Source organism: Brienomyrus brachyistius, chromosome 18 (assembly GCF_023856365.1).
Source record: "Brienomyrus brachyistius isolate T26 chromosome 18, BBRACH_0.4, whole genome shotgun sequence".
Classification (NCBI taxonomy): domain Eukaryota; kingdom Metazoa; phylum Chordata; class Actinopteri; order Osteoglossiformes; family Mormyridae; genus Brienomyrus; species Brienomyrus brachyistius.
The window spans coordinates 4,541,908-4,830,265 of NC_064550.1; the positions used below are offsets into that span (position 1 = coordinate 4,541,908).

The 288,358-nt window shown below is 42.1% G+C and overlaps 11 protein-coding genes and 3 long non-coding RNA genes across 33 annotated transcripts; 9 read left to right on the top strand and 5 right to left on the bottom strand.

Annotated features, from left to right (window-relative positions):
- Nucleotides 1-6,689: 6,689 nt before the first annotated feature.
- On the top strand, nucleotides 6,690-30,002 carry LOC125712894 (ephrin type-A receptor 2-like). 2 transcript variants are annotated; one of them, XM_048983450.1, is made up of 17 exons: nucleotides 6,690-6,885; nucleotides 8,190-8,257; nucleotides 9,752-10,400; nucleotides 18,899-19,054; nucleotides 19,632-19,958; nucleotides 20,062-20,183; nucleotides 20,270-20,447; nucleotides 20,568-20,670; nucleotides 21,333-21,388; nucleotides 21,483-21,608; nucleotides 22,466-22,651; nucleotides 22,958-23,019; nucleotides 23,742-23,951; nucleotides 24,064-24,213; nucleotides 24,695-24,888; nucleotides 25,512-25,667; nucleotides 28,395-30,002. In XM_048983450.1, exons 1-17 carry the CDS (start codon nucleotides 6,804-6,806, stop codon nucleotides 28,501-28,503), a joined length of 2,934 nt encoding a protein of 977 aa, XP_048839407.1. In that variant the 5' UTR covers nucleotides 6,690-6,803; the 3' UTR covers nucleotides 28,504-30,002. The 2 variants fall into 2 exon arrangements, with proteins under 2 accessions (XP_048839407.1, XP_048839406.1); XM_048983449.1 differs by having other exon boundaries at nucleotides 6,691-6,885; nucleotides 21,480-21,608.
- Nucleotides 10,414-16,903, top strand: LOC125712899 (uncharacterized). 3 transcript variants are annotated; one of them, XR_007383416.1, is made up of 5 exons: nucleotides 10,414-13,007; nucleotides 13,320-13,354; nucleotides 13,425-13,459; nucleotides 13,530-13,564; nucleotides 13,668-16,903. It is a non-coding gene; the product is annotated as an uncharacterized LOC125712899 (long non-coding RNA). The 3 variants fall into 3 exon arrangements; XR_007383417.1 differs by lacking the exons at nucleotides 13,530-13,564; nucleotides 13,668-16,903 and adding an exon at nucleotides 13,565-13,660; XR_007383418.1 differs by lacking the exons at nucleotides 13,425-13,459; nucleotides 13,530-13,564; nucleotides 13,668-16,903 and adding an exon at nucleotides 13,565-13,660.
- Nucleotides 30,003-51,121: 21,119 nt separating the features above from the next.
- Nucleotides 51,122-58,301, top strand: fam131c (family with sequence similarity 131 member C). 4 transcript variants are annotated; one of them, XM_048983452.1, is made up of 8 exons: nucleotides 51,122-51,440; nucleotides 53,893-53,920; nucleotides 54,071-54,120; nucleotides 54,738-54,805; nucleotides 55,386-55,479; nucleotides 56,256-56,486; nucleotides 56,591-56,689; nucleotides 57,818-58,301. In XM_048983452.1, the coding sequence occupies exons 1-8, from the start codon at nucleotides 51,410-51,412 to the stop codon at nucleotides 58,045-58,047; spliced, it is 831 nt and encodes a 276-aa protein (XP_048839409.1). In that variant the 5' UTR covers nucleotides 51,122-51,409; the 3' UTR covers nucleotides 58,048-58,301. The 4 variants fall into 4 exon arrangements, with proteins under 4 accessions (XP_048839409.1, XP_048839410.1, XP_048839412.1 ...); XM_048983453.1 differs by having other exon boundaries at nucleotides 54,088-54,120; XM_048983455.1 differs by lacking the exon at nucleotides 54,071-54,120.
- Nucleotides 58,302-59,970: 1,669 nt separating this feature from the next.
- clcnk (chloride channel K) lies at nucleotides 59,971-70,642 on the bottom strand. The gene is made up of 20 exons (XM_048983451.1): nucleotides 70,516-70,642; nucleotides 69,833-69,986; nucleotides 69,434-69,565; nucleotides 69,133-69,261; nucleotides 68,554-68,693; nucleotides 68,137-68,214; nucleotides 67,827-67,902; nucleotides 67,625-67,750; nucleotides 67,308-67,392; nucleotides 66,780-66,881; nucleotides 66,614-66,698; nucleotides 65,612-65,782; nucleotides 65,207-65,276; nucleotides 64,803-64,913; nucleotides 63,931-64,147; nucleotides 63,633-63,799; nucleotides 62,566-62,648; nucleotides 62,389-62,478; nucleotides 62,221-62,307; nucleotides 59,971-61,123 (listed from the first exon to the last, which is right to left on the bottom strand). The coding sequence occupies exons 2-20, from the start codon at nucleotides 69,984-69,986 to the stop codon at nucleotides 61,067-61,069; spliced, it is 2,160 nt and encodes a 719-aa protein (XP_048839408.1). The 5' UTR covers nucleotides 70,516-70,642; the 3' UTR covers nucleotides 59,971-61,066.
- Nucleotides 70,643-75,506: 4,864 nt separating this feature from the next.
- Nucleotides 75,507-78,820, top strand: hspb7 (heat shock protein family, member 7 (cardiovascular)). Its single transcript, XM_048983842.1, has 3 exons — nucleotides 75,507-76,198; nucleotides 77,226-77,359; nucleotides 78,036-78,820. The coding sequence occupies exons 1-3, from the start codon at nucleotides 76,126-76,128 to the stop codon at nucleotides 78,204-78,206; spliced, it is 378 nt and encodes a 125-aa protein (XP_048839799.1). The 5' UTR covers nucleotides 75,507-76,125; the 3' UTR covers nucleotides 78,207-78,820.
- A 142-nt stretch (nucleotides 78,821-78,962) lies between these two features.
- Nucleotides 78,963-93,624, top strand: zbtb17 (zinc finger and BTB domain containing 17). Of its 3 annotated transcripts, none has more exons than XM_048983841.1 (15): nucleotides 78,963-80,475; nucleotides 81,679-81,949; nucleotides 82,024-82,188; nucleotides 83,202-83,570; nucleotides 83,658-83,747; nucleotides 84,744-84,967; nucleotides 85,280-85,422; nucleotides 85,534-85,834; nucleotides 87,043-87,130; nucleotides 87,199-87,315; nucleotides 88,030-88,150; nucleotides 88,232-88,362; nucleotides 89,907-90,191; nucleotides 90,721-90,810; nucleotides 91,099-93,624. In XM_048983841.1, the coding sequence occupies exons 2-15, from the start codon at nucleotides 81,745-81,747 to the stop codon at nucleotides 91,458-91,460; spliced, it is 2,691 nt and encodes an 896-aa protein (XP_048839798.1). In that variant the 5' UTR covers nucleotides 78,963-80,475; nucleotides 81,679-81,744; the 3' UTR covers nucleotides 91,461-93,624. The 3 variants fall into 3 exon arrangements, with proteins under 3 accessions (XP_048839798.1, XP_048839795.1, XP_048839797.1); XM_048983838.1 differs by having other exon boundaries at nucleotides 83,199-83,570; nucleotides 91,099-93,623; XM_048983840.1 differs by having other exon boundaries at nucleotides 81,707-81,949; nucleotides 83,199-83,570; nucleotides 91,099-93,623.
- A 168-nt stretch (nucleotides 93,625-93,792) lies between these two features.
- On the top strand, nucleotides 93,793-114,312 carry LOC125712826 (pleckstrin homology domain-containing family M member 2-like). 3 transcript variants are annotated; one of them, XM_048983313.1, is made up of 20 exons: nucleotides 93,793-95,015; nucleotides 95,930-96,036; nucleotides 96,186-96,295; nucleotides 96,883-96,982; nucleotides 98,727-98,814; nucleotides 99,169-99,343; nucleotides 99,720-99,779; nucleotides 101,322-101,583; nucleotides 101,675-102,394; nucleotides 102,715-102,784; nucleotides 102,889-102,979; nucleotides 104,804-104,868; nucleotides 105,020-105,108; nucleotides 105,193-105,325; nucleotides 109,699-109,880; nucleotides 110,607-110,672; nucleotides 110,936-111,095; nucleotides 111,910-112,113; nucleotides 112,465-112,581; nucleotides 112,676-114,312. In XM_048983313.1, the coding sequence occupies exons 1-20, from the start codon at nucleotides 94,956-94,958 to the stop codon at nucleotides 112,811-112,813; spliced, it is 2,997 nt and encodes a 998-aa protein (XP_048839270.1). In that variant the 5' UTR covers nucleotides 93,793-94,955; the 3' UTR covers nucleotides 112,814-114,312. The 3 variants fall into 3 exon arrangements, with proteins under 3 accessions (XP_048839270.1, XP_048839271.1, XP_048839272.1); XM_048983314.1 differs by having other exon boundaries at nucleotides 111,934-112,113; XM_048983315.1 differs by lacking the exon at nucleotides 99,720-99,779.
- Nucleotides 114,313-114,542: 230 nt separating this feature from the next.
- On the bottom strand, nucleotides 114,543-118,823 carry LOC125712827 (stonustoxin subunit beta-like). 3 transcript variants are annotated; one of them, XM_048983316.1, is made up of 4 exons: nucleotides 118,693-118,823; nucleotides 118,064-118,120; nucleotides 116,174-116,232; nucleotides 114,543-115,655 (listed from the first exon to the last, which is right to left on the bottom strand). In XM_048983316.1, the coding sequence occupies exons 2-4, from the start codon at nucleotides 118,081-118,083 to the stop codon at nucleotides 115,123-115,125; spliced, it is 612 nt and encodes a 203-aa protein (XP_048839273.1). In that variant the 5' UTR covers nucleotides 118,084-118,120; nucleotides 118,693-118,823; the 3' UTR covers nucleotides 114,543-115,122. The 3 variants fall into 3 exon arrangements, with proteins under 3 accessions (XP_048839273.1, XP_048839275.1, XP_048839274.1); XM_048983318.1 differs by having other exon boundaries at nucleotides 118,705-118,762; XM_048983317.1 differs by lacking the exon at nucleotides 118,693-118,823 and adding an exon at nucleotides 118,450-118,677.
- Nucleotides 118,824-123,486: 4,663 nt separating this feature from the next.
- Nucleotides 123,487-148,025, top strand: ano11 (anoctamin 11). The gene is made up of 24 exons (XM_048984665.1): nucleotides 123,487-123,614; nucleotides 123,793-123,924; nucleotides 124,452-124,569; nucleotides 124,704-124,897; nucleotides 127,227-127,334; nucleotides 127,416-127,552; nucleotides 127,640-127,697; nucleotides 127,825-127,935; nucleotides 128,038-128,203; nucleotides 131,566-131,656; nucleotides 132,970-133,066; nucleotides 133,193-133,336; nucleotides 133,431-133,568; nucleotides 135,286-135,384; nucleotides 135,581-135,683; nucleotides 135,909-136,020; nucleotides 138,220-138,274; nucleotides 141,088-141,185; nucleotides 142,165-142,301; nucleotides 143,215-143,420; nucleotides 143,986-144,155; nucleotides 144,333-144,423; nucleotides 144,562-144,693; nucleotides 145,154-148,025. Exons 2-24 carry the CDS (start codon nucleotides 123,820-123,822, stop codon nucleotides 145,178-145,180), a joined length of 2,697 nt encoding a protein of 898 aa, XP_048840622.1. The 5' UTR covers nucleotides 123,487-123,614; nucleotides 123,793-123,819; the 3' UTR covers nucleotides 145,181-148,025.
- Nucleotides 148,026-151,497: 3,472 nt separating this feature from the next.
- Nucleotides 151,498-166,533, bottom strand: LOC125712645 (uncharacterized). Of its 2 annotated transcripts, XM_048982924.1 has the most exons (13): nucleotides 166,124-166,533; nucleotides 165,733-165,892; nucleotides 163,305-163,362; nucleotides 161,453-161,503; nucleotides 161,060-161,203; nucleotides 160,734-160,820; nucleotides 160,028-160,106; nucleotides 158,866-159,002; nucleotides 157,309-157,455; nucleotides 156,745-156,831; nucleotides 155,283-155,358; nucleotides 154,747-154,823; nucleotides 151,498-152,070 (listed from the first exon to the last, which is right to left on the bottom strand). In XM_048982924.1, the coding sequence occupies exons 2-13, from the start codon at nucleotides 165,819-165,821 to the stop codon at nucleotides 152,005-152,007; spliced, it is 1,098 nt and encodes a 365-aa protein (XP_048838881.1). In that variant the 5' UTR covers nucleotides 165,822-165,892; nucleotides 166,124-166,533; the 3' UTR covers nucleotides 151,498-152,004. The 2 variants fall into 2 exon arrangements, with proteins under 2 accessions (XP_048838881.1, XP_048838883.1); XM_048982926.1 differs by lacking the exon at nucleotides 166,124-166,533 and having other exon boundaries at nucleotides 165,733-166,117.
- Nucleotides 166,534-167,210: 677 nt separating this feature from the next.
- On the bottom strand, nucleotides 167,211-183,591 carry ttll10 (tubulin tyrosine ligase-like family, member 10). 7 transcript variants are annotated; one of them, XM_048982910.1, is made up of 12 exons: nucleotides 183,521-183,591; nucleotides 182,703-182,840; nucleotides 181,183-181,342; nucleotides 180,358-180,476; nucleotides 179,031-179,151; nucleotides 175,691-175,776; nucleotides 175,131-175,314; nucleotides 174,339-174,510; nucleotides 173,160-173,300; nucleotides 172,307-172,423; nucleotides 170,832-170,925; nucleotides 167,211-168,510 (listed from the first exon to the last, which is right to left on the bottom strand). In XM_048982910.1, the coding sequence occupies exons 2-12, from the start codon at nucleotides 182,821-182,823 to the stop codon at nucleotides 168,098-168,100; spliced, it is 1,728 nt and encodes a 575-aa protein (XP_048838867.1). In that variant the 5' UTR covers nucleotides 182,824-182,840; nucleotides 183,521-183,591; the 3' UTR covers nucleotides 167,211-168,097. The 7 variants fall into 7 exon arrangements, with proteins under 7 accessions (XP_048838867.1, XP_048838866.1, XP_048838865.1 ...); XM_048982909.1 differs by having other exon boundaries at nucleotides 182,703-182,836; nucleotides 183,521-183,567; XM_048982908.1 differs by lacking the exons at nucleotides 179,031-179,151; nucleotides 180,358-180,476 and adding exons at nucleotides 176,155-176,275; nucleotides 177,483-177,601 and having other exon boundaries at nucleotides 182,703-182,886; nucleotides 183,521-183,547.
- A 4,864-nt stretch (nucleotides 183,592-188,455) lies between these two features.
- Nucleotides 188,456-190,230, top strand: LOC125712658 (uncharacterized). Its single transcript, XR_007383364.1, has 2 exons — nucleotides 188,456-188,812; nucleotides 189,897-190,230. It is a non-coding gene; the product is annotated as an uncharacterized LOC125712658 (long non-coding RNA).
- Nucleotides 190,231-191,003: 773 nt separating this feature from the next.
- On the bottom strand, nucleotides 191,004-199,167 carry LOC125712655 (uncharacterized). Its single transcript, XR_007383361.1, has 2 exons — nucleotides 198,926-199,167; nucleotides 191,004-192,788 (listed from the first exon to the last, which is right to left on the bottom strand). It is a non-coding gene; the product is annotated as an uncharacterized LOC125712655 (long non-coding RNA).
- Nucleotides 199,168-239,774: 40,607 nt separating this feature from the next.
- On the top strand, nucleotides 239,775-244,248 carry LOC125712653 (RING finger protein 223-like). Its single transcript, XM_048982936.1, has 2 exons — nucleotides 239,775-240,093; nucleotides 241,982-244,248. The coding sequence occupies exon 2, from the start codon at nucleotides 241,989-241,991 to the stop codon at nucleotides 242,667-242,669; it is 681 nt and encodes a 226-aa protein (XP_048838893.1). The 5' UTR covers nucleotides 239,775-240,093; nucleotides 241,982-241,988; the 3' UTR covers nucleotides 242,670-244,248.
- The last annotated feature ends 44,110 nt before the right edge of the window (nucleotides 244,249-288,358 follow it).

The window sequence follows — 288,358 nt, forward strand, 5'->3', positions numbered from 1 at the left end:
AAACAAAATACAAGAATTTTGTCATATTCTTGATGCAGTTACAGATTTTTATAAACTTCAGTTTCCCTGAAAAAAAAGGTCCCCACAATATCAAAATAACAGGTTTTTCTCACACTGTGGGGACATTTAGTCCCCACAATGTAATGTATACATAACCCCCACAGACGTACAGGCACAGACAGGCACAGGCTTAAACAAAGAAAAATACAAATATAAGGTGTATGCACAGAAAAGCCAGTATTTTAGCTGCTGTGTGTCTATCTGTGCATGCTCACGTCTGCATGTGTGTGTGTATCTGTGCATGCGTACGTCTGCATGTGTGTGTGTATCTGTGCATGCTCACATCTGCATCTGTGTGTGTATCTGTGCATGCGTACGTCTGCATGTGTGTATATCTGTGCATGCTCACATGTCTGCATGTGTGTGTGTATCTGGGCATACGCACGTCTGCATCTGTGTATGTATCTGTGCATGCTCACATGTCTGCATCTGTGTGTGTATCTGTGCATGCTCACGTCTGCATGTGTGTGTTTATCTGTGCATGCTCACGCGTCTGCATGTGTGTGTGTATCTGTGCATACGCACGTCTGCATCTGTGTGTGTATCTGTGCATGCGTACGTCTGCATCTGTGTGTATCTGTGCATGCGTACGTCTGCATGTGTGTGTGTGTATCTGTGCATGCGTACGTCTGCATGTGTGTGTGTATCTGTGCATGCGTACGTCTGCATCTGTGTGTATCTGTGCATGCGTACATCCGCATGTGTGTGTGTGTATCTGTGCATGCTCACATGTCTGCATGTGTGTGTGTATCTGTGCATGCTCACACGTCTGCATGTGTGTATATCTGTGCATGCTCACGTCTGTGTGTGTGTGTGTATCTGTGCATGCGTACGTCTGTGTGTGTGTGTATATCTGTGCATGCTCACGTCTGTGTGTGTGTGTGTATCTGTGCATGCGTACGTCTGCATGTGTGCGTGTATCTGTGCATGCTCACATGTCTGCACGTGTGTGTGTGTATCAGTGCATGCTCGCATGTCTGCATGTGTGTGTGGGCACCTATTTGCGTTTGCCTGTGTGTGCACATGCATGTATGAATTGTCTTTATTACTCTAATTGTTTCCAGTCCTTTGAAACCCTTTTCATGGCCCATCCAGCTAACAACAGAAGGAACAGAGTAAGCCTGGATCTGAAAAAGAGGGGAAGAGGAGGTGGAGCGGCGGAAGCTGCAGGGGAAGCCTGGGGTCAGCTTCAGGAAGCCTGCTGCTCTGCTGTCTGACAGGAACAACAAGAGCACAGCAATGAGCTGCTGTCTCCTGTAAGGTATGAGACTCACTGCGGGGCTTTTTCTGAGGGAACACCTCACACTGCCATTTTCCTGACCTCACTCTGATTACTTTCCTTTGCTGTCAGTCGTCCTGAAAAATGTCTTTATTACCTCCGCAATAACGAATTTCGGTCACAAATAGTGAAGCCTAACAAAAAAAAAAAAAAAAATAGCCGTAAAGGATAACAAAAAATAGCTGAGTGAGCATTAGAATGTTCGCATCTCCATTCATTCATCGAAATCGGACTTATTGGTCAATATTTGGAAGCGAATGCATTACGTAGACAAGCCAACCCCACAAACAAATACCCAAGTGTGACACATTTTTCTGCATTGCCACTTTCTATATATGAGCAGCTACAAATACAGTTGTATTGTACCCACCACAGATATAAAGGGCTGAGGCTGAGGACAGGGCAGCACGCGGCCATTTCAGCATGCTGAGGTCCTGCTCCTGAGGACACCTACCCAGATGTGGGGGCGGCTGCCATAGAGTAACAATGGGCCTGCTGTTCTCTGGCCAGAGGCCGTATTGACTCACACTTCTGTCTGCCGCTTCTGGAGTTTTTCTGACCATGACTCCCACATCCAAGGCCGTTTTTACATTTTCTTGCCAAAAGCCCAAAGTCGAAATACCAGTGAATGTAGCATTATGTTGCCTGCATAGTCTTTCATTTCCTTTTCGTGATTCGTCGAACCCCTCCCTCCTTCACCCATACGTACTCCATCCCCAGTTGTTAGCCCCGCCCCAGCTATTATGAAGCTCTGTCCCTCATTGCAACAGAACTCACTGATACCTTTTCTCAATTAAAAAAAAATAATAATAAAAATTTCAGAATTTTTCAAAATTTATCAGACAACATATAATCTTTTAAGATTTGGTATGTCTGATAAAATATGCCCTCTTATTTAAAAAATGTAAAGTTCGTCAGCTGTCATGCAATGAATACAAATTTTAAGGTTTCGAAAAAAGCAGTATTTATAGTTTATGGTTGAGCTAAACCGTAAATGTAAGGGCTGAGGTGTCACAGATGAAATGATAAATAATGAAGGATGGATGTTACTTATATTTTTTTTTTATTTATTTTATTTTGTAGGTTTATGTCCAGCTGGCATCCCATCTGCTACACTTTGTATTGCTTTGGCCTTGTTCAAAGTTTTTAGTCAAGATGGAACTGTTTAGGTCAGGCTTCTGGTTCCAGTTTTGTGCTGGAGATTCAATAGTTTGCTGAGTTTCTTCTCCTGCTATTTCCTGATTCCTGTTTCCTATTTCCTGGATGCCATTTACTTGCAAGATTCCAAGTTTCAGTCTCTCAGCTGATCGTCGCCTGCTCCTGCCTCATGCATTCACCAATCCACCACATTTCATTCCAAAGCCACCCAACTCATCAATTTTGAAAAATGGATGGATGGATGGATGGATGATTTTACCAACTGGCTTCAGTCTCCCACAAAGTGATTTGCAGACATTTTCCAAAGTTATCGGTGAAAAAGCTACATACTGTACAAAGTACTTTTTTCCTATTCTCTTTTCCTTCTCTGGTCTGAATATTACATTTTTATTAAGGATTGAATGGTGGTTCATCCTTTGAGTCCTGCCTCTGTTCTGTGAGTGTGAGATTCCATGTTCTCCTCATTTCCATCTTCTCCTAGTCACTGACAGCCTTCCTTGGTTATAATAATTCATTATAATAATATTCATATTTATTGTGATCACCCGCCAGGGCCTTTTCTGCTTCAGGTCTTTGAAGAAGATCTAAATAGCACCAGAAATGCTAAACACAATTTTCAGATGCATACCATTGGAGTCCGGCAGCTGCTTGACACCAGACTGCAAAGCACTGCAGAGAGTGGTGGCACAAGGTGTGGAGCAGACTTTGACTCGGCAGGTTGGGAGGCTACAGGGCTAAAATGAGAATCAGAGAGGAGCCGGAGCCCAGAATACATTAAGTGAAACAAGTTAAAATGCAAAGACAGGTGACAGAAATCAAGGCGTCATGTAAAAATACGTCATCCACTTGAGAAATCAGTGCAACTAATGAAAATGAACATTAAAGCTGATGAAAAACCATGATTTTTTTGCACAAAAACTGACCTTTTGTTAAACTGTTCTCTTTGAAACTTTGGAGCATTTAGAAAATGTGTGATTTGGACAAAAGGAGGCGGAGCTGCACTCTGGCAAGGAGTGATATATATATATATATATATACTCTAACCCTGCGATCCTATACTAGATAAGCATTTGAAAGTAGGATGGAACACATCACCTATATATTATGTTAAGCGATAACTGGCAATAGATTATAATATATATTTTATGAATAAGAAAAATGCTAAACAAGTAAACTTCAGAGCATTTGCCCCTAATGGCTCCTACTATGAAGAACTTTCTATAAACGGGGCTGTGGGGATCCCAAAGGCCCCTGGTGTGAGGTACTATTTGTCACCAGGGCTGCGGGGATCCTGAAGGCTCCTGGTTTTAGGTACTGTCTGTCAACAGGGCTGTGGGGATCCCAAAGGCCCCTGGTTTGAGGTACTGTCTGTCAACAGGGCTGTTGGGATCCTGAAGTCTCCTAGTTTGAGGTATTATCTGTCACCAGGGCTGTGGGGATCCCAAAGGCTCCCGGTTTGAGGTATTTTCTGTCAACAGGGCTGTTGGGATCCTGAAGTCTCCTGGTTTGAGGTACTTTCTGTCAACAGGGCTGTGGGGATCCCAAAGGCTCCCGGTTTGAGGTATTATCTGTCACCAGGGCTGTGAGGATCCCGAAGGCTCCTGGTTTGAGGTACTTTCTGTCAACAGGGCTGTGAGGATCCCGAAGGCTCCTGGTTTGAGGTACTATCTGTCACCAGGGCTGTGAGGATCCCGAAGGCTCCTGGTTTGAGGTACTTTCTGTCACCAGGGCTGTGAGGATCCCGAAGGCTCCTGGTTTGAGGTACTTTCTGTCAACAGGGCTGTGAGGATCCCGAAGGCTCCTGGTTTGAGGTACTTTCTGTCAACAGGGCTGTGAGGATCCTGAAGTCTCCTGGTTTGAGGTATTATCTGTCACCAGGGCTGTGAGGATCCCGAAGGCTCCTGGTTTGAGGTACTTTCTGTCACCAGGGCTGTGAGGATCCCGAAGGCTCCTGGTTTGAGGTACTATCTGTGAACAGGGCTGCTGTCAGGGTAAGTTCCCGTCTGATCCTGCCCTTCATGTCTTTTCCCTCATTGGCTAAGAGGTGTTGCTAACACTCCTGAACCCTCCTTTATTTTCATGCTACCCTTGTGTGTTATCCTTGCTCCTTGGACTGCTGTATGACTCTATGAGTAGAGTGTGTGGGACAGAAGCTGTAATCTTCCTGTCATGGGTTTGAGGCTGGTTGCAAACCAACCTCATCTGTTTAATTCCTTATTTGATTTTCTGTCTCCTAGTGTTTTGTTAAATTTTCTGTCTTACTTTTTCTGTACAAGATTTGCCCTGTACATGATATTGGTTTTGCTTATGTATCTCCCTAGTCTTCCATAGTGTTGTTAGCCTTAGCGTTTGTTAGGTTCCCTGGTGAATCGTCCACCTTTTTTCTGCCTGCATCAGCTCCCGCATCCGTAACAGGCATGACGTACTTTCTGTAAACAGGGCTGCGGGGATCTTGAAGGCTCCTGGCATTCCTTTAGTTGCAAGTATTGGGAAGGATGGCAATAAACCTCAAAGAATTCTTCATTTTTTTTGCTTGCAAGGCCTGCTGATCAGGGGTATGAGGACAACTTCTGATTTTAGGCAACAAATAAAACAAGACTACTGCAGTGGTGAAACAGGTAGCCGAAGGAAGTTGGGTACAATATCTTTGCTAAAGCTCCAGCGATTACAGCATGCTTTAAGAAATAGCTGTCCCTGACATCACTGGAGAGCACACTGCAGGAACAGTTCAGCAAAAGGACCAGGGGCCACTGATGGGAGGCTCCAGGATGAGGGTGTCAGGAAGCCGACTTAAGTGCAGAGCACCGGGAAAAAGACCAGCAACACAGGAACCAGGAAATGGAACTGAAATACAAAAACAAGACAACTATGAGCCTAAAGCAAGTGAACAGAAAACAAAACTGCGCAGCACCCTAAACCTTTTCATTTCAACCTTTTTTTAACCATAGAAATACCCAAAAAACAAACTTTTTCCATTTACACTATAACAGAGTAGAAACACAGGGATCACAAAAAGACTAGAAGTAAATAAACCAGTTATTTGTGTGTTTGGTTTTTTTTGTTTGTAGTTGGAATCAGGATATTTGTTCATATTGTGTATGTTATTTGTTTGTTATGGTAAATATGCAATACAAATCACTTGCATACTCACATTCATGCAATATCAATATATGCCCAATATATGCCTGTTTTTTTTTCATTTTTAATTCAGCCAGTCATACTTAATCTCATTGCTCGGCACTAGTACCAGAGAAACACGCCCCTTTTCATCCTCTTTTTTTGTGTCTGTGTGTTAGCTTTGCAGTGATGACTTGATGTATTTGGTCCCCGGCTTAGCAAGTGAAGTGAAAGGAAAAGTCTAGAATTCTTTGCAATAGCAGTTGCTAGGGGCTTCTTTTGTCTGCTTTTTCCTCCGTATATTTATACTGCAGCCTTGGAGACACTTGCTGAGCCCCCTCATTAACAATCATACATTCATACCGCCAGACCCTCCTACTTGACCTCAGCAGCCTTTGTTTGAAAACGTGGCAGCTGGGTCACAGCCTGCTCTCGGCCGATATCTCAAATGACTGGGGACAAATAATCTAGCCAATATACAAATATAGTGGAGTGTATACATCTATATGATACATATACATAAATATCCATCCATCCATCTTCCAAACCGCTTATCCTACTGGGTCGTGGGGGGTCCGGAGCCTATCCCGGAAGCAATGGGCACGAGGCAGGGAACAACCCAGGATGGGGGGGCCAGCCCATCGCAGGGCACACTCACACACCATTCACTCACACATGCACACCTACAGGCAATTTAGCAAGTCCAGTTAGCCTCAGCATGTTTTTGGACTGTGGGGGGAAATCGGAGTACCCGGAGGAAACCCCACAACGACATGGGGAGAACATGCAAACTCCACACACATGTGACCCAGGCAGAGACTTGATACTCAGCCACATATGAACGTTTAAATACAAAACCGGTATTTACGTTTGGCCCCAAAGACGTACTCGCTCAGCAGATATTCATATATAGGCTCTTCAATTGAGAAATATTATCAGCACACGGATTTCATATCAGATACTTAATTGTAAGCAGTCACTGCTAGCGTTACAGTGACGTTTAGGAGTGCTTCCCGATGGGAATCACCCCCCTCACTCCCCCCTCCAGTGTGGAATCTGGTCACTTCCCAGCGGGCGGGGCTCATGACGCCGCTTAGTCCTGAATGGGACTGAGGAGAGCCAGCTCTCGCTGACTGCAGTCAGAGCTCCTGTGCATGGAACTAAAGTTATAAATATTAACTTGATTGAAATGGATTATTTTGGGACTAAGCAATGCTTGTTTTTATTTGTATTTATTAACAATGTTTTGCTTACTCTGCAGACAAAAGAAGGTAAGTGCTTAAAAGTGTTTTACGAGCTGAACTTTACCGCATGGGGTGGAAGCAATATCACGAATATCCGTATATATAGGTTTCACTTTGCATAAAAAAACACATTTTAATAATCAGCAATTATTAGATGTATGTGATAACTTAAGTGTTATATTTTAAAGTTTCATTTCATTACTCTGTATTTCTATGCACTTTCAGAAAACTTCTGCACTTATTTGTTGTATATTGTTTATGAACTGGACTTCTCAATTATTCTTTCTCAAGATAATATGTGAAAAAGATATGTCGATCCCGAACTGTAATTATACAATATACGCTGCGAGTTAGGCAAGTGTATTACTTTTTTTATCCCAGCTAATGCATTTGCCGTAACACATTTTCACTCCAGGATAGGGGAAAATGGAAATAGTTATTATCTAATGCTAAAGAGTACATTAAATAGCCTGGCCCTGCCTTCTGTCACCGTATGCTAAGTATTTCAGAAAGCAGACTGCTGACGGCTGAAAAACTCCTGTTTTTACTGCTGAAATGTCACATACTTTAGTAAGCTCTGGTTTCCGACCTCTGTTAACGCGCATATCGGGAGTTGACGCCAGTAGGCGTTAGAGCGCACTCAAGTGCGTGTCCGTGTTATATGCACATGTCTGTTATTATGCTTTAATATTCCTAACATATTTGCTATATATATATCTACGATTTGTCCGCAATGATATGCTTATCAGTTTGCTCACTTTGGATTTAACATTTTCACTTTCTTAATGGGGCTACATGGCTAGATTTTGAAGATGTAATATTGCTGTGAATATGTGAATAATTACAATGCGATTGCTGGTTTTTAACAACAATAGCATTACGAAATAAATATAATAAAAATGAAAATAATGTTCCTTAATAGCGTATATTTGTATCTTTAAAACAGCCACATTTTGCTTTGAACGTAACTATTGACTTAAACTGAAATAAGTTAAAACACTCCACACTTTACTTAAATATGTGTAGGATAGTCTGATTTGTAAACCACTGGCTCACATAATTGTCAAAAGGTCATCTTGGTATCTTTAACTATATTATAACTCTGACTAATTATTTTAATAGACACTTTTTGACAGGACTCTGCATTCACTGTAAACAGTTTAAGATATAGAGCAGCCCATTTTGACAGCAGCCTTGTTTATAACATTGTTTGTCAGATCAGCAGAGCATGCATGCTATCTTAAACATTTTGCTTGTCGCTAAAACTCTCCAGCTATAAAGTTTCAGGTATTCACGATCAGCATTAACAAATGCTTTCCCTCCCCTAACAGAGGTACTGCTAGACATGAGGTCGGCTGGCGGAGAGCTGGGATGGCTGCAGTGGCCCAGTGGACAGGGGGTGAGTACTGCTGCCATTCATCTGCATACTTTGATTGGACAGATGTATCTGACTTGGTCTGTAAGTTGTCACATGTCAGAACAGCATCTTGATTAATGTTGTTGTATCACCCAGCTCTTTTGTTTTCTGAACATTTTATAATCGTTGCATGTGGTCCTTCTACATGTTTAGAAAACCTGCTGTCTTACAGCAAATTCCACTCCAGGGAGCTTTTCCTTCGGTTCCTTTCAATACTGCTCAACTGAACTCATTATCTGGATAGAAGCTAAGTTCACGTAGCATTACAGGTGCAAATAAGTCGTGTGTCTAAAAAAGCGATCGCCTAGAGAGAGTGTGTATAGCTTTGTGTCTTAGAGTTCTGTGATCTTGTCAGGGTGGTTGTAGTTTCACATTCTGTGCTGACTAATTTTATCAACATTGGTCAAGGTCCATACAATCTGTCGGATGCTGACTAACACTGTGCCCTTAACACTGAGACTAGCTTTCAACTACCTATATGTGTATTACTCTGTACACAGACAGTGAGATGGAATATGGAAAAACCACCCAGTTTTGCCATGGGCTTTCAGAAGGAATCGCTGTTCCATTCCAAATGCTGCAGTTGGGATGTGGACTTTTGCAATTTTACTTATAACTACTTTTCTGCATGATTTGCCTGTCGCAGGCTCAAAATCTTGACTCACAACTGAGCCAGCAGCTTTTTCATAGACTAATCCCCTTAAGAGTAAAATCTTTGGATCACATGACCAAAATAGAATGGAATAAAGGGTTTTGTAAGTGTCATCCTATCGGCTGTGCTTTGGAGGGGAACATTGTGTGCAGTTTAAACACCATGCTTATGTAAACCGAAACGTGATAAGCATTATCCTTATGCTGTCTTCTTCACTATGTACAAGAACAAAGGAGGGTGCAGCTATTTATTTATTTTTATTTATTTATTTTTTTGCTTTTTGCAGCCATTTCAATTCATAGGACAGGCACTGTCAAAACTTCTGAAGATCAGTGTTAAGTTAGTGTTCAGTTCGGCGGAACAAAAGGATCTGTCTGTGTTTGTATTGGCAAACGGATGCTTTGTCGTACAGTTTTATTAATCTTTCGAATATCATTGTATCGTTCTTATGATGCTTCAGCAGGGACTCTCCACTCCTTATTTGTGGCAAAACGATCGTCTATGATTTACTTACAATAACACTTTGGTTACTAATAGATTTAAATAGAAAAAAAACCCTATCAAATAACTCTCTTTTGATTTTTTAAAACTAGAAAGATTTTTGTGTCAACAGTTCCCTCTGCCTAATTGCATATAGCCCTGATTTTACCTTTAATACATTTTTAATAACCTTATAAAACATGCAGAAATGCAGGATGTGGAATGATTGTAAAGTCTTTCCTGTTTTAGATGAGTAATTTATTTTCCTCTTGTCATGTGATACTTTGGTCCCGGGTAGAAAACTAGTTCTGTTACTGAAGTAACTGTATCTGTTCTATTGACAGTGGGAGGTCCTACAGACTGTGGTAAATGGTACCTTGTTCTACACATATTCCGTGTGCAATGTGGTGGCGGGTGAGCAGGACAACTGGCTGAGAACGACCTTCATCCAGCGCCGGCCGGCTGCCACGCGGGTCTTTGTGGAGCTGCGCTTTGTGGTGCGTGACTGTAACTCCTTCGACGGAGCTTCTCTCACCTGCAAGGAGACGTTCAATATGTATGCGGCCGAGGCAGATGCTGATGTGGGGACGAGCTTCCGCAAGGGCCAGTTCAGGAAGGTGGCCACTGTGGCACCTGATGAGATCTCCACCCGCGGGGAGCTCAAAGTCAACACTGAGACAAAGGTGGTGGAGTCACTGTCACGCAAGGGCTTCTACCTGGCTTTCCAGGACCTCGGCAGCTGTGTGGCACTCCTCTCTGTTCGAATCTACTACAAGATCTGCCCTGCCAGCGTGTTGGGTCTGGCCTCCTTCCCGGACACTGTGGCGGGGGCTGAAGGAGGGGCCCTGAGGGAAGTGACAGGAACCTGCGTAGCCAATGCCATCAGCCAGGAGCCCCCCCGCATTTACTGCACTCTGAATGGAGAGTGGGTGGTCCAGGTGGGCCAGTGTCGATGCAAGCCTGGCTACGAGGCGGTCAATGGCTCCTGCCAAGGTAAGACCTGGATGCTGTCTCCTGTCAGCCCTTCCATGCTCTCCATTTGTCTTCTTTCCTCATATAGGCACTAATTATATATAGGAAGTGGAAAACAGAGTAATTTCCAAGCACTGTTTGTTTTTCTTGAAACTTATCAAACCCTGCTTTTGTGGGCTCATTCTTCACTCCACAGTCCAAATCTCCCAGGGATTATTTTCATCTAATTTCCTGTTTTATTCTCCTTTGCCTGATGCTGGAGGTTATATTAATAGTAAATGGATGCGGCTGGTTGAAAGTGCTGACAGACATTAGTGATGCGGGTAACACACTGTTTCAGGTATACTCTCACACGTTGCAAGAAGATGAAGGGGTTTTCCCATAGAGATGTGCATATACGTACATCTTCAGAGCATACATGCACGCACACACACACATGTTAATCTGTGCACACATTAACATGTATATTGAAATGCATACAAATGTATGAATTGTGTGTACATATTAATCCACGCTCCGAGACATGAGGTCTCTTTAATGAGCAGTCTCTTCAGTATGTCTTTCTGCAAACCACCTTCCTCTCCATACATTTTCTAACTGAGGAAGTGAAAGAGCAGAGGCGTGGAGAAAATAAATGATTAGGACCTGCGAGTGAGATCAGAGTGGAAGGTAGAGCAGCAGACAGAGGTCTGTACAGTAACCCAGTGCATTCAAAACGGATTCGTTCAGGAACCTTTCTCATTACTGCAAGGTGGAAGAATTTGCTGTCAGGGTGTGGCTTGGCCAAATGGGAGGACCATTCCACAAACCCATGGGGGGAGACAGGAATGATACAGTTAAATAAACACTCCGAAGGAAATATTCTGCGGGTGACTCAATGTTGATTCAGTTTCCATATTACACCCTTCCTATCAGTCAAATAACACCTGACAGTTTGGCAGACACATTAGTCCTGCATTGCACTCAAAGAGGCACTGGATGGCATACAGTGCCAAGAAACACACCCTAATTCCAAGATAAAGGCCGTTCGCTTTGAACTGTATTTTGACTCCCACAGACTATGATTTAAGTGTGCATGTCAGGTGGGGTGATATTCAAAAATCACTGTAGGCCTTTTTAAAATCCTGCTAGCGATGATATTATTCTCATTTAGAAATGTGCTCATTTAGCTGAAATCCCATATTCCAAAAATAATTAAAAAAAGATGTTGACAGCTTCCCCAATATGATTATTTAAAAAATGTAATGAAGTGATGAAATGGCCAAGTGTAGACTTGAAACATATATTTGAAGTACATCTCAACTCCAACCTGGCTCTTCCCTGCTTCTCATTAATGAAGGGCTTCTTCCTTGGTTTGTGGGACTTCAGTCCTGCTTCTAGAACGCTGATACAAACTGTCCCAGAAGTGAACTTCACACCTACACTTAATGTTTCCCATTCTTTTTGAAGGTCACTTTATTTTGTCCTTCGATTCCAGGGGCAGTGTCAGATAAGATGCATTAGAATGTCGCTTCCGCCTTTTACCTGGCTGGTTTCTGGTCTTTCCCAGTGTCTCCTGCTTCACCTCGTTCTTGTTGCTGTAGTCTTACTGTATAAATTTTGAGCCTGAAAGCAACTTAACGTTCACTGTAGCCTTCTGCCAGCAGAACCAGGATTAAACCAGGATTTAACAACGCAGATTCTTAAAAAGTATGGAGTGGTCACTTAATGTTTTATAATGAGTAGGCATGTGCCAACAGTTATAGGTATCGTAACTCCCAAGCCCATGTATAAGAGATGTGGGATACTTTGAGCGTTAACTGGTATGACGCTTTAATCCAGCCCAGTGGTCATGGTCTTAGGTCTCTTTGATCTTCTTCTGTAAATAAAGGAACCAGAAACAATAAACAGAGCAATGGCCATTTGCTTATTTTGGTGTACGACTGTAAGGCAGCTCTCTTGATTCACAGTTTGACTCACAATCTGTTATGTGTGCTCTGAATCTGTCGTTTTTGGGTTCCTCGAAAATGACAAACTAGGCTGTGATTCCTGTATCTGAAGCCAATTATTGCATATTAAAATTTTAGTTCTGTCTGGTTCGCCATATAGTTTCAGATGTGAAAAGGTGTTATGGTTGGAATCTTTACTAGTGCACATCTTGAATATCCTGAGCTTGAACATCCAAAAAATTATTTTTGCTCTGAACGAGTGGCACTGAACTGTGTCGATGAATAAACGTTTCCTTAATGAATAGCCGCTTTTGAAAATAAATAATAATTATGACCCATGCGGAAGAGCAAATCAAATGGAGCTGACAACTCAGTGAGACAGAAGACATAACTCCTGACAGTCCAGTCCGTGTTTCTGAAGTGGTGCTGATGAGAGTCAGCTCCGTGTGTCTGAGGTGGTGCTGATGGGACTCGGCTCCATGTCTCTGAGGTGGTGCTGATGGGATTGGGCTCCGTGTGTCTGAGGTGGTGCTGATGGGAGTCGGGTCCGTGTGTCTGAGGTGGTGCTGATGAGAGTCGAGTCCGTGTGTCTGAGGTGGTGTTGATGGGAGTCGGGTCCGTGTTTCTGAGGTGGTGCTGATGGGAGTCGGGTCCGTGTGTCTGAGGTGGTGCTGATGGGAGTCGGCTCCGTGTTTCTGAGGTGGTGCTGATGGGACTCGGCTCCGTGTTTCTGAGGTGGTGCTGATGGGAGTCGGCTCTGTGTGTCTGAGGTGGTGCTGATGGGACTCGGCTCCGTGTTTCTGAGGTGGTGCTGATGGGAGTCGGCTCTGTGTGTCTGAGGTGGTGCTGATGGGACTCGGCTCCGTGTTTCTGAGGTGGTGCTGATGGGAGTCGGCTCCGTGTTTGTGAGGTGGTGCTGATGGGAGTCGGTCCGTGTTTCTGAGGTGGTGCTGATGGGAGTCGGTCCGTGTTTCTGAGGTGGTGCTGATGGGAGTCGGTCCGTGTTTCTGAGGTGGTGCTGATGGGAGTCGGGTCCGTGTGTCTGAGGTGGTGCTGATGGGAGTCAGCTCTGTGTGTCTGAGGTGGTGCTGATGGGAGTCCGGTCCTTGTGTCTGAGGTGGTGCTGATGGGACTCGGCTCCGTGTGTCTGAGGTGGTGCTGATGGCAGTCGGGTCCGTGTGTCTGAGGTGGTGCTGATGGCAGTCGGGTCCGTGTGTCTGAGGTGGTGCTGATAGCAGTCGGGTCCGTGTGTCTGAGGTGGTGCTGATGGGAGTCGGGTCCGTGTGTCTGAGGTGGTGCTGATGGCAGTCGGCTCCATGTTTCTGAGGTGGTGCTGATGGGAGTCGGCTCTGTGTCTGAGGTGGTGCTTAGGGGTGTGTATGGGTGCAGTATCATGTTGGAATATGGGAACATCGTGGTTGCACCATACGCTGCAGTTGGTCCTGTGAAATAACCCCATAGTCCTTGATTGTCATAAAACTATACATTGCATTTACTTGACCTAATGAGTCCCACCAATTAGCTGAGTATACCCACTGACACTGTGCATGGCAGTCATCCTTTTTCAGTAACTGTTTTGCTCAGGTTTCTTCCATCTCCAACTTTCAGCCAATGTTGCATTTTGATGCAGTTTGTTTGGCAGGCACCATTATGATTTCAAAGGCATTATTTTTCAATTTTTGTAACCAATGCACCTGTAATGCTGGCACCGACCCTATGACTTTGTGAAACTGTTAATCACTTCATTTTTCTCTGAAAGCTCACATATCAAAGTGTCGGATCTCTTCTGTAGTTCACACATACTGCTAATTGGCCTTCTGCCCACAGTGACTCACTTTTTCAGGCCTGGCTGTTTTTCTAATTGCCGTGTACTTACTTCAAAGTTAATGCTCTTTCTCATGTGGTGTCCCCATTACTTTCTTTCCACCCCCAGTATACTCTATGTATAGATGTATAAGGAACTATCAGATTTCCTATGCCTGAGGAAATCTACGATGGCTATGTCTAGAGTGAGAGCTAAGCGATAGTATTCTTGTACATGCTGTGTACCACCTGTTCCTTGTTCCCTGTGAGTGTTATAGATATGTTCTCTCTAATTTTTGCATAAAAAATTGGGTCAGAGAGCTGTGAGCTTATAGCCTCAGTGAATGTTCTTGAACTTACCTGCATAACAATATTCATATTTCTGTTGCAACACTATTGCCAACTGTCTTGGTATTTTATTTGTTTGTTCATATATCAGATATGTTGAGTGACGATTATTCCTGGATTTTGTTTGCAATACCTGAAGCAAAAAATTATAGTATGATGATGTAATTATAGCACTATTGGTTAATCAAAAGTGCAAATCTATGCACCTACACTGAATAGTTCCTTTTAATTTTGCACTTCCCATAAGCTTTGATAACTAATTTAATCATGATTTCCCTTTTTCCCCACTGAAAGAGTTCCGTATTTCTGTTCTCTGCTGTGTAATTTTGTATATGCTGCTGTTGCAGTTAGCCTCTATGTAATGCTGTCTCCTTCAGTTTGGCTCAGTGTTCCTCCTCCCAGAAGGAGCCTCAGGGCTCACTAGACAGAGACGTGCCTTCCATCCATTCATCATTCAACATTTCCGTTGTTGATGTCACTCCATTTGTGTACTTATTAAGCTATCTCTACTTACTCATGCGCCCATAAAAGTTTCTGACATGCTATTGGCCTGCTTGTTGACATACATTCATTATCACTTAAACCTGTCGGTATACTTGAGGTATGCAAAAGTGACAATCAGAAATTCAAGTTAATGCCCTAAATCTACTGGGCGGGTTATGACAGTAGATGAACGTGTTATCTGCTGTCGTATCAGGCTGCTAGTGTGGTCTGACGTTGGGAGTCAAACAAGCAAGGGCTTGAGCTGAGAATTTTTATATAAAAAGATAAGGTGGGAATGAATCATTTTGATTTACGTTCTTTGAGGGGAGTGACAGCATTCTTCTGCTTGTTTCCTGATTCACCTCAAAGGAAAATCACACAGAGTGCAGGGTGTGCTGACTCACACTAACAGCAGGTTGGAGGTCAGATTCCTAATCATTATGATCCTGCATTGGGAAAGAGATTCCACTCAGTTTGAAACTAGTCCGGGCGAAGCCAGATCTCAGTCTCTGGCCTGGTGGGGATTACAGGGATTTTTGTGCATGTTAACGACCAGCTGTAGAACGGAAGTCCAAAGTGAAGGTGTGCTTCTCTAACAGCTGTTTTTTTGCTCTGATAATCCTCTTGACTAAGGTTCTCCACACAGCCACGTACCAACCCCCTCAAACAGCAATTTCCTTTCCTGTCGCAGTTGTGGTCTTTATTTCCCCTCGGCCAAAAAAATGTGACTTTTCATTGTTTCCCTAGACTGGCGCTAGACCAATAAACAGGACACTTACACTCAAGCATTAAGTGGTAGCATTGTGCTTAGAAAACCAGACTCAGGACTTCAGATTCAAAGATTCAGATCTGAAGAGGCATTCTGTTGTTGAGTACCCTTGAGTTAGGTATCCGTACCAGTTAAAGAGCTGCTGATGTTGATATCCATCTGTCCTTCTGAGTATTTGCATAATAATCTGTTAAGATTCACTTCCTCCACCCATAAAGCAGACCATCGGGGTCTGCAATCCCCCCACCCCTCCGATCTCTGCTTCTCTGTCTTGCTCCAGTGTTCTGTTTATTTTACTTGGCCATCAGCACTCTTCTCCCTGTGGACGGGGGACAGCTCAGTCCTGTGCCGTCCAAGTGGGGAAGCCCTTAAGTAAATAATTCGCTTTTTCTGGCCTTTTGTTACACTGAACACCCTTCTTCAGCCACAAAAACTTGGTGTGGATTCCTCTGTCCCTTTATTTAGCTCTCATCTATTCATCTTTTCAATCATCTATTCATTCATTCATTCATTCATTTGTCTGCCCTATTCTCTTCCCAACAACAAGCAACTCTTCTTTTGCAAGGATAGCCGCACCGGAGCCCCTCCCCTCTCTGCCCCCGCAGTTTTACTTGCATGGTAAACAAACAAATTTTGGTCTTTCCTCTTCCCAGCCAACTGCTCGGTGCTAAATTAGAAGGCATTTGGACAGCAAGTGGCCCGTGGGAGGGAAAGACAAAGGACATGTAAAAGCAGTCAGCCTAATGCATTTTCACATACATTTCTTATCTCTATAATTATTGTTATTTCTTTTTTATCTTTTTCAGCCTTTATTCTGAGTTCTTCCTCACTTTTTCTTTGACGTGGCTTGTGGATGCTAAATGCAGTCACAGTTACTCCTGTGATTTGTCCATTCGCAGTTTTTGTAACCTTAATAATGGTATTGTTTTGCGTATGCCATCCGACTAATGAAATGTCACTAGTACTGCAGTGTTATTTGTATTTTTTTATTTTAAAATGGCACAGTGTTGGCTGGCTTTGCCGCTTGTGATGTATATGTAGACAGATGAGATTTATGGCTTGTATCAGGTTGAGTTTGTGTGGCCTGTATGTCATTAGGTGTGTAATTGTGTGGGGGCAGCTACTTGATGTCAGGGTTCAAATGAAAACTATTCCAAATTGTGTAGATTGAATTTGTCAAGAAATCCATAATAGTAATGACAAAAAAAATAAAAAATCAAGATCCATGCAACTTCCAAGCATGCTAATTGCTTGCGAAACCATGCGTCAGACTGCAGGGTCAGCATGTCCCGGCTGCACATGCGGCATTATACATGTAAACAATGCACATTTTCTGCATGCTGAACATGTTTGGTGGTTTGACATGAGAGTGTCTTGATTGGTGGCTTTTGCAGAGCGATCGCCATATGATGGCATGGCTGGGCCGCAGCTGTGCTGGTCTGACTGTGCTACGTGCCCTGAGGTTAGGTGTATCGGGAACTGCGACTTCTGCCCAAGCCCATGAGTATAGCTGGGTATGCCTGCGGCCAGCTGACGTATGCATGCGACGTGCCTCAGCTTCACTATGTGCGACAAAAATGCTGCTGCCTGGACTGAATGAGGCAGCGCTGTCCTGCCTGCTGTTCCCTGAGAATGCTGGTGGCAGGGAGGGGGCAGGCAAGTGGAGACTTACCCGGGGGGGTGATGGAGAGCCTGAATCGGGCTACCAGTAGGCAGCTGTTCACTTTCCCAGTGAATGGGGGAATTATTTTTCTCACCCCACTTTTTCCTCTCTGTGGATACTTTCTCCTCGTCCCATTCCTTCCTTGCCTGCCTAATCAGACTTAATGAGCTGGACCAGCGGGTGGGAGAAGAGGGACTGCTCTAGGATGCCAGAGCGAGGAGAGGTTAGTGTCCAGGGAAAATGAGGAATGGTGTTAAAATAAAGCAGGACAGGGAGTTAAGCTCAAAACTGAATATTTCAGACAGAATTCCTCCTGTGCCATTCAGACAGGCATCTTACTCCATGCTGCCGACCGGAGACTCACTTTTACAGTTTGACTTTCACTTCGCATCAAGCTTGATTCATAGAGTAACTTTGAAGGTATTTGGTACATGGCGATTGCGCCCTAGCACCTCTTTTCAGCAGTGTCCTTTGTGATTTCATTACCGTTGATGGAAATTATTTAAAGGGATCAGGTAAAAGTTAGAAGATAATAGCAGATTAAAGCGTTATTATAAAGCAGGTCAGACTTTTCCTTTAAGATGTGTGAGGACATTGGCACGCATTGCCTTTTTTTTTTCGCTGCATACTAGGATGATAGAGAACTTGGACTATTATTGGCTAGAAGTTTTGATTATAAGGGAGGCTGATGAAGGGAATCAGCAAGGCAAAGTGGACGGCTGTTTAGAAGGTGAGTGGTAGGTTACCAGTTATGCAGAAGAAGGGAACAACAGATGACAAGGAGACTGGGAAGATGAGAACCAGCGAGAGGGAGCCCTTCGGGGGGGGGGGGGGGGGCGGCTTATGCTTCTCTTTTATTTGCTTCACCTGCCAAGTATCGTCACTTGCCAGCATTGTGATAGTCTTCTTTTCATGTGGGCTTGTATATGTCTCGCCTCCTCATGCTCCTGCTCGATTTACCGCGGTGCCCATCTCGCGCCAGCAATTTGCTGAGAGCTATTTGGGTAGCTGATCGTATCATTGTCAGGGCTGGTTTTGAACACGGGACATGGGAAAATAGCCTGCAGTATGCAGATAAAACAGACGGAGCTAAAGAAAAACGTGTCGCTGACGTTTGTAACGCCCATATAGTGTTTCTCATTCACGTGACCCGTTTTCTGTCCACTCTTTGTTCTATCCCTGTGATTTATTTCTGGCGGCCCTCCTCCTCAGGAATGCTGGGTAACTGGTCTGCTTTGCAGAAAACGGCAGGATTGTTCTGCAGCACATTTTGCTTGTGTGTGGTTTTCGGAGTTCTGAAACCATAGATAATACCATAATAACCCTTTGCATACAGTCTATGGTCAAAAGAAATGGCCACAACCACAACTGAGTGTGTACATGTGTCCTGTTTACAGGAATAGGATGGTTAATGTGTAATTTATTTGAAGGCAGGGCATATACATGTAGACGTGTAGAGGAGTACGAACCCGTGACTTCTCTTTGAGGTTCCTCACAAGTTGCATCATTGTGTTTTCCACTGTAGCCTGCCAGGCTGGCTACTTCAGGGCCTCTCTGTCCATGGAGAAGTGTGATCCCTGTCCAGAGAACACCCAGCGCTCCTCGGCAGGCTCGCAGGCCTGCCCCTGCCGTGAGGGCTTCTACCGGGCCCCCGAGGACCCCACCTCTGATGGCTGCTCCGGTAAACACCACACACTTCACATGTCACGTCATCTTGATGATTTTGCATTCATGATGATAGTTTCGCTGCCCATTGCCTACATTGTGTTGGAGTAAAGCACTAGAAAAAGTTTGGTGGTAACTGATGGTGTACAGCAATGTTTCTCAGACAGGTCTTCCGGGGGGACCCTCAACTGTCCATGTTTTTGCTCCCTCATGACTCCGTACTGTTTGCACACCAGTACACCTGGTACACCAGGGTCTGTCAAACTGGTCTTTAGGGACCCCCAGACAGTTCATGTTTTTGCTCCCTCCCAGTTCCCGGTTGGGTGCAAAAATGTGGGATGTCTGGGGGTCCCTGAGGACCAGTTTGAGAAACCCTGCTGTAAAGGAAAGACAGACAGAGTAGAAGGTCCTTCTTTCAATACTGCTTAGACTAATAGTGCGATAATGAGACAGGGGAAGTCAAGATGAGAGCAAAATGTGGGGAGGCTGGGGGAGGAAGCATGTGGCTCCTGAGGAGAGAGGAGCTCGGCCAGCTGGATCCGTTTCACTCTTCTCCTTTTCACTCTCGTCCCTGTCACTCTCCTCCTTTGCAGGCCTGCCATCTGGCCCTCGAAAGCTGCTTGCCACAGTGAGGGCGGGAAAGCTGAGGCTCTCCTGGCTAGCTCCGGCAGACACGGGCGGCCGCGACGACGTGGAGTACGGTGTGACGTGTGAGCAGTGCGAGGCTGCTGCCTGCCAGCCCTGTGGGGAGGAGCTTCACTTTGAGCCCCGCCCAGCCGCCCTGCGGGAACCCCATGTGACAGTGAGCGGCCTCGAAGCCCAGCTTAACTACACCTTCACGGTGGAGGCGCGCACCGGCGTGTCCCAGTATAGCAGCCAGCGAGCCACCAGCTCAGTCACCACAGCTCTGCACCTCACAGGTTAGAGTCACTCGTCTTAACCATTTCTTTTAGCGGACGTATTGCAGCAAAATCCACATTCGGCCGTGTACCCATAATGCATTAATGAGCTTCTGATCCGCAGAGGTACCAGCAGTCACCCTTATCCGCCTGGAGAAGCGGAGCAGCAGTAGCCTCAGTCTGTCCTGGGCTCTCTCTCAGAGGTCAAGAAGAGCCCCTCGCTATGAGCTGATGTATCGCAAAAAGGTGAGCACGCTCACAGGAAGGTGAATCTAAACTGCGAGCGCAGGTGGATTGATTAGATTCCGATTACGTTGTTCATCTTTCCGCAGGATGACGGCACCGCAACTGATATCACCACCTACACAGTACTGGTTCTGGAAAAGAACTTGGTTCAGATCAGCGACCTGGCACCTGGAACTGTCTATGTGTTCCGAGTTACGGTTCTGAATCCAGATGGTACTCCCAGTGGTAATAGTGTGGAACACGAATTTGAAACGACGTCTCTAGGTCAGTGTATGAGGCTGTGCTTACTAATGTGACGTTTTGTGTGACATTGTGCAGCATTATCGCTTATCGCTGTGACCTTGTGATTGGGTGCTGTCTGACCTTCCTGTTGCTGTATCATAGCGGAAGCTCGGGTCTCCAGTAACACGCCAGTGGTCCTGGGAGCCATTCTTGGGGTGGGGGCCATGCTCCTTGTGGTCGGGGGTGTCCTCCTACTGCACAAACGGTGAGTAAAGCCCCACTGCCACCCTCTTCACATGCCTGCTTTCTTTCATGCTTTCAGTTTTTCATATTCCCATGTCGAAATCCTTATGAAATCAGCAGTATCTCCTCTCCCCCGTTCTGGATTTCTCTTCACCCCCACAGTCCTCTCTTTTGTCTGTTTTATAGGACTTTAGGGAAGGAATGAGAGCTAAATTCCTGTTTATCGGTCTCCTTCATCTCTTGGTGTAACTGAGGGAAAAATTAAAGTGACACAGATTATTCCAGGTGTAAAGTGCCCAGCCCTTTAAGTCCCGCCCAGCAGCCAGCTGATTCCTGCCTTTAGTCAAAGAGCGATATCTCTGTCCCTGTTTCTATCACCGTTTGACAAATTCAAACTCCTTTTCGTCAAAAAAATTGCACAGTCCAGCAAAACAGCTGTCTTACGTATTCTAACTTATAAAAACAATGTAGAGATGTCAGTTATGGCAGTCTGTATTATTCTGTTGTTTACACTGTGCATGTAAAAGTACTAGTTTTAATATGTGTCTTATGGATGTCAGTATATAGGTATGGATTATGGAGTTCAGATAAGCTTGTAATGAACTGTGTGAGGGTAACAGCTTGTTACAACAGCGAAATACAGCCGTGTGAGTAACAGTATATAAGTAATGCGATTTCTTGCAGGAGACGGAACTCACGTGCCAGGGAAGGACCAGAGGATGCCTACTTTTCTGACTCAGGTTGGGTGATTCTGGAAGCCCATCTCTTGTTGCTGCTCCTTTCTGCACTACTTAACTCTTTCTGAACCCATGAAAACAAATCTCACCCCAGCAGACCAAATGAAACCCCTGAAGACCTATGTAGATCCACACACGTATGAAGACCCTAATATGGCCGTGCACAAGTTTGCCACCGAGATCCATCCTAGCCACATTTCCAAGCAGAAGGTCATTGGAGCAGGTGGGTGAAGTTACAGGGAATCGGGTAGGTTACCACCGATCAGAAGGAACCTTCCTGCAATGCCTAGGAGTTTGCTGAAGATACTTTTAGTCTCACTAACGTTTTAAACCCTGGCATACCACATGTTCAGGATATCTGACTGTTGAAAAATCCCATTAAAAGTTGATTAGAAAGGTTATAATGGAAGAAGAATGTTAGAGAGATATGAAGATAACGTGTTATGGAGCAATAAGCAACGTGAGAAAGCAAGGCTTCCTGCTGGCTCCTTACAGGGAAGATGCACTAAGCGGAGTCACCTTTGCCCCTCCCATGGTGTTTCCCATGACCCCACGGGGTCTGCCGCTCTGTGACAGCTGATTCCCAGGCCCGCACCCCAAAGGGGGCGTTGAGTGGTGTTGGGTTTCAGGGCCCCCCTCCTCTGTCACACACTGAAGAACCACAGCGCTTTCTTCTCTGGCCGCTTTTACTGCTCTTTAATCCCACAATTCTATAAAACCATATGCTGCACCTAAACCCCGTCTAGCTGCACCACTTCAAAAGACAATAGCATTTTACCAGATTACAGGCAGCTAAATCGCTCGACTGCACATTTACCAGAAAACCATTAGTGTGTACTAGTTTGTCTTAAATATTTACGGTTATAGTATATACTTTTTAAACATTTGAATCAGTTTCAGACTTATCCGTAATTCAGGTCCGTAAGTCATTTCTGTTATACCACATGATCTAATTCAGGGCATCTGATTCGCAGTTTGATGGGCCATTTGTAATCAATCTCTGCTCAACTGAAAGCATGATTCCTCATGTCAGGGCTGATTAACCGTAATGCCTGTAATGTTTGTGCCTCTGGAATGTAGGTGAGTTCGGGGAGGTGTACCATGGCGTGCTGAAGGTGCCTGGGCGCAAGGAGACAGCAGTGGCGATCAAGACCTTGAAGCCGGGCTACACGGAGAAACAGAGGCGGGACTTCCTTAGCGAGGCCAGCATCATGGGCCAGTTTTCACACCAGAATATCATCCGTTTGGAGGGTGTGGTCACTAAGTGTAAGCATCCCTGTGCTCCTCTCCTTGCTCAGATACCATCTTTGTTTGGTGTTCTTGCTACTCAAATGGTGCCAATATGCTGTCCATGCAAAGTCCATCTCTGGTTTTCCTATAACTGTCTTCATGCATTTTGTAGTTAAAATTGTTATGATCTGATTAGTCCACTCCTGTCCTGCAACTCTTTATGAGCCTCCTTCCTGTTAGGGTAGAACCAACATGCCACCAAGTCTCTGATGTCCCAATGCTTGTGTTTGTGACTGAGGTCAAACATACTAAGTAACTTGTTTTTGTTTTTCATTCCTTCAGTCAAGCATGCCATGATTGTGACAGAGTACATGGAAAATGGAGCTCTGGACAAGTACCTCAGGGTGAGTTGGTAGCATGTCTCCATACGCGCTCTCTGCCGCAAGTCGCTAAAGAGAACCAGGCTGGGTTAATTGTTCGGAAAAGCTTTAATTGCGCTTTTCCATTGCCATACAAGAACTTCAATTCTCTACTGCAAAAGGGTCGGCTCCTTATAGATATGGCCGGAACCAAAGAGATGCTTATTTATTGTCCACATGGTGTACATCATAATTTATTATGCGTTAATTTCCACTAGAAAGTCACCATGTTGTGTTAGCATCAAAACAGTAGCAGAATTAGCATTCTCTTGCACTACAAATCCATTCCATTCAGCTTTTCTATAGTACTTTTTTTAAGTAGAAGGTTAGAAATTCACAAGCTGCGAGTTATCAGGAAAGCATAAATACATCACGATGTGCAATATTACTAATAATGAACGATATATATAATATACCCCTTTTTCCTTTGCGTAATCCATGCATATCGATGCAGATCATCAGTTCATACTTGGCCCCGTGTATTTTGACCAATCAGATGGTTGTATCGTAGCCAGCTCAGTTTAGTCACGCTTTCAGCCATGCTAGTAAGCAGGGCCATACCAGCATGGGTACCGGGTATGTACGGATCGGTTCCTGGTGGCAGTGGAAAAGTGTCATAAGTGACCTCGAGTACTATACAATAGTTTAGGGTACTATGGTGAACAAAGAATCACTTTTCCTCTGACTTACCACCTCTGGCCCTGCAGGACCATGACGGGGAGCTGTCCGCCTACCAGCTGGTAGGCATGCTCCGGGGTATTGCGGCTGGCATGAAGTACCTGTCTGACATGAACTATGTCCACCGTGACCTGGCAGCACGCAACATCCTGGTCAACAGTAGCTTGGAGTGCAAAGTATCTGACTTTGGCCTGTCACGTATATTGGAGGATGATGCTGAGGGCACCTACACCACAAGTGTAAGTTTGTGGATGGGCTAGGGGGGCATTTCCTTCATGTTAAATAAGTTTGGATTTCTTAGTTAACATTAGCAATACAGTAATATCTATGCGTCTATCCTTTGTTCACCAGGGAGGCAAGATCCCGATTCGCTGGACAGCTCCTGAGGCCATAGCTTATCGGAAGTTTACGTCAGCCAGTGATGTGTGGAGTTTTGGTATCGTCATGTGGGAGGTCATGGCCTATGGGGAGCGGCCATACTGGGATATGAGCAACCATGAGGTACAGCATTTTAGGTTGCAGGTTTTGGGGAGGGAAGCTTCATCAGTTCCCTTCTCCCTCATAATAGGCCTTCTGAACTGGTTAATGGTTTAGTGGTCGTGGGTGAGGCTTATGGAGAAAGTTCTTTACCTTCTCTATGATACATCTCATTCTTGCTCAGTAAAAGCTGGACACTGGGAGGAGGCTCTTTGTGGTTGGGTTAAGCTCCAGGTATATTAGGGAGTTATGGATGGGAAATAAAACTTTCTGGATTGAGCTGTGGGAATAGAACTTTAGAATAGATCATTAGAATAGAACTTTAGGTTCTAGATTTATCTTTGGGAGTTTTGTCTTTAGGATCAGCTTTTTCAGAAGAGGTAACGGTGGTGAGCATTTTTCTGTGGAATTCAGAACTTTGGTCATCGATGATTAATGCTGAGTAGCAGGGTTGTAGTAAAATCGCAGGAGAGAAGGTCAGACATATTGTCGTGTTCTTTTCCAGGTGATGAAGGCCATCAATGAGGCCTTCCGCCTGCCGGCACCCATGGACTGCCCGTCGGCCGTGTATCAGCTGATGCTGCAGTGCTGGATGCAGGAGCGTTCGAGGCGGCCACGCTTTGCTGACATCGTGAGCCTCTTGGACAAGCTGCTGAAGAGTCCCGAGTCCCTCAAAACTATTGCTGACTTTGATCCTCGGTAAGGGAAGGCAGTAGGGTAGGGGCTGTGCATAAAGGACACAGGTCACCTTGGCCTGAAGCTGAAATGAGACTAAATGACATTTTGGTTTACTATTGAATGGTAACTACTGTATTGAACGGTTAAATGCCATATGGTTTGTCTGTATAATATGCATAATTTTCAGCTTTTGTTACTGGACTGACACATGTTTCCTGCTGTCAGTAATCATAGTGCACAAAATGAAACCTATGCTGAGAGACTTGGATCTAGTTTCTTCCCTCCAGCTGTCCACATGCTAGACGTGGACCCTTAATGGCTTATTATCCGCTTTACACACTACTTTTTAAATTCATTTTCATTTTATTTACCCTTATATTTTTTACTATATTTTAGTATTAGGCCTTTACCTTTGCACACAGTCCAAGACGTAGGTGGAAAAAGCATTTCACTACACGTGTGTACAGTATATGTTTCTGTATGCAATAATTAAACTTTAAAATTGTTAGAATTATGAATGGAACATTTATAAACCAGTGTTCACGATAAGCCACACAATTTCTGTCTTCCTCTGCATATACGTATACATGTGCACGAATGATGGTGCTGTCATTGTCACAATGTAATTTGTTCTATTCCTGCAGTGTGTCCATCCGCCTTCCCAGCACCAGTGGGTCCGATGGCTCCCCTTTCAGGTCTGTGGTGGAATGGCTAGAGTCCATCAAAATGAGCCAGTACACCGAGAACTTCACCCGTGCGGGTGTTACCACAATGGAACAGGTGCTGCTGATGAAAATAGAGTGAGTAAAGAGTCACGTCTTTGTGTGTCTTTTCTATGAAATAACCAGATAATTGGTTTTGTGTGGTTTGAACAGCAAAAACGAAGGGCAAGCTTAAAAGCCCGGCCCCTATGAGTGAGTGAGGTGGGAGGAGTAGAAGGGAGGAAATGTCTCTTTGTGGCGGCCTGAGGCTGCTGTATCTCCTTCTGCTCTCCCTCTCTCTGTCATTTCACCCTCCCTCTCTCTGTGGCGGCCTGAGGCTGCTGTATCTCCTTCTGCTCTTCCTCTCTCTGTCATTTCACCCTCCCTCTCTCTGTGGCGGCCTGAGGCTGCTGTATCTCCTTCTGCTCTCCCTCTCTCTGTCATTTCACCCTCCCTCTCTCTGTGGCGGCCTGAGGCTGCTGTATCTCCTTCTGCTCTCCCTCTCTCTGTCATTTCACCCTCCCTCTCTCTGTGGCGGCCTGAGGCTGCTGTATCTCCTTCTGCTCTCCCTCTCTCTGTCATTTCACCCTCCCTCTCTCTGTGGCGGCCTGAGGCTGCTGTATCTCCTTCTGCTCTCCCTCTCTCTGTCATTTCACCCTCCCTCTCTCTGTGGCGGCCTGAGGCTGCTGTATCTCCTTCTGCTCTCCCTCTCTCTGTCATTTCACCCTCCCTCTCTCTGTGGCGGCCTGAGGCTGCTGTATCTCCTTCTGCTCTCCCTCTCTCTGTCATTTCACCCTCCCTCTCTCTGTGGCGGCCTGAGGCTGCTGTATCTCCTTCTGCTCTCCCTCTCTCTGTCATTTCACCCTCCCTCTCTCTGTGGCGGCCTGAGGCTGCTGTATCTCCTTCTGCTCTCCCTCTCTCTGTCATTTCACCCTCCCTCTCTCTGTGGCGGCCTGAGGCTGCTGTATCTCCTTCTGCTCTCCCTCTCTCTGTCATTTCACCCTCCCTCTCTCTGTGGCGGCCTGAGGCTGCTGTATCTCCTTCTGCTCTCCCTCTCTCTGTCATTTCACCCTCCCTCTCTCTGTGGCGGCCTGAGGCTGCTGTATCTCCTTCTGCTCTCCCTCTCTCTGTCATTTCACCCTCCCTCTCTCTGTGGCGGCCTGAGGCTGCTGTATCTCCTTCTGCTCTCCCTCTCTCTGTCATTTCACCCTCCCTCTCTCTGTGGCGGCCTGAGGCTGCTGTATCTCCTTCTGCTCTCCCTCTCTCTGTCATTTCACCCTCCCTCTCTCTGTGGCGGCCTGAGGCTGCTGTATCTCCTTCTGCTCTCCCTCTCTCTGTCATTTCACCCTCCCTCTCTCTGTGGCGGCCTGAGGCTGCTGTATCTCCTTCTGCTCTCCCTCTCTCTGTCATTTCACCCTCCCTCTCTCTGTGGCGGCCTGAGGCTGCTGTATCTCCTTCTGCTCTCCCTCTCTCTGTCATTTCACCCTCCCTCTCTCTGTGGCGGCCTGAGGCTGCTGTATCTCCTTCTGCTCTCCCTCTCTCTGTCATTTCACCCTCCCTCTCTCTGTGGCGGCCTGAGGCTGCTGTATCTCCTTCTGCTCTCCCTCTCTCTGTCATTTCACCCTCCCTCTCTCTGTGGCGGCCTGAGGCTGCTGTATCTCCTTCTGCTCTCCCTCTCTCTGTCATTTCACCCTCCCTCTCTCTGTGGCGGCCTGAGGCTGCTGTATCTCCTTCTGCTCTCCCTCTCTCTGTCATTTCACCCTCCCTCTCTCTGTTCCGGCACTGGCCTGCAGAACCTGCCCAATATGGAGGGGGTTACAAGCCACCGGGGTTACAAGTTAAGCCTGGGGTTGCCTGGAAGGGATGTACAGAAATAGATCGAAATGTAAGACAAAAGAAGGGCTGTGGTGTGTTTGGCAGGGAGAGCTGCTTGGTCCTGGGGAGCCCTGGTGAGTTCGGCAGGCCCTTGGTGGCCACTGGCCTTCATTGTGCCGCACCCTGAAATCGAACCGGTCACATGACCAAAGAAAAACAGCCAAAGAACCCAGAAATGTCTTTGATGTGTTTGACATATTTTTCATTGCTTTGTACATCGCATTCTTTTTCTGCTGCCTTCATATAACATTCTGTACCATACCAAAGAGTTCTGTACAAGCTTAACGTCTGCTCTGCCTGTGAGACGGTAGAATTATGCTGCAATGGGTTTTTGTTAAGTAATTAAGAGCCTGAATGGTGAACAGCAGCGACCCCCTGCATGATAGCGCGCGCTGACTTTGGCGGGAAGCTCATCAGAGATTGCTGTGTTAGCCTGATCGCCTTATTAGCTTTTATACCACGGCACTGTCAAATTCTCCAATCTGAAGGGTGTTGGTTAGTTGTCTATAACTGCACATGTAGTGCCGGCCAAGTGATCCACAGCAGTAAATCAATGCACGGTTAGGCTAAAGTCTAGGACCTGTGGTCAGTGATTAAATACCTAAATGAATTGCTGATGCTATGCACTTGCAGTCCTGTCATACTTTACAGTCCTGTTTCACCTGCCTAAATGAGTTAATATGCAATTCTGTTTTAATAATCTGTAAACGCTACATAAGATGGGTTTTTACCCACAATGCAGTTGAACACCAGGTGGTATATAAAGCTAATACAACAATGGCTGAATATGCACGTTTACTTTTCTTTGCCTCCACCGCATTGTTTTTAAAAATACATAACACACACCTTGTCGCGGTTTAACACTGACATAATTTGCTGTTTGAGGTCTGAATTAGTGAAGGGTTTGTGTGAATTCCTCTCCTGACTTTCATCTCCCACTCCATCTGTCAGGGACATCCGGAACATCGGGGTGCGATTGCCGGGCCACCTGAAGAGGATTGCTTACAGCATCCTAGGCCTGAAGGACCAGACAAGCACCCTCAGTGTGTTTGCTGTGTGATCTGGGAGCCACCAGCTTGCTAGCAGATATGTGGACCTCCAAGCCTGGTTTAGCTGCTGCAGCATTTGTTTTGTGCTAAACAGAAGTAGGCTGTGCCAGACTGAAGACGATTCATCACTCAGCTTCAGTAGAATTTATTTTCAACTTAAAAGAAATGTACTTTACCCAAAGCAGGGTGAAGAGCCGTGAAGATTTCAACTAAAGAATGGACTATTTATAAATAACTATATACATATCAGACTTTGTATAGAAATATATTTTGTTACTTATATGTTTCATAAACATAATTGTTGTTTTTATACCTTTTTACTATGACCTAAATTTTGAAGATTTTAAAATTCAGTTTTTTTTTCTATTTTCAAACATCACCCGGAAAGGTGAGACACTGAGGTAACCCCACAGCAAAATTTGAGGATTTCTTGTTAACTTTTTCAGTAGTTACTATACAGACATCTAGCTTTACTTAAAAGGGTGAAGGTAGTCAGTGCGTCTCATAACAGACCCAACAGAAGAATTTCTGCTAGTCGTGTATCCAAGCAGAGCTGGTCAGTTGGAGACAAAGCTATTTGCAGGCAGTGCGCACCCAGCTGTGGCTGCGAGATATTTATAATTCTCTATATTCTTGCTTTCAGAAGATAGAGGGAACAGGAATGCGGTCAGGGTTATTCCAGAAGCACTTACTATTAAATTAAACTTCTGAAAAGGGATGTTGTTCATAGTTCAGCTGTTGTGCAGAGATTTCAACAAGTGATGTGATGGTTTGTAATACTGTGATGCAAGTATGGACAAATACAAAATGATATAAAATTGAACAAAAGTCTGAACAAAATTTACATGACTGTATGACCACAGTGTAAGCTGTGTGAGTCTGGTAGACCTAGAGCAAAATATGAGTCTAGTGCTTCCAGATGTGTTTTATATTCAATACAGAAATTGCAAGGTATGAAAGCACCGGGTTTCAGCTCTCTGCATTTGATAGGAATGCTATTAAACAAAGAATGACCATTTGTTTCAAGTCTGGGTATTTTCGTATGACAGTGAATTCTGTAACATGCCATTTTGTGTCTATATTTTTGGTACCACTTTACACTAAGGCTCCCTCTTGCAACTTATAAATGATAGTAACTCTGCAATTGCGAAAAATGTTAACTTGTCTATAATTCTCTATTGATAATTTTCTAAGTATTTCAACCTAATTAACAACCCGATTATAAACCATTCATAACGCATTATAAGGGTAATCTTATTGTAAAGTGGTACTATGTTTTTAATTGATCATTAATGACCTGACTCTGAAATAGATCAAATGCTGTGGAGTTTTATTTCCATTTCATAACAATTGGCAACTCTAACTTAGAAAGAGTGTGACCCATTTTATTGTTTTATACTTCATAATTTAAAACCCTATTTATTTTGTTTATTTATTGTGACAAAGAAACACTGAATTGGGACATTCTTTGTAAATCCCTTTCTTTTCCAATTAAAGTATTTGTACCATTTCTCATTTGAGTCATTGATTCTTACTAAGTTGTGCATTTAGCTTCTCAAATATCACATGTAACTTTTAATCTTTGTAGTCACAGGCTTCTTAGAAGGATGGAAGGAGTATCCTTTTAAAATTGGTATTTGGTGATATTTCATTCATCCATCCATTTTCCAAACCGCTTATCCTACTGGGTCGTGGGGGGACCGGAGTCTATCCTGGAAGCAATGGGCACGAGGCAGGGAACAACCCAGGATGGGGGGCCAGCCCATCACCGGGCACACTCACACACCATTCACTCACACACACCCCTACAGGCAATTTAGCAACTCCAATTAGCCTCAGCATGTTTTTCGACCGTGGGGGGAAACTGGAGCACCCAGAGGAAACCCCACGATGACATGGGGAGAACATGCAAACTCCACACACATGTGACCTAGGTGGAAACTCGAACCCGGATCCCAGAGGTGTGAGGCAACAGTGCTAACCACAGCACCACCATGCCGCCCCCGTGATATTTCTTTATGGTATTTTATATTTCCTGTTTCATTATTGTGGGCAGCAGTTCCTATTTCTTATGTAAACATGCACGTCTTTGTGTGCTCTATGTAATCCATTATATACACCCATCTATTGTCCAAAGATTAATCCAGTACAGAGTTACAGAACAGTCATTCATGCATGTTGGACAATAGTATTAGCGCATGATCCAATCATTATTTATCACTCATAATTGTAGTGTCAGAAAGACAGCAAAATACCAACACGATATACTATGTTTATAGTGTATTATAAAATTATGGTCACACAATAGCAATATTACTATATATATTATGGCTGTCAGTTTAACCAGTTAGCACTATTACACATTATTATTTCTTTGAGTCATTGCTTAAACTACATACCCCAAGGGGAGAATAGTATGAGGGAAGATTTTTAATAGGGACATATAATATTCCTGGTTGTAAACAACACTCTTCGGTCGTGATGTTGCATTCACTAAGAATTCGCAGCTAAAATCGAGCATCCAGTTAGCGTCCTGCAGTGAAGCTGGAGGGGAAAGCTAAGTTCTGATTTGTTACAGCTTGAGGAAAAGTGTGACCGTAGCAGTGACCTGTTACAGTTTTCGACAGTTGTTTGAAAATTATCGACTGTTTTATTATAGTCCAACAAGAGTCTTTGTTAAGTAATTAAATTTTATTATTAATTCAAGTTTTATTTAAATTGTAAAACTTTTATTTTATTGGAGGCTAATGCCTTAAAATGTCAGGCTTCTGTTTTTAGAGCCATTTGCTAAATAGGTTTTAGATTTAGATGTTTTTTGTTCATAAACATTCATTTTCTGTTTTGAGATCAATGTCATAAACTGAGGAAAAAAAGTCTGCTGTGGATATAGTGGAATGAAACACTTTCATGCTGTAGCTGCTCTATTTGACCCATGCAACACCAATATATAGATCATTTTCAACTAAATTGTGAGACTTCTGTTTGGAATAAATACATTTACTCAGAGATTATAATTGTTTTGGGTCGTATTACAACATGTTTATTTCTTTCCTTCAAACACAAGTTGAAATGGAGTTGCTTAGTTCTGTGGCATTTGCGCATTAGGATGCCCAATGTTATACCTGTACAGAAAAAAGGATCATGTTGGCTAATATTATTATGTAGAGGTTTCTAAGTGGAAGAACATTGCTGATTGAGGGTAAGTTTATCACCCTGGCACATGGTAGTGGTGGCTTAATGGTCAGGGAAGTTTTTATAATAGAAAGATTGCTGGTTTGAATCCGTGACAATGGATTCTGTAAGAAATAAAAATGACTTTTTCAGAGATGGACATTACAGCATACACAAAGGCAAATAACCACCTCGTTGACGGGGAAAGATTCAGTGAATTGTCATATAATTGTAATTTGCGATAAATGAATAAGCATTCCTTCAGACCCGGAATAAGTATACTTTCAGAGAGTTCAGGTAAAAACACATTTATTAACTTTCACATTTCCAGTTGATCCATCTAGTTATTCGAGAAATTGTACAGGTTGGTGAGTGTGCATGTAGTATGGATTAGATGGGCAGCGCCAGTGAGTGTGCATGTAGTACGGATTAGATGGGCAGAGCAGTGAGTGTGCATGTAGTATGGATTAGATGGGCAGAGCAGTGAGTGTGCATGTAGTACGGATTAGATGGGCATCGCCAGTGAGTGTGCATGTAGTACGGATTAGATGGGCAGAGCAGTGAGTGTGCATGTAGTACGGATTAGATGGGCAGCGCCAGTGAGTGTGCATGTAGTACGGATTAGATGGGCAGAGCAGTGAGTGTGCATGTAGTACGGATTAGATGGGCAGAGCAGTGAGTGTGCATGTAGTACGGATTAGATGGGCAGATCAGTGAGTGTGCATGTAGTACGGATTAGATGGGCAGAGCAGTGAGTGTGCATGTAGTACGGATTAGATAGGCAGAGCAGTGAGTGTGCATGTAGTACGGATTAGATGGGCAGAGCAGTGAGTGTGCATGTAGTACGGATTAGATGGGCAGAGCAGTGAGTGTGCATGTAGTACGGATTAGATGGGCAGAGCAGTGAGTGTGCATGTAGTACGGATTAGATGGGCAGAGCCAGTGACGGGGCTGTCTGGGGAACTCAACGCTGTCACCCCGACAGCACCGACTCCAGTATGTTATGTACATTCACACTTACAAGGAATTTGTCACGTTATGGTGGATCCAGTGACATGAAGCAACCATAGAACAGAGTATAGAGAAGAGAAGAAAGATAAAACATATCAGAATCAACATTTAAGTTATGTTGTAGACATTTTTAGTTGCAGACCTGGTTCGTATATTAAGTGAGTATTTTATTTTCTTATTGGAATAACAAAACTAAAGAAATCTAGTATTGCATACAAATTCTATAATTGTTCAAACAGGACACATACACATCAACCAGTGTTGAGGTAGTGAGCACAAATTACTCGAGGCAATTTTAGGGCCTTCAGGAGGAGCCAGAATACTGCATACTTCAGTGATGCTATTGTGTAAAACACTGCAAAACATTCTATCTAGAGTCGTGACACTAGAAGCTAATCGGTGCTCCTTATCTTATGTTCAAGGCTGAGAAGGAATAGCAGCACAAAGGTGTGTTTCATCTAAGTGAACAAATTGGGTTACATATCGTAAGCAGCATATCTTGAGCACATCTTGGTACAAATGCAAACAGAAACTCTTCTAATGAAAGCAAGCAAACAGGAACTACTCTAATGAGAGCAATTTGTGGCTCAGATACCCCTAGCTTACAGAGCTGGAATTACATCAAACAGAGTCTCTGCACTTCAGCTGTGTTAATAAACATTCCTCAGTGTCTGTTTTCTTCCACACTTATAAACAACATGAAATAGTAAGCTAGTATACATTAATGTGCAGTTCTGGACCAACAGTAGTAATTATGTGTATTTATATTAGTAGATGTGTTAGTTGTTCAGGAGATGTGTCAGTTGTTCAATGATGTGGAAGATAGGATGGAAGGGGTTGGCAATGATCCTGCTTGTCCCAGAGCTGTGAAGATCCTGATGGAAGGGCATGATCTTATGAGCATACCTGATTATGCTCTGAGTCTAGTCCTGCCACATCTTGTGCTGGACTCTAACCATATGATAATGTAAAGATGGACTCAGTGTTGGCTGTGTAGAACTGTGCCATCATGGTCTGAGGTTAAAATACATTCTCTCTCCAGCTTTTTGATGATGTAGTCAGTGTAGTTCTCTCATTTAAGATCTTGAGAGATTATTGTTGCCAGCAATTTGATGGACTTGACTGCAATAACCGCTGACCTAGAGATTGTTCGGCGGTGAACTTCTGTGGAGGAAACCTGAAGGCTGAGGAATGTTAATTAAGACTGCTAGAATGCAATAACTCTGTGTGCTGAAGTCCCACTGCTGTAAATCATGGGTCAGAAGTGCAGTGCCTTTCATAGTCGTGCCTTTTTCTTAATGCTCCCTAGCTTTTGCTGCTATGACCGTCATTATAACTTCTTCCTTGCTTTGACTAGTTTTCCTCCCTCTTCTCCCTAGCCTTGGTTGGCGGGTCCATCCGAGGGGCGATGCAGTGTTAACAAGCCATCGTGCATGACTGCGGCACCACCATTCAGGGACACGAGGCTAACCCTAGATTGTGGGGGTACTGAACTTTTTTCCATTAATTCAGGTACTGATGGAGTTGTAAAATCCTACTATGTATATGTGAGCGTAAAGGATGTGAGAGTAAAGATGGAGGTTGACACGGGTGCAGCTGTCTCTGCATCTTCTGAAAGCCTGTCAGTGAAACTTAGTCCAGCAAATTGGGTGCTAAGCACACAAATGCTGATGCTTTATATAGGGTGCCTATGAAGTTGACTGAGAATGTGGTGTCATAGCCAGTGTTTCATACCTTGATGACATGCCTCTGTAGTAACTGATAATGGTCCTCAGTTTGTGTCGCATGAATTAGGATCCTTCTTCTCTAAAAATGGAGTAAAACACATTAAGGCCACCTGCATACCGCCCTGCCAGTAATGGTCTAGCTGAAAAGTTAACACAAAATCTCAAGAAATCGTTAGCAAGAACCCGAGCCATTGGTGGTATGATGCTGGGACGTTGTATGTCCAGTTTTTTACTTGGGTACAGAAACACACCTCATTCTACAACAGGGAAGTCCCCAGCTGAGCTATTTTTGAAAAGACAAGTAAGAACCATTCTGTCACTGATCAAACCTTGGTTTCTCGGAGAATGCAAGATGAAACAGCAAGCTACACTCCCAATGTAAGGTCCTTCAATTTAGGTAAATCGGTGTTAGAAATTACAGGAGAGGAGAGAAATGGTTAAATGGTGCAATAAGTGAAGTACTGGGACCAGTTATGTACATGGTTGAAGTGAATGGGAAGGTTGCAAAAAGGTGTGAATTAGATGTTAAGTGTGAAAGGAAAGAACACACTGTTGACACAAGGAGAAGATTCTTTGGGTGTGGGTTCATTTCTGGATTTTGATGATCTGAACATAGCCGTTGATGTGGATTGACCTGATTTGGAATCACATCCTGGACCACAGAGAGCAGAACAACCAAGAGCACTGTCACCAATAGTTGTTGAACAGAACAGTCGGCCAGTGAGAAATGGACGGCCCCCTCAAAGACTGAACTTGTGACATGTAAAAAAAAAAAAAGGGTGCTGCAAGGCCCTGCAAAAGTAATGGAGGAGAAATATGGGAAAAACGCCATGTCAGAATTGCCCGAGTGGGAGGAATTTGGTTTCCCGAGAAACAGCAGCTTCAGTTCGAATCAGATAAGCCAGCTGCATCAGAAATTAGAAGAAAGGGATCAGGCTGGTTGCTCAGGGACAAAGCATGGTGGTGGTAAAAACAAACCAAATTGGACGGCGTCCCTATTGTGGCAAAATGAGGCAAATCGTAGAGATGAAGCGTTTAGAAGGTATGAGAAAGAAGCAGGAGGCAGAGAATGTAGAGGAATGTGAGATTCCTGTGAAGATAGTAAACAGAAAGTATGGGCTACAGTATTGTCATCCTTTCTGTCAGGATATGTGGAAATACACTGAGGGTCAGTGGCCTAAAGCAGGAAGTTTTTATTCCTGTAAAATTCAGCTGATTCAGGCTGTGTTGGATGGTGGGGGCTGTACTCTCCTGGTTGGAATATTGATTACATTTGGGTCGGTGTGTGAGTATGGGCTCAGGCTGAAGGGGTGCTTTTAGGCTGCCCCCAGCCTACTGTGCTAATGATGGTGTGCACTAATAAGATAAACCTGGAAATAGAGTTTGTAGCCTCTCCCCAAGCAGCTCTGCCTTAACAGCAGTCTCCTCCCTGCACTGCTGAGGGGGGAACAGCAGGAGGTGCCCCTGCCCCCTTCCCTCCTACCACTGTAGGTGAAGGTTGTGACCCCTCAGCACCTGACTCCACCTCCTCTTTGACGACATGAAGCCGCCAAAGATCAAGGCCACAGGAGGAACCCACAGACCTTCTGCTGGAATGTCCTAATCCACAAGAGGGAGACAACGTTCTGGCTCTCTGATCTTGGAAGATACATGAGCTGAATGCGTTGCAAGTGACTTGCCAGATCCTGGGCAGAACAGGCCTCGTCATGTGTCAGCCCTTCAAAGGCTGCTCCTTCAGTGCAGACCCACTGCAGCAGAACTGATGCAGCTGAGTTATTTAGATGCAAAGGGGGACTTCGATGCAACAGGCCCCTACTCGGCTGTTGCAATCAGTCGATATGAAACACACCTGCAAATTATCTTTAAACTGGAGCCTGATGAATCCTGTGAGCACTATGGTGAGCGACTGATAACAGCATACTCCAGCTGCAGTGGGATGGAACCCCCAGTGGACCGAGAGAAGGATCCCCCTGGAAACGAATGCTTATGTGGCTTTATGTTGACTTTAGGAATAATGATGAATCTCTCCCTTGTCTAGTAGATACTGGAGCTGCTCATTCCCTAATCCTTGCAGACCCCAAGAAATACCCCATGTCAGATAAAATTCTCAACTCCCACATCACAATCAATTACCATACTGCATCAAATAATTCGTAAGGAATGAGAGATTGGAGTATTTAATCATTGATTTGCAGTGTGCACCTCCTGTCTGGTAAACTTGTGTAAACTGGGCCTGACTCTCAGGTGTACCACTGCAGCAGTAAAGGTAGAAATGAGTGGAGAGTCATGTTGGTGGTCTAAGTAGATCCAGACTCACCCGATTATTATTATTGATAGATTTTATTGCAGGACTGTACTGGTCTTCCTCAGCACATTATGGAGATGGCTTTGGAGTGGTGGAAGGGGACTGGGGATGTGCGTTTTCCGAGTGAACTGCACTGCGCAGCCCATCTTATCTGGGGAGGTGCTCACTATTTTGACACCTGTTGATATGTGTGTGTGTGCACTGCTTGAGCAATAAATGGAAATTGCCAGCAGTGCTGATTTTCTGTACTTTGTTAATCTGGGTAATAATAAAATCTCTTTACATACGAGCCAAGTCTCCAGTGGAAATTTCTATGACACGCATTTAGCTCCAGATTGTTATGTTTGCATTAGGACACCAGTCGATATATTTATGCATGCAGATTCATCACCATTGTGTACATCTGATTAACACTGAGTCATCTGCCAGTTTCAGGAGCTTTATAGTTAGGTCATCATTTGTATAGATAGAACATAGCAAAGTGAAGAGCACAGAGCTCTGCGGGACTTAAGCTTTGAGGGGCAGAGAATGTTTTTTCCCAACCTCTCATTCTGTTTCCTGCCTGTCATGGATTGCAGTGATCCCCTGACAGACGGAGACAGGTGCAGTAATTCGGAAAAGCTTTGTTTGAAGGTGCTGTATTGACCGAAATGGAGGAAGCAGAAGGAAACAAGACTCAAAACAAAAGGGGTTAGTTCAAACAAAAGGAACAAAAACAGGAAATAAACAGGACCACAACAGAGGAAAGCGGGGAAACAGAGGAAAGCGGAGAAACAACATCAATGACAGACCTGGAGAAGACTGGACTGGGAGGCACTTAAATACATGAGTAAACAGGAGGCAGCTGGGAGTGATTAACATGAGGGCAGCAATGAGAACTAAGACTTGATGAGCATCGGGCATAGTTTGTTAAAGCCATGCTAGGAACGAAATAAGAGGGTTAGGCAGACAGGGTGGACATGACATGACAGAAGGAGGCATGGAAATTTTCTGTTGAATTCAGAGCTAAAGTCTACAAACTAGGTGCTGTGTATATAGTGAAGGCCTATACTGATCTGCAGACCACATGCAAACTCCAGGGGATCTGTGGTTGTTTTGAAGTAGGTGAGTTGTTCTGTACTCATTTAGGTATCTGATTCTTGGATTTTTGCATACTGGGACAAACGGCGAGGCGGGGGGAACAGAAAAGTTTGAGAGATTGATTAATGGTAAATGGACTGCATTTATATAGCGCTTTTCTACTCCTACGAGTACTCAAAGCGCTTTACATTTTATGCCTCACATTCACCCATTCATACACACATTCATACACTGGTAGCGGAGGCTGCCATGCAAGGTGCCGACCTGCTCACCGGGAGCAATTTGGGGTTCAGCATCTTGCTCAAGGACACTTTGATGGGGTCAGGAGGAGCCAGGGCTCGAACCTGCAACCCTCCAGTTGCCGAACGATAGCGCTACCTCCTGCACCACCATCTTCCCCTAAATGTGCCTGAGAACAAGGGTGGAAAGTTCAGAGACAAAATCTGGAGCTGGGAATTTCTTGGGTTTTGTCTTTTTTTTGTCTCTTATCTCCTGCTGGTGGCTGAGAGGGTGAAATACGAATAATAGGCTGATAGGTGATTCTGGGTTAGCTTACCAAATCTACAGTAAAATCTGTTAAGGTAATTAGCCAAAAGTGCATGGAATAGATGGTCATCTTCTTTTTGTAGTTTGAGTCCCTATATGCCTTTCTACACTGATCATGGGTCCCTGACTGTGAAATGGCTTTTTAGCTTTGCAGAGTAGCTTTGCTTGGCTGCTCTGAATCCTTTCCCCAGTTTGTACTTGACAGTCTTGAAGAGGTTACTCTCCCCACTCCTATAAGCTTCCAATAAAGTGCCTAACTCCTGCTGTAATGTTGCTTTTGTATATAATCCAGAACTTTGATGCAGCTGCTTTCACAAGCATTTCTATGACTTTACTGCTCCATATTTTCACCTTGGGTACATGTTTATTTTTTTGCTCGTGTTGTGGGATGAGGTGGATCATGGTGGAGTCTGAATGTCCCAGAGCTGCATGGAGGTTTGAATGATAAACATTTCTGATTGTGACGCAGCAATAGTCATGACTTCTCCCTTTTCCATACAATTTGCTGTCTACATCTAGGGAGTTGATATGTGCTCTGTTAAAGAATCCTATGACAATGTGTAGGGAATCCGTATTGTTATATTCTATATCTACTCCGAAAGTTTGCCGTTGTTCTTTGTACACAGGAAACTGTGATAAAATGTATATTATGATCATAATAGATGCAAATTTTCATGGAGACTTTCCAGGTTGGACTGTGAAATTATTTATCTATCTTTGTTAATATCTAATTCCTCCTCATCTACATTCACAGAAGGGAACAGTTCATGGTGTCCTGAGTATAGCTGAAAGCTGGACAGCTGTAGGCTGTTGCCCAGAATTGACACTTATACTCATGTTTTCATGAAGCAGAGGGCAGATGCCGGAAAATCCATCATATCTCCTGACCAGACAGTCCACAGTCAGGCACCATGTATATATAATGAAGCAACCCCTTGTTTTGCACTTGGGTTTCTGCACTTTTTAAAACTGTTGTGAATCTCTCATGCTGCTACAAACTTGTATATGAATGGTATGAAAATTAATCTTGATTTCACAACTGATTGATTGTGCTGAATCGTGCTGAAGAATTCATTACAAGAACCATATCCTTGTATGCAAATGAATTTATTTAAGCTTAAAGCATTATGGTTTTTGAGGTAGATATTCTACTCAAAATTCAACCGAGAATGAATATAGTGGCAGAAAATGGAAGGTATACTGAACTCCTCATTACATTGATATGGGGAGACTAACCTGTGTTTATGTCTGTTGGAAGGGAGATGCAAGTCAGGGCTCCTTGGCCTTCCGTGTTCATGCTCATGCTAGTGTGGTGGACCCGGTCGCTTCTGCTTTCTTCTAATTCATGATTGCGTTATGACAAGGTGATACTCTGTAATTGAGGACAACAATTTAGTAAGCGTAAGTGAATTCTATGATAATTTTTAATTCTAGGTACATTTTCCAAACTTTGTGTTTAAGGTATGTGTCCAGTTTTCTTGATGTTCCCAGAATATTATTCCACTACTGCAACTACTATTACAACAACTGAGATTAATAATATAAAGGCAAAGAAAGGGCATGGTAGATCAGTGGGTAACACTGTTGTTTTGCACCACAAAGGGCATGGGTTCTAGGCTGCATAGTGTTTTTGGGGTATATGCATATAACGCTATATTAAAAATAACCTTCAGCATTGTGTTAAAAGGATGTAGAGGTATGTGTCCTGTAATGGGTTGGCGCCCTGTTCTGGGTTGTTTCCTGTCTTGCACCCGTAGCCTCCAGAATAGGCTCCGGGCCTGGCGTGACTCTGTGTAGGACAAGTGGTTATAGAAAATGGATTGATGGATGTTCAGGTAATAATGTTATTAGGCTGAGACTGACAGATTAATTAAACATGGAAATAATGTTCCATTAATGCTGCATTATGAATGTTCTCGCCAACTTTAAAAGGACCTTCACGTAATGCTGGCTAAAGTTCTGGGAATGTTCTCTCTTACTGGGTTGTACGCATTTGTTCCTGTTTGCCTAGCTACATGTCTTGTATGCCATGTATAGAAGAGACAGTGAGGTGCTGTTTTTGTGCTGCATGGGACTTCCCTGGGGATTCTGCTCTGTGAGACCTGTGCTCAGAGTTTCAGATGATATCCTGTGGGCTTGCAAACATTTTCTTACAAATGATCCATTTTACTGCTGTACTTTGCATTCCCCGTTCTCTGTATTGGATGGTTTGATTTCCATTTGGTAACTGAAATCTTGCAACCATTTGGAACTTAGAACCACAGTAGTTTTTTATACTTTGGGTTTCTTGCTAAAAGTGCATCACCCAGTTTGTCTCTCTTCCGTCAGTGTTTATTTGTGCTCCTGTGTCCATTTGTTGAATTATCATTTTCCAGCCTGGTTGCTCAAATTTAGATTTTAAAATGCACGTTGTTGAACTAGTATGTAGCAGTATTATAAAGTAGTTTATAGTAGTATTACACAAAGGCAAGAAGGCTATTCTGAGGGAAAGCGAGGAACGCGCAAACGGTCTCTGTCAAAAAGAAGTCGTATGTCATAGTTAGAATTAAGATGGAATGATATCCTTGCAGGTAATGGAATCTGAAGGTGCCTTTGTATAATGTCTTTTGAACTCTCCTTCCTGTTTCTAATCTTTAATTAGCCTCTGTGTGGAGGTGATGTGTGAAGCCTCTGCCTCTGTAATTGGTTCGCCAGTTCAAGCCTGGCCTTGACAGAACAGTCGCATGTCTATCAGCCCTTGAGCAAGGCCCTTAACTCCCAGCTCCAGAGGTGCCGCACACAGGTGGCTGCCCTTTCACTGTGATCCTCACCTGTATGGAGAGCAAGATGGAGCAAAACAATGCAAGAATTAATGAGAACTCAGTTTTCTATTCCACACTGAATTTCTATGCTCTTTTAGTAAGCATTTATTATTTCCAAAAAGCGAATGCAGTGACACCCTTTGGAGAGAGAAGCACAATTTTGTGAGTATATCAAATGCGTTTTTAATATACTGTAGATTAATATGAAAATATATGAATATAATTTAACAACTGTGTTATTTTGTTATAAGCACAGATTGTTTTCAGGCTACGGCTAACAGCAATAAAGCCCTCAGTATATACCTGACCTCTTAGCAGGCATTCCACCATCAAGCATCTGCTGAACACGCCTGAAGATGCTAAACCAGGCACACATGCATTTCAGCTGCCAACACTGCGCACTCAAGGGAAGCTGTAGAAAGTGTGTAGCAAACTCGGTTGCTTTCTGAGTTGGTGAACTGATTAAAAGTTCCATTTATTGTTTAAAAACACTGACAACATAACAGAACCAATAGCAATAGGCCTAACAGTTATGCTAAACTGCAAAATTATTGAAGAAAAAAAATGCACCTTCTTGAAACACATATTAGCTTATGTAATAATTAAAATATAAAAATATTTAAAATTTATAGTGTAAATACTTGTGCCCCCGAGTATGGCGTGTACCCATGTCTGTGTTGTATGTGTAGTCCTGATGTTCTCTATACCTGTTGTGTATGAGACTTCCTGTCTACTGTGTAACATCCCCATGTTTGGCGGTTCTGTTTCTCGCTGTGTTATTGTTCATTGTGTGGTCATTTTGAGGACTAACATAAAGAGAAACAAAACCACCTTCTCTGGTCTCTTGTTGCTGCCATGATTGCTTAGTCTGGTAAGCGTTGCAATATTGTTAACAGGCCTGAATGGAACGTAATCATTTAATGATGTTCCGATGTTATACCAACATCCCGGTGATGTATGTGTGCATTGATAACAGAATTGGAGTAACACAACTATTTTGATATGCAGTAATTGAGTTACTTTTGAATGAAGTAACTAGCAACTAACTAATTACCCATTTTTATGTAACTTGCATGACACTGCATAACTAACTTTTTGTACATGTGACAAAGAAGAAACTTTATGCTTTTTTGGTTTATTCCAACACAAATGTTTACTTTCACAGACAGGATGACTGAGGTCTGTTAAACAGCCTTTGGTTTTCCATACCCTTTCTGCAGGTTTCCCTTTGCATATCTGGTTATTATCGGTAATTTATCCACATTCTGTGACTTCTACCTGGATCTGGTGATTCCGGTTAATCCATCTGGCTTGCTTGTCTCCATTTTAACAGAAAAGCACCCATGACCTTTCCCCTGAAAATTAGATTTTGTCTTTCATTCTCTTAATTTCTTCCTGTCCATGAATGTTTTCAGTGTCATTAATCATCTAGCCACACAGTGATCTGGTCTCAGTGGATAATGACGGTGATTAGGGTGGTTGTGGAGCAGTTGGGTAATGTCCTTCCAGGTCTGCAGCGGGTGACATCTGCTTCACATCAGCTTGTAAGCTGCATCAGTTGGCTATATTGCTGTTGTTGCTATGTGAAGCACTGCCACAGTGCCAGTCCAAATAAATGTAATTTCCTCTCAGCCTGGCCTTCAATAACATTGCCTTGCACACTGTGCTCATTAAGTTCTTTATTTGGCTTCCCTGATATTGTCTGCTGTGAATTTTGTAATTGTGCTATGCTGGATTTGATTTAATTGGATTTATCGCAGAAACCTTTTAGTAGATGGTGGTTATGAATAAAATGTCTGGATGACAAAATTGGAAATCACAGCTCAATTTCAGCACACACAGGCTTTAAGCTGCCCTTATTCTTCAGAAGAAACCGACAGACTCGGTCGCTTTGGCCATACGACGTTGTATTACACGTAATCACCTCAGTGACTCTTTTGCTGCACCCTCTGCACAAGGTCCTCAAGGTGAACTTCTTTGTTTGTTCTGATCCCACCTACTTTCCACCATTGGCTGACATTTTGACATCGTGGGTTTGGTCAGTAGGATTAATTTTGCATTTACCAGCATGTCTTGCGCCGCACCACCTATATTTGGATATAGTGTAAATTAATGTGCATTGTGCATTTATTTTGAAAATCAGTTTAGTTACATTTATGTTTGGCCATGGACTGCCAGTTTCTTTAGTGTGTCACTGTGAGTGTTGTCTAAATAGTTTAAATCTGTGCCACTGCTAATATTAGACCAATACCGGTTGTTAATAAACAGAGCAACTTCCATTTTAAAAGAGCTGCCATTTCCTTCAAGTCACTCGCCACAATGCGTTTGTTTGCGCTCTGTGTGTAGGTCTGCTGCATCGAAAACATTCTGTGCCCATTAGGGTTGTGGCGTGACACCGAACGAACAAGGTGGCAGCATCGTTGTAAGGATGCAGGTGATTTGGTTTTACTGATGAGTTCAATTTCGTTTTGTCTAGTATACAGCCAGCCTCTCACTACATTTTCAAAATGTTTCATCAAAAAAAAAAATTCATGTCAAACAAATTCTGTTTACATACTGATTACATAAATGTAAGCTGGAAACGCAAGAACCTGACAAACTTGTCAACCAAACATACTTGTGAAAAATATCCGACGTAATTACATTTTGTTAGACTGGAAATGTTTTAAACAATGTCCATCTTTTACATGTATATTATCCATCAAGAATCAGAATAAGGTTTATCGTCCATGTAGGGTGACTTTTATAAGGATCTGGGCTTGGCTCCGTCCCTCAGGAACTTGGGGGTTCTGGAGCTTACAGACTTACAGACTACTAATTCTATTATTTTTATTAAATAAAACTCAAATATGACATATACTATATTTAGACCTGTGTTGTGACACTTAACATCGACTTCGGGTGCATACCATTGACATTGGTCAAGCTGCAGATGATTTGACAGCTTGATTAAAGTTCACCCGTAGTGAATTCAATTGATTGGACTTGATTAGGAAAGGCATGTTTCTGCCTATATAAGGGTCCGGCTCTAACAGAGCTTGTCAGAGGAAAAACCAAAAATAGGCCTCAGAGACAGGATTGTGTCAAGCAATGGGGAATGTGGGGAAGGGCACTAATATTTTCTGCAAGTTTAAAGGTTGTAAAAAAACACAGGCTTTCAGCATTCTTAAGCTGAAGAAGATTGGAATGACCAAGATTCTTCGTTGAGTTGGCCTCCAAACCAAACCGAGGAAAAGAGAGAGGTAACCAAAAACCTGATACTTACTCTGACAGAACTCCAGAGGTTCCTGCTGGCTCACCTGGAGGTGCCTAACTGACTCTAATTCTATGGTTTGATGAAACCAAGATTTACTTCATTGACGTTGATGGCAAGCCTGACATCTGGAGGAAATTGGCCATGTTATGTGCTGTGCCTAACACCATTTCTAAGGGTGACTATGGCAATTCATTGCAGTGGGACTGTTTTTCAGCAACAGGAATTGGGAGGTTTGTCAGGACCAAGGGAAATATGAATGGGCATAGGGGGAACAGATAAATCCTTGTAGAAAACTTCCTCAAGAACGAACCTCAAGTTGAGGCAAAGGTTTACCTTCCAACATGACAATAGACTGAAGCACACAGCATAGAAAAAGCAGGAATGGCTTCAGAATAAGTGTGAGCGCCATTGAGTGACGCAGTCAAAGTCCAGACTTAAACCTTCTTGAGCATCTCTGAAGACCTGAAAGTAATGGTACATTGACACTTCCAACTGAATGCGACATATCTTGGTAGGTTCTTCAGGAAAGAATGAGAAGATCCCCCAAATCCTGGTGTTCCAAGCTTGTAACATCACATGCATGATAACTTGTAATTGCAGCCAAGGGTACTTCAACAAAATATTGAGTAAAAGATCTGAGCAATTATGTGTAGAACGATTAGTCGATGTAGTCAAAGACATCAATGCCAAAAAATTGTCAACATCAATGTTTTAAATCAATGTGTCATTTATTTTTAAAAATTAACTTGTTTCAATTTCTCAGAATGCACCAACTGTTTTCCAGGCTCCAACAGCTTGGCTCCGTCCAACTTGAGTGTTGCCAGATTTTGCAGTTTTGGATTTTATATTTGGGGAGTGCGAGTACTGTGGATAATATTTATCTAGGAAGCTATTTCTTATTTACGGATGCTACAGTAAGTAGCCACAACAGTTTAATGCTTTGATTAGCTCTTATATTTGGATAATTCAGACCGTAACAATTACGGATCTGGCAACCCTACCATCAGTTCCTGATGCAGTACACAAACTGATGTGGTGCTTTTATGCATTTTAAACTTACAAACGGGTCGGTGCCGACCCCAACATCATAGGAAGGTTAACACCCCTATACATCTATTATTATTGCAATTTTCAAATTTCTCTTTCTGTCTATTTTCCTTATTAAGTCGAGAGTGCCACAAAGGGCCAGTGTGCATGCAGGTTTTTGGGATAACCTTCAGGTCAACTGTTCAAACCCATCCAATCAGTACTCAAAATACTAATCTAGTCTGGGAGGTATAGCACAAACCCGCAGACACAGCAGCCCTTTCTGGGTGAGATTGCCTGCCCCTTTATTAAGCAGTACAAATATTAACTTGCCAATACCAATGATATTGCAGTTATATGCATAAAGTAATAAGATTTTTACCGATCTTGAATTCTATTCTGTGTATTTCAGCTTCCATTTATATAAATACTGTCATAGCAGTCAGAGAATATTTTTAAAATGATGAGCTGACTGCAGGTGTGAGAATGCAGGGCATCGGCTAACCCACCATTTACATGCATGGGATAGGAATGGTGATCTGGTCCCATTAAGAAAATTAAAGTTATTGCTGTAGAAATATAATAAAGTTTATCTATCTATCTATCTATCTATCTATCTATCTATCTATCTATCTATCTATCTATCTATCTATCTATCTATCTATCTATCTATCTATCTATCTATCTATCTATCTATCTATCTATCTATCTATCTATCTGTCTATCTGTCTATCTGTCTATCTATCTGTCTGTCTGTCTGTCGAGATGATGTGTGTGTGTCTGTCTGTCGAGATGATGTGTGTGTGTGTGTGTGTCTGTCTGTCGAGATGATGTGTGTGTGTGTGTGTCTGTCTGTCGAGATGATGTGTGTGTGTGTGCCTATGAAGGTTTTGGCTGGGAAAAATGGGGACATTTCAGTATAGCAGGAAAAGTAAAAATATAAAAGCACTGAAAATGGACGTGTGCCAAAATGTTTTACGTGTTGTCAGTTTAACCTGTTTTTACGTGTTGCAGGGTTATGTTAGCAATCATGAATTTAATTAAAAATGGAGACCATGTGAAGGTCCCCAGAGGATAAGAATATATGGTGGTTTTAAGAACGGTATCTGTGAAGCCAGCAGCCTTAGCGAAACACTGCTCCAGCACGTACCTTCCAGCCTGTTTATGTCAGCGTAATTAGCCTGTAAGCTACGGTAATGGGAACATAAATCTATAAAATGTGAACATCACTGATGTTTTTCTTTTCTTTTCAGTCACATTTCAGGGCTTGTTTTTCAGGTTTGTTCAGTCTAGGGCTCCTTGCTGCTTATTTTCAGGACAAGTGTCATTATATTTAGTATGAGAATAGTTCAAGATTTTCTTGGAGATCAGGTATATAAGGCATTGTTTGTCTTTGTTTAAGCTTCAGATACAAATGAGGTGTTTTCACAGGTCAATTAAAGTTATAGTACTGTGCAAAAGTCTCAGGCAGGTAAAAGCTATATATCTGGGCAATAAGTCTATATTGCAATATAAAAAAAACAGGAATTTCTTTTGTTCTCCAAAAAGTTACTGATACCTAGTTGGATGGCTGGATGAACAGCGCTTCTGTTCCCAAACCTCTCCTCAGGGGCACCTCAGCTATTCCATGTATTTGCTAAATTTTCACCACCAGCGCTCTTAGCTAATATTAATTAGTTATTGATTAGCCAAACATGGAAGAATTGGATGAATTGACAAATTCATGGGTGTATCAGATGGTTACTGTAAATACTGGGGTAACTTTAGGAGCAGATTTAAAATGGCGAAACTAACACTCTGGCATAAAATTACAGTTTTACACCAAAATAAGCATAACTCATGCCTAAGACTTTTTCACAATACAGTCAAACCTCCCTTATCCGCACCTCCAATATACGGGCACCTCCCTCTACCGGATAGCTCGAGGTGCGCGCATGCGCAAATTAATAGTACACAACCAGTGGCTATTGTTATGATCTCCAGTCTAGGGTCGTGGCGTAACAAAGTGAAAAGGGAAGGGGATGTGGAGTAAAGGAAGGACAGGGTGCGATGGACAAGGGATCAAGTGGACAAAAGGGGTATTTTAAAAAATATTTTTTCTGTTTTTATTGACACTCTACAGACACAGAACAAATTAACGACTCAACTGCAGAAGATGATAAAGCCAGAGAGCCAGTTCTGTTCCAGAATTATGCTCCAGTAAAATGTGTAATGGCTATTATCGGGTTCTAAAGCAACGCACAACAGAGGTTAAATAGCAAAGATTTAGAGGCTTTTATTAATTCAATTCTGGAAGCATCTTTTGGAGAGATTATGGTTATTCTTATGTGTTTCCTTGCGGTACTCCAGTCTCCACCCATGGTCACAATGATCATCACAACCCATGATACCCAAGATAGCCACCTACTATAAGGTTCTAGATGTATTGTTCCAGAATAAGACTGCAAGGCGGAAGTCTTGTTGTGGGAGGTTCTACAGCTTCCCGTACTGCTGTGCATAGTCAGATGTTCTACACATTAGAAGCCCCAATATGGATGGGGTCCCTTTAGAGTTATGCTTCCTGCTGTACCTTGTGCAAGTAGAATGTCAGTATTTTGCATAGGCTGGTTTGAGCACCGGGAACATTTCAGTGGTATATTATGATTTTTTGAATTTATTTTGTCGTCATACAACAATATATTAGTACGTATTTGTTTTTGTGCAGTATACTGTAACAAGTAATACATTAAAGTGATAATAGAAAAATCATAAAATGTCTTTTTTTCATTACAGGGTTGGAGTGAATTTTGTAGTTAATGAAATCATGGATGGATGGATGCATGCATGCAGTATTACCTATCTAGCAGTAGGTGTCATACTTTTCCAATATAAATTCTCTTAAATAAATTCTGTTCTCTGTCAGAATAATAATATAACATATAATAGCTGGGGAATAATCAGTAGCATGCCTAGGAACAGCATTATATTTAAAGTCACGTATTAGTAACCATGACTGATATCCTTGGCAACAGGTCCCACTATCCATTTAACATATGCATATCCATCCATCCATCCATCCATCCATCCATCCATCCCTGAACTTATCCGAGGCAGCATGGAGCAGATGGCTGTGACCAGTCCATCACCAGGCACACTCACATGTTTACACATACTCATACACTATGGGAAACTGAGTGAAGCCAGTTCACATAACTGCACGTCTTTTGACTGTGGGAGGAATCCGGAGCGCCCTGAGGAGCCGGGAACTGCACAGGGAGAACAAGCAAACGCATCAGGAAGGGGAACCACGGAGATGTGAGGAAAGTCAACTTCTGACTGAGCGCCACACCATCCCAAATGGATGCAAATATCTTAATCAATCTTGATATGTTCAATGAAGCCAGGTGAGGTACCGATGTACATAGAGCTTCGTTGAAGGGGATCTAATTAGAATCGGCTAAAATTAGAAAAAATACAGATTCTATAGCATCCCATTCTCCATCGACTTTTCTGAAAAACTTGTCATCCGAAATTTATTTTCATCTTTTTCCGAAAAGGACTAGAGAAGAAAATCACGAAGTCACAGGGCACTGGGTTGCCATGGGAACAGGATTCCCACTGACGAACGTTCTTTTGTTGTGAAATATGGTGTCAAAGGAGGACGCTGTTCTTCTCCTTCTTAAGTTTTCCTTCTTTGATTCTGAGCCTTGTGATCTTATTTCCAGAATGTATGACTTCCTGCTCTCATTCCAGTCAAGGAGTCATGCACACATGCTTCTGAGAGAGGGGCACATGCTAAAGTACTCTTTTGAGCTGCATTATATAATTACATATTAGAATAGATGTAAAACACTAAACAGTTATCACAATTAGCTCATTTGTATTGTATATACAGCGATGAATTCAAAGTAAACTCGTAATTGTACATGTAATAAAAGTTTAATAGCAAGTAATTTAACTGCTCACTTGCTAAAGGCAAATTGAGATAGTACAGAAATTGTCATTCATATTTGTTTAAGTCACACATGAGAGTTTTTTTGTATCTTAAGATAAGAAAGTAGTATATGTAAAACTCGATACAGAAATATATTTAAATAGGGAAATTAAATAATACAGGTAATGAGTTTAATTATCTTATTGCCATTAATGTGTTATATATGAAGTCCTTTGCTCAGCTGTGGACACAATAAATTTCCATCCATTTTCTGTAACCACTTATCCTATTCCAGGTCATGGGGAGTCTTATCCTGAAGGCTATGGAGACACGAGGCAGGGAACAGCCCAGGATGGAATGCCAACCCATCGCAGGACACAATCACACACCATTAGAACCCATAGGAAACCTGGTGGAAACTGGGAGAGCATCCAAACTCCGCACACACAGAGCCTTAGCAGAAACTCGAGCCCAGGTCACAGAGGTGTGAGGCGACAGCGATAACCACTGCCCCACCACCACAATAAAACCACCACTGATAAAATGTACTAATAATGTATCGGTGAATATAATTTTAGATGATTCTGAAAACTCCAGCTGAGACACACTGAGGACACCAGTGATTCCAGTTTGAAGTTTCCCCCTGGACACTGCATTAGCAAATCAGTGTAAGCAAAGCTGTCAGAGCCCTCGCAGTGTTCATCCAGGGAGACATTAAATAAATGAAGACCAATTTCTCTTGCTGAACATCATTTCCCACTCAGGGATTAATGTACAGGCCATCTTTATAATAGCAGTGTCTGTAGTGGTTCCTGACATGTCAAGAATAATAGATGCGGCAGGCAGAGGGAATGGATACATGAGTTAAGTTATTACAGTGTCGAACAGCATCTCCTTAGGCCGTTTTATAAATCACCTGCAGTTCCGTATCAAGCCAACAGAGGGGAGTGTTGGGCTACTTCTGAAGGTGGGCGTGTCTGTGTGTGTGTGATAATTCCTTAATGTGCTTCCCTTCACAAGGGTGAACTCCTGATGATGGATGAAACCAAATGAATGTGAGCGAACGCTATCAATTTAACATCTTTTTTTTTTTTTTTTTTTTTACCTCTTATTCCACTTACTGCTACCTAAAAAGTACTTATTGTTGTGGTTATATGATAAAGCTATATTAATAGATCAATTGACAATATCACACACTCTTTGTAATGCATTTTGTAATGATGCCAAAGACTGTGATCCATCCATCCATCCATCCATCCATCCATCCATCATTTTACTGCTTTGGTCAGGGTTGCAGGGTCTGTAATACTGCTGATAAATATGACAATTTCATCCAATGCATTTCTTTGTCAGACATAAATGGAGCCTTGTTCCTGTCTCAAGAAACTGTGTATCCTGTTAAGCGTCATTTAAACAGCCAGTAGACAAGGGTGCCACACTACCAAAAGGAAACATCCTACGGTCATACATTATGACACAATAAGTAACTCACTATGACAACCTGTCCCTTTAGCCAATTAGGAATCTCCCCTCCCCCTCAGCTGCTGAGGTGAGTAGGGCTGTGAAATGGGGCTGTGTTGTTCTGGGTAGGGGGATTCCCAGTCACATGGCATGCAAAGGGTGTGTAGCTAAAGAGACTGATAATGCAGCAGGCGGGACTAGGGGGAGGAGTCAGTAGACATCAGCAAATATGTTTCCATTATTTTCCTTTTTTCATGCTCCACACTCGTTTTCTCTCTCTCTCTCTCTCTCTCTCTCTCTCTCTCTCTCTCTCTCTCCCTCCCTCCCCCTCTGACACACAGATACACGTAAACCGCACTTGTCAGTCTCACAAGCGGCAGGAGTCGCCGTAGCTCAGCCTCTCCTCTTTCTTTCTCTATCAGTCTTTGATTTCTCTGTGATGAGTCTTGATCTTCTTGTGTCCTTCACCCCTCCCGATCCCCTTTAATTTACCCCTTTATCCCCCCATCGTGTTTGGCTCTTGTCTCTCTCTCTCTCGCTCTCTCGCTCAGCCCCTGTCAGCCCATTTCGAGACAGCATGGTGAACAGATAACCAACTCTGAACCCCTTGACTGGTCAGCATGGGTGCCTGCCTCTGCAAAGGTCACAAAGGTCAGTGTTCTGTCTGTTCAGTCTATTTGTGTGTCTGTCCGTTCATCTGTTTGTCTATCCATTCGAGGCTTCCAGTCCGCTACTTCGGGCTAAGAGCTATAGCGCTGACAGCAAAGAGAAGTTTAGTACAGTGTTATGACGGGGGTCACCTGCTCTGGCATGTGAAAGAACAAAGCAAACACCGGAACATCAGCGTTCATCTTCTGACAAGATCTCTTGCATAGAACCTAACAGCTAATCTGCCTGTAAATGACAAAACTGACCCAAGGTTCAAGTTGAGTGTTGTGCTCAAGTTTAATGTGATAATGTTCCTTTAAGTCCATATGGACTAGCAGTAGACCTGACTAATGATGCACAGAAGAAATTGACTTTTTTGTGAATTCATCTTGACGTTGAATTTGCAGTAATCTATTTAGATGCTAACAGGAGCTTGACTTCTTCTCACCCCTTCCTGCTTTAAGAGAGCAGTCTCCAACCACATGGATTATCTCACCTTAGATTACCTCATAAACGTATCAAGCAATGGAGCGAGTCATCATTGCTACTAATACGTGACTGTAAATATAATCCTGTTCCTAGGAATGCTACTGATTATTCATCAGCTATTACATGTTATATTATTATAGCATTGGTGCTTCCATATTTTTGCACACAGGACCAAAGTCATTCAATTTCTAAATTACATGCAATCATGGAAACTGATTTTACCAACATTCCACGGCTGGCTCCTGAGTACTTAATGAAGAAAAAAAACACATTTGTGTTACATAGATGTATCAAGATTATTTATTTATGTTTGATGACATACATACAAATCCAATTATATATGGTTATATTTTCCATTTCCATAATAATTTCAGAAAAAAAATTAAAATACAAAGATAAAAACATCATTGCTTCTGTTTTTATATCCATTTGAGTAACACCAAGCATGCTGTCGTTATACCTAAATATAAATAGCCAGTTTATAAATACATTGAGTATTTCAACTCCAAAGCAAAGATTTCTATCAATATAATGCATAAAATCATCTGTAATTAATATCTGTTTTTGTGCATGCACTGGAAACTATAAACTTTTTCAGTTTTTAGAGTAGGATTTTTGAGAATCTTAATATCATTTCAAAATGATTGTTAATAATTATTATTATTCATTTTGAGAGACATACAAGCATAAGAAGAGAGGAAACGTACACTGAGGGATCACTTAGGTACTGCTAGTTGATGCTGCATAGAACTGCTTTCGTCTCCAGATCAGCTTCCAGGCTAGAGGAGCTGTGCACTCAGAGATGCCACTCTGTACATCACTGTTGTAGCTGCTATTCTGCACTTGTAGGCTTCCTGTTAGCCTTAACGAGTCTGACCAACCCACTCAGACATCTCTCATTAACAAGTTGCCAGGAACTGTCTGTTTTTTATTCATCACCCTTCTGTGTAAACTATACACGCTGTACGATGCTATAATAATCCCGGGAGGGAGCTTCTCTGATGCTGGAGTCACCATCCACGGTGCCAACAATCACACCACGTTCAGAATCTCCTAGGTCAGACTTCTGCTGTTCTAATGCTTAGCCGCACATTAACTGAGCCTCCTGACCCTGTCTAGATGCTGTATGTATCCAGTTTCAGACACATGATTCTCTCTTTGGCAGAGCAGACTGCTTGCATTAGCAAACGGACGTACCTAATAAACTGGCCACACCGTGTATGTTTAATGCCATTGATAATCAGACACATTCTTTCATTTTTATCAATTAATGTCACCGGGAAGAAAAAAACAGGAAGTAGGAAGCCCCTTTGGATAATATTTGCTGTATGGGGAAATGTTTTCTTGATGAAGGAGGACCACAGTCAGCCGACTTTCATCCGTATCTTACTATTGTGGTCTTCATTTATTGTAGTCCACATTTATTATATTGTACATTTATTGTGGTCTACATTTTCAACTTTGTATTTTCCAAGAAAGAGAATAATATTCAGTTGTTCACATATTACAGCTTTCTGTGTTTGATTGCCTTTGGAAATTCAACTATATATGCATTTCATAAATTGTAAATAAAGTTTGAATTTAAGCCAAATCATAAACATGAAAGGACAAAAAGACTAAAAGAATGTTGCTGCTACTGCACATGGGTGAGTGGATGTGACGTCTTCGCCTATTTCTTTAGCTGTCCCTTTACCATTCCCGTTGTATAGTAAATTCTGGTGTTTACCTGTTTGCTTACCTGTTTTTGAGCTCACACTTTTCTCTGGATGTCCGTAGTGTCCTTGTTTCTATAACTGTCTCTGTACCCGCCTGTCTCTGGCATTCTGTAAATAAACACCTGCTTCTCCACCTTCCAGTAAGTCCCTGTTTTTTCCGGCTTGTGCATGTGTCCACCCCTTCATGGGAATTTGCATGCGTTACTAACGGCCTGTGTTTTCTGATAGTGTCTCTTTCATTTCTGTTACAGTTTATGTCTGGTGTCCACCTTCATTTTGGTTAGTATCACGCTATGAGCCTCTCTTTTTCGACCTAGCTGCGTGTGCCTTGACATTTATTTATGTAGCTGTGTCCATTTGCAAAAAATTCATCTTGCATCAGTCTTACTGCTATCTTGGACTCTTTATCTATCTCTGTTTCCCTGTGAGCATGCAACTGTCTACAGTCTGTGACCTTGGACCTGCCTTCCTATATGACTGTGAGTTTATACTTGTGTCTTTTGCTTGTCTGCGAGTATGAAACTATCTGTCTCTCTGTCTGGGAATCAATGCGATCCTTCTCTTTGCCTGCCTCAGAGATTGCAAGTTTGTACCTGTCTCTCAATCTGAAAGTGTTCACATGAAGTGCCAGTTGTCTATGAGTGCTAGCTTTCTCTCCATCCCTCTGGGGACAGCACAGTCTCTCCAACTCTCCACGTGTCTACCTGTGGAGGACATTACGTAAGGGAACATTGTAGTTTTGGATGCGCTGAAATACCACCAACACTTGTCTAGTAGTGTGTTCTGCTTTTGCTAAATGAATAATTCAGCTCGTTGGGTAATAATTGTAATTGGGATAGAGAGAGTAGCCTTTGTGTAGCTGAGGGTGGCTGGAAGCCTAGCAGCGGAATTTAATAGAAAGGGGAGGATGACACCTCACAACATGTATCACATGGAAATGAGATGTGATGCAGTTTGAAAGTGAGCCAGGCAGACACTGCCTTCTCCTCTGGAAAGCCTGCTCACATCTGTCGGGGTTTTGATCGCCATGGAAGCATAGATTCCTGTCCCCGTCACATGCAAAATCACATGGATCGGCCTGTTTCCCCCCGTGCAGGGCTCCAGAGTGCCACCGAGCCGCATGTGACAGACCCACAGTGTGCTGACGGGAAGCCTGTGCTCAAGGTTTGTTTAGTGGAAGGCTGTGAGGGGAATGTTGTAAGGAGTCGAGCAAATCACAGACAAGTACCTCTCACTGAACAGCATTATATATTTGACAGAACATGAACTGTAAGCCCCAGATGACAGCTGTGAATGTACCTTTCTTTGGCTACACAGCCTGCAATTTGAGATTCTAGTCTGCTTTAATCTCTCAAGTACTCCTTCAGCTATAAATGTGTCTTTTCACATTCGTAACTAATGAATTATGAGACTGCTTGATTCGTAGCATATGAATTGATTCGCTGCCTCGCTCCAATAAAAGGTTATTATTCTGCTGCAAACTATTTTATGTCATCTCTTTTTTTCAGTTTATTTCGATTAGATATTCATCAGTTTCACTTTTTTTCAATTGTCAATAATTAGTTTATTTAGCATTTTTTTTATTAATATAGCTTGACATCAATTCTGTACTGTTTCTTACACTTATAGGTTCTGAGTATGTGTGAATTGAATTGAACATTTAGGTTAAGAGCAATAATTTCAATGTAGAATAACCTGTGTCTCAAAGCCCCCCCCGTGTGTCTATCTGTACCCACGTATCTAGGGAGCTCAGGAGCCGGCCAACGGGATTCTGTCAGAGGAGAAGAGCCGGGGGAGCAACTACAACATCGGGGAGCTGGCCACCTCCTCCCTGCTGGGTATGAGGGAGATGCTGAGATGTTTGCTGAGCTCTTCAAATTGTTTTTCTTCACTATCTATCGATGGCACCATGAGACTTGGGGCACCGACATTATCTTGGCTGTGCTTGATGCTCATTTCACACTTTCCCTCCTGCTGCTTGGGTCCATGTCTTCATATCTGGTCCTCCTTGCAGCATCTTGGTCATAACCCCCCCCCCCCCCCCCCCCACTATCATTTTGTCAGCATTCCTTTCCACTTCCCACAATCCCGTGCTCTTGTGTTATTCCTCTGTCACCTTGCCTTACATGAGTTAAACCGAATAACTGTTATGACTTTGTGAATCTGTTCCACCATAATGCTCAGTTTAATTATAAAGCTGAGTCTTATGAGAAGTCTTAATGGAAAAATGCATTACAGAGTAATTTATTGGCAGACATCGGCACTGTCTGTTTGTAAAATACAGAATTGAATATTGCCATACGGTTATATAGCCCACAAACATAAAGATGCGTTCGACTGATGATTTAATAAACAAGCAAATAAAAAAATAGACTTACCCATTCGTACATCAAAGTAGCCGTTGTTGCAGAAGTTGACAGAAAAACTAATAGTGACCATGAAAAGTAATTCAATATGCTGAATGATTTGTGTTGCTTGTCTGTTGTATGGTTCTTGCTAGAATCACAGGAGCTGAAGCAGACATTTAATGCGCTTGCTGGCTCGGTGCGGCCTGCATGCTCTCCCTCTGCCCCTCACACACCCAGCCTTTCTGTCTCGGTTATTCACTCCTCAGGTTTGGTGGCCACCATAAAGGAGCATATTACCAAGCCCACTGCTATGGCTCAGGGCCGTGTCGCCCACCTCATCGAGTGGAAGGCTTTGGGTGGGGGTGGGAGTGCCCAGCGGGGGGCAGGTTGGGACAGGGCCAGGGGTGGCTGGGGAGGGTCTCTGGCAGGACTGCAAGAGGACGAGCAGTTCTACTCTGACTTATCCGACGAGGTCAAGGAGGCACGCTTCGCTGCAGGTCAGTGTGTTTGACCGTAGACTGTAGCTTCTAGCAGTAGAGGCAGAGTTCTGGGTTAAATGCTCTGGAAACCCACCTAAATGACCCACCTGCACTTCTCACAGGGGTGGCACAACAGTTTGCGCTCGCAGAGGCAGCCCTCTCTGCGTGGTCCGCTCCAGATGCCACAAATGGATCAAATGGCTGCTCTGGACTCCTGCGAGGTACTGGCCCCAAGGAGACATCAGACCCTTCATCTCCATCACTAGACCTTGCCTTCTACCTACCCTCCAGAAACATAACTATGTCAGCTGTGTTGGATCACATGATGAGACTTTCTCCTAGCTAGATACAGCTCTTACAACTGTGGTAAATTACACGATATTAAACATTTTTAGATAATCCAGCAATAACTACCTGTGCTGGGAACTGTCCATAAAAAGCTAGTCAGGTGTGCAAAGAGGACGAAAGGCATACTCATGGGAAGGAGGCCAGTATATTTTAGCCAATTGGACAGATACTAAAAGAAACCAGGTCAGACTAGTATTATTTTGAGAGAAACAGCTGGAGACGCCAAGAGCCTGGCCAGTTAAGCTCTACCCCACCCAATTCTTCGCAGCTTCCATTCATAGCTTATTAACCATCAGTCAGTCTGGGGAAGTAATAATTGAATTATTGAGTCTGGATGTCTGTTTGTCTGCTCATATATCTTCATAGCAGTAGCACAAACCTCTGATGATTACCCACTGGGGTGATTAGGAAGTGAAGAATGAATGGGCATACTTCAGCTGCTAGAACTCCAGATCATGTAATAATATGATAGTTCTCTCTTTATAGCTGTGCAGATGCCCAACTTCTGAAACCATTTACCCTATTCAGGCTTCTGGGGAGCTGGGGGGGTGGTGTCAACTACAGGTGCAAGGCAGGGAACAACCCAGTATGGGGCACTCGCCCATTGCAGGGCACACTCACACACCAGTCACTCACACATGGGTAATACCAGTCAGCCTCAGCATGTTTATGGACTGTGGGCAGGAAATCAGAGAACCCAGAAGAAACCTCACAGCAACACAGGGAGAACATGCAAACTCCACACACATGGGCCATGGTGGAGACTCAAACCAAGGTCCCAGAGGTTCAAGGTGACAGTGCTAACCACTGTGCTACCCTATGATGATTCTAACGACATTATTATTAACGATTGTTGCCTAGTGATACATGTACTGGACTGAACTTTCAAGTTATGGTTGGCTGTGGTTCTTTATTATTTAAGCCCTGTTCTGATTTACGGGATTCTGCACATTCAGAATATCAGCCAGTACTGACATCATCTGGTGTCGCTTGTTTTCCAGATGCAGACACCGTCGTCCTCTCACAGTATGTGCTCGACAGCAGTGGCCTCGCTGCCCCCCTGCCCCGTTACAGTGAGGGCGGCCCCCTCTTCCCCCCACAGCTACCAAGCAGTCACTGGCAGCCGGACTTGGAGCTCGTGGCACGGACCCGAAAGGCATCCCGACCCGACGGCTCCATCCGTTACGCAGACAGCAGCTCCATGTCTGAGGACGAAGTTTTTTACAACTAGACTTTGAACTGAGAATCTCGATATGCGACATGCAAAATGAGAAACTGTGTACAGATATGGCATGGCCATGTGCTATTTAATGCCCTGACTCCTGGCACCGTGACCCAGCTGCGTTCCTGGCTTCTCTACCGCCAGCCCTGCGGATTCTGATCTTTAAAACCATGTGACGAATGAATAAGCCTTTTCATAATGGGCCGTCTCTGTACCATTGTGCCGACAGAGAAATCAATACAAAATAGACTCTGTACAGATAATCAGAGCTATTGGTTTCTTATTTCGTTCACAACATCAAGAAATGTTCTTTCCTCCAAGATGTGAAGCAGAATGAACAGGTTCAAATATTTCATAAATTACTGCCCAGAACAGGATGTAAAGGTTGCATTTGCTTAAAAAATTACCAGTGTATATGTTTAACACAAATTATACCATTAAAATAATTATTGAGAGAATAATAATAATAATAATAGGGGTGGTGCAGTGGTTAGCACTGTTGCCTCACACCTCTGGGACCCGGGTTCGAATCTCCGCCTGGGTCACATGTGTGTGGAGTTTGCATGTTCTCCCCATGTCGTCAGGGGGTTTCCTCCAGGTACTCTGGTTTCCCCCCACAGTCCAAAAACATGCTGAGGCTAATTGGAGTTGGTAAATTGCCTGTAGGTGTGTATGTGTGAATGCATGGTGTGTGAGTGTGCCCTGCGATGGGCTGGCCCCCCATCCTGGGTTGTTCCCTGCCTCGTGCCCATTGCTTCCAGGATAGGCTCCGGACCCCCCGCGACCCAGTAGGACAAGCGGTTTGGAAAATGGATGGAGGGAATGCAAAAAATGGAACAGTCCATATGTTAACAGTGGCACTGAAGCAATGAAACTAATGGGAACAGGATTGAGTTTTTCATGTTTTTATCCTGTTAAATCAATATGCATCCTACTGACCTTTAGTTCCGGCCTAAAGCCCCGTTTGACAGAGAAGAGACCTGCCCTCACCACCAAAAGCCAACGGTGCGTTTGCCTGATCATTTGGTCCCTCTCATTTTTATAACCAGGTACGCTGCTCATTTCCTTTCAATATTTGTGCTTGGCTGCTGCTCTTAATGGTTAGTGATTTTTTTTAACTAACAAGACTTGGATGAAAGCGAGGCTGCAGACATGAAAGTGCGCCAACTATTGACCAATGGCTGCCTTCCATCAGAGAAGCAGTTAGATTGCCCATTTAATATGGGGCACATTTATGCAACTCACGGTGTGTCCGGCTGCATATTTTGACCTTTTCTTTGGATGAGCATTTCAAGCAACAGCCTTTTTCGGAGTGGAAATGACTTGACAATTATACTGTGTTCTGAACTTTAAAGACTCAGAACAAGTCACACCAATAAAATAAATTCTTATCACCATAATGAATGAAAGAATGGGTATGCTGACAATTTGACATTTGCGCAAAACATGCCAAAAATGATTATTTTCAGATTATCAAATTAAAAGCATCTTCCCGTAATGGAATGAGGGGATTTGTTTTTTTTCCAACCAGACATTGTTTTGCTGGGGGAAGGAAATCAAACTGTGTTCTATTTCAACTCATTTACTCATTTTATGTAAATGATTCCACTTAAAAAGAATGTATACTTTTGCTCACTTAATTGCTTATTACCATTACAGTCTATTTGTTGAATGTATATTATTGTGAGTCATGAATATATAGACATCTTTATGTATTTAGGTACACTCAAATAATTATTGCTGCTCTATATAGAATGTTACATGGACAGATCTGCAACCACCTACCAATGCAAGCACAGATAACTCTGCACTTCCTACCAAACACATACACACAAGCTGAGAAACTGTTAAGCTGAGAAACTGTTAAAATAAGGTGTCAAACCATGCTTCACTTCATGCATAAAAAATTCCACCAGTCAATAAATGGCCCAGTTTGTTTATTGGATGTATTTATTATTACGTGTCACTTGCAGCAAAATACATCATCTAGGAATTTATTGACATGTCCTTAATTTAGCAACTGGCAACTCAGTGCAACAACCACAGAGGTGAACCCTGGTCATTAGAGTGTTTTTTTCCTGATAGCTCAAAGTGGCTATTGGCATTTGGTTTTGGTGTTTATCAGTCTGTCACTGCTGCAATAACAAGGGAGGACTTCCTGGAAATTCCACTCAAGCTTGGAATCTAGTGTGCAGAATTATATGTTTGATCTTTACTAATGCCTTAATGCCAGTCTACCAGCCTTCATCCACAACTCAGTGATAGGGACATTTAAAAGCGGGAAGGAGAGATCAGAATAGACATAGGGAAAAGACAGATAAATACAAAGTTTTAATTCATTTACATTTACATTTACATTTACAGGATTTGGCAGATGCCCTTAGCCAAAGCGACTTACATAAGTGCTTTGAGACTCTGCGATGAATTTCCGATGCTAGCTCAATAAGGACCCAAGCTATGAATACCATCTGTTTGAAAATTCCATATTAATCTTTTCTATTCATGCTTAATTGCCAGCAGGTTTTCTCATTGGGTGGAAGATTTAAACACAAATGGTATTTAAGATTTTTGCATAAAATTGTAAAATATTGGTGAGACAAGGGGAGACAGTGAGAGACGAATACTGGAGGGAAGAGAAACAGGTGAAGAGAGACTGGTGACGAGAATTCGGAAGGGCACATGAAGACCCTAGGGAAAGCAATACAACCTGGCCACCGACTCTGCTGCAATAGGCTATGTTCTCCTTAAGGAAGGTGAAAGGAATGAAAAAGCTAAATAAAACCATAGTTCTATGGATACACTATGCAAAGCTTTAATCACTAGAGCACAAGCTCTTGTCCTGTACAGCCCTGAGCTATTAATTAATGTGAGAGGCTGGGGGGAGTGCGCTGATGTTTCAGTCATCCAGTCATTTGTAATGTCCCAGTCTTCAGCTCGGGTGGGGCTCTTCAGGCATCGGTCTGCTATAGAAATTCACACGGCTGCTCTTTTGCTCAGTCCTTCCCACTGGATTTATTGGTCTGTCACACTAGCCATTGTTTTGTTTGATTTCTCCTTTAGCCAAACGCTCAATCATTTTCTTTAGCTGAAAAAACACCCATAATTAATCACAATAGTATGTGTTAATCTGTATCTATTCATCACCATAGATTGTTTTATGTAACAATATCATAATACACAACACAAGTTTTTTTTACTTTTTTTTTCCATTGTCATTGGTCTGTGGGAAGGCACGCACCATGGGGAGAACACACAACTGCCACACACCATGGGGGAAACATACAACTGCCACACACCATGGGGGAAACATGCAACTACCACACACCATGGGGGAAACATGCAACTGCCACACACCATGGGGGAAACATGCAACTGCCACACACCATGGGGGAAACATGCAACTGCCTCACACCATGGGGGAAACATGCAACTGCCACACACCATGGGGGAAACATGCAACTGCCACACACCATGGGGGAAACATGCAACTGCCACACACCATGGGGGAAACATGCAACTGCCACACACCATGGAGAGAACATGCAACTGCCACACACCATGGGGGAAACATGCAACTGCCACACACCACGGGGGAAACATACAACTGCCACACACCATGGGGGAAACATGCAACTGCCACACACCATGGGGGAAACATACAACTGCCACACACCATGGGGAGAACATGCAACTGCCACACACCATGGGGGAAACATGCAACTGCCACACACCATGGGGGAAACATACAACTGCCACACACCATGGGGAGAACATGCAACTGCCACACACCATGGGGGAAACATGCAATTGCCACACACCATGGGGAGAACATGCAACTGCCACACACCATGGGGGAAACATGCAACTGCCACACACCATGGGGAGAACATGCAACTGCCACACACCATGGGGGAAACATGCAACTGCAACACACCATGGGGGAAACATGCAACTGCCACACACCATGGGGGAAACATGCAACTGCCACACACCATGGGGAGAACATGCAACTGCCACACACCATGGGGGAAACATGCAACTGCCACACACCATGGGGAGAACATACAAGTGTCACACACAGAGGGAGTTGGGTGATGGGATTTGAGTGGACAGTGATACAAGATTAGCCGCCAGGTCACATGGTCAGATAACAGCATTACAGTGGTATAAACCTCCTCTCACCTCTGTCCAGGTAATGACTCCAGAGAGTTTGCCGCTGTCTGTGACAAAGCCCAGCTGTATGTTCAGTATACTCATTACACTATGAGCCTGGAGGAGATAATATGGACTTTATAATAACAAATAAATGATCTGAAATATGACATTTCATATGAAAAAACAGGGAAGCACCTGTTGAACTGTTGTCTGGGTAGAGAGCTGTACAGTGACTGGCTGAATTGAACACACATTTCCCAAACTTTGTCCCAAAATGTCCAGTTCCTGCAAGACAGGCAAGGTCATTTCATAATTTCTATCCTTTACAACAAATAGAAGCTCTATTTTTAACACATTGCATTTGCTCAGTACCAGTCCACTGGACTCGTCGGTCTGGCTGTACAGGAACTTCTCCAGTTCAGATCTATGTACAGAACCCAATAGAACTGCAGACTCTGGAGGCCAATGGAGAAATTTTCAGAATTACAATTAAGACAAACAAAACTGACAATCTTGAGCTACTGTATTGGTCTCTTGCTTCTGGCACAAAGGTGGAGACACTATGCAGAGATCAGGACAGAATTAAGATGCTGCTGTGGGGATAGTGCTGCTATCAAAGGCCTTTAGCAAGTAGACTTCTTATCTAAAATAAAATGATTTCCCTACATGGTATGTTCTGTAACTTAATAATATTAATAGTCAAACAAATGCTGACACTTATGGTAATCAGATCCATCACAAATCCAGCATAGCGTCACAGGAAGCCTGTCAATCACAGGGCACGGGGCAGGGGGACATTCTGGAGCATATGGGTGTCAATCACAGGGCACGGGGCAGGGGGACACTGGAGCATATGGGTGTCAATCACAGGTAGAAAAAAGCTGGTAACACTTTACCATGTATGTATTGACCACAGTCTTAGTTCTCATGTTAATTCATCATTAATGAATCATGATGCATGTTTTACCTCAAGCTGTTACTGTGTTTGTTATAATATTTGTTAATTTTGTAAACTTTTGTGAACCACTGCAGAACCAAGTCAAGAATAACATGTTAAAGACTAATCTCATATTTGTTCATCTTTAATGAATCATGATTCATCTTTTATCCCAAGCAGTTACTATACTCGTTACTATGCCCGTAAATTCTGTAAATCTTTGTGAACTACTGAAGGAACAAGTAATGAATAACACAAGTGAAATATTGATCTCATGTTTGGTTATTTATTATTCGCGGCGCATCTTTCATCTCAACTAGTGACTATATTTATTCATGATTTGTTAACGGTTTGTACTTTAGTAGTAACTCCGTTATAAGTTTTTGCATCCCGCCAAGTAACCTGTTGCCAAAGAACTACTGTCACACTTAGTAATTAGAAACAGAAACATTACTTATGTCAAAGGGACATAATTAATGTCATGTTGCTAAGTACAGCTCACCATATGATTCCACTACAGGGAACTGAGCCTCGGAGCTGGAGGACAGGGCCTGGCGCACCTCAGCAGGACCACTGTCCCTCTCAAGCACCATCTCTGCAGCTCCTCCCCTTCCATCATGTGCCTCTTCACCAGAATTCCAAACCTGCCATAGCTGGATAAAGGACAGGCTAGGGGGAAAGAGAGAGAGAGAGAGAGAGAGAAAGAGAGAGGATACAGGAGGAGTCCAGGCTGAGTTAAACATAATTCAGGATAGGAAGGAGTTTAAGGGAGCAGCGCAGCCTGGAGATGAGACCCTCACTCTGGTTGGGTACGGAGCAATGAGGGCAGATGTGGCAGCTTCTTCATGAGGGAGACGTTGTCATAAAGTGAGGGCCGGCGTCCGGAGCGCGCCACGGCATTAGCCAGCAGCACGGCCAGCAGCGTAGGCGCCGCGTGTGTCGACTGGCCAGTCATCTCTAACACCAGCAGAGCGGGAGACAGCGTGTGTGTCATGGCTCCCGAGAAGGCGGCAGCACCTGTGAGATGGGGATGCATTACCATCACACAGCTAAATCCCCCATAGTCATACTGCACAACTGGTGCTTGGCAGACTGAGGTAACCCCATAACCAAATGGTCTCCTTTGGTGAGTGTGTCGGCATAGATTTAAAATGAAGTCCAGCTGGTAATTCAGAAATTCAGGGGAACCAGTACCACCATTAATAATAAAATTGCTGCAAATTACAGAAAACCAGAAATGAAAAGCGGGTTCGAAATGAGCTGAAATTGAGCTGGGTTCAAAGCATAAAAAGTAGAAGAAAATCTTATCAATGCAACTGGCATTAATTTCACCTGAGAATAAACTCCTTCACCCTATTGTTACTCAACTGAAAATCAATTCCTTTTTTACACAGGAACCTCTCAATCTTGGCTGTATTAAAACCTATATACCAAATATAGCTCCTTGCTCTACTACACCTACAATGATGAGGACTCAATCCACAGGTAGAAAAAGGTAGACGAGTTAGGAAACAGCAAGAGATCAGTATGTGGTATAAATAAAGGCACAATGGGAGAACCCTTATGGCATGCTTTGGTTATGTTGTTTTTTTGCTTGCTGACTTTATAGCCAATCACAGACACTGAGCGCCTCATTGTGAGTGTGCCTTTGGCGGCAGAGCTGCTTGTTTACCAGCCAGTGCATAGCCCCCTGGATTTATTGGCCTGACGATCTCCCCAGACTCTATTCCATTTGGAAACATATAGGCCAGCCCCTCTCCCACCAGCCGTCCAATAGCAGCACCTGGGAATATTAGAGCAGCATTTATTACATCTGCCAGAATTGCATGTAATGAAAGAAACCAATAAGGAGCAGAAGGAACGTTCTGAAGGAATAAACACACCACAGCACTGCATTGCATTAGAATCAGAATCAGAATCAGAACCAGAATGCACTTCATTGGCCAGGTACATCTGCATGTACTAGGAGTTTGTTTTAGCAGTATTGGAGCATGCAGTCTCAGGCAATATGGAATGTAAATTCAGACAAACAGAATAAGTAGAGATAAAATAAATAAAATAGCCTGCAATTCTCACCATATATGAAAATGGGCATGAAGAAGCCTAAAGGCAGAGGCAGCGTCATGGCCAGGACCAGCAGCCAGAGCTGGAGACAAGAGTAATTACACAATAACCCCCCTGCAGTCATTTACATCAGGCAGTCATACGACCACCTCAACCCCCAGAGGACTCAGAAGGTCCCCAGAGGGGGCAAAGACACCCCAGATTGATCTGGAGAAGACACAGACTCTGTAAGTTATGACACGCAAACTTTTTTTCATACGTATTGCTGGAAGCAGATGACTGTCTGGTCTAATCAACTTTAAATAGCACCAGCTGACACTTGATGGTTGCTTGGTAACCATTGCAGTAGCTCGTGCTGTACCTTGCTGGTGCTCCTACCTTTTTCTTATCATCACAGCTGACTAGCCTATCACGCACCTTCATACCAAGGAAGACCACCAGAGTGAACAAAACAGAGGTCCCAGAGGGACTCCACTCCAGCCACATGCTCTCTGGCGCCCCCGGTGGCAGCGGCACAGACACATTTTGCAATGCGGGCTTCCACTGCTGACTGTGCAGGAAGGATGCAAGAAGCTGCTTCATGGAGAGCTAAGAGGGAGACACCAGAGAAAGCATCACTACTTATATACTTCAAATACGGTGCTCACAGAAAGTCTTGGATCTGCTTAATTCTGTAAAAATGTTACAGATTTATTGGTTTCATAACAATAGTCCATTGGCAAATGATGTTTTAATATTACTTCATTTTTCTTCCACATTTTCTTTTGTTATAATATTTTTTAATTCTCTTCTGTTCTTGCCATTCTGCTATTAACTGTAGTCACAAAGCATACATGTTTGTTGTTTTATGCTATAGCAAAGCTGCAGCAAATTAAAAATCCCCCAATGAGACTGCTTATCAATGACCTTTGAAATTCAGAACAGCAACTATAATTTGGGTTTCAATTATGGGATTTCAAGTAATGCTTCACTCGATGTTTCTGTGTCCTGCGATGGGCTGGCCCCCCATCCTGGGTTGTTCCCTGCCTCGTGCCCATTGCTAGGCTAGGATAGGCTCCGGACCCCCCACGACCCAGTAGGATAAGCGGTTTGGAAAATGGATGGATGAATGTTTCTATTATGATATATTGTTTTTTAAGGAAATCAATAAAGTAAGCAATATAACTGGGTTTTGTTTTAAAACCAAAAATTTTTATATTTTTATTGAATTAAGTAAGTGTCCCAAGATTTTCTGTGAGCACTGTATTTGTTGCCTGACATTTAAGCACCTTTGAATCGACAAGGAAGGAACCTGTCACTGATAACCGAATGGTACAGTCCACTCTGCTCATAGGAGGCGGCAGCAAGTTTGTTGCCCCTCATTGTCTGTAAATAGTGTTTAGGAGGTTCGGGGGTGTTTCTGGCACAAACCAGGCCTACCGTGGAAGCCATGAAACGGCCTAAACCATGAGGGAATGTAACTAGGGCCAGCAGGAACGCAACCATTGCTGAGTAGGCGGCCTTTCTAGAGAGTAAAAGAGAGAGCAATGCGCTAAATATTACCACACTATATAATGTTATATACCCGACCTTAGAGAGCACTCACTCTGTGGCTAGTATCTTGCTTATGGCTTGGTTGGTCCGAATGAAAAGGAGGCTCCAGCGATGGCAGTACAGAAAAACGCAGGTCCAGACTCCACAAAGCAACCTGATAGGAGACAGAGCCAGCGGATTGTAAGGCAGGGTAGCCTGCAAGCAGAGGAGACAGGCTAACAGACTAACAGGCTATCAGGCTCACAGGCTAACAGGCCAACAGGCCAACAGGCTAACAGGCTAACAGGCTCACAGGCTAACAGGCTAACAGGCTATCAGTACTCAGACAGGCCGATTTACAGACAGACAGGCAGAATGAAATACAGAGAGTAACCGCAGACTCATTTAAGTTGAAACGGTGCAGAGAGTCAGAAGAAAGGAATATCGGCAATAAGCTTAGACCCAAAACACATTTTAAGAAAAATAATATTGTTCAGAAAACCTGACTGCGATGTAATCACAGGAACGGATCCTTTTCACGAGACTTTTCACATGAGACAGTGTCACCATGTGAGGCGGGTGGCGGAGGCAAAAAGCTTACCCCAGGAGGATGAAAACGAGGATCTCTGGGGGGTGATAAGGCAGGTCAGTAGAAAAGCTGGTTTTAAAAAGGGCCTGTATGGTTTCTAAAAATGGAACACAGTAAAACACTTCTCATGTTTTCTAATTGCCACCCAGTCAGAATGAGATAACATTATGTAATTACAGACAATCAGCTCCAGTAAATGTACATTATATTCAGGCATCTGTCTCCATAGGTTTTCATGGAAATTCACAGAAAAGTGTTAAAAAAAAAAAAAAAAAAAGATGTGTGAGCTCTGTCCACTAGGGGGCACTGTGACACCGCTGGTCAGTCACCCTGCTCCCTGCTCCAGACGGCCAGGAGGCGGAAGGTCAGTGCCCCAAAGGCAGCGGACAAGAAGCAACGGCAGTAGTCATGCACGGTGAAATGGACGCTCATCACTTCCATGCTGAAAAGCACCCCTGGTAGGAAGAGCAGGCTATTAGCCCTAACAGGTTAGACAGGCACACTGGGCCAGAACTTTCCAGCGGTACCTACCACTGACTGGAGCCCCGAAACAGCTGGCAACTGCCACCGCAGCTGAGGCAATAAGCATCCTGTTCCGTGCTCGGAACTACGAAGGAAGTGAGGGAGACCGGAATTATGCTACTGACGATGTAAGGCAGCAATTTTATTACTGCTTTGGTCAGGAGTGAAAGGGGGAAGTTAGGACCATTACAAAGACCCTAAACGTGGGCAAGATAATTGGATCGATCTGCTCTGGGGACCCAATATGATACGGTTTCACGGGGCCCAGGATCTCTTGTGGTGCTGTTGGCTTTAGTGTCCTTCAGCAGAATGAAATCACCTCTTTCTTTCCATGAAAAGTGATGGAAAGCCGGTCCAAGAACGCACCCACCATGGTTGATAGGTGAACAAACGGGCCCTGGGAAGCGATAGACAGGGGACACATGAACAGGTGAACATACTAGCTAATATACTCTGCTGAAGTGCCCTTGGACTGGCTTAGTAAAAGGGTAAGAACAGTATTCAAAAGGTTCAGGCAGTCCCCGACTTAAATGTGGCAGCACTTGTACATATGAACGGACTGCCGTACAGCTTGTTTTTATGTCCTATATTATTATTTTTCGACTTGACACTGCCTACAAATTACAAGTTAAACTCAGACTTAGGCAACAGATCTCGTCGGTAACCTGGGGACTGCATGTTTACCCCTTTTTAAATAAAAGGTATTTTATGGTGGTGTGTAAAAATGGATCCATACCACTTTGCCCAAGAAGACAACACTTCCCGCTGCCAGAGTGCAGGTGAGGCCGACCAGCTTGGCAAATAGGTTTGACAGAGTCAGGTACTCTGGAAGCTCTAGGCCCGATAGTATGGTTCTCACCTCTGGCAATCCAGACCCTTAGGAGGAGACAAAGTAAGTAGGATAAGGGAATGTGGTAATGCTTCACTTGAGGGGGCAAAAATGATATAGAGTTATGCTCTTACTTATCTACTAATTAACCACAATCTAAGTCTTAGCTACATACTGATCTTATGTTAATTAATGAATGGTGCATCTTTTATCTCGAGCAGTTACTATATTTGTTACTATATCTGTTAATTCTCTAAACCTTTATTGAAGGAACAAGCAATGAAAAGTGAAATACTGATCTGATCTTTGGTTATGTGACATATGTGACAGGTGAATTGTGACATATCTTTTATTCTGAATTACTACTGTATCTGTTCATGATTTGTACTTTGGTAGTAAATGAGTTAATATTAAGTATTTGTGCCCCATCAAGTAAACCGTCAGCGGGAATCTAACACCGACATCTACTGTAAGTCACCCCCAGACCTGCAGAGTTAGGGCTGATGCTGTGTGAGAAGGTGGTGGACAGGGCGCACAGGATGGTGGGGTACAAACTCCAGCAGAGGAACTGCAGCAGCAGGTGGCCCTGAAGCTGCACGTACAGCCAGCGATGTGCTGGGAGACACAGGGGGAGACAGACGGGAACATCCTCATTCCTGCAGGTGTGATGTGTGTGAAGCACAGGCGTTCCTCTGCACCTCTGTGCGCTCATATCTCCGTCCCTCTGTGCGAACGTACAGTATATGTGCGTGCAGGTTTGTAAATTTGTGAATGTGTTTCCCTTCACCTTCCAGCAGCTTGGCCACACTCAGGTCCATAAGGAAGCTCATGAGAGCTGTGAGGATCCCAAGGGCACCAAAGCAGTACCAGTCAAACCCCCCCAGAGTGCCGAGGACACCCCACAGCCTGAATAAGCTAGCTGTATAAAAAGAGCAGCATCAGTGAACAGCATCAGTGCCATTTTGGTGACAAATCCTACATGTGCTAGAAATATCAGCAAAGTCAATGTAACATTTGGATTCCTACAGGTATGGTAACCAACATATAAAATATATAATTGTTTAATATATACTTTTATATATAATATGCATACAAGTAAATAACATGCTACATTTGTCATGTATTAAACATCACTGGAGAACTCAAATGCAGCAAATTCAGTTTAAAAGGCTAGAAATCTCAGCACCTTTAACCCTGGCACGAGCATGTTGCCATGGTTTCCACAAATTCTTGCCAGCGAACAGAAGCCTCTCATTGGTGGGTGCGTAGTCCTCCTCTCCATCACTTTTATCTGTTACTGAGTGAATATTGGCTGCTCTGGTGAGACCGGTTCCCTCCATCTGTGTAAAGCACATTGTTTGTATTAGAAAGCAGTGACTCCACTGAAGCTGCCTGTGCAAAATTGTTTTTATGACCATCACACCCCTAAAACGATTCAGTACATTAAAAGACCAAAGTTTTTTGTAAACTGCACATGAAACAATCATGATTATGTGGCCGTTATTATTTTCAGTTTGAGCATGTTTCATATAAATGTGATCGGAAGTTTTTTCCATGTATAACTGAAGAGCAAATTTACAACATTCACTCGTTTGGTTCCTATATGATGCAGAAGCCGAACACTGGGGTCTCGCTTCAAAAACCAAAGATGGAAATTTGCTCTTCGGTTAGTCCAAATGAATGGTAAAGGACAGGAACTAATATTCACACAGGAAAAATTAAAGCAAATTAACTATTCATTTTATGTGTATATAATTAAACACAGACATACATACATAATGTACATTCTATTTTAACAACAAAGTACATCATGCAGCCTTATATAAATATATAGATGTAACCATGGACTCTGAGAACTCCAAGTCTTACCTTATATCCTGTCAGCCTCTCTCTTTACAATGATACTCCTGCTTTTGTCCATGTAGGTGAGACCAGTGCTGACCAGCATGGCGCTGAGATGAGAAGGTTCCGGTAAGGGCTGAGCCTTCAGCTGCCCTTCAGGTGGGGGGGCATATGCCACGGGGAAGGGCAAAGGCGCGTTTCCTGATGCAGGCCTCTCAGCTCTTGGATATGTAGTGTTATTATTCTTAAGATCTTCATACATTTCTTTATAAAACAGGTGCAATTACTAACAGAGAAGGGAATTTTGGAAAAATGTTATCTTCTATGCCTTAAAACTACGATAGTGTAAAAATTATTTACCCTACTCCCCCCACTCCCCATAAGGTCAAAGCAATCAGGTGGGCGCTGTTGGTGCACACACTTCCAGCCTCAAACCCATCTCCCACACACTTCCGCTGTTAATGATTTCCTTTTTCATTCCCTCAAGCTGCACTTTTTCTGCGGTTCCAATTAACACACGAACTATTAATAATTTTCTAGTTTTGTTTTGCTGGATTAGTAATTTGCAACCTTCCTCCAAGGTCCCTAAACTGATCACCATGGTAACCTGTCATAGAGGAATATATTAGCCTTGCATTCTGTCTAATGTTAACCTGCAAATATCATATACCACATAAATAAAAACACATTGTTATTTTTCTGCAAGCATACAAACTTATTTTCAACATACAGTAGATAGATACTGACATGGTATGTTATTTCTTTCACAAATGCAGTGAATTGTATTGTGAAAATGTGTTTAAAATAATGATAATATAAAAGTATCACAAAAGTAAAATATGTATAATTATAATATTTGGAAAATAACAGTTATACCATTTTCTTACAATTATATATGTATGGTTTGCTTTTAGACCTGTTAATAAAAAGGCTCAACCAACCAGTTGAGCATAAAGAGTCACAGTCACAGAGTACTGATCTGGTTGGTTGAAAGTAAATCATGGTCTGGATTTTTACTTTCTGGACCTGAAATTGCCACCTCTGGTGGTGACACACTCCCTTTGGAGGAAAAAAAAAACATTAAGAATTTCAGGTTTCTTCCCAATAGTGTGGTAGTGTGGTTCCCGAAAACACAACGAAAGCAGCAACGTGTTGATGTAAACGTGGAGACACCGCTTCCTGTTCACATGAGGCAGGTAAAATGCCACTGAGAATTTCCACATAAATATCGTAGATTTACAGAGACTCTCATCACTACATTACCCTGCAAACTTCTAGCAGTCAAAGAATTTCCAACAGATATTCAACACCAAATTACAAAGTACATATCTCATATCAACATATCTGTTTTTTTTCTGTTGAGTTACAGTAAGTCTCAAACTAGATTTTACCTCAGCTTGAACACTGATGTTGTTGATAAAATATTAAGCTGTATATGACACCTTTGGTCATGTTTAGTTCAGGTAGGGATGGGGAGAAGCAGCTGACAGTTTCATGATTTGATCAATAAGTTAATTAACTCTGTAGAGTTTTACTTCTGTGTCTCACTGAGTTATTTTTGGTTCTTTATAACAGTCTGTAAGTAACAAACTTGTCAGCTCAGGTGTGACTTCATGCAGAGCACTTGTGGAGTGGTCCTTGCTTTCTGATTGCCACGTATTACTGTTGTAACAAAAGGCTTCATAGAGGTTCTGAATACTTCGGAATACTGTACTTTAGAGCACCAATATGAGGCTTAGGAATTTCAGAAGTAAATGAGATTTTGCTTTGACCTCTGGAAGTTTTCACTTCTATACATGGGTAATCTGTAATATGATAGTTATTTGGGCTGCTCGTCATTAAAATGTCTGATGAATAAAAGACTTAACAAAAGACCATAATCACACGGTGTACTGTCTGCTTCTCTACTCCTCTGAACACAATATACACTTGTTGTGTGGACCTCAGTTTAATTCCAGATCGCATGTGCTTCAGCTCAGTTCTGTTCTTGGGGCCTTTGCCCTTCATAGTGATTGATCAATGTTACTGCAATGTTACCTTCAGAGCTTCTCTGTTTTCTTTAATCCACTCTTAGTACCTGTATACAGTATATTTTAGAGCCGGTAGCCTCTCTCTCTCTCTCTCTTTTGCTCTCTCTCTCTCTCTCACACACACACACACCCACACACACACACACGCACGCACGCACGCGCGAATGTACTCTCATGTTGCAAAGAATAGAATCTCAGTCATGCTCACACATGCCACACCCGGCTATGTGCAGGGGGCTGTGAGTGGCTATACTGGATTTAGATGATTACTGAAGTACTTTAAAGTTCAGCCCGATTGTAGCACAGAACACTGTGTTCCCTGTGTGACAAAAAATACACTGACAGAGTTCAACAGACAGGTTGCAGAACTGTTTCCGCACACAACCTACATGTGTCTGACAAACAGGTCCTGTTTAATGAAAAGATGAGCACCAGGATATGTCAAATATCCTAAATGAAATACCGTCACAGTATGCAAATGCATAATAAGGTATCTGTGCAGTAAATGGGAAAATGCACCTTAAACCACAATAACTTCCTGCTTATTACAAGATGTATATCACAAGAACCATCAGGGCAGTGGATCTCAGACATGGTGATACTGTATGCACTGCATATGTAAAATTTTCATTTTCCAGTTGATTTCTGTGATTGTGGGTAGTCCAGTACTGGATGCATGTTGACAATTCCATCAGCCTTCCCGCAAGATTTTGTAAGTGCAGTAATAACATAAAAGTCTGAGGAACAGATGCTTAACAGGTCAGCGTGTGGCACAAAGCTGTGGCACAAACTATAATGGGACAGGTCAAGCTCAGATTAAACAGCAAGTCAAACCCGAGATAAGTCAAACCTTCATTAAATGCCAGTGGCCTGCACTACGAAGCGGGGTTACTGGCTTATCGGGGTAACTTGTCGGATTTAAGGTGCCACAGTTGAAATGCACTTTGTATTCGTTCACTTACATTTTGCCCAGATTATTTAAAAAATGGAGCAAGAATATAGCAGGTTTGAGCAGAAAGGTGAATGGGGGGGGCGACTGCCACCCGCAGCCTGAGGTAGGACATGAACATTTGCTTGTGATCATAATAATATTCACTTCAATTCAATTTTATTTGCATAGCGCATTTTTACAACATCTCTAAAAGTGCTTTACATTATCCCTGCCCAAAACCCCCAGTGAGCAAGCCAGAAGTGACAATAGCAAGGAAAAATTCCCTAGTAGGAAGAAACCTTGGAAGGAACCAGAATCATGGGTGCCCATCCTCCCGTTACCAGCAGAGGAAGTCCAATGGGCAGGACGGCAAAGTTCCAATTCGAACTGTCCCAATTTTAACATGAGTCTCAATGCGAGGGGCAGGCAGGTGATGGCAGGCAGGTGATGGCAGGCAGGTGATGGCAGGCAGGTGATGGCAGGCAGGTGCTGGTGCTGCTTCAGAGGGCATCCAGGGGAGACGTCACAGGCAGAAGGGTGAGCAGGCTGGTAAGACACCACAGGTAGTGGAGGCGTCGCAGGCAGCAGGGTAGGAAGGATATCTTAATATTTTTTTGGTCTCCAGGCAGCAGAACCTAGGAGGGGTAGGGGAAGTCAAATGTGCAATTAGCTAAAGAAGGAGAGACTAGAGGCAGCGCAAACAGTTAGGTGAGTGCAACATGTAAGCTTCGGCAGATACACTCTCAGAAAAAAGGGTAAAAATCCATACCGTCTGGTAATTGTACCCTTAACTGTATAAGCAATTGTACCATTTAAGGAACAGAAATGGACTGAAGAACATTTTTGTATCATTGATGGTAAATTAATGTTGCTTGTACCTTTGAGATGTTCCTCAGAGTCAAGGTACAATTACAAGGGTACACCACAGAGAAAAGCAAAGGTACAAATTTTTACCCTTTTTTCTGAGCGAGTATGGCAACATAAGTAGGAGGGAGAGGCAAGTGGGAACACAGACATGAGGAGTCCCTGAACATCAGCACTCCAATCCACAAGGGGGGGGTGATGCTAGAGTGACAGCACTGACAGTTCAGTTGATCCAAAGCCAATGGCACCGATCCACACCCAGCTCTACACCTCACACTATTAGTCTAACTGGGAATGAGCAATTAGGTAGAACTAGAGTCTCTATAATATAAACTAAACAAGTGTGTTTTTAGTATAGACTTGAATACTGAAAGTGAGTCCACAGCTGAGTAGCTCTGTAGGAGAGAAAGCTCTGCAGCCTGCCGTAGCTCTTTCTACCCTAGGTACTATTAGATATCCTACTCCTAGAGATCGAACTAAACGAGGAGGGCTGTAAGAGAACAGTACATCTCTAAGATTTTCTGTCTCCTGACAAATGCTACATAATCCATCCTTTCCAGTGTCATTCCTCCCCTGCCAACCCCATCACATTCTTTCCATCCTTTTATTTTGGTCCTACTGCCATTATAACCCCCCCCCCAAAAAAAAAACTGTTTTACAAGTTCCTCAAGAATGGAAATGACATCATTGTCTGTCATTCAACATCATTTTTTCTTTTTTTGGTACTTATCTGTTGTATATGCAGAATTTGTCAGGCTGTGTCTTCTGACGATTTAGCATTTCTGTCCTGGATGTTCTAAACCATTAACTAAATTGTGAAAATGCAGACAGAGGGATGTAACATAGCGAAAGGTGAATAAACATGTGGTGTAGGGGCTGTGTGGTGCTTGGAACACAGAACCTGCAGACAGCAGAACCATGTGCACTCCACTCAGTTTCCTCCTCCACTCACTGCTTCCTCTCACTGCTTCCTCTTCCACTCACTGCTTCCTCTCACTGCTTCCTCTTCCACTCACTGCTTCCTCTTCCATTCACTGCCTCCTCTTCCTCTCACTGCTTCCTCTTCCACTCATAGCTTCCTCTTCCACTTACTGCTTCCTCTTCCACTCACTGCTTCCTCTTCCATTCACTGCTTCCTCTTCCTCTCACTGCTTCCTCTTCTTCTCTCTGTTCCTGAGTGTCTTTGTGAGCACACTCTCATCCACTCCAAGTCCTCATTGCACAGAACTTTTCCAGTCACTAACAGTCTCTCTTTTTCTTCTTACGTGATAAATATAGCACTCAGATATCTTACAAAAACTCCCAGAGTACACACACACACACACCCATCCTCTCTCTCTCTTACTCAACTCACAAATATCGGTTAGAAGCTCATCAGTCACACAGACAATATAAAAGCATGACAGACTGACCTTGTCTGAGGACACACTGTAAGCTAAGGGAGAGGGACAAACACGGCAATAGAGACAGGATAAAAAGAGAAGGAGAGCCGGACAGAGAGAAAAGAAAGAGGGAGGTCGTGAAGGCAGCCCTGGAGAACAAAGAGAGGAGTTACCAAGTCCAGTGGAGTTTATTCTGAGCTGAGTCTTCTTGGAGCCATTTGGACCAGATCAGAAAAGCGTCATCTCAGAGTGAACTCCTCACCTGCCTGTCACCTCCACTGCAAAACATCTCTCCTTCTCAAGCACCACAGGTGGACTGCATCTTTAAACCATTACTGCAACCAACTCCTCTGCGTTTCGATCGCAGCACAGTTTCTACCTGGCTTCTTCCTCCTTTTCTTCTTCCTCGTCATCGTCTACCACACCGTACATGGAGAAGGGCAGAGGAATCTTTGCTGGGGACTTTGGGTCTTTCATGCGCCCACCTCATCAGGACACGCTGGGTTTGTGTTGTATTATTTCAGGGTTTGCTAAATTCTGCTTGGGTTTGTCATGCACATGTAACACAGGACTGAGGCCTCTAGTCACAAGAGCACATCCGTATTGTAGTGAATATTAACGGGATGTCATGACATATGTTTTAATACTGCCGTACGTGAAGGTTGAGAGGACTTATGTCTCAATTTCATAGCAATGAAAAAACTGATGTCAGTTAAATACTGGAAATATTTGCTAAATGTAAGAGAGACAAGATGTGCTATCTGCAACTGTGCCTAAGTAGTATGTAACAGTGGCTGAGTATTATAGCGTTTTGCTACATATTCCAGAGTGCTCAGAGGCAGGGCTGGTGAGGGGAACAGCCTTGGAGGGACTAGCCATTTTATCATGCTAGGAAATGCTTGGTAGCAGGCCAGTGCAATGACCTCACCTATGGGGAATTACCAGAGGGACGCCTGGCTTTCGCTTAAGCGGGCTGTTGCCTAGTGACTAGTGATACACAGTCCTGCATTGACACATAGGGGAAGAACAAGGCAGCAGCAAGATATTTACTCAGACATGTCTTTAAAGGTATATATACTGCCAGTAGGGGGAAAATAATCAATTGACTGTAGATAATTTTGCTTTAGAATATTTTGCTTATCACATAAATAGTTTTCTAGTTCCACCATCCTTTCTTAATTTCCTGTAGCATGTAGCTCGGTAGCTACATTTAACCGAACTGAAAAATTCTTTCTAATGTCAGGTTTAAAGATAGGAGCGACGAGGTTTGAAAACCCTCCATGCTAATAAATATTGCGATTTATGAATCAGTGACTGTCTGGTACAAGCCAGTATGAACCAAAAATATAATGAGAAGCTAGCTAAACTTGTCAATGAATCACAGCACACATTTTCCCAGTATCATTTCTTCTGGTAAACCTTGAAACAGGTACACTTTAGGTGCTGACATATGAGGCAGACATCATAAGGGAAATGGCAAAAAGGACAAGAAACAGTGATAACATAAGCATTGCTGGTTGCCCCCTACAGGCTGTACAGGAACTGCAGGAAAGATCAGGACCATGGGAGACACATACTTGTTCACTGTAGATGTCAGTGACTTCTCACCAGAGGATGTCATCGTTACGACCTCAAACAACCAGGTTGAGGTCCGGGCCGAGAAGGTGAGCAGGTTCCATTTACAGTATTTTTAGTTCCATTAGCAGGCAATAAATGTCCATCAGAGGTGGACATTTCAGGTCCAATAAGTAAAAATCCAGACTAAGATTATGTTTCAACCAACCAGTTGAGTTTAAAGAGTCACAGTCACAGAGTACTCAACTGGTTGGTTGAAACAAAATCTTAGTCTGGATTTCTACTTTCTGGACCTGAACTATCCACCTCCGATGATCATCATGAGCAATATGTAAATCTACACAGTATATACGTTCATCGGTTAGATTGACATAGGCATGACATAATTACGTGCTACATTGAAATTCTCAGGGTTTAGGTACAGTGGATTCACCAATCATGGATGTAGCAAAGAGGAAGTGAGGTCTAGAGATGTGACTCCAAGTGCGAGGGGAATGACATGCTGTCGATAAGGAGATTCTAGAGAGAGACCGTATTTCTGGGATTGTTATCAGGTTCTGAATAAAGTAAAAGCCTCTTCCATTGTCTAAATATAGAAAATGGAAAAAAAATCCATTAATAACTTTTTGAGGAGCATACACCTCCTTTTGTGTTCTTTATTAGCATTCATGGTCCTTTCTTTCTGTTAATCTCCCATCCAAAAAATCCCCCCCCCTCCGATTCTCCATCCACTCTTCATTCATCACCCTTTTCACTTTGACCCAGCTGGCAGCAGACGGCACAGTGATGAACACCTTCACTCACAAGTGCCAGCTACCAGAAGACGTAGACCCCACCTCAGTGATGTCATCGCTTGGCAGTGATGGTGCCCTGACGGTTAAGGCCCGGGCCAAACATGAGCCTATTCAGACCTTTCGCACTGAGACAAAAATCTGAAGTCCTGCTTCGTATTCACATCACCCCTTCCCAAAGCCCCTGCACTTATTAATTCCCTCTTCACACTAAGCCCACTCCCAATGTCCTGCTTACTTATCATCATCTTCTACAGCAAATCGTCGTACTACTGCCTGGTCTTGTCTCATATACTAAGGGTTACAAACTTCAGCCTGGAGAGCCTCACTCTGGCTGGCTTTGCTATTTTTTATTGGTCACTGTTAATTAAGATAGATATCCTCGGATATTAAACTCATATTAAGGATAACTGGACAGAAATGCTCAAGTGTAATACAGCATCTGCTTCAGTGGATTAAGGTCTTACTCATGATGGTCCATAGAAACATGTAGCTACAGAAATTAACATTTAGAAAGTTTAAAGGTTGCATGTTACTACAGAGTAGACCAAGGTCAGACCAGAAGTGGCACCTACTTTTATGCTCGGTGCCCCTGGAATATTTAAGGACTTTGTTCATCCAAATCAGTAATGATGATACTCAGAACTGAAATAAAGAAAAAGCCATAGATTACCCATGTATATAACTTTTTTCTGTAAACAAAAAAAAGTTTGTTTCTTTTTGGAACAATTCAGTCCTCATATTAAACAGCTGAAAATATTGGTTATTGTCAGACATCAAGACCCCATCTATGCGCATTTGCTTGTATGTGTATGACAGTGAGTAATTCTGACTGTGTGTGTGTTTGGGGGCCAGGGAGTCCACATTCCTGAGCAGTCTGCTTTTTATTAGCTGTCATTTTGAGAAACCTACATCGCACCTTGTCAGCAAGCTTCTCTCGGTACTCCATCTTTGTATCTCCTCCTATTAATAGGCCTTGTATCATCCGCTCACCACTTCCACCAACACCCTTTTCTACCACTCAGATGTTACATGTTACAAGGCAGGAGTGAAATAAAAATGCATTATATACTTCACGTAAATTAAAAAAAGGCCTATAAATCTCCCCCAGGAATGTGATGCAAAAGATCTCCGGATTGGTGGGGAATAGGGCGGCAGAGTTAAGGTGGAGCTGAGCTGAGCACCCAGCCAGTGCAGGTCAAAGCCCACATCTTTGGATCTACGAAATGACCAAGTTACAAAATGGAACAAAAGTCAGTACAGTGGGAATCAACAGAACTCACATTTTTGTCACTGTTTCCTGTATATTTAGCTTATAACAAGGTCATTTAGCTTATTTCTGCATTAACAGTGAATTATATATCAGAACCTATACACAAATTTTACATAAGCACACCAGATGAGTCATTGTGGAGTTCAAATGTATTTACCCTTTAGATATAATACATTCACATATTGTCCAGTGTAGCTCAGCGTTGCGCTCTATGCAGCCTGAGATTGGCTCCAGGGCCCCACATGACCCTTCCCAGGATAATCAGGTAGAAAATGGTCTAATGTTATGTGTCCTGATAATATCACATATTGGCAAAATGAGAAAGTGCTGGTCAAACTGGACAAAAATGTTCCAAATTGAGATCATAAAAACACTAATTCACCAAACTATTGGGGAAAGCTTTCAGTTTCTATCAAAATTCGGATGACGGAACAGTCATTTGTAATCCTGGCTTCATTACAGGGACACACAGACTATTATCACTGATATAAACAGAAAACACGCTCTAAAAATAGTCCCACCAAGGCTAACCATTAATGTAGAAGAAACCATTACTGTGTAAGATTGCGAAGCATTACTAAAAGCAATTTCATTTTTGCAAATTACATATTCAGCAGGTAAACAATGGATTATGTATGCACAAACACACATATGTATTTCATATTTATGTTCATTAAAACACCTATGAATAACGATAGTATTCCTGCGTGAATGCCAAATCTATGTTAAAGTACGACATTTAAACAAGTAATACGGTAACTTAATAGCGTCATGAAAAAGTCACAAGTCAACCAGGGAACTAGCAATAGTTAATACTATGCAAACTGTCCTGGCACTGAAACACAGAGTTCAACTTGTAGTTAAATCACACTCCCCAGAGCTGGGTAAAGCGATCCTCGACGTTCTGCATTTCGAACGTCACTACTGCGTAACAGAAACTGCGCATGCGTACATATAGACTACCGGCCACTATCAATCGATCAGAGAGAGGAAGATGGCGGTGAATCGAGCCTGAGAAGAGAGATCGATCACCGAATCACTCGATTGAACGAAACAAACGGCGTGGGAGTACAGATATATAAAAAAAAACATCCTATCGACATCTGGAAGCGTCTTTTCCCAGTTACTGAGATATTACCAGGTACGTATAAATAGTCTCCAGTACGCACTAATAAATATCCAGAGGGGGACAGGGCTTAAAGGACGAATTTTGGGACGCAGGCCTCTGCACGCCCGCCATCTTGCCTCTCCGAATCTGGCTTGACTAGGCACGGTGAATTAATCCCGGATAGAGTGAATATAGGGATAGAGGATACATAATCAATACGCTGCATCGTCAACCAAATACTCCTTGGAAGAAATGTTGATATGTCTTTTCTGTTTCGTGCCCGATTCAGTTAGCATGCCGAATTTTGCTTTAGAGTATTTTGCTAGTTATTCACATAAATAGTTCTGTAGTTCCACCGCCCTCTCCTGATTGCCACGCTAGTCTGTAGCTAGGTAGCTAAATGATGTTTCTCTTCTGCATCAAGATAAATTCGTACAACACTAATTAAACTAATCATTGAGCAAACTGATACCCTACGATTAAAATGTTTGTGTGTCGCATTGTTTCTTTAATTTTATTCACAGATAATGCAGTTGTAATGTATCTACTGCAACTACATAAACATGAATCTACTTTTATGAAACTTTACGTATTTATCATTAGAATGTCTGTTATATAGCTGGAAACTTTACACAACTAATTAGATATAGGGGGAGAAAAAAACACCTTTCCGCAGGCCATGTGGAACAGAAAAAAACAGTTTTGCGCAAGGTAAACACACGTTTTAGGTACTGCTACAGTACACAGATTGTGTTAGATTGGATTATTATGCATGTTAATGAGTAATATAAAAATAATTTGTCTAAGTGTCATTTGTTAAATAAACAAAGGAACAATGAGGAAAATGCAAAACAGTCATATCCTTTCACATACTGCTGACAAGTGGTCATGTTTGCCTAATGTTTATTTTATAATAAACCTTAAGTTATGCATCTCTCCCAGCCAGTGGTGTCTTGCGGGGTGGGCATTCTGTTAATATTGTATAATTGCATTCTGATTCTGATAATTACATAAACAAACGTCTCCACTGTCTGAGATGCATTTCTGGCAGTTTTTAGGCGGGTATTTTTTGTGGTGCATTTACGCCGTATACCCGACACCTCGAGTTTGTGGCTTTTTCCTCACCAGAAGTGACATATATGTCCTTTCAATTAAAAATATCCTCTGTTTAGTGGCTTAAACTAGAAGCACATTCCTGCTCTACAGTATAATCTGTTTTGTGATTCTTCTGCTCAGGGGATTTCCCATTCTGCTCTTTGAGCAGGTCGACTGCTGTTGCCTTTGCGGTCTCCTGCCTTTGTGATGGACTTCCCCTGGCACAGTGGGAAGGTTTTAGAGCAGCTGAACCATCAGCGCCAGCAAGGGCTGCTGTGTGATTGTACCTTCGTGGTGGACGGCGTGGACTTCAAAGCCCACAAGGCCGTGCTGGCTGCCTGTAGCGCCTACTTTCGCACGCTTTTCCTGGACCAGAAGGATGTTGTGCACTTGGACATCAGCAATGCCGCAGGTGCGCTTTCTGTTCGCCCCCCTTCCTTCCTTTAAGTGTTTCATTATGAATGACCTCTCTGCCATCCACCGTAGGTCTGGGGCAGATTCTGGAGTTCATGTACACAGCCAAGTTGAGTCTGGGCCCTCAGAATGTGGAGGACGTGCTGGCTGTAGCCACCTTCCTGCAGATGCAGGAGATCGTCAATGCCTGCTCTGCCTACCGTTCCTTTGCAATCCCAGGGTCACACCAAGCTACCAGTATGTATGGAGCAGATCATATGCACCTGTAATACGTGCTGTGCTACATTGAATTTGGCTGTGTTTCTGACATTGGAAAAAATAACGCGTGCAGTGTTTGTAATATCCATTCATGCATCCATCTTCCAGTTGTTTGTTTAGTATAAGGAGCCTGGAGCCTATTTCAGGCAGCATAGGTCACAAGGCAGGAAACACCCTGGGTGGGATGCTAGTCTGTCACGCTCACATACTTTCAAACACTGCGTGCAATTTATAGATGCCAGTTTACCTGCCTGCATGTCTTTGGACTGTACAAGCAAACCATAGTTACCTGTAAGAGACCTACTCAATACAGGTAGAACATTCAAACTCTAATAACAAAGATGGGAGACGGAATTCAAATGCCCAGCCCAGGAGATGTGAGCCAACTGTGCTACTGACTGAACCGCCGTACTGCATTGGTGTGAACAATGATTGCTCTGTTTGTTGGTGCAAGCAACACAACAGGGCAAATAAAGTTTCTTTCTCTACCTACCTAACCTGTGTTACTGGCCTTATAGTCAAAACGAGGCTCTAATCAGAGACAGAATCATTTTAATGATCACATGATTGTGGTCGGTGGAATTTGCGTTCAGTACTGCATGGCAGGTAAGCTGAAATCAACATTGTCCACAGCAATAAACTCAGGCACATTTCAATATCACGTTAGACATCAGACATTGAAAATTCCAACTAGTGCAACAGACAGTCTTCACATAATATTCTAATTGGCCCAATAAATAAATAAATATATCAATCAGTGATAAAAATAAACATGTGACTTAATTGCTCTAAAACAGTGTTTCCCAACCCGGTGCTCGGAGACTCCTAGACAGTCCACATTTTGGTCTCTCCCAGCTCCCAACACAACCGTACCAGGTATTTGGTGTTCTTGATTGGCTGGGAGCTAGGAGGGAGTGTCTGGGGTCCCAAACACTGGCCAAAAAAAAAAAAAACAGTTGTAGGCCCTGTTATATAATCTCCTTTCCTAGAAGCAGACAGAGCTGAGGAGCTGGACCCTCCGGAGACAGCGTTGCAGGGGGAGGTGGCCAGTACCCGACGTGACGGATCCAGGCAGGAGGTCCTAGGGAGCAGCACGGACGACTTCAAGGCCTCCACAAGCGAGAGCAGCCCCGCCACACACACCCCGCCCTTGGATCATGGGTCCCCAGAGGATGAGCCCGCCAAGCCCCAGGACCCTCCCGCTGAAGCCTCCTCACCACGACAGCCTAGCCAGCCCCCCCAGCGGAGAGGAACCCGCACCTCATCTCGCAGGCTGGTGGACGCTGAAGAGAAGGAGGCAGAGGCAGTCAAAGAAGTCCCAGAATTTCAGGATGACCCCAGCGACGCCGATTACGCACCCAGTCAGTTTCTCATTTTTCCTCTGTGCCTAAGCGCATGTGTATCTGCGTGTGATGGAGTCTGGATATATATCCATGTCGTTTTTACAGAAATCCCATTCAGGTCTGTAACAGAGAGATCGTGCATCAGTACTCGCCGAAGTCGGGCCAAGAGGTCAGCCCAGCACTCCCTCCCGCAGGGTAAACGCCATGCCACCTCTCACCTGTTTGTTTGGGTTTAAATAGCATCATTCAAATTATAGTTAAAGTCAACACATTTTGCAGATTCACTATATATGTAATTTCAATGAGGCAGAACATTATGACCACTCCCATATAAAGCAAATAAATTTGACTGTCTCATAAAAATGACATATGTTAAGGTCTGCGATATATTAGATGATAAGATAACTTTGGGTACCACACGGGATAGCCTTTGTTCACATCTCGTTCTCCTTCACGAGTGTTGTCTGCCAGATATCCTGTCGGCAGCTTGTTGTGATTTTCCCTCCTCGGTTCACTATCAGTAGGTACTCATTAGGGCTTCTTAATCTTTGTTAATCTATGCTGGCACACCACTATTTCAGCTTATTCCTGGGTTTTATGACACGGATGATAGTGTATATTTATACGCAAACACAGTGTTGGGAAGGTCACTTTTAAAATGTAATTCCGGATTCCAAATTACTAGTTACCCTGTTAAAAACATAACAAGTAATGTAATTATTTTGATTACTTCATCAAAGTAATTTAACTTATTACATTTGATTACTATTTGATTACTTTCCTAACAAATGGCTACATTAGGCAATAAAGCAGAAATGTCCCAAAGACTTAAGGGTGACCTGCCTTGTCTGGAAATATGCTACAAGAGGGCATTTCTGCATGGTGAAAAGATGCAAAGCCGCAAAAATAACGTTATATTTTACATATGAGGTTTTCACCAAATATAATATATCTGGATGTGTAACCCCTTTGTAGTCAGCAACATTTTGGTTAGTAATTGTAATTTAATTACATATGTTTTTATAGAAACTGTAACGAATTAGGGTTATGTTGCACTTTGGTTACGTTTCGCTATTACATATAGCTAGTTACTCCCCAACACTGCACACACATACAGTATGACATCATTTTGAATATTTGCCTTTTTAGCTTCTTATTCATATATATTTCTCTTGTGCATCTCCACTGCAGATTCTGACTCGGGTGAGGGGATGAAAGTGACAAGAGAGCAGGAGGAGGATGTGGAAGTGGACCAGGATGAGGGGGGAGAGGAAGAGGGCGACGAGGGGGAGGAGATGGAAGGAGGGGATACTGCGGGGGAAGAGGCCGGGAGTGATGGGAAGCCACTGCGTTCGGGGCCTTTTACAGACCGCAGCGAATCCCGAGTGTATGGCTCTATCACCCACAAGTGCGAGGTGAGGAGCCCCGACCATTTGTGTGCAGATTGTGTGTTTATCTGTGAGTTCCTGAGCATGCATTTTGCTCTGTAACAGTCTGTTCGTCTTTGCCTGTTTTTCCTCGTGAGTGTTGGTATTCACATCTGGCCAGAAATGTACAGTATGTGTTTGTTGCTTGAAATGAAGGTTTGTCAGTATGCATTTTGGTTGCATAACTCATTTGGGTGATTTAATTCACTATCCGCTGGTTTTGTTTTAGAATATGTGTGAAAGTGTGTGTTGGCTGATATGTGTGTTGTGTTTTATTTCGCTTGTTGGTCATTTTTCTAGGACTGTGGGAAGAAGTTTACACACACTGGGAACTTTAAGAGGCACATCCGCATCCATACAGGCGAGAAACCGTTCAGCTGTCGGGACTGTCAGAAGGCTTTCTCTGATCCGGCGGCCTGCAAGGCCCATGAGAAGACGCACAGGTTAGTGCCTGTTTGCATATGTCACTTAGTTTTTTTGAATGTGTTTTATACAAATTGAGTCTGGATACGGAATGTCCCCTTTATCGAATGGTTATGGCTGGATTGGCTCAGTCCTGTGAAGCCGTACAGCTGCACGGCATGCGGTAAGAGCTACCGGCAGATCAGCCTGCTGAACCTCCATCGCAAACGGCACACGGGCGAGGCGCGCTACAGCTGCGAGGATTGTGGCAAGCTCTTCACCACCTCGGGTAACCTGAAGCGTCATCAGCTGGTGCACAGTGGAGAGAAACCCTACCATTGTGACTACTGCGAGCGGGCCTTCTCCGACCCCACCGCCAAGATGCGTCACCTAGAGACTCATGACACTGACAAGGGCCACCGGTGTCCCCACTGCGATAAGCGCTTCAACCAGGTGAGGTCACCACACGCCTGACTGCTGCCTCTGTGGAATCTGAACACCACGTTTGTTTTTTAGGCTCTTCCAAACACTTTTTCTTTCATCTCCCACTAACCATGAACACTATTATTCAAAATTGTGGAAACCCTTCCAACTTTTACAAATTGCAGAACTTTATTCAACTGTTGCTCCAGTTAGTCATTTAATCGTCCAACGTATGATATTTGTAACATTCTTTTATTGTAAACATTACAATATTCGGGTAGTGATTTTTAAAGCATGATGCCAAAAATGCTAGATGTCTTCACAATTTGGGCCACTGCTGTACTCCTTCCCTGTGATATGTGAGTGGCCCAGCTAGCACACAGGGTCCAAATGGCTCCATCTGCCCTCCCAGGAGAAGAGGTGTGAATAGACAGCTGACCAACTGACACATCTCCCAACACCTGATCTGTTCTACCTTTGTTGTATTTACTGTCCCCACCTGGAAACCTTCTTTGGGTGCTTTTCGGGTGTACCAGGTGCTATACTTTTGCTACTTCAAGACAGCATCAAAAGTATGGAACTTCAAGGTGTTGGTTTTCCACTGGCGTAAGAACTAGTTCCAGCACTGAATAACATCACAAAGGCGAGGCAGGTTATTTTGTACTGAAATCGAAAAATGGTATTTTATATTATATAACAGGGCTGGACGATGTACATGTTATACACATACAATTCTTGCATTGCTAGTCAGCTAGATTTTTGTTTTATTTGAATTCTGTGTGGACATTATAACACAGGCAGTTTAAGTTTCACTAATTTGTATCTGTTCTTTTGATCAGATCATTTATTTATCTTTTTTTTACTTAATCGTTGTTTTCCGAGTTCATTACTTTTTTTTTCAAGATTGCGGTTGTATTGCGAGGCAGGCTATGTGCATAACTAATCGACAAAGAAACCATTTAAAGTCTCACCCCAAAGTACTGAAGTACCAAAGAAGTACCTCAGCTGGTTTGGTACTGGAACTTTGGGTGCTGGAACTTGATCGGAAGTCAATGGAAAAGCGAAAATACCAAAAGTACTGTACTTTGTGCAGTGGAAAAGCGCTGTTTGAGTCCACTTCTAGAGGGCTCACTGGAGTGTTTGTTTCCTGTCCAGAAGTGGTTTTTCAGAAGTGGTCTCCTCTCCTCTGGCACTGGCAGGGATGCTGTAAAATCCTGTTATATTCTGTGTTCCTACAGTTGGGGAACCTGAAGGCCCACCTAAAGATCCACATCACAGATGGGCCCCTGAAGTGCAAAGAATGCGGGAAGCAGTTCACCACCTCAGGTATGAGGCGTTCCAAAAGGGGGCGTGTGGACGATGGGGCTGGATTCGTCACTGTGTGGTCTGTGCAGGTAACCTGAAGAGACACTTGCGAGTGCACAGCGGTGAGAAGCCCTACACCTGCATGCACTGTCAGAGGGCTTTTGCCGACCCTGGGGCACTGCAGAGGCATGTCCGCATCCACACGGGTGAGCTTAGCACCGCGTGCAGAGCCTGAGCCTGCCTACTGCCCGACAGAGACGCTGATACAATCAGCACAGTTGCTTATAGCTATTTGCCAACACACATTATTCCCGTGCTGTGTCACTCCTCATTTTCATATAGGGGTTGTGGAATACAGTAATATGGAAATGTAGCTGCAACATCTAGAATGTTTAGTTATTTTAAAGTACAGACACTCCTCTACTCACGAATTTTCATCTTACGAACTTTCAGACATACGAACGAAGAAAAAATTGTTAGTTGGGCTCCCGCTTTCTGAACGCAACATCAGTTTTTTCTTCTACGCACCAATTCCGCCTAGTACGACTCTAGCCACTACTGCCACATCACAGCAGCGTAGGGTGCGTACTCCCAGCATCCTACTTCTTTGTACTTGGGTATGCCCTTAAAATGACGTTGAATAACGACTTATGAACATTTTCAAGTTATGAACGGCCGTTCCGAATGTATCTCGTTCGTAAGTAGAGGAGCGCTCTGTATATTTTACATCTGTAGATGTTGGATTGTCATTTAAATGCTATTGATGTGTTGAGTTGGCCACATTTTTCAGATCACAATGGAGATGTGTACTTTGCAGTTTTTAAACATGATTATAGTATACAGTGATGTAGCTGTATAGTTTGCATTCACGGTCCATTCTCTGGGTGCCTAAAGTGTCTCCGTTCACGTGTGATTTCTAGGAGAAAAGCCTTGTCAGTGCCTCATTTGTGGCAAAGGCTTCACCCAGGCTAGCTCTCTAATCGCCCACGTCCGACAGCATACTGGAGAGAAGCCGTATGTCTGCGATCGATGTGGAAAAAGGTCAGTGGACGTCTCTAGAAAACACCTTTACAGCCTTCTGAGGTCCTGTTTGTCAGTCTGTCTTTTCTTCTTCTTGTTTAGGTTTGTCCAATCTAGTCAACTGGCTAATCACATCCGGCACCATGACAACATCCGACCTCATAAATGTCAGGTCTGCAACAAAGCCTTCGTCAACGTTGGAGACCTGTCGAAACACATCATTATCCACACAGGTAATTTTTATTTGTATATTCTGTACTCAAGCACGCAGTTCACATATAGTACGTCACAGTAATAAGTGTGCTCTAATAGGGCCGCACGATTCTGAAGAAAAAAAACAGGCTTAGAAATGACATCATGATTCTCTGTAACGATTTGTTTTTCTTAGATTTAAATGTTTATTGCGCTCATTAAACTGCAAACTGTGGCAAACACAGGTGCGGCATATCAACTTCTGACAACAGAAAGGAAACGCTGAACTGCCCATTCAGTTAGGGTAACCAAAACAGCCGTACCAGAATTTCCACTACCAAGAGTGCCAGTGGAGTACTTTTTTTGGTATTTTGGTACTTTGTGGTGGGACCTGAAATGCTTTCTTTGCCGAATGGTTATGCAAGTAGCCTGCCTCTGAAGCGCAATAAAACCACGGCCTTGAAAACAGTTGCGAACTCAGAAAATAACAATAAACGCGGTAAGAAATGAATAATAATAATTAAGAAAATAATAATGGATGCGCAGACAAATGAAGTGACCCAGGCTTTAACTGTGATCTGGTCAGAAGAACCAGAGATCTGGATAGCAGAAAAAGAAATAAAGTATTTTGTATAATATACTAGGGCAGCACGGTATTGGAAAATTTCCAAGTATAGCAATGTGGTTTTGTTGTAATAAATATTGGGGTATTTATATAACAAAAAAAAGGAGTTCAACATAAATTGCTCAAAAACCCATCTAGGAGTGATTTACATAGCAAGGATGAAAATGATTATACTGTCTCGGAGTACACATGCAGTACTCATGCAAAAGCAGTGGAGGCAAACTTTAAACTGATTTTTAAACATATCCTGGATCATTTTGAAAAAGAATAATAATTAAAATGGCAAAACCTGATCTTTTTTTTTCCTATGACAGAGTAAAAATGTTTTAGCGAAACTTAAACTCCTTGCGCTGTAATGTCCATATACAGAATTGAAAGTAAGAAAAGCCTGATCTTAATCTAGCTGACTGGCGAATTAAGAATTGCACATGCGTAACATGCGATGTTGGTATTAAAATTGCACATTGTCCAGCCCTATAATATATTACAGCCATTTTTCGAATTCAGTACAAAATACCCTCCCTTGTGCTGTGATATCATTCAGTGCTGGCACTGGTTTTTATGCTAATGGAAATCTAACACCTTGAAGTACCATACTTTTGGTATGTTCTTGAAGTACCATACTTTTGGTATGTTCTTGAAGTACCAAAAGTAAGGTACCTGGTGCGGTGGAACCGTTATAATTTAGAAATTAGATCGCATGGAGGTGTGCATTTTTTTTAATGATTCACTGTTCTAATACTCTAATTCTCATACTGTGCTGAAATCACAAATGTGAATCAAAGCAGCACGTTTCATGCAGAGCAATGGCCCTTTAAGGATACTATTCTCTGTAGTGAAGTACATGCCCCAGACTTTCTTTCATTTGCTTCCATTATTTTGTGCTGGGAAATCTGCCTGTTTTTCTATCATCACCTTGCTTTCTCCCTACTTCTTCTTTCTGTCCCTGCCGCTTTCCAGGTGAGAAGCCATTTCTGTGTGACAAGTGTGGGCGGGGCTTCAATCGCGTGGACAACCTGCGTTCCCACGTCAAGACAGTGCACCAGGGCAAGGCCGGCATGAAGCAGCTGGTGGTGGCTGGGGATGACAGCGATGAGGGCGGAGGACCAGGAAAGCTGCATGTCAGCTCTACGCCGCCCTCGGAGCTGGACGACAGCGAGGTCAACATAGTTACCGTCACCACTGATGACATCGTCACTCTAGCCACTGAGGCTCTTGCTGCCAGTGCTGTAGCTCAGTTGACAGGTCAGTAAGCTCTGCAAGAGGGGGGGTAAGATGGGAGCAGTTAGAGAATGAGACCAAAGGGAGACTCTCAATATACATATTTGACCGTACTTGTGATCTCGTGTATCCATTTTACATCATCCTCGGTTGCCGAAGACCAGTTTCAGTACTCAAGAACAGAAGTACAGAGGATGATAAAAATCCCTGGATGTCGTTCTTGCCCCCCCCCCCAATATCAAGGATTCATCGGTTGCATCCTCGCCAAACAAGACCAATCCCATGATTCACTGTGCCTAAAATTCTTTCTTGGGAGACAAGTCAGCAAGAGCAGCCTTGCCAAGGCGACAAGAACAATCTTTGCGTTCTTGGTACAGAGAAACACCCTAGCTTAACAGAGGCAACATTGGTAATGGAGATAGAAGATGATGAGAGAAAAATGAAGAGAGAAAGTGAATTTGTATCTATGAACTTCTGTAAATGACTGTATAAAATTTTGCTGCCTATATTCAGACTGTAGTGTTTATTAATATTTATAACGGTGTTTTGTTAGTGGTGCCTGTGGCAGCGTCGGTGTCAGCCGACGAGACGGAGGCCCTGAAAGCAGAGATCACCAAGGCTGTAGAGAGAGTGCAGGAGGCTGGTAGGACATGCTCAAACGTGCATGCACACATTTTCACTCAGGGGCACCTGCATACGTAGAAACTTATACAAGTATGTACATATTAATTTGATGATGCATTCATACATACTCATTCCGGTCTTTTATCTGTTACACCAACAGTGCATGCAAGTAGTAGAAAAGGAAATAAAGAAATATAAGATGAATGTATACGTTGAACCTCTGAAACAGATTTGCTGTGCATGTTAGGCTGCATTGCCAAAATTCTGACCTTACGGTGCCTGTTTTTTTTCTTACCTCTACCTGCAGACCCCAACACACAGATTCTGTACGCCTGCGACTCCTGTGGGGAGAAGTTCGCTGATGCCAGCTCGCTGGCACAGCATGTGCGCATCCACACCGCTCAAGCCCTCGTCATGTTCCAGGCGGACTCCGACTTCTACCAGCAGTACGGGGGTGCAGGTGCCTGGCAGGCTGCCGAGCAGGTCCTGCAGGGCGGCCAGCTGCTGTTCCGCACCAGGGAGGGCGAAGGGGAGGTGGAGGCAGGGGCCGATGAGGCTGCCCATGCCCAGGCTCAGGGGGAAGGTACAGAAGGGGCTCCGGGATCCGAGCCTGGGGTGCTGGCAGAGCCAGAGACTGTGGAGATGGAGTGTGCCCACCAGGAAGAGTGAAGTAGGACTGAATGTTCAGCATGCATTTGCAGAGAGAGTCAGGGGTATCGAAGACTGGCATGTTAACCGGTGCTGGCAGGCTTGCTGCCACATGAAAGCAGCTGCCATTTTTGTAATGGTTGGTAAAACGATATTTAGTCGTCATCTGTGCATCACAACATGTCAGTGTCATGCAACCCTCAGTTAAATGTGAATTAGGAATCAGAATTTAACTGTTGAGCTGTTTCCTTCCTTTATGGATTCCCAAGCTGCTTATTCCACCGTTTAATATATTTTTTTAGACGGCCGGTGATACGTGCACAGGTTGCCCCTAGCTTTGGTGAGTATGCGTTGTCTGTGTGACAGAGCCTTTGGTGGGCAGGCTGAGCCCCACCCTGCGGAGAAGTGAGGCCTACCACTGACTCTGTGTGGTGAAAGGAGATCTGTGTTTCATTGCTCTGAACCAAACCCCAATGCGAATAAAAAGAAAGATTAATTGAGATAAAGGTAGATGTTAAATCCATACCTTTAAATGGCCAAACAAGAAGTGATGCATTTGGAAATCCATGAACACAGTTTCTCTCTTTCAGTACTTTGACCATCAAACTTAAGTGTGCTTAATGCATTTTAAAGATTAAACCTTTACTTTTTAAAATCACCTGTTGTCACATAGAATGTTTAACTATTCTATGTCTGACAGATCATATTTTCCCAAAATAGCAGTTTTTGAATCACATTCAGGGTCCAATTTCCTGTGTGGGGAATCTGGAACTTTAAATTTAACCAGATTAAACAGAGCAAGTATGATGCTATGTATATTATTCAGATTCAGCAGTGATATTTTACATAAATAGTAGAATTTTATCTGGTATCTTCCACTAATTTGGAAAAAAGCAGTTTGGTCTATAAATTGATTTGTTTTGTAAATGTAAGCCAAGGTTGTGGTGTTGCTAGGTGGCTGTCCTGATGCTAAGGTACTTGAAGGTACCAGGAACCAGAACATGTTCGTGAAGGGATGCCTGTCAGTTGACACTTAACCCTTAATGCATAAATCAGAGAGGTATTAAGATACATGAATACCCTAAGGCAGATGTTCAAATGGACTCTTCCTTCCCCGCCCATTACACTGCCTGACAATTTATTGTATTAACAGTGCACTAAATAAATGCAGAATTGCACTTTTCTTTGGATGTATGGAATTTTCAGTTGTCACATAGAAGTATATCTCAGGATATGTCTAGAAGGTACCTGAGGGGTATATATCTGTAGTGCTCAAATATCCTTATGAAATGATAATAAAATAAATACATAGGTGTGAGTTATTCATTGTAAATATCATATGTGAATTGTGTTAGATGCTATGGTAATTCAGGAATGGATAAAACAATTTTCCAAATAAGAAAATTACATACTTCAACATTCAGGTTATTATATGCGGCTGTCCTGGGGCCTGAATCACAGAGCAGGATTTCTAGCTTAGCCTGATAACTTGTCAGATTTAAGGTACTGCAGTTTAAATGGACTTTATCTTTGTTCACTTACATTTAGCCCAGACTACCTTAAATCCGTGTGATACAGGCCCCTAATATTTAGGTTTTTTCTTTAACATAGCTGTGTAACTATGGTCCATTTGACCAGTGGCATAGGAGAGAGATCGATATTTTTATTGGGTGGGTGGGGAGGGAGGATGACTGAATCCAAATTAAATATTGGGGGTTACAATCCCCCCTCCCCCGGTTTCCTGCTCCCCTTGGCCACATGTGGTATGGCACAGGGTGGCTGTTGTGAGTCTGAAAATGTTCGCTCTCTGCCTGCTACTCTGTATCTCAATAAAATTTTAACTTTCCTAAGAATTAAAAGGTTTACTTTATTTCACAGTCATATCACTTTAAACTGAACATACATATTTGATCTGAAACAGAATCAGTGGTAACTTGGAAGCCTCAGCTAACAGTGCTGTCAGTTACTGGCGTACAGATGGGGGCGATTTCAGTGGATTAAATTCAGAAGTACTTCTGTGTATTATTGTTAGTTTTTATGTACCTTGTATTTCATATTAATCCATTATAATTAACTCTCTACTACACCAGCATCTTTCGTTCTTGTATTTCGTTCTTGGGTTATTCTTGAAACAGTTTTTTAAATGATATATTGGTATTTGTTTTATATATAAATCTAGACCTACTATTGTTGTTAAATACGACGTCAAATGTAATTGGATAACGACGTTCCAATTTTATTATTTTATTATTATTAATGTCTAATACATTGAATCTACATTGTTTTGGCTTTGCTCTTCATTTGATGATGAACACGTGGTACATCTAAATTCGGCTTCAACTAAATGATGTCATATCCGTTTGGGAGTCACGAGCTCGATGTCAACTCCACTCCTTAAATCCACGCAAGTTGTATTTACATTTTAATTTAATTTAGCGGTAGCCGGATTAAAATTAACTTCCTTAACAGTGGGATTTGTTGTTGCACTATATGTGGCGATTTTATGAATGAATAGAAACACGTCCGTATGATGGGAGTTAGCTGTCGGTTGCAGATAGACTCCCGACAAGAAGCTTGAAAACAGTCTACTTTTAAGCAAAGAATCGAAGATACTAGATGTATTTCCTTGTAACGAAACATCGGAGTGTTCAGGCAATGTCATGTTTCTTATTCCATCATCGTTTAGTAAGAATGTAGTGTACATAAATAATATCGAAGAGGAATATTTTTAAAATATGTTCAGTCTTTCAGTTTTAAATAGCGGCATACTGTGACAAAGCATAACATTGGTAATCTGCGATGTTGAAACCATAAAGCTCACAGGTTTGGTAGATTTTTTTCTCCAAAAGTTTTAACATTACCGAGTTGCCTGGATGTCTCATTTTACAAATTATGACCGATTTCGGCATAGATCGTTGTTATGCAAGAACGGCGTTAACTTAAGATGAACAGTCGTTTCAAATTAAATGTTACATAGCAAAACCACATTTGACAGCTAGCTTCAATATCGGTTAAAGTCATTTTAAATGTCCGGTTTCCAGAACTGTTTCCTTCATTCGAAGAAATTGGCATGGTAATATGCAGTTGGCTCGTATTTGGTACTTTGGTAGCTACTTTATTTCAAACTGTTTATTACAATGATTGTGATTCGTCACCTCTGTGCTAGTTAATGGTGATAAACTATGTAAAGGAATCTGTTTTTAAATGATCTTCATTAACTAGGTTAGTTAAGTTGCAGTTGAGTTTTAATGTTTCCCCATGCACTCCCAGAACTGCTGCATTCTGCCAAATATTTTTTCCCCCGTAGTTGCCCTATTTTGTAACATGACTCGCTCGTGTGCATATTAATTGTGTTTTTAAAGGTGTAATATTGAAAAGATCAGCTTGATGGAAAAAAAGCTTACCTGTAAAATACTTATAACAAACTTTTACATAATTTGAGGCATAGGGGATAACAAACGATAGTCCTACTGGAGAGAATCTGAAATCTGTAGGCAAGGACGGAGACAAAGGCTCATGGATCAACCCAGAGTTATAGACCGGATCCTGGAGAATATTTCCTTGTCCGTGAAGAAGGTAGGTGACAAATATTCGGGATAATCTGGACAGACACTGTTAAACTGGCATGTGTAGGTTTATGCTGAGGCTTATGCGATAATATAGTATTGGAAAATTGGCAGAAATGACTCCATATTGGTGTATTAACGGTGGTAATGTTAGTCAGGAATATTAAGGTCATCATAAAGGCTTTAGTATTACATTTCCCCACGTGCTTATGTTACATTCTGCGTGACTAAGGATAATTGCTGGATATTGGATAACTGAGTATTGTGCGCTGATTTTCATGCAATTAACGTCTACAACATTCCTTTCGCCCCACGTTTTAACAGCTTTTGATAATCTCTTCTTGCATGCTCTTGAGCAGGTGTTATAGCACGGTCTTGTTTCGTTATAAAATAGTTTCTGTAGTTTTTTTCTTTTTTATTTATTTTGCTTAACGATTTTCTCGTTGATCTTGTGATAGTCACCTGTCTGTCATTTGTCAGTCTTTCCCCTTGTTTCTAGTTGCATTTTTTTTTTCATTTTTCCAGTAGAGGGCCATCAGGTCACATGATAATCAGCTGCTTGAAATTTGGATTAGGTCACCCATTCAGACTCTAGCTGGTGATCCTTGTTTAATTCCAGCTTTATGTACTTCTCTGTGAAGGAGTGTGCTGTCTTATATTGACATAATTAACCATATATGTGACTGCACTGTTCTGTTGTATCGCTGTGACATTATAATATTGGTTATATTCAAAATAATTTCACAATTACGATAAAATTGGTCACCAAAGAATTATAATTTTATAGTAGTCCAGCATGCCTATTTAGAATTTTTAAAGAACATCAATTGTGTACAGAAATACATTGCTTTAAGGCACATGTGTGGGGAATGTGGTTTAGTAATGTGGATGCTAACGCTTAACTAGGAAATTTTCCATCCGTAGCTGCAGAGTTACTTTGCTGCCTGTGAGGACGAGACACCAGCCATCCGGAATCATGACCGTGTCCTACAGCGTCTGTGTGAGCATCTGGACCATGCTCTGCTCTATGGGTATGTCAGCAAAGAGGGTTTGGTTTGCATGTGTAGTTATATGTGCCCATGTACCCAGTTTATTGTAGTTGGGGTATTAAGCAGGCGTAGAGTTCCTGTGAAGGTCTTGTTTGGATTCAGCACCTCCCCCTTTCTCGAATCTCTTCTAGGCTTCAAGACATCTCCTTGGGCTATTGGGTTCTAGTTGTTCATTTCACTCGTCGGGAAGCCGTTCACCAGATTGAGGAGCTGCAGCACATCGCCACCAACCTCGGCCGCAGTGAGTAGAACTTCTGTTAAACGGCCAGGTGGTTACAAGGTCAGGCTTTATTACTCTATTCAGGACATTGTTAATTCAAGTCCTAATAGGCCACTGTTCATGTACCCTGAGTAATCAGAGTGCATTATTTACATTTATTTCACCCAACCAGTTCGGTACTCTCTGACCATCACTCTGTATACTGAACTGGTTGGTTGAAACAAAATCTTGGTCTAGATTTTTACATTTTTGACCTGAACTATCAATTTCTGTCAATAATTACATGTTTTTGCATGCACACAACCGGCCACTATCAGCAACTCATTAGTAAGACAGCAACTGCATGTATTAGCACAGCTTGTGCTGACAGACACTGTAAAAACGGACCATAGAAAATGTATTCCTTTCACTTAAATAGTCTTCTTTTACTCTCCCGCATGATATCCATCGGAGCCTAACAAGGGCAGAAGGTTCATGAAGATTTAAATTTTTTAAAATAAAATTTGTGCCCATAGTATTAGGCCTCATCATGCTTCTTGAAAGTCGGTTTCCAGTGAGACAGCTTGAGTGTATGCCTTAGTAAGCAGTTCTGTCTGGTTTGTGTGCAGGCCGGGCTTGGCTGTACCTGGCACTGAGTGAGAGCTCACTGGAGAGTTACCTCCGTCTGTTCCAGGAGAACCAGGCACTGCTGCAGAAGTACTATTTCAAGTAAGGCAACTGCAAGTGCTTACAGAAGTGAGCAGGTGGTCAAAAGATGGCATGCTTGACATGGCAGTCATATTTCAAAATAATTTCAGTCATACCAATATATAAAACGGAGGGACCTGAGGTGAGCTTAGTATGTATGACGTTGTTTGCATGGGTTCCTTTGGAATAGCAGAAAGGAAAGTCTTAGTTTTAATTCAGCCAGTGAAAGAGAGAATCGGTTGTTTAGCTTAGCAAGGGAAGGCACACAGTAAATCACTGAGGTTGGAGAATTGCCATAGTTTGCCATATCTGCATATTCCAAATTGCTGCTGGGGCAGTTTTCTAATGACTGATGAGACAAAATGTTATGAGGAAACAAAACGCAGCATACCAGCAGCCTAAACCTCATTCCACACATGATGTACGGTGGAGGAAGGCCCAGTGTTTGGGGGGAGGGGGGTGCTTTACTTCTTCATGTCTAGCACGACATTGTACTCCATTTTGCATATGTGCAGATGTGTTTCTTAGGAACAATACTTTTGAAGACAATGTGTGTATATACCCCTGAATTCCTATGTAGTTTTCTAGACTTCTTGGAGTTTGCTACGGAATCTGCAGAGATGACAGTATACAGGAAGTGATATGCATGCTGCAAACTCAGCTGTGTTGCTTCACCCTTTCGTTACCAAATTGGCAGTGTAATTCCAGCCATAGCTTTCTCCACTGGTATAATGTTTAGAGCACATTTATTGTGATTATTTCTCTGTACAGTTGCCTGTGTACCTTTTCAGATTATCTCTTTATATATTCTGATAATCAGTTTATGTATTTTGTGCATGAAATGTGATCTGGTATTTCTATAAATGATGATTAGTGAATTAAACAAAACAAACAAACAAAAAAAACAACAACAAAGTAGGGGGGCCATGCATGGCTTCATAAGTCACAAGGTGGGGTTCACCCTGGATGGGACGTCGGTCCACTGTAGGACCCACAGTCCTTGTTCACTTCTAGAACAAGAATCACTTGTTTTATTCATGGTATAAGATGTCCTCAAATTTCGGAAAAAATTATGCAGAGGGTACTAGCATGTAATAATGGCTGAAAAGCATGTCAGAAGCTTGGGGAAACAGATGAGCACAAGGGCCTAATGTACTATGATTAAGGAGATGGCAAAGAAAGTTGGAGCAGCTGCTAAAGATCTCCAGCCATCTCCTGCACGTGCTAGGATTGATGATCATGAGTTATTAAAAATAAATACTGTGAAAGAGAGTGTCAATGGTAGGACACCACTAAGGAAATATAATCTGCATTATCCTGGAACAGTTTGTAGTACGATCACTCAAGTTAATTTTTATGTTCACCTACTGCATTCTACACATAAATGTATTATGTGTCATGCTAAGAAAATGTCCTGGCATCCTGTCAGAGTATTTCTCAGCCTCGGGCTCTTGGCTTCCCGGAATTGACCCCAAGTCTTTCTGCTCCCTGGTTCAAAGATGGATATAACTCAGTTTTATAAAAGTCTGTGACTGCAATCAAAAGAATGAAAAATGCCAAAAGTCTTGTACTTTGGTTTATTATGGTTGGGTATGGGGGTCATTGTTGTTGTTGGGATTAGGGTTTTGCCCATAGAAATGAATGGCTGGTTCCCAAAAAGATATGAATATTCATGTGTGTCTCTGTCTGTCTGTCTCTGTCTGTCTGTCTCTGTCTGTCTGTCTGTGTGTCTCTCTCTCTGTCTGTCTGTATTTCTTTCTTTCAGACATGCCTTGGTATGCAGTCATGACCACCTCGCCCTCTTCCTCACCCTAGTGTCGGGACTGGAGTTCATCCGCTTCGACTTGGAGCTGGTATGTTAATGCTTATGTTGCTATGATGCTAGATAATCTTAACATACCGTTCAGTGTTGTTTCATTAATGAATTGATTCATATTGTAAAATTGTAAGATGGTAATATTGGGTATTATCGTTTGAGAGTCACTTTGCCAATTTTAAAGTTAAAGAAAATAAGAGATTGCAGTGCCCCTCAACTTAAAATGGTTAAATGAAATAAGAAGCTATAATCTGGGATAATTTTTGCTGTAATTCTATTGTTGAGTGAAAACATAAATGATCATTTTGATTCTGGCAGCATCATGGGGTTGGCAAAGAGCTGGACTGTGCAGTGACTCTCCTTAAATTCCCTGCTACTCTTCCTTGAGCAGGATGTTCCATACCTGGATGTGGCCCCTTACATGCCAGAATACTACAAGCCACAGAACCTGCTGGACTTCGAAGAGAGGCTGCCCAGTTCAGATAGCCTGTCCCTGCACTCCTTCACATCTCTGACCTCTACCAACCTGGAGTGGGATGACAGCGCCATCGCGCCCTCCAGTGAGGGTATGCAATGCAGGGCATACCCTCTGTCGACTCAGATAGATGGCCAAGCAGTACTCGTTAAATTCGTATGCAAAAAAAATGTAGATGAAAATTTGATCACCAGTTAAGCAACACAGCCAATTGTTGAAGGAACCACCAGTGTTCTGTCACACACTGAGTACAGTACACTGTATTGTGAAGGTTCATGTTAATGAATATCCAGTTTAGGCTTTTGGACCTGCCGGATTTGTAGTAATGCAGATAGTTTTCAGATTTATGTGTAGTAAGCTTTCATGCCTATTTTGTTATACCAGTATTTTTCTTTCATCTTCTGTTTTTCCTCCTTTGTCACTCTGGTCATACATTTCCACCTAATGTCTCATCCCTCCTTTTTTAGATTATGATTTCGGTGACATCTTCCCTGTGTTGCAGTCAGTACCAAATGCAGAATGGGAAGGTGGGAAATGGTTACCCCCCCCCCCCAACCCAAATGCACTTTCTTGTTTATTTTCCCAGCTTCACCCAATTAACTGCTATGCACCTGTTCAAACCTCGCTGTATAAACCTGCATGTTCTAACATTTACACATTTTCGGTCATCCTTGCCAAGGCAGGCTGTGTGTAAGTTGTGTTTGCTCCAGGACTGGACATCTCTCTCATTTGGAAACATCGATGAAACAAAATTATTTTATGAATCTATCATAAATGAACCCTGTATTTTTACATTTACGTGTGCATCTTTCTATATTAAGCTTATGAACTGGTTGGAATATTTATTGTAAAAACAATATAACATCTTTACAATGTTACCAACTGGTAGGTTTTTCATTTTTGGAGCCATTGTGCTAATTAAAATACTAGTCATGACTGATGCTCCTAGATTTTCTAATTGCTTATCCAGTACAGGGTAACAGAGAGTCCATCTCGGGAATCGCAGGGCAGGGAAACACCCTGAACTGGATTTCAGTTTATTATAGTGTGCATACATGCATGCCATGTAGAGAGGTCATTCCGGCTCCCTGTGTGCTTTTGAACAGTGCAAACCTGAATGCCACACGGATAACATGCAAACTGCATGCACTCAGAGCAGTGGTAGGATTTGTACCGCCACCAATCCTGGAGGTCCAAGGCAACTATACTGTCCACTGGCCAACTCTGGTGTCATTTCTGAATTATTTTTTTATATATACATATTTTATTTTATTTATTGGTGTGGGGTGTGTTTACCAGGTACTTTCTGGGGGAGGTGTCATCCGTGTATCTTACCGCAGATTCCTCCGGTCATACAGCATCACTAACTTTCTGTAATAACAGCGGCTGGCTTCACAAACAGGACAGGAGGACACTGGGATTTTCTAGTTGCCCACAATTCTTTAATGAAGATGCTGTTTTCTGCATGCCTAACTAAGGCTGGGCGATATGGCAAAATATTGTATCACAATGATTATTTTTGATCAAATGATTTCAGTAATTATCCCAATTTATAATTCAAGTCATGATTTCTTTACTTCAGTGGTCCATGCTCCATTTTTTTGCTTAACCGGAATCTAATTTTAATAAAAAAATCAAATGGAATTTTCCTGATTATGATGCTTTCACTAATGGTTATGGAGCCCGTGACAGGTTTAATGGTAAATTATGCCAACAACAGACTCATACCTTAATGGAATTTGTGTAAAAATAGTACTTTACAACTGTCAATTATTCAATAAAAATTAGTGTAGGCTATATCACAATACTCGCGTTATTCAAACTGCAGATGGTATGAATGTTCATAATCGCGATACAATTTTTTACCGCTATATCGCCCAGCCTTATGCCTGACAGTCTGAGTCTCTGTAGCTGATTAGTAGGTACAGGCTTTCTTGGTGAGTAGGTGTATGTTGCTGTGCTTTCTGTTACGTCTCCTTTTGTTTCTCACTGTTACTGTCTGTGAACACTAGTGTGGTCTTTGCTTCCTTGTCATTCACTATAGTTGGCATTTCCCTCCTTTCTTGCAGAAGGAGACCTGACAGATCCGGCCAGCTGCCCTCGCTCCGGTGCATCAGATCCCCAAACATTCATCACTACTCCGCTGTGCACAGGGACTGGATCAGGGGAAGTAATCCCACGCAGCCCCACATTTCGCTACAACCCATTCAACGAGGAGGCCAGCACTAAGCCCTCACTCGTTACTGTCATTCCTGTGCAAGTATCCTGTCCGGAGGACACCACAACTAAAGGGGACACGGAGGGCGTAGGCACAGACTTAGAGGTCATCAGGTCAGTTGCATCCTCGTCGTTGATTTACATGTTACCACTGCTGCATACTGGTGCATGGCAGGGGTGCCGTTAACGTTGTGTGATTCATCAGAGTGGGCCGTCGCAAAAAGCCGGGAAAGAAGCGCCGCGCAAAGGGAGCCTCGGAAACTGTGACCACCCACAACAACATTCCATCGAAGAACGACATTAACCGAGGCATACAGGAGGGGAATGAGGAGATGAGACCCAGTCGTCAGGGTTCTGAGGAGGAGGATGATGCCGAAAGCCGACTTCGTCTTCCAGAAATGTCAGACACCTCCATGGACAGTATGGGACAGCCGCTAGAAGCAGTGGTGGACCGGCTGAATGGACCTCTAGATGGCCAGGCTGGTGGGAAGGGCGACAAGGCAGGCAGAGTCACCAACGGGCAGTGGCTATCTCAGCAGCAGTTGTGTCCAGGGGTCTCGGAGGTCGACACCCCTGATAGATCCCAGGTCCCCAATGCTGGCTTCCTGCATGTGCTCCCAGCCCCTGCAGATTTCTACCGCTTCGCCCCCCACAGTCCAGACCCTGCTAGCCCAGGCGGTAGCTTATATGACTCTGCAGAGAATGGCCAGCAAGAAGCTGCTCATGGCGACCATGAGGATGAGCAAGAGGATGAAGGAGCAGAACCGAAAGCTAATGATGTTACTTCAGCTGCATTATCAAAGGTGGACCAGGAGCAAACATGTCCACTGGCTGCGGAGGCAGGTTCTGCTGTCTGTAAGGAAGAGGAAGATGAGGAGGTGCATAGGTCCAGCCCACTGGACTGTAGTCATCCTGCAGAGTTCAGGTTGGACTTTACTTATACAGCATTACACAGCGACTGATGTGGAGCCTCCATGTGCAGCTTAGTAGCTCCAGGTTACAAATGAGATCTGTTCCACAATTCTATCTTTGAGTTGAATTTGTAGGGACATCAGAAAAAAGCATGATAAAGTACATAATATTAATGATAATAATAATACACAGTAACAAAAGTAACTACATACGTTATTGCATGACGAACCACTGAAGCCATGAAAGCTCTACATGAGCGTCACAATGCATGCGTGGGTTTTAAAAGCATACAAGCAGCTACAACTGGAGCTGACCACAGTGACTGTCTTCTAGGGTAGATAACAATCACCTGTTGCTGCTGATGATTCACGTCTTCAGGGAGAACGAAGAACAGCTGTTCAAGGTGAGCTGCATTTCCCTGTACAATCTCAAATTTCAGTGATGCCTGTTTTCCTCATTGATTGGATGTGACAGGAATGATGTACTCCTCTCTGGTTCTCCTTCCAGATGGTGAAGATGAGTACAGGCCACATGGAGGGTGATTTGCAGCCTCTCTACCTGCTGCTGACTGACTGTTACATCTACCTGCTCCGTAAAGGTGAGTGCAGCCCTCAAGCTAACTGAAGCATTTCAATTTAATTTCATTTGAATTCAGCAATCTGTTTCATCCCTGCATACAGTGTAGGTATGGTGGCTCCATCCATGTACCAAATGTACCATGATTTTTGTGAGCCAACAAAGCTGGCGAAGAGTTATGATGAAAAAGTAAATCTGCAGTTTTTAGCTGAGAAATCTGTGTGTGGTTTTACTATGGTGGATAGTGGTGCTGGGAAATCAGGCATTTGATTTCTGAGGTCTAGTTCTGTTCATGGAACATGGGGTTTATGGTTGTGCGGACATCTTGAAAGGGCAAAGGCAATTATGTTAGCCATCCTAAGGTGAGTCTAAAGGAGAGACAGCAATTTTGCAGCCTTATGCAGGCAAGGTAGCCTGAGTTCATCTCATGTTTCACTGCAGACAGGTGTGTTTTTTTATTAAAATACACTTATTTTCCTCAAATAAACTTGAAATGTTTCCAGCTCAGCACAGCACAATAAAAACATGATGCTATAATACCATCTTGTCACTTTGAGAATGATTGGCCAGCTCTGGGTGGAGTGATTTCCAACATTGCAGAAGATTGGGTCACATTTGTAGCAGGCGTGTCTGGGGTTTGGCATGTACACACATGCTTGGATGTCATTCTTATGCGTGTTTGGACTTTGGCATTTTAGTGGACTCCCTTTGAAAGGTGCCTCTGATTTCCTCAGCAAACTCTGGTGTTGTATACACCACCATTCAAAAGTTTGGAATTGCTCAGAAAATTTCGCATTTCCCATGAGAACTCATATTTTTATTAATCAAATAAGTTACAAAATTAATAGAAAATATAAGCAAGACATCGACAAGGTTAGGAATAATGATTTTGTGCTTCAGACTTTGCTTTCATCAAAGAATTATTCATCTGCAGTAATCGCATCCTTGCAGAGATTTGGCATTCTAGCTGTCAGTTTCTTGAGGTAATATGCAGAAATTTCACCTTCCTGAAGCACCTCCCTCAAGTTAGACTGGCTTGATGGGCACTTCTTTTGTACCCTTGGTCAAGCTGCTCCCACTACAGTTGAACAGGGTTGAAATTCAGTAACTGCTTTTCAAATCATCCTACATCCAGTTTCTGTGTGTTTTTGCCCATTTTAATCTTCTCCTTTCATTGGTCAGTCTTAGATATGGCCTTTTCTTTGAAATTCTGCCTAAACATTCATCATCCCAGAGTTACTTCTTCAGATGTGACTGGTGTTTTATTATTATTTATTTATCTATTATTTAATACAATCTTCCAGCTTATCTGTGAGGCGTCTGCTTCTCAAAATAGAGACTCATGATTTTATCCGTTTGCAATTATGCACCGGGGCCTACCAATTCTCTTTCTGTCCTCGTTAGAACCAGTTTGCACTGCTTGTGAAGGGAGGAGTACATACTTTTGTATGATTTCTTCGGTTTCTTAGCAATTTCTTACATTTTTCAAAACGAAAATAGATTCAGGAATTTTTGAAGAAAGCTCTTTGGCCATGTTAAGCATAAATGAACCCAGTTAGCCCGAAGAAGGCCAGTTATATTGTTTCTTTAAACAGTGATAACATAATTGCACAATAATTGTAGAACATTAGGAAGAGACCACTTTTCCAAGTTACACACATGTAGAAATTCCCTTTGAATATGAGGTCAACTGTGTTTTTTAACTAAAGGCTGATTGTTATCACCACTTAAGATTTCCGGTTGGTGGTGAGTGATGCTGAATATTTCTCGCTCTTACAGCTTTAGGGAAGTTGCCTCTGAAACAGTCGCTGCTAAATGTGAACGTGATGCCTGTGCTCCGTCTCAGGTGCTGCCGAGAAACCTTATACGGTGGAGGAGGCAGTGTCTTACAATGAGCTGGATTATATCTCTGTGAGTGCACCTTCTCTGTGTTGCCTGCATCTGACACCAAATAAGTGCAAAACAATACTTTTTTTAATAGGCATTGAAGTGACATGTTTTCTTGCCACATAAATTTCATATTTCCATTCGTGCCCAAGTTAAGAGTGCTGTCATGTGTCAGGTGGGGCTCGATCAGCAGACCTTCACGCTCGTCTGTACCAATCGAAGACGGCAGTTCCTGCTGGACACTGCCGATGCATCACTTACTGTGTGAGTTGGACATTGGACACTTGAATCTGTTTTGCTACACATTTTAATTTTCTCATGCCAGCCATCCTGAACACTGTCTTGTAGCTGGTTTCTGGGTGTGCTGAGGTCTGCCATGATAAAAGGTTGCCGGGAACCGCCGTATCCCGCCGTCCTGACGGATGCCACCATGGAGAAGCTGGCCCTTACTAAATTTGTATCCCAGGAGTCACAGTGTGAGGTGGGTTGTCTTTCTTTATTCATAATTTTCTCATGATCTATAGTAAGCGCATGTTAATTTCCAGAGTTGTCTGTGACACTGGTAAAATCTGTCGCATGTCCTAAATAACCAAATCTGGCAGAAAAGGATTAAACTTCACTTATCGCTTTATAAAGGTGCTTTCATAAATGTAGATTGATTTGGCAGTATAAAGTAGAATGTACTGAGAAATATGTTTCTGTCTAAACTGGAATTGTAATGATGCACGTTAACGTCGTAGATGACTTCTGGAAATACCAAAATGTTAATTTTAGTTTGGGGAAGGGTAGGTAGTTGGGCTGGACAAGATCTAAAAAGTAATGTGCCGTCGGCTCATTGGCCAGAAGGCTGATGCGAAAGCCGTATCATAAATTTCTGTTGCTCTGCTTTGTTGTAGCCTAAGCCTACTTCCCTGACTAATGCGATAATCACTAGTTAGTCACGGTCAGATATTGACACTGGGATTCTTTTCTGATGTAGTTGATTACTGATAATATCATCATATTTCCCAGTCTAGTAAGTGGTAAATGGTTGTACCCACAGCATAAGCTGATTTAGATGACGGGTAAGACAACGTCATATGAAGTTTTTATGCAATACAAATGTACGTTTTTTTTTTTAATTTTTTTATTTTTTCTTCTCTCAATTCAACGTAATAAATGTGAAGTAAGGAACATCCATCCATTGTCCAAACCGCTTATGCTATTCAGGTCACGGGGTGTCCGAAGCTTGTGGGTGCAAGGCAGGGAACAACTCAGGGTGGGGCGCCAACCCATCACAGGGCACACTCACCCACCATTCACACATACTTATGGGCAATCTGGTAACTCCAATCAGCCTCAGGATGTTTTTGGACTGTGGGGGGAAACTGGAGAACCCGGAGGAAACCCCACGGTGGGCCGGGGAGAACATGCACACTCCACACCCTGGCAGAGACTTAAACCCAGGTCCCAGAGGTGTGAGGTGACAGTGCTAAGCACTGCACCACTGTGCCGCCCAGTAAGAAACATAAAAACTAAAATATACTGTATCAGAAGTTAGTGAATAATTTTTAGGTAGCTAGTATAAGATCATATGATTTAAGGTTTGTAAATCTGAAAATAGTTGTCATTTACAGTAAACTAAATTTAGATATTATATTTAAATATAGATATTCATCTAAATAAATTATAGAATGGATATATCAGTATTTAGTGCATTTCTTTAAATGAAATTTAAATTTATAGCTTCGTATTAGATAAATTATGATGCAAAGGTATTGTGTACACTTGGCCAAAAATCTAACATTGCCTCACTTGCACATGCTTTGAATGAAAGTGACTAATGAAAGGAAATTCAAGCAATTGCAGCTATAGATGTTAATCTTAACGTTTTCCAGGAGAAATTAAATTCCAAGGTTTCTTTTTTTTTTACAAAGCCAAACAAGAGTATGTCGCAAATATAAAAATAGTTTTTGCCGTTCCTTTTCCAAGACTCTGTTCCTTTTCCTGTACTCATGAATTACTTACATGTTGCTTTTCTCCAGATTTGTGCTGCTATGCTTGCACTCTAAGGTCCATCATCTCCCATTAGACGCTTTTTGCATATTCTCCTGTCGGCAGTACGGTGACGCCCACAGTGCGTAACCCAAAGAAGGTGTGGTCGTGCTACAGCACTTATTCATTACATAAGGAGAGGGTTACACCCTTAGTGTAAAATGGAACACTGTCTTATTTATTTACTGTGTGACTCAAATTAAAATACACAGAAATCCTACGGTCATGTTATGTTTATTAGTGAATCCATATGCTTTTTAGTCTTATGCTTTTAAACCACAACATTTACACCACAAATATTGGTTACGCATATTTGGTCTTTTACAGAATTGTTTTGAACAGAGTGTCTCCACTCTGATATTAGTAGCTTGGACTGAAAGTTTAGAATGAATTGCTGATAAAATATTAATGCAGTCAACTGCCATGGTCCAAACAAGCTTATAAGCTACAGCGTAGACTGCGATGTATTATTCCAAACCAATTGCTAGTCACTGCCATTACAAACCCACACGTAGAATGGTTACCACACATAGACCCAGCATAGAATGGTTATCAGTTATGCAGGTATTATGGTCAGGTAGTTCTGCCAGTCTGCCAGGCTGAGTTTGAATATTTGGCTCAGACACTCAGGATTAGTCTGTCTGAGTCACACCCGCCTGGCACATTAATGCTTTGTTGCCGTTTCCTGTTTCTGTACACCTGTTCATTTTCAGCCGGTGTCTATGGCGACATGTGTTAAGTCTACGGCCTGGAGGGCATTTATGGAAATAGCCACCCAATAAAAAGTTCCCTTTATTCTCCTCATGCGCTCTTATATGTCACTACACACATGTGTGGGGCAGCATTGCCTTGACACAGAAGACTAGGAAATGTGCACTACATCACAAACCACCCTCTGGAAAGATCTGGTTGCACGGACAAGCACGGACAAAGTGCTTGTCACTATCATGAGGACCTGCAAGAAATCTGAGTGGCTGTTGCAGCGGGACAGTTGTTCAGCCAGGAGACGGCACCGAAAGATTAGCGTTTCACGGTCCTCCACAAAATGTATTCAGTATCTATCAACTGATGCAGAGTATTCTTGGTTGTCTGTCTTCTCTTTCACTGTCTCTGCACCCGTCTCCGTCTGTCCCACTCTTGTGGGAGCGCAAGTACATGCACTGTGGCTTAGGACTGCAAAGACACACTACTCTCTTTGAACCTATTTATAATCATCCTAATTGAAACAATATTTTTTTTTTAGTCAATCAGACATTTAGTCTATTTGATTCGCCTGCTGGGCATGATGACAAGACAGATGTCACTTGAATACTGCCTAATGGTGATATATTTCTGTATGTACTAATATATACCAAGGCCTGTAATCCCCAGCTCCAGGAGTGCTGCACACTGGCTGACCCCAAGCTTGCTCTCACCTGTACATGTGTCTGTCTCTCATGGAGAGCAAGATGGGGAAGGCAAAGACAAGCATTCCAATGTATCTGTACTCATACGTGTGCAAATGGCAAATGCATCTTTTCATCTTTATAATTTTTTATCTTTCCATATACTGTTGGGTTACATAAATCATTGGATGATGCGTGTTGGATTGTAACATTTATTTCTAGATAAAAGTAACATTACATTAGGCTTTCTAGATTGTCCGTCCGTCTGTCCATCCATCCAACCACCTATTTTCTGCCACTTATCTGGGGTTGGGCTCCACTGGGTGGAATGCCAAGGCATTCCCAGGCCAGCCAACAGATATAATCTCTCCAGTGTGTCCTGGGTCTGCCCTGGGGCCTCCTCCCCAGTTGGGGAGACCCAAAGCACCTCCCCAGGGACCTGTGCAGTGCAATATTTCATTTGACAATATATAGGTACTTGACCTAATACAGCCCAGTGGAGCACATAGCCTAGTTGGAAAAGCAGATAAAAGCGCTTAAGTCAATGGTAGAATACAGCCCTAAATTATTTGTCAAGGAATTGTAGCATGTTTGCTCTTTTTGCTATGAATTGCTATAATTCTATGATGTTATCGTCTGTTAATTGTCTGTGTTATGTAAAAAATGGGATAATTAACAACTTGATTGTTTTCTAATAAAAGTCACAGTTATTATAAGTAGGCTTGATTGTTAAAGGGACGCTATGAAACCGCAAAATCCTAATGACATTTCCCTTGTGTTGATTCTCTGAATTCCAGACAGTACCATGTGCCATTTGGTCTCTCAGGTGTTCAGCTTCATTATTGCATAATTTGTCATTTAATACTTGGATTACCATATAGTCTGCTATTAAATTGGCACTCTTGATAAAGACAAGCAAAATAATGCACAGACCAATACATTTTGCTCAAACGTACTGAAAATTATTTCCAAGTAGTAGTTCTTCACACCCCCAAATTAGTTTTTGATTAGTTTACATTTTCATTTCAGCCACCACATACAGCCATTTGGTGTATGAAAAGAAGTTAGCGTGTACATATGTAATCTAATCAGCACAAGGTGGGGCTAAACTCACTAACAAACAAATGGTTGTTAATCATAAATGAAATTGCTGAAGCAAAGTTTAGCAATTGCCAATATTGAAAGTGATAATGTTTAAACAGATATGGTGTTGGGCAAATCATGGGAAGGTATATAGTTCATTAAAGAATGAAAAATCCAGTTGTAGCATCACTGAGCTGAATTGCTTCTTCAGGTCTGGGAGTCCTTATATCTTCGATTACACACGAGCTACAGGCTCTGGGGTTATTTGGGAGCATTAATAAGAATTCTGCTTTTGTTGTGCCTTGATTATTTTGTTTGGTTTACTGATTCAGCCTCTGGTTGTGCTGTACAGGTCTCTGCAGTCTCTATCCAGTTGTATGCCTTGGTGCACTGGGAGGACCCAATGGATATGACTGTGTCCAGCCGGGCAGATTCCTGCGACCACTCTGACTCCAAGGAAGGACCCCTGCTATATCTTGCAGGAACCACATACCTTGGCAAGGAGCATTGGAAGAGCTGTTACATGGTGCTCAGGCAGGTTTCTCCTCTCGATTCATCCATATGGTCCCGCATATTTCAGTAGCTTGTTCTCCATATATTTCAGTAGCTTGTTGTTTAGCGTACGAGTCTCTCATTTGGTTTTAGTAATATATATTCAGTATGGCAGAAATCATCACCACGATCATTTTGGTCAATATTGAGATCAAATTTTTTAACACTGGATTTCCGCGAACCCTAAATCTACTTCGAGTAAACAAATAAAAAAGAGCTGGGAAGGGGTGCACTGGATTTATAACGAGACAAAACGGGAACATCACTCCGAAATGAGATACGACACAATAATTGTTTCATCTTGGTTATTTTGTTTTAATATTCGTTGGCACAGTCAAAATCGTAATTGAAAGTACAATTTGATGAATTGCCCTGCCCTATTCTTTATCATAAGCTTACTTGAATGTTTGCAGGAGTATTGATGTTTTTTCGTAATGTTTTTTTTTAAGCCTACAAATTCTCAAGTCAGCCTATGTCAAGGGACTGATTACCAGCTTCTGCACGTGTCCCTAAAATTGTATTATTTTTTATCTCATTATTTATATATTTGTTGTAATGGTTTCTTCTGACTTCAGTAGCTATAGGCCACACTGCTTGTAAAGACCTGCAGGATGCAATATCGTTGTACCTCTGCTTTGCTGCCATTGCTGAAACTTAATCAGCAGTTGCTGACTGTCAATATTCATACTGATTCTTCTGCTTGGACAGCAATGGGACTTTGTACCAGTATGCAGAGAAAACAGATGTAACGCCACTTCTGTCAATCACCATGGGGTAAATACATTATGGCCCCTGTCCTTTGCTCCCCACCACGCTGTGCAGATGTATGTATGGATGGATAGAAGGTTGGATGTATGACTGTGCCTGTTTCCTCTGTAACTTCATTGCTTACCTCCCTATGCTTTTTTTCCCCTTCCATCTGCTTCCATCATTTCTTTATTGCTTTTGTATTTATTACCTGGCATTCTGAAATTTTCTGGATAGAGAAAAGGTCAGAAGTAAAGCCTTCTCCTGTTCTTCCCTCGGTCTTCCTGTAGGGGGGAACACTGTGGAGGTTGCAGGCGCTCCCACTCTACTGAGCGTCCACATGCTTTCCAGATTATCCTGACAGAGCACCCCCCACTGCAGCTCAGTGCAGAAAATGAGCAGGACATGGCCATCTGGATGCAGTTGCTCTGTCAGTCTGTGTCCAAAGGGGTAAGGCCACAATAAACTAAACCAATAGGAGACCTTATGAAGAAAAACTCTTACGGTTTTAGGATCAGTCCTCTGTAGATGCTTATCTTATTAGTGCTATAACTCAAAACGAATATTTCAAACTTTGCAGACACATTGCATGAGTGAAGATAAAAATGTGAGACAAATTGCACCAAAACTGAAGCAACACCGCAAGCTTAGTGGTAGCAAAGGGATGGGTGACTGCAGAAGACATTTGATCCTGTGAATGTAATAACTGAAAAGTATGGCATGGATCTTATTACCACTTCACAAGTACATATGGATGAAAATCTACCTCTGATTTCAAGACAAATCGCATCAAAATTGAAGTAGCACTCATCTTAATTTTTATTTACTAAAGGGAAAGTACCAGAAGTACCATACCACACATATGTGCCCTTAGATTTCTAGAATCTATTGATCCGTTATTTTCCACCCACTAATCCAGCACAGTAATGGCGGCATGCTTGCAAACACAGAGCACAACTTAAACCATGTCACAGGGGAAATGATCTGACAAAACCACACACTGTGGTGAAACAACTGGCAAAACAGCTCATCAGACTGCATGTAATGTGGGTGGACCAAGAGTGTCTGCACAAGAAGTATATGCAGACTCCACACCAAAATTACAGAGATGGGACAGAGAACCACAACCAGGGAGCTGCACTGCTAACCACTGCCGCCTCATTTCCCAAATTATTCAATCTAGTTATTTAGTCTAGGAAGTCAGCAGAACAAGGACGTAAAATCAACCACGATTTTTCTTCTTCTGGAATTTTCCTTCTTCTAGAATTCGTATTCTATCTGCTCCCAGGTGATTCCTCAGGGAGTAGCTCCCTCACCCTGTATCCCCTGCTGCCTGGTTCTGACGGACAGAAGGCTGCTGACCTGCCATCAGGACTGCCAGACAAACTTCTTTCGCTTGCTAGGAGGGGCTGAACTGCATGACATTACAGCCATTTGTCTGGAAATGGACAAAGAATATTGTGTCATTGTAAGACACCTTAATTTCTTCATAGTTATTGAAAATTGCTGGACTCACTTGTACATTGTAGGGGGTTAATATTTGCATTATGTTACTAGTCTAAAAAATGCAAAACACTGTAACTGTATATTTTATCAAACTTGAGTTATGACCAAAATCGGGTCTCTTTGGCGGAGGGCTAACAAAAAAACTGTACAAAATCCACGCTAAAACCGCAACAAAACACCCTTTTTCTTAGTAACTAAGCTGAGACTGAAACTGTGTTTTACTTTTGTAGGGCAGTATTAACACTTAACCCTCATTTTAAGTAGTCCACAGTGTCAGCATGTTGCTGGAGATGAGACCTCCTCTTTTCTGCAGGAGTTTGCAGTAGACAGAGCTCAGTTCCTGCCTCCATGGGTCCTTTATTTCAGCAGCTGTGAGGAAAGGGCTCGTCTGCTGGAGGCACTGGAGAACAGCTGGAAAAACATCTTTAAGGTATCACTGGCATTAAAAATAATATTTGAAGAATTATTTGGGTGTTTTCCACTGGATTTTTATAGCATCTACTCTCTATGTTAATCATGCACAGGTGTGCCTGCCCCGCAAGGCCATGTTGGATCCCCTTATGCGGGCGAGGAGTAGGGAGGCACTGGGGCTGATTCGAAGTGCTTGGCAGCGCAGTGACAGCCTGCAGCGTGGTCGAGCTCAAAGGGAACCTTGGTGCTAAAGGACAAAGGGCCTGTATCACTAACACCTGCTGATTGCATGGATAGCAGGACCTGGGAGGTGTTCACACAAAGCAGGATCTCTCCGTTTGTTAGGTTTACTCAAGCTAGAAGTCATGATTGTCCAATTAGAGTTTAGGTAAGGAGCATTCCTACTGGACAGTCATGACTTCTAGTAAAAGTAACCCTAGATAACTGAGAAATCCCCCCAGATCGGTACATAACTGAGATTATATTCAGCAGTAGAGTCGAGCCCCTAAAAACGATAAGCTGTCTCATTCAGTTATAATTGCATGGAGGTAGCTGCGGCACATTAAAGGTATTTTGGAGGTAGGACTTCTGCCTGGTGTTGAATAGAATCGTAATAGTTCTTCTAATCACGAAAGCTAATGTATAAAATAGCAGCTCAGTGTTTGTGTTCATCCCTGTGATCAATGGGGCACAAAACTCCTTTCACCAGGCACTAGTATGAACCAACCTCAGTAAAAGGTAGAGCACCACCAGTGTATGTGTGAGCTGCATGTCATAAGAACCTAGTAAAAACTGGTTCTATCATACCACAGTCTGTTGCTAAAACTGCTTCCCCAGAACATGTAGGTATGTTTTTATAATTGCTGGATTGGTGAACAACCGGAATTTTAATATTGACTTGCCTCCTAAGATATCCCAGGTCACTCTAGTGGACAATATCGCTGCTTTTCTTCAAGCATGTAGAATGTATATGATGCGGTACATGGCATGTTGGTGCCTGATACCAACACCAAAAAAATAAATATCAAATAGTGACAAGATAAAATGTCAGTAGTAAGCTGCCCTGGTTATTGTTTTACAGCTTGGCACACTAATGGGAATCGCCTGCAAAGAACAATTGTACAAAGTGTGGAATCCCTCATTGAATACGAGACAGCTGATGATTTCATTAGTGCTGTAATATAACTGTGCCATACAGAAGTGCTAATGTAGACTTTACTGCACATGATTGGGGGATTCATACTGCTTAACTTGTGTATGAATGAGAGAGCAGGAGAACGCAAACATTGGTTGCTTCTAAGACAACGGTCACTTTTTGTGTGTGCATATTGCTTGCATATTTATTACTTTTTAAACTATTAAGCCACTTGCATGTTTTGAGCTGCACTTCACAATTGCGTGACGACTAAGAAGGGAGTTAGACCTGCCATCATAAATATTTTAGGAATGAAGAGGAGTTGATCAGGGTACACATATCGTATTGTATGGACATTGCTGGACAATGATGAAGTAAATATTTTGACTGGTCAAGCTTCACCTTGAATGTAAAAATGGTTATTCAGCCATTCAAGTTTTTATTTTGTATGTGACCATTTGAAGTATACAAATACGGTAATGGGATTAAATAATTGTATCCTAATAAAAATATCCTCGTTGCATATTAAACCTTGCATGCTGTAATATTCCATCAATATGATGTATATATGTACAATGTTGTGTAAATATGCAAATAAAGACATCTAAATTGGTTTCCCAGAAAGTTCTCGGTGTCTTCATGCTCGAAAGCTCTGTATCATCCTGAAGTTGTTTGCACAGTCATGTGGTCCAACCCATCTGCCCAAAAAGTCCAGTTTCTGAGGAACAACCATAACTATGAATGCTCTATTTACTTTTAATGAGTGATCTGTATGGCAGGGGAAGTGTCATTGAAAGATATGTGGGAATCAGGCCAGGCACAGCAAAATGAGCAGAATGAGCAAATTCACCCATCTCTAGGATCTTTATATGACTTCAGTTTTCGGTCACATTGAAAAATGTTTCCAGACCCTGATTATAACATGTATTTTAGTTATCTGTACTGTATGTTTTATCCTTTGAGAGCTGGATTATACTGTTGAATCTTGTCTTACTAAAAATGTTACATATTACAAAGCATTATATTAACATTTTGAAAAAATATATTCTTGCATTCATAAAAGTTCATGCACAAATATATAATTCTTGTTTATCACATTTTCCTGAACACTGTAAAGTAGTGTACACAGATCACAGAGAATGGTTAATGCTTAACCTGATTCTGGGTTTTCACAAAATAAGATTTTATGAATTGTGGGCAATAAGATTTACAAATTATACATACATGTATATGTACAATTGAGTCATTACATACTTTCCTGCAGAAATACACACATGCTCATTTTTCTAGGGTAGAGTTGATACATTCTGTGCAGTTTGGGAATCAGCTGAAATTAGGGTATAACTTTTTATGACATGCTGAGAAACTCATTTTTAATCCCAGTCCAGCAGTGATTTTGTACGAGTCTTTTTTTCCCCAAGACAATCATTTCAGCTGGCAAATGTGCACAGAGCAACCAAGAGTGTACAGCCCAAATGCTGGATGTACAGGCTGAGTGAAATGGGAGTGGAACGTGTGCAAAGGGGTCATTTTCCCACAGCAGATGCTGTAGAAGGACAGAATTCCGCCCACCCAGTCCAGATAGACTCCTACTCTGGAGGAGGGCGGTAAACCGACAGCACTCTCCTGTTTATTGTGGTAAGCTGAGGAGCTATTATTGGTGCAGCACAGAATCCAGGACTTATCATTAGCTCCAAGCCGACAATCGGCAGTGTCATCATTCCTGCGTATCGCTTTGTACGCCACTCCTATCTCAGCTCTATTTCCAGTCCACTCAACCTCCCAGTAACATTGAGCAGAGAGACCCTGGCTACACAGGACTTGAGGCCAGGCGGTAAATTTCCCTGGGCCACCTGGTCTATACTGGCTCTCTCCGTCAAATGTCACCCTTCTGTTGCCTTCAGACAGAGACAGAACTCCATGCGGTGTTTTGGGATCCAGTGTAAGCTCACAGACGTCTAAACAGAGGGAAAAAGGTAAATACTGATTGTGATAATGGCACATTTCATATTCCTATTACCTTACAGCAAGAAACACCAAATACGAAGACTATAGCACACAATAATACATTCAAAAGCACTAAGCCTTAGACATCATACCAGGTACAAATAATGTGTCTCATTTGAAAATACTGCAAAGCAAATTATTTGCTATGCCAGCTGCTCTAAGGTAAATTCATGGGACAGAAAAAAGACTGGATAATATATTGAAGTGCCAAACATTAGATATGATGCTGACAAATCAGATCACACATGGACAACATAAACAATGTAAAGTACTGAAGGGCAAACAAAAGATGCTGGTTACGTTTTTTATATTTTCTGAAAGAGGTAGGTCAACATTGTTAACTAGACCACTTCTATTTCACAAATCATTTCATGTCAAAATATTACACTAAAACAAAGTAATATACTTCAATAATTTAATATTTTAATAATATTAAATGGGTGGAGCTGTTCAGTACAGAACGACTTACACTTCCGTAACCCCGGTCCAATCCTGGACTCGTGGCTCTGATCCACACTGTGGGAAAAACTGAAGGACAAACAGTCACTGAGGTACAGGGCCAGGCAAAAAAAAAAAAACCCAGAAATTTACATTGATATCAAATTATGATATCAAAGAGAACAAGAGTCCAAGCATCTGAAAATACTCCCACCTATTCACTAAAGCAGACTTACAGTTCATGACAAAACAGTACTGAGCAAATTCAACAGAAGAATTTTGGGCAAAATGCGTGTTTAATACAGTATCAGCGCATTCTCAGCTGTGAAATTTCGCACAGAATGACATGGCGTTTTTCAATACTCAATAGAATCCAAGCAATTCGGCCGGTACCAAAAAAAGTATTTGGTAGCCAGCCCTCTGCTGACCCGTATCTTTATGATTAGATAATTATATGAATAAGCAGTATGGCAGGAGCTCCGAATAAATTGACCAATCAGTGTATGTCAGGTGTGTCTGTTTTTTCAATACATTTTCCATTTTAAAGTTGGTTCACAACCACCATATCAATTACCTGTCATCTGTATCTTTTTTGCTAAAGTGGCATCAGTATAACATTGCAATGCACATCAGTACTCATGGTTGAGGTACCCAGTAGTAACATTGCTGGCAATTTCAGGTCCAGAAAATAAAACTCCAGACCATGATTTACTTTCAACCAACCAGATGAGTACTCTGTGACTGTGACAATGCTCATCTAGTTGGCTGAAAGTAAATCATGGTCTGGATTTTTACTTTCTGGACATGAAATTGCCACCTCTGTCTGCTGGACATCAGACACACCTGAGCAGAGAGACACCACTTTTTGTTTTGTGATTTTATCACAGCAATTAGTTTTTTAAAACAGGCATTCTTACCTCATACCTATTTTTGTAGTATACAATGTGTAAAGAGTGTCTCTTTGCCAATGTCCTTCAGTCATGTGAAATAACACATTTTGTGTTTTTGTAAGGAGAGCATGAAATCTCACAGTAATATTTTCCAGGTGTCCTCCATAATCCATTCATTTATAAAACACAACATTGCAAGAAGAGCCAGGATAAGTTAGCTATGATGAGATTAATCACGTGGCTAAAATGGTGGTGTAGGAAAGAGGGGTTTAGGTTTATGGGGCACTGGGAGACCTTCTGGAACAGGTGGGACCTGTTCAAGCCGGATGGGTTGCATCTGAACAGGAGGAGAACCAATGTATTGGAGAGGCGTATGTGTAGAGTAGTTGAGGAGTGTTTAAACTAGGGACAGGGGGGGTAGTTAAAAATGTAGGTTGGGGAGATGGAAAGCCCCAAATGATAATAAAAGTGCGCACTATAAAAGGCCTATCCTTTGCTGTCTGTACTTAAATGCTAGGAGTATTAGAAACAAAATTCATGATTTAGAGACTTTTCATCAGACTCTTATGACATTACAGGAATAACAGAAGTTAAGTGACAATGATGGAGAAGAATATAATATGGATGGTTACACATTGTTCCGTAGGGACTGGACATGCAAGAAAAGAGGTGGTGTTGCAGTATATGTAAAATAAAACTTGCAGGCAAGGGAACTTCCTATTAAAAATAAAAGTACAGAAGCTATATGGGTAAAACTAGGTGCTAAAAACTCAAATGGCCTAAATGTTGGTGTTTGTTAGAGAGCAACTAATGTAGTTACAGAAGAAAGCAGAATGTTATACAACGTTATCAGGATTATCAGTAATAAAAATCATGTGATAGTTATGGGTGATTTTAAATTGCTTCAAGAGATCTAAGACATCAGTTCCTTCAATTTTCCACCTACGTATCAGGTACAGGGTCAGAGACCCAACATGCTATATAGTTCTCACCTTCTCAGTCTGCCACACACATAAAACACGTTTTCTCACCTCATATTTTCAGATTCCATGTTTCCTCAGAATCTTAAGAGCACGTCGTCAAAGGCACTACAAAAGTATAACATATACAGACTGATGTACCATTACCCTTTGAAGTTGATTTTGAGTAATAAATTTTGTATCCATATCTGCACAGGCATCCACATTTTGCTATTTATCACATAATATCGGCACTAATATGTTGTAATATTCACTGATATTAACTATTATGCAGGAATCTCTAATTGCATTATGAATTAGCTCTTCGTTATATATATATATATATATATATATATATATATATATATATATATATATATATATATATATATATGACATATTTAAAAAAATCACCCGATTCTTCACTGTTCCTTAAGTTATAGATTCCATTTCATTACCTATTAAAGGACAAGCTACCCGTCTCCCAACTTTTTTTTTATTTGTTGTCTAACATCCTATCCTGATCAGGGCGACAGCTGCAGGGCCTGTCGTATGTAACTTTATCCACGACTGCGCCGGTTACGAAGGAAATCCAACATCGGAACTGCTGCCATCACACTGTTTCATCCTCACTTTTATTTTAATAGCGTTATATTGATTAGGTGCATTGGCTTAGAAACAACCAGGAAATTATTTATTACCTGTTAGCTTACCAGCGAATCCGACAGTAAAAACTACCGGTAAGAAACTGAAGCGAATATCTTTGGTTCCTACGGTAGGGGCAGAATGCTTCTTTAATGCTCCGTATAATGATACGTGTCAGGCGGCGCACAGCAGGACACCGCAGTGAGGTATTGCAGTGAAAAGCGAACGCGGCCCGCCTTCCTAGTACAGGCTGGGATGGGGATGGGTTCAGGCGGCTGAGCGAAGTTTCCTACAGTACCTTAAACACGGTAACCAAGGGACAAAGCCTAGAGGCAAAGCCAGCAATTGTGTAATTACATGAAAGCAGGAAGATAAAAAGGATATAAAGTGCATGTTTATGGTTTGTGGCGACAGCAGTGAGCATCGATTGCTAGTTTACCCACATCAAACAATCTGTTTTTTTTTTTTTTGAACCAAACTCCTATAGGAATCCTATTGGGATATTTTTAAATACAAAGAATAAACCAGATCCTATTGGATTTCCTCTCCTATTGGAGTTTTCCTTATAGAATTGTATTTCCTATTGGATTTTTGAAAAAAGAAAATCCTATTGGATTTTTCTTGCATGAGTCCTGTAGGTTTGCTAATAATGAATTGCATAAAATAATATCACAAAACCCCCCCGCGACCCAATTGGATAAGCGGTTTGGAAAATGGATGGATGGAATATCACAAAACAAAGTGCACTATTACTTTTAAATTTCATTTAAATTTTGAATGCTATTCCTTTTATGAAAACCAAGTTTGTTTAAAATGCTAAAATTAATACATTAACTGTGAAGTCGGCAGTCATAATATGTTTTTCAAATTCTATCCATAAACTCATCTCTAAGCATACAGTGTAGTTCAGTACGTTAGTTGGCAACAAAGCTATTAGATGCAGATGCTGGGTTCTATAGAATATGTGTGTGTGTGTGAGTGAGAGAGAGAGAGAGTGAGTGAGAGAGAGAGATGAAGTTACATAGTCCGCCAAAGGCGATGGAGTTATAGTCATGAAGACGATATTATATGTGTGTGCACCTAGAGTTACACACCTGTTCTAAATGAATTAAAGATAATCTAAAAGGCTAAAAATGAAGAAGTTTACTTGTTGTATCTCTAGGGGATGCTGCCAAATTAATCCATCAACAGAAATCGGAACAAGTACATCAAAATGCTGGTGTGGAAGAATGTATATAATTGAAATACAAGTAATTTGTAATTTGAAAACACAAATATAGATGTAAAATAGTAACAGTACATGACGAATACTTGTAGTCCTGCAGCCCTGGTAATGTGTAACATTTACAAAATACACAGTTTGCCCTAACATTAAACAGAATAAGGACATTGTGTTTTCCATGTGTTATAGTGTTTTTGTGAAATGAAAAATGACTGTAATGTGATGAGAGCTCAATAGACTGTACCTGCAGCAGTGGGTTGGGGACTGGGCTTTGGGTGAGGGGGAATCGAGCACCAAACCATCTTCTTTCCTTGGATTACTAGTCTTGGGAAAATGAAGTTCACAATGAGCCGGCTGAGCCCAACAGGAAGTCTCACCCTACTCATCTAGCCAAAGTCGGTAATAGCCTGAATATAAAGGACTGTAAGCCTGCTGATGAAGGTTTTTAAAATGCCTAAAAATAAATGAATATAATGACACATCTGATTAAGATTTTAAATATTTTAAATACATAAAGCACAATCGCTTGGAGTATTTTGTTAAGAAATACGGCAAAATAAATTTCTGTCCAGCAAAATACACACTACAAAATACTCAAAAGTAATCAGATATGTATTTAAAATACATTTAATTGAAATACTGCCCATCTGAATCAGTTTGTATTCTCACCTCACCTTCATCTCCTGAGGCAGGTGAGGATTGGGCAGGGGGGTGTTTCTGCCTGTGACCACGGCCACATTCCCTTAGATCTGTAGTCATCCTGCATCCCCTTTCCAGCACCTCTAATGCCTTAAGGAGCTTGGTTGTGTTCCCTTAAAAAAGATGTAAAAAACTGCTCTCTCACATGATGCAGCTCTTCAAGGTAACGATCATTAATTTCAATCAAGTACGGGTAACAATTTAGTGAGTTGTTAACTTTGTTGTTAATGACAGCTAACTAGCGATATAATTTTAATGTGTGTAATGTTGTAACATACATAGCGAATATACTGAGAAAAGAATACAGTAATAATGATAAGTACTAAAGTAACTTGATTTCATATTTACTACTAAATGTACTTAAACGAAAGATATTTATTTGTTACTCACTCTCCGTCACTTCTGGAGGCTTTATTTTTGGCCGTCTTTCCCGCATACTTTGTTGCAAAGAAGAAATAACCATTAAGTTAGTAGTGATGGCCAAATGAAACTTCATTAATCATTAAACCATTTGCTGCATTTTTGATCCAACTAGATTTGATCCCACTAGTTTCAAGAATAAACCACAAACTATTGCTTTGACCATTTTTTTGAACAGTGAACACCATCTAGTGAAATACCAAAATACTACAAATGGTTTGTGGAGCTTCATTTGGCAACATTTAGGCTATTTTTGTACTGTTGCCAAAGACCCATAGCTGAGGGAATACCACAATTAGTGAGGGTTTTACGTTCTCAATGTAGCATAGCCCATGCACTGGTGCATATGTACAATACAAGGTGGCAAGCAATGAGCACAGTAAAATGAAAGAAAAAAAAGTCAATATTTAACATGCCCCACTAATAAACAGACAGACAGAAGGATACAGATAGATAGATTATTGTATGTTATAACTAATCATAAATACACTCTAGCTCCCATATATACCAGGCAATAGTTGAATAGAAAAGCCTAGTATTAACTCATGCCATTTAGTAGCAATAATTTAGCACACACATTGTCAAAGTAGGGCTACATATTGCCCATCTAACTACATAGCCATACACTGTTGAGTTTGAAATGACTACATGCACAATTGGCTGCATTGAAACATCTTGAAATATCTATCTAATCATCTCTCTTCTCGTAGTCTTTTCAAGGAAACAGGAATGGATAGGCCTACATGCAGAAAGGGCAGATATAAAAAGCACTGCTGTATGCTTGCCGTCCTAATAAATTGCAAGTCACAAATGGTATCTGCTAGGCTAGGCAACCTTCTTTTGTTCAGGTTTCTAGATCCTGATTGGCTAAGTGAAGTTCCCAAGACCACCAAATGGAGGAAGAGGAACTCTGGGCAGGAATGAGCTGAACTGGAGCTGCCAGAGCTCTTTTCCACCGTGGAACTTGAATCTGATGGAGACAGTGAATGAAGGACAGAAAATACAGATACTGCTAGTTTTCCAGAAGGTCATTTGCCACATGAATTACCAAGTCCACTTGACGCTATGTTCAAATTATCTAAATCATTCTCCATGGGGTCTCTTTTACATCCAGGGTCACATTAGCATAATTTGTTTCTGGCATTTTCCCTCAGATGCAGTTTATCTGCTACTGCAATTAAAGGCCACCTAAAATTTTAAGCATCTTCTTACCAGTAAATAACATCTTGCCATGCTCTTTTCGTGTATTAAAACTATTTAATGACCCAGTTGACAATATGATATTTCTTTTGTCAAGGATGTGGGGTGTACAGTACAGGCCAAAAGTTTGGACACACCTTCTCATTCAATGTGTTGTCTTTATTTTCATGACCATTTACATTGGTAGATTCTCACTGAAGGCATCAAAACTATGAATGAACACATGTGGAGTTACGTACTTAACAAAAAAAGGTGACATAACTGAAAACATGTTTTATATTCTAGTTTCTTCAAAATAGCCACCCTTTGCTCTGATTACTGCTTTGCACACTCTTGGCATTCTCCCGATGAGCTTCAAGAGGTAGTCACCTGAAATGGTTTTCCAACAGTCTTGAAGGAGTTCCCAGAGATGTTTAGCAATCTGGTCCCCGGGGACCCGCAGACAGTCTTCGTTTTTGCTCTCACCCTGCTTCCAGTAAGGAACTGTTACGGAGCAAAATTGTGGACTGTCTGGGAGGGAGTAAAAACATGGACTGTCTGGGAGGGAGTAAAAACATGGACTGTCTGGGGGGCCCCAAGGACTAGATTGACAAACACTGCTCTAAGTCACCTACATGTATGCTAAATCCCGTGACTGTAAATCTTACACTGTACAGTATGCATGTTGCTTTGTACAAACTCTGTACCTTTCTTCCACTGGATGCAGGTCATAGTGGCAGCGGGTATATGCGGTTAGCCTGAAAAAAACTGAAAAAAGGACTAGTAGGATCCTACCTGCGCTCTGTCTCTGTGTAGTTTGCATGTTCTCCTTATGTTGCATTGGATTTGTTGTGGTGCTTTGATTTCCGCTGCATACTGCTGATATGTTGTTTGGTTAATTTGCATATCAATATTTCCTATTGACTGTATATTTGTGAATGTGCTTTGGCATCCTGTTTAGGTTGTACTCTGCCTTGTGCCCTGACATGCCAGGGATAGGAATAAATGGCTGACTGAGACTGGATTGCTCCTGTGTTACATGGAATATGGTAGCCCTGATTTCTGTAAACTATGAAAGACTGACTCAAACAGACTTTTTTTTGGGTAATATGGTATTCTAAACTTCTGCTGGCTCTCCCCCATAGCACATTCATGTGACAGACTGAGGTGTCATCAGATGAAACACGATATACAGTATATCACATTTCTGCCAGCTGTGCTGCAGATGACTGTCTGATAAAGTCAAACTGCCCTGCCCCTGTGTTAGGTTGAATGTGGTACTTCACATATCTCCTGGCTCTGCTGGGGAGTGTGCTGTTACATCAAGATACAGAGGAGAGGAGACAACGGAAGATGTATAGCTTGCTGCAGATATACGGTCCTTCCTAGCAAATCCATACCCCTCATTCACATCTTGAGCTAGCGAATCTTCTTTTTATTGACATCATCAACTTGCAAGTAAATCTAAAACAGCAAACGACTATTCTTTTTTCCTTCATTTAATATAATTCATTTCATATGTTTACAGTCTGCATGCTTGCAATAGGTGTCTGCATTTTGTTACAAGCAGCATATGTTTAACGGTGCCTTTGTTTCCTTATGGGTGCTTTTTCATTTGCCTGGGTGGCTTGAGCAGGCTGAAGAAAAGGAGCCTGATCTGGCTATGGAGGATAGGGATGCTCTGCTGGACATGGATTTTATGGGTGAGCAGCCGAGCACTGACTGCTATGGGAGCCTGCGGAATGGCGGGTTTATACCCCACCGCTACGTGAGTACCTGACCTCCTCCCCAGTGCTGTCTGGCAGGCTTGTCTAATGACGCAACTGCCTACTCCTGATGCTTGCACAGCAGTTTTCTGAGCTGCTTTGTAATAAATACTGTGCTTCAAACTCTAGCACTGACTTTAGGGTCTTAACAGCAGCTCAGTAAGATGTCAGCATGTATGAGTCAGCTTTACACTTTTAAGATGAATGAAAGGAGATGCACTGATAAGGCACATTTTCTGCCATATTGGTCTACTGATAAGGTACATCCTTCCTACCTTCTTCCTCCATCGACATCAAATATGATTTTGTTGTTTCACTTTTTGCTCATTCACCATTGTTCTTCAGTTCTCTCTTGGCTATTTCTGACTGCTTTTTTCATTCCCAACATGGGTAATCATGCCGCAATGCAATAATGTTGCAATTGCAGTGCAGTTGCAATGGAGAAAACTGCAAACAGTAAGTAAAAATAATAAGTTTTAACGCTGGTCAGTTATTTCCCGGATTAATTTTAAATGTTTTTTTTTTCCAGCTAGCTGCTGCTCACGAAGATGAATATGAGGAGCCCCTGTACATCCAGTGTGACAAGAATGATAGTTTACCCCCCCATCCCCATGGAAACTACTTCAGAGATGGGAGAACAAAAATAGGTAACATTTCTATAAGAACAACGGAAACACAATAATGCTGCTCAGTGACAAATTCTGTAGCCAGCTACTTTAAAGGCATCAGTGGTTATAAAATATGACAGAGCATAACGCATAATGTGTTGACCTCGTGCCAGACTTTGTGCTGGTGTGGGAAGTGCGGTCCCAGAGAAAGAGACAGTCCCGGGCCAAGGGGTGCGGCAAGAGTGTGGGCGATACTGAAGCTGGAGCTGAGGAGGGGGGCAGGTCAGAACGACACAAGGCCCAGCTGGCCCAATGGAGGGACAAATTCATCCGTAATCTGCAGAATGCCAGACTTTTTTTGGAAAAGGTCTTTCAAATACTTCATGCTTTAGCCTCTTTACGCCACCATTCTGTTATGGTCTGGCTCTGTGTTTCTAATTAGGCTTTTATTTATTTGATGTATCGTCATACTGCATTCATTTGGACATATAGCATGCAGCATAAATGAGTACACCCCTTCAGAGCAGAAAGATCTATTTAAGTTCCCAAGCAATGGTGATTACAATTCACTGAAAGCCAAAGAAATGTAAATGTATTAAACATGTAATGAACAGCATAGAAGGATATGTGGACAATATTCCTAAAAAACTTCTATTTATCATTACTTAAATCCACTGTTGCAAAAATTAATGTACACCTTTAATTAAATTCGTAAAAAATTTAATATTCTAAGACTTAGCAAATCTATCATCGCTTTCATTACTGCAGACATCCTTTTTGGCATTGCGTGTGGCAGTTCATGGCATACTGTCGTGACTATCCTGTGCCTCTCTTGCAGGATGTGTGCTCGATGAGTCTTGTGATGTTTGAGGGTCAGCTATGTGAAACCTCCCCACAGGTGTTCAGGGGGTTTGTCGGGTGGTGTACAGTACCCGTCCGCTCCAGCTTTCAGTTTTGTACTCACATGCGAAAGTGACCCTAGAAAAATGTTGGGGCTCATTGTCATGTTCATATAGTTTGCAGTCATCCAGAGTGTGGAGAAAAGGTAGTGTCTTTTATTTCAGGATCTTGCAAAACATCTATGAATCCATGATGCCATCAGGTCTCATACATCCCTACAGTATATAAGGATTCTACGACTGCTATGCTTTACTGAGGAAACGTCACAATGCATTATGTAATATTATTGCATTATGTGATAACTTGACAAAATGTAACAAATTTATAGCCTGCATAATAATTTTATGCTGCAGCATCAACCAATTTTTATTATTATTATCATCATCATCATCATCAACAGTGGATTTGAGTCTCTGCCATGGTTCCATGTGGGGAGTTTGCATGTTCTCTCTGTGTCATTGTGGGATTTACTCCAGGTACTTCGGTGTGTCCCCCTTACAGTCCAAAAATATGCTATGGTGAACTGGAGTTACCAAATTGTCCATAGATGTGGATGTGTGAGTGAATGGTGAGTGTGCCCTGTGATGGGTTGGTGCCCCGTCCTGGGTTGTTTCCTGCCTTCCACCCGTGGGTTCTGGGATAGCGCAATTCTGCATGGGACAAGCGGTTACAGTAAATGGAAGGATGATAGTTATCATCATCATAATAATCATCATTATCATCATCATTATCATCATTATTATTACATTGTTCCAAAAAGAGCATCGGGTGGCTTCTGTGTCTCTGTGACAGATTATCAGGCTAAAGTTCAAATAAAGAACAACATAGAACATAATGTGTGGGTCGGGTTCTTCATTAATTTATGAATGAGGTTACAATCTACTTTACTTACGAAGGGTTTCGAGAAATACTCATTAATCAATGAATGATCTTAAGTACAAGATATCTAACTACTTAGCATCACGCCCCTCAAATGCCCCGTAAAGTTCACCAGAGTTTGCATTTTGTCAAGTTATTGCAGAATGTGGTTTTATTAGATAATGGGTTGTTACAGTGGTTTAGCACTGCATTTTGTGATGTAAATTTGTTATATCTTGTCAAGTTATTACATGATACAGTGTTATTGCATAATGCATTGTTAGAAACCATTCACACCTCTGGTACTGTATCAAATCTGAAATAATTGATGTTAGTCTCATCTGACCAAAGGACAGATTCCCAAAAGTCTTCACCTTAGTTGATGTGGTCCTTGGCACAGGTTAAATGGAGCCATATTGTTCTTTGGCTTTTTAAAAAAAAATTAAATCCATGTTTTGCTGTAATACCAGTGATTTTTACTGTGTTTTGAGCAATAACATGACTTTGTATGTCTCCAAACAGTTCCCACATGGTTCCCTTGTCCCTTCCCACGCCTGGAAGTGATTAAAAGTTCACTTAATTGAGGGTTAACCAGTTATACTTGTTTCACAGTTCAACAGACACGTGTACTGATCAAATACCGTTAACTAGTCTCAGCAGACAAATTGTAGAATTATGCGATTTCCTGGTGGGTGTACTCATTTTTGCAGTGACATTTTATCACTTTGATAGAAATATATATATATTTTTAGTTTTGTTGTGACATATTTCATTTGTAACTGAAGGACTAGTATTGACAAACAATATATATTTAACCCCGAATATGTATTTCTAATGTATGAGGACAGATAGCTCAGTCTTTTAGATTTAATAGTGGGTATACAGATTTATGCTGTATACTGTAAGTATAATACAATGTTTCCAATTCTGTGTAATAGGAGGAGACCGTGATTGAGAAGAAAACCATCCACTATCTGAAGCTGAGCGCCCCCTGGGACGTATTAGTGTACTATGCTGAAGAGCTTTGCCTTAGAGCACCCCTTCAGGTTAAGGCTTCTACTGAGCAGTGAATCAAGTCACCCGGTTTTATTGCAGCAAGTATTTATATAACACACTCTTGTGTTCAGGCGCAGCCAAATCCAGACCACAACACATCAGATCAGATGATTAAAAAATTATGTCTTCCGAACATCATGGCGGAGTACGTTCCTAACAAGCCAGTGAACTACTACACCTGTGCCTTTCGCAAATCCAAGATGGACAAGTGAGTGAACATGCAACGCTGCTTATTTGCTAAATTAATAGTGCCCGTGTGCCGCTAGGGGACAGAAATGTTTCTGTGGTTCCACAGGTTCCTGGGTTCTGAGAATCATGGCACCTACTTTACTAACACACAGCGGCATCGTATTGTGAGTAGCTTCCCTTAAGCGCGTTCACTTTCATTAGAAGCATTAGCGTGCAGTATTGATGAATCTGCTTCTTCTCACGTTGGATGGAAAGCACTACGTTCTCCCGTGCCTTTACTCTTGCCTGTAGGTGTATGAGATTCTATCGCGCACAGCTTATGGCAAGCGGAAGTGGGCGGAAGTGGGCGTGGCACGGTTGCTAAATGAGGGGGCTCTCACTGCAGCATTCCCACTTCATGAGGTCAGAGGCATAATCTTCCCCTTCTTCCTATTATTTCCCAGCTATGTCATGAAACTCATGTGATTTTAAGTTTCTGATGTCTGGTTTGTATTCTGTTTCCAGGGTCCATTTGACAGACCAGAACACGAGTTTCTGCCTGAAGAGTTGAACCAGCGGCAAGTTTTGTTCCACTACTGGGCCCACTGGTCCAAATGGTACAAATACCAGCCTCTGGACCATATCCGAGAATACTTTGGAGAAAAAATTGCCATTTATTTTGCATGGCTGGGTAAGTAGATTTACATTAATCAGATGTTTCTGTCCAAAATGACACACAAGTGAGGCAGATACCTGGAACACAACAATACTATGGTCACAGAGCAAATTATGCACAGGCGTAGCTAGGCTGAGCTTCCCATGACCAGTGAAAAGTGCAAGTTAGCATCAGAGCTATACAGGTCATTACAAAAGACCTTTGAAGAACCTAACAAAAGATCCATTCAATAGCATCTTAGGATACAGTATAGTTAAGGGATAGAAGAAAGCCGGACAGTTGGGTCTGTAGGTGTTTCCAGGAACCTGAGAGGGATTCTGCTGACAGGATGTGGATGGGTAAATTGTTTCAGAAGAACGACACACAATCTGACTAACTAAACGTTTTCACTTGGTGTAAGATTTCCAGGCTGCATTGGCTCACTGAACGTAGAGGGTAGGATGCAGTGTGGGTCCCCAGGGACTGAATGGAGATGGGTGCTCTTTTGTTGATGTGTCCATCTATAGGGAATCAATGAAGAAAGGTGAGAGGTATGATCTGCAAATGATTTAGCAGATAAGATACCTGGTATGCTATCACATTTTGAATCATCTGAAAAGGTTTGATAGCACAAGCTGGTACCCCTATCAGCAGGGATTTGCAGTAGTCTAGTTGTGAGATGACAAGTGCCTGAATTAGGAAATGAGCTGTGTATTCTGACAAATAAAGCCTGATCTTTCCAATGTCATACAGAGGGAAAGGATATCTGGTCATCTATCATTACCTCTAGGTTAGTAGACAGATCTTGATGGAGATATTGTTGATGATCAACATGAATAGTAGGGCTCACAGAGAAGATTATGTCAGTCACTGAAAGGTCCAGTTGGAGGTGGCAATCACTCATCCAGGTTGTAATGCTGGAAAGCAATGTAGAGATCTAAGCCAAGACTGTGGTGTCCTTAGGAGGGAAGGTGGGAACATTGAGGCATTTCCAAGCCAGCCGAGAGATATAATCTGCCTGGAAACTTCAACTGGTTGGGCATGCCTGAAACACCTTTCCAGGAAGGCTTCCAGGAGGCCTCCTAGATAGATGTCTGAATCACATCAGTTGGCTCCTTTCGATAAGGAGGAGCAGTAGCTCTACTTTGAGCCCCTCCTAAACATCCAAGCTCCTCATCCAATCTCTAAGGCTGAGTCCAGACACTGTGTGATGGATGCTCTTGTCTATCAATCGTCGGCAGTGGCAGAAGTGACATTCATCCATCCATCCATTTTCCAAACCGCTTATCCTATTGGGTCGCGGGGGGTCCAGAGCCTATCCCGGAAGCAATGGGCACGAGACAGGGAACAACCCAGGATGGGAGGGCAGCCCATCGCAAGGCACATATTAACCTTTCAATTTCATTTGTTCTGATCCCACACACTGTCCATGATTGGCTAACATAGTATAATGCAACAGGATTGGTCAGCAGGGCTGATTATGCGATTACCAGCATGTTTTTCATCAAACTAGGCGTATTTGTAAATATTACAAATTAATATATGTATTTGTTTATGTTGTAAATAATGTAACCATTTAATGTTTGCCATGGAATGCATTGGAATTACAATCAAGACCCCAGTGCCATGATAAGAATTTGAATATGCCAAACAGTTTGGTTTAATAAATGCCAGTTTGTGACATGGTGTAAGTTTACACTGCTTACTTGTGGCATATAATGCCTCAAAACACAAAATGCATTAATGAGTAATGTTCATTCATGTACTTTCATTCATATATATTCATTTTTTATTGCATCAAAGAATCAGTGCATCTTGAGATTTCACTTAACTAAGATTGCATCTCTCAGGCCTAAATATCCAGCTAGCAGTAATTAAAATGCATTCCTCATAGATGAGGTAGGAATGTCTAGGTAATGACATGCAAGTTGGGAAGCAAGGGAACTGTTTTAAAAAAATAAAATATAATTTGAGAAATTATCTTGCATAACATGTAAAGCATACATTATTCTTGGATGTATTTGATATGTTTGTGTTTTAGATTATTTGTAATATTTGATGTGCCATATTTAGCAAATCAAGACAAATTATCTTAGAAGTGGAATTTTGTGGAATTTCTTTGAATTCAGTTATATTTCCTGACATTCCGGTTCAATTCCAATCCTGCTCCCCTTGAGCTGTTGGCAGTTATAATTCCATTTCCATGATGTGAGTTGGAATATCCCATTGATTCTCAACTCACTTTATGAAATGGCCCAAACCTTATGTGAACATCACATTCTCCACTGTATCAAAGCTCTAGCAAGATGCCTGTGAGCAATGAGGCTACTTGAGACTGCTTAAATGCAGTTGGAAATGTACCAATTGTATTGATCAAGTGAGTGAGTACAGGAGTAAGTGTAGGAGAGTGTAGGACAGATAGCTTGAAGGAGAAATGGTCCGGGGGACAGACGGTGCATTTATAAGAAGCTCAGAGACCTCAGAATTAGAAGAGTGAGGGAAAGTCATCAGCAGTCAGAGTGGCAGGTGGGGATCGGGGTTGAATGGGGTCTCTATAGCTTGCTTGTCTGAGGGGTGGTGATGGTGATGCTGCAGAGTGTATCAGCATGAAGGGAACAGAAGTTCTCAGGAGAAGGGCAGAGGAGACAAAGAAGTGGGGTAAGGAGTGAAAGCTACAGCTGAAGTGACGAAAGGGCGACAAGTACGTTATCTGTGATACAGTCACACATCAGGATAACATCCAGCTTGCTTCTAACTCTGTGAGTTAGGGTGCAGTACTAGCTCAGGATAAATTAGGTCAGCAAGGTAACCAGCAGCCAGTGGTTTACCAAGATGCATGTTCAGGATGACGAGCAGCAAGCCATTGTTGGGAGTGGCTGACAGCAGGATATCAAGCGGCTTGTGGACCTGGAAGACAAATGACAATGTAGAATTTATACTCATTTAGCAGACACCTTAATCTACAGCAGTGGTTCTCAAAGTCGGTCCTCGGTCCCCACCGCCCTGCTTGTTTTCCTGCTATCCCTGCCCCGCACACAAGTCCCAGCTGTCTTTCAGCTTCTGATTGACTGAACACTGATCCAGGTAATCAGCAGTGTGTAGGGCAGGGATAGCTGGGAAACAAGCAGGGCAGTGGGGCCTGAGGACCAAGTTTGAGAATCACTGATCTAAAGCAACAAGCAATTAAGAAAGCAGTACCAGTCATATCCTGGGGGTCATATCAGTTTCAGAAAAACAATGTAAAAATACAGATAAGATGCAGGTCATTCTGTCTTGGTTGGCAGGTGTATTTATTTGACATTACTTCTAGTTTTTGCCAGCGTCTGTCTATCCTCTCTGTCTCTCTCTCTTTCTCATCTTATCTGTTCATCTCTTTATTTTTCTGTGTATACTGGCAGGTTTCTACACAGCCTGGCTTCTTCCAGCAGCAGTAGTTGGAACGCTTGTGTTTCTGTCAGGAATCATATCGATGGGGACCAATACCCCAGCGTGAGTTCCCAGTCATTTTGGTATCGAATGGCAATTCATTTTTTACGTCACTGCTCTGTGGGAAATTTGTCACGATCGTTGTTGTGGAAGCTGTTACCCTTGTTTATGGTTTCACAGTGCAAAAGCAGTGGCCCTGTATTGATGTTTTGCCTGTGATCTTTGCCTGTGATCTTTTGTCGTGATCGCCATTAACAGAGACATCCCTGGGGTGTGGAATAGTGGGTGCATTATAGCACTATGGAGATTTTCAAAATGGATAGCAGAATATAGTGCATAGAACAATATTTTCTGAGCATCGATATTTCCATTAATATAATTATCAGGGTGTGGCCAGTTCAACTTAATGACTTTTAGATAGTATCTAGGAAAGTTCTCAATTTAATGTTTACACAGTTTCAAGTTTCCTGTATCACTTGTCACACACACTGTGCTGCTGTGTAGTAAAATGCTTTTCCAGCCAGTTCTCGGACTGTGCTTGCGGAAATAGGCAATACAAAGAAAACAACAAAATAATAGAAAATATGGTTAAAAAATAAGAATAAAATAATAAAATGGTTGCAAAAGGGACAGGAAAAATAGCAGTCTGTCAACAGCTGGAAAACAGTGGATTGGTAAAGTGCATAAAGTTAAGTGACTTGTTAGTCATGCAAGCCCTCGTTCAGAAGAGAAACATCTCAGGGTCCTAGTCATGCCCAAGCAGAATAGTCAAGCAAAGCTTTACTGTCATGTCAACCATGTACAATACACAGAGAAATGAAATAGAATTCCTCCTGAACCCAGTCATAACAGGACAGACATTACAGTGCAATTACTGTACAACTGTAGGAACTGTACAAGGGAGACAGAGGGAAGACTAGCACCTATATTTCATACCTAATATATCAAACACAGCACATTAGATAAACAATGAACAGCCACACTACATAACACCTGGAAATCAGTGAATGAAAGTCTTGGCCATGGAATAATTTCCCTGTGTTTTGTAGTATGCCTGTTCATTGTGTGTCTAATGTGCAGTGTTCGTCTCATGATGCCTCAGTTCGTGTCTGCTTTGACTTGGATGTGAACTGGAGTAATTGTCTGCATTAGGTTCAGTTTTCCATGTCAGTATCACAAGGGCAATATACAACCATTTACCTACAGCTCTGTTTGTTTTTTTACTAATGTGATTAACTACTGCCGATATTTTTCTTATTTTCCTTATTACATACTGTCAGTGATCTGTTTGCCCTTTTTTGTTGTTGGAAGGTTCCAGCCATATCTGTAGATTTATTTTTAAAAAATCTATGCTATATCTCTGTTTATTCCTGCAGGGAGGAGATCTGCAGCAGTGGGGGACATTATCTCATGTGTGCCCTCTGTGACACCTGCCAGACCTGGAACTTGTCCGACACTTGTCTCATGGCAAAGGTAGGCAGGAGTTAATGCAGTTTTGCGCAGTGTGCCTTGCATCTTTCTCTGCTGCCAATTTTGTTAATGATAGTAAAGCAAAAGAGGAATTTGTATGCTTTCCAAGCCCTGCCATCTCTTGTGTAGATGGGCTACCTTTTCGACCATCCAGGCACAGTCTTCTTCAGTGTTTTCATGTCCTTCTGGGCTGTTACCTTCCTGGAATACTGGAAGCGCAAGAATGCTACCCTAGCATACCACTGGGACTGCAGAGATTTCCATGAAGAAGAGGTGTGTAGGCCCTTGTCATTTCATTCTATTAATTGCAGTCGCTGTGTACAGCGTGTGAATCATTATTACCGCGTGTGTATTTACCCCCATTCAGGAGCGTCCCAGAGCAGAGTTTGCAGCTATGGCCCCTGCGATAGAGAACAACCCTGTGACTGGTGTGAAGGAGCCCTACTTCCCAAAACAAGCACGACTCTCCCGCATGCTGACAGGCTCCATGGTCATCGTGGTGATGGTGGGGCTGTAACAGCTTATTAGAAGGGGGGGGGGTTAGGTTTAAGTTTGAGGAAGGGAGAGAGCAGGGACAGGGTAGAGGGGGGTTGAGAGGGTAGCTGTGGGCTGGAAATCCCATTCTCTATTGACACTTTTCACCAAAATTTGGCTTCCATTTTTTAAAACAGGCTAATAAAATCTGCATTCGTTATGGGCATCTGGTTGTTTCATTAGACCTTCAGGTTTCTCTTGTACAAACTGTTCAAAGAAATTGATTTTAAAGAGATTAAAAGTATCTGGTTATGTGGAAGCCATTGATATGCAGGTTCTTGGTTATTGTGATACCTAGGCCAGAGATTCTCAAACATTTTTATCCCATTGCACAGCTTCATGAGGATGAAATTCTGAAGGCTTTTTTCCACTTAAAATATTGACGTATATATCCTCATTAATGTAGAATATACTGTATTACAATATATGTAGAAGTTATATTGCATCTAAAATAGACTCAGAGTTACAATAAAAATGACTCAAAATCACATTTTTATAAAAATAAATCTAGTTTTTATGTTTCATTAGGAATAACTAGGTTAGATTAACTGTTGTTCCAAATCCAAAGATTTTTAATGGAGACCTACAATATTCCTTCCTAATTGTAAACAACGGGAGAGTTTAGGTTATAACATTGCATAATATCCCAGAATTCAAAGAAAACAATCGAAACTTTCTGGTCGTGACTCACAGGGAAGCTGATATTACCTGATTTATTTTGTTTTAAAAATTTGCCAGATGGAGGCATGCATTGGGTAAAAATATCATGTTTTCGACTATTTGTTTTATTTTATTGAAAGCTTATACCTTAAAACTTTAAGATCTTTCCTGTTATTAAGTGCACTTTCAATGATTGTTAAGCTTCTGCCATTTGATAAATAGGTTTTAGATTTTAAATCAGTCGTGCATTTCTGGTTAAACAGTGTTTCGAGCCTTTTGAGTGCATGTGATCATATGTTCATGTGGTGTATGATTTTTCAATGCCTTTTTGAAAGCGCTAAAATTCAGCCTGTTTGCGAGCAGTATTTTTGTTGGGAATGTACATCACAAGTTTAAGAAACTATTAAACAAATGTTAAACTATGAGTAATTCTCACAAACGAGAATTTACAAAAAAAGTTACAATGAAATACATTATTCGTTTTTCGGGTAGAGCAGAGGTGCTGATGGGATGGCCTCTCAATCAGCCAATAACAGTGGATTCCAAGGACTGGAGCTGAGAATCGCTGCTTTATTATTGGCTGATTGAGAGGGCATCCCAAAAACCCACACCGGCTCTCCATGGATCAGGTTCCCTACCCCTGGGGTAGAGCAATCGATGACCTTAAATATCTTCGCTCATACTGTTCCTTAATTTGGGAGTTAAAAGTACTGCATCCATTAATGAAATAATAGAAATAATGATGCATTATGACTTAAAAATTAACGCATAATGTTGACAGGCTTAATAAAAACTTAGCATTTACATTACATACAGCATATTGCATTATGTTAATTTTCTGAATTGGCTGAATGAGGCATTTCATGTTGGGACAAAATTCCATGGCACACCAGGCCGACTCTCGCGGCACACAGTTTGAGATCCTCTGACCCAGTGACAGTGTGAAAAAAGTTGCATGGTATATTAACACGCGTATACACTGTATAAATAGATCCAGATTAATCGCTTGTCGACCACTTTCCCTGCAGCTGTCTGTAGTTATGATTTTCCTGGTGACTGTCATCATGTACCGCATCATAGTCAGTGGAATGATAAACCATAAAGAAACTGCTGTTCTGCGAACTCAGGTAGGTCATGTGAAACAGTGGTAGCTGTTCACCTCATCCCTGCATAATCTCTTCGTACATATTTGCTTGGTGCACTCTCTGTTTGTTACCATCAATGTTTATGGGGCTGGTCTAGGTGTCTCTTCTCTACTCTAAGTGTGTCCTTCTGTCTGAATCTGTTTTTTCTTTTGTGCATGTGGGTGTGTGGCACCTTCAGGCGGGTAACATTGCCAACATCTCCAGCAGCATGGTGAACCTGGCACTGATCCTGCTGATGGGGCAGGTTTACACTGCCATGGCTGAACAGCTAACTAAGTGGGGTAAAAACCTTTCCACTATTATGTATAATGTTATTCACTGTAGAGAATATTTAATGATAGGAGCTGCATACATCCTAGGAACGGTATCATCATGATACAAAAGGCTTCATACACTTGGCTGGTGTCTTCACTGTAAGGTTAGGAGATTAAGAAAATCCATATTTCTAAGCCAAAATAAACAAAAAATGTCCACATTATTTAGAGACACTGAATTTTTTTTTACAGAAATGCACAGAACCCAGACGGACTATGAGGATGCATTCACCTTCAAAGTATTCATCTTCCAGTTTGTGAATTTCTACTCTTCCCCATTCTATGTGGCATTCTTTAAAGGAAGGTGAGTTAATTCCCCTTGCTGCTAAACTGGATACAGGCTGAACAAATGGACACCATATGCCCACATGATGTAACTCATTTTGAACATACTGCCATACAATTTAACTCCATGAACTTACTTAAGGAAGTCTAATTAATAACCTCACAGTCTAAGCCTATAATATACTAAACCGTAAGTTACTCTTAGGAAAAATTATACTAGACACCAGAAACACACGCAGACCTGTAAGAAAGAAAATTAATCTGAACCAAAGAATTCATCGATAAAATCCTACATGTTACATATTTAGCAGACGCTTTTGTCCAAAGTGTACAAGTGCAGTAAATCGCATTCTGCAAACCTGCTGTCAGAAAGTTGACTAGGCATAAGTGCAGCTAGGCTGAGCTTACAATGAATACCCAGGTATAAGTGTAAGCAAAGCAAGACCCTAATAAGACTACTCAAGGGCCAGTGAGTGCAGCATAAGAGCAACCAAAGAAGAATCTGGGTAGTAGAGGAATTCATGAAACATATGGGTTTTAAGGAGTATCTTTAAGGTAGAGAGAGACAGTCTGATGACCAGATGTGGTTTGGCAGCTCAATCCACCCTGGGGAAACCACACAAGAGAACCCTCTGGAGTGATACTTCTGAAGTGGTGGTGGAAGCTCCAAATGGGTTTGGTTTGCCGACTGAAGGGTGCGAGATGGGACATTGGTCTGAAGGATCCTTTTGATGGCGATGGGTGTCTGTTCATTAATGGACCTGTAGCTAACACCGAGGACTTGAACTTGATGAAAGTGCCAATAGGGAGCCAGTGAAAAGGAACATGAAGGGGTGTGACATGAGAATTCTTGGACTGCCTGAATATCAGACATGATGCTGCGCTTTGAATCATCTGCAATGGTATGATTGTACAAGCTAGTAGACTTGCTAGTATAGAGTTGTAGTAGTTAAGTTGTGTGGCAATAAATGCATGGACTAGAAGCTGAGTGCAAACTGAGACAGGAAAAGCCTGATCTCCCTGATGCTAAACAGGGTAAGTTTGCAAGACTTGGGAGACCACTGTTATGTGCCTGGCAAAGGACAGTTGGTCATCTGTCATTGCCCCTAGGTTTCCTAGAAGACCTTGAAGGAGACAGTGTGGATGATCCAACTTGAACAGTGATGTCAAGGTGGATGATAGGGCTGGGAGGGAAGACAAGAAGCTCTGTTTTGGAGAAGCTAAGACAGAGGTGATAGTCCCTCATCCAGGCTGCAATGTTAGAAGAGGATTGCACCAAGGACAGAGCCTTGGGGAACACCGTTTGTTACCTGATGTGATTTAGACACCATTGCATCCTAAGTAAATTGGAATGATCTGTCTGACAGATACAAGTCAAACCAGCACAAAGCACTCCCTGTGCAGTAGAGATGGCTGGGAGGAGTAGATCGAAGCAGTGATGCAGGTGGGGGACAGAAAGCGAATGTTATGACGGAAGGAAGTTTGAGGAGGGGTGGCTAAAGGTAGGGTAGGGAGTGACAATGTGAACTGAACAAAGAAGGGATCAGAAACATGACAAGGGCTAACAAGCACGCTGTCAGGGATACAGTTTGGCGTACGGATGAGGATTGATCTTTATTTTATCCCCAAAAATAAATCCCGGTAACTGATATGGTATCCTTATCAGTAGGAGTGCAAAGCTGGATTGGGCAGGAACTCAACTGACAAGACAAAGGTGGATGGCATGGCCTCAGAGTACCAGAGACTACACACGAATTAGTGCAGCCAATATTTGTAGTGCAAGCTAAAACCCTGGGTTCTGTTAAATCAGAGCTAGGTAATATTTTAACAAATGGGCCGAATGGCCTCCTCTCGTTTGTCTTATGTTCTTGTGTTTTTTATTACATCTGAATACAGGTACTAACTGTTCTTCCTGAAACCTGAATTCCTTCACTACCTCACTACAGATCACCAGATACAAAACAAAATCAGCTACTATGTAAAAACCAATCAGACGAAGATTCCAAACAGTACAGATGCTTCCCAGCTTTACAGAATGAAAGAGACCAGTCAACATCCAAGAGTTAATGTCGCTGGAGTGCTACTGTAGTGCAAGCTGAACTGTACCTATATTCAAATATGTAGTATAATATGAATATACTATCTTTAAGTACCATATTGAATGAATTTATTTAAGAGTTTAAGTTTCCTATATTTATAAGTTTGTTTTTATCTTAAGGTTTGTGGGATATCCTGGTCACTATGGAACCTTGTTTGGCATGAGAAATGAAGATGTAAGTTCAAATTTTTTTTTAATTCTGATTAAGTGCATATTAATAATACTATTAAACCTCTTCACAGTGTGTGTGTGTGTGTGTGTGTGTGTGTATGTGTGTGTGTGTGTGTATACAGGCAGTCCCTAGGTTATGATCGAGATTCAGAGTTTGTCTTTAAGTTTTAGGCAAATTGGAACAATAATAATGTAGTACATATTAACAGTATCAACAATACAGTAATATTGAAAGTGACTACCTACGGTACTGTAGTGTACCTTAAGGTGGAAATTAGCGGGAGAACATTTCAAACTGGATTTAAGGAAGCACTTCTTTACACAGCGCGTAGTCAAAGTATGGAATAGTCTTCCTGATAACGTAGTGCAAGCTGAATCCTTGGGTTCCTTTAAATCAGAGCTAGATAAGATTTTAACAACTCTGAGCTATTAGTTAAGTTCTCCCCAAGCGAGCTTGATGGGCCGAATGGCCTCCTCTCGTTTGTATAGTTCTTATGTTCTTAAGCCGACAAAGCACTGAAGCTATGCAATGTTTTCATAAGCATCACAAAGTAGTGTGCATGTTTGTTATTACGAACCATTGATTAATATAATAGGCCTCTTGGCAGACTGTTCATAAGTACAAGTTGTCTATAAATCAGACGTTCTTCACCAGGGACTGCCTGTACATGTGTTTAAAGTCTATAACATCTATCATTGATTCACCCATCTACCAAAATACATTTGAATTGAAATATTTAAAAATGCTTCTCCTGTCAAATATCTAAATGAATCATTGGCCCCAAGGCTATTCGATTACAGATATTGAGGGAACGATTTGAATTGATTCATCAATTATTATTTCAAATTCAAACCTTTCATTTCGACTCAATGAAAAATATTTATAAATAGCACCATGGAAACTTAATTACTTGATATAAGTGGAATACAAAGAAAGTCAGAACATTCAGAAAGAATCTTAGACGATTCTTTTTTTATTGTTATTATTAAACCAGGAGAACACACCAGTCTAAAATTCTCAAAAGGCCGACTACTAAACTATATATAAAAAACCAAACACATTGAAGGAAGTGCTACTCGATGGGGGTGGGGTGTTGCTAATGGTGATGCTTGCTAAGTTTGCCGGCATAGATTAGTGAAATAATTGTTTCTTCTATTATAAATGAAAGATCTATCTGCGGGCCAGACCAACACTTTGGCGGCAGATTCTTTACGTTCTGGATCGTCCCCTATCAATATGTTCCTCAAACCATTCCCGAACATATTTGCGTAGTAGCACACCTTGACTTCTTTTTCATGTTCCTCAAACCATTCCTGAACAATCTTTGTAGTGAGACCATTGCCACCAGTGAATACTGTTGTCATGAAGGGGTATACTTGGTCTGCAGCAATGTTTAGCTAGGTGGCATGTGTCAAAATAACCTCCATGTGAATGCCAGGAGCCAAGGTTTCCCAGCAGAACATTACCCAGAGCATCACACTACCTGCACTGGCTTGCCTTCTTCCCATAGTGCATCCTGGTGCCATTTCTTCCCCAGGTAAATGACACTCATGCACCCAGCCATCCAACACGTAACTAAGAAAACATCACTCATCAGACCAGGCGGTGTGGTCCAGTTCCGACACTCATTTGCCCATTGTAGGCACTTTCGGTGATGGACAGGGGGTCAGCATGGGTTCTCTGATTGATCTGCAGCTACGCAGCCCCATACACAGTAAGTTGTGATGCACTGTGTGTTCTGACGCCTTTCTATCATAGCCAGCATTAACTTTTTCAGTAATTTGTGGTACAGTAGCTCTCCTGTGGGTTCAGACCAGACTGGCTAGTTTCTCTGCGCATATCGATGAGCTTTCTGCACCCATGACCCCAACACCAGTTTACCAGTTAGCCTTCCTTGGGCTACTTTTAGCAATAACTGACCCTCATACTGCGAAAACACCACAAGACCTGCTGTTTTGGAGATGCCTTGACCCAGCTTTCTAGCTAATGAAAATTTTGAGATGAGGACCAAGGAGGTGTCAATGCCAATAAAGTCACTTAGATCCTTCAGGCTCATTTATGCTCCTTTACGTATGAAAATAAATATGTCAGTTTCAATTGATATGATCGTTACTGCCCACATACTTCTGTGTATTCTTTAAAATTGAATGTTAAGTAACATCTACAGCAGGGCAGGAGTTCTGTATTTCTCTCTAATGATGTTTTATGAATCACAAAACATCCATGTGCTGTAAAGCAATTTGGGACGACTGTTGTGAAAGGCATTATATAAAAGTAAATTGAAATTGAAATCAAATGTTTTTGACAACAGCAAACATTGCGATGGTGGAGGAGGTTGTAATAATGTACTTGTTAATGTACTTGTTGAGGGCTCAAACACATCGGTCTTGCATAGACCTCCACTTTCCCTTTGCTGCTGTCCAACTGTTATTTAATCCCTGTCCCGTCTCCGACCAGCTGTGATAATTCTTTGTCTCTGGGCCGTGCCAAAGTAACATCATATACAGATTTAAGATTTTGCACTAAATCGCACAGTTACTGCTCATTTCATGTCTTGCTCGAACTGTTGGCTATGTTGCCCCCACGATTTCCAGTGGGTCTGTTCCATTTTGTCCATATCCATAAGTTTTCAGAAAACATGCACAAATACAGATCTATCTATCTATCTATCTATCTATCTATCTATCTATCTATCTATCTATCTATCTATCTATCTATCTATCTATCTATCTATCTATCTATCTATCTAATCAATCCATCCATCCATCCATCCATTGGTCATATACAATATGCTTGTTTCTGTCTGTGTATTTCAGTGTGGTCCTGGTGGTTGCCTGATTGAACTGGCCCAGCAGCTCTTCATCATAATGGTGGGGAAGCAACTCATCAGCAATATCCAGGAATTCCTCATCCCGTATGCTGGTCTTTATAATTTTGTGGCATCTGTTGCCTTGTTACCTGCAATCTTTTTCCTAGTCAACGTTTGACCTTTGTTCTACAGATGGCTTTCTTGGGACATACTTAACATTCTCCTCTCTATAAGAGCATTTCTCAAAGCAATTTATTTAGTATAGTGGAACAATATGGTTAAGCTGCAAAAGGTTACCCATGTAACTCCTGACTCAAACGCAAAGATTGAAAATGCAATGAATAAATCCGTGCCACTAATATGACATATAATGAAATAACCTTCATCATCATTCAAACTCAGTCCTGAAATTTTTCAATGTAAATATACTCCTTGACAATTCTCAGTGACAATCATATCGCGTTTTTCTTTAGCAAACTAATTTTTATTTACGTCAAAGACACTCTTTTCAACATTACAAGTCTCTACATTACAATATGGCAAGAGAAAGTACTCACATGCATATGTAAAACTTCTTTAACGAAATGGGCCCATAACACTGTACTGCACCAAAGAAAAAGATTAGTTACACAGTGCTGTATAACAACAGCATAATGGTAATGCAGAAAGAACAAAATGGCAACATACTCTCACTGCAATTTATGGAAAATATTCTTCTGTCTGTCTGATTTATGAAAGTTTGCTGAACTATTTTGCATGCAGTGGCTTACACAGTAATTACATACATAGATTTGGATGTAAAATTATTTCTGCGGGACTGATTTTGATCAACAAGACTTAAGCAACTGATAGTTATGCCAAATGAGGCCACTTGATTGATTTGCAATTTTTAAGAAATGTTGTTCTACTCTGACTTAATTGTGTAGAGGTCACATGCATTGTTCTGCAATGATTAACTTTCATTTGATAAACATGGCAAAGAAATCAGTACCATGTTTCATTAGCTTGTAAATGATTGGAAAGCAGAGTACTGTTTTATTAATGATGTTATTTATGTATATTTGCTCCTTTTTCTCCACACAAGGAAGATAAAAGCATGGCGACAGAGGCGACAGCTATCTGGGATCAGGGGCGCACAGGTACCCCGGGAACGCCATCGATGGGAGAAGGACTACACACTCATTGAGTGCGAGGGTCTCTTTGAGGAATACCTGGAGATGGGTAAGCTAAAAACAATTAAGGCGATAAGCGATTTTAAGGATACGTTTCATAATATGTAAGGCAATATAATATTTCTAAATGATCTCAATGCTTCTTCACATTTACAGTCATGTACATAAGTATTTGGACAGTGATACATTTGTTTGCTATCACAACAGATTGGAAACGAAACAGTCAAAATGAGTTTAAAAGGTGGATGGTCAGCTATAGACAGCTACGTTGGCTAAAATGCAAAGAAGTTATAGTCATTTTTATAGACCCAAGTTTTAAGTGACCAAAAGTTTTTTTTTATCTTTTCCTTGGAGAGGTGTGTGTTATTGCAACTCATGCATAATTAAGCTGATTAAAGGCCTAGACTTGATTCTACGTTTAGCATTTTCGTTTGGAATCTGTTGCTGTTGTCACTCAACATAAGGACCAAACAGGTGCCAATGCCAGGAAACCAGTCCATCATTAGACTGAGAAAACAACACAAGCCCATCAAAGAGACCATAGATACATTAACTGCTTGTCCTATCCAGAGTCATGAGCCTATCCCAGAAGTTACAGGCACAATGCAGGGAACAACCCAGGATGAGACACCGATCCATCACAGGGCATACGCACGCAGAGACCTATAGGTGATTTGGTAACTACAATTCACCTTTGCTGACATTTGGACTGTGGAACACAGTCACCAATCACATCTTGATTGGTTAATTTCAAATCCATTGTGGAGGTGCACACAGCCGAAACCATGAAAAATTGTGTGACCTTCCAAATACTTATGGACCTACTGTAACTGTGTATCTCTTCATTTATACTGGCTGGACTGAGTGTGATTCTGGATGAAGTAGGGCTAGATTCCTACTAATTGTGCTCAGGATTTGCCTGCAGTCGGAAGGTTGAATATTTTGATCTGCTTTTTTGCCAGTCCTCCAGTTTGGCTTCATCACCATCTTTGTAGCAGCCTTCCCGCTGGCCCCGCTATTTGCTTTGCTTAACAACTGGGTAGAGATTCGTCTGGATGCCCACAAGTTTGTATGCGAGTACCGGCGTCCCGTGGCTGAGCGTGCCCAGAACATAGGAGTCTGGTTTAATATACTGGAAGCCCTTTCCCACCTGGCTGTCATTATCAATGTGAGTCTACCTCCAATGAATCGTAACCAAAGGCTTGCCCAGAATAGCCATATCGGCTCTTGGGCATGTGCCCAAGGGTATGACATCCTCGGAGGCCATAAAGGAGAGCCACCCACCATAAGCATGTCCCCCGGTCCCATTCACAAATTCACACGTTAAAGTGATTTAATATCTAATATATTTCATATGATTGTATAGTTCTCTTTTAATGTGGCACTCACTGGAAATCTGATATAATGTTTTCCCTGTCAGATGCTAGATGCCTATGTATGTATGTATGTATGTATAAAATCAAATATCTCCTTTGTTGCAACAATTCCCATGGGATGTACTTACTTTTTCACATCTGTGTATATATGTATATACACATGAATATGTGTGTGTGTGTGTGTGTGTGTATAATGCATATAAATATGTGACTTTGAATACATGTACTGTATGTATGCTGCTATCTAACATGATGCTACAGTGTGTGTGTGTGTCTGTCTGTCTTTATGTATTTGTTACGTGGAGTGTGCAAAAGGCACTATATCTCATAGGGAATTTTTGTTGGATTATCTTCTAGGCTTTCTTGATTGCCTTCACCTCTGACTTCCTCCCCCGACTTCTGTACAAATACAAGTTTGACAACAATCTGATGGGTTACGTCAACTTCACGCTCGCCTATGCACCTCTAAACAATAGTTTCTCTAATCACAGCTCTTCAGACAACCCCTTCAATGCTACCATATGCAGGTACCTCTACTGAGAACACCAAGCTGATGTGAGCTGCTGAAGACAAGCTAAACGAACTATAATATTCTAATTGTACAGATTAAGCAAAGATTTATGAAATGTAGCGATAAAGTTCATTCAGCATATTAGATAGATAGTTGCTGATTTGCTTAATGCATTTAATTGTATTTCCCCCAGATATAAAGCCTTTCGTGACAACAACGGCAACTACACATTCTTCTACTGGGAACTTCTTGCCATCAGACTTGGTTTTATTATTGCTTTTGAGGTAAAAAATTTGTGAAAATTTCTTTGCTTTCTTGAGCCGTCTTGGGCCATGTCTGCAGTTATAGACCTTTCCTGAAGCACCTGCTTAGGTTCAGTCTGCTTCATGCTGACATTGATTTTTCCTTCTCCTGCTGAGCAGCACGTGGTATTCTTCATCTTGCGTGCCATTGATTGGATGGTCCCCGATGTGCCAGAATCGCTGGAGCTACAAGTGAAGCGGGAGCGTTACCTGGCCAAGCAGGCACTGGCAGACAATCAGGAGGCCCTGCTGGTGAGTTCCTAGAGCAGAAGCTGCCAGTCTGCAGTACAGCACCTACTATACTTCCTGGCAGTTTACAGAACAAGTCACAGGGATGCCAGTGTGCATTCAGAATTATTTCATAATAAAAAGCTGTTGACTTACCTGTCCTTCTGAAGTAAAATAAGCCAAAGTACAATGTGATTTGGGCTCATGGAAATGTATGTGGATGGTTGTGAATTCATAGACATCGTTTGTTATGACTGTCCTGATGATCGTACAGTTTGGTCTTCATGTTTTTCATATTTCTGGTGCCGTGAATAACACACCTGTGCTAAGTGGAGCAATAATCTTATTAACATTCATCTTCCAGTTGATTATCTAGTGTAACTTTTGAAAGCCACTGGGTTTTAAGGTTACCTACATACCCAGCTGGTTTAGCTTTTTCCTATATTTGCTTTACACATCCTGCCTTTTTCCTCTGGTCTTGAAGCAAGCAACGCGACTGCTGGCCCCATGAGCCAATCTACAAGGGAGAATCTGGATCAACACCTGCAGCTGAGGAATGTGTGCTTACAGTTTGCCTGTCTGCTTGACTGCATTATGTTTTTGAATGCATGACCTCACTTGGTTGGCACTTATCTTGCTTTTATAGATTTTCTTTATAAACTTCCTTTCCTCCTGCCGATTTTTCAAAAGATGTATGTTATTTATTTTTGAGTAGGTTTGGAGATTAAGAATGAGTCGAATAACACAGTATAAAATTATCCAGTATTACAAATCGTTTTGTAGATAATCATTACAAGCGCATGCCAAACAAATCTATACTTCCTTTCTATATTATTGTGATATACATATTTTGAAGACATGTTTGAAAGCTGTTCTCTCTTATAATGTATTAGGGTAAAAACTATATTAGGTACAGTATTATTTCAAAGTAAATATATGACTGCTTGGCTCTAGTTATATTTTTTTCTATTTGCATCCAGTTGATGTATTTTGACTGTAACATAAATAATAATTGCAAATTTCTTCTTCTGACTGCTGATCTTACTCTGCCTAATGAATTATATTCCAATTAGGGAGCATTATTGATGAAATAACTTGATTAAATTATATATGTACACACACACACACACACACGCACACACACACACACACAGTACCACTGAACTTTGGACAGGCCAAGACGCCTACAAAGGAAAGTGATAGAGTGTTGCATCACGTGATTTGGCCACCTGACCTAAACACAGTACAAATGCTTTTGGAGGAGTTTGACCAGCGAGCGAAGGAAAAGCAGACAGCGAGTGCCCAGCATAGGTGGGTCCTCCTGCAGAACAGCTGGAAAAGCATCGCAGGAGGCCACCTCATGGAATCGGCATAGAGGGGACAGTAGGGTCAGCCAGTCCCTGGAGCAGTTAGGGGTTAAGTCCCAACCCACATAGCTACCCCCCCCACCCCCAAAAATATTTTTTTGATCAGTCCATAATTCCATATATGTTATTTTTTTATAGTATTTATATCTTTATAAGCATTCTAAAATGCAGAGAATTATACAAAGTAACCAGTCTATGGGCAGGTGTGTCCAAAGTTTTGACTGGTATCGCATATACACAGTAAGGACAGAAGTACTGGGACACGCCTTTCAATAATGGAATTTTGCTGTTTCATTCAGATTATTGCCACAAGTGTATAAATTCAAGCATCTTGCCATGCAGTCAGGTTTACAGACATTGTGAAAGAATGGGTCACTCTGAAGAGCTCAGTGAGCTGTACTCTCATAGGATGCCACCTTTGCAATAAGACAGTTTCTGAATTTCTTACCTGCTAGATATTCCACAGTAAACTCTTAGTGGCAATATGGCAAAGTTGAAGCATTTAGAAACAACAGAAACGCCACAAAGTCACAGACTACATAAAGTAACAGAGTGGATTTGCCTAGTGTTGAGTCATATAGTGCATAAAAGTCAACGCCCTGTTATCTTGATAATTTCCAAATTTCCTCAGACATTAACCCCAGCAGAAAAACTGTGCTCTGGGAACTTCATGGACTGGGCTTCTATGGCCAAGCAACTTCATGAAAGGCTCACATCACCAAGCACAATGCCAAGCGTCGAATGGAGTGGTGTAATACACACCACCACTGGACTCTGGTGCAGTTTTCACATAAATAGGTAGATAATTATATGTGAATACAGTTGTTACCAAGGCATCTACTTGCAAAGCCTGTCACTTTTTTCAAGAACTTAAAAGCCTCTGGCCTGGTCAGTCACCTCACTGGACAGAAACTGGGAGATGAAGACTATCCAAATACCGGTAGTCAGGCGCATTTATATTTTCAGCATGCAATTACAGAGGAACCCATTATTCACTGGGCTCAGGGTCACTGAACTTCAAAGACCCACTAAGACTGAAGATCCCCAGTAATGTGGGCTCCCAAATTTATCAAACCTCATATCAAGTACACGTTGAAATTTCTCTAAAACGTTTGACAATTGAGAAAATAAACCTACTGAGCTTTCCAGAGCTTCATTCACGAGGCTCAGCAGGGATACCAGTGGCATGGCGCTGTGGATCTATGGCATTGTTACTCATATTGCGCTTCCTGGAAAAATTCAATATCCAGTTGAAGAAGACATGCTTATGCAATCTAATCAGTCAATCATATATCAACAGCACAAAGTACAAAATCATGCAGACACCGGTCAGATCCTTCAGTTAAGTTTCATAACACCATAGTTGTTGGTGCCAGACTGGATGGTATGAGATTTTAGAATCTGCTGAACTAATGGGATTTTCATGGACAACCATCTCTAGGGTTTACTGAACATGGACCAAAAAAGATCTCATTGATGGCAGAGCTTAGAGAATAATGTTTAATTTTTACAACCTGCTTGCTCGGTCTGAATTTTCCAAATTAAGTTAAATGTGTCAAACATGGTACAGCTAGCTAGCTGTCAAACTACAATGTCATGCATTTAAAGAGTGATTATATCTAACATTACTGTTAGATGGGTAAATTGATCTACCCCTTTCATACCTTTATAAATACATTACAGCCACAACCTAGTCAGTGATAGATATCTGCTTGAACACGTTTTCCTAATCATCCAGGTTGCCAGATTCCATCGCGCAAAATCATAGCTTTGGTGTTAAAATATTTAGGAGGGGGGAAACTACAGTACATTTGACATTAATAAATGACAGGCCTCAATTCAGGTCTAGTTGTCAGGTGGGCTACAAGATTTTCTGGAGGGGTTGTGGAGGCCATTCTTTAAATGTTTTGTATTGTCTTTGCTAGTGATTGTGATACATGTTTTTGGGGGTGCATCTACCTGGGCAATTATTCTCTGTTTCATAACTGGATTTTCTAAGTGCCTTAGATTGTGTCTGCGGTGTTTATGCTTCGCTACTTTTGTTAACCTAACTGAGTGGAGTGTCCCATTGGATCTGGTTTATAAAAGATCAATGATGTATAACTTTTTAAATGATCCATGCCATCTGGTTTTGGGTGTGTTTGTGCAGCCTCTGGAGTGACAGTGGGAGCCCCCCACACACACGCACACACACACACATTTACATTTACAGTATTTGGCAGACGCCCTTAGCCAGAGCGACTGCACTCAAAAAGTGCTTTGAGACTCTGCGATGAATTTTTCCGATACTAGCTCAATAAGGACCCGGGCTATGAATACCATCTATCTGAATACTCTGTTGAGAAAGTGCAACATTTTTTTTTATATACACACACACACACACACACACACACAAGGAAAAGAGCTGAGTAAGAATACAGAGTACTACTTCAGGTATTTCTGAAAAAGGAAAGTTTTAAGTTGTCGCTTAAAGAGATTCAAGGATTCAGCTGTTTGGACATCTAGAGGGAGTTCATTCCACCAACTAGGCGCCAGGGCAGAGAAGAGCCGAGATGTGTGTCTTCCTTGTGCCTTGAGGGGTGGTGGGACCAGTCGAGCAGTGCTGGAGGATTGGAGAGATCGTGGTGCAGTGCGGGGTGTGATGAGGTCTTTTAGGTAGGATGGTGCCAGACCATTTTTGGCTTTGTATGCGAGCATCAGTATTTTGAATCTGATGCGGGCAGCTACAGGAAGCCAGTAGAGAGAGTGCAGCAAAGGAGTGGTGTGGGACACACGATCCAAATGAATTAATATCCTACTAATAACTGCAGTATGTGTGTACATATGCTCACTTCTGTTTGTACTAACAGTAACTATTCTTTAGCGTTCAAATCATGAGCTGAATTTATTTTGTTTTGGTGACAGGTCCTGCTACAGTAGCAAGTAATACTTAGAATAACATCCGATTTGTTTGATTCTATTTCATCTTCATGATGTATAAACTGGGGCCTGTTTCACAATAAAATAGTTGGCAGGATCTGAGTAATCTGATTAATTTGGAATGTGACCCTCACTCTCCAGTGCAGCGCTGTTTAGTGGGATTAGGAAATGAACAGATTTTGAGGCCAATAATAAAATTAATAAAATGACAAGATACACTGCATTCATTACTGATTTATTAGTTTACGGAGGGAGCGGGAGATTAACCGAATTTCTGAAGTTTATTGAATATTTCTGCTGATCTGCTAGTTAAATGATAATTGCAGTATGTCAATGTACTATTGTGATGTTTAAATATAAATGGCATTAAAATACGAAGTTTGTTACTGGTGTCACACTTGTGTGTTTGATGTTGATTTCCTCAGGCTAAAGAAAATCATTTCAGGTATGATACACACATTAGTAAACATGGATAGGCTTAAAGTGAGCAGTGAAAAAGGCAAATTCTACGCTTGCTTGTGGTTGATTATATGTGATTGTTTCTTGATTTCTCAACTGCACACAATTTAAATCATAACACGCAAAATGACTATGGTCGGACAAAGATGATTTATCTGTGGTAAGGAGGAAAGGGCGATACATGCAGGGCAGGATGCAGGAGTCGCATTGAGAAGCACTAACACGGTCTGCGGTGAAGGTTTAGATCAGGCACCCACCAGGCCGCAAATGGAAAAACACTGCTGGGCTTCCGCAAGCTGAGAGAGATTGTGAATGGTAAGTATCTTTGTGTGGGCATACAGAATTTCTGTCTCAGATTATATGTTTAAATGATGCTTATGACTTCATAATGACCTAACAGTATTTATTAAACCCTACCTGAGTTGCAGTTCAGAGCATCCCACTGACAGGAAGTGCTGCTGAAACAAAAGTGAAGGAAGCAATGAAGCAGTAGCTTTTAAAAGGAAGCGGTAATATTAGTGTGTGTGTGTGTGTGTGTGTGTGAGTGAGTGTGTGTGTGTGTCGAGGGGGGGCGGGGCAGGAGGGAGCAAGAGAGAGCGCACAGAACATTCAGAGCAAGCATGGCAACTTCTTTTTCAACACTAAAAGATGTTTTTGGAGTATGTTGTACAAAAGAAAAGCACACTTGATTTATCAGGCTGTTGAATGTGACCATATAGCTAAATTTCATGGGGAATGGAAAGGAAGATTTATGAGGAGATTCCTCTCAACATCTAGAATACAGCTTTTGTTTTCTGTTGGTTTATTTCCAGTCTTTGGGTGCAATCAGTCTGGTTTCTGAAATGCAAAACATGTTTTTGTACATTTTTTTCTGTTTATTAATAATAATAATAATAATAATAATAATAATAATAATAATAAATTTTATTTGTATTGCACTTTATATTTTAGCAATCTCAAAGTGCTACAAAGTAAAAGAGTAGTGCAATAAAAATACTATAAAATAAAAAAGACTAGACTATACTGTAAAATACTTAACTAAATGTCTTTCTAAAAAGATAGGTTTTTAGATTAAAAAAAAATATATATTTAGTTTCAAATTTATTCTGGTGCTGGTGATGAAGCAGTACATCTCCCAGCTTGCCTTGCAGCCGCAAAATCATGTAAATAGTTCATGTCAATGTTTAATTTATTTGTTAATGTGATTTGTTTGTGTTTGTGTTATTTGTTAGTGTCTTGAAATTGTTTTGAAATGTCTTGTTTTTTTTGTCACACCTCCTCACTACAGTATTGTGCCCCCCCCCCTCCTTGTCACATTAGTAGCTGGGGCCTGCCTTGCTGGGAGCATCATCGCCAGGTGCCACAGCTCTGCACCACACAGTACAGCCCACCTTGCGTATCAGCTGTGCATTTCCTACTCTACAGGCCACCACATAGGAAGTGGTGAAAGGACAAAGCGATAAAAAAAGGACCCCAGCCAGCCCAAGAAGCAGCTCTGCACAGGGAGGCACCACCACAGCCTGAAGGCCAAGACTGAGAGACTAAAAAAAGAGCTTCTACCCTCCGGCTCTCTTCTTATACTATTTAGTAACACTTTACATTAACCTTCAAAATACCTTTATAATGCCTTCATAGAACATTCAGTGCACCGTAATAATGCATTTATAATGCATTCGTAGACCATTCATGAGCAACATGTAAGTATACCTTAACATCCTAACAGACCTGAATAGTTTTAATATACATTAATAAAAAGCATTATATAATTATACAATTATCACGCTTGTTGTTATCACAATGTTTGTTTATTAATGTATATTAAACCTTTTAAGGTATACTTTCACCCTGCTAGTTAATGTTTGTGAATGGTTGTGAATGAAGGTACATTGAATGTTCCACAAATGAATTATAAAGGATTTATGAGGGTGCAGTTAATGGAAAGTGTTCCCTACTATTTTGTGTTTCTCTGGTTTACGTATTTCCTTTCAAGCACAATTCTCGAAGCACGTGGAAGAGCATCTCATTACTCAGATGTACAGAGTGTGCTTGTGTATGTGACAAAAAGGAGGTGAACAGCTGTATGTTACAGTGGGTAAATTGATTTATCTAGGAAATGGGTCATATTTCTTCACAGCTACACAAAGGCCACATAGATTTGTATTCCATCCTAGACGTAAAACCAAAACCTAAAGTTTGGCTATTTATACTGGCCCTCCATTTAACATAGCAATGCATTTATGGAACTTAAGCTGCAGTATTACTACAAGGATAAATACACAGTACCAAAATACATTTTTTACCTCTACTTGGCAAATCCTTCATGTGTGAGAAGTACACGAGGCTACAACAGTCTAAAAAGTTATGATAGACAGAGGGCGGTCATGGAGGAGCCCAGCATCTTTGATAGCAGAAGCAAACTCTATCCTTCACGCTTAAGTCCACACGATCCAAAAAGACACAATTTAGCTTGACAGCAATCTCTCCCAGATGGGACCTTGATGGAGAATATAAACCTTCTTTTGAATTCAGTGATGGTTTATCATGCATGTTGTCTTTAATGAGCAGCTTGCAAGGCTCCATTGCACTCCGATCAGCTTCTGCGTTTCTTAGGAATGAGTGGTGGAGGAGCCTGATCCAAAACTGAGTTCTGCTCAGGCTGTTGAGAAAGAAAACAGTAGGATGTTAGTGTAAGTAAGTAAGTAAGTAAGTAAGTAAGTAAGTAAACTTTATTGTCATTCACACCATACAACAGTACAACAACGGATGCTGTTTATGGAGTTTGACAACCTGCTATAACTGATGTAGCTGATAGGCAAGGGGTTAAGCATATTTTTCCTGTATTAATTAAAAAGGTATATATGAGATAGATACAGAGTACACAGAAAGACTTGGGACACTTGCTTAATTTAATTTTAATGTAATAAGGTGCAGATTTACTGATTTTATAACAGATGTCCATTGACAAGCAATGTTTATTATATGTGCACAAATCTTCCACACAGACATTTAATTTTTATGTGTCATATTTTTTAACTGACTTATTCATTTAAGTTCTTGTCACTTTGCTAATTAATTGCAATTGTAGTCATTGACTCCCAAACAAATGTTTGGTGTTCTATGCTATTACAAAGGTGTTTCTAATTGCGGTTTTTCTGAATTGCTAACACACTAAACCCAGGGACAGATTATGGGTTGTGTGGCCCCCTGGGCAAAACGTTCGCGAGGGCCCCCCCCCCCCCCCACCACCACCACCACCACCAGCACCACCACCACAACCACCACAATTCACACTTGGCAGCCAAACGCCCTCCCTATAGGGTCAGGGGCCCTTGTAGGCAGAGGATCAAAGAATGTAGGCCCTCTAAAATAGACAAACGAAAATACATTGTTGATAAGCGTTACAAATTATTTTGGGCTAGGGGCCCCATGGGCCCCCTGCACTCCAAGGGCCCCTGGGCAGCAGCCCCGCTGGCCCGGTCCGTAATCCGTCCCTGACTAAACCTCATTCTTGGAAGAAAACTGCCAATTGCCAAAACTCATTTATCGAATCAGTCACTCATTTGGCAAAACTTGAATTAGTTAACTCAACAATCAGAATCTAGAGACTATATAGATCCCAGATTTACAACTGTTCAACAACAATGGAAGCAGCAAAAAGAGGAAGAGGTGGAGGAAGAATGATTGAGAATAGATATGCAATCAACATAGCACACACTCTGCATATGTAATCCAGAAGTCATATGAAATATATTATAAATATTACTTTTATGGCACATGCATTCTAGACATCTAGAATCTTGCAAAATATCAAATAGAAAGAAAAAGGATACTGACAAATATCCATATTACTTTTGTTTTATCAAAGGATTGTAAGACAAGACCAACAAGGTGGAAGAAATCGAATGTTTAGTGAGGAACAGGAAGCAGCGATTATAAATTTGGTGTTAGCAAATAATGAAATAAGGCTAAGAAATTCAAAGCCACATCATAAATGATCGTACAATTTTTAGCCACATCAGGCAAGTCAGCCTGAGCACCCTAGCCTGTGTACTTCAACGACACCAAGTAAACATGAAGCAATCTTACAGGGTGCCCTTTCAGAGAAATGCAGAAAGAACCAAAGATCTGAGGCACGAGCATGTGACAGTAAGTACATACTAAGTAGTATGACTGTTGACTGATTTCACAATACTAAAGTATGCCATGTTGACCTTTTTTTCTGTTAGAGAGTGCTGGAAATGGATGCGGATACAATCTCCCATGAGTTTACCTCCATGAATGAGGCTGGCTTCAACCTCACCAAAACCAGGAGAAGGAGAAGAAACGTTATTGGTCACAGAGCTTGGCCTACGTGGGTGAAACATTACAATGTGTGCTGCCATCACAATTAATGGAGATCACCGCCACCATGCCAATCTTGGTCCTTACAACACAGACCTCATCATCTTGTTCCTGGACAGGTTACATGACATAGTGATCCAGGGAGACCGTGTGAATGATGAAGGGCAGCACAGATAAGTTGTACATGTAGTATGGGACAATGCAAGTTTCCATTGTGCTGCCCTGGTACAAAATTGGTTTGTGGCCAATCCACTGTTTACTCTCCTTTACCTTCCCCCATACTCTCCATTCCTTAACCCAATGGAAGAGTTTTTCTCGGCATGGCGGTGGAAGGTCTATGACCGTCAACCACATGTCCTTGAAAGCCTTCTTCAGGCAATGAAGGAGGTATGTGAGGACATTGTTGTCGGAGCTGGATTAGACACTCCGGGCGCTTTTCCCCTCGCTATATAACAACGGAAGACATTTTTTGTGATGTAGATGAGGTGCTGTGGCCACACCCAGCTAGAAGACATGACTGTCTCACAACTGCTTTTGCTCAATTGAAAGTGTCACTATACAAATCAAAGTCAAAGTAAACTTTATTGTCATCTCTGCTATATACTGTACAGGTACATAGAGAGACGAGATGACGTGGCTCCAGTTTTTTTCAGTGCAGACGAGAGAAAGACATGTAACAAATAGTACAAATGTACTTTTTAAAGAATCTCTATCTTCAGGAAAGCAGAAATTGCGCCTTAGTGGGGATTGAATAATTTTGTATGAACTGTATTTGTGGGAAACTTGATGAGCAGCTCCAACATACGGTCACATCACATAACATGCTTTTCCACTGAGAGCCACAAGGCATGTATTTCCCTGTGAGGCGCATCTAGGCTAATTTGATAAGTAATGCGAAGACTACTGATGGTAAATGGTGGGAAATCAGGCTAGAAGACAACCTAGGCTACCTGAGGAGGTCTGTTTTGCATGTGCAACTGAAGAGCCATACCTGCTGCAACTGGAAAGTCAAGGTCTTGTAGTCCTCCTCAGAGTGGCAGGACACCAGCAGAGGCATCATGAACTCACCTAGGAAGAAGGAGGAATATTTCCCAAAGAACACTGCACACTCCAGCAAGGTCATTTTAGACAGCCTTGAGACATTTATAAAACTAGTTGACTAGTTTATAACAGGAAGAACAACAGTCACACATGTAACTACCCAACTGTAACATTAAGTTTAAGCTGAGTTTATTTATTATAACAATTATAAAAAGATAAAGTTAATCACATAATTATTTGTATTTGTTTTGCTTGTTTTAGTTCCTGCCCTTGTATTAGTTTTTAGGGGAGTTAATTGGGGGAGGTACAGGGGGGAAGCAGAAGGGCTGGGTACATGACTCGAGTTGTCCGGTGGTTGGTTGCTAGGGTGAATTGATAAAGAAGTTCAGCTAATGGTGACTGGAGTTATTCTCTGCTACCCATAGCCAATATTATCAGTGACACTACTAAGGGGAAAACACAAAAAGACATGGTAACATGGTCTACCTGTCAACTCAAACTGTAGCCTTCCGGGTAAAGCTGACCTTTCAAGGGCTTTGATGGTCTTACGTGGGAGCCTGCCCTGAAACAGGTAAATAATCATTGGGTCAGTATTTATTTAAGCACATAATTTCAAAAGGATCTACACATTAAACCTAGGTACTGCTGGAAACACCCTGCCTCTGTAAGAACAGAGGAGTCGTGCACGCAGAGAAGCCTTTCTGCGACACCGCTGTTGTGCTGAGCTGCTATTTTTGCACTTGTGGCCTTCCTGTTACTTTTCTCCTCTGACTTCTCCCATTAACTAGGCGTTTTCACTCACAGAACTGCTACTGGCTTCATATGTTTCAGTTCGTTTACCTTTCCCTCTAACCTTTACATAGTATCGTGTAAAACTCCCAAGGAATTATATACTTTAAACTAAAAAGCAGGGCACAACACCTATGAGCATCAATTGGTCTTGAATATCCAGCATTTTTTTTTTAAATGAGACGATTACCCACAATCCTGCAGCAAAAGAGAGAGAGAAGAACCATTGGCTCAGCTGTGATTACATGACGCTAGGCAGACAAAGCCTATACGTAATACTCGTACTGCAAGACCTCGCTCGTTTATCAAGTTAAAATGTATTAAAAAAATGTTGCTCATTTTGCAAAACACTTGCAAACCAAATTACTTGCAATCTGAGGTTTGACTGTACAGATGTTTTATGGGTTCCCCTGAAATAAAGGAAGCTGATTATGAGAAAGACCTCGTGTGTATGTTGATGCTTCCATGTCCCACTCTCACCAGTGTAAGGAAGCAATTAAAAAGCCCAATAGGATGTTGGGTTACATCTCTAGGTGTGTGGAGTTTAAGTCAAGCTAAGATTATACAATTCCTTGGTTAGACCCCATCTAGAATGTTGTGTGCAGGTTTGGTCACCTTACCTTAAAAAGGACATTACTGTTCAATGTAGGGTTAAAAGAATGATTCCTCGTCTTAGAGGAATGTCTTATGAGGAGAGGTTAGCTGAGCTGAATCTGTTTAGCCTCGAGCAAAGGAGACTAAGGGAGGACATGATCCAAGTATATAAGATTCTAACAGGTCTGGATGCTGCTTAGCCAAATAGTTACTTAAAAATTTGTTTAAATACTAGAACTCGTGGCCATAGGTGGAAATTAGCGGGAGAACCTTTTTCAGTTGAATTTGAGGAAGCACTTCTTTACACAGTGTGTAGTTAGACTATGGCATAGTCTTCCTGTTAGTTTAGTGCAAGTTAAAACCTTGGGTTCCTTTAAATCAGTGCTAGTTATGATTTTAACCATTCTGAGCTATTACAGTAGTTGAAATCTTCCCAAATGAGCTTGATGGGCCGAATGGCCTCCTCTCGTTTGTAGATTTCTTATGTTCTTAAAATATGCAGATGCACACTCACAATTCTATAATTAAATTGCAAGAAAAAGTATAATTCTGGATGATACTCCACCTCATATTTCACTTGAATGCGGCGACTGTCCAGAGAGAGCAGGAGAAGGTCTTCTGGAAAGAGCAGCAGCAGGCGTTCCTGGGGCTCCTGAAATATACACATGCATCCTGACAGTTATTCAAATGAATTGTTAACATACTTTGAAGTCATAGACTAAGTGCAGTTACACGTTAAAATATTTACACCAGGAGCACGTGCACAATTCTTGTTCATGCATGCAGATTTTAACATCAGAAATGTGCTAGTTGAAGTGGTCCATGGTTATAGATCAAAAAATGTTTTTTTTAATAATATTTAGGTAATTTGCAGACTTATCCGTAAATAGAATTTAAGCATACAAAGTGGGTCGTGTATCATTGTCTTAAATAATATTAGTATTCAAGTCAGGACACGTTGAATTAGAAACTTGCTTTCTTTCAAATAATCAAGTCAAATGGAGGCAACAGACACCAAGAGACAACACTGCATCCAGTCACTTATAATACCGTGTTTTTGACGTACAGGTGGGATCACCACTGCTCTATACCTGCCCTGCACATTTATACATTCAGTCCCGTTGCTCACCTGCCACTGTGCATTTACAACATGGACCAGGGAGAGGTAGCCCATTGGACCCAAGTGCTGGATGGGTGTGCCCTCCCACTGCCAGATAGGGGCCTGCAACAGGTACCTCTTAAGTTCCTCCTTCTTCCACGTTTTATCACATGGGACCTCATCCAGGTGGCAGGGTGATAGAAAGCAAAACATATAATGTTAGATAACAGCCAAGCCTAAGATAATACATGCAGTACTATACTATAGTACATATACTATAGGTGAAATAAACTGTATATAAATAAATAAATAAGGTTAATGATGATGATTTTCTAGTTTTTACCATTCATACATCCATCCATCCATTACCCAAACCGCTTGTCCTACTGGGTCCGGAGCCTATCCTGGAAGCAATGGGCACGAGGCAGGGAACAACCCAGGATGGGGGGTCAGCCCATCACAGGGCACACTCACACACCAGTCACTCACGCATGCACACCTATGGGCAATTTAGCAACTCCAAATAACCTCAGCATGTCTTTGGACTGTGGGGGGAAACCGGAGTACCCGGAGGAAACCCCACGACGACATGTGGAGAACATGCAAACTCCACACACATGTAACCCAGGCGGAGACTCGAACCCGGGTCCCAGAGGTGCGAGGCAACAGTGCTAACCACTGCACCACCATGCTAGTTTTTACCAGCTTACAAATTGATCTGTATAATAGTCCTGTTGCTAACCGTGTTTCATTTATTTAGGTCATTATGTTCCCTTTGTAATACATGAAAGTTAAATGTTAATGTAAAAATTGTGAACATGTAAATTTTCTGCTGTTCGTAATGATGAAACTCATAGTAGTTGTGAGTCACTGGCAGTACTAGCCTAAAAGTGGTTTTTCAGAAGCTCTGTCACAGCACTCGAGTACTTAATCTTAGACAGACAGCTAGCTCTCCTATTTTGGGCTGTACTTTGTACCCAGTGTAACACAATGTATTAAGGCATTCATGCACCAAGAAAACATGTGTCTAGTGGCCATAGAATAATGCTGATTATATTGGATTATATTGGATTTTCTTTTAATCAAAGGCTTCTAATGATATTTGAAAAGAAAGCGTGACATGTTACATCTGTTGCAAAGTTGTTCCACACTAAAGTAAACATTAACTCGAGATCTATGATGATGGAGCAAGTTTGCAGCTTTATTTTTTGTGTTATGTAGTGTACAATAAAAACTGCATATGCTTTTAAGCCTATAAACTGGGAGTGTTTAAACACAAAGACAAACAAGGAGGGGAAATATAGAAAAATGGGGAAAATGCTGCTTCTGCCTTTTGAGTGATTTTAATTATACATCTTGGTAGGATAAGAATAGTCTCAGTGGAACTGAAAAAAGTCATTTTTGGAAACACACTAGTCACGCAGTCATCGTCATACTGAATTTCCATTGAAGGATATCCAAAGGGAAGTCATATATATAGTTAGAACATGAACTGCATTTTTGACTTTGTATAAACAATAATTGCAGAAAGATGCAGGTCTGTTCAGTAACTGAACAGGAACTGATAAAGCAGTGGAGTTTCTGTACCAGGTAGGACAGGGCGCTGTGAGAGGGGCTCAGCTGCAGACTGAGGGCTCGCTTCCTCCTCTCTTCAATGTTTTCCAGCCACACTGCTCTGTCTGTGCTTTTATCACAGATAAAGATTCTAGCCTCCACCATTGATCCTGAAGGGTTAGTTGGGAAGAAGCATTACTGTGGGGCTCATCATTTCCTATAAGCAGCTGAAGTGAAAAAAACCACAGCATTTACTCAGAATTAGGTAAATTCTATAAGAAACAGATGCACATGATAGGAAGGCTTATGATAATGATTCATCCCTGGCATAATGTCATCAGGATTATTCAAGCCAAGAGAGGTATTCTGACTATTCAGATAAATAAATCCAGGTGACAGTTTACTGTAAACATTAAAATGCAGTGACATAAAAGCTGAGCTACATTCCCGTCCATATTTTTTGTTGCTATCAAAGCAGGATTTCACCCAATATCATTGAAACGACCTTCGATTCTAAACAGTTAACTAAGCTTACATTTGCATTAACCTCTTTGGCAGGCATGTTTGTTCAGTGTGACAAGTCTATTCTTACATGTGTGCAGAAAAGCAGTAAAGATGTAAAGATGCGTCAGTGTTACTTGATGATTTGACTACAGACACTGTTAGCAAATTACGATAATGGGAAAGAAGGGAGATTTCATCTGGTACCATTAAGGCTATAAGGAATGATTGAACTAGCATTTGTTGGGAATCTGTTCAGTTGTTTTCATGTGGGAAGGTACCATTCCCTCTTTGGCTCCTCACACTCTAGGTCGTCACCCTTTGTAGACTTCACACACATAAATTCACTCACAACACCTACAGTACACAAAGCACATGGGGTGGTTTTAATGGAGTATTTAGTGTGGTAAATAGTTGTCCTTATTCTGTATTTAAATAACATTACAATACCTAGTGTATGTCTACAATGTACTACATTAATTATTTTGCTGTTCAGTAAATCATTTTACTGAAACCAAGTTGGTGAGAGACTTTGCAAGTAAATATCTTGTACAGTACATGTCCTGAACATAAATCAAATTATTCTGAATATTTACCACTTCAGTCCATGAAAATTTGATGCAAAAATCATTAATTTCTTAGTGTGTATGGTACTCATTTGTTTTGCCATGATACAGAAAATCCAGACAATTACCATTGATCTCAAAGGCATCTTTCATCTTACTGTCCGGAGGAAGAGCTTGTGCCGATGTTCCAGAGAGAGGGAGAATGCCCTGCAGGAAACCACAGGAAGGTGGCCATTCAGCTGATGAATTCACACAGATGCACAGCTACTAATCAGAATTGGCCGATTACTGGTCACTGAGCGCCAATCACAGGGTAAAACTCATACTTACTACAAAAAAGGGTCAGAATTTGGCTCTTGGTGACACATGTATGTTTTTCCAAGAAACAAAGGTAGATTTTTTTTTAAAGAAATATCAACATCTCTGCATTTTCTGGAAAGAGTTATTCCTCTTCTCAACCCAAATTTGCACAGCTGTTGTGAAGAACTGCTCACTCTCCACACCCGTACCCAGAGCACATAGATGATCTCAGGCTCTCATATTTCTCTCCTTGGTGAACACCCAGCGTGGTTCTAATGAAGTTTGTGGTATTGAATGCTTTCGCAGATGAACCTCCACAAGCAACTTCTCTTTCATATATGCTGCAAATTGCAAATCTTTCATCTTTAATAGATATCTGCCAGACCAGAGGCAACACCAGTGCCGTGTTTGAAATGTCATGCACATATTTTAAGTCATCGTACGTTGGTCAAGTTAAAGGCCGCCGATCAAGTAATCGAGACTGAACATTGACCGATTTAATCTCTAATGAGAACCAATCAGAATAAAGCCTACCTCGTAAATGAAGGCCTGCTTTCTATCATCAATCGCTAATATCAGCAAATGGAAAGAAAACAAAACCAGATATCGCTTAGTCATCTCCTAGAAAGACACAAACAAAAAGCAATTTAGCTCATAAAAAATCAAAGGGAAAGCATAAACATCATTAAATTACTTTTAGTGTTAGTTTGCATGCTAATACTCAATTTTCAATATACAGTGTTAAATACATAATATGTATATAACAGTAATAGGCTCGGTACTACACAGTACTACTATGTATAAAACATATTTTCAGTACAATGAGTGCATTGGTACATCCACCTTTCGATGCAGGCTACCTGGGTGTGGTGATTGTGGAGGTACACGACAGAAGACCAAACAATTTCCCCATAGGCGGGAGCTGACTGGCCCTCCCAGGAAGAAATAGGTTTTGAATAAACCAACTGGTGCAACTCCTGTCTGCTTCTGCCCCACAGGATGGCCTAGAGTGCATGCAGTACATGTATAAATAGGCACATGCATACAGTAGCACATAAAAAAGTGACACATTTGCCCATGGCTGTTTTGGCACCCTTGTTAGTTGCCCATTTCATTAGTGTTTATTTCAATGGGACCACCAACGTGCTGTCACCCCCATCCTGCTTAAAACAACGAGGCTCAGCTGTTACACAGTGGAATATAATATCACAAGCATCTCTTAGACAAACCAGTAATACCAGTTAGGTAAATACCTGTGAACTGGGACCTTCTGTTGACACTAAAGTGACAGAAGAATGTGTATCCTGCAATTAGAAAAAACAAAATAAATCTCAAATTAAAGTTGTTTGATGATGCAGTGTTATCAGAATTAGGATCATTCATTTATCACCCAGTAATTTTATATACAAGGAATTTACTTTGAGGTGTCATGCAAAGCAATTAAAGACAATCAACATGTGGACATAAATAAAATAAACAAGAGGAATAAAAAAAAGGTTAATTATTAAAAGTTTGGTATTTATTAATTATGCCAGACATGGTGAATGTAAGTAGCCCTTTAATACAGCTCTGGAAAAAAAATAAGAGACCACAGCAAAGTGTTTTGTTTCACTCATTTCTCAGCTTATGTGTGTGCATCTGTCTGTTTTTTTTATTTTGCCAAACTGCAGCCTGGATCTTCTCTGTTTCTCCTTAATGAAGAGCTGCTTCCTTGCTTTATGGGACTTCAGTCCTGCTTCTAGGAGCCTGATACAAACTATCCTAGCAGTGCATTTCACACCTGCACTTAATGTTTCCCATTCCTGCTGAAGGTCACTCGATGTCATCCTCCAATTCATGAGAAACTGTTGGATAAGTTGACTGTCATCTCTGGTGTTATAAAGTCGCTTCCTCCCTTTACCTGGCTGGTTCCTGGTCGTTCCCAGTGTCTCCTGCTTCAACTAATTCTTGTGTCCTGCTGTCTTACAAATTTTGAACCCAGAAACATTCTACTGCTCAGTGTAGCTCCTGCCAGCAGAACCACAATTAAACCAGGATTTAAAAATGCAGATTTGTTTAAAAATAAAGTCGTCTCTTAATTTTTTCCATAGCTGTATAACACAATTTGAGATTTAAAAATAACTGCCATAACATTTATTTTGTACATAACAAATCTGGGCATCCTTAGATGCTTTCATTATTAAGATGTGAAATGGAAAGTTTAAATAGTAATTCATGCAAAATTTTGCCAGTGTTTATTGCTAAATTATTTGGTAACAGTTTACTTGAGGGGGCACAAGTAACGTAGTAGTACATTCTTACTTAATGTATTAATTACCCAGATGCTAAGTGTTAGTTATGTACTGATCCCATGTTCCTTCATCATTAATCAATTATAACAATTCATGTATTTCATGCAGTTACTATATTTGTTTGTGATTTGTACTTCAGTAGCAACTGAGTGGGGGTGGCATGGTAGTGCAGTGGTTAGCACTGTTGCCTCACAACTCTGGGTTCGAGTCTCCGCCTGGGTTGCATATCTGTGGAGTTTGCATGTTCTCCCCATGTCGTCGTGGGGTTTTCTCCGGTTTCCCCCCACAGTCCAAAAACATACTGAGGCTAATTGGACTTGCTAAATTGCCCATGCGTGTGAGACTGAATGGTGTGTGAGTGAGCCCTGCGATGGGCTGACCCCCCATCCTGGGTTGTTCCCTGCTTTGTGCCCATTGCTTCTGGGATAGGCTGCAGACCCCCCCCCCTCCCCAACCCAGTAGGATAAGAGGTTTGTAAAATGGATGGATGTATGGATAGTAACTGAGTTACTTGTAAACAGCTCAAGTAAATTGTTACAATAAAATGTTGGCACATTCTCATTTTTACAACCACAATGTTGTTGGCAGTTCTAGATTTTGATGGTTGGTGTAATTTTTTACAAAATACACCAATTTATTATTAATAAATTGTTTAATCAATTTATTAAACATCATAAAGTAAGTAGACATAAAGTATTAGCCTGTATCGTGTTTATATATATATATATATATATATATATATATATATATATATATATATATATAGCCAAAGTTATTGAACTTTTTGTGTTACCATGTCAACACACACACTGACCTGTTTTAACTCAGACAGGGGCGGAGAGGGAAAGGGCATCTCACTCAGCCCCCACACCCTGAAAAAGCACAATCATTCATTAGTTAAACACATTTTTCAGTTGGACAAAGCTAAATCAGGGACGTATCACTCAGCATAACTGTGCCAGTACCTGTGACACATGTTTCTTTCATCTAAAACTTAATGAAATGCCTCAGAATCAGTGGCGGTTTCTTTGAAGCAGGTGAAGCAGTGCTTCGCGAAAAGAAGAGTGAGAAATGCGTAACATTCATATCATATAAAATATTTTCATGCCAATGAATAAATCACACCGAACATTTCAATGTGAAACAGAAAAAGTGCAGGAGTTCAAAAAATGCCTGACAAAATATTATGTAGTACAGCCCCACCCTTAGGTTGATGAAATGAACTTCCATCCATCCATTTTCCAAACCGCTTATCCTTCAGGGTCACAGGAGGTCTGGAGCTTATACTGGAAGCTATGGGCACGAGGCAGGGAACAACCCAGGATGGGGGGCCAGCCCATCGCAGGGCACACTCACACACCATTCACTCACACATGCACTCCTACGGGCAACTTAGTAACTCCAATTAGCCTCATCATGTTTTTGGACTGTGGGGGGAGACCGGAGTACCCGGAGGAAACCCCACAATGACATGGGGAGAACATGCAAACTCCACAGACTCGAACGCGGGTCCCAGAGTTGTGAGGCAACAGTGCCGACCACTGCACCACCATGTCGTGCAAAGAACTTCATTTTCTGCCTCAATAAGCTCGTAGATGATAATGTGTTTCTCATCACCTTCTATTTAGTAGTTCATTGGATAGTTATGAAATGTGATGCATTTTTACACCTATGCAGTGAAGCCTGCTTCACCTAGACCCGGTATCACAAAGCCAGATTTCTTATTTAGCGGATAAACCCAGACTAACTGAAATGCAACAGGTTAATTTAACTGAACAAAGATAAAGTCCATTTAAACAGGGGTATTCCGACTAAGCAAGAAACTCTGCTTTACGACACAGGCCCCATAATTCCCATAAAGTATGCTCATACAGTAAGTGTTCCGGACATAAAAATGAGAATGTGAGTTCGGCCATCAGGCAAGATAAAGTCACTCACATACAAAATAATGTCCAGTTCAGTAATTTATTGTTCAAAAACAACATGGCAGTGCAGTTTGTGCAATTAGGTCTCTTGGGAAACCAATCCCCCCTGCGACCCAGTAGGATAAGCAGTTTGGAAAATGGATAGATGGATAGATGGATGGGAAACTAATCTGTTTATTATACAATTAAATAACATGCTGTTTTGAACCTATATAGGATGGATCCATCTATAATTTATTGACCTCACAATCGACTCACCACCACCACAAATGAAAAATTTTATCATTGTGGATACAGTGAGATGGGGGGGGGGGTGACCTCTCTTAATAATAAGCTGAGGATTGATAGTTCGATCAGCGAAGGCCTGCAGCTCCAGGTAGCCAAACACAATGACAAGGTGAGGAAAGACCATGAGATTCTGAAAAGGTAGATTAATGCAATTTAATTCTTGGGTCGACAAGAGCTGGCATTTAGGGGACATTATGAGGGTAAGAACTCTGACAAGGGATAGGGAGTTTACAGATATGCTTTCCTGTTAGGGTGATGTTCTTCCTGTTCTTAGTGTGTTTGTTTTGCATAACAGTAAAACAGTAGTGTAACACTGCGTAGCATATTCCTATTATAATCAAATCACTCTATTATTTTATTTGTATTCCGATTGTGACTATATTTCAAAAAAGGGTGCATCTGTTCAAAATTGTTTTAAAAAACAATTTCTTTCAGCATCAATTTCTAAGCACCAGTTCACAGGTTAATAGTTACACAATTGAAGGCTTTGGATGCAAGGTAAATAGGGTCACATTTGACTGAAATTAGCAACCAATGGAAAATGCTTAGTATAGTGTCAACATTTTTATATTTACCATAATATTGATAGTAATGACTAATACAATGATCACAGAAAGTCTTGGGATTCTTGATAATACAGTAAAAACATCATTTCTTACTTGAAGCTATTCCATCATGTGAACCTCATCATTAGACTTTGTTTCTAAATGCAGCTACTAAGCAGACACTAATTTCTAATTAAGTAACTGACAACTTTTGAAATGATTGCTAATTTTGAGTACTCGAACTGGAACTTCTGCCCTCATGCACATACAATAAACAACAATTGTGTGAAATACCTGTTTTGACTCCATTCCCTTCAAACTACACAGCATGTTGTCTTCATTAAGATCAATTACAATTTCGCCAATGCGCTAATGCCAAGAAAGCTCCAGTATGTCATAGCAAAAAAAGGCAGGAGAGTATGGGAATTCCTACAGGCTGGAGTGCCTGACAGTCCAAAGGTTTCTGGAGGATCGAGAGCCTTACCCTGGACTGCTGATCTCCAGTAGCTCCATCTCATCAGGCCCTACTTCCGTTATTCCAACATGTCTCTGGGTCACACTGCAACAGCCCATAGCCAGCGTCCCCCTCAGCGTTTGCGCTGATGACTGATCACCATCTGCCTGCTTATTTATCCACAAGGCTTCTGCAAGGAGCCAATAAGGGACGGGGAGGAAAAGAGTGAGATCAAGATGGGTGGAGAAAAAGAGAGAGAAGCTAAACAGAGAACTGAGAGGCCTGACTTTCCACCAGCTATGAAGCAAAAAAAAAAAAAAAAAAATCTAAACTAAATAAAGAAAAAGAAGACAACAAAAAGAAAATGCAAGTGCAAGCTATGGTTGACGGGTAAAGCAAGTTTCTCTTCAGTGAAACTCACGTCTGCAGTAGAATGTGGTAACTTCCTGGTAACTTCAGTACTGGTGCGCAGCTGCAGAAACTGCCACTTCCTCTGCTACTCTGAGACTCAGACGTGTTTGATGCATGTTTTGGGTTTGTCAACAATACCACAAGAGCCAGCTACTCACAATTTAGAGCAAGGTGCACTGTTCCATCGCACCCGACCTCAATGCAAGTGTGGTGTTGGAGGACCCAGGACTCCAACATGGACTGGGACTGACAAAATGGCCAAAAGGGATAACCTGAGTGGGTGGTACCCCAAAAATAAACAAGTAAAAAAAGGCTCAAAGAGTTTGGTTGCACTTGATGAGAACCCTCAATGGCAGGATACAGTCGATGGTACATTTCTTAGGTGCAAAATGAGACTGCTGCAGTCGTTGGTCAGCAAGCAAATGATTGTGGATCCTGTTGACTATGACCCTATAGCATTCAATTTGCTTTACAGAAATAAAAGAATGCAAGAATACAGCTTAAAAAGTATAAAAAGAAAACTAAAACACACATAACAAACAACAATGTACAGATTTTGCGAACTGTAACTATGAACAGCGCTTTTGAATAAATACAATAGATTAAAGTAGCGAGAACTCAATAGAAGTGCAAGTATTCTTCAAGTATTACAAAGATAAAAGTAGTAAGCAACTGATTAATTGAAGGAAGTGTAAAATAATACAGTTTCAGCGACTAAGGGGACTGAGTCAAATTGTATAGGGTGGGGTGGGGTGAAAAAATAACAATTTCCAATAGTGCAGAAAAGTTGTCACTGAACATTGAACTATGGACATGATGATCAGTGAACATTTTCAGAAATGATGCAGTGTGTTCATGATGCAGTACTGTGCTGTTCACGTTTCCAAGTGCTATTACAGTAACTCTGCATATAAGTACAGTCCATGAACTGTGATTCTAAGTACTCACAGTGTTTAGTTGCTTACTGTTGTTGCTTACTGTTGTTGCTTACTGTTGTTGCTCACTGTTGCTGCTCACTGTTGTTGCTTACTGTTGTTGCTTACTGTTGTTCAGTGTTCACTGATCATCATGTTCATTGTTCGATGTTCATGTGTTAATAACACAAGTTTGAGACAAAGTTGAATTATACACAAAGAGCATACGGGCTGCAACGTACAGAGAATTATATTAGAAATTTGCAAACTTTAGCTGCGATGCGGAACCTTTAAATATTAACCAATATGAATAAAATCATAAAAAAGGACAGTAATACTATTAGTAATAACGAGCTGTATTCAAGGAACTACAGTAAATACTGCTGCATTACAAGTCAACAAAGCTAGACCTTTTCTGCATTTCAGTATGGCCTTTTACTAAATTACACCTTGCTCAATTTATGGTGGTAACATTTGTATATTATCATGTACTCTTTTTTTTGAATTCTTAATATTTTGAAATAACTAAATACTGGTTTTAATTATTGTGAAATGTATATTATGTAGAAAAATAAACAATGATGCAAATCCAGGACTGAGATTCAAATTTCTCTGAACCAAATTTACTTATTCAAGTTTGGTGCAATTTTGGCTTTATCACACAAAGAACCAAAATAGTAGATGGAAGAAAACTAAAGTCTAGCTGCACAGTTTGCATTATACATTATTAAGCACTGAGTCTTATACACTATTATTGTACAATGCAAGGATCCTGTTTTGACTGATGAAGCATACAGCTAAATTCTTGTTCACCTGGAAAGTCTTTTTTCTAAAATAAACACCACACAATATAATCATTATTTTTGAGTCACTAAAAATCTAGTCCCAGGTATGAGCTTGACTTCAATTTTAGACTACAGTGTTTTGTGATGAAGTTCTAAGGGTCTTAATCGGAACCACAGCCCCCAAATGTAACATCCGTTCTTTGTTAGCCTTGCGCCTCATAGTAGCGACCCCTTGCCCCTCACACCTGTGAGTGCTGCTGGACCTGAGCCAGTTTTGAATGAGATTTACTGAGGTTTGGATTTCCAGTGCTTGGTTGTGGAGCGAGATGCTGTGGAGAAAGTGGATACCGGCCTTGAGATCACAGTGCTTTTGTCAGTAAAAGTTGTCTGGGCATTAGGAGGCATTTTTGTGCAGCACTGGGGTAGCTTAAGAGTTTTCTCAGCTTGGTTGTGCTGCACCATAGCAGGCCTTCTGATGCCGGCCTCCCTTCTCGGTGTCTGTCCAGGAAGCCCCACATGCCTGAGGGCAGGCCCCCGCACACTGCTGCCTTCGGGGAGGGCAGGCCCACGCGCATTGCTGCTCTGGTGGAGGGCAGGCTTATCCTCTCCACTGTAGAGCAGGACAAACTCCCTCTGGCTGGACAGTGGGAACACAGGGAGGCCACAGCGGCACTTATTGAAGATCTCCAGGGTTATGTCTTAGAGAGGAAAAGCGACACATTATTTAAGATCAAGCCCTGGAAGCCCGAACTCTGGGACTCCCAGCAAACTCTGCCTGACTGTGGCAAAGCTGACAATAAGGAACAGCAGACAGCATGGCATTACTGTAGAACAGCACAGCGGACAGCATGGCATTACTGTAGAACAGCACAGCGGACAGCATGGCATTACTGCAGAACAGCACAGCGGACAGCATGGCATTACTGCAGAACAGCACAGCGGACAGCATGGCATTACTGCAGAACATCACAGCTGACAGCATGGCATTACTGCAGAACAGCACAGCGGACAGCATGGCATTACTGCAGAACATCACAGCTGACAGCATGGCATTACTGCAGAACAGTACAGCGGACAACATGGCATTACTGCAGAACAGCACAGCGGACAGCATGGCATTACTGCAGAACAGCACAGCGGACAACATGGCATTACTGCAGAACATCACAGCTGACAGCATGGCATTACTGCAGAACAGCACAGCGGACAGCATGGCATTACTGCAGAACAGCACAGCGGACAGCATGGCATTACTGCAGAACAGCACAGCTGACAGCATGGCATTACTGCAGAACAGCACAGCTGACAGCATGGCATTACTGCAGAACAGCACAGCGGACAGCATGGCATTACTGCAGAACATCACAGCTGACAGCATGGCATTACTGCAGAACAGCACAGCGGACAGCATGGCATTACTGCAGAACAGCACAGCTGACAGCATGGCATTACTGCAGAACAGCACAGCTGACAGCATGGCATTACTGCAGGACAGCACAGCTGACAGCATGGCATTACTGCAGAACAGTACAGCGGACAGCATGGCATTACTGCAGAACAGTACAGCGGACAGCATGGCATTACTGCAGAACAGCACAGCTGACAGCATGGCATTACTGCAGAACAGCACAGCTGACAGCATGGCATTACTGCAGGACAGCACAGCTGACAGCATGGCATTACTGCAGAACAGCACAGCTGACAGCATGGCATTACTGCAGGACAGCACAGCTGACAGCATGGCATTACTGCAGGACAGCACAGCTGACAGCATGGCATTACTGCAGAACAGCACAGCGGACAGCATGGCATTACTGCAGGACAGCACAGCTGACAGCATGGCATTACTGCAGGACAGCACAGCGGACAGCATGGCATTACTGCAGGACAGCACAGCTGACAGCATGGCATTACTGCAGGACAGCACAGCTGACAGCATGGCATTACTGCAGGACAGCACAGCTGACAGCATGGCATTACTGCAGAACAGTACAGCGGACAGCATGGCATTACTGCAGGACAGCACAGCGGACAGCATGGCATTACTGCAGGACAGCACAGCGGACAGCATGGCATTACTGCAGAACAGCACAGCGGACACCAAAACAGCACAGCAGACACGTGACATTACTGCAAAACAAAAATTTTAAAAATACATTAAAAAAAATTAGAATATCATTATACTGTAGCACTTTTATAACTATCTACTTGGAACAAGTTTTTTAGTTTTGGTTTTTGTCAGAGCAACCATGTCCCCTTATCCATGCTTTAAATTGTACTGTATGCACAGTCGATCTTCTGGACTAATGAAATTTAGAAATGTTTAGGTTCAACTACCATTTATTTGTAAGACACAGAAAGCATGACCACATGACAGATTGTGTTATTGACTGGAGTTTCCTTGCTGCTGAGATAGCTGGTGATCTTGACCAAATCTATGCTTCATTCTTCATCAAGATAAAAACACAACACATACTTCAAAATTCTGCAAGAACTATCTGGCAAAGAAAGAAAGTGAAGGACAAACTAACGGCTTGGTCTGCTCAGTTTGCAGAGATGAATCCCAGAGAACATGTATCAGATGAATTGGACAGAGGTTTCAAAGCAAAGCAGCCCACAGTCATGCTAAGAACTGCTGCAGAAGAGTTCAGATGACATGTTAGTAGATTTTCTGTTGGAAAATGTTACTCAAGTGCAGGAAACTGGAGTTCTTGAGGAAACCGGCAAAACATGTTGTGGAACAAACACACACACCACACCATACACACACACACACACACCACACACACACAGACAGCAGGGGCAGGATTCATACCCCCAGGTTTGCATTGATCGTTCCTCCAGCTGAGCTGCTGGTCCACCCAATATGTATGTATAGAAACACTACTTTATATTTGTGCATTTACAAAATTATTACATTTGTAAATATTTAGAAAAAATACATTCAATTGTCATTTATGAAATAATAAAAGAGATCAAAGTACAGCCTCTGGCTGTATGCGGTTTTCATTGGACTCACCCAGGGTCTCAAAAACAGCAGCAGGCACCATCTCCTTCAGGACCCTGCAGTTGGTGTGCAGTGCGGGGTTGCAGTTCATCTCCAGGAGCCACACCTAGAGCCAGGCCAAGGATGAAGGGGCAACACATACTGTACAGCACTATGTGCACAGTGCTCCTCATGAATACCACAGTATCCCAAAAACCCAACACACTGTCTACTAAAGAACTAATGTTGTAATTCTGACTTCAGGGAGGCATTCCATTTGAGCTTGTAACTCCTAACTCTGAAATTTCAACCGGAATGCCCCCTGAAGTCGGAATTCCAACTCATGAAGAAGCGACAAAACCCTGAGCTCAGAATCCAAGATGGCTGCGCCATTTACAGCGCAATTACTGCGACATTTCTGTATCAACAGAAGTGAAAATTGTAGTTTTATACTGTTTATTAGCACTTGTCTTATTTGTGGCTCATTAAATCGGTTGTTCACACAGTACTCTGCAACCTATCAGTGGACGTGTTGTATAATGTATCTGCAGTGAAAACTGTATCACTCAGAATTCCAGTTGACGAGGAAGGGAAGCATGTTTGTATTTGAACAGAGCGATATTCCCCATTTGGGAAGGTAGAGGGCACTCTCATCTCACCACGCGGCGAGGAATATATGTTCTATTCAGGATAAAGCTTGACCAAGTGAAAACAGCTCAGTGTTATATTCACAATATTTACAGATCCCGATAGTAACTGATACTCATTCTCAGCTTGCCCACCAACACAATTACAATGGTTTGATTGGTCAGTTGTATGCAATCCCTAGTTCAATATAAAGCTCATTATATAGGAAAAGAATTAGGAATAAATGTTGTTAAGGTTTTACTTCATCAAATAATATAGTTCTATATGACAGAAATACAAACAAATGCTATTTTTGGCAGTCAAAATTTTCAATTAAGTTCTGCATATTACATGCATTAGGATACAGTAGGTGAACTTTGAGATGATGTGCTATACTGTAGTTCATGACAGAGGTTAAATGCTGTAATGTGTCGATAGAAGCCAAATTAACTTGTAAATTACACTTTCTCAATCAGAAATACAGAGTAAACAGTTCAGCAAACTAGCATTTATGTTAATAAACAGATCTCAGTGGGGCTGTCTGCTGCTGTTTCGAGACGCATTTCACCATCGAACTTGCTACTGTGCCCCCACTCAACTGGAGCTTTCGCCGACAAAAACATTAGCTTTGAAAATTAAACAATGCATAAGACCACTACAGAGAAGAACCAAAGTGGTGTCCAGACATTAAGACGATTATGTCTTTTTCATACATCAGTTAGCGATTTTAAATATGTAACTGCAAGTCCTGTTTTACAAATGACATCACAGCTAATCCTGACTAAAAAGATTATTTAATTCTCCTGATCATCCTGTTCCTTATTGTCCATGAATAATCTTAATTAAAGAGCACCGAACCTGCAGTTGTCGGGATCCCTTACCTTAAAGTCTTCATCGATCAGGAAGTCACAGCCAATGAGGTCAAAGTAGCCTAGCTTTCTATTCAGCTTGTTCTTCGCTGCCATGAAGCACTGCAGTACAATCTGCTGCATGCGCTTCTTTGTAACACCCAAGAAAAACACAGCATTATTAACCTTGATTGATTATTTTTAATCAGTTGTCTCCACCCACTAGGGCCTTTCTATCACCTTGCTTACGGTTATCCTCTATAAAACACTTGTCTTTGCATCCTTCCAAATACACTCCCCATGTTTCCCTACGAATAAACATTGTTATGTTGTAATTCACACAGAAAATGCAGTTCTTGTTCATATATGCAGCAAATATACAGTTGTTATACTGTACAGTATGTTTTCCATCACTGTTCCATATCATTGTATGCTTAAAACCATGATTTTTTTTTACTCCATTACATTTCAATCCATTCCTTTACAACCACTAGGCTACAATCCTAAATTAAAATTATTCTAGCCAGTCTGTAATGGCAATTTTAGGCTAACCTCAACTGAAAAGCATTTTTAGTTTACAAATTACATAGCAGCACTGGCCTTCCCACTGGATTTTGTTTGTGTAGATGTGCAATACTTTTTTTACATTTACCACACTTAAAATAAAATATCATAAAGTAAAAATGATAGTACATGTGCGAATAAGTAGTTAGGCACAATTCATTGGTTCACTGGCTTCTGCATAGCACCTAGTCTTGGAACGCAATGGTTCCTGGTATCTTGATTTTCATGGTTTGAACACAAAGACATAAACACATGAATGTACACAAATTAATGGGCACAAATACAATTTTGTTCTAATTACCCCTGCTTTGCCTACACTCACTGTAAAAGCTCCAAAGACCCAGTCTTGTGAGAGGGCCTTATCCTGACAGTGATGCTCATTGAGATAGGCACTGAGGGACTCCATAGACCAAACTGTATCCTCCTTAAGCACTTTATACTGTGGATTCTTCTTCTGCATGTACTGATCAGGAATGAATTAGGAAAAAGAGAAAGGGGTGAGAACGGAAGAGATTAAACAGCAAATGTAGGACATGATTGTATATTTGCTCAACTTCATATTTTACTATCTATATGTAGAATATAGTCAGTTCCAGCCCCCATAAATGGTTAATGAAGCATTCAGACCCCTTTCAGTTTTTAACCATTTGTGATGTTGTAGCTTCATGTTAAAATCATGTAAATTCATTTTTGTTCCTCGCGAATCTACACTCAGTGTCCCATAATAATAGTACAAAAACAGAATTATAGAATTCTTTTGCAAATGTATTAATTTATATTTATTAAATCTATAATTCTATGTTTGTGCTGTTATTATGGGATACTGAGTGTAGATTCATGAGGAACAAAAATGAATTTGCATAATTTTAGTGCTGTGCCCCAATCGACTTTTCCGTATGGTCGCTTGGGGAACGGTGTTTGTTTACATGAATAACATAACAGTCATCACAGAAAGTATCTTGGTGCCAGGAATGATTTTTAAAACTTAGAAAACAAAGCCAAGAATCAAATTAAGAATTAACATGGGTAGGGCCTTTATACTTTTATTTGCTGTTTTCAAGACTGGAGGTGGCATGGGAAAAGCTGGTGACCAGTCACCATCACTGAATCGAGACAAGATTTATAGAGATTTTTCCCAAGAATCTGAGCTTTCAAAATGATGTGTTTGACCAGGGCCAGGGGTCTCCAAAATGCTTATAAGTCCAAGGGAAACCCATGCTAATATATCTGTGAGCATGAGATTGTTTACAAGTTGAGTTTATTTATTTGTGTAATAAAAACGTGTTTGGTTAGCATCTCATGAATGTCAGAATTTCAACTAGAACATGATTAGGAATGTTTCTGCAAGTTGTTTGGGTGTTTTAAACAGAAAATAACAACTGAAGATTGTATTAATTACAAAATTTAACCTTTACAACAAAACAGTTATTTTTAGACATCAGAGAATTTAAAGTGAATGATAATTTTATCTATCAGAATAACAATTCCTAGGGCGGCGTACCTGATTGGTTAAATGTGTAGAAAGGTTGCTGGAGTTTGGATCATAGATGTCACAGGTCAGTCGTACATATCCATGTCGAAAGAACACTATGTAGGGTGTAGTACAAGCAATTAGAAGGTAGGATCGCACATCAAACTTCCTGCCTTTGAGAAGCAGAGGGTTCTGGATGTACCTGGTAAAAAAGACACAAATCACACAAAATTTCAATATCATAATCACACCCCCAAATCCATCCATTTTCCAAACCGCTTATCCTACTGGGTCGTGGGGGGTCCGGAGCCTATCCTGGAAGCAATGGGCACGAGGCTGGGAACAACCCAGGATGGGGGGCCAGCCCATTGCAGGGCACACTCACACACCATTCACTCACACATGCACACCTATGGGCAATTTAGCAAGTCCAATTAGCCTCAGCATGTTTTTGGACTGTGGGGGGAAACCGGAGTACCCGGAGGAAACCCCACGACGACATGGGGAGAATATGCAAACTCCACACACGTGTGACCCAGGTGGAGACTCGAACCTGGGTCCCAGAGGTGTGAGGCAACAGTGCTAACCACTGGACCACCATGTCACCCCACCCCCAAATCCTCAAACTTATTTATCCTTCATCATTAGAGGTGGGCATGACAGATGCCATTGCCAGAAGTCCTTTGTACCACCACAGAGTACAATATCTCCGATGAGTTTATTCACATTAATTCTCTGCCTGGAATTATAACTTCTATGTTGAGTACTATGGATTAATGACAAGTATTTACTTGATTTCTTAGTATTTATTTGATCTCTAACCTTTGAACAATATAAGGCTGCTGGTGGCGTAGCTTCCTGGAAATTTGGTGATCTTTGAAACCCTGTAGCTGGATTTGAAAGACCCTGATGTCCTCTTCTGTCCTCAGCAAGAAGATACCCTGCCCCTGATTCAGTCCCGTAGGCTTGCAGATCCATGGAATGGATTGAGCTCCACTCATATAGGCTGTTACCAAAAGGGCCAAAGGAAAAACGTTGAAAAGAGTATAACCAGCAAGAAAAGATTTTTTTAAACAGGCTATTCTTAAAGTGCAGCCAAAGAAACAAAATAACCTTTAATCGGCTGGCTAAAGCTTCATGTACCATGTGAGTAAATCATAACAGAATTATTAGTACAGCATACCGAAAGTGAGCAAACATGACGTCAAAACTCCTCTGACATGCGCACAAGCTCTGCACAGCGGTTTGAGATGCAGCTACTGCTACTGTATGTTCTTCTTTAGCACAAAATCTGAGACAAAAAATTATGTAAATAGGGTGTTTTTTCTAGCTTATGCTGATAAAGCAGTCCATGCTATTTTTTTTGTTTTGTTTTGTGTCACCTTCTAGCTGCGCAAAGAATGCTTCCTGTTCATCTCTAACATCCATGCGAAATGTTTCTGGGATAAACTCCTCCATCTTCAGCTTCCTGTGATACACAGCATTTCAGATGAGATGAGATGAGACAGAATATGAAACGTAATATATCTCTTTTAGTATTTGTATTTGTTACAGTATTTGTTACATTTGAACTAAATAAATGAAAGTGGAAGCCAGTGGGTGCAAAGGATGGTAGGCATTTTATTTGTTAAATACAAGATAATAACCCCCTCCATCATATGCTGGACATATATTGTAATATCCTTTTGTTTTGATCCTTTATTTAGGATGAAGTATTTGGTCTAGCCAAAAGCATTAATCTGGCATTGCCATTCCTTGGGGGGGGGGGGGGGATCTTCAGGCAAGCCTTTTGTTATTCCTGTATCAGGCAAATACACTATTTCACTGAGTCACATGACTTACAAACCTCAGTCCACGGCTATGTAGGATCTTGCTATTGACCCTGTCATATTCTCTCAAGCTGTTCAGGAGCCCGATCTTCGTGGTCAGCACACTGTTGTTTGGGATCTGATACAGCAGCTGTTGTCCTAGGAATTACAAGAATCATATCAGTGGCTGCAGGTCCAAATTAAGGTCACAAAATCAAGCAGTATCACAGCTTCATGAAGGGTCACTTCCAGCGGCCTGGTGGTGCAGTGGTTAGCACTCTTGCCTCACACCTCTGGGACCTGGTTTCAAGTCTCCACCTGGGTCACATGCGTGTGGAGTTTGCATGTTCTCCCCATGTCGTCGTGGGGTTTCCTCCGGGTACTCCGGTTTCCCCCCACAGTCCAAAAACATGCTGAGGCTAATTGGAGTTACTAAACTGCCTGTAGGAGTGCATGTCTGAATGAATGGTGTGTGAGTATGTCCTGCAATGGCCTGGCCCCCTGTCCTGGGTTGTTCCCTGCCTCTTGCCAATAATTTCTGGGATAGGCTCTGGACCCCCTGTGACCCAGAAGGATAAGCGGTTTGGAAAATGGATGGATGGGACTCTTCCAATCAAGTCCAGTTTTAAAAATACATTTGGAGAAAAGCTTGCCAGCAGCTGTTTTAAGGTTAGTTAGTTTAAAATGAGATTTCCAACCATTTGTCTGGAACTGAGTATCTTGCAGGTATCACAGCTATTTTTAGAATGTTAACCCCCCCCCCCCCCACATCATAAACTGAACAGATATCCACTCTGTCAAAAAAAGGCTACCTGGTATGGTTTGTTCCCCAAGCTACACACACCAATAAGCTGCACCCAATGGTTCATCAGAGTGTATTTCTTTACCTTAAAAGGAACATTTACCTACAGTACAGCTAGGGTACAATTGGCAGACCCTTGAGTGTACTGCCCCAGTGGCAAGCAATTCATATTCTCAAAGGTACCTATCGCTTCTTTTTTTCTGACAGTGCAGGGTCATGGGGGTCTGGAGCTACAGGCAGAAAGCAGGGAATAATTTTCGGAACTCAAATCAACGGTGGGGGGGGGAGTGGAGAACCTGGAAGTAACATGCCTACATATGGAGGGTGTCTTATGACAATATTCAATAAATGAGTATATCTATGTTACTCCAACACAAGGGAAACATGGAAACTCCACATACGCAGAACCAGGGTAGAAGACTCAAACCCAGACTTGTAAAGCAACAATGCAACTACTATGCCACAGTACCCTCCGCCGGGGAACACAAATTCCATGAAAAATCATACACGTACACACAAACTGCCATAGTCCCTGTCACTGAAGGAAAGTTTACTGTGAGTTACCTTCCCTGAAACTGTTGTAGGTGATTTTTGACTTGATCTCACACCACTTGAGTATGTAATCACTTCTCCTCTTGTCATGTAGGTGGTGCCACCCTTTGCTCTCACAATATGCTGTCACGCTAAATAAGAAAAAGAAACCTCACTTATCAATGATCATTTAACACATAGGTGCAAACATGTTGGCTATGCAGACAGGCTGTCTCTCCACACTGAAGGGGATAAATATCTCATACAAGAAAACGTGTAAACTGACAACATCATCCATCCATCCATCCATTTTCCAAACCGCTTATCCTATTGGGTCGCGGGGGGTCCGGAGCCTATCCCGGAATCAATGGGCACAAGGCAGGGAACAACCCAGGATGGGGGGCCAGCCCATCGCAGGGCACACTCACACACCATTCACTCACACATGCACACCCACGGGCAATTCAGCAACTCCAATTAGCCTCAGCATGTTTTTGGACTGTGGGGGGAAACCGGAGTACCCGGAGGAAACCCCACGACGACACGGGGAGAACATGCAAACTCCGCACACATGTGACCCAGGCGGAGACTCGAACCTGGGTCCCAGAGGTGTGAGGCAACAGTGCTAACCACTGGACCACCATGTCACCCCACCCCCAAATCCTCAAACTTATTTATCCTTCATCATTAGAGGTGGGCATGACAGATGCCATTGCCAGAAGTCCTTTGTACCACCACAGAGTACAATATCTCCGATGAGTTTATTCACATTAATTCTCTGCCTGGAATTATAACTTCTATGTTGAAACAGGCTATTCTTAAAGTGCAGCCAAAGAAACAAAATAACCTTTAATCGGCTGGCTAAAGCTTCATGTACCATGTGAGTAAATCATAACAGAATTATTAGTACAGCATACCGAAAGTGAGCAAACATGACGTCAAAACTCCTCTGACATGCGCACAAGCTCTGCACAGCGGTTTGAGATGCAGCTACTGCTACTGTATGTTCTTCTTTAGCACAAAATCTGAGACAAAAAATTATGTAAATAGGGTGTTTTTTCTAGCTTATGCTGATAAAGCAGTCCATGCTATTTTTTTTGTTTTGTTTTGTGTCACCTTCTAGCTGCGCAAAGAATGCTTCCTGTTCATCTCTAACATCCATGCGAAATGTTTCTGGGATAAACTCCTCCATCTTCAGCTTCCTGTGATACACAGCATTTCAGATGAGATGAGATGAGACAGAATATGAAACGTAATATATCTCTTTTAGTATTTGTATTTGTTACAGTATTTGTTACATTTGAACTAAATAAATGAAAGTGGAAGCCAGTGGGTGCAAAGGATGGTAGGCATTTTATTTGTTAAATACAAGATAATAACCCCCTCCATCATATGCTGGACATATATTGTAATATCCTTTTGTTTTGATCCTTTATTTAGGATGAAGTATTTGGTCTAGCCAAAAGCATTAATCTGGCATTGCCATTCCTTGGGGGGGGGGGGGGGGATCTTCAGGCAAGCCTTTTGTTATTCCTGTATCAGGCAAATACACTATTTCACTGAGTCACATGACTTACAAACCTCAGTCCACGGCTATGTAGGATCTTGCTATTGACCCTGTCATATTCTCTCAAGCTGTTCAGGAGCCCGATCTTCGTGGTCAGCACACTGTTGTTTGGGATCTGATACAGCAGCTGTTGTCCTAGGAATTACAAGAATCATATCAGTGGCTGCAGGTCCAAATTAAGGTCACAAAATCAAGCAGTATCACAGCTTCATGAAGGGTCACTTCCAGCGGCCTGGTGGTGCAGTGGTTAGCACTCTTGCCTCACACCTCTGGGACCTGGTTTCAAGTCTCCACCTGGGTCACATGCGTGTGGAGTTTGCATGTTCTCCCCATGTCGTCGTGGGGTTTCCTCCGGGTACTCCGGTTTCCCCCCACAGTCCAAAAACATGCTGAGGCTAATTGGAGTTACTAAACTGCCTGTAGGAGTGCATGTCTGAATGAATGGTGTGTGAGTATGTCCTGCAATGGCCTGGCCCCCTGTCCTGGGTTGTTCCCTGCCTCTTGCCAATAATTTCTGGGATAGGCTCTGGACCCCCTGTGACCCAGAAGGATAAGCGGTTTGGAAAATGGATGGATGGGACTCTTCCAATCAAGTCCAGTTTTAAAAATACATTTGGAGAAAAGCTTGCCAGCAGCTGTTTTAAGGTTAGTTAGTTTAAAATGAGATTTCCAACCATTTGTCTGGAACTGAGTATCTTGCAGGTATCACAGCTATTTTTAGAATGTTAACCCCCCCCCCCCCACATCATAAACTGAACAGATATCCACTCTGTCAAAAAAAGGCTACCTGGTATGGTTTGTTCCCCAAGCTACACACACCAATAAGCTGCACCCAATGGTTCATCAGAGTGTATTTCTTTACCTTAAAAGGAACATTTACCTACAGTACAGCTAGGGTACAATTGGCAGACCCTTGAGTGTACTGCCCCAGTGGCAAGCAATTCATATTCTCAAAGGTACCTATCGCTTCTTTTTTTCTGACAGTGCAGGGTCATGGGGGTCTGGAGCTACAGGCAGAAAGCAGGGAATAATTTTCGGAACTCAAATCAACGGTGGGGGGGGGAGTGGAGAACCTGGAAGTAACATGCCTACATATGGAGGGTGTCTTATGACAATATTCAATAAATGAGTATATCTATGTTACTCCAACACAAGGGAAACATGGAAACTCCACATACGCAGAACCAGGGTAGAAGACTCAAACCCAGACTTGTAAAGCAACAATGCAACTACTATGCCACAGTACCCTCCGCCGGGGAACACAAATTCCATGAAAAATCATACACGTACACACAAACTGCCATAGTCCCTGTCACTGAAGGAAAGTTTACTGTGAGTTACCTTCCCTGAAACTGTTGTAGGTGATTTTTGACTTGATCTCACACCACTTGAGTATGTAATCACTTCTCCTCTTGTCATGTAGGTGGTGCCACCCTTTGCTCTCACAATATGCTGTCACGCTAAATAAGAAAAAGAAACCTCACTTATCAATGATCATTTAACACATAGGTGCAAACATGTTGGCTATGCAGACAGGCTGTCTCTCCACACTGAAGGGGATAAATATCTCATACAAGAAAACGTGTAAACTGACAACATCATCCATCCATCCATCCATTTTCCAAACCGCTTATCCTATTGGGTCGCGGGGGGTCCGGAGCCTATCCCGGAATCAATGGGCACAAGGCAGGGAACAACCCAGGATGGGGGGCCAGCCCATCGCAGGGCACACTCACACACCATTCACTCACACATGCACACCCACGGGCAATTCAGCAACTCCAATTAGCCTCAGCATGTTTTTGGACTGTGGGGGGAAACCGGAGTACCCGGAGGAAACCCCACGACGACACGGGGAGAACATGCAAACTCCGCACACATGTGACCCAGGCGGAGACTCGAACCCGGGTCCCAGAGGTGTGAGGCGACAGTGCTAACCACTGCACCACCATGCCGCCCCCATCTGACAACATCAGAAAACCTAATAGATAAAACTGTGTAAAACTGTGTTAGTTAGCCCAGTTAATTGCGTAATCTAAACCCAGATCAGCCCAGATCCTGTCTTGTACTGTGTGTGTTGTGTGTGTGTGTGTGTACAGTATGTGTCGGGGGCAACGGGGTCAATGTGATATAAGTATATTATGTACAGGATCTGTAAGCACTCACATGAGGGCACCGTTCCTGCCTCCCACAAAGAAAAAAGGCCCACTCCCCTTGACTGCTCTTGGTTTTGCACCTCCCAGACTTCGGGCCATGAGCTCGCCCCCTCGCTGGTTTCCTGGAGGCTCCTTTCTGGTGGCTGAGTGGCTTTTATCCTCACATGTGCCTACATTTGTCTCAGACATTCACAAGAGTGAAATACATACACAAACATCTATTAGCATGTAAAGTATAAATAATGTACCACATATACATAATGCATGCATTAGCACATACTGTATACAGACAAACAATACACATTTTAATAGTTTTTTTTTCCTGAAGATATTACTCCTCATTTTCTCACACTCAGGACTTTGTGGGATAGCAAAAGTACTTCCTTTGGGGAATCTGAGGTGATTGGGGCATCAAGTTAAGTTGGACGTAAGTTACACTAGCTCAGAGTTATTTGATATCACACGCATCACAATTTCCTAGTAATGTGAAAGCTTCCCTTTACTGAACTTTAGTGGTGCCAGGGGCGTCGTGCAAACCAAATTTGTGGATGGGCACCATTACAAAACCACACAGTAAGCATAAAAATACACATATTAATGTTCTTGAAACTTTATGTAACTTATACATTTACATGTAGCAAATACTGGAGAGCAGTGTAATTTGTACAGGCAAAACTACAAATTGAGTCGGATATCTACCTTGCTAGCTAACGTTAACTAACTAACATATGCAGCCTAAGTCTGTGGGACAACAACACAGATTCAATTCATTTTCATTCGTATACTTTTTTAGCACATTTACTTGGCTAGCAACTGTAAACTGCTAACCATAGCTAACATCGTTTACTGCTGTTGAGACGGCGAGGTTAAAAAGCAGTACGGTAAGACTGATGTATGTTTTCTTCCTCACTGATTAAGGCACTATTGAAATGTTGCTGTAACATATCCTATTAGGCAGGTCGTGTGTATGTCGAGTTATGGGCAGATACTAGCGTTGGCCTGCCTTTGGCCACAATGGATCCTTCAATGCATTATGAAGGCTTATTGATTATTAATAGGATGCTTGGAGCAATGTATACTGATCCTTCAACTGAAGTAAAAGTAAATTATGCGGTTCTGAGAGAGCACTGTGTCCCCACACCTCTCTGTTCTGTTTTAATGGTAACGTTTTACTTTAGGAGGTAAAAATTATTTACTCCCTTACTGAAAATTTTGAAACCCAGAAACTAAGTGTTAGTTACAAACTGACACATATTTTTTCATCATTAATCAATCATAACAGTTCATGTATTTCATTCACTTGAATAGTAAGTGAGTTAATAAGTTACTTGTGCCACCTCAATAAAGTGTTACTATTTAAGCAAACTAAACAAACTATTAAGAATCTAGACAAACTATTTGCTTATTTTAAAGGTGATATATTGGTGGCCTGGGTTATATTAAATACATTGCTATATTAATAAAAATATGTGAATGAGAAGCATAAAGATTGAGAGAGTGTAGTTAAACATAAAACCCATGCGAACCCACCTCTGTGTTCCTGGATCGCCTGTGACTTCCCACTTTTTTCTGGAAGACTGCTGCCCCCTTGAGGACGCTGTGCTCTCTCTCTCCTCCACATCCTGCTGATCATCCCTCTCACCTCCAGCATCCAGGGTCAGAACCTGCCTTGCAAGTCAAAATGTTCTTGTTTCCGCCTTTACGTTTCTTCCATCTGAGGTTGGTAAATCGTCACAGTCCTGACTCCCCTCCAGCATACCTGCCTCACTGTGAGTTTTTTGATCACATCACTTTCTAATGATCCAGTTGACTACGAACCAAATAGTCCTACAACCATTTTACTGCCACTTTGCTTTACTGTGAGAGTGAAAGGTGATTTTCTGCAGTATCTGCAGCTGAATTTATTAGTTCATTTTTCACTCTTCTCCTTTCCCAGGGCAGGAAAATATTTTTGACTAAAGAAATGTGACAATCTTGTTATGTAATCTTATAATTGTTAAATGCATGATAGATCACATGACCCATTTCCATTGCAACTTAACTGTCTCATGAACACAGTGAACCAGCTTAATAGCCAAAGTACTTTCCCGTTTGTCGAAATGTCTGTAACAGTGAAATAGTAAAACAAAGCTGTTTAAAATCAAACTGAATTATGGGAGTAGAGCACAACTAATATTAGTTACTGGAGAAATAACTGAAAATCTTTAATGTCTATAATGTAACACTTGACTAGTGAGTCAATTCTAACGCATTTAAATATACAGGTGTTCTGCCTCATTTTGAATATAACCTTACAGAACGCCAAACAACTGAAGCTAAATTAAAAGAAAAGCACTATATAAACTTACATGCACTGCCACAGATATATGATGTACATAGAGGGTGTACTCAGTGTGGAACTCATTAACTGTGAGAGTGTAAACAAATCCAGGTTGCCTAGGATATGGCTTCCTTGGCAACAGTTCCTAACTGTAGTTTGATTCTATGTGTTATGCTGCAATACCGGGCCCTGGGGCTGCCCTAAGCGAAGGGTTATTTCATATTAATGACATTCGCATTTTGATGATATTTAACATGTTAATTACACGTACATCCCAAAGCTCAAAAAATGTTAGTTTTTTTAGTACTTTTTAATGTATTTCCCTTTGAGATATAGTGTCTTTTCTACACCTTGGGGAGCAAATTCAAAGTGTTTGCAATTCATGCAACTACATGGCTCAGCTATACTGTAGCTTGTTGGAAAACTCAGAAAGAGTATTTTTTTCACCTTATAGTTAAAATTTCAGTTTTGCATGTCATATTTTTTATTTTATGATTTTTTTTTGCATTTTTTGCTACACTTAATTTTGAAAAAAGGACGTGGAGTAACAATTCAGTTTTTTTTTTTATAAAATACATATGTATGTGTAAAATTCGCTTAAAAATCAGTGACCCTTCATGAAATAATTTCCCCAAAAATTGCAGAGTATTAAAAAGAGTATTTATTATTTTTAATGCTGTATATGAGCCTCAAAAATACCTATAGAGGTAGGAGTAAAACTTTTTCACTTAATTGGGAAGAAAGTACTCTGCTTATCTCATGAAGGGAACGAAGAAACAGGTCAGTGTTTCATATATAAGTATTTCACACGCTTTTGTATTTCATTATAAAAACTGACAACTGCAACTCACTGTTTTTTCATAACTAAATGTAGTAATAAATGTAGTTTATGAGATGAATACGATGTCCCCACAACGTGATGAATACCCGTTTTTTTCCCTTTGGGGGACTGGTTTCCTAGTCCCCATTAAGGGAAAAATCAATTCAATAAAATTCTGTGACTGCAATGAAAAAACTAAAAATGCAAAAACTCTTGTAGTTTACTTGGTTGCTTACGGTTATGGTTAGGGCTGGGTGGGGGATAAGGTTGCCATTGTTAGCATTAGCATTTTTCCCATAGAAATGAATGAGCGGTTCCCATGTGCTCTGTGAGTGTGTGTGTGTGTGTGTGTGCATGTAGTGTATGTGTTTATTTATTTGCTACACAGGGTGTGCTAAAAGTCCTTTATGTCTAAGGGAGTAAAAAAATGAAAAAAGAGCTAAGGGTGGTGTGTCATTCACATACTAAATTTCATCAAATTCTTTTTTTTTTCCATGCAAAAACTATTTAAGAAATTTGTCAAATTAAAACGGAATGACCAGTAAATAACAATTTCCTAAACAATCTTATGTTCCTACAATCCTTAATCACTAATCTAAAGCCTGCAGTTTGAGTAATATGGCACTAAGATTTTTCAGTCAAATTTTGGCAGTGCAAATAGAAAAAAGTAAAGGTAGACACTAGTGTTTGACGCCAACAGGACCCATTAAACGGAACTGCATCCGTTTTTGCAGTTTATTGTTTGATGGTGTTAAGCAGGCACGATGAGATTCAACAAACCGCAGTGCATCGCTGTATTTGTAACCGATATCCACAGTGATTATTTGAGCCGTATATGACAAATGACACAAATTACTTTTTTATACACAGTTGTTGCAAAAACTAATGTGTGTCATATGTGCCCACAGCTTATTGGTATTTTGTCATGCTTTCCCACTTTAATTTTAAAAAGGCCCAGGGCAGATATGTCTCCTCCATGCATGCAAGTAGCTTTATTTTGCGTTACTTAAAGAATCAGACCCCAGCGGGCGCTTTTGCTAAACTGGTGTAACAGGTTCAATCAGTGGAGCAAACAGGTGGCCTCTTGTGAGACAAACAGACACAAGAGGCCCGGATACATGGAAACCAGTCCCTTCAGCCTTCAGATGCTAACATCTCCATAGGGCACAAACAGGCAGGATCAGTTTATTTAACGTTTATCAACTAAAAGCCATTACCTCATTAGTGTAAGACAATGACTTGTACAGTTTTCTAATGATGACACACTGCAAATTAAAATCAGAAGATTTATATTAGCTAGACAAAAAAAATGTAAGATTTAACATTATTAATTCTAATGGAAATGAACCTAAATGATCACGTTCTGTGAATACACAGGTATTTTAGGTAATTTAATTTATAGACCAGGGTGGGGGTCAATCTTATTCAGAAAGGGCTGCAAGCGGCCATGTGCAGGTTTGCAGATTACTAATTAGAGGACTGATTAGCAGATGAGTCAACACACCTGGGTTTGAACAACTTACCTAAAGGTTATGCCAAAAACCTGCATACACACTGGCCCTTTGCAGATAAAATTATCCACCCCGATATAGACTATAATTTCATAAAGACCCATCTATTTTCCCTAACCATATATACAGTGTAAAGTCTCAATCAGGAGCTCGGGAATAATGCCAGCTCATCACAAGACAGACACTTACTGTTGGAAATTTAGAAACACTGAGTCACCTTAACCATATGGGGAAGGAAAACCACAAAGACACAAAGAAAATATGCAGACTCCACCCACAACACTAACAGCACTGCACTATGTGCCTCTCTAACTGCGTCAAAGCAAATAATCACCCAACTGGTTTAAGGAAGTGGGTGTAACAAAAACAGGCATACACTGAAGTGCCCCGAGGCCCAAATGAGTTTCAATGAATTAAAAAAAAAATATATAATCATTTCAAATGGAAGATGAATAAAATCCCAGGCAAGTTTCCTTATTTACTGCATAGTTCATGTAGCACATTTACCTCATGTTTAGGGTTTGTGTATATCGTTCATTGTAAGATTATTTGTAACAAATATTTAACCTGGCTGCCTGATTCTAGCAAACACTTCCTGCAGAAATAGAAGGTAATTTGTAAACTATGTTTGTGTCTAATACCATTCCACAAGTGATTTAAAAGACAATTCAGCTATTAAATCCAAGGCTTCACACAGGACATGAAAGATAGGTTAGTGTAGAATAAAGTAATGCTGTTGTTGCTTTTTTGTTTTAATAAGTGTTGATATGATCCATTAGGTGACATATTTAAAATAAGTAACTCAATATCCAGGCTACACAGTGCCATCACATCGTGTTACACAAATGATGTGTTACACAAATGATGACACATGCTTCATGTACACTCTGCTGCACCAGCAGTTTGCTTAGCCACAAAGCACGGTATTAAGTTTGTTATAGTGATTTTATCATAGATTTTAGCAAGTTTACAGCATCTGACATCTTTCATGAGCACAGATGCTTTTATTCAACCACTATCACAGACCAGCATGTAAACTCTTGTCACATCTAGTAAAATTCTGCATCGCTAGAGCAACAACCGGAGTCCTGCAATGATAAAATCTGCTAGAAATATTAATAATATTAATAATGTTTTTTTATCAATATGTGCTAATGAATATGCTTTTGTTAACAGATGTGATGTTTTTTTATAAGCAAGAAGCATGCATTAAGCAAAAAACATAAACCTGTAAATTTTGAATTATGTGTAATTCATGTAAATATAAGGTCTCATGCGAATGTATGGTGTCAGAACTGATTAGCCCAGGAAAGTGAAAAGGGCCACATGACACATTGTTTGGACGCGATATAGCGTGAGAGCCAGGTTTTTCCTGTTTTATGATCAGATATGAATGGAATGATTAAAACAGAACTAGAAACGTAAAGGAGCTGTTTTTACAGCAAACACTGGAATTACAGTCTGTTTGGTGTTGCCACAGAACATAATTTAAATACACATTAGTTTATAATTTCATTAATGAATGATCTTTGGAATAAATTAATACAAATAACCCCAGTAATCTGACCCTCACTGGTGAGAGTTCCATCCCCATCTTATCAAGGTCATGAATAATGAATAAAACGTGCCGTTTTGTATGAAAATGACAAATTCAACTTTAGCTTTAATACTGTCCATACTGCTGCATCCCTGTCAGAATGTGTTAACCTTGGAGTGTAACAGACGCCAATTTCATTATTTTGTTTGAATACCAACACTTTAGAAGAAAATATGATAATTAAAATGCAGTGCATTAAAAAAATTTACTAAAATCTTTGCCAATAACCTTCCCACATTCTTCTGACTCAGCAGAGTACATACTTAACACACTGGTGAAAACGTAGATGGTTTGCAAAGTATATAGACTGGTTTACAATTTATGTACCATGTGATTCAGGACCTGTTCACTTTGTAGAGGGATCAAGCTGATCTTCTCTATAAGACATGCCACCTTCGACCCAAGCATAGCTAAGGAGGTTAAAGACACCATCTTTCAATCTCTAACAGAAAACTGCAGTATTCAACATTATGAAAAAAGATTCCATTTACTTGTAGTTGCTCTGTTTCTAATCATTCATGCATTACTCGTTTAATGCAGTTTTGTTTTTTAATCACTGCTTTTATATTTACTTTTGAGCACAGTATATATGTTTCACCTTGCATTCCACCACTATAAGATGGGGTAACAAGGGGCCCCAACACTTCCCTTAAACCAGTGTTTCCCAACCTGGTCCACTGGAGCTGGGAGGGAGTAAAAATGTGCACTGACTGGGGGTCTCTGAGGACTGGGTTGAAAAACGCTGCCTTAAACCACCAAAACAGTCCCTGACGTCCACCATACTCTTCAAGCACATGTTATACACAGATGAGACAAGTATACTTATGACAGTCGACCTTAATAACATTTTCCTTGAACAAAGTCTTAATATTGAATTTTGGACTGAACTCCAAGGCAAAGAGCCAACATTTAAAGCAGTGTTTCTCAACCGTTGGTCCACATTGCAAGTTTGTTTGAGTCAGCAGAGCACGGCACATGCTACTGTTTTGGTAATGTCATAGAAGCGATGAGTGCTCCCTCAGAGGAAGTGTCAAGTGTCGGTGAAGAAAGCACCAGCTCAGCAGTCACAACATATTTTAAAAAGGAAGATATTGGGAATAGACAAAGCAAAAAGACATTGTTGTTGTGGCATTGCTTTTTGCAGTTTTTGCAGAAGTCCGGCATGCAACAGACTGCTGCTGTGCACAGTAAACTCTGACGAAAAAATCGCCGCAACTAAAACTGGAAATACTGCAAAGTTGTTTTATTCCTTGAAGCATTCCCATCCAGCAGAACAGTGGTCGATAAGATTTTGCTGATTGGTGCGGTCCTGTTCGATGCATTTTACCTACATTTCTGAGGAAATTTTCAGCAGGCTTCAAGTAAAGACCATGCAAACCGTGGAAGTAGGAGGTGAGAGCTGTTCACTGAGCCATGGTGTCACTCATAATGACGACTAATCATTCAGTATGTTTTCATGCACAGCTAAATCAAGCTACGATTATAGCTCAACTACATCATTTAAACTGACTAATGTCCTTGACCCAGTATATATGTACAGGAGGGGAATTGATTTAATGCCTGAAGTATGTTAGAGTCCGATACTATAGGTGGCGATATGGCTCCTTTCAGCTTGTTAGTATTACATGATGTAGTCAAGTTATAACTCTACCTCAACTGAGCTGTGCATGTAAACATACTAACTATGATCACTTTTTCCTTTTACTTTCTTTCTTTCTTTCTTTCTTTCTTTCTTTCTTTCTTTTTTTTCTTTCTTTCTTTCTTTCTTTCGACAGACATGTTATGTTTTAGGTTATGTTTCTATTGTTTTAAGTTTATGTTTCTATTGTTTAATTGCCCCATGCTTAAATCACTGCTATATCAATTATTATCAATAATTACGATTAAAATGTTTTTTTTTTTTTCAATTTGATTGTCTACTTGCACTGGCATACAATTTAAGAGTTAAACTTTCCAAATATTCCTTGCATCATTTATGGAATGCAGTGAATCTACTCCAAAAGACAGAAATGTCCATAAATTCCACATCTGGACTGTGAGAGGAAACCACACATTCCACATACACAATCTGGACATTTTTGTTTTAAACTTTTAGCTGTTTTCCTAATTAATAATCTATGAAAAAGTTCAGAAAGATATATATTAGCTTCGCTATATATTTCTGTTGCCTATGTGAGGACAGAAAGAATATTTCCATTTTTTGCACCAGCTATTGTGTTATAACTAACTTCCATAATATGGGTAACTAAATTCCTGACCTTTTGGTTTAATTTGCAACATAAATTTTAATTTAATTTTTTGAAAAAAATCAAGCTATATTTTAATAAAGTATAATGGCATGTATGCATCATAAAGCCTTTTACCTGTTGTGAACAATTCAGAGTCTACGTTTGCTTCCATTATAAAACCATGAGAAAACAAAACTCACCACACATCCACTTACCATCTTCTCCTCTGCCCCTGTTCCACATCACAGACAATCCATGTCTGAGCACCAACAATGCAAACTGCTGCTGAACATGCATGGACCAGTTCCAGGCATGCAACGCCAGAATTCTGGAATTCCACCATGAATGCCAAACTTTAAGAGACAAGGATGTCCATCTATTGCTTTGTAATACATAGATAACCTGAGCATTACCTGTTTAAGTAAAAGCAGACTAGTGGATCAAGTGTGATAAAGAATTTAAATAAAATTTCATCCTTGTCATATATAAACTCCTTTGCAGATACAGTTGAGATGATTGACATACCGTACCTGCTTTCTGCAGTAATGGAGGTCATGAATAAAATAAAATGTGTGACACATAGAGAGAGCCAGCTTTTTGCATTGTCAGTACTTTGGTTTGGGGATTTCTTTGTTAGCTGCCTTGTCTGTAGGTCCAGCACCAGAAGATTTGGCCTACAGTGGTAGAGAGAGGTGGGGGTATGTACCCAGGGTTTGTTAAAAAAGAGCTTTCTGTTCACAGGAAACCTGATCCACGCCCCCCCCCCCCCAGTCAGCAGGCATCTCAGTGTTTCTGTTGGGTCATGTGACGTCAACAGGCAAGTTAATGGATAAAGTGGGACCAGGTGAAAGATGGCGGTTACTGGCATTCCAGCACCAGAACTGAGATGCCTTTCATCTTAGCCTGAGCAAAATGGATAACATGAAATATTTGGTCCTAGGAATACAAGTATGAAGATCAATGGGTGGTACCACTCTTAAAGAGCTGTATAAAATTGCAGGTTCAGCTTGCATAATGCTTTTATATTTTTGACAGAATGGTATGTTAGCCTGTAAATACTCAGCTGTGTGGGCAAAATAGATGTTTCGAACAAAGCTGCTTGCTAAAATTAAGCTGAAGCTAAAGTTTTGATATTCATGATACAAATACAATGTTGGGAAAATCACCACTGCTGTAGTTGGTCACCTTAGGGTGTAATACACATATAACACTAGGCAACTAAAACAGCAACACTGGGGTATTTATTGACTCTCAGTTTTAGCAGAAGTTTATGAAAAAAGACAATATTTTAATGAGTGGTACTGGCATTAAAGTATATTAATATTAAATATCCTTATAATAAACACAAACAAAACTTAATGTTTAAAAATGTTTTAATATCTTTATTCATAATGTGAACTGTGCTTATCACTACTGTACATTTAAAACAGAAATATATAGTTCATTACTAAATGAATAATCCATACAATCAAATGGGCTGGGATACATGAAACACATGTCACAACAGTCACTTTTAATGTGCAATAGTTGACATAATTACTAAGGTAGTAGGGCTGGGCGATATAAATGATATATCGACTTATGGTCAAGTACAATTTAAATGATAAGAAAATGAAAAACGTCAATAAACTCTAGATAAGGAACATTGCATGATAGCATGTAACTGTATGGAGGCAGTGTGTGACTAAATGGGCTAACCCTGGGTGCCTCTGACCTACAGTATAAGGTTGCCAGTTAAGGCCCGGCCTGGATACATCTGCGTCTTCACTGTAAGTCAGGCCCTCAGGCATCAGCTCCTTAGGCACTGTTATAGCTGGCTGCCTTTTGCAGCCAGCTTGCTTTCATTTAGAGAGAGAAAGTTGGGGGGGGCATGACGGGAATTTTCCCCACAGGGATCAATAAAATATCAATTATTATAACAGCATACCATGTCACAGAATTGCAATTCCAACCAATCTCAGAGGAACGAGCAGTGAGGCAATCAGAGAAAAACAGACCAAAGAGCACACTGCCCGCATTTTCTATAACAAAAATGTTTATTTTTGTCCATCCATCCATTTTCCAAACCGCTTATCCTACTGGGTCGCGGGGGGTCCGGAGCCTATCCCGGAAGCAATGGGCACGAGGCAGGGAACAACCCTGGATGGGGGGCCAGCCCATCGCAGGGCACACTCACACACCATTCACTCACACATGCGCACCTATGGGCAATTTAGCAACTCCAATCAGCCTCAGCATGTTTTTGGACTGTGGGGGGAAACCGGAGTACCCAGAGGAAACCCCACGACGACATGGGGAGAACATGCAAACTCCACACACATGTGACCCAGGCGGAGACTCAAACCCGGGTCCCAGAGGTGTGAGGCAACAGTGCTAACCACTGCACCACCATGCCTCCCCTGTTTATTTTTGTGTGATTCATTTATTAAAATTAGATTTTGATTTGGAGCCCATCAAATTTTCCTTTTCTTCATGTTCTGAATATGTATTAAGGGCAATTTGAATGTAATTTTAAATAAAAATTGAGCCCAGAAGTATAGAAATAATGACGAATTATATGATTGATAAGTATCTACATTAACTGATATGAAAAAAAAAATTAAAAAGACATCAAAAATATTACGAAATATATAAGAATACTATGCACAGCGTTCAGAAACTTAACAAAACACAAACTGCATGCAAGTTATCCAAAGATTATATATATAGACATACAGTACACACACATTATCTAGGTATTTATGTACAAATCCACTGCAAAAAAATGTTATTAAAAAGTTATTAAACACTGCAGACTCTATGAAAAGTATTATGCAGGATGATTATCACGATCACTAAGCTGTGTTCTCCTTACCAAAGCCACTGTACTTGCACTGCTTATTAATGCTACTAGTCTATAACATGAATATGCTAATATTTCTAATCTATGGTCCACTTATGGCAATTAGCTTTTAATATTACCATAATGCAGGAGATGATGGGAGAAGATTCGAAGAGGAGATGTCTCAGCCTGCAATGGACGGCATTACCAGACAGTATTAGACAAATACAGACAGATCTAACCATGTCTGGTAAGACGTCAGTCGACAGGTACAGTAACAGGGAAGGAAGCGATGGAGGTTGCCGATTGATTGTTTTACCTTACAGAGGAAGAAAAGAATGGAAAGCATGCATTTGAAAACTGTTTTGTATAGACATTATAACATCCACAAAATATTACAGAGAAATGGCAAAATGAGATTGGGATTTCAGAAATATTCAAGTAAAAAAAACTAAGATGAGAGATGATTACAATAATTCTTAGAAATAATACCAGTCGTTTACACTCGGTTGAAACACTCTGATAAACTGGGAATTTCTTTACGTAAGATGTGACGTAATACACTCGAGCACGCTAAGCTTTATTTGACTGGCACTCCTCTTGACCCCACCTGCAACTGTCAGTTCAGTTAAGTAACCAAATTAGGCAATTGCATTACAACATGGCGCAAATTCATTGTAACATTTATCACTAAGAAACTTAAGAGGAGTAAAGAAAGGTGTGGTTCAGTGTTTATTGGCAAGCTAAATATTTATTAGCACATATAAAGCCTTTATGAACATCTGTAAAGTTGAGTGAACCGGCATGCCTTCTCTCTATTTTCCAGTGCCACAACGGCTGTCACATGCACTTTTTATCCTAAAAATATTATTCATTACAAAAGTACAAAAGAAAACAAGACCTAAAACAACATGCAGTCCATTGTGGTAACAGGTTTCGCAGCTTCGGAGTTCCATTTCAGCTATCAACCTCCATTTTTCCTCATCAGTATAATGACTGTTAAACTATGAGGTTCTGATGAATGAGAAGAGCTAGCAGATCCAGTCAGTCTCAGGAACCTGAGCCCACCATGTGTGATGTATCACAAGATCACAAGATCAATCACAGAGGGTCGTTTCACTTATTTTTAGTGGCTCATTTGAAGACATCACCTGGTTTATTGACCTAGTGATTTACACCTGGTCTTTCAATGTGAATGAATTTCTGAATTGCATATAAATGGCAAAACAGTGAAATGGTTCACCTTTGCTCTGCAGTAAACAATTAGGATAGCCGTTAGAACATACTGTCCCGCCTGGTTTAATAAAACCAAGAAAGATAACTGACAGCAGGAGATATGAGGGATGTCCTGTTTGTGCTCCACCATCCACTGCTGGATATGCAGGCTATGCAAACGAAGCAAGTGTTTCCTTAAACTGCCAGTAATGGTGCTGGGGAAAAGTGTCATGCCAGGAGATGGACACTTTAAGCACGACTTATTTGTAATAAGTGGAGTATAAATTCCAACTAGCTAAATTATGTAGTAAGTTTTCATTACATTGTTTGCAGAAAAACATAGAAATCTAAAGTCCAGCTAACTAGAAGGCTCCTTCCTGTTTTTAGCTGCTGTCACAGGATATGACCACAGTGCACCTATCACATGTCAGTTAATGCAGGGCATTTCATGTCAATAAGTTGTGCGCGGAGCGTCTTGTTGCCCAGAGGTCGCCCAGCGAACATCGTTACCAGACAGTGTTAGAGCACAAGTACAGTCCAGCACTGCCAGGTAAGATGGACGCTAGGGGCCACTTCATTGGAGCTCAGGCCCTCACAGAGTCTGAGAAAATGCTACAGCACTCATATCAAGCGACTGGCTTTAGCACCGAAGTGGGTAATTTCATAATGACAAGTGGTTATAACGACCCTGTTATATTTACCGAAGATGTATCTGCTCTATAGCATCGCTGTTGCCTCTTGATTTGACTTGAGCTGTTACAATACACTGAAATTAGTTGAGTGTTCTAGAGGCCAGTGGATGGTAACTATCATCATTACCAGGCAGTATTAGAGGAGTCATAGAATCCAATGCTGCCAGGTAAGATGAGGATGACCATCCAAACCAAGATATCAGAATTACAGCCGGACATACAGTACAGACTTTGCAAAGCCATAATATTCTAATTGAAACTGATGCACCAATTGATGCAACAATTTTTTTAATACTGTACCATGAATAAGTTATTACTAAGAAAATATAAAAATTAAAATTCTAGAATTTACTGAATGGCAGTTAATAGTTATTATAATCAATTGAGAATTTTTGGTTGGCATTTGTTCTTTTTAATGCATTATTTTGCTAGCTTTCTGAAAGAAGAATGGCTTTGACGTAATCTACATAAAGGAAGGATTATTTTAGACAAACTAAAACATCCATCCGTCTTATTAGTGCTTATCAAGCTCAGGAGAACATTTAGCACTGAGTTATATCTTGAATGAGATCCAGTCAAACGAAAACATCTTTCTCCAAAAGTTCAAAAACAGTGAAAACAGCTCAGTTTTCTCCAAAAAAGCTTATTTGAATATGTTACTTAAAATGTACAATATAAATATCCAATTTCATCATATTTTTTCTTTATATATACTACTATGGAATGCAAAAAAACACTCAAAACTTAAATACAAATATTGAACAAAAATATTTTAAATGATCTTCCTCTGTATTCATTCATATTGTTAGTTCTAACTGACATGCTTCAGTAATACTTTTAAAAGAGACATCTGTATTGTAAATAGTGATTCATCCAAAAACATCTCCACCCATGGATTTGAGTGACCAACCTATATCAGCTTTAGATTCTTCTCAAAATTTTAAGTTGCTAAGTTCTTCACCAGAAACACTTAAGGCTTCATGCTAACATTTACATCTTCAGAGTCATTTTTAAAAGCATCTTTTAAATGCATATAATAGACGAAAAACAATACTTTAACTGCCCTCAAAGAAAAAAAAACTTAAATTAAATTAAAAATATTTTTTCTAGTCACGTGATTGTAGTACATGGGGCAATGTGGACCTCACGAATGAGTGCACTAAGGTGTTCTGACTAGCCTGTTTTTTTTTGTTATGAAATGGAGGGTTAGACAGGCTGGTGGTCATTTTTACAATGAGTGTTTATTCCATGGAACATGCCATTTTCCATAATCCCCCTTTGTCACATCCAAGGATATGCTGTATTTCCTGGTGTCGTCATGGCTTTCTGAGCATTGTGGTGTCTAGATGTCTACCATGATAGCCATCAAGAAAACAACACCAAAGACAACCTTAAGAAAGCCATTTAATTTACCAGGAAATATACTGTGGAGTACAAACAAACTAGACTGTTTTTCTGCCCTGCAGAAAAGTACTATCTATGCGTTTCTGCTCATTTACCATATAGTGACTGTTCAGACCTTCGATGGAGCCCTGATAACTACAGGTCACTTAAAAGACTAATATTTTATATTAAAAGAGAAAACATACAAGATATTGAAGCAACATTTCAGGTTGCTGTGATAACAATGACAATGAAGCTGAACGGCAATTTTACATATTTTCAGAATTATGCAATTAAGTAACTTGGCATTGAAGTCGTAGGTGTTTGTTAAAAATGCCCAAATTCTGAAATATGCAAGAGAATGAACAGTCAGTTATAAAAGAACACCACCCTACGCTTGAACATTAAAATGGTATCTAAGCAATGCAGGCATTTTTAAATAAGACCGCAATCCTGAATACGGTAATAGAAATGTTCAGTTTGCTTAAAATCAGGCCAAGGACCCAGACCTAAAAGAAAGAGAATGGTGCATGTTATCAGGCAGGGGGTTTCCAGTAATTATCAAGGGAGAAAGGGATTTGGGGAACTTGGGAATGAAACCCGAAGGAGAAGGCCTGTAATCTTACCATCGTCAAAGACACCCCAGAAAAAAGATTTTGCCAGCCAGAAAAAAAGTGAGAATCAGGAGGGATAAGAAAGGAAAAAATCTCAGATTTCTCCCCAGCTGCCCAGGAGCAGCCCGGCTTACTCTGGGCCTGGAAGTCATGCTTGGGAAAGCTCTCCTGGTCCAGGGCTACCGTCGAACTAATCATCAGAGGCACCAATCTGCAAGGCAGGCCTTTGTCGGGAGAAGGGGTGGGGAGTGGGAGGCCAAAGGGACATAGAAGAATATAGGAGAATGGAGATGAAAGGCATCAGAAAGAGAGAACATACAGTGTAAGAAAAGGAAAATAAAGGACCGAAACCCTGACCCTCCCTTTATTCAATGAGATTTTGGCTGCGCGTATAAATAGAAACCTGGAGTTGCTGCTCTCTCCAGTTGCATTTGTTCTTCACCTTCCCTCGGACAGTCTGGCCAGGATGGCCTCAGGGACAATGCAGCTTCTACTCCTCACGGACTTTTCTTTCTCGATTGTCCCAAACTCCCTAGCTGCTGCCCAGATTAGCCTGGGTTAGCCCAGGTCGGCCCAGGTATGCAACAAGTGCTCAGAACTGAGAGCGCTGTGCGCGGAGCAGGGCTGAGCTTTAATCAACAGCTAGTGCTTGTGTACAGAATACACTGCTGAAATCCAAAACCGTAGTCAGAGAGGCATCTAATCTTATTTATCTAATTGCTACAGCTTAAAGCAATCCTTGTTTTGCCAGTTTCTGTTCATTTTGCCACAGTGCAATCCTTACAGACTATATTCATTTAAACTGTATTTTTTATTAAGAATAGCCCTTGATTGTTTTAGCTGTAAATATATTTTCTATTTCACAGCTTTTCCATCCAAATTTGAATAGCGCTATAATAAGCATCATTTACATGGGAGGTAATTTGTATATGGAAGTTGAGTTCTTCTGTTATTTAAGTAGCTTTACTTATGCTACTGATCGGCCAATATCACATGTGACTTTTGTTAATTTTAAGTAAACATTGTCTAATTTAAAAAAAAAAATCAAAGGGAACAGAAATGTATAAAATGATTATCCATGCTGTAACCTAATATGAATAGCTACCATATTCATACAAATTATGTTGAGGGCATTCTGCTTGGGTTTCTGCCGTCTAATTCAAAGTCAAAGAAGGTCTCGGCTTGACCTTTTATACTGAACATCTAACAATGGAAATGACAGTTAAAAGAGCCACGCTATCTATTTTAAAATCTGTACATTTGTCCCATCAAGAAACATAAATTGAATGCTAAATCTTCATAGTATGGAAGCGTTTACCTGCATTACTACAAATGTGTAAAGCTTCTTCTAAAACTCTCTATATCTGTCACTGACCTCATATCATAAAGTCTGACAATTTGGTTGCTATTAAATACAATATCATAATTCCAAAAAAGCGATGACCGGTTCTGATAAAATAAACTCCGTGTTCATATTTCCTCTTCCCACCAATCAAAGCTCTCCACCTCACCATTTACTTCATGCGCCCTTTATCGGGTGTTTCCTACCTCCGTTTTGGCCTTCGGTTAAATAAGACCAGATATCGAGGTTATACACCAGACATTATGTCCACAGTTAACAGTCCGCAGCTTAAAATTCATATGCCCTTCCTAAGAATTGTAAAATACAGTTACTACTTTCAATCGATACCATAGAGAAAAGTAAAAGAGCAGATGTTTTATTTCAGGCCATAGTAAAATCTCCCTTGTTATCGCTGTAACAAAGGGCAAGCAAAATACTGGCTGCATAATTTGAGTCCTTTCAAATCAAGAGATAACAAGAAAAATCCAACATATTTTCTCAAAGCATTTTAAGTTAGAAAAAAAAAAAACGTAAGGAAAACTGCAATTTGATTACTGACGTATTCAGGTTCACAAACAAGCTTATTAAAAGGCATTTGATGAAAACACATCATGCTAAAATTTATTTTCAACATTAAGAAAACATTTTGATAGAAAATAAGCACTGAGTTTCTGAACGTTCTCACTTACATTTACAAATGCTGAGAAGCATAAAGCAGAAATTTATATTATCATCTCTTTGTATTTAGTATGTAATTTGCATTCTTCCCTGCATTCAAGGTACAATAGTATTAAATTACCAGGAACTAATATTGGATGAAATACCCTGAGCAGTGGCTGTACTTTAATCAGTGGCACTGCAGGCATAGGTTCCACTCTTCACAGCTTTTCATAAAACTGACTGTTTGTCTCTACCTGCCCTAACTGGTCGAGCCAGTCCAGGAATGAACGTTTGCGTCTATTGTCAGCCTGCTCTCCTTTCTGTTTCAATAGACTGGAATCTGATAGGAGTTATGATACACTCGACATAGAAACTCTCAGGCCCCTGAAACCACGGAAAGGATCGGCGCGCTTCGAATCACGCAACGGGCAAGGTGGCTGTGAGCTCTCCCTGCTGGCCAGGACGTGGACATCAGAAGAAAGTTATTACAAAATAACGAAATCAAATTCATGAGAAGTCCAAAAAAATCGGCTTGATGTTAGTAAATTACCCCTTTTGTCTTGGAGAGGCGAGGCCTTGGATGAATCAGCCCTTTGTCTCTGGCCTGTGAGGGATGGTTTCAGTCTTCATTCCTTTTAGTAAAGATTGCATGACTTCTTGTGGCACCGCATCAACTTCGACTGGAGCGCTTTACGAAAAGCAAGGAGGCCTTAGCGCTGGGGATGTCTCTCTGCTACTAGGTGGTTCGGAGCAGTAGTCAACACTACCTGGTTAAGCGCTTAATGCAGACGGGTGGAATTTGTAAAGGGCTTGGCTTCCCCCACTGCCCCCTCCCACCCAGGTGTAATTTCCGTATTGTAGCCAATCCCGAGCCTCTGGTGCCAGCAGGTGTGTCTTTAGCTTCCCAGGAGGCTGGTTGGACACAAAAGCCACGCCCTAGCAGCTAAGGTGTTGTGTGTCTGTTTGTGACGTCAGTTTTACCTTTCGTGAGAGCAGCCTTCACTCTTCCTGTGCCTCTAGAGTCCCATCCCCCGCCTCCCAAAACACACTTCTTATTTCTTGAATAACAGGTTAGACCATACCTAAATAAATAAATATGTGGGGCTAAGAAGGCAGCGAAATATGTAGCGCTCGGGCCTAACCTCGCTCGCAAGCAAACTACAGATGTTTGCTCCTTGCCCCGGGCTTCCGACGTCTGCACACGCCCAGTTGCACCCGTCACCTGCTTCATGGTCTCTTTATCCGAGCTCAGGAAAAGAGCATAAAAAAGCAACCCCCCCCCCCCCACACACACACAGGGCTCAGGGTGGGGCAACATGCATCTACTAGCCACCTAGACTGCTTTACGCAGCATGGGGTCCTAAAGGTCAGTCCCAGGGGCAAACTGGCAACATGCCTGTCTTAGTGTGGGGTTTTGTGTCCTGAAGCTATAACTATGCACTGTAATAGAATCATTTACATTTATATTCTCTTCATGTTTTCTTCCTTAACAACAAATACGACCGTAGTGGGAGACAGAAAAATGTAACAACAGTGGATATCCGAAACACAACTTGGGTGCCATTAATTTACACAGTGGGTTGTTATTTCTTCGCAGATGCAGGTGGTATATAGTTCAATCAGAGCGGAGGTCAGTGTTCATCCTCTTGGTAGCTTGAAAGAGGAAATAGTGAGCAGAGTAGGAGCTTGGAGTGAAGTGGTATTTTTTTTTTTGTGGAATTTGCTTTACTTAGTCATTGGCTTTTTGCATTCTCACCATATCTAGGTATTGTTGTACGTCAAAACAAAATCTGCGTATGTAATATAACACCTTTGAAATACCGTTAAATTCTACCCAAACAAAGGTCAGCACTTGCCTGATAATCGGTCTCATATTTGAGATGACACTGCAGGGCTTTTTTCCTAGGATTTAGAAATGCGTAGGAAAGCAAGATATCTAAACTTCATAGCAAAGTAACGCTTCCTGGAAAGATATTTTTGTTTTTAAAACTTTGATATAACAACATTGTGAAAATGATGTCATTTTACTTTGTAGAGTGAACCTGTTCACCTGTTAAATTCTAAAACAAGCAGTTTTACAATGTTACAGTCGGTTACAGTGCAGTATATTTTTACCTTGTAGTTGACAGTACATTTCAACATGTAGTTTTCTTAAAATCACAATAGTGCTTTTAGAGGAAATCATAAACCACTGCTATGAAAGGATGAAATATACAAGGCTTTTCAATACTTTCATACTGAAAGACAACGTTTGATGCAACAAAGCAAATTAGAAGATGTGTGTAGAAAACATAAATTTAGTATTTCTAAAAAATGATGAGTGCAGCGTTATGCTGGTGACTTTTGTCTGTTTTTATTACTGATAGTAGCTTGACCTACTTTTTGAAAACAAGTTTGAAAACGGTGTGTCGTTTCTGGGGGTATTCAATATATGAAACTTTTTATGTTCAAAATCTGTTCAAAAAAACTAAAATGAATAATTTATGTCACAGGGAATTGCTTCTTGATACATCACAGGAATGTAAAAAGATACATTTTTCAAATATTTTATATTCGATGAGATTATATGAATTATATGTGGTTTGGTTTTAGCCTGCATAAACCTACCTTGCTGTTTGCCCTGTTGGAAACTAATTCATTGTAATATTTGCATGGGAAGCAGGCACACCTTCAGAACTGCCCACAGTCTCACATTGCACAAAATAAAATCCACACTGTGTCATAGATGAAGAACTCTGTCTAGGCACAATTCCAGCTACTCATTTTGAAATTGGTCGCATTTTGCAAGAAATGCCTGTCATGGACTGCTGTGCGCTCGCTGCCAGTGAATTTGAGTGTAAAAACAGGAACACGTCTCCCAAAATATTTGAATAAAGATCTCCGGAAGGGATTAGCGTCCTACAAGTGCTAGCTCAAGGTCATGCCCAGATACCAATGTAATTGGTTATGTTTGGTACTCCTTAGGGGAAACGCATAACAAGTGGTAAATTTAAGTGAAATTACATTATTGAAACATATCTATGCTGATCTACAGGGAAGCTGGTCACCTTTAAGTTAAACTGAGTTCTTTATCTCTAGTTTTGACCATACAAGATATCTTAAGTATTCTGTAACTGAATTGAAATCATGTAATTACACAAAGGAGAACCTCAAACTAACGATGCAGAAAAATGGAAACAATTGACAATCACAATAAATCACGTTCATGCAGGGGTCATTTTAGCTGCTAATAATCCATAAATCCAGCTGCTTTTCTCTAAAAACACTGAAATTCGGAAGCCTTTTAATATGATATTGTAAATCTGTTCTGTTTGTAGGTACGCTGAACACATTGGCTATTCTGAACGAAGGTGAGGGGATTTCGCTGTGTGCCGCCAAAATCAGTGTGATGGAGGCTAATAAATGCAGTCTGCCAGGCAGTCTTCAGGTAGCCATTACAAGGTTTGGCTCAGGATTCACGCAGGATTTTGATAGCCCCAAACTAGATGCACACACTGTCTTTTCACCAGGTTGCCGCCGGAGAAAGGGCTATTCTTAGTGAGCTGGAGGAGAAGAGCAGCAACAGAAAGGCTTGTATGCTCTCTTTTGTATTCTTATTTGCATTCCAAATAAGACCAGGAATAATGCGCATGGCTAAGGCCAAAGCTCATTTGGTTGTTGATGCATATCGCACAGGACAGTCACGCAGTGCAGCAGAGTACCAGTCTCCCTCAAAATTAAACCTTAAACCTAGTAGAGTCAGGAAAACTGGGGTTACTCATTTTGATTCAACCTATTTGCTCCTCATTTCTCTGTCCCCATAACTCAGTCATCATTATTACCCATTATATCCCATTCAATCAGTCGCCCTGTTCAGAATATATCAGTTCAGAATTAATATTTTTATATTTATATTTTTTTCTTATTATATATGTTATATTTACCCCAAGTGTATCCCATCCTTCTTACAAATTCTAATAAAATAAAAATACAATTGTCACAGTGCAGCGTGCTGAAAGAGACATTTTCAAATACAGGTTGCTTACATGCAATGTGCAGACAAAGGCAGTTCATTGAGTATGTTCTTTCTATAGTTTTCAAACATAACAAAGAGATTTTAGAGGAATGAATGGTCTATTTGGATCTAGAACCATTTGAAACTATCAAGATCTGGAAGCATGACAGAAAATACCAGAATTCCAAGTAATAAAATACTGTTCACCTTCACAAAATGGCAAATATGTGGCCGATAAAGTGCTCAGGTGTAATACTGTACTGAAGATTATTTAACTGCACTTAGCATCATTTTAAATATCACTAGCTATTATATTCTGAATGAACAATTTCAAGTCTATATTTTTACAGATGTTAGTCTGTTATATATATATATATATATATATATATATGTGTGTGTGTGTGTGTGTGTGTGTGTGTGTACACAGGCAGTTCTTGACTCATGGAAGTAATTTACGTCGACAAATATTACATGTCAGATTTACGCCCAGATACCATTCAATACACCTTAAAGCAAAACACACATGAGCAAAAAATACATGAGTAATATGTACGAAAGAAATTTAAATTAAAATAAATGAAAAGATTCCATTTTTATATATTTTCAGTGTATATGTGAGTAGGTTTTACATGAGTTGAGAGCAGCCTGTACAGTGTTTCATTTGTAGGCGTCACCCCTGCGTTGCTACCTTGGTAATTACAGGACTCAGCCAGGTCCACAGATCCCTGTCCACAACAAGAAGCAGACAAACTAGGTTGTTTAGACTGAGCAGTCAGTTTTGCTGGGGGCCGGGTATCTCCGGGTTTTAGTCCGCCTCTATGAAGTTTGGAATGGCCAGCATTACTGTATCTGTCCCGGTTCATGACTTTGCTTTGCCTGAGTTGGGTTTATAATGTCCTTTTGCTTTTATTTTTTGATATTTCGGACACATTTCTTAGTCGCCGTCCTGACCACCACATCCTAAATGGGCCCCAAAGCTGCCCATCCAGGCGTCAGTCCCGGCACCCGCTGCAGGCTTGTTTTTACTGTCCAATAGGCTTATGGACAGACTGGCATCCAGTTCAGGGGCTGGGTAGGATGGAGCAGTGCCAGATGTTCTTCATATTGTGTCAGTCATTGGAGGGAAAATGAGCCTGTTCCATGTAGTGATCTGTGTAATGTCACTGAGTTCATCCTTTCTTTAACAAATGCCTAATGTGTTATATGATTAATGAACAAAAATATTCACTAAATTATTGAAAGCTTAAAATTTTCTCATGTCAGTAAGAAAGTCTAAGAAGGACAAACAGCTACTAGAAGGATTATTTCTGTTAGATTTTTACAAGTGGGGTGCACCACTCATTTTTGATACATTCTTTTCATCTTCAACATAAGGCCACTTTCTGTCGCCGCCCAACTTTTGTAATCAGACCTTTGGCCTTGAGCTAGTCACCAGTTCTCACACCAGACAGCATCCATTGTGAAAAAAGCGTTTTTGTTTCACGATTCTTTTTTCTTTTTTTCCCCTCTTTTTCTACTCACCTTACCGTCTTTCAGGTGGCTCACATATTTGGGGATGTTTAAATGTTCTTTGCAGGCAGTTAGAGGAAATGGCACAGGTGTGACCATTAAGGAGATACTTGTTAAAGTTATTTTCTACAAAGTGAACGTAGCAATGCTTCTAGGAATCGCTTATGAAATTCAGCAGGTTTATGAATCTTTACGATTGATTAAAAATGAAAGAGCATGGGGCCTTATCACTGGTTAATTAATATGTTAAGTAAGAGTGTAAATTAGTGTACATTACTTGTGCCCTCTTAAGTGTTTCAAAAATAACTATAGTTACAATAAATAGTTACATTTCTCATGAAGTTATAACCTGCAACACGCAGTCAGACTCCCAAAAAAACAATGTTTATTCTTGTTCTTCTTCTTCTTCTTCTTATTATTATTATTATTATTAATAATAATAATAATAATAATAATATGAAAATTGTTTGCCAATATGCAGAATATACAGTACGCCATGGCAGTAAATGCTGGTGAAATCAGCCATGTGTAAGTCACCTCTGCTGTGCGAGGGGAAGAACTGAAGAAGGTGACCCAAAGTTTTCCATCAGCTGAGGGTTCATCTAGGGAAGCGGAGACCTTAAAGCATGGCTGTGTCCTAGCAACAGCGGCTATGCCCTAACATGCTCCCCCTCCTGCCTCCAGGTAATTGCCCCCACAGGGATGTACAGGAGTAGTATGATCAGCATACAGGCTGCACTGGGGAAGAAGGATGAATAGCCAGTGGACTAGTGGTTACAGAACCTCTCTATTCTTCACAAACCTTTTCTTCCACTTACATTATAGGTAAAAGATAATAATTATGTTTCAAATATTCTGAAATTGTTACTAGAGCCCATTTAGCCACAACATGCATCAAATCTTCAATATTACTCTTTCTAAATTATGTTCTTATCATATAGTTGGAGTATGGAATAGTCTTCCTGCTAGTGGAGCACAAGCTAAAACCCTCAGTTCCATTAAATCAGAGCTAGATAAGATTTTAACAACTCTGAGCTACCCCAAACTTCAAGGTGCTTAATTCATTTGCACACCTCATTCAAGTATAATGCTCTACATGCATACAGTACATCCATTCAAACATTTAGCTGTAAAATATGCTTAAGATGACAGTATAACACCAAAGTTATATGTCAACAGTAAGAAAACACATATAAATGGGAAACAAACAAGAAAATGACCTTAGAGAATTAATCTTTTCCACTGAACACCTCCTTGTTGTGGCAGACTGTGCTAATGCTGATGGCTGTGACATTCATAACAAGAAGGGGGAACAGGCAAAATATAATGAATAATTGACAATGTATGCCCTATAAAATCACATTTATAAGACTTACAAAATGTATAGACTAATCCTTATGCAGTATAAATTTATTACTTTGGGTTTGATCGTTAGTATACTCAGATTAGGGTATAGGAACATTATTTTACAATTAAGGGCAACAGTTGATAAAGAACCTGTGACTCTGACTAAAACAAACATTCACAATATTGCTGGATGATAAAGACTGTAAAATGTGCAAAAAGGACTGTTTTCATTGCTGGTATGTTTTGTCTTGTCAAATAGCTGTTTTCAGGCTGCATGGTGGTGCAGTGGTTAGCACTGTTGCCTCACACCTCTGGGACCCGGGTTCGAGTCTCCGCCTGGGTCACATGTGTGCGGAGTTTGCATGTTCTCCCCATGTCGTCGTGGGGTTTCCTCCGGGTACTCCGGTTTCCCCCCACAGTCCAAAAACATGCTGAGGCTAATTGGAGTCGCTAAATTGCCCATAGGTGTGACTGTGTGAGTGGATGGTGTGTGAGTGTGCCCTGCGATGGGCTGGCCCCCCATCCTGGGTTGTTCCCTGCCTCGTGCCCATTGCTTCCGGGATAGGCTCCGGACCCCCCGCGACCCAATAGGATAAGCGGTTTGGAAAATGGATGGATGGATGGAAATAGCTGTTTTCACAAATAACTCCTCTCTTACACCAGGTGTTGACTCTTACATCTTAGTTACAGGGAACAAGCTTCTAGTATGGCCTCTTCTTACTCCATGGACTCACTGACAGAGATCTGAAAGAAGTACATTTTTGGATTAGGTGGGTCCACATTCCCTACCTTCTTTGTTTGACTTTGACACCCAGTGACTGTAGTCTTGCCACACAACTGCAACCATATTTGCCTCAATGACGGTTCCCGAGTTGCTGTTGTCTCAGATCCTCCAATCAAACACTTCTATAGTTCAGACGCTACAGCTCGCATGACCAGAACATGTTCTTTTACTGTATATCAAATAATGGTAACTGACAGAATTGTTTTTTTTTTAATCAGTAGATCTCATGTGGTGTATTAATTCATCAGTCATCTGTTAATGGATTTTCTATGTTTTTGTAAGGTTTTCTGTAAACATTTAATAGACAGTTATTTATTTTTCTATGTGAATATGTAAAATTCTGAATATCCTTCAACCAGGCACCATTTATGGATTATGTATTAGCCATAAAAGAAGAGGAGAAAACCAAGGTGAATTCAGGTCCTGCAGATGATAGAAGGTACATACATAATGAGATGGTGTCTGTGGAGGCAGAGATACAAGGATTCCCACAACAGATATGTTACCAGGGCAGGGACTGGCATATCCTCCCATGGCTATAGTCTCACGGCGCCGCAGAGAATCTGCCCTACCCTACCCATTAGTGTCCAAAACACGTTCTGCAAGAACCCATGGAGCTGATTTTTACACATGCAATTTCACTGAATAGTTTTGCTTTCAAGTCCTTCTGGTTCATATGTCAGTAGTGTTGGTGTGCTGACTTACAGTACAGAGTGGCGTGATTGCCTCACATCTCCAGCATTGGGGCTTTGAATACCATGTTTGTTGTGTGTGTAGATTTTATGGGGGTGGTGTGTGATCAGAATGTTGCTTGTTCAAATTCTGTGGATTGCCAGACGGATTTCATCTTTGGGCCCCCATTGCATTGCTTTCAGTGAAGGAGTCTGCTAAAGAAAAAATGTAATGTTCTCCCCATGTTGCTTGTATTTCCTCCAGGTCCTCTGGTTTCCTCCCATCCACAGATAGGCAGTTTATGCTAACTGGTGTCTCCAGATTACCTGTAGAGAATGATTGTGCATGTGCCCTGTGATGTACCCCAGCCTTGTGCCCTCTGATGGACTGGCATCTCGTTTAGGTTGTACCCCAGCTCTGTGCCTTGTAATGGACAGGAACCAATCTAGGGTATACCCTAGCCTTGTGCCCTGTGATGGACTGGCATCCTATGCAGGGTATACCCCAGCCTGTTGTTTGTATGTTAATTAAATTCAGTTACTGGAGTACTGTATGTCACATGCTACTGTTTTGGTTAAGAAGGTGAAGAAAGGGACAGCTCTGCAGGCATAACATATTTTGAAAGAGGATATATTTTGGATAAACAAGGTAAAGAGACATTCTGTATTGTGGTGGTACTTTTTGCAGTTTAAAGTCCAACCCATTTCTTAAATATAGGAATATTCTGAATTTATACAGATTACTAATATTTCAGGTGCACTACTCATCTGCTTGGGTGTAAGTAAACATCCGTATAGTACTGAAACATCGGCTTCCGCACAAATATTTTGCATTATCTAAAACCCTGCTGATTATTGCGCAAGCGCCACATAATCACGAAATGATATAGTGCAGCCCTAACCCCAGCCCTATAATCTATGCTCCCTGGGACATACTCCAGTCCCCTGTGACCCTGACCAGGATAAGCAGTTAGAAGTTGGATGTTTCAGTTCATATTCGCTATGGACTAGTAGAGTACTTAAATACAGTCCTGGTCGGGATTATTGACGCCGCCAAAATTGAAAGTATAGTCTGTAGATTATCTTCAGAAATAAAAGTAAACAAACTGATTTTGTGTAATCAGAATATTTAATAAAATGTCCAAAGTTATTGAACAATAATAAAATAAGCTTCCATATGATGACATAAAAAATATAGAAATGAAATGTATGCTGGACACAAATATTTGCACCTGTTTTATGATTTTAAATTATTTCTTATAACAAACTAAGGAACAAGTACAGTCGTGAAAAAATAAGGACACCCCATAAATTTTTTAGATCTTTATTAAGAAATATCAACATATCAGTAATAAATCTTCTTTCACATTATATCTGTAGGTAATGTAATTGCATCATCTATGCAAAAAAAATAAATAAAATAAATTCACTTATTTACGAAAAGAAACTAACTAACTAAGGTGCTAATTGCTAGTATTTCCTCCTTTGGCTGAAATAGCCTCAAATGAGATGGCTGAAAAGAGACATTTCGTATAACCATCTATCAATCTCTGACATCTCTTAGAGGAATTAAATTTCCTAATTTTTTTCACATGACCGTAAGACTCACCTGGGCGGATTGCTTCCAGTTTCTTTGCACAATCTTTAAGGCAAAAAGAGCTGTCTGAGAACATCAGATCTCCTATTGTCAAAAAGCATAATAATCCAAAGGTTTCCCAAGCAATCGCCAAAACACTTAAAATTTCTGTTTCAACAGTTCGTAATGTTATCAAGAAGTTTCATTCTGTTATTATTCTGATTACACAAAATTGGTGTGTTTCGGGATGTGGCGCTAAGAAAAATTCTATGAGAAAAGTCTGTGAAGGTTGGTACAGATTGTGGAAAAAACACCATAAAAGACATCTAAAGAGCTTCAGGCTGACCTGAACGATCTGGAGTGGTGGTTTCTGTCCATACCATACGCCACACACTAAATCCAGTACAACTTCATGGAAGAAGGCAAAGGAGAACACCAATATGGAAAGAATAGCATGAAAAAGCAAGACTTACGTTTGCAAAAACCTTCTTCGATAAGTCACATTTTCTGGAATAAGGTTCTACGAACAAACCAAAGTAGAACTCCATGAGAATGTAGTGCAGCAGTTTGTTTATAGGTGACAGAATGAAGCTCATAAGGAAAAGAACATCCTACCTACAGTAAAATATGGAGGAAGTTCTATCATGTTGTGGGGCTGCTTTTGCTGCCACTGGTACTGGAGGCATTGAAAATATCAAAGGAATGATGAAATCTGAAGATTACCATAGTATTTTAGACTGAAATGTGTTATCTAGTGTCCAAAGACTAAGTTTTGGGCAAAAGTCTTGGGTCTTTCAGCAGCACAACAACTCAAGGTTCACATACAATAACACAAGAGAATGGTGTAAAAGGAAACGATTTGAACACTTAAATCCTATTGAAAGCCTCTGCGGAAAGCTGAAATCTGCCGCTGCAAATAGGACTCCAGTAAAGCTTGATAGCTGATAGAGTGGCAGAAACTAGCAGCAGATGGATGCAAGAAGCATATAGATATCAACTAGAAATGATTTGAAGCTGCCATTGTTGCCAAACGTTCTGCAACCAAATATTAGCAAAGGGTGCCAATAATCATGTCCAGACCTGTACTATATATGTACAAAATATGGTTTATTGTGTATAAGGGGAGCTTATTGAGAAAGAATCCATGGTGAAGGAAAAACAAAAACAGAGGTATTTGTTTCTATTGAGTAAGAAATAATAATAACTGTAGTCCATTCGATTTTGAGGAGGAAAGCTGGTGATGGAATGTCATGGATCTAACTCTCTTCCCACTACAAGGAGAGTTATTTCTGACTTGCTGACCCACCCCCATAAATATCATGAGACCCAATTTGCAGACTTGTTGCACTGGCTTTCCCTGTTACCCAGATACATATATACTGTACACCTCTGTTGATTACGCATTAACTTCTGATGCCTGCTCTTCATTTGTCATCAGTGATTATTGTTAAACGACTTTTTCACTTTTATTATTATTATTGGTTATTTATGGAAACTTCCAAATCACAAAGGTTAAAGGTCAAACACCATACTACAATCACCATAACACACCTTACACCTACAGTATGGGCAATTTATAAACACCAGTTCAACTAACCTTGGTTTTGGTTTGGGTACCTACCTGTAGAAGTACCCTAGAGAAAATAAGGAGAATTGCACCTTAATAACCACTCAACTTGATATAAAGCAATACAGCTTAAATAAAGCTATCGGCATAAATAGATACTAATATGAAGAAGGTAAGGGAGCATATCAAAGTCCAGCAGGTTGGCCCCATAAAAAGCTACACATGGTATCAGTGTACAAACGCTTACAGGGAGTCAGCTTCTCTCTACCATCAACCCTTCAAACCATTCCAGTGCAGACATACATATCAACCATACATATCAAAGTCTTCAAAGAGGTTGTAAAATTCTAACCTAAATTTTACAGTAATTGTTGTTTTGACTTCAACTGTACTGTATGTTTACTGGGGGAAAAATTGTGAAACATTGTAAAGTTACTGGGTGGTTTATGTAAAACATTTCAGAACACGTTCATCGTAAATATGTACGTATTGTTAAAATTGTACGTCACATTTTGTTGGCTTCAAATTTAACAAGGACAATAATATTAGTTAGTTGATCAGTACCTTAGCTGATCTGTAGATATTGTGCTTAATTGCAAAATATGGCAGATTGATCAAGTTTCTTGACCTTGCAGGAAAATAATTTGTATTCCAGTGTATTATATCTTGTTTTTTGGAGACTGATATATTAAATTAACAAAAAAACAATAATAATAAAGTCTTCTCGGAGTGTTTTGGGCTCCAAGTGTCAAGTGGGTCATGTCATGCCATCTACAGTATATACAATCCACAGCATACAGTGACACGAAACAATGTTCCCCTGGACTGCAGTGCAGTATACAGTATATACATAAATTGCAGATACTGTAAACAAGACAACACATGAAGGAATGAGGAAAAGCAGAATAATAGCTCATAAATTTAATTAATAGAGATAGTATGCAGGGGTTGGACAATGAAAATGAAACACCTGGCTTTAGACCACAATAATTTATTAATATTGTGTAGGACCTTTTGCAATCAGTACAGCATCATTTCTTCTTGGGAATGACAGACACAAGTCCTGCACATTGGCCAGAGGGATTTTGAATCATCCCTCTTGCAGAACAGTGGCCAGGTCACTGCGTGATGCTGGTTCTGACTCACTCCTCCGAAACACCCCAAAGTAACTCAATAATATCCGGATCTGGCGTGAGTGGTGAAAAGATCACGGAGTGCACAGCGAAGTTCAGTTTTTAGCAGGACCCTTTTATTGCCAGATCCTTAAATAGTCAGCAATAAAACGGCAAGAGCAAATAAACTCACACACATACTGTAGACTAGGCGGAAATACAGCCTCTAAGGAGACAAAAGTGGATACAGACAATAGAGACAGACCTCAATGAATGAATGAATGAATGAATGAAAGCGCTTTACACAAGCAATGGGGAGCCACTTCAACCACCCCCACTGTGTAGTACCTACCTGGATGATGCGATAGCAACCATTCTGTGCCAGTACACTCACCATACAGCAGCTAAGGTGTTGAAGGGGCAGGAGAGAATTTACCAGTTAGATATAGGGGATGATTAAGAAGCCCGATCCGATAAGGCTGATTGACTATAAAATACTGCTATTGACTTATAAAGCACTGAATGGTCTTGCACCAGAATACCATAGTGAGATGCTGGCCTCATACAACCCTCCACAATTGCTTCATTCTCAAGCCGCAGGATATCTAATAGTACCTAGGGTAAGAAAGAGCTACGGCAGGCTACAGAGTTTTCTCCTACAGAGCTCCTCAGCTTTGGAATGGTCTTCCACCGGATGTGTGGGATTCAGGCCCACTCTCAATATTCAAGTCTAGACTAAAAACACACTTTTTCAGTCTAGCCTATAAGGACTCTAGCTTTAACTAATTGTTCACCCCCATTTAGATCTGTAGTATGAGGTGTAGAGCTGGGTGGGGATCGGTGCCTCTGGCTTTGGATAAACCGGACTGTCAGTGCTGTCACTCTAGCTTCACACTTCCTCGTGGAATTGGAGTGCTGACATTTCAGGGATTCCCCATGTCTGCATTCCCACTTGCCTCTCCCTCCTACTCATGCTGCCATAGCCATATCTGCCGGAGCTTGCACATTGCACTTACATATTGCACTCACCTAGCTGTTAGCACTGCCTATTGTCTCCCCTACTTTGACTAATTGCATTTTTTTTCCTCTCCCCCTCCTGGGGTATGCCACCTGGAGACCCCAATTTATCAAGATATCCTGCACACCCTGCTACATGCGATGTCTCCACTACGCATGATGTCCTTCTGTCCAGCTCGCCCTTCTGCTTGTGTCGTCCTCCATGTGAGCCCGGTTGCCTTACTACTGGTTGCCCGGCGATCTGAAGGAGCGCCAACACCGGCTTGTCATCACCTCCCTGCTCCCCGGTTGTGACTCATATTTTATGACTTAGACTGTGTGACTTGTCACTTAGCCATCTCTCCGATTTGACTTTCCCTGCCGGCCCCTGGAGGATGGGCTCCCGCTTTGAGTCTGGTCCCTCCCAAGGTTTCATCCTTCTAGGGAGTTTTTCCTTGCCACTGTTCCCTTTGGCTTACTTACTGAGGGCATTGGACAAGGATACCGTGAAGTGCTTTGAGACAATGTAACGCACTATACAAAAATAAATTTGCTGTTTGTTCGTGCTGTTTTTTGCGTACAATCTGGGTTAGTACCTGGACATTTCTTTCAGACAGCTTGCTCTTGCATCCACAGTTACTCCTGTTGGATATGGTCTGTCCTTCTTGGTGGTCTGCCGATATTTGCTGGTATACCATGAATCCTGGTATACTATACACCACATACTTGCTGTGCTGGTCACAAAAGTGCCAGCGAGATGCACACCAACAGTTTGTTCTCTTTTGAACTCAGATATGTCTCCTATTATGTTGTGTGGATTGCAACATTTTATGTACAGCTGTGCTATTGCTTTGCTAACTCAACCCTCACACTCTGCTCTTACTGATGGAATGTGCAATCAATAAGGATTTGTCACCAGGCTCTGCATATATAGGCATGAAACCCCAAACACTGTTTTGGGCAGAGCTTCAGTTTCATTGTCCAGCTCCAGTACATACAGTACACTGACACACAGGGGTACCCACACAATATAACAGATATGGTGGCAACTGTAGAAATCATAAATATAACAGATACAACAATATGACAAATATTACACAGACGAAGGAAAAGGTGCAGTGTTAGGTAGTGACCACTGGATAAGTGCTGGTGGTAAGCCAGGTATTTAATTGGCTGGTAAAGACTTCAGAGTTCTAACAGCCATTTGGATGCTCCTGTACAGTACCTTCTGCCAGATGGGAGGGGGACAGAAAGTGACTGGTCTTCCATAATACTGGATGCAGCGTGAGGAAGTTGTCCTCAGTGGAGGGTAAGGTGTTCCAGCTGCATTCACTATCCATTGTAGGGTCTTGCAGTCAGAGATGTTGCAATTCCCAAACCAGACAGTGATGCAGCTGGTCAGGACACCTTCATTGGTTAGCAGCTTTTGCCAATTTCTACCTGCACTCAGTAGCTATATGTGTTTCTGCTGTTCGTGCTGTAACTTTCAGGCTGACGACACAGGGAACAACATTTAACATGCTTCGCACCATTTCTGGACCACCGGAGCAGCCGATGCGCCGTCTGTGCACACTTCCATCTGCGCGCACTTCCATCTGCGCACACTTCCATCTGCGCACACTTCCATCTGCGCGCACGTCCATCTGTGCACACTTCTATCTTCGCGCACTTCCATCTCCGCACACTTCCATCTGCGCACACTTCCATCTGCGCGCACTTCCATCTGTGCGCACTTCCATCTGCGCGCACGTCCATCTGCGCGCACGTCCATCTGCGCGCACTTCCATCTGCGCGCACTTACATCTGCGCACACTTCCATCTGCACGCACGTCCATCTGCGCACACTTCCATCTGCGCACACGTCCATCTGCGCGCACTTCCATCTACGCGCACGTCCATCTGCGCGCATTTCCATCTGGGTTTCACAAGGTTTGTATAAGTTGTGATAGTCCCCCTGTGAACGATGTAAATTTGCCATTTGCATCCATTCGCCAGGCAAATGGATTTACCTATAATTTCCCAGGTTTTTTTGTTCAGGTGACAGGTTACACAGCAAGAACATGGTAATATGCTGGCAAGCTACCAGAGTGCTGCTTCCAGGTTAAATGTGGGTAGGATTTTGCTTATTGTGGGGGAGGGTAATTTGCAGCTCAGAGTAGTGCTGAGGGTTAGGTAGAAAGACCAGGAATAAAACAGGGCTTTACTACATATAATGAAACTGACATCCCATCCAAAGTGTACCCCAGCCTCATGCTCTATACTGTTTGGGATAGATCCCCCCCAACGCTGACCAATTAGAAGACGGCTGGATGGGGATTACCATGTTCAAACATCAAATAGTTTGTGGTTTCATGAGACTACATATTATTTTTGTTTCAAATCTATGTTGATTTCAGGCTTAAATTTGGTGCCTGTCTACCTTTTGAAAGCATTCGTTTGTCTTCAAAGGGATTTCCAGTATATTGAGAGTACTCTCTGTTCTGTGTAACCACTCTCCTTTTGTACAACACTGTGTTTGTGTCCGATTTAGTGTAGTGCTAATTTAATTAATACCGTTCCAAAAAATTTAATGGGTAACACTTTACCTCACGGGGCACAAATACTTAGCAATAACTCAGTTACTACTGAAGTACAAATCATGAACAAATGTAATCGCTGCTTGACATAAACATACATTACGATTCATTAATGATGAACAAACATGAGATCAGTTTGCTATTATTTGTTCCTTCAGCAGTTTCCCAGTAGTTTCTTCAGTAGTTCACAAAAGTTTACAGAAGTAACACATATTGTAACAAATATATTGACAGTTTTGGATAAAAGTTGCATCATTATTCATTAATGATGAACAAATATGAGATCAGTATTTAACTTGTGTTATTCATGGCTTGTTCCTTCAGTAGTTCAAAAAGGTTTACAGAATTAACAAGCATAGTAATAAATATAATAACCGAATGAGATAAAACAAGTACCACAATTCATTAAAGATGAATTAGCATGACATCAGTGTGCAAATTCGAAGTTAATAAATACACAATTAATAGTGTAATACTATATTATTTGTGCCCTATCATGTAAAGTGATCTTATAGTGTTCACTTTAGACTTCAGACTGTGACTAGCCTTGATCAGTCACTGAACTCTGGGGTCTATTCTCCCAGTAATCATGCAAGTTAAAAATATGTTCTTAAAAAGTTATGTGCTTTCGAGTGAAGTGCACAGACCCCTTGCTAGCACTGCAGAAATTTACAACAGACCTCTGCTCTTTTGCATTTAATTTACTCCATATAAATTTGAATATCATAGGCAGGCAAGCAGGGTAAGAACTAAGCCCTGTTAAATCAGGCTCCCTTAAACCAGTAATAAACCATGAAACAAAAACATGAAGCCAGCCAGTTAAACCAGTTAAACTATGTTACATCTAACAGTACTAAACAAATCAACATTAAATGAGTTGTGCTATATCTTCACATATTAAATTGGCCATTGTTGACTTATTAAACACTTTCAAAAACAAGTAGAATTGAATGCAGTCTGTGTTAACCAGTTTATTAACTACCAGCATTAAAACATGTGAGACTGCAGCATTATATATTACAGAGCTGTGCCATTGTGATGTTGTACTCTTTGTTTGCCCATGCAGCTTTTGTGGTATGTGACATTTTCACTAGCCTGCGTATATCAACAATGCAAGAAGCAGTAGCACCTCCTTTTAGTGCCTGATGACGTGTCATCGGCGTTCTCAAAGCTGAAACAATAGAACAGCATTCATTCTTTGTATTTCTTATTTTTTCAAGCTTATGAGAAGATGTTAGAAGATGTAGAACCTCGGTTTTACATTTGCTCAGCCTGGCACCTCAGATACATTTCTGTCAGATAGATGCTTAACAAAAAAAAAATAATTTCTTCTTTTCCATAGTATACAACAGAATGAGCAACCTTTAGAAAAACTGAATTTGTAGTCCTTTCTGCTTTGGCTCATTTCCAGAACAAATAGACTAAATGCTCTAATCTTTGACCCCCTACACAAAGACTTCTGCCTGATTACCCTGGATCTTCCAAGCACTCAATTAGTAAGCGATTATAATGGACTCACGCTAACAAGGCCCATCTGCAGAGCAGCATGTGGACAGATGGTCTTGGTGCAGCTCGGGGAGACAAACACAGCTCAGCTCTGACTTAAGATGGGAAAAACAGCACTGCATACATATAGGCAGTCAAAGGAAATGCTGAATGTTAAAAAGTTATTTATCTGTGTAGCAAATATATATTTGCCCAGAACACAATGTAACATCAGAAGAGTAACACAATAAAAACTACCAGCAATGTTTTCCTTTCTCCAGAAAGTTACTCGTTTCTTGTTGGATGGATAGATGAACACAGATTCAGTTATTATCCTAAAACAAAAAGGTGGTTTTACATTGTGCAAAGTGGCATAGCATAGTGACATAAGCGCAATGCATGAACACCTGAAGAAGAAATGCAGAGGAGTTATCCTGGGTGATGAACCGCCCGTGCAGGCAAGACCGTTAAGTGCTGTCTGTTCGTGTTTATTAAAGTAGCATTAAAACAAAGGGCTTTTTAATATCTTTTGTCCTTGTAGCTGCTAAGTACACTCATAATTAAGGCAATCAAGTTGTCTGACTGCTACATTAGAATCTTCATTGAATAAGAGTGTGTGAAAATGGTGAGGCTAAAATCTACATTAATTGACGGCACCAGTGTGTACATTTGTGCAGGGCGGACTTGTTGGGACCAGTGCCGTTATCGTAAACTAAAATTGAAATGCAAATGGGCATTAAATAAAAGAAATTAATTTGTGATCTGAAATAAAAATGAAAATCGTACATTAGCCTACAAAAAGTACCTCCACACCACCAGAATCTTTTTATCTTGTTTAACCACAGTTTCTCCTCTTTTAAAAGACGTTGTGGCTGCTGATCTGTCCCTTCCTTCACCAGCACTTCAGTGCTTATCGCTTGTGTCGCTTGTGGCCTGCTCTGCTAACTGAATTCATTAAGCATGAGGATGCGCCAAATTTATACAAATTGCTAACTTTTGGGCATCACAATACGCATCTCATTAATATTTTTAGGCATACTACTAATCTGCTTATCGAATTGTGGGTGAAAATAATGTACACATAGTGCCAAAAGAAAGGTGTACATTTCCTAAGCGTTGACAGAATAAAATTAAATTAAATGGTGAAGTTGATTTTGTGAAGGAAAATTAATCATTTAGATTAATTGACCAATCAATAAAATAGTCGGTAGATTAAACTATAGAAAAATAGTTGTTAATGGCAACCCTAATAAAAAATCATCTGGTCCTTAGAAGGTCTTAAAATTAGGTAAATATAACCTCATATGAACAAAAACACATGTATGCCATATTACACCATGTGACTATTTAATAAGAGCTGAGCCAAAATGCAGAAACAGTGTGTCAAAAATTAAGTACGCCCTTACTGTTTACATTAAGATTAATTAAGAGGGTATCTAACAGCCAGATGTTGCTAATCAAATGCACTTGATAAATTTATCATCAGCAAGTGTGACACCTCTATAAATGCAGTTTGCTGGTCTGGAACATTCTGGAGTGTGTTAACACAAAGTCAAGGAAGGAAGACATCAGACATCAATAATCTTAGAGAAGCAATTGTCACCTCATCAATCTGGGAAGGCTTATAAGGTCATTTCCAAAAATTTGAATCCTTCATTCTATAGTGAGAAAGATTATTCACAAGTGGAAAACATTCACAACAGATTCCAATCTTCCCGGGATTGGATGTCCCAGCAAATTCATTTCAAGGTCAAACCTGCATTGCTCAGAGAAATTGCAAAAAACTCAAGAGCTACATCTCAGACTCCAAACACTGTGAACAAATATGGCTTGTTTGGAAGGGATGCTAGGAGAAAGCATCTTCTCTCTAAAAAGAACATGGCAGCAAGGCTTATGTTTGCAAAGTTGCATCTGAGCAAACCACAAGACTTCTGGAATAATGTGCTTTGGACAGGTGAGACCAAAGTGGAGATGTTTGGCCATAACACACAGTGCCATATTTAGCGAAAACCAAACAGAATCTCAGCACAAACACCTCACACCAACTGTCAAACATGATGGTGGAGGAGTGATGATTTGGGCTGATATTGCTGCAAAAAGACCTAGGCACCTTAGTCATTGTGTTGACTATGAACTCCTCTGTATACCAAAGTATTGTAGAGTCAAATGTGAGGCCATCTGTCTGAAGCTTGGCCAAAATTCAGTCATGTAACAGGACAGTTATCCTAAGAAGATCAGCAAATCTACAACAGATGTTGCAATCCAGACCTCAACCATATTGAAATGCTGTGGCAAGACCTTAAGAGAGTTGTGCATAAATGAATGCCCATAAACCTCAATGAACCTAAGCATTGTTGTAAAGAAGGGTGGGACAAAATTTCCTCATAATGATGTGGGAGACTGAAAAAGTTATGCAGAAAATGATTACTCAAGTTATTGCTGCTGAAGGTTCTACAAGCTATCGAATCATCTGTTGTACTTAGCTCTCCACACATGGCTTCTCCATTTTGGCTTAATTTATCTTAAATAAAAGCTTAGCTTCTTACGAAGACGCAAAAGATAAATCTTACGAAAGGTATTTCTTTTCCCATGTCTGTTTCTCGAACCTCTCCAGGAGCCGACACCTTATCGTGGTGGAGAGGTTTGCGTGTTCCCGTGATCTCAGGAGCTATCTTGTCTGGGGCTTTATGCCCCTGGTAGGGTCACCCAAGGCAAACAGGTCCTGGGTGAGGAACCAGACGAAGTGCGGCTCAGAAAACCCCTTATGAAGATAAAAATTTTGGAACCACGTTTTCCCTTGCCAGGACGCAGGTCACCGGGGCCCCCACCTGGAGCCAGGCCTGGGGGTGGGGCTCGATGGCGAGCGCCTGGTGGCCAGGCCTACACCCATGGGGCCTGGTCGGGCACAGCCCGAACAAGGCACGTGGGTCCCCCCTCCAATGGGCTCACCACCCATGGGAGGGGCCATAGGGGTCGGGTGCGATGTGATCTGGGCGGCGGCCAAAGGCAGGGACCTTGGCAGTCCGATCCTCGGCTACAGAAGCTAGCTCAAGGGACATGGAATGTCACCTCTCTGATGGGGAAGGAGCCTGAGCTGGTGTGCGAGGTTATGAAGTTCCGGCTAGATATAGTTGGACTCACCTCGACGCATGGCTTGGGCTCTGGAACCAGTCTCCTTGAGGGGGGTTGGACCCTTTTCCACTCTGAAGTTACCCACGGGGAGAGGCGCCGAGCGGGCGTGGGCATACTTATTGCCCCCAGGCTGGGTGCCTGTACATTGGGGTTTACCGCAGTGGATGAGAGGGTAGCCTCCCTTCCCCTTCGAGTGGGGGGACGGGTTCTGACTGTTGTTTGCGCTTATGCGCCAAATGGCAGGTCAGAATACCCACCCTTTTTGGAGTCCTTGGAAGGGGTGTTGGAGAGCGCTCTTCCTGGGGACTCTCTTTTTCTGTTGGGGGACTTCAATGCTCACGTGGGCAATGACAGTGAGACCTGGAGGGGCGTGATTGGGAGGAACGGCCCCCCCGATCTGAACCGAGCGGTGTTTTGCTATTGGATTTCTGTGCTCTTCACGGACTGTCCATAATGAACACCATGTTCAAGCATAAGGGTGTCCATATGTGCACTTGGCACCAGGACACCCTAGGCCGCAGTTCGATGATCGACTTTGTAGTCGTGTCGTCGGACTTGCGGCCGCATGTCTTGGACACTCGGGTGAAGAGAGGGGCAGAGCTGTCAACCGATCACTACCTGGTGGTGGGTTGGCTCCGCTGGAGGGGGAGGAAGCCGGCCAGGCCTGGCAGGACCAAGCGTATAGTGAGGGTCTGCTGGGAACGTCTGGCGGAATCCCCTGTCAGGGAGAGTTTCAACTCCTACCTCCATGAGAACTTCTCCCATATCCCGGGGAAGGCGGGGGACATTGAGTCCGAATGGGCCATGTTCCGTGCCTCCATTGTGGAGGCAGCTGACCGGAGCTGCAGCCGTAAGGTGGTCGGTGCCTGTCGTGGCGGCAATCCCCGAACCCGCTGGTGGACACCGGTGGTAAGGGATGCCGTCAAACTGAAGAAGGAGCTCTATCAGGCCTTTATGGCCTGTGGGACTCCAGACGCAGCTGACAGCTACCGGCAGGCCAAGCAGGATACGGCTTTGGTGGTTGCTGAGGCAAAAACTCGGGTGTGGGAGGAGTTTGGCGAGGCCATGCAGAACGACTTCCAGACGGCTTCGAGGAGATTTTGGTCCACCATCCGGCGGCTCCGGGCGGGAAAGCGGTGCAGCATCAACACTATTTATAGTGGAGATGGTGCGCTGCTGACCTCAACTCGGGACGTTTTGGGTCGGTGGAAGGAATACTTCGAAGACCTCCTCAATCCCACCGGCACGCCGAATGTGGGGACTTGGGGGTGGACTCGCCTATTTCTGGGGCGGAGGTCACTGAGGGGGTCAAAAAGCTCCTCAGTGGCCGGGCCCCGGGGGTGGATGAGATTCGCCCGGAGTTCCTCAAGGCTCTGGATGCTGCGGGGCTGCCCTGGCTGACACGCATCTGCGGCATCGCGTGGACATCGGGGGCAGTGCCTCTGGACTGGCAGACCGGGGTGGTGGTCCCCCTCTTTAAGAAGGGGGACCGGAGGGTGTGCTCCAACTACAGGGGGATCACACTCCTCAGCCTCCCTGGTAAGGTCTATTCGGGGGTCCTGGAGAGGAGGGTCCGGCGGATTGTCGACCCTCAGATTAAGGAGGAGCAGTGTGGTTTTCGCCCTGGCCGTGGAACAGTGGACCAGCTCTATACTCTCAGCAGGGTTTTGGAGGGTTCATGGGAGTTTGCCCGATCAGTCTACATGTGTTTTGTGGACTTGGAGAGGGCATTCGACCGTGTCCCTCGAGGAGTCCTGTGGGGGGTGCTCCGGGAGTATGGGGTACCGGGCTTCCTTTTAAGGGCGGTTCGGTCCCTGTATGACCGGTGCCAGAGCCTGGTCCGCATGGGTTGCAATAAGTCGGACTTGTTTCCAGTGAGGGTTGGGCTCCGTCAGGGCTGCCCTTTGTCACTGATTCTGTTCATAGCTTTAATGGACAGAATTTCTAGGTGCAGCCAGGGCGTTGAGGGTGTCCGGTTCGGTGACCTCAGGATTAGGACTCTGCTTTTTGCAGATGATGTGGTTCTGTTGGCCTCATCAGACCGTGACCTTCAGCTCTCACTGGAGCAGTTCGCAGCCGAGTGTGAAGCGGCTGGGATGAGAATCAGCACCTCCAAATCCGAGACCATGGTTATCAGCTGGAAAAGGGTAGAATGCTCTCTCCGGGTTGGGGATGGGGTCCTCCCCCAAGTGGAGGAGTTTAAGTATCTCAGGATCTTGTTCACGAGTGGGGGAACGATGGAACGGGAGGTCGACAGGCGGATCGGTGCGGCGTCAGCAGTCATGCGGGCGCTGCATCGGTCTGTCATGGGGAAGAGAGAGCTGAGTGAAAAAGCAAGGCTCTCGATTTACCAGTCGATCTACGTTCTTACCCTCACCTATGGTCATGAGCTATGGGTAGTGACCGAAAGAACGAGATCATGGATGCAAGCGGCCGAAATGAGTTTCCTCCGCAGGGTGGCTGGGCTCTCCCTTAGAGATAGGGTGAGGAGCTCAGTCATTCGGGAGGGGCTCAGAGTAGAGCCGCTGCTCCTCCGCATTGAGAGGAGCCAGATGAGGTGGCTCAGGCATCTGATTAGGATGCCTCTTGGACGCCTCCCTGGGGAGGTGTTCTGGGCATGTCCCACTGGGAGGAGACCCCGGGGAAGACTATGTCTCCCGGCTGGCCTGGGAACGCCTCGGGATCCCCCCAGAGGAGCTGGATGAAGTGGCTGGGGAGAGGGAAGTCTGGGCTTCCCTGCTGAGACTGCTGCCCCCACGACCCGACCCCGGATTAAGCAGAAGATGATGGATGGATGGATGGATGGATGGATGGATGTTTCCTTCTTGACCTATCAGCAGCATTTGACACGGTCAACCACAAAACTCTCCTATCCATCCTTAGGAGTCTTGGCATTGGTGGCCTGGCCTGGCGCTGGCTGGCTTCCTACCTAGAAGGCCGAACATACCAAGTGACATGGAATGGATCCACATCTACTCCACGTTGTCTTTCCACCGGTGTCCCTCAGGGCTCGGTTCTTGGCCCTCTCCTATTCTCCCTCTACACTAAATCTCTTGGCGAAGTTATATCCTCACAAGGCTTCTCCTACCACTGCTATGCCGATGACACTCAACTCATCCTCTCCTTCCCTCCCTCAGACACTCATGTCTCCACTAAGATCTCTACATGCTTGGCAGACATCTCATCTTGGATGACCACTCACCAGCTAAAACTCAACACTAGTAAAACTGAGCTGCTTTACATCCCGGCTGACTCATCCCCCCTCCAGGACCTTGCGATCTCTTTCGACAACTCCCTGATCCGTCCTTCGGTTTCTGCTAGAAACCTTGGAGTTACCATAGATGATCGGTTGTCATTTTCCTCGCATATCGCCAGTCTTTCTCGCTCTTGTCGGTTTCTCCTCTTTAACATCAGGAGGATACGTCCATTTCTTTCCACTCAGGCTACCCAGATACTCGTCCAGTCCCTCGTCACCTCACGCCTTGACTACTGTAACTCGCTTCTAGCGGGTTTACCACTGAGCGCCATCCGTCCCCTCCAACTGATTCAGAATGCAGCTGCTCGTCTTGTTTTCAACCTTCCCAAGTTCTCCCACACCACTCCTTTGCTGCGCTCCCTCCACTGGCTTCCTGTAGCTGCACGCATCAGATTCAAAACACTGATGCTGGCATACAAAGCCAAAAATTCTCTGGCACCATCCTACTTAAAGGACCTCATCACACCCCGCTCTGCACCACGATCTCTCCGATCCTCCAGCACTGCTGGACTGGTCCCTCCTCCCCTCAAGGCACAAGGAAGACACGCATCTCGGCTCTTCTCTGTCCTGGCACCTAATTGGTGGAATGAACTCCCCCTAGATGTCCGAACAGCTGAATCCTTGACTGTCTTCAAGCGACGACTCAAAACTTTTCTTTTTCAGAAATACTTGACGTAGAACTTCTATATTCTTTCTCGACTCTTATTCTGGTGTGTTTTAAAAAAAAAATAATAAATTCTGCACTACTCAATGGAGTTCTCAGAGATAGTATTCATAGCTTGGGTCCTTATTGAGCTAGCATCGGAAATTCATTGCAGAGTCTCAAAGCACTTATGTAAGTCGCTCTGGCTAAGGGCGTCTGCCAAATCCTGTAAATGTAAATGTAAATGTTTCTTGAACAATCTCTTAAGAGATTGTTTAAGGGAGAGCTTCTTAATTGCTACCTTAACAGGTGAAGGAACAGTGGATTGATTGACAGTGATGGCTCAAGAATTGATTATTCCCTCCATGTAGCATCTGCTTAACTGCTGCAGGAGAGAAAGTCATGTTCTTTATAAATATAATACTGTAGGAATGCTTCAAAATAAAATACAAAATTAACAAATTGAATCACCTAATTGTAAATATGATTTTCACCGATTGGGTGCACGAAGCCAAATCCCCACAGTGTAGTATCAACGTTTTATTTTTATTTGTTTTATAAAACACCTGCATGCACCAATATGTGTGCATGTCATTGATATTGAGATGATCACTGGCACAATAGTTGAAATACACTTTTTGTTACTGTCTTGACATACGGGAATGTCTAATTTGCTTCAGTATTGGCTACTAAGGACTATTCCAAGGTGCTTTTTTGGGGAAAATATATTGAAATCACTTACATGTAAATGAACCTTGAGCATTCACTCTTAATTTCATGAACCAAAGTTTTTATGTATTGTGACTTTGGCACATATAGAGAGGTCTGTGCATTCCTGGGGTGTCAGAAATAGGGCAAACATCCACCTCAATATCAGCAGAACCCCCCCCCCCCCCCCCCTTCTTTCCCAATTAATAAATACATACATAATACAATGCATTCCTTATGTTTCATTATGAATCCATGCATTACTGAGGCCAATTCTCTGCGCATTCAGAGCGCAATGATGAAACTGTATCAGACAAAATCATTTTATCATATGGATTAGTTATTCTGTAGTTAAGTGATGTTTTGATATGAAACTATGCTCTTAACTATGTTAACCTTATTTTAAATGAGCAGTATGACAACAGCGATAATAGACAGATAAGAGAGGCTCAGACCAACATTACGAAATAATATCTTACAGACGATATACTTAACTAAGAATGTTTCGGGAAATGTGTCGGAGCGTTAAGACTTAAGGAACTTACGAATGATGTGCTGTAACGTTAAGGAGGTTTCAGGAAAACGTATCCCAGATTAATTTTATCCTGATACATAAAACCATAGAACTGAAAGAGGGTGTACTTTGTCTTTCACATGACTGTATGTAACTTATGTTACATATCATGTTGTGAAAGAGAGATTATACACAAAAAGCTCCAACTGATTTCAGCTGGTTTATAAAACGTATGAGAATAATCTTCAGTTCACTTCTGAATATTTGTCACCCTGGGTGTGATTTCAAGACCCAGAATTGATTACATATGTGATATAGTTTTTAGACACATTCATTCACAAAGTTACAGTGAAGTTGGAGTGAAAGTGCATTGACGCAATTATAAGCACAATTTAAATCACTCCGTGTGTGAGTGGGGTGAAAGGGGAGTTCTGCCACAGGAGCTGCTTAGACCAGGGAAGGTTGCATCAGACGGGCCTCTACCATGGTAACCGAAGCCCTGAAAATTACTCTAGGGAGTGTGAAGCAGGAGACAAACAAGAAGGAGCTACCAAACTGCAGGGCCCCCATGCTGACAGTGGCACGGCCTGTATTCTGGGATCTGGAATGTTGGGGCAGACGATCCCTGCAGGCAGCACCTTACCTTCCACCAGGCAGCTCACCTAAACCTCCTGTAGAACATTGCAAGCAGAAATAACCATTTTCTCATTTTTTTTCATCTCATATTCAATTTAAAACATAATAAATGACATATGTTGTGAAAGATAAAATGTCTATAAATCTAACATAATACCTTGGATAGAGTTACACAATTAAATCCATAAACATGAAAAATAGCAATAAAATCACTCAAAATATTTACTTATAGTAGAAATCCTTCAAAGGATTTCTTAATTTCAGTGAGACAGTGTGGTAGAGTGAACGGTACGTAAAACAAGTTTAAGAAAAGCACAGGTTGCTATACAAATATTAATACATATGGACTAGTAATAATACACTTACATCTTTATTTATTTCACCTCAGAGAAAATGAAAGAGGAGACTAGGAAAGGAAACTGTTTTCCATATGCAACAGTCTCTTATCTTGTGCAAAGACATGTATCTCATTATATTGTGCATATACTATACAGACGCTCCTCTACTTACGATCTTTCAGCTAAACTTTAAGACATACGAACGAAGAGGACTGTAAGCGAAACTGTGTTCCTTGGGCTCTCGTTTCCTGTCCAGAACATAATTTTTTCTTTCTGCGCGCCAATTCCGCCTAGTACGACTTCTAGCCGCTACTCCCACCACGCAGCAGCGTAGCGTCCTAGTTCTTTATACTTGCGCATATCCTTAATGTGATGCTGAACAACTTACGAACATTTCAAGTTACGAACGGCCATTCAGAACGTATCTCATTCATAAGCAGAGGAGCGTCTATATGTATGTGTGTGTGCGTATAGACACGCACACACACACATTCACACATACACATTTAATTTTTCACATGATGTGATACTACTTTAAACAAATAAAACCATTTTAATAATAATAATAATTAGCTTTATATTGCAAAGGACCATGATGTGGCAGTTAACAGGTATATTCTGTTGTCAGGTGCAGTATGGATACTTTGTGTTTGATCAGATGACACTGGGATTTTTTATCCTTTCACCTGTAAATTATGTTGTCATTCCAAAGCCATAAAAACATTTCAGCCTCTTAGCTTTAGTTCAGTAGATACCATGCTGATCCCTATAAACAATATCATGGTATCACGCTCGAGTGTTCACCCCCATCACCAACAATAGCATTTTAAAATACAAAATATCTACGAAATATAGTTTTTTTGTATTTTTTTCTACCATATATGTATGACATCCGGACCACAATCGAGTCAGCAGGCACAGCCACGCCCACATCCAGAAGGTTCCAATCTGTAATCAGCTACGCCTGTAGTCAGTCAGTTCATTTGGTCAATACTTCTTTACTTAGTCGTCTGATATTCTTAATCGGTTTTTCAGGTTAAGACTTGTGGGCTGACGTTCCAGTTTTCGATCTGTTACTGATTTCTTGGACCTGTGATTTAGATTTGATTGCCTCACTTTGGGTTTAGCTTGATGTCTTGGTTTCCTGAACACCCAGCCTTGTTAAGTTCTACTATGTCGTCTTTGATGATAAACCAATGCTGTTTGGCACTTGAGTCTTGTCTGCCTGCCTCAGCTATGTACCTCATCATCACTATCCCCAGTTCTATCTCTGCTGGATAGCTGCAGGCTCACTTGTGAAAGCATTAAGAAAACCTGCCCATTTTGGGTTATCGCTTTTGCCGGTGTCACAGTTCCTTGTTGTTTAAGTTGAGTATATTTTAATTCCTCTATAGTGTCATGATGATATTTTGCTGTTTTCTGTTCGCTTACATTATTTCGGCAAACTAAAGTAACCATTGAACCGTGTTTATTAATAGTTGTTTTCACAAAGTTCAGGTTGTCACACGCCGGTTCACTGAGCAGCACTGCGGTCATACCGCTGGGGCTCAGGGTTTGCAGCTTGCATATTCCAACTAAGTCATGTGTTGTTCTCCTGGGCATCTAGGCTTCCTCCTGCTGTCCAATTACATGCAGTTAGGCTGCGTGGCAAACAGGAGTTGGAGTTTGGTTTAACTGTTTAATAATCTTCTCTTGTCCTTTTAATATATTGTCACTGTGTAAAACAAGATTATTGTATTTAAAAGTAACTTAAGTAAATAAAATTAAAAAAGCAGCTAAATAATTTCTATATGCATTTCTTCTACTGACCAGTAGATGGCGAATTATTGCAAGATTTTGACTGTGTTCTTGGATATACTGTACTAACTTCCTCGCAGACTCTTTTGAAGTGTTTTGAACATTAGCAAATTGATTGTATTAGTTTGTCATTATGCAAAAATCACTGCAACATATTATGGTTCTCGAGTCAGCGAAGAAATAGCAACAGGCCAGAATGGTTACAGCAATGCCAGTTATATAAACTAAAGCGTTCCACATGGGGGGGCTTTAAAAAAAACAACAGAGAAAACCTACATAAGTGGAAATTGTGGTGAAAGGAACACTTTGAGGAACAATGCCAGGGTGATGAAGTGGGGGCTGTGCACACTGGTTGAACCTAGGATACAGATGGAACAAAGCAGACTGCAGCATAGTCATAGAACACTAGGCAAATTATTTTACCATATGAAATTGTGTGAGATTTTGTTGAAGTATGCAATCCAAGTCTATGTTTCCTTTGTGGACTTGGAAAAGGTATTTAAACCAGTATAAACAGCCAGTGACTGTTTGCAAGAAGTACAGGTGGCATCTCTTGACAGTGGAGTGGAAAATTTGCTTTGAGTGCTTTTATGTACAGTGCACACAAAGGTTTGGGATGCCTGCTTAATCCAGTAAAAAATATTGCAAATTTATTGATTTTTTAATAAAGGTAATTTTATTCATTTGTTCACAAAAATATGACATTAGCAATAACCGGTAGTTTTAAGTAAAGTATTCATTTCAAGTAACAATACATCCATCCATCCATTATCATGACCACTTAGTCCCCACTGGGGACCCAGAGCATCGGGCACAGTCAGGAACCAACACTCACATCCACAGGGCCAATTTAGAGTTGCCAATCAGCCTACCCTGCACACTTTTGGAGGAAACCAGAGCCCCTGGTGAAAGCCCTCATAAACATGGGGAGAGTGTGCGCACACCACACTGAAAGGACCTGGGATTGAACTCAGGACCATAGTGCTAAGCACTGTGCCACCGTACCGCACAGGAGCAGTACACTTCAAGCCAGATTATTATTTTAAACAAGCTGTTCTGATTCAAAAATCAGAAGTATCTGACTGTGCCCTCCTCCTCTTCATACTGTGTGATACTCTAAATTATGATCCAAGGCCCTTAACCCTCAGTTCCTGGGTGCCCTAGCAGGTGGCTGCCCCTTATGGACAGGTTACTCTATGAAGAGCTAGTTGAGGGAGGCGTAAAAACAAGTTCCCCACAGGAATCAATAAAGTGTCAATAATTAATTAATCAAAACAAAAATGGAAAACAATGATGTAACATCATTAGGGACAATTTGTTTGACAAAGTCAAGAAAACTTGTAATAGCATGTGTGAGATATGACAAAAAATGTCCAGACCCCAGCTGGTAAGATCAGGGGTCCAAACTGATACTAGTAAAATATCCCTAATATAGTGGCTAGCGAGCGTATAATAGCAATTACACCACAGGTGGTGCTGCACTGGGATGAGTCACTGATGGTGCAGTACTCACAGTTGCCACCAGGGGAGCACTCATCTTTATTCTGCTTTTTTCCATTCAGCCAGTGTGAGTCACTGTTTCTTCTAACCCTTATTCTGACCTTCAGCAAGATGCAGCCGCTCTCCTGGGATGGGTGCTCATGGAAGAAGGGGTCCAGGAGGGGCAGGTGGAAGAGCAGTCAAAGGCACGGCTGGTGTTGGAAGAGGAGGAGGAATAGGTGGAGTCACCCCTGTGGTTGCTCCACCCCCCGGGGGGTCGCTCAGAGTTTCCTGCATTCAAAGCCATTCGCAGCTGCTTTGTTAACAAAGCAATATGATTTTTGCTCATCTCTGCTGTGCAGTTCAACAACTCAATAAAGCATCTCTCTTCTTTCCTGCCCTTGCATGTGCAGTTTTGGCACTCATACGTGCAGCTTGCTTCTGCCAGCTCTCTCTCCTTGTGGGACAGCTGTTTGTTCTTTTCATGGACAACATTGGTTAAAAAAGCAACTTGCTCATGCAAACCTCTCTACTCTGAGCCAGCATTAGTTTTTTCGATGATGTCGTTCCAATGCCGAATCTGACCCAGCACAACAAGTGCCCACTGCAACTCTTTTTCCATCACTAATGCGCTGTGCTTTTCCCCATGTTTATCGCATGTGATCCAAAGACCAAAGGTCACCTGAATCTGTATTGATAGCATAACTCTCACGGATGTCAGCGGCAGTTGTCTTCAAACACCAAGATGTGTCCAGATATTCACTGAGATTTTTCATCATATACCCCACATCTCGGGGCTCCGTTCCTCCCTTCTCAGTAGTCTGCTTTTCAGAAACACCAATTCTACTGCCAAATTATCTTGATAATGTTTCATGGAACAGCCACAGGTAATGAGCTGTAAACTCTGTTTTATCCCAAACAGTAAACGGTGAAACCACTGTTTCGTTCCTTTGTTTTCTCCCAAACAGTAAAATGGAAAACTGTTATAAAAAATGCTGTTTCTATCATGCTACAGCAATGGTACCTACTGTTTCTCTCCTGTACAGAATGGAAAAACTTCTTTGTAGTAAATTTATCTTCTTTGAGCTCACAACAAACAGAGATATCTCACAACTCTCTGATCAGGTGTTTGAGAAGGGGAGAGGTTATTTTCAACTTTCAGCCAAAGGAAGAAGGTCTTACCTCTTGATTTGCACGCTTGTTGGTTGTCTTCTGTCATCCAGCAGTTTAATCTCTCGGTCTTGTCTATCACAGACATTGTTAGTCACACCAACTGATAGATTTCTTTGTGAAAGCCCAGGTTCTTTTAGAGTCGAATGATGAGGCAGGTTCGTTAAGCTTAAGACGTTACAGAAAGAAGTTCATACATGGTTCAGTGCCCGCCTGCGTCTGTCTGCCCCCACTGAGGGAAGCAGGACCTTTATCTGTGGTCTTCATACAGACTCCTGGAGCCAGAAGGTCAGACGGCCTTGGTGAGAGTGAGCTGTATGAGAGGCAAAGAACATAATGTGATGAAGCAAGTAGTAAGGACAAAGAAATATAAAAGTTATATATTTCTAATAAAAGTTATAAATGAACTAAATGAAAATAATTAAATAACTACAAATTAACTAGAAAAATCCATCAAGTCTCCTATTGTTTACTGGATGGAATATTACAGGTCTCTATTAAAATCTATGCTCATATTAGTCGACCTGTCCTGCTTAACCTTGTGTGGATTCCCTGCATTTACCAGCTGTTTCTCCTTGTTGTTAATTAATCCTTTGTATATATTTCTGCATTTAAGTTTGTTTCCCCAGTCTGGTCATTGTATTGTGAGTTTGCTGCCTATTCCTTTGTTTTTACCTTTGGATTAAACCCTGCGTTCCCTGATCACTTGAGTCCTGTCCCTGCTGGGGACACAATCCCCAGCAGTGTGTGACATGACCCTTCTGCATCGTGACTTTCCCCATTGCAGTTTCCACATGTTGCAGGGTCTGCATAAGAAATTGAATAGGAATTTTTTTGGGAGTTCTGTGAAAGCCACAGACGACAAGTGAAGGCCAGCAGATGGCAAGAAAAGTTTACTGACTCATAAATGCATAAACTATATGCACAGTGCTGGTTTGGAGGACTCCAAGCCTGTTTATGGCAGCCTCTCATGCGAGTGATCTCACAGTGATCTTTGTATCTCACGCTTCTCGTACCTTTTCATGCTGCACCACTTGCATGCTCACTTCGCTCACCGGGGGCACAAAGAATTTGAATGCAGTTTTTCCAGTTCGCGGGGAACTCATGCCCTTAACCCCTGCAAGGTGGAAGAGGTAAATCGGGTGACAAAATACTGCTTGTGTTAAAAAGAGTTATGACATTAAAATTAATGCAACACGTTAACACAATAAATTTCCCAGCCCAAATTATAATGTTTCTGATGCTGCGCGATTGTATACATCCTGTAAATGAAATACACACATTACGTTTAACTGTTGTAAATGGTGTTGTACAGTATCTGTGTGATGTTTTGCCATGGAGCGCTTGTATTTGTTAATGTCTAACCCCGAGTGTGAGTGATGCGTGACTTGTTGACCCCCTTGTCTGCAGCACTGTGTGCTTTTGCTGACAGCAAGCTGTCATTAAAGGTGGAGCTTTCTAGGTCGTCTATTTCTTTGAACATGATCCACAATCTCCCCACAGTATTATATTCTATGGTGAATACTGTACAAGAAGCAATTTCATAGATTGCATGAGAACACCTTAATTTTGAACTTCCAGTGGGTTTCCTTCTTTTGGAAGCTTAATAAAATTGCACCTGAAATGTAATAAAATTACAGCGGTATTTTTTTCTAATGCAAGAGCACAAAATGATTATACGATTTCGTATTACTGAGAGGTTCAGAGCATCAACATATCTCTTATATTACATCACCGCTTCACCCAATTTAACAAAGAAACACCTCACCAAGCCTTTGAACTAATTATTAGCTGTAAAGGCAAACCAGCACTTGAAAATTGATTTTGTATATTTGAGACCACGTATCCAGGAAAAATGTTCTCACAATGGCACGTGTCACAGATGCCTGTTAGCATCGACTCCTTCTACCTTTTACCGAGGGAGAGACTCGGAGTTTCATGCTTGAGAACACAGGAATTGATTACATTAGGAAACTACAAAAGGCAGAAGGGAAACTGACCGAGATCAATATAATGATGGAGTTTTCATTTGTGTGATCATGATGGACCAGGTGCTACTGCATACGTACTTCCTGGCACTTAAGAAACTACTCTCTGAGGCTCTCAGTTTATCTTCCAGTACTGGAGGGTAATTTACAGCCATCTGAGAATATTAGTATTCTTTGGACAGACTGAGCAGTCAAACTAGGATGTCAGTCATTTCCTAAGGTCCTACGTCTCCATAAATGAGAAGTGTCACGATTCGCCGTAGGAAACGGGCGATCGAGCGGGTAAGGAGCAGGCAAACAGGCAAAGTGCGGGGAAAATGGGAATTTATTGGTAGGGCAGGATGGAACACTGACTCGAACATCGACAAACATCAATGACGGACAAGGAACCAGCGCAACACACGGACTGAAATACACAAGACTGGGCAAACATAATCAGACACAGCTGGGTATGATCAGGGAAGCACACGTGAATAATCAATGAGGCGTGGCACACACATGAGGATCGTACAAGCCGGGCGTGGCACACACGAGGATCGTACGAGCCGGCCGTGGAACACACGAGGATCGTACGAGCCGGGCGTGGCACACACGAGGATCGTACGAGCCGGGCGTGGCACACACGAGGATCGTACGAGCCGGGCGTGGCACACACGAGGATCGTACGAGCCGGGCGTGACACACACGAGGATCGTACGAGCCGGGCGTGGCACACACGAGGATCGTACGAGCCGGGTATGACAAGAAGACTAGATAGAACAAAAATAGATACTTTATTGATCCCAATGGGGAAATCCTTCTTTACATTTTCCACAACTTGCTCTTTGTAGGTGAGAGCGAGTAGGTTGACAAAGGCAGCCACCCACAGCAGCACCCAGGGAGCTACAGTAGGGAATATAGCTCTTGCTCAAGGACCTGCAAAGGCTGAACTCAAACCAGCCACCTTTCGATCACATGCACAGAGGCTTAGCCCACTGAGCCACACACTGCCTCCTAACCGTTGCTGCATGAATATGCCCACAACTCCATAGTTAGTTTGCAATGGGACTTAAACCATTACAGGTGTTGGTACTGCTTCTGAAGGCAGGATGAACTGTGGTACCACAGCAGAGCAAATCTGCTGTCAGCGTGACATTACCTCCTTTATGTGAATTGGAAGAATAAAGCACCCACATGGTTTCCCTGTTCTAGTCCTTTGCTCTCCTTGCTCTACTTTATCATGGTGCTATAAGATCAGCATGCTCAGTGGGCAGAGGTGCCCTTTCCAAGCAATTTTTTAATGGTTCACAGCATATAGTTAGTTCTGTTGAACATTATGGAGTCTTGTTTCATTCATAAATACCAACAACTATAATTTTTAAATATTAGTTTTTTTTCTGATTGCTTAAACACTAAAAGAAAAAGTTTTGCACATTTGGCCTAACTTTACACTCAGTTAGCAAAACATCAGCCCAGATTTGTACAACACTGAGCACATTGTCAGCGTCACACTTTTTCCTAAACCTGACTGGTGTGTCTATAATTGAGCACCTAAGTGTTTCCACACCTGATGGTTGTATTTAACCAAATGGTTCATGGGTGTGGTTATTTATAAGCCAGTGCTTTGAAATGGACAAGTGCGTTTAGTGATTTGCAAAGCACTGTGTGTGATGAGTTCTGGCACTATAAAAAGGAACAGCCGAGTTAACCAGTCATCAACAGACATGGAGGACATCAGAGGATGGAGAAGAGTGAGAATGAGAGGAGGCATCCATGGTGGAGAAGCAGGTGGAGGCAGAGGCTAAGGAAGAGGCCAAGGCAGAAGTCAAGGAAGAGGTTGAGGTAGAGGCAGACCTAGAGGAGGGAGAGGAAAAGAAGAAGAAGACCAGATTTGTCCAAGAAATTCACGCAAGCCTTGTCAATCATGTGGTGAATCATGGGTTGACATTGAGGGAGGCAGGACTTAGAGTCCAGCCAAGCCGCAACAGATACAGTATACAGTAGCATCTGTACATTTCATCAACAGCATAGGTGAAAAACATCTCCTCTTTTTACAGTAAAGTCCAGATGAAACAACTGTACAAAGTGCCATTTGAAAGAAATTCAGGGAACCCGGGGGGGGGGGGGGGGGGGGGCATTACCCTCTGTGCAGGAATCCCACAGAATGGAGTCGTCCTCCACCATACCACCTTATGTCCTTACAATACAGCTCTCATTCTGGAATTTTCAGACCAACTCAATAATATTGTTATTGCTGCAAATGAAATTGATGTCACCTGGCACAATGTATCATTCCACCGATCTCCTCTGGTCCGAAATTGCTTTCATGATGGCCAGTGGCGGCTAGGCGGAGAGATGTTTAGTTTCTTACCTCCTCTTTTTGCTTATCTGTAGTGATTGCAGTAAATAAAAATTACGGATTTGATCTAATGTGGTGTTTGGTGAACATATTTTGTGTATTTTTTTTGTTAGGAAACTATAAATGCTAAAAGTGTTTTAAGATTAATGCTATAGTGTCTATCTTATTCAAAATGAGTTAGACAGTATTCATGTGTGTAGAATATGACAACAAAACAGTGTTTTTCTAATAGTATTTTGCAATAGTGTTTAATTTTGCAAAAGATCTGAGATGTTCTGCTACTTGGGTGTAGCGTTGGGCTAATAGTGTGAAGTGTTTTGAAAATATGGGCCCAATTTTCAAAATTGTGCTTAAGCAACTGAAAAGAACTGTCATAAAGAAATAATCAGCACAGCTGTGAAACAGCTGAGAAACCACCAGCCTTCAGTGAACTGTCCATATGACCCTTAAAGCAGGTAAAAAGATTCTATCACTAAAACAACCGAGCTGCTTTACTGTATATATACAGCTGGTGTCTCCAAACTGCCCATATTATGTGGGCGCCTGGTAATGAGCTGCTATCCAAACCAGGTTTCTTCCCTGTCCTGTGCTTCCAGGGATAGGCTACAGGCCCATTGCAAAGCCCCCAGTGTATCTGTGGTATCGAAGATGGATGAATCACTAGGTATTAGATGTCATATTTCAAATGTCTCCTTTGAAATAATCTATACACTTCCTGTAAGTGGGACGGCATGCTGGTGCCGTAGTCAGCAGTGTTGTGTCACACTTCTGGGACCAGTGTTTGAGTTTCTGCCAGGGTTCCTTGTGTGTGGAGTTCACATGTTCTCCCCGTGTCATCATAGGGTTTCCTGTGGGTATACCTGTCCCTGCCCCCCCCCCCCCCCACCACACAGATGAAATACAAGCTGAGGCTAACTGGAGTTCCCAAATATGTCAGTAAATGGCGTGTGAGTGTGCTCTGTGAGTGTTAAGCACCCCATTCCCTGTTGTACCTTGTCTTGTGCCCATAGGCTGGGGACCCACCAACCCAGAATAGGACAAGTTACAGAAAATGGATGGACTTACTATAAAAATATACTACTTGATAAAAGTTGGTATTATGATAATTATTTGCTTATATCTAAATGAATTAATTGTAATGATAACACTGGTATACAGTGATTTTGGTGCCAACGATGTCTGAACGGTTTTATAATTTTATGGTGCCAATTAAGAATATGGGGGCGGTGCAGTGGTTAGCACTGTTGCCTCACACCTCTGGGACCCGGGTTTGAGTCTCCGCCTGGGTCACATGTTTGCGGAGTTTGCATATTCTCCCCATGTCGTCGTGGGGTTTCCTCCGGGTACTCCGGTTTCCCCCCACAGTCCAAAAATGTGCTGAGGCTAATTGGAGTTCCTAAATTGCCAGTAGGTGTGTGTGAGTGAATGGTGTTCCCCATCTGGCCCCCCATCCTGGGTTGTTCCCTGCCTCGTGCCCATTGCTTCCAGGATAGGCTCCGGACCCCCCGCCTAAACCGTAGGATAAGCGGTTTGGAAAATGGATGGATGATTAAGAATATTACTTTGGTTTTGCCAGGTTGGCTCTAGGTTCTGGGATACTTAATAGTTAATTAGTTAATTAATGCGACATGTTTGAAAAGCATTCAGAATTGCAAGAATATTTTTTATTTTAGTTACAACCAGTAAGTTAACAGTCTAACATGATACAAAAAAAAAAAAGAAATTAATAATATCAAACAGTGATAGGAAAAAGTTATGTATGATTTGATTAATTAATACAATATTAATTAGTTAATTGTTATTAATATCATCCATCCATCCATCCATTTTCCAAACTGCTTATCCTATTGGGTCGCGGGGGGTCCGGAGCCTATCCCGGAATCAATGGGCACGAGGCAGGGAACAACCCAGGATGGGGGGCCAGCCCATCGCAGGGCACACTCACACACCATTCACTCACACATGCACACCTACGGGCAATTCAGCAACTCCAATTAGCCTCAGCATGTTTTTGGACTGTGGGGGGAAACCGGAGTACCCGGAGGAAACCCCACGACGACACGGGGAGAACATGCAAACTCCGCACACATGTGACCCAGGCGGAGACTCGAACCCGGGTCCCAGAGGTGTGAGGCGACAGTGCTAACCACTGCACCACCATGCCGCCCCTGTTATTAATATCAATGCTTCAAAAAACTCTGTTTATGCGATTTCCTGTTATGTATGTCATCAGGGGAATCACGTTGGAGACTCCAACAGTCTGCCATCATGTGCATGTCCCATCTGCCTTGATATCGCTCCTCCATCACCTTCGTATCCTGGTGGAACCTCTTGCCTTGATCCTCACTGAAGTGATAACTCCAAGGTTATCTGGAAATCTGTTTAAATGGCTATGGAGAGCCATCTTCATGTTCATATTAACTCACAAATTTCTGAAGTTAGCAAGCATATCTTGCACCAATTCTTCATAATTGTCTGCTCTGTGATTACCCAAGTAGTTCTTCACGACAGAGACAAAACTCTTCCAGGCCGAAACCTCAGCGTCATTCATGCATTTGGTAAAATTGGAATCATTGATGAGTTTACGGATCTGAGGACCAGCGAAGATTCCAGCTTTTAGTTTTTCCATGCTCAGTCCAGGGAATGATCTACAAATGTACTTGAAGCAATTACGCATTTAGTTGTTTTTCAGCCATGTACTCCCCACAGAATACATCAGGACTGCTGATGCAGGCTCTTCTTGATGAAGTCATCATTTTTACACGTATTTATATACTTATCAAGACAGAACTTTTTGGGTATAAACCAAGACTGGGTTGACAAACTTATACTGCACTGTAGCCGACTTCTTTCCTCAATTCACATTTTCCTCTTTCCAAATTCACAGTTGAATTCTGGCTTAAAAAGTCGCTTTTACAGCACTGCAGGCCCACAAACTGAAATACAAAATAATTATCTGGGATATTTCATTACCTAAGACACTGTTAAAGAGTCAAAAGCCAGATCAAAAGCTATTGCATTTGTTATCACACACAAGTCGCACTGGGGGGATGCGTTATTTTCACGGATGTCCATTATCTCAGAAACTACAACCAATTCAGCAGAAGTAATGGGATTTTTGAATTCAGCACCTACAAAATACCCTAAATCCATTCAAAAAACCTTGGCACCTGAAAAATGTATTTTTGTAGACCTGTGTAATGCATTTCATTTCTCCTTCACATCAAAAGCATGTTTTTACAGTAGGTGAGGCTTTGGGTTCAGAGGCTTTACAATACCAGAATGCTTGCTCATGTTTGTCTTCGAAAAAAAAATGCCGGAGACCTTTCTCAGGATTGTATAGATAATGTGTGATAAGAGCTGTATGCAAGGTTTCTTGTATTGGTCTGACCTCCATTATTATACCACAGTGCAGCACAGCGGTACCTTGTTCTGCACGTCTGCGTCACAATTCTGGAGACCATGGAGTTTGCATGTTCTTCCCATGTGGTCATGAGGTTTCCTTCGGTTTCCGCTCACAGTCCAAAGATATGCTAAGGTGAACTGGACTTGCCAAATTACCTGTAGGTGTGAATTGTGTGTGTGTGTGTGTGTGCATGTGTGTATGTTCGTGTTTGTGTGTGAATGTGCGTGTGTGTGTCTGTGTGAGCGGGTATACCTATCCTTATGGGGACACAATGTCCCCATAACGTGATAAATATCTGTTTTTATTTCCCTTATGGGAACTGGTTTCCTGGTCCCCATAATGGAAAACTCTTAGTGACTACAATGAAAAAACTAAAAATGCAAAAACTCTTGAATTTTGTTTGGTTACTTATGGTTATGGTTAGGGGTGGGTGGGGGTTAAGGTTGACATAGCATAGCATTTTTCCCATAGAAGTGAATGAGCGGGCCCCATAAGAATAGGTATACTCTACATGGGCATACGTGTGTGTTTGTGTGTGCGTTTGTGTGTGTGTGCACACGCCCTGTAATAGGCTGGTGTCCCATCCTGGGTTGTTCCCTGCCTTATACCCATAGCTTCCAGAATAGAGATTAGGCCCCCATGACCCTGCATGCGACAAGCAGGTATGGAAAATGAATAATAATGAATATTATACTGCAATGAAGCTGCCAAAGAGGTGTGTCACTCCAAAGACTCTAAATTTAATTATTTAATTCATAGAAACATTTTCTGAAAAGCTCTATACAGTAGTAACACATTCCTAAGAGGGAACTGACTCACTTGGTAAGTAAGATTTATAGTTCAAACAACCATTACAGCTAAATTAAGAGATAGACCCCATGAAGACCAGCAGATAGAAATCAATGACCCATCCCTTCCTTCAAAAATGCCCATTCTGCCACTTACTGTACTGTTCTATTTCCTTGTTTCCAGTTAATGTTTTTCCCAGTTAGTCTTTTAGAAGGGTGTTTGGTTATTGAATAACTGTACCTTTGAATGACAGGTACTAAAAGTGGCATTTGCCTGTTGGAAAGCCGAGACGAGATAATAAGTTTGTTTCTCTCGGCATCTGCAAGCACATGCACATCATAAACTGGGGAATGCAGCCAGAACGTAAAAACTGTAATAATATTTCTATCGCGTTCAAACTGTAAACAACCTTTTTTTCTGCCACGTGAAACTGTGCTGTAGAACACAAACAAGATAAAGCTTATGATGCATCTGGGCTATGAGGGATGTAAACAAGTTCACTATATAACAGGACGACTTTCTGCCCCTGTAAGCAATTGTGGGATGTTAAACAGTGAAGGTCTGAATCCTGTCCCACAACACAGACCCACATACAAATAAGGTCACATTTCCAAGGACGGCATTTAACCACACCGTGTAAAAGCTCTCACATCTGTTATTTCTGTCCATTATTTTTTGTCCTCCAACAAAGAGTGCCGAAGAAGTGGGAATCTTGAATAATTTTAACAGTTACACACTGAAACCAGAATTCAAAACTAGTTAATAACTATACTATCAGAAAAAAGTACCAACTTTTACCGTTGAAGGTGCAGTTACTTGTCACAGTGGTCTGCCATTTGTGCCCTAGCTGTAGTGAAACGTACCTTTTAAGGTGCAGACACAGACTCTGAGGTACATTTTTGTACCATTTGGGGTAGATTCATGTTGTTTCTACCTTCGGGAACAAAACTTTTTTTGACAGTATACATAAACACACTAATTTCCCACTAAACCCACTAAGTAAATCTCCTAGTCAAAGGCATTCCCAGCACAGGTTCAATACTGCATTTCATGTAACTGTACTTCAGCAGTTGTCTAGATTTCTAGTTTAATCTTGGAGATTCAGCTACATTCTCCTGTATGTGTCTGGGACATCGATAGCTTTCCACATGGAGAAACTGCTCAGGTGAGTTGATGTTTCCAAATTGCTTTTTTTTGTGGAGAACCATATGAAGTATAGGCAGAGCTACAATATATATGTTAAAAAAATAACAATTTGGCTTGGATTTTTTAGTCCTTACAAGCCTAAGACCAAAGTCACAAACAATCACACGGTTTACTTGAATGCGGGACTGTACTATTCTGATTTTTGTGGAGTTGCTTTGTTCATTCTTAACTGATGCTTGATTACATGAAAATTAGCGCTGCACTTTGTACTAGGAATGTCACCTTCTTCAACTACATTTCTTCATATCCAAAAATAGAATTCTCTCTCGAATCCTGAGGTAATAATAGGAACAGTTATCCAGGTCTGAAAGTGAGCACATACTCCTGTGTGTATAAGTGAGAACAAGTATTTCCCTCCTTCTTTCTCCTTGACTATGTCCCTCCTCTTTGGACGTGTTATTATTCAATTACAGACACAGTGCTGACAGGCCAGCAGACAGGATAAGTCAAGTGAGACTGGGACTGTGAACAAAGACTGAATGGAAAGGGACCGTCGCTTATTCTACCGTTTTTAAACGCACCTTTATACTCGTATTACCTGGAGGATTACTCAAGGCACTGGAAAAAGACGACTTCATTTGCAAGTCATCAGAAGGGCCCCAAGATCAGCCTTAAATTGAAGGATTATAGCAGCTGGAACTATTGCATACGTGGAAATAAAAGATTTGCAAATTTAATATCCAATGCTATACAGTGAACAGGTATGTAAGTCCATCTTCTATTGCTCTTCTGTGATAATGACTCCAAGGGCTGTCAAGAACAAACGTAGCGTTTTCAAAAATGTGCTTACGGATGTAGATCTATAAATAAGACATTCAGAAACTCGGAGGCGTAGAATTTGTGCTTGGTGACTGAATGGTATGTATCTGGTACATTGAATAATTTAAAAGTTTATATTATCACATTTAGGAACTTGTAAAACAGTCATATTAAGAAAATAAGAAATCTGCCGATACAGATATTCACCTGCATTCACAGCAGTGCAGTACCATCTTCTGTATTTGCACTTATAAGTAAAAGATGGTCCATATTTTGCTAGAGATTATTTCACAGTGCAGGCCAGGCCATTCAGTAGCTGCACAGGCTGTCCCTGAGTTAAGAATGTCCAACTTAAAGGACAACTCGTACTTACAGACGGACTGCCATATAGCCTATTTATATAAAAAATTTGCGTTAAATACAGTAACTCGTCTTGAATATACACACTACTTTGAGACACTCATGAAAACATTACGCGGCTTCAGCAGTTCATCAGTGTTACAGTACAGTATCGTATGTAGTTACTTTTATTACAGTATAATTATTATTTTTCCGACTTACCATCAAATTTCATCAGATCTCGTTCGTAATCGAGGTACTGCCTGTATAACGTTTACTTATCTCTGTATATGGTCACTGTACCTTATTGTTGTCTCTGCATTGTTGTTTAACTCTGTCATTGGTTGTCATCGTCACTGGGCATTTGAAAGGGCTGTCGTCAGTGACTGTTCAGTGACCATTAATCAGAAGTGCTTGCAATGACTCCTAAATCTGAACACTTAGGCTGAACCAAAGGACAGTAAGATCACTGAACAGCTCATGCTGGCTGAATCAAAAATCATTCTGCTCACTTACATTCCATTTCATGTTGAAATGGAAGTACACTGGCACCCTGACAGACATTGCAGACCCTCTCCATCCCAGACTGCTTTATCATTGTGCTTTTGCACATTCATCTGTATATTTTATTATAACTTATTCATTTTAATCTTTTAATGTATCCACAGTCCCATTTCATATCTTTATTTCTTGTGCGTTACATAAACCATATTTAAAACAAGATGGTACAGCAGAGAGGACACAATGTCCTATAGATATGAACCTTAGTTAACAATAATATTTAGTAAAGTTATCACTACAGTCAGTATAACTAGCTATCACTACTAGTACTACCATGAGGTCTGGCAGTGGATATGCAGGAGAAAGGCTGTCACAAACGGCCAACCTGAGACAGGTGTGGTCTCCTTGAGGGACTCTGAAGGACACAGTCTCCTGGTATTAATCAAAGCCACTATTGTCTGTTCAGCTTTCCTCACTAGCTCCTCTCATCACCCAGGTGTGGGGCGAAGGTAGTAAGCTTGCTGTACTTAAGTGTATAATGGAACAGTGATATCGGCATAGGGTTTTCTCTTATGCCAGCTCGCTCTCCATGAGACACACAAACACCTATTGGCAGAGAGCAAGTTTGGCGATTATAGTGCAATGTCAGCCTGCATGCGGCACCCCTGGAGCAATTGGAGTTAACAGCCTTACTCAAGGGCCCAATGCTGCGATCACTCTGCAGGCCACAGGACTTGGACTGGCGACTTTCCAATCACAGGTGTACTCCATTCTAACCCTCAGAACCACACACCACCAAAATAGATTTAGAGCTAGATAAAATACATTCAAATTGTTTGAGGGTACAATTTATGTATAGCAAAACTTATAATGTACTTGCAATGTACTAAAAATGGAAAACTATTGTGCTAGAGCATTTACAAATCCTGTTCTATTTAATATTTAGTGTGTGTGTGGAATATAAGGCTAAAACCAGTTATTTGTGTCCAGTTTTAGAATGGATCAGTCCCTACAGGTCTGGAGCACACAAGCCCCACCCACGGAGGAAGATCTGGAGCACTGTGGAGCCCGTCCTGAATGCTCCATCTGCTACAGCACTTACGACAACGTCTTCAAGACACCCAAGCAGCTCGACTGCGCTCATGTCTTCTGCCTGGAGTGCCTGTCACGTCTCCGGGCAGTATCATTACACCTAAAGAAGGATGATATCACCTGCCCACTATGCCGTCATCCCACCCCCGTTCCGGATGCTGGCCCCCCAGCCCTGCCCACATGCCCCGACCTGCTGGCCAGGCTGCCAACCCACCAGAGGTGGCCCGAGCATGTCTGGCTAGAGGGTCAACAACTGTGCTATCAGTGCCCTATGGGTAGTGCTGGTAGGCATTCTATCTGGATTTGTGTTGATATCGGTGCCAGCCCACAGCGAAGTCCACCCCGACCTTCACGGGTTCGCAGAAGAAGCCTCGGGGAAATTATCAGATTGAAGGGCTGGAAACGTTTGGGGCTGTTGACACTATTGATGGCAGCGCTGGTCTGCATATTGTTCTGGCAGTTACGCTGCGCTTTTAATGCATCCTCCTATACTTGTCTACAACCTGACAGAGATGTCGCCCAGACTCCCGCCATCTCCATTTCCAGTTTCACGCCTCCACCCCTTTTCCACCAACCAAGCGAGTAAAGCATGCCTATACATTAAACCGATGCAGACAGTGACGCTTACACATAAACAGCAGGACAGGCACAGATACCTCAGGCACCTTTGTCAAAAATCCTTGGATAAAGGACCTGTAAAGACTCCTTTCCTTCAGGAAAAAATCTGTTGGGGAATGGAATCATGTGGCTTGGAGAGTTGAGACTCCGCTCGGCCAAATGAACATTTTACCTACACGATAAGGCTTTGGTGCCCTGCAATGGGCTGGCCCCCCATCCTGGGTTGGTCCCTGCCTCGTGCCCATTGCTTCCGGGATAGGCTCCGGACCCCCCGCGACCCAGTAGGATAAGCGGTTTGGAAAATGGATGGATGGATGGATGGATGGATGGATGGATGGATGGATAAGGCTGTGATCAGAAGATCCAAGACTGATGCTGATATAGGAGTTTTCTGATGAAAGTATAAACATAGAGATTAAGGTTGCTGCTTTAATCAGAAAGAACATGACACTGCTTGCAAAATGTTCATTTCTGCATTGTGAATTTGCAGAAGCAATTTTGCCAGTCTCAAAAAACACATTTACATACACCCATCTTTAGAATTTAATATGCAGTTTCACCATAAAATTACACTGGAATGGTTGGTTTCAGCATAAACAGCATAGGTGAGCCGTCCAAGTCCTATGCTTGTAATGTACATCTTCTGAAGCAGTGGGTAAACTGCTTTTATGCTTGTTTTTTATGATCAGTTCCTCTCTTCCTAATAGAAGCTGATGTGAGAAGAAAGCCAAACAAAAACTTGTAATGTAATCTGTGTTAAGGACATACAGTGTTATAATGAAAAACACACTCCTAAAAAGTTATCTGAGCACACCAGCATTTAGTTAAGACCTTTGATATGTTTCCAGAAAGGTCAGGCACATCCCATTTTATGAACTGTGTACATTTTATAACTACGTAGTTAAAATAATGCTATTCAGTAGTGATGGGTAAATGACGCTTCGTGAACCATTTGTTTTATTTTTTGCCCCTGCTGGATGGTGCTCCTGGTTTGCTTTGGGGCATGCTTTGTACCTGTTTTTGAATGGAGAGCACCATCTAGTGGAGACAATAAACGCAGCAAATGGTTCATGAAGTGTCATTTTGTCCATCACTAGTTTCCAGAACTCACATGAATGAAAATATTTCAAAAAACACTATACATTTTACACATTACAAATTCAAATGCTGTTTTACAATACTTTACATATTTGTGAGACTGAAAATTTAGAGTTGTTTTTTTTATTCAGGACAGGATTTTTCTTTCTGTATGAGACCTTATTAACATATCATGACTGTTTGTGTGAGTACTGTACATTATATTTTGGCCCCATTCTTAGGGGTATTGTGAATAAATAAAATCATATTAGTACATTTAGCATTTATATATTCTCCTGATTGTGCATTAGTATGTTGGTGGGTAATATGCTCAGACCCCTTCCAAAGTGCCCTATGTATCCTGGGATAGGTTCACTGTAATCCTGTCCTGGATTAGTAGTAAAATGGATGAATGATGCACAGTTCCTAGTAAACCATTCACTGTAATAAATTTACAACAATATAATCAACAGGTGATTAAATATATATATATAAATAATGTGCATGATAATCATTGTAACTGGTGTGTTTTTTTTTAGCTAAAGGTTCTGTTGTTAGGCCACAAGAGATTTGAGGAGAGGAGGAGGCCTGCTGTAACTGATGAGCTAAGTGAGTTTGCTGGACTTGTCACCGTATTCATAATGTGATCATTTAGCTTTAAGCAACAGGTCCTCAACTTCAGTAGTAGAAAGGATATCAAACTCTGCCTGAAGAGAAAGGCGCTCCTTACAGTATATAAGTTTGGGAACGGACAGGAGGCATAAATCGTATCAAGCTGACCGATATACTGGCTTAATTCTTGTAAATTCTCCTTTGCTTATTCTTGAAACTGCAATATGAAATAATTTCACCTCTTGTACATCACTATGTACGTCTTCAAAGTTTCCCAAAGAAGATGAAATACCTGGAGTCCTATTAACAGAAAGAAAAAAGTCAATCCTTGTTAAACAATAGCCGTGTATTAAGACACCGGGGGGGGGGACGTGGGCTATCTTGCTCCTTCACATACAGTACTAATCAGTTCTGATCAGATATTAGGATAGAGTTCTACACACATGACTGAAATGAATGGAGAAGTCAGTTATCTATGAGAAAATAATCGATACGGCTGAAGGCATGTTGGACATGTGAAAAGTAGGAATATTGTCTCCCGGATGGATTAAGGAAACACCAAGGATCGGAAACAGAAAACTCATCCATAAAGGACAAGATAATTTTAGAAGACTTTGAGGGTACAGCAGTTTTAGAAAAAGAACGATCTAATGTAGAGATCAAGCCAGCAGTTGAAGTTGCCTCCCATGATAAGTGTGTGTGTAGACATGTCAGGCAATCTAGAAAACATTGTTCAGAAAAAACTAAAAACTAGACAATTTAAGTTGGCATTGTTTACGTAAACAAGTGGATCAGTGTATGCTTAAGCTATACTTCACCCCCAGGCATGAAAGCAGCCAACACTTAACGTCCGAAAAAGCAGCATGTTTCTTGGCAACTGTTGATGTATAGTCCGGTAAAATAAATATTTTACCCCGATAAAGAAGAAGCAACATGCAGGAACTCTCTCTGGCCCAACATAGAATATCATTCCTCACATGAAAGAAATGTACTCTAATGACAAACGGCCTTGGTTGTTCATCATCATTAGGTTTGGGTCGGAAAGGGCGATTCACGCAGTTGAGCAGGGGCACCTCATCCAGGTCAAGCGCTTCAACAATTGCGCGACAAACTTGGTTAGGCACGCACCTTCGACCCCCTCTGGTACCCCAACCAGCCTTATGTTGATCCTCCTCGCTCTTCCCTCCAGATCTTTACATTTATCCATTTGCAACTGAACTTGAGCTTTATTACGGAAACCGTAGTGTTTAGTGTGGTTAACGAGTCACTGTGGTTTGTGGATGCTCGCTCGAGTTCGGCGATAAGCTGGTCATAGGAGCAAAGTTTTTGCTGCTCAATGGAGTGTCTCAACTCTTCTCTCACTGAAGAAATCTCTGCATGCAAATCAAACGACAGCAAACCTATTTTACTTCAAATTTCACTTCAGTACATCCAACATACATACAATACTGTAACTCGTAACTGGCCAAGGTTGCATGCACTATCATCACCCGCCATCTCCCTCAGTGGTGAACCGGGCTCTGTTGAGTGCAAGGCTTTCATACGGCTTGCACGACTCAACTTGGCTTTCGTTCGTAAAGTTCCCATGGATGTTCCAAATAACAAAAAGAAATAAACTGAGGTTGTCCCTGTGCTTTAATCAACTGAGCACCAATTAAATTATGTAAAGAAAACTGTGTTGAAAAGTTTAAGCTATCACAAATTTGCGGAGTGAACGGGAGATACGTCCTACATCTTCGATGCTCAACAGTAGTTGAGGAAGTGTGCTGAATCAGTTTTCTAAGATTAAAATACCAAATGGATAGAGCTCCTTTAAGTCTGATTGGTTTCAATCCATCATGTGACCCTGTGACAACAGGGAGTTTTGGGGACTGTTAAAGAGAAAGGTTCTATGCATGTGGCTGGTCACAAAGTAATGTGTCTCCTCAGATTATCTGAGGCGTCCATCCACTTAATAGGACTCTCAGGTTATAGTTATGTCATGAGTGGGGCTCCATACTTAATACTCCGGACTAATTAGCTTCTACGTTTTAGTTAAATCGTGAGCATGTTTTTTTTTTTATTATTTGTTTCCATGATATATTAAACCATGGCAACAATGTATATCATTTTTAAGGTTATGTCATGAGCAAGGCTCCATAAAATTGAGAGAAATGGGTGACATTATTAAATTAAGTTTATAAACACATTTTAAAGATTAACACCAGGGGCGCAGTGACAACCTTCAATGCAGGTGGTACACACCTTCCTGGATGTCCCGCACTAGTGAAAATCTACACAAGCACAGAAAATCCATGAGTTCAATAATGATTAGAACAAATTACTGTCCACTCATTTTCACACTGACCTCTTGAATACTTTTGGCTACTGCCAGTTCCAGAACAGTTTGGGAGACAGTTGCCCTAGTCAGCTTCCTATCAGCACGAAGCCTTTTGATATTGGCTGCTGAGCTTCCTTTTTGTAAGCCATTAGATCATACAAATAAAGAAATGTCTTGGTGACTCTCTCCTTGTTTTTTCATCTCCATAATAATGTCAAAAAATAGATCCAACATTGGGAAACTCATACTGACCTGCCTGTGAAATATATCAAATGGCTAATTTACTCTAGCCAATTAAGAACTGGATATCTCCTTCCCCTTTCTTCTCCTTGTTTGCTAGTGGTTGCCATCCAACTTAATGGAGCATTATCGCCACCTTCTGTTCCAGAATGTAGTTACAACAGCAGAACTACTGTCATATTGAGACCATTGAACATTATTATGTTCAATATGGGACTTTTTACTCTGAGCTTTAATGTTCCAGATAATTACAGCAAAAAAAGAAAATGTCCAAAATAGACAGTGAAACAATAAGGTAGGTGTCAAATCTAGTTAAAGATGCACTGATGTGGGGATGTATCTGAATATCCCTAAACAGAAATTAAATTTGCAGTCCATGTAACAATACTACCACCCACTGAGCACAGAATGAACACAACCTGAAGGAATTAATCTTAAACTCAGAACTTGATTGTTTAAGATCTCTCTTGTCAAAATGTGATCTTATCAGCTGAAGAATGCAAATATACAGTTAGTCCATATAGTCCACTCTTACAACCTATGCGCCTCTTATATACAGTAGCAACATGGCAGAATGAATGCAAATGTTTATCAGAACCTTCTTTGACAACATTCCTTCCCTGCATTCATCACCCAATCAGCCAGCAATTTTCATGCAGGACAATGCCCCCCTGTCACACAGCAAAATGGGTGAAGCAGTTCCTTGAAAGTAAAAACATTGAAATTATAAAATGGCCAGCCCAGAGTCCTGTTCTAAACCCAATAGAAAACCTCTGGAAAATTCTTGGCGACAAAGTTGCGGCAAAGAAACCCAACACAGTCACTGAACTATGGAGGAGACTGCAAAAAGAGTGGACCACAATCATACTTTTTAACTGTGTGAGAGAATAATGACACCCGCAGATGTGCTGAAGTCATTCAAAGCAACGGCCTGTACACTTATTAATAATTTTTGACTGTTGTAACCTACAGAAAATTTAATCTTTCTTCATGCTACAGTCATTGCTGTTCTAATTTTGATCACTGTGTTTTCTGCAAAATAAAGTTTCCCTGATTCTAGTAGCATGGTATAGCCACAACAGTAATTCCTTCAAATTTTGAGCAATGATCAATTAGTAATTGTTCTCTAATTTTGATCTTCAGTGTGTGTGTGTGTGTGTATCCACTTGTTTAGTCGTGACGTCACAAAGCTGTTTGCGGGTCCAACAAAGGCGCTCCTGTTTAATACGCCACAGTGCTGTGTCCCGTGCTGTTTAAATAGATCAGAATTCAAAAAGGAACATCAGCTGTCATTTTACCGTTTTCCCTGTGACATTTTCCGGCATGCCAGCGGGTGCTAATGTTAGCCGCTAACCTAGCTAACGTTAGCATTCTCCGGTAAACGTATCCCTGATATAGGTACTGGGTTTTGTAGGATGTTTCTTGCAATTATTCAACATCATCTTTAATGCTTTGTTCTTGGTTCATTTACGTGCTGCCTAAAAACCAGCTAAAAACCTTAGATTGCTTTATACTGTATGTTTTATCTTAACTAGGTAGCACAGAAAATGACAACCGAAACATGATAGGGGATTCATAGCAGGAAGCATTATGTAAAACCCAACATCTATGCCAACAAGTTTGAATGAGCAAATCAGAGGTTAGCTAATGTAAGCTCATAAATTGTTACAGTATTATGCTGTTTTTATTCTGTCACCAATTATGCATCATATATGTGGTGTAGGGGGCGGCATGGTGGTGCAGTGGTTAGCACTGTTGCCTCACACCTCTGGGACCCGGGTTCGAGTCTCCGCCTGTGTCACATGTGTGTGGAGTTTGCATGTTCTCCCCATATCGTCGTGGGGTTTCCTCTGGGTACTCCGGTTTCCCCCCACAGTCCAAAAACATGCTGAGGCTAATTGGAATTGCTAAATTGCCCATAGGTGTGCATGTGTGAGTGAATGGTGTGTGAGTGTGCCCTGCGATGGGCTGGCCCCCCATCCTGGGTTGTTCCCTGCCTCGTGCCCATCGCTTCCGGGATAGACTCCGGACCCCCTGCAACCCAGTAGGATAAGTGGTTTGGAAAATGGATGGATGGATATGTGGTGTATGTGTATTGTTAATTTCCTGTGTGAATGGAGGACCCGGAAATGGGAGTGTGAAGTCTCACTTAACATGTCCAATGAGAGAGAGAGAGAGAGAGAGAGAGAGAGAGCGATGTTATTACCTTTGCAAACAGCACGAGAAACGGTTTCCCTCATGGCTAATATCTGCTGTCTGCTTAAAGCATTCTTCAGCCCCACCAGCTTCTTCAGCCCAGCCACCACTAATGGAAGGACCTCAACTGCTAGTACGACCTCTTCTATTTTTTCATGAACTCCAGTGAGTTCATCCTTTCATGTTGGCTATAAATATACAGATCATATGATAAACATTACAAATATTAAATATTCCACAAATTAATAGAAACTTTTATTATTATTATTGTTATTCCTAAATACTTAGAAAACATACAACGGAGTGATGTCGAATTGTCGGAAAGGAAAGACAGGACAGAAGAGAGAAAGAAAAAAAAAACAATTATTTTAAAATAATAAAAATAATAATAAAGAATACAATGACAGAAACTCCTCAATGGCATATATTGCAGGAGTTCTGTCTCCAAAAAGGTGAACCTACAGAGTAAAGAAGCCAGTTAATAATTATGAGTTTTACAAGGATATGACTGATTTCAGTATTCATAACATGAATAATCACTTTTAGTTGCTTCTGTGGCATGGATTGGATTGCCATGGCATCGAATCGCACAATAGCTGCCTGGGTGTGAAGGGCTTCCTGGACTTTGGCTATCATTCCTGGAACACGGGTGTCAGCCTACCTGAAGCGAATCACAATTGAGGTGGTTGGATATAGCTTTCCCTGGCTAGCTTCAGCCAAGAACACAATCCCATGAATTCAAAAAGAATAATCAGTATATTTGATATTAATTTATACGCAAGAAAGAAATATACGTTGTTTTACATGGTGCTAGGAAATTAAAATTAGTTCATGCCTTTATTACTTATAGATAAGACTAATGTCTGTATCTGATCACCCTTGCAAGCATCTAAACACGCACCAGCTAAAGTGCACCAGATCGTATTACTCATAATTTACCATTCATTGACTACCTCGTCCTTTTTAAAACATAATCTGTATATTTTTTATTTTATAGTTTTCACACTTGCTTCTCAGCAACTTGCCACATAGGCATTGACTGGACTGTGTAAACTTCAAGGGTCAAATGATCTAGTAACAAGTTCTTATAACAATCTGTAATATTACAGGAGCCACTAATTAGAAATAGTTTTCTTTCTTCTGGAACTTTGTAAGTTAAGTTTTGATATAAAAACAGCATTTGAGAATAACTCTCGTGATGCCTTAAGGCCTGGCCAACTTACTAACAAGAATATAACATCACACACGGCAGGATGTCAGGAAAACATGAATGCGAGTGTGTGTGAAATCTGTTAACCTTCAGAACGTCTTCATTACTGGGTTAGGAGCAGATCGTCTTTGTGTATCATGATTTTGTGTGAATGCAAACCTAACTGGATTTGCAGACTAAAATTAGGATTAGTTGTATCAATACAGCTGGATGATGGATCCACAAGATCTTCTAAAATGATGAAGCTGATTTATGTGAAGGCTGCAAAGGTAAAGTCCAGATAAAGGTAAAGACTTTTCCTTTACTCCTTTGGCCTGCTTTTAAATTCAACAGCACGTACAGAAGTTAAAACTGCACTGAGGAGAATCACTTCTCCTTTTGGTCTTCATGGCCAAAAAGGAGACAAACATAATCTCAGAGTCCTGCTGAAAGCAACTGATATTTAGAGAGTAGATGTCTGCACTCCAATTAGGACACCTTGATGAGGCATGTGATGAATCAAAAAAGCAGAGATACGGCTAAGGAAAGGTTCACCATTTGGTCAGCATTCTCCAAAATGCTGAAAATGGAGCAGGGTGTGAAGTTGACTCAATGCCAGGAAAATGTAACCACTGTCCACAGCTTATTGACTCACTCAGTCAGTACATAAGTACTACAGTATACACCTCTTTGGACAGGACTAATGATGAATCACATGAAAAATCATGTGATACCAACTCAACTGTAGAAAACTGGTTATGAAAAACAAAATGTGTCATTATCCAAAACCAATTACAGCAACGTCCAGGGGGTTTTCTGTTGAACGGTTCTGTTCTGAAAATACGGGGTGCAACAGCATTGACTCCCAAAAAGTACATTAAATCATATGAAGAAAGAAAAATTCCTTTCACTGTAATGTCAAAGGAGCTGTCACAAAATGAGCCTCTAATCCAAGAGGGAAAAACAGCAGAGGATATCACCCAAGAAGAGGCCAGAGTAATTCACTGCCCCATCATCAGCAGCCCTCCTTGGTCAGGACAAGGAAAACTACAGAACAGAGTAAATGAACAAACACCTGCACAATAAACAATCTTTAGTATACCCTACATTTATCAATGACAAAACCACCTCAAAAAATACAGGATGAAGAGGAGAAAATTTTTGCTAAAATATTTTTACTCTATAATGTCATAGAGAAAAAAAACTTAACTAGCTTGCAGTTTTATTTATTATTCCTTTTTATAAATTATCTAGTACAGTCAGGGACGGATTACGGACCGGGCCAGCGGGGCCGCTGCCCAGGGGCCCTTGGGGTGCAGGGGGCCCGTGGGGCCCCTAACCCAAAACAATTTGCAACGCTTATCAACAATGTATTTTCGTTTGTCTATTTTAGAGGGCCTACATTCTTTGATCCTCTGCCTACAAGGGCCCCTGACCCTATAGGGAGGGCGTTTGGCTGCCAAGGGCTCTCGAATTGTGGTGGTTGTGGTGGTGGTGCTGGTGGTGGTGGTGGTGGTGGTGCTGGTGGTGGGGGGGGGGCCCTCGCAAACGTTTTGCCCAGGGGCCCACACAACCCATAATCCGTCCCTGAGTACAGTAGAACCTTGGAACTCAAATGGCTCTTAACTCGACCAACTTGGATATCAAACGGGTCTGTCAACTTGTACCTTGACTGAAATCTTGGAACTCGACTGCTCCTGCTAAAACGTCTATGGGTAAAGATGTGTTCAACCCTACTGATTTTAACCTCGAACGGGTTGGCCAAGAAAAATCTAACCATACCTCGACTGAAAACTCGGAACATGACAGAACAAGACAGACCGGCTAAAACTTGTACGGATCCAGATGCATCTCTGATGGGCTGAAAGAAAGACAAATGGACCTACTAGGATGCTTGATGTCTATGAATCGCTCTCAGTCTCATGGTGCCTCTCAACCAAGGTCAATGTGTGAAAGCTGTGTTCCTGTGTTCAGTGTGATTTTTTTATGCTTTATCTACAGCACATTTAGTGATACAATAATCATGCCCCCTAATAAAGTGAGCGGTGATAGCAGCAAACCAAAGAGGAAAGTAATGAGAGTAGTGCTGTCCCAAACGATTATTCTTAAAATGATTAATCTAGCGATAATTTTTTCGATTATTTGACTAATCTAACAACTATTTTTTCAATTGATCTGATAATAAATTTAATGATAAGCAATTATTTTCAAGTCATGTAATATAATTCACCCCCTCCCACAAACACACAAATCTGAAATTCTCATTAACCTTTCAAATTATTAAAACACTTCTTAAGAAGCTTCTTCTGCATTCCCAAAACTATCCGGCAGATGGCAGCATTTGCCAACATAATTATAATGGAGGCGCTCTACCCAAGGACCATACCTTTCAGATGTGGGATCCTTGCAATGGAGAGGATACTTCAACTCAATTATGTCTCCTTTCATCTCCCTGAAGGGGTCGTGCTGATCATTGTAGAACTGAACCAGCTCTGTCAGGGAAGCAAATTTTTGTCTGCCGTAGAAGTCAAAGTCGTCTCCCAAGTTTTGGATATTTATGTGAGTAACCTCATCCTTCCTTCTGCCCCACAGTTATTGTCAACAACAAAAAATAAAATAGTTTGATACTGAATGTATCATATGCCTGCAAATTAAAAAAAAAAACCTGCTGCTGATAACAGATATTGTTGATGAATCATGGGGAGATTTGTAGGAACATACATTGCAAATAGAGAAGAAACAGTATGAACATTTAATATCATTATCAGAGAGCACTGAAGAGCAGTACTAAGTTCTAGGGATACAAGCAAGAAAATATGGAAACATGTACAGCTGGATTATATTCAATACTATTCATAATAGTCCTAATATAAATACATGTATACACTTCCACATACTGCAATAAGGCAATTCTACGTGTAAGACTGTATCAGTGGGATGAAAACAGCCACATGAACATGGACCTATAACTTATATAAATAAAATGTTCTTTTATGTTTAATGAAGTCTTAGATCTTAGATAAAATCTTCGATAAATTCTTCTAAGATATTTCAGTTTGAACAATCAAAACATATCTTATATAGCTATAAAAGACAACTGAGGTTAATAACATTCTGGCAATAACTGACCAGTTCACATTAGAAAAGTATTGATCTATGGTAACAAAGTGGGTTTCAGATCAGAAGATTTTAGTTGTACCAAAATGTTGCTGAATCTCAATAACATAAATTACTTTTAGAAGGGGGGGGGGGATAGACCATAGAGGAAATGTGTGTGTAAAACAATGGGTCACCCAGTACAAAAGTTGACATACTAATTAAAATACAGTGACTTTCTGTTTTTGAAGCATTTTCATATATATTCAGACTAAGAATGAAAATATATTTTCAGATTTTAAGAATCTTAGGAATCTCTATTAATTATAATTTTATTGATTTTATTTTCCTCTCCTGGAGCCGACACATTATCGTGGTGGAGGGGTTTGCATGTTCCAATGATCCCAGGTCCCAGGAGCTATGTTGCCCGGGGCTTTATGTCCCTGGTAGGGTCACCCAAGGCAAACAGGTCCTGGGTGAGGAACCAGACGAAGTGCGGCTCACAAGACCCCTAATCAAGAAAAATATATTGGATCCATGGTTTCCCTTGCCCGGACGCGGGTCACTGCCCCCCCGGAACCAGGCCTAGGGGTGGGGCTTGATGGCGAGCGCCTGGTAGCCAGGCCTGCACCTATGGGCTCATCGACTATAGGAGGGGCCATAGGGGTCGGGTGCGATGTGAGTAGGGCAGGGGCCAAAGGAGGGGATCGTGGCGGTCTGATCCTCAGCTGCAGAAGCTAGTTCTAGGGACATGGAATGTCACTTCTCTGATGGGGAAGGAGCCTGAGCTGGTGCGCAAGGTTCCGGCTAGATATAGTCGGGCTCACTTTGACGCACGACTTGGGCTCTGGAACCAGTCTCCTTGAGGGGTTTGGACCCTTTTCCACTCTGGAGTGGCCCACCGAGAGAGGCACCGAGTGGGGGTGGGCATACTTATTGCCCCCTGGCTGGGTGCCTGTACATTGGGGTTTACCGCAGTGGACGAGAGGGTTGCTTTCCTTTGCCTTTGGGTGGGGGGACGGGTCCTCACTGTTGTTTGCGCTTATGTGCCGAGCGGCAGATCCGAATACCCACCCTTTCTGGAGTCCTTGGAAGAGGTGTTGGAGGGCACTCCTCCTGGGGACTCTCGTTCTGCTGGGGGAGTTCAATGCTCATGTGGGCAATGACAGTGAGACCTGAAGTGGCGTGATTGGGAGGAACGGCCCCTCCCGATCTGAACTCGAGCAGTGCTTTGTTGTTGGATTGTCCATAATGAACACCATGTTCAGGCAAAAGGGTGTCCATATGTGCACTTGGCACCAGGAGGCTGCAGTTCGATGATCGACTTTGTAGTCGTGTCATTGGACTTGCGGCCACATGTCTTGGACACTTGGGTGAAGAGAGGGGCGGAGCTGTCAACTGATCACTACCTAGTGGTGGTTTGGCTCAGCTGGTGGGGGAGGAAGCCGGCCAGGCCTAGCCGGCCCAAGTATATAGTGAGGGTCTGCTGGGAAAGTCTGGTGGAATCTCCTGTCAGGAGGAGTTTCAACTCCTACCTCCTGCAGAACTTCTCCCATATCCCAGGGGAGGCGGGGGACATTGAGTCCGAATGGGCCATGTTCCGTGCCTCCATTGTGGAGGCAGCTGACTGGAGCTGTGGTCGCAGGTGGACACCGGTGGTGAGGGATGCCGTCAAGCTGAAGAAGGAGTCCTATCAGGCCTTTTTAGTCTGTGGGACTCCAGAGGCAGCTGACAGCTACCAGCAGGCCACGAGGGATGCGGCTTTGGTGGTTGTTGATGCAAAAATTCGGGTGTGGAAGGAGTTTGGCGAGGCCATGGAAAACGACTTCCGGACAGCTTAGAGGAGATTCTGGTCCATCCGGCGGCTCAGGGCGAGAAAGCGGTGCGACATCAACACTGTTTATGGTGGGGATGGGGTGCTGCTGACCTCAACTTGGGACGTTTTGGGTCGTTGGGGGGAGTACTTCAAAGACCTCCTCAATCCCACCTTCCAACGTCGCTGAGGTGGTTAAAAAGCTCCTCAGTGGCCGGGCCCAGGGAGTGGATGAGATTTGCCCGGAGTTCCTTAAGGCTCTGGATGCTGTGGGGCTGTCCTAGCTCCAACTATAGGGGGATCACACTCCTCAGCCTCCCTGGTAAGGTCTATTCGGGGGTCCTGGAGAGGAGGGTCCGCCGGATTGTCGAACCTCGGATTCAGGAGAAGCAGTGTGGTTTTCGCCCTGGCTGTGGAACAGTGGACCAGCTCTATACTCTCCGCAGGGTTTTGGAGGGTTCATGGGAATTTGCCCAACAAGTCTACATGGGTTTTGTGGACTTGAAGAAGGCATTCGACCGTGTCCCTCGGGGAGTCCTGCGGGGAGTGCTCCGGGAGTATGGGGTACCGGGCTTCCTTTTAAGGGCGGTTCGGTCCCTGTATGACCGGTGCCAGAGCCTGGTCCACATGGGCGGCAATAAGTCGGATTTGATTCCAGTGAGGGTTGGACTCCATCAGGGCTGCCCTTTGTCACCGATTCTATTCATAGTTTTTATAGACAGAATTTCTAGGCGCAGCCAGGGCATTGAGGGTGTCCGGTTCGGTGACCTCAGGATTAGGTCTCTGCTTTTTGCGGATGATGTGGTTCTGTTGGCCTCATCGGACCGTGACCTTCGGCTCTCACTGGGGCAGTTCGCAGCCGAGTGTGAAGCAGCTGGGATGAGAATCAGCACCTCCAAATCCGAGACCATGGTTCTCAGCCGGAAAAGGGTAGAATGCTCTCTCCGGGTTGGGGATGGGGTCCTCCCCCAAGTGGAGGAGTTTAAGTATCTCAGGATCTTGTTCACGAGTGGGGGAACAATGGAACGGGAGGTCGACAGGCGGATCGGTGCGGCGTCAGCAGTCATGCGGGCGCTGCATCGGTCTGTCATGGTGAAGAGAGAGCTGAGCTAAAAGGCAAAGCTCTCGATTTACCAGTCGATCTACGTTCCTACCCTCACCTATGGTCATGAGCTAAGGGTAGTGACCGAAAGAACGAGATCGCGGGTGCAAGCGGCCGAAATGAGTTTCCTCCGCAGGGTGGCTGGGCTCTCCCTTAGAGATAGGGTGAGGAGTTCAGTCATTCGGGAGGGACTCAGAGTAGAGCCGCTGCTCCTCCGCATCGAGAGGAGCCAGATGAGGTGGCTCGGGCATCTGATTCGGATGCCTCCGGGACGCCTCCCTGGGGACTATGTCTCCCGGCTGGCCTGGGAACGCCTTGGGATCCCCCCAGAGGAGCTGGATGAAGTGGCCGGGGAGAGCGAAGTCTGGGCTTCCCTGCTGAGACTGCTGCCCCCGCGACCCGACCCCGGATAAGCGGAAGATAATGGATGGATGGATGGATGGATGGATAAATCAAGATTTATCTACTAATCCTGTTGCACCAAACTTTAAACCTAATTTAAATTTGTTTACAATCAATCTTGATTAAATCTAAACCTTTTTTAATCTTAGTTTAATTTCCACTTAAACCTAGATTAAATTCAAGTCTGTTGCACCAGTGAATTTAAATCAAGTATAAAGCTGGATTAGCAGTCATGAGGTTTATGATAGGTCTGTTTTAGTTTTATTGAAAACATGACATGCATTTCTTGGTTGGGTAGGATCAGAGGAAAGAATCCCATGTAGGACAATTCGAGACAGGATAAACCCAACTGATTTTTTTAAAGCAATAGTGAGTTGTCCATGCGGTATAGATTTACAAAAGAGTGTGTAATATACCTCTCAGTGTAAAGGTTGGACCAGCTATCATGCATGGAAGTGAGAGGACCTCCGCTGTATTTCAACTTATCCAGCTCCTGGTAACATTGCATTTTTATGCTATTGGGAATTATCAGATGGTTGACAGGGATAAAAGGGGGGGGTGTGGCCATATCTGAATGTCTCATGCATACACATGAAAGTTGCTACATATTCAATGAAAGGAGCCAGAAACAGTGACATGAGATAGGTTTTTCTTGTTTATGTATCCAACTGAATGTTGCAACTGCACCATTTAGTATCTCCATGTAGTCAAGACTTTGGTGATCAGATATCTGGGATCAAAACAAACTGCCAACATTGTTTACTATGTACTTTTATAATGTTTCTGCAAGTGTTCCAAATTGCATTTTGCAATGCCTATACTTTGATGTCAAATTACATAAATATGTCATATAAATCTGATATATTTACAAAGTACACTGAGCTAAAAGAAATGTATAAGAAATAATTTATTTGTCATGAATTAAGTTTATGATATTGAATGAAATATGTGACCATGCTCCAGTAAATGTGTTCCCCATGCTCCAGTGAAAATGTGTTCCCCACCCCTAGACCCCAGAGGGTCAACTGTAGCCTCAATGTGCTAATCCTAACCCTAATGAACAAAGGTGTAATTAACTTAGAACATCTGGTTTAGCAATTTCCTAATTTCCCTTAGCAAATGTGGTTAGGGTTAGCCTAATGATCAAATGTGTAACTACACTTAGTAATTCTGGCTTAGCAATTCCGTAATTTCAATTAGCAAATGTGGTTAGGCTAACCCAACAAGCTATACCATTTGACTCAGGAAACTCCAATATGCACTCCTGTATAGGAACGGGACATTAATCCCTCTGAGAACTTGTGATCAATGCTAAAGCGACGGGTGGACAAACAAAAACCCACAAATTCTGACAAACGCTAAACATTGCTTATACAAGACTGAGCTATCAGTCATTGACAGCATGCCAGAGCAAACTGTGGAGATCTTGAAAAAAATGGCCAAAACTACAAATATTGACACTCTGCATAAACGTAATGTCATTGTCAATAAAAGCCTTTGACACTTATGAAATTCTTGTAATTATACTTCAGTGTATCATATGAACATCTGACAAAAAGATCTACAAACACTGAAGCAGCAAACTTTGTGAAAACCAATACTCATTCTCAAAACTTTTGGCAATGACCGTGCACTTGTAAACTGAACATTTATTGGAAACTTTGCTTACCTGAAATCATGCCATGATACTGTATGACCTTTATTGCTGCTTGTTTGTAATGTGCTATTTGTCTCACTTTGCTATTTGCCTTATGTTGGTTTCACAGAAGAATAAATGCAAAATGTAATGCGATGTAAAAATACATTTAACTGAATCTAAAATACATTTAACTTACAAGTTCAAACAAAAATCTGTCCAAAATTTGTGTAGAAAGGGAAGAACTGCAATGATCAGATAAAGTACACTGGCTAATATTTATTTGAACTAGTAAAAGAAAGCACTCATTATGTCTGAAAAGTAATTTTGTTAGCAGTAATTGTTTCTATTTTCAGGAGAATGGTCATATGGACAGTCTCAAATTAGAGTAGCCTACATTTCACATTTTTAGACTTTCAGCCTTTTTTGCCTGCCAGTAGCAAAATGCCTAGGACTTTGAATGAGTACACATTGAAAAGTGAAAGTGTTACATATGAATTACATCTTCTACTGTTGTGGTGGCTTGTTTCAACAATTATACCAGCTTTATTATTTATGTAAAAGTCTCTGCAAGTTTGAAGGTGAAAGTTGTAGTTTTGATGTGAACTGGCACTAGCATCAGTATACCAATAACACGTGTGAAGACTCCTCAAACACAAAATTTTACTGAGTTTAGTTCAACTTTGTCAAACATATACGGACAATACAATCAGACTTAAATTTATGCAAGAAACCACTTCAGCCTCCCTATATACAATTACAGAATGTACTGTTTATTAATAACAAGATGGTTCTGGTAGTCATATTAGGCATATCAGCCATAGAAATGTTGGGCTTCTTTGGAATATATCGGAAGTGAACAGCATTCTTTCTGTGGTGATGAAAGCTCCAGAAAAATGCATTTGAAAAATGATCTGGTTATTGAAGATAATTCACAGACTTTGTAGTGAGCAGTTTAATGTACGAACTATTTCCTTCTATCGAACTCCACACACCAACTGTATCACTGCGCAGAAAATACAGTCAGGTCCATAAATATTGGGACATCGACACAATTCTAATCTTTTTGGCTCTATACACCACCTCAATGGATTTGAAATGGAATGAACAAGATGTGCTTTAACTGCAGACTTTCAGCTTTAATTTGAGGGTATTTACATACAAATCAGGTTGAACGGTGTAGGAATTACAGCAGTTTGTATATCTGCCACCCACTTTTTAAGGGACCAAAAGTAATGGGACAAATTAACAATCATAAATCAAACTTTCACTTTTTAATACTTGGTTGCAAATCCTTTGCAGTCAATTACAGCCTGAAGTCCGGAATGCACAGGCATCATCAAACGTTGGGTTGCATCCCTAGTGATGCTCTGCCAGGCCTCTACTGCAACTGTCTTCTGTTCCTGCTTGTTCTTGGGGCATTTCCCCTTCAGTTTTGTCTTTAGCAAGTGAAATACATGCTCAATCGGATTCAGGTCAGGTGATTGACTTGGCCATTGCATAATATTCCACTTCTTTGCCTTAAAAAACTCTTTGGTTGCTTTCGCAGTATGCTTCAGGTCATTGTCCATCTGCACTATGAAGCACCGTCCAATGAGTTCTGAAGCATTTAGCTGAATATGAGCAGATAATATTGCCCGAAACACTTCAGAATTCATCCTGCTGCTTTTGTCAGCAGGCACATCATCAATAAATACAAGGGAACCAGTTCCAGTGGCAGCCATACATGCCCACGCCATGACACTACCACCCCCATACTTCACTGATGATGTGGTATGTTTTGGATTGTGAGCAGTTCCTTTCCTTCTCCATACTCTTCTCTTCACATCACTCTGGTACAAGTTGATCTTTGTCTCATCTGTCCATAGGATGTTGTTCCAGAACTGTAAAGGCTTTTTTAGATGTTGTTTGGCAAACTCTAATCTGGCCTTCCTGTTTTTGAGGCTCACCAATGGTTTACATCTTTAGTTGAACCCTCTGTATTCACTCTGGTGAAGTCTTCTCTTGATTGTTGACCTTGACACACATACACCTACTTCCTGGAGAGTGTTCTTGATCTGGCCAACTGTTCTGAAGGGGTTTTTCTTCAACAGGGAAAGATTTCTTCGATCATCCACCACAGTTGTTTTCCGTGGTCTTGCAACTCTTTTGGTGTTGCTGAGCTCACCGGTGCGATCTTTCTTTTTAAGAATGTTCCAAACAGTTGATTTGGCTACACCTAATGTATTTGCTATCTCTCTGATGGGTTTGTTTTTATTTTTCAGCCTAATGACGGCTTGCTTCACTGATAGTGACAGCTCTTTGCATCTCATATTGAGAGTTGACAGCAACGGATTCCAAATGCAAATAGCACACATGAAATGAACTCTAGACCTTTTATCTGCTCCTTGTAAATTAGATAATGAGGGAATGACACACACTTGGCCATGGAACAGCTGAGCAGCCAATTGTCCCATTACTTTTGGTCCCTTAAAAAGTGGGTGGCAGATATACAAACTGCTGTAATTCCTACACCGTTCACCTGATTTGTATGTAAATACCCTCAAATTAAAGCTGAAAGTCTGCAGTTAAAGCACATCTTGTTCGTTTCATTTCAAATCCATTGTGGTGGTGTATAGAGCCAAAAAGATTAGAATTGTGTCGATGTCCCATTATTTATGGACCTGACTGTATGAGCACAAGCACCCTGACAACATCTTCTGCACAGTGATATGATTGGTGTGTGGGGTTTGCTACGAGAAAATAGTTCCTTACTTGCATACATGACCCATAAATTACAAATTTGATGCATCTGTCTCCTGTATTTGGTTATATAAGTTTCTTAGCCTATTTTATATTACCCCACATCAGTTGTTTAAAAGATCTATCATTAGAATTGTTCATCCTTCTTAGTGAATCCTTTATCTTCTCTGTCTTTTACCAGTTTTTGGTGGCACAGATCCTTATAAGGAATAAGACTTAAAGGAATTTAGAATATAATGTTTGCAATAAACTAGCCTTAATGCAAAACAAAGTTCTAGTGTTACTTATACAGTAACAGTAATTTAGATGAATACACTTGTTCTTAGAATAGATAAATGGAGGCATATAAGCGTTGTTTTTAACTTTTTTATCTTGGGAATACTTAAATAATGACTTCAATTGTGAGGGTTCTTTAGTTTCTGACACATTATAGCGATGACTGACACTGCACATGGTCAGAGGAGCTAGTTGAAGCAGCCATAGAAATGGCGGACTCATAATACGTTTTGAGAAGACTTCAATGCCTGGCTTGAGAAGTGTAGCACCTTTCTTCGGTTCTACAGAGGAGACGGTTAGACAAAAGTACCAATTGACCAGCTTCAGAGTGACCACCCAGACAGCACAACAATCTAGTTTCATGGTGGCCAGCCAGACAGACTGGCTCACCTATTCCAAAAAGGCCAGCCAGACGCTACCACCTGCTCCAGCTTGTGAAGTAAGCAGCCAGAGACTGCTGTCGACCTACCACATGGCAGTCTGCCAGCTCCCAAACCCACCTGTTCTTGTGACAGAGGAGGTCAGCCAGAATTTTCTGCCAACCAGTTCAACAGCTAGGCAGATGGATGGCCTTCTACCTGGGATGGCATTAGAGCAAATTCTGGATAGAAAGTGCTTGTGTTTTTTGACCCAGAGGTCTCTATGCAGGTCCTGCTGGCTGTCTTCTTAGCCTCATTGGTACTGTAAGATGATTTTAAAGTACAAGAAGAAAACAGGAGTCAAAGCAATGGCACAGGGTTTAAGGGCCCTTGCACTGCAGTGCTTTGGCAATTATTCACCAACCACATACCCACAGATATCTCACTTATTGATATACATACATATACAGTGTTGGGAAGATTAGTTTTGAAATGTTAAAGATTACTAATTATTACGAGTACTAATTACCGTGTTAAAAATGTAATAAGTAATGCAACTATTTTTATTACTTTATCAAAGTAATGCAGTTAATGGCACTTGATTACTTTTTGATTATTTTTCTAAGAAATGTTTTAAACTGAGCAATAACGCTGAGAACTCACAATGGTTTTGCTGACTTGTATTGTTGGGAAATATGGCAAAAGAAGGCATTTATACGTGGTGAAAAGATGCAAATTGACAAAATTAATGTTATATTTTATAGTACCCCCCCATATCTGTGGTGATACGTTTCAAGACTTATCATGGTTATCCAAAACCGCAAATAATAACAACAACAATAATGTGATTACACAGTACTGTACAATACCATGCTCTCTCGAATGAAAAGGACTCTGAGGCTTTAGCCTAATTCTCCAGAGATGATATAAGAATGAAAACCATGCTTTTCATATCAATCAAAGGACAAAGGAAAATGAAAAAAACATAGGCTACTATAGGATACTGTTACACATATCACAATGAAAAATATTACAACATATACTTGTACGTAAGCTATAACGAGACATTCATTTGTTTAAAAATACCTTAGTGAGTTGTGGGTACTCGTCAGCTTACAGTCTGTGCCAGGTGGCATACCATTTTAAACCATGGATAACTGAAAATACATCTACAGAGGTTCCTCTGTACATGTAAGGTTTGCCATCCATCTTCTGAACCTGCTTGGCCTATTCAGGGTCACGGGGGTCTGGAGCCTATGGGAACATGCCAGGGCACACTCACACAACATTCACACCTATGGGCAATTTGGCAGCTCCAGTAGCCTCAGTATGTTTTTGGACTGTGGGAGGAAACTGGAGTACATGGAGAAAACCCCACGACGACAATCGGAAAACATGCAAACTCCCCACACACAGAACAGGAAACTTGAACCCTGGTCCCAGAGTTGTGAGGTGCCAGTGCTAACCGTTGCGTCACCATGCTGTCCTATATAAGATATTCAAAGAAAATAATATATTCAGATGTAAAGCCTTTCATAATTACCAATATTTTGATTAGTTGCTGTAATAAAATACATTATATATACAGTACGTGCATACTGATTATATATATCTACACTGTAAAAAGCCTGTCCACTGTCTATACTTAAATGCAAGGAGCTTTAGAAACAATATATAAGTTAAACCTCGTGTCCATGAACGTGGTGCTGGACTTTTACCCAATCCGACTCCAGTTCCCCGGGTTTCCACTGCAAAAAAACTGCCCATGGGCCATAAATAACAGCTCCAGCACTGCACCACAGAAAAGCTGGGCTCAGAATTTGTAACCGCAATGTCAACGGAAGAAGGACAGGCTATGGAGTCCAAATTCCCTGCAAAGCAGTATTTGCCTCCATTACAATCAAATTGTATCCAGATCAAAATGGGATCGACGAAGGATAACAACGAAAAATTAAGCCAGTGGTTGTTAGGTCCTCTACCTTCCTACCATGAATAATCCACTTGCTCAGTTACAGGTACAAGTTCAGAACAACTGCTCCATCTTGATTATTTTCCTTCTTTTTTACCATCCCTGTCCCCAGTGCATGTTTGCCATCTAGTGGAAACATCAGTACATGACAGTGGTCAGTGGACGAAACAAACACCCTGTTAGCTATATGGTTATTGACTGAGATGCAGCTTAAATTAGGAAGCACAGAAGAAGTAAGGTCATGATTGGAGGAATTACATAGACAAACACTAAATAACAAACACATTATAAAAAGTTTTAAAAGATCCCAGGGATCAAAAGGTCGCATAGGAAGAAAGAAAATGATCTAGATCCAGAATAAATTTGAACAATGTGCTTGGAAAGGGAGACAGCCAACCAAACGACCTGCACTTTTCATTCAGCAACTTCAATGTTAGAAGCGATATGCAAGCCAATCGCATACAATCTTGGTTTCCTTCTATTTTGTCACAAACCCAAACCCTCACCCTAACCCTCTCTAATAACTCTAGTTAAGCCACTAAGAATAACACTCCAGACCTCTCAGTTGGTCAGCAAAGTTCTCTCTTTTATTCAAGCAATCCAGCAAAGCACCCCAGTCACACTTTGGCACCAGGTACCCCGAGCACAAAGAGCAACCAGTTACGCCATAAACCACAACACCCAATTCCCTATAACAAACACACTTCTCCTCCTCTCTTGGTTCACCTTGGTACCAGGGTACATCCACCTGTTTTGCTCAATTTCCCAAAACATGTCTCGACTGCTATTCTTGTACTCCAGATATGGATATAGATATTGATTTACTGTAAATACATGGTTAACATATGATTAATGTGATAACTAATTATACATCTGGACTACTACATAACATATTATGTATGACCTATTGTGACTGCTTCATAACTACAGCTCTCTATGCACCAGTTGGGGCAGCTGTGAATCCCTTCCTCCACTGCCCGTCTCTCCAAGGTCTTCAGGACCTGCGAAACTGACCATGTGCAGGCTACCGTGAGACAAGGACACAGTATTCAAAACAATCTCTTCTTGCCTAAGGCCTAAAACATAAGCTACCCAATATGCCTCCCTCCCGGGCCTACCAATGTTCAATTTTCTTTCCACACAGCATTTCCACATGATTAAGTATCAATCACAGTTACCGTGGCCTCTCAGCGAATGTATTTTGCATTTCTCTTGTTTTCTTGTGCCATTTTAGTGTCCTTAAGTGTACTAAAAACCAAAAGGCCTTGCTCGCCAAGCAGATAAAAACATTTTTCCAGATCTAACTTTACCTCTAACCACCTTGATGTGGAATGGTTGATTAGTATTATGTTGCATTATGAGTTTGAGCTCATGGTATGAATGCGACGATAAGCTTCTTCATGGTACACACGTTAAACTTCCTTTTTTTTTATGATTTCGACAATCTTGATAACAGCACTGCATCTACGTAAAATGCTTTGATGCCGACGACACCCACACAAATGAGAAAAGGTAAACAGATGCGGTGCATGACAACAGCCCACCTTTGCCACTTACCATAGGCCAACACTAGGCTTGGTTCATACTGTATCATACTGTCTTATGACTACTGAATGGGAAGATACGTATTTAAAAGGCAAAGTAAACTTTCATGTACCAGTTAAATTTTTCCAAATTCTTTTAAAGGTGCTGACACTCCTGAAGATACCGGCTCTATATTTCATGTACCAGTGTAACTACACAGACACTCGGCTAATTTATTGGGATGTGGCAGTCTGCACTTTTCAGTAAAGGATCAAGGGGCCTCGTTGTGATTTTTCCCACTTCGTAGTTTACACTTCCCATTTACAAGATGACAATGCAGCAAGTTCATATTCAGGAGCTGGGGCCAATTCATTGCACAGTTCCATCAGAATTGCTCTTGACAGTCTAAGATAACCGATAAGCCACAAATATTCATGCGACAAATAATCAATGCTGGGTTGCCAACTCACACATCTGGCGTGACATTCATGCTTTCTGAATGCCACGCTCACACAAGAAATCTTACGGCAAAGCTATATTATTCCATTATAAACCTAGAATTAGCTACATCAAAAGCATTGGGGTAGTTTGCAAACCCTACATACTATTTACGCGGTAATAAAACTGTTACATAGATGTAAATGCGTGTGTAGACTTGTCTCGAACTGAAAATCTCATGCCAGCCAGCTGACCGAAGTTGGCAACCCTGTCAATATAAGTCTAAATACTAATTTCCACACGCAAAGTCCTCTAACAAAGCTAAATATGCCATGATAATGAACATGCGACATAATTACACACTGGTCTTTGTATATCTATTACATGTGGATGCACACATGTTGGTGCCTATATGTTTTTGACTTTTCAGTACAAATGCCTCTAACTTAGATTTTATGCAACAAATATCCATCCATCACTGCTTAATCCAAACTGGGATCGTTGAGAAGACTGGAGCCTATCCTGGGAACAATGGGTGCAAGGAGGAACCAACCCTGGGCAGCTGCCAACATTCTCACAGGGCCAACTTAGAGTTCCCAATTAACCTATGGTGCACATATTTGGACTGTGGCAGGAAACTGGAGCCCCTGGTGGAAACCCACATGAACTCCACACAGAAAGGTCCTACGCCCTACCCAGGGCCCGAACCCACGACCTTCTTGCTGTGAGGCAGCAGTGCTACCCATTGCACCACCATGCCACCCTTGCAACAAATATATTGGCATATATAAAAGTAATTCATTTTAAAAATAAATCAAATCCTGAATGTTAGTTGTATATCTGATATAATAAAAATGTTTCTGTATTTAGCGCTTTTCACCAAGCACTACAACTGACTAAATGCAACTTAGATGCACATTTCTATCTAAGCTTTAAATGTGGCTTTTTCTGTTTCCTACAAAACATTTGTATGACTTTTTCAGGGTATTTTTTATGTATTTTATTCCTTTTCAAACCCAGTCCAAAAGTCCATAAGATGAAATAGAACACATTTAAGTTTTTCATTTCCACAGCTACTAATGCATCAAGAGGTGATAAAACAACCCTTTATTTGCCTTTTTGCCTAATTGCATCAGCTGTGGTGCAGTTTATCTGTTACAGTAGTATGGTTTAGTGCAGGCAGGGAAAGATTTGATGATCTCCAAAATAAAAAGGGGTTTGATTTTAGGGACGTACAGAACACTGGGAATAGCACAAACTAAAGGACCACAAGGGGTCAAATTTATAACAGCAATTAATACCAAAACAAGCTAATGATGGGATATACAATACTGAGACTTCAGAGCTCGTCTTGTCAAAGTGAAGCCCAGCGACTCAAAGCTGGCAGAAGCTTGCTTCATTTATGCTAAATCACGTGACCTTGTCCAGAGGTCCTGTTGGCTCTTCGGAACTTTTATAAAAGCAAGATGAACCTTTTGGCATTGTGGGGTTCTTTTGAAGTTGGAGAAATTGATCGCTGTACAGTTTATATTACTTACAACACCTTTTGATTCATTATGGAAAGTGGCTCTGGAAATGGCAAGAGGTAATCTTCAAATGTTTGGTTATAACTTGAGTTGATGTCTCGCAGTAAGGTGGATGAATATTGATATGGCAAAATATGAAATTACTCACTATGATTATTATTATTAGTTCCTTTGCTTGTTCAGTCTCCCTGATGAGTTTCCATTTCCTTGTTGTAATAAAACCATCTGACAAATGAATAAATGCAAATTATATTCATAGTATTTATCATTAATGTACTGGCCGAGTTTGCATCGCTCCAAACATCTGTTATACGCCAATAACACATCCTCATAAATACTTATAAGTAAACTGAAAGAAGCATAGTATTTTTTAAGATTATATTTAGCGAAACAGTCAGACGCTGCCGTCCACATTTTTCATTTCATGCAAACACACTTCGCAGACTACATTCTGAAATTGTTCAAAGCGTTTCCAAAACCCACTAGGGGTCTCTCTATGTTTGAAAAATGGGGAATGTCTGAAAGCTTCATCAGCCCATCACTAAAACAAGCTACAAAAACCATAAGGGAAACACAACCAGGAAGCGGGGCCAACACAGAGAGCAGGAACCAGGAACAAGTGACAAGGACCAAAGCACATGGCAACATTGCACCATGACATTACAATGGCAGATAAAGCACAGAGTGAGGGAAAGCACAGAAATACACAGACATCCAGGCAAAACAAGGAAGAGGTGTAACCTAATCAATGAACCAATAAAGGGAGACATAGGAGCAACAAGAAACACACAGAACTAAGAGCATTAATAAACACTAAAGACTAAGAATCTACAGCAAGGACTAGGGGAAACACCATAAGAACTATACAAAAAAAGCTAGAACAGAAAACTAGAAACAAGAATACACAGAAATAATAGAAACTATAGAATAAAAAAACACAAAATAAACACTAGAGAACAAAAATCTAAAAACAAACTGAGTGAAACTGGTCTCAAATCAGCCTTGAATCTTCAACATAAGGGAAGAGTATTTGAACCACACACTTAGTCCCCAGATCTATCCGGCAATCTGAGGACCTGGGAAAACACACTAGGGAAGACCTGAACTAAGACTAAAAGGGGAACACTTTTGCCTGCTGGCTAAACATGGAGGAGTCACAGAGGGAGGGGTCAGACAGTACAGACCCTGACATTTTTCTGCCATACACTTCAATTTCAAATGAATAAATAATCAAGTCGTTTACAAGAAAACATGCAGGTTTGATCACGTATCAACAGACTCTGCTGTGAATTATTAAAGATTAGTGATCGCTTAATCCCTTTTCAAGAATTCTATGGCTAAAAAGCAGAACGATATGGATTTTGCATCGCATATTTTTTTGTTCTCTAAATTGTACGCATGCACATGAAAACTCATAATGTCAAAAAAGACTTTATATTATAACAGAAGAAGAAAATGAGATAAAGGTTTTTTATCATGAGGGAAACTGTAAAAACTTGTTCAGTTACTAAAACCTCTAGATGGAATACAAGTCCCTTGCAGGATATACACACAATAACATGCACACACAGTCACAGAGGATCAGAAATATTGCGACAGAATTTCACCTAATTGGATATTTTTGCACAACCGGAATACCAGAAGTAAACCCACTAACTTTACCTTCTGTTATTTCTATAAAATATTCCGTACCTGTATTTAAACATTGGCATATAGTAAAATCAACAGTAAATCATTAGACATAAAATAAATTGTCACTAGACTGTGTTTGATAGAACTAAGTTAAACTCTAATTTCCATGCTCTAGCTCACCAGATGTATAATATTCAATCTTCTTGACAACTCTTCTAATTAGGCTGAGGATCACAAACACAAAAATTGTGTGTAGCTATAAATTGCTTTCAGATTTGGCTGAAGAGTACTTGAGCACCCATCGTAGCACTTTGGGTTAAAACACCCCCCATGACAGTCCAAACTTAACAACACTTTCAACACTAATTTTCTTTAAATTAAACATAACTACAACCAGCTGTTTACCTTGATGGAATATGATACAGCGAGCACGGCAGTATTTTGCTTTTACTTAAACAATAATAAGGCATTAGTCCATATAAACAATAGGCCAGGTTACGATTTAAATTTACTTTAGATCACGTCTTCAAATGCTGTTTTAAAATAGCATTTCAAAAATCTAGCACTTGAACATAATGCTTCACAAACACAATCTCATTTTATTCTTACAACATATTTTTTACAGATTATGCTGACAGCTCACTGTGCAGGTAATAGCAGTGAATTGAACCCTACAAATATTTCTGAATTCGTTTAAAATGCACATTTTATCTGAGACCAGTTCAATCTATTAGCCGTTTTGCACCTCTTCCCATTTTTTGTGTGTAAATTTGTTAAAAAGCTGTTATCATGGGATACAAGATAGATTTAACTGCAGAGAAGATAGTAATCATGCTTATGGCAAATTATTGCTTGCTAAGATGACAGACAGAAACCATTGTTCAATTAAGAAGTGCTTAAGTCAAATACTTAAAAAGTATTTTTGAGTAACGCATATTCTCACCTCATTAACACAGTCACGTCCACTGCATATAACCTGAAAAGAAGGCACAGCCATGCAAGAAGTCTAATTAATACATAAAGCAAGGAAGGGGGATTACATCCTCTATGATCTTGGCAACCTACAAAACATGGAATGTAGCTCTTCATTTTACATTATGAACCAGCTACATCAGTTTTTGACTTAAATGTATCAAAACCAACAAAATGCAGGATACTCAACCACCTTGTAAAATGTGCAATGTCAGATTTTCAACCTCTTTTTCTAATGCATAATTAAAAAAGGGCCAAATCTTCCGTTCCCAGTTCACAGAAGCCCTCATCTGGCTCTGGTCCCATACGTGTCTCCGGTCTCTTGCCTGGAAGAGGCCATTTCTCTAGCACCTGCCAGCTGCTTCGCCCGAGTCACCAGTGCTGGTCAGTCACTTTTCCAGCGCCCGTTCCGAGCCTTTAAGAGCCTCCTTCAGCAGTGCCTGCTTCAGGCCCTGAGAAGGTTGCTTCCACTGCACCCAAGTCTCCAGTGGTAGTTCTGCTAGCCGCTATGCCCAAATATCCAGAGCCTGATTTGCCAGCTGCTTCACCCAAGTCTCAAGTGCCTGGGCCTCTGGTCGCTTCCCCAGTGCCTGTTACTCTACTTGCTTCTCCAATGTCTGTTCCGTCAGTCACTTCTGCAATGCCTGCTCCTCCGGTCGCTTCTCTAGCGCCCACTCCAGGCCCTGAGGAGGCCACTTCCACAGCAGCTGAGTCTCAAGCGCCTGTCTGCCATCTGTTTCCCCCAAGTCTTCAGTACCTGTTCTGCCAGTCACTTCTCGAGCACTCGCTCAGTTAGCCTCTTCTCCAGTGCTCGCTCCATGTCCTGAGGGGGTTGCTTTGCTGAAATCTCCACAATAATTGACTGCCATGGGTGCGATAGTGATTCCTAGGCTGCTGTGAGACCACCTCACCTGCTGCCTCACAGGCACCTACCTTGCCTATCTCACCTGCTGCCACTTTGCTGTCAGCACCTGTCGTGCCTGCAGTCACTCTTTCAGGAGCCTTACTCATGACCACTTCACCTACTTCACCAAGCTTGGCAGAGAGTGACCCAGAGGATGCCCTGGTGGAGGATTTGACGGGCATCACTCTGGGTGTACCATCACTGGTTCCCCTGGAAGAAAGGTCCTGGGCAAGTCAACAACATTGAAGACCGGTGTAATTGACACTGGGGCTGCTCTCCATGTTGTTACAGTGTTTCAGCTATGTATTTTTATTTTTTCTTGTTTTAGTTGGGTTGCTGCTGTATCAGATGTTCTGATTTGGCTGATTGACTAAATTAATCACCCTCATGAATGACCCTGCCTTCTGTGGCTTTAAATAGCCCACACCTTCAGCCTTCACTTTTCCCCCTGAGGGCATATGGCAATGTTTTTTAGTTCTGGACCCACGTGTTTTGTTCCTGCATCTCTGTCTCAATGTCTTTTTGAACCTCCATCTTTCCCCTACCCAAGTCCATCTCACCATCCCTCCATGTCTCTGCATTAATGTCCAATATCAGTTCCATCTGCTCGATCCTGTGTGGTGTCTTGTTCCTCTCATCTGTAGTTCCATGTACCTGGTCCTGTCTGATGTCCAGTTTTCTCCATGGTCCTGTGTGCTCTGCCTAATGTCTCCGTACTCTACCCTGGACTCCACCCAAACCACCACTTGTTAATTGTGCATTTCTAAACGTTTGCTCCATCTCTACTAATTTATGTGTACTCCATAAATTGATCATGGATAATAATGTTAACATGCTATTTCTCACTGAAACCTACCAGTCAACAGGCGATTCCCCATTCCCTACTCACTGGAAGGGCCACACACTTGACTTGGCGTGTTCCTCTGGTTCGTCTATTTCCAACGTTCACTTTTCTGTATTCCTGCTCTCTAACCACATGCTCATCTCGTTTTCTTTTCTGCTACCGTTTGCTCGATAAATGGTGGATTTCATTTCATAACACACAACCTTTAGAGTCATTCATCCTGATCCAAGATATTTCTGCAGATTTATCCATGAAATATACCCCATAACCCCTGATGAACTTGACTCGTTTCTCAACACAGTGCTGTCTGACTCATTAGATTCTGCTGCCCCCTTGATAACCAAACTGATGTAGTTTGCTACCCCTGCCCCATGTTATACTCCCTATCTTTGTCCCGTGATACAGAAAGGCCTTAGACTTGACCAATCACTCAAGAAAGCCAACTTTACTGTCCATATTGAGGCCTACAAAGAACACACAACTTGGTATAGGGATGCCTTACATACTGCTTAGTCTGTCTACTACTCAAATCTCATAAACAGCAATAATAGGAACCCACATAATCTGTTTTCTAACATCAAAAGACTATTCAAAGCTCCTGAAAGCAGTATTTCTGCTACTCTGGAAATCTGTAATGCTTTCCTTGAATTTTTCAATTTCAAAATTTACGCTTTCTATGCCTCTCTGGACACAAACCACTCAAATGCAGATTCAATTCTATTGTTTTTTCTCAGTGTACCAGCTCCAACTACCTGTCTAAATAAAGTCTCTCAGTATTTCTGAGATCCGTGTCATAATCACTGCTATCCTTAAAAAACTTGGCCTTGACCCAACTGACTTGCTAACTACTGCCCGTAATGCATAGTCTACTTTCAGCTTCTTACCTATCTTCAAAATAACAGCCTCCTTGAACCACTTTAGCTTGGTTAACACCACTTCCACAGCATAGAAACTGCTTTAGATAAAGATTTAAATGATCTACTTGTTGCAATTGCCTCCTACTGTGCTTCTTCTCAATTTAAGTGTGGAGAGTCAAGACAATCTCACACCCTATTTTGAATCAGAGTCTCAACGACCTAAGAGTTTGTGGGGCAGCACTTGACTGGTTTATTTCATATCTCACTGACAGAAAACATTTCATTACCCTATCAGGTCATAAATCAGACACATCAGTTATCACATGTGGGGTCCCCCAGGGCTCTGTCCCGGGGCCACTGCTGTTCGTCATTTATATTCACCCCCCGCAGGCAAGATCATTCGCCACTTTAACCTAAATTTCCATCTCTATGCTGACGACACCCAGATCTATTTCAGTCCCAGCTCCATAAACAACCTGCTACTTGCACACATTGAATTATGTCTGTCCGAAATCAAGCTGTAGATGAGCCAAAATTTTCTAAAACAGTGATAAGATGGAAATAATTGTGTTTGGGACAAAATCCAATCTCAATATAGTTACACTGATTAAACTCCAATTGGACCACACCACCATCTCTCCTTCTCCTCTGGTCCACAACCTCAGTGTTATCTTTGACCTCACTCTCTCATTTCGTGCACACATACGTTCCATAGTAAAAACAGCTTTCTTCCATCTTCACAACATTGCCCAGCTTAGGCCCTGCCTTTTTAACTTTGCTGCTGAGTCTCTCATTCATGCCTTTATCTCTAGCCATCTTGACTACTGCATCTCACTACTCAACGGTATTACTGCTAAATCTCTCCATATACTCCAAATCATCCAGAACTCTGCCACCCACCTCCTCACCCACACTACTACCAGCAAATCATGCCCATTCTTCGGAGACTTCACTGGCCCCCACTTTAAAATCGCATCCATTTTAAAATACTTCTCCTGACATTCAAATTTCAATTCAATTTATTTTTACATAGCGCCTTTCACAACATAGTTGTCCCAAAGCGCTTTACATGGATTTGTTGTGATACATAAAACATCATTAAAGAGAGATACAGAACGGGAAAAAGGAAGGAAATAAATTAAATAAAGAAAGCCAGAAGACAACAGAGTAAAGGAACCAAAAACTAAGGAGAAAAAAAACCTCTGGGGGTCCAAGGTCAACTGGCTGCCCACCCCCTCGGGCATGCTAACATTATAGGACAAGGGAAAGAGTGGACATGCTTGCTAAAAGGTAGGTATAAGCTGTGATTAAGAATGAAGACAAATCATATCATATATTTCTCAACTGCTTCTCCTTTACCACCCCTCCCTGCAATTTAAAATCCTCCTCTTTCCTCCAATGTCCTCCAATTTCAGTTTACAGAAATTGCTGACAGGCTACAATAATAGCTATGGTTGAGACCAAGTAGATGGAAGATGTAACCGCACAATAAAGCCAAGACCCACGATGAAATTAAAGTCCATCGCTGGACAAATATGGAGAAATATGCAGTCATACACACTATGGACAATTTACAGGAACCAATTATCCTATCCAAGTATCTGAACTTCAAGGGAAAGCCAAAATTCCTGGAGGAATCCCATGCAATACACTACCATCATAGCACACGGACAGCTTTCCACCTATAATAAACATCCTCCGATTTCATTTTAATTTCCTCTTATGTTATATAGTACTGAAATAGCTTTAAATATCATGAAATTCTCCGATTAAATGAAATGCATATATAGTTTTAAACATTAATAAGAATTTCATGCACAGCTGATTTATATGATTGTAAAATACACAAAGCCCCCTTCATCTTGGTCAGAAGGCATGAGAATGGTGAGAATGTGATGGGCATTTAAAAAAAAAAAAACAAACATGAAATCATATGACATTCAACAGCACCTTAACGGCAGTTCAGATGTCAACCTCCCAGCCTTGAGGTAACAATTAAAATGCCTTAGACAGCAACTCATTTACCTAATAATAACAACCAGCTTTCTATTTCCTCATCTAATGTGTAATTACACTCTCATTAAGGCTATAATTTGTTTCCTGAATTAAACATAATTAATTGACTGACAAGTTGATCATGCTAAATTGCAAGTCATGCTACTGGTTAGCATTACTCACCAAGGTGAAAAGCATTTGTACAAAAAAACCAAAAAGAAAAACTTTTTCACATTTTTGGGTATTCCAAATATGTTCTAAAATTCAAATTCAAATTTTATTTGTCACATACAGATCAGTATGACTAGCAGTGAAATATTATTTCACGATCTTACTTGACATAAAAACAACAATGGGATACAGCTAGCGAGTTTGATAAATTACATGTAGGAATCTAACAATTGGGGGTTGGTAGATGACACAAGGTACAGATGTGCAATAGTATGTGCAAATAAAAGTATTTTCAAACAGTCAAACAACAAAGCTATTTCATTTGATTCTATTTGATACCTTTGTGTATGTATGAACTGTATATGAACACAGATCAAACAAAAGACCTTAGAATCATTGTTTGATTCTAAAAAACCATTTCTTTGATATTGTGCTCCCCACTTTTTTTGCTATTTCTTTTTTCTGTCAGACATTTAGTTGCATAGAATGATGCTCTACCAGCACTCTGTTATTGCATCATCAAAACATAATGATACTGGGTATTTATTAAGCAATGGGCATTTTACCTGCTGGCTGAGATATTATATGACACTTTGTATACAATAATGGAGCACTTCCATAGTAGGATTGGAGTATTTACTCTCTTTGAGCTGTCTTGCATCATTAGCATCATAATGACAAAAGGTATTTCATGGACTTTGCATTAACTTTACTTTTTTCAGTGAAAAATATAGGACTCCTTTTTCAAGAAAGTAGAAAACTTTTAAAGGTCATTTTTTTCCCCTAAAGCCAATCATTTGACATTTCATTGAGATGGACAATTCCTTTTTTCTTTTCTTTTTTTTGGCTTTCAGACAATAACTGAAAGATGCAAGGGAAGAGTGTGGCAAATCGAGTTAGAGACATTTCAGGCTTTTAACCTTTTAAAATAGATTCACGGAGAGGTTCTAAGGATCAGAGAAGGCGTTCAACATTAATGCCCAACAAAGGGCCTGCTGAGTGGTCTTTAAAGGATTCTTATGAAAGGCTTTAATGTAATGGCCACCGTGACTGGGTAAGGATTTAGCACTGCTCTTGTTTAGCTGTTATCCATATCTGTATGAGAGACTACAATTTGTGTTGAATTGAACAAATGATAGCCTTAAAGGTGAAGTGCATTTTTATATTCAAGAAACGATATTTGTATGCCAGTCCAAATCATTACTCCCAAATTATGCACAATCACTTGGTTGTCACAGCAAGGTTCTTTCTTCTAACTGTACCCCAAAAGGAAATTAAATATTTAGGACTATTGTACAGTGCTTACACTAATTACTAATGCACTATGTTAATGTAAATAGTGCTGACATTGTTTTGCTAATGGATGCTTTGGCCGTGGAAAAGAGTATATTACATTTTTCCACATATAAAATTTTGGCTACATATGAAATTATTAGCTAAGTCAATAAATGCAAAGTGTATGTTATGATAATATATGAACTACATTTAGCACCAGAATGAGGGAAACCTGCAGGAACATAAAAAAAGAACCAAACCAAACTTAAAAAAAAATGCTTTAAAATGAACATAATGTATTAAAAACACTAAAAACGGGGTCTTTTGCATCCATTTATTCTTTATCGAAGTGAAACACTTTGGTTCATATCAACATTGCATTTGTCCCACTATTTTATAATTTACAAAAGACTTTTAATATTTGACTTTTTTTAGTGGAGGTCTCCATTATAAATGACTGACATTCTGGTGCACTGATTGGAAAATTAGAAAAAGAATAATGGTGCTGATAGGTGGTATTCCTTCTTACACAGGATGACAGAATAAGAAGCACAAGAATAATGAGAAAGCTGTGTACAAATGAGTTAAATTGATATAATTATGAATGAATGAACTACAAATATAGGCTATCTTATATAAGGTTCAGGCATTTTTACTAGAGGGAACCTGCTGGTCGTTATTGCCTAACCCTAACCCTAATACAATACATGCAATAATGGAGCACTTTCATAGTAGAATTGCAGCATATTCACTGACAATGCAAACATATATTTTCTCCTTAATGTGAGTAGGATTCAGAATTCCAGTTTCATTGTTTATATTTTGTGCATCACGCTGGAACATACAGTGTTTTGTTTTTACTGTTGGCAATGTAAATAAAACCTGATTTTGTAAACATAAAAGTTTCGGAATGTAATTGCTTAAGAATGTGAGTGGCGAAGCGTCTTTCCTTTCCTTTTCCTAAAAGCCAAATGTAAAAGGAGAAAGTATAGACAGAGATAAGTTGGTCAGGCAAGTCCAAAAAAAAAAGCTATGCGATTGTATTGAGTTTCCAAAGTAAAAGGGGGCGGGGAGATGGGGTGGTCAATTTGGCTACTGCAAGCATTCCTTTCTGCTTTCTGTCTGTGTTCACGGTTCAGCGATGGCGCTGACAGAGCAGATCTGAGCCAGTGTGTGCATGGCGCCTGGTCGACTGGGGCATCAAGTAACGGCTCTTTACTTTATTGTGCCTAATGTACCTAGGACTGAATTATCAATGGGTCAATTCAGTGACGTAAGTGGCACAGGAATAGCGGGCTGCATTCGGCTCTGAGAACAAATTCTGAATCCAGTGGAACAGGAGAATTTCTGAATGGGACCATTAGAGTGAAAACAAATGTAGTGTGACTATTTCAAGCTTCAGCCGCCCTGTTGAATGACTGTTAACACTAGTGTCCTACTTCAAATTCATCGTCGTCCTCGTTGTCAACTGTGTAACTCTGTCATTGCCTCAGTATCTTAGCAACGCATTTTCAGTTTTATGGCTAACAGGTACAGTTGAGTGCATATAAATTTGTTGTGTTCAAAGGGATGCGCTGTGCATCTCATCCAGATTGTATTCCAGCTTTGTGCAGTGTGCTACCTGGGCTTGGTGCAGTACTGCGTGTCTGGGTAATCGGGGGCACAACGTGGGGGACGACTGGTGGTTGGAGATGCAGATAGATGCCCATGGGATCCCATTCGAGATCCTCAAGGGGGGCATCCTCTTCCCACCAACAAGCTTGCCACTAAGTTGGGCACAGGTGAGGTTGGCACAGTGGGGTACCTAAAGAAGCGACAGCAGGTAGGACGGGCAAGGTGGGCTCTATCCTGGCAGCAAGCAAAGTGGCACCAGCGGGACAGCAGGTGAGGCAGGCGCTGGTGAGACAGCGGGCGAGACGGGTGCCAGCGGGACAGCAGGTGAGGCAGGCGCCGGTGAGACAGCGGGCGAGACGGGTGCCAGCGGGACAGCAGGTGAGGCAGGCGCTGGTGAGACAGCGGGCGAGACGTGTTCCAGCGGGACAGCAGATGAGGCAGGCGCCGGTGAGACAGCGGGCGAGACGGGTGCCAGCGGACAGCAGGTGAGGCAGGCGCCGGTGAGACAGCGGGCCAGACGGGTGCCAGCGGACAGCAGGTGAGGCAGGCGCCGGTGAGACAGCGGGCCAGACGGGTGCCAGCAGGACAGCAGGTGAGGCAGGCGCCGGTGAGACAGCGGGCCAGACGGGTGCCAGCGGGACAGCAGGTGAGGCAGGCGCCGGTGAGACAGCGGGCCAGACGGGTGCCAGCGGGACTGCAGGTGAGGCAGGCGCTGGTGAGACAGCGGGCCAGACGGGTGCCAGCGGACAGCAGGTGAGGCAGGCGCTGGAGAGACAGCGAGCGAGACGGGTGCCAGCAGGACAGCAGGTGAGGCAGGCGCTGGTGAGACAGCGGGCGAGACGGGTGCCAGCGGGACAGCAGGTGAGGCAGGCGCTGGTGAGACAGCGGGCGAGACGGGTGCCAGCGGGACAGCAGGTGAGGCAGGCGCTGGTGAGACAGCGGGCCAGATTGGTGCCAGCGGACAGCATGGGGGCAAAAGGCGCTGGTGAGACAGCGGGCTAGACGGGTGCCAGCGGGACAGCAGGTGAGGCAGGCGCCGGTGAGACAGCGGGCCAGACGGGTGCCAGCAGACAGCAGGTGAGGCAGGCGCTGGTGAGACAGCGGGCCAGACGGGTGCCAGCAGACAGCAGGTGAGGCAGGCGCTGGTGAGACAGCGGGCGAGACGGGTGCCAGCGGGACAGCAGGTGAGGCAGGCGCTGGTGAGACAGCGGGCGAGACGGGTGCCAGCGGGACAGCAGGTGAGGCAGGCGCTGGTGAGACAGCGGGCCAGATTGGTGCCAGCGGACAGCATGGGGGCAAAAGGCGCTGGTGAGACAGCGGGCCAGACGGGTGCCAGCGGGACAGCAGGTGAGGCAGGCGCCGGTGAGACAGCGGGCCAGACGGGTGCCAGCGGACAGCAGGTGAGGCAGGCGCTGGAGAGACAGCGGGCCAGACGGGTGCCAGCAGACAGCAGGTGAGGCAGGCGCTGGTGAGACAGCGGGCCAGACGGGTGCCAGCAGACAGCAGGTGAGGCAGGCGCCGGTGAGACAGCGGGCCAGACGGGTGCCAGCAGACAGCAGGTGAGGCAGGCGCCGGTGAGACAGCGGGCCAGACGGGTGCCAGCGGACAGCAGGTGAGGCAGGCGCTGGAGAGACAGCGGGCGAGACGGGTGCCAGCGGGACAGCAGGTGAGGCAGGCGCTGGTGAGACAGCGGGCCAGACAGGTGCCAGCGGGACAGCAGGTGAGGCAGGCACCGGTGAGACAGCGGGCCAGACGGGTGCCAGCAGACAGCAGGTGAGGCAGGCGCCGGTGAGACAGCGGGCCAGACGGGTGCCAGCGGACAGCAGGTGAGGCAGGCGCTGGAGAGACAGCGGGCGAGACGGGTGCCAGCGGAACAGCAGGTGAGGCAGGCGCCGGTGAGACAGCGGGCCAGACGGGTGCCAGCGGGACAGCAGGTGAGGCAGGCGCCGGTGAGACAGCGGGCCAGACGGGTGCCAGCGGACAGCAGGTGAGGCAGGCGCCGGTGAGACAGCGGGCCAGACGGGTGCCAGCGGGACAGCAGGTGAGGCAGGCGCCGGTGAGACAGCGGGCCAGACGGGTGCCAGCGGACAGCAGGTGAGGCAGGCGCCGGTGAGACAGCAGGCCAGACGGGTGCCGGCGGGACAGCAGGTGAGGCAGGCGCCAGTGAGACAGCGGACCAGACGGGTGCCGGCGGGACAGCAGGTGAGGCAGGCGCCAGTGAGACAGCGGACCAGACGGGTGCCGGCGGGACAGCAGGTGAGGCAGGCGCCGGAGAGACAGCGGACCAGACGGGTGCCGGCGGGACAGCAGGTGAGGCAGGCGCCGGAGAGACAGCGAGCGAGACGGGTGCCAGCAGGACAGCAGGTGAGGCAGGCGCCGGTGAGACAGCGGGCGAGACGGGTGCCAGCGGGACAGCAGGTGAGGCAGGCGCCGGTGAGACAGCGGGCCAGATTGGTGCCAGCGGACAGCATGGGGGCAAAAGGCGCTGGTGAGACAGCGGGCCAGACGGGTGCCAGCAGACAGCAGGTGAGGCAGGCGCTGGTGAGACAGCGGGCCAGACGGGTGCCAGCGGACAGCAGGTGAGGCAGGCGCTGGAGAGACAGCGAGCGAGACGGGTGCCAGCAGGACAGCAGGTGAGGCAGGCGCTGGTGAGACAGCGGGCGAGACGGGTGCCAGCGGGACAGCAGGTGAGGCAGGCGCTGGTGAGACAGCGGGCGAGACGGGTGCCAGCGGGACAGCAGGTGAGGCAGGCGCTGGTGAGACAGCGGGCCAGATTGGTGCCAGCGGACAGCATGGGGGCAAAAGGCGCTGGTGAGACAGCGGGCCAGACGGGTGCCAGCGGGACAGCAGGTGAGGCAGGCGCCGGTGAGACAGCGGGCCAGACGGGTGCCAGCGGACAGCAGGTGAGGCAGGCGCCGGTGAGACAGCGGGCCAGACGGGTGCCAGCAGACAGCAGGTGAGGCAGGCGCCGGTGAGACAGCGGGCCAGACGGGTGCCAGCAGACAGCAGGTGAGGCAGGCGCCGGTGAGACAGCGGGCCAGACGGGTGCCAGCAGACAGCAGGTGAGGCAGGCGCCGGTGAGACAGCGGGCCAGACGGGTGCCAGCGGACAGCAGGTGAGGCAGGCGCTGGAGAGACAGCGGGCGAGACGGGTGCCAGCGGGACAGCAGGTGAGGCAGGCGCTGGTGAGACAGCGGGCCAGACAGGTGCCAGCGGGACAGCAGGTGAGGCAGGCACCGGTGAGACAGCGGGCCAGACGGGTGCCAGCAGACAGCAGGTGAGGCAGGCGCCGGTGAGACAGCGGGCCAGACGGGTGCCAGCGGGACAGCAGGTGAGGCAGGCGCTGGAGAGACAGCGGGCGAGACGGGTGCCAGCGGGACAGCAGGTGAGGCAGGCGCCGGTGAGACAGCGGGCCAGACGGGTGCCAGCGGGACAGCAGGTGAGGCAGGCGCCGGTGAGACAGCGGGCCAGACGGGTGCCAGCGGACAGCAGGTGAGGCAGGCGCCGGTGAGACAGCGGGCCAGACGGGTGCCAGCGGGACAGCAGGTGAGGCAGGCGCCGGTGAGACAGCGGGCCAGACGGGTGCCAGCGGACAGCAGGTGAGGCAGGCGCCGGTGAGACAGCAGGCCAGACGGGTGCCGGCGGGACAGCAGGTGAGGCAGGCGCCAGTGAGACAGCGGACCAGACGGGTGCCGGCGGGACAGCAGGTGAGGCAGGCGCCAGTGAGACAGCGGACCAGACGGGTGCCGGCGGGACAGCAGGTGAGGCAGGCGCCGGAGAGACAGCGGACCAGACGGGTGCCGGCGGGACAGCAGGTGAGGCAGGCGCCGGAGAGACAGCGAGCGAGACGGGTGCCGGCAGGACAGCAGGTGAGGCAGGCGCCGGTGAGACAGCGGGCGAGACGGGTGCCAGCGGGACAGCAGGTGAGGCAGGCGCCGGTGAGACAGCGGGCGATACGGGTGCCAGCGGGACAGCAGGTGAGGCAGGCGCTGGTGAGACAGCGGGCCAGATTGGTGCCAGCGGACAGCATGGGGGCAAAAGGCGCTGGTGAGACAGCGGGCCAGACGGGTGCCAGCAGACAGCAGGTGAGGCAGGCGCCGGTGAGACAGCGGGCCAGACGGGTGCCAGCAGACAGCAGGTGAGGCAGGCGCCGGTGAGACAGCGGGCCAGACAGGTGCCAGCGGGACAGCAGGTGAGGCAGGCGCCGGTGAGACAGCGGGCCAGACGGGTGCCAGCGGGACAGCAGGTGAGGCAGGCACCGGTGAGACAGCGGGCCAGACGGGTGCCAGCGGACAGCAGGTGAGGCAGGCGCCGGTGAGACAGCGGGCCAGACGGGTGCCAGCGGACAGCAGGTGAGGCAGGCGCTGGAGAGACAGCAGGCGAGACGGGTGCCAGCGGGACAGCAGGTGAGGCAGGCGCCGGTGAGACAGCGGGCCAGACGGGTGCCAGCGGACAGCAGGTGAGGCAGGCGCCGGTGAGACAGCGGGCCAGACGGGTGCCAGCGGACAGCAGGTGAGGCAGGCGCCGGTGAGACAGCGGGCGAGACGGGTGCCAACGGGACAGCAGGTGAGGCAGGCGCCGGTTAGACAGCGGGCCAGACGGGTGCCAGCGGACAGCAGGTGAGGCAGGCGCTGGTGAGACAGCAGGCCAGACGGGTGCCGGCGGGACAGCAGGTGAGGCAGGCGCCAGTGAGACAGCGGACCAGACGGGTGCCGGCGGGACAGCAGGTGAGGCAGGCGCCGGAGAGACAGCGGGCCAGACGGGTGCCGGCGGACAGCAGGTAAGGCAGGCGCTGGTGAGACAGCCACAGATGCATCAGGCACCTCAGGCACTGTGGTCTGGGAGTCTACACAGCTGACACAGAAGCTGAATATTCAGGCTCTGTGGATGTGGCAGTTGGGAATCCAAATGCTAGTACATTTGTGACTCGTTGCCACGAAATGAGTCTAAAGTCGCACTGGTAGAACTGCACCCATAAGACTCATTTTGTGGTGATGGGTGACATTTATGGCTGGAAAGGTGGCCGAAGATTCTGGCACTGGGGAAGAGGGTGCTAGAAACACAACTGGCAGTACATCTGGTGGTTCTGGCACTGGCAAAGTGGCCTCCTTTGGGTCCGGTGTTGGAGATTTGGGCAAAGCGATATCAGCAGGGCCAGCCACTGGAGACCCAACAAAGTGGCCTCTTGTGGGCTGGATGCTGGAGGGGCCAGAGACAGAAGACCTGGATGGGGCCTCCTTAGGGCCTGGAAGAGGCTCTGCAGATGGGGCCTCCTCAGGGCCTTGAATGGGCTGAGCAACCTCCACAAGGCCTGGTGAGACTGGGTCTTGTCTGTGCCGGGGATTAAAAACACATACAGGCCTCCTTTGGACTGGAGATGCTCACTCCTCTGAATTGGGGATTGGAGACATGGGCTCCTCTGGACTGGGCACGAAAGACACAGGCTCCTCTTGACTGGGGACTGGAGTTCTGGTCCTCTTCCATCTCTGGGTCTTGGCAAGAAGGGGGACACAATCTTCTTAGGAGGCAACGTCCCATCCTCAGGAGATATCTTACCTGGCCATCGCATCTCCAGTAAACATCTCCAATCTGAACCACCCCCCAGAGTCCCGTCAGCCTCTCCCCTACATGCTGGAGCAGGGTGACAGCCTCTGGTGACGTACTGAGGGCTTCCTCATCAGGTCCTGGTGGGCTTCAGTGAGCATGAAGAAGTCTACTGTCAGAATACAGGGGGTGACTGGCTTCTTCGTCTCATGTTTAAATATAAAAAAGACTGAAACAGCCATATTGAATCTGACAATGAACCAAAAGACTTTAAGCTGATGAGAGCATTAAAATAAAATCAGTTTTGTGTTATTATGTTTCCGAAGCATGTTCAGTGTTAAATTTGTAAAATTTATGTTTAATAACTGTTTATATAGATTTTTTTGGTATAAGTTTAATTGAATTACATAATTCATTCAATCCCCTATTTTAGATACATAGTATCAACAACTATTATGATCATATACCAGCCCAATTACTAAATTTAGTAGGAATAGATCTGAAAGCCTATGAAACTGAATGCTTTCAACACTTGGTTTTCAGTTTTTCATTCAAATATATAGCTCTTGCATTTCAGATAATTGAATAGATTTTTTTCTCCATATGAGTAGCACTAAAGTAGTGTGGTTCAATACATTTTACAGCAAAGTACATCTGCAAGGCCTTCTATTCCCCTGATACAATAACTGTTGTTATTATGGTCATTATTTGTAATGGCCCTATTGTGTTGCACTGGGATATTATAGTTCATAGCAGAGTTGCATATAAATAAGTAGGCAAGCTAGATTATATCTAACAAGAGCCTGACATTGCCAGAGTATTTAGAAAAAATGGTGTAGTCCTGAAGAATATCTAAGATCAAAAAAGACTTTAATTAAAACTGTCTATCAATTTCTGTATTTTATGGATTCGGCAAGTCTGGTCTGGGTTCCCTAATTTGTCAAGTATTTTGTAACATACAGCTCATACATACACTCGGTCAGAGATCGTCAATTACCTAACCAGGACACTTGCCTAATTGGTAACCGTTCTATGTTAAATGGGGTAGATGTGTGGGTTTTTAGTGACAGTGACTAGAAATTGGTTTTGCATAACGCATTGCAGACAACACTGTAGCTTTTAAACTTGTTTGGACTATGCAGTTGATTGCATTATTATTTTATCAGAAATGCATTTTAAACTTTCGGTCCATGTTACTAATAATACCGACATTGACAGTAAGACGCCGGACATTTGCAAGGTTAAGTTCCAGAACCCATTGCGAATGAACGAGGAGGATTCGCGGATGTTTGGTAGAGTCACTAAAAATGATAATATGTGCTTATTTCTATAATTTAAACCGTAAATATGCTAAAAAAACACTTAAATTAAAAGTTAGCTTAATACATTACCTTTTTTAAAAATGCTTTTTCTATGTAAAAATAGAGTACAGTATCGCCTAACGGATATTTGTCACACTTGTACATTTCCAGTACAGTATACTATTGTTACCCCTACTAATTCATAGAGCACGGCATTGGCTGCCGATTTCTTTTGCATTCACAGTAAGATAAAAATGAGTAAAATAACCAGTGTTTATAGCAAATGCGTTTCGAGAGGGAAACCCGGGAAGGATTTGCTATGTACGTAAATAGTACCAAGAAATATATCATTTTTGTGCGTTGAATTTACGTTAACGTGTACTTGCTATTACAAAATAGTAAATGAATTATTTTCTAATATTTATGTAACCATTAGCGTTCCTGTCACGTATTTCAGGGACACGGATCGGGGAAGCAGGGACAGGACGCAAGGAATCGGGGAACATGGTGTTTAATCAAAAGGTAAAGACAAGCAGAACGGAAGAGGCAGCAAACTCAAAATGACGTTAATGACCGGACTCGGGAAACATACTTAAATGCAAAATTAAATACACAGGACTAATGACAGCAACTTGAAACAGCTGATCATATGGGAATTCCACACTAGGTAGATGAGGGGGCATGGCACAAGGGAGGATCAGACGAGCAGGTCATGACAGTTCCAAAGGAATAAACTTTGCAAAATGTGATTCGCATCTTGTAAAGGTAAAATACCTTATGTGCATAAAAAGGAACGTTTCCATAAGAAAACCACATTTCTTAAGGGATTTTTAAAAACTGATTTATATTGTATTTTTTGAACTTTCCCCAAAAACACAATTTTACACTTATAAGCATGAAAACTTATAAATTACTATGAAAATTAAACATAAAGACTTCTGTAGGGTTTTTCAAGGATTTTGCAGATGTGCTGATGCAAATAAGTTCAGTTTCAAAGAAATTTTCACGGATCTGTGAATTCATGAATCACAAAGGCCGAATGCATGAGGGCTTACTGTATATCTATTGGTTTGGTATATTTGCTTGTTTACAGAATTGTTCTGAATTTAGAGGGAAACAAAATACATATATGGATTTGATCTTAAACACAAAGGGCTATTTCACAAACTAATTAACATAAAATATCATCCATCCATCCATCCATTTTCCAAACCGCTTATCCTACTGGGTCGCGGGGGGTCCGGAGCCTATCCCGGAGGCAATGGGCACGAGGCAGGGAACAACCCAGGATGGGGGGCCAGCCCATCGCAGGGCACATTCACACACCATTCACTCACACATGCACACCTATGCGCAATTTAGTAACTCCAATTAGCCTCAGCATGTCTTTGGACTGTGGGGGGAAACCGGAGTACCCGGAGGAAACCCCACGACGACATGGGGAGAACATGCAAACTCCACACACATGTGACCCAGGCGGAGACTCGAACCTGGGTCCCAGAGGTGTGAGGCAACAGTGCTAACCACTGCACCACCATGCCGCCCCATAAAATATCAATTTTCTAGAATTATTAAAATAGGTTTTATGAAAGACTGACATTATATTATTGTCTAAAATGTCGATGTTCATAGGTTGCAGTGTAAAACGATTGATATATAAAAGAAATGAAGAAATGAACAGAGGCAAGATGCACTGAGCATGCCGTGACATTATAAATAGCCCCTTGTAGTGTTATTATTTGTAGTTAGTTCCTGATTGTGGCATGTGTGTTTGCCAGTGTCTTATGTGAATCCTGTCCGATCCTCACATGTACTTGTAGCTTTGTATAAACCTTACAGTGTCTGACCTCCTTGTGTTTCCCCCGTTCTATTTGTTTTGGTGCCTATCGGTCCCTGTATTTGGTCCTTGTAACGACTGCAATAAAAGAGTCTGTTCTTCCCTGCACACAAATCTCCTCGTTATTTGCTGCTGCCACATTGCCTCAGTTTGCTTGCCGCTGTAGTGGTGCCTGAAATGAGATGACAGAAGCGGTCCCACTGGCGCTGTTAGCACAAGTACTCTTCTCCATCATCCGACAAGCCTGCTCCAGCCTGGCTGACCTCGAGGTGGCAGTGAAGTGGCGAAGCAGGAGAAGCAGAAGTTCCAGGGAAAAGACAGCCGGGAGGAAGAAACTTGCCTGTTGAGGCTGCAGCAGGAGAGGGCACTGGCTATGCTTTTGTTTAGAAGCCTGCCCCAAACCCACTGGCAAACAAGCTGAGAGCACTGCACCAAGGGATTCTGCTCTGCCAAAATGCACTGGACCTGTGCAGCGTGCCCTGAAGCTGCTCCTGCCAGCCCACTGGACCTTTGTTGGAGACGACATCTGCGAATGAGGAGGGTGGGCACCAGGGTGGAATCCGACTGCTCCCTAGCCGTCAAGGGCTCTCCACTTGTTAGCTGCAAGGATCTGTGGTGTGACCTTGGCTATGAGCACGACTAGCAGATGCAGCGGGTAGAGGCTCCTCTTTTGAAGTGTGAGGAGGCGTGCCACAACTGGGAGTCTTGGTTAGCTTGGGAGCACCATGAGCTTGACAAGCAGCAGGAGTGGAACCAGCAGGACAGGGGGCAGCTGTGGGACTCGCAGAGCAGGAGCAGCAGGAGCTGGAGTGGCTGCGTGGTGAGCTGACCAGCTGCAAGCAGGAGTATGACTGTCAGATGCGTCTGCCTGAGGCAGCGGAGGTGGCATTACCATGAGACAGTGCTGGTTGACTGGGAGGATGTGTGTAATGCCCTGGAGACCTAGCTGGTTTGCAGCACATTGAGGGAGCAGCACAGCCACTTCTTGTGGGAGCAGGAGCGACTGTACAGGGCCGTTCAACCCTGAGAGCAAGAGGCCCCACAAGAGAACCAGCCTGGAGATCTGTAGTAGGTCCCCACAAAGCCACGGAAGAAGGGCTGAGGCCATGGGAGACCGGTGCCACCAAAGCCTGCTGGAATTCTGGCTCTGCCAGTGGTCCCCAGCTGCTCAGTTCAGTGGCTGTCCCCGGAGAAAGGGCCCTGGCTGGTGTTGTTAATTGTGGTGTTCTCTGGTCAGTAGGACCCTCTGAAAGGGGCAGCAGATCCCCCTAAGGCGCATGGGAGGAGGGGGCAGTGCCACCAGGGAACTGTCATGCCAGCAGCTGAGCCTTGCCAGGGCTTATTGGAGGAGACGACATTGCATTGTCATTAAACAGATTCATCACTTGCACTGCTACGCCCTTATTCAGGTGGTGCTTTTCTACTAAATTTTTACTATGCGAGTGAGGCACGCTGACTGAGACCGAGCATGGGAGAGGATTACCCACAATCCCACAACGAAAGAGAGGCAAGAATCATGCTGCTTGCACTCGATGAGAACCCTCAGTGCCAGAATGCGGTCAATGGTAGACTTCCTAGGTGTAAAACCAGACTGCTCTGGTCGTTGACAGGCGAGCAATTATTATGCATCCTGTTAAGGATGACCCAAGCAAGGATCTTACCCAGCACTGAGAACAGTGTTATCTCCCTATAGTTGCTGCAATCACCCTTCCCTTTCCAGATAGGGACTACAAGTTCCATTTTCCAGTCAGTTGGGATGACGCCTGACTCCCAAATAGAAGCAAAGATTTCCTGCAATGCTAGGAGGACAGCCTTACAGGACATAATACTTTCTTTGAACCTATTTTTTTATAATTGAAAGAATTATTTTTAATCGGCCAGTTGTTTAGCCTGCTAAGCATGTTGACAAGGCAGATGTCACTTGAATCCTGAGTAATGGTAATATACTTTGCATGTACTTAGCACAATTGCCAGAGACAACACATCGAACACATCGGGCAATGATGAAAGACCATTTGAAATCGTCCATCATACATATGAAACCTGACATTAAATGTCATTCAAAAATGAATCTATAAAGATTCATTAATCTGGAACAGTTTGTAACTTTTTACACTATTTGTCTTTTCAGAAGATGGCCCAGGACGCAATTACTGTATGAACTTAAAACAAAGAGTCTGATTGTTAATTATTTC

Bases quoted from the DNA above. Each gene is read 5' to 3' on its own strand.
- LOC125712894 (XM_048983449.1), top strand. From the start codon at position 6,804: ATGGATTATTTTGGGACTAAGCAATGCTTGTTTTTATTTGTATTTATT. The intron at 20,448-20,567 runs GTCAGTGTATGA...GCTGTATCATAG, and splicing joins ATTTGAAACGACGTCTCTAG to CGGAAGCTCGGGTCTCCAGT. The intron at 24,889-25,511 runs GTAAGGGAAGGC...CTATTCCTGCAG, and splicing joins ATTGCTGACTTTGATCCTCG to TGTGTCCATCCGCCTTCCCA.
- fam131c (XM_048983452.1), top strand. From the start codon at position 51,410: ATGGGTGCCTGCCTCTGCAAAGGTCACAAAG. The intron at 51,441-53,892 runs GTCAGTGTTCTG...TTTCTGTTACAG, and splicing joins CCTCTGCAAAGGTCACAAAG to TTTATGTCTGGTGTCCACCT. The intron at 53,921-54,070 runs GTTAGTATCACG...TTTCCCTGTGAG, and splicing joins TGGTGTCCACCTTCATTTTG to CATGCAACTGTCTACAGTCT.
- clcnk (XM_048983451.1), bottom strand. From the start codon at position 69,986: ATGGAGGGAACCGGTCTCACCAGAGCAGCCAATATTCACTCAGTAACA. The intron at 68,215-68,553 runs GTATGGATCCAT...ATCGCTTCCCAG, and splicing joins TTGTCTTCTTGGGCAAAGTG to GGCCCGTTTGTTCACCTATC. The intron at 67,903-68,136 runs GTGATTTCATTC...CTTCCTTCGTAG, and splicing joins CTTTTCATGGAAAGAAAGAG to TTCCGAGCACGGAACAGGAT.
- hspb7 (XM_048983842.1), top strand. From the start codon at position 76,126: ATGGAGAAGGGCAGAGGAATCTTTGCTGGGGACTTTGGGTCTTTCATG. The intron at 76,199-77,225 runs GTTTGTGTTGTA...TGCCCCCTACAG, and splicing joins ACCTCATCAGGACACGCTGG to GCTGTACAGGAACTGCAGGA. The intron at 77,360-78,035 runs GTGAGCAGGTTC...ACTTTGACCCAG, and splicing joins TTGAGGTCCGGGCCGAGAAG to CTGGCAGCAGACGGCACAGT.
- zbtb17 (XM_048983838.1), top strand. From the start codon at position 81,745: ATGGACTTCCCCTGGCACAGTGGGAAGGTTTTAGAGCAGCTGAACCAT. The intron at 83,748-84,743 runs GTAAACGCCATG...TCTCCACTGCAG, and splicing joins CCAGCACTCCCTCCCGCAGG to ATTCTGACTCGGGTGAGGGG. The intron at 87,131-87,198 runs GTATGAGGCGTT...TGGTCTGTGCAG, and splicing joins GAAGCAGTTCACCACCTCAG to GTAACCTGAAGAGACACTTG.
- LOC125712826 (XM_048983313.1), top strand. From the start codon at position 94,956: ATGGATCAACCCAGAGTTATAGACCGGATCCTGGAGAATATTTCCTTG. The intron at 101,584-101,674 runs GTCAGTTGCATC...GTGATTCATCAG, and splicing joins ACAGACTTAGAGGTCATCAG to AGTGGGCCGTCGCAAAAAGC. The intron at 102,395-102,714 runs GTTGGACTTTAC...ACTGTCTTCTAG, and splicing joins AGTCATCCTGCAGAGTTCAG to GGTAGATAACAATCACCTGT.
- LOC125712827 (XM_048983316.1), bottom strand. From the start codon at position 118,083: ATGGAATCTGAAAATATGAG. The intron at 116,233-118,063 runs GTGAGAAAACGT...TTTGTCCTTCAG, and splicing joins ATGGAATCTGAAAATATGAG to TTTTTCCCACAGTGTGGATC. The intron at 115,656-116,173 runs GTAAGTCGTTCT...CCCTCTGTTTAG, and splicing joins TGGACCGGGGTTACGGAAGT to ACGTCTGTGAGCTTACACTG.
- ano11 (XM_048984665.1), top strand. From the start codon at position 123,820: ATGGAGGATAGGGATGCTCTGCTGGACATGGATTTTATGGGTGAGCAG. The intron at 131,657-132,969 runs GTGAGTTCCCAG...TTATTCCTGCAG, and splicing joins ATGGGGACCAATACCCCAGC to GGAGGAGATCTGCAGCAGTG. The intron at 133,337-133,430 runs GTGTGTAGGCCC...ACCCCCATTCAG, and splicing joins GAGATTTCCATGAAGAAGAG to GAGCGTCCCAGAGCAGAGTT.
- LOC125712645 (XM_048982924.1), bottom strand. From the start codon at position 165,821: ATGGGCTGTTGCAGTGTGACCCAGAGACATGTTGGAATAACGGAAGTA. The intron at 154,824-155,282 runs GTAGACCATGTT...CCTTCTTCCTAG, and splicing joins GCTACAGTTTGAGTTGACAG to GTGAGTTCATGATGCCTCTG. The intron at 152,071-154,746 runs GTATGGCTCTTC...CTTTCTCAACAG, and splicing joins TGACTTTCCAGTTGCAGCAG to CCTGAGCAGAACTCAGTTTT.
- ttll10 (XM_048982910.1), bottom strand. From the start codon at position 182,823: ATGCTGGAGGTGAGAGGGATGATCAGCAGGATGTGGAGGAGAGAGAGA. The intron at 180,477-181,182 runs GTGAGTGCTTAC...TTTCTTATTTAG, and splicing joins GGCAGGAACGGTGCCCTCAT to CGTGACAGCATATTGTGAGA. The intron at 173,301-174,338 runs GTACGCCGCCCT...ATTCCTGATCAG, and splicing joins CTACACATTTAACCAATCAG to TACATGCAGAAGAAGAATCC.
- LOC125712653 (XM_048982936.1), top strand. From the start codon at position 241,989: ATGGATCAGTCCCTACAGGTCTGGAGCACACAAGCCCCACCCACGGAG.